The sequence below is a fragment of the Haliotis rubra genome, unplaced genomic scaffold (assembly GCF_003918875.1).
Source record: "Haliotis rubra isolate DU_JTF1 unplaced genomic scaffold, ASM391887v1 Scf243, whole genome shotgun sequence".
Taxonomy (NCBI): domain Eukaryota; kingdom Metazoa; phylum Mollusca; class Gastropoda; order Lepetellida; family Haliotidae; genus Haliotis; species Haliotis rubra.
Genome location: NW_025766481.1, coordinates 72,925 through 319,576, shown reverse-complemented (window position 1 = coordinate 319,576; position 246,652 = coordinate 72,925). Strand labels below are relative to the sequence as shown.

Here is a 246,652-nt window from a genome sequence, read left to right as displayed (position 1 = left end):
AGTTCTATGTGCAAGTTTACTGCACGTTGCTGTACCCGCATCTAGGTGTTTGCACGTTTTCATGTTTTAATACGTTACAGTATAGGAGGTACAAATGCTACAACAAAAGTTACGAGATCTTAGGCTTACGGGAGCTTTATGAAACGAGGCCCAGGATGTTAGTAAAGATGCATGTTTTGCTGTAAGATCTTAACTGCAAGAAAAGACAAAAAGGACAGTTTCCTTTAATGTTTCAATAATGGATGTGGCACAATACACAAATCATCTGTTTTGGCTCAAAATGATACCTGTCACAAGTATGGAGCTGAAGAGAAGAATCGGCAACATGGCGTGTATGTGATGAGACAAAAACGTATAATCGTAACCTGGAAATGTCGTATAATCAATATCTAGTGTACCCTCCATGTGCTTGGATAACTGCCTGTACCCTAGGTCCCATGCCCCCGTTGCAGAGAAAAGCTGCTTTCAACTTACGCAGATTTTAAACAGGTGGTACACGTGCGTGTAAGGGCTCCCGATGTGTGCTACAAGGGGTACACCGTACAGGTCTGGATTGATGGCGGCCTGTGGAAGGTCATTTCATTATTCTGAATGAAAGTTTGTCATTCATAATTCCAGGTTCAGCAGCAAGGGGATGATTATCACAATAGGGAACAAGTGTTTGCCACTGATATGGCAATGTCCTCCTCCGCTAAAGAATGGAATATCTATATTTACCACTTTTTATGTTTTGGTCACATACAAGATGCCTGAAATGACTGGTGTCTGCATAATCACCCAATGTAGGCTGTCAACATACTTGAAAACATTGGGGGCAATGTTTTATGAGATATCGCCTTTAAAAAGCGGTCAAAGTATCGTGGTGACCTTGAAGATGAGGTCAAGGTCACCAAAATCAACTGGTGTCTGTGTAATACCCCAATGTAAACTGTCACCAAACTTGAAGACATTGGGTACAACAGTCCATGAGATATGGTGTTAACAAAAATCGGGACGTACGTACGGACGGACGCCACTGAATACATAATCCCCCGTTCCGCGTTGCGGCGGGTGACAACAACAACTGGATCAAGAACTACCTTGATATACTAATCGCCCATCAATTTCCCATGTATTGTTAAAAGATTTACAGTCATGGGAGACGCATCCCCATACAATGGTGAAACCTCGACAACAGTTTGTTGAATGTTTTTTGCTGCAACTGCTGTATGTTGATGCTTCCAAACTCACAAGTGTCCATCAGTTCCATGAAGAAGGAATTAGCATTCATCACACCAGTGTATTCTTCGCCAAGTCCTAATTCGAGCCTTGCCGTGATGAACAACAAGCCCAGCGTGCTTGTTGAAGATGATCACTCTGTAGAGGACCTCTGCTAACCCTTCCAGAGTTATACCTGGCTCTCCTTCGACGATTCCGGACTGTTTTCGTGGAGACCAGGCGAAATGGTAACCAGTGGTGCTTCAAAACAATGCTTGTGGCGAACGGTTGTCGAGTGAGCCTTAATAGTGCCCTGTTTTCACGATCAGACATCATGCCCAAAACGTTGGCGATCCTTCGACTTCTTGGTTTCCCTGAATTTTCTGACCAAACGACTGCCAACTATGTAGTGGACATTCGTTTGCTTTAAAGGAAATAACCGAGTAATGCATATCAATAATTTGCCATCTCTGGGCATCTGATAATCTACCATAGTGGCAGAAAAATTATTGATCATTGATTGTAATCCATCATTTTAATTAATATCGGGCGTGTCATACACAGACGGAACTTGACCATAGTTCTGTTAGCGGTAGGGGTGCTTAACTTCGTTTCAGGTGTATATATAAACTACTTCAGAAATTATTCGGAACGCATCACCGGATAAAACGTTTGATCTCCGTGGTAAATGAAGAATAGAACATGTCCCTGTTGACATTGTAATTGTTAATCAAGATGGAAACACAAGAAAAAGCAAAAGCAGCAACTATTCATTTGGGGCAACCGTAACACTGACGGGGGTCAAGTTTCACACGTGCTCCGTAAGTTAACATAACACTGACGGGGGTCAAGTTTCACACGTGTTCAAAACTTTTACACAGTCAATGTCAGTAACGGGTTTTGCGACAATCACAGCCATGACAGGACAGGAATGCTGTGTCTAGCAGAATGGGGTCGTGCATGATCCTGTTGCAAAATGTTAAGACGTTTATATGCCATCATGTAGGGAACGAATGTTGATCTCAGTACCTCTGTATATGTGTGAGCTGCAACTCTACTATGACAAATGTGTAGGTGCCCTGCCATTACTACCAATCTCTCCCAAACCCATAATTCTTCCATCAACCCACAAACTCAACAATCAGTGACGTTCTCCACATCGACGCCAGACTCTGATCCTTCCATCCGCATGACTGAAATGAACTCTGGACTTGTCAGTAAAGAGAACACATAAAAGCTCGCAGTCTTAGCTGACGTAATCGCCGCCATACCGCCTGGGGACTGATGTTAGCCCTCCTTCCACAAATGGTAGTGTTTGTTTGAATAATTAAACTTCACCTTACATGGTATTGAGATTCTCTCAGTTTCAATTATTCAATTCTCCTTTGTTCAAGGAAATGACATTTATTTAAACAGGTAATATCAACATTAAAACCCTAGTGAGTCCCCGTGTTCTTCAAAGCATTTCCAAACTGAGCAAACAACATTCAGAGGTCACGTGATGAGACTCAAAGCACAACAAACAACAAGAGGTGATGATCTACAACTCTTTAATATCCAATATTTCACTTTCGGCTAAACAGGTTTGACATTCTCAAATAGGTCACAGGTGTTAATCTGTCTCGCTGGTCTTCGACAGAGAAAGTACTGCTTGACCAAAGGTCTGAACCTGCTCTAAAACCGAGCAAACACATCTGCAGATGCCCAGCCTGCAGCTGACATGATGCACTGAATCTGTGCCCCCTGGCTAAGTGCTGCACTTGTAGACGCAGCTCTGGTACTATGCCCTGAATACTTAGTAATGTCAATGCCAGCATCACACAGCACTAGTTTGAGCCATCTGGAAATAGTCTCTCTAGTCACCGCTTTATACGGCTCATTAAAACTAACAAAAAGTTGCTGGTCTTTCCTCAAATGTTCCGTCCTCTGTAAATATGCATCCAGGCATTGAACAACACACAGCTTCTCATTGTCAAATGTCTCAAGTTCTATAGGCTGTACATGCACCCCTGGTCTTGATTGTTTGACTAGACTAACTACAGCAAAAAATACTTTGTCATCTACTCTATTAATATGGTCTAAGCATAGTGACTGCAGGGATTGCACTCTCTGACCACTAACTAAAGCTAACAACATATTTAATTTTAAAGTTAACATTCTAAGAGATAGATCTACATTTTCCCCTAGGGATTCTAAATGGTCCAACACTATTCTTACATTCCATGTCGTCTGATACTTAGGCAGTGAAGGTCGTAAATTGAATATACCTTTCAAAAACCTTCTCACAAGTGGATGTTGACCCACAGGCAAACGGGACTGGAGGTGTAGTACTGATGACAAGGCACTTGATGACTAACCACATCCATTTTCATACAAGTGACGACAGCCTGAGCATTAGGATCTGGTCTCCACGAAAAGTATTTCACAACCTGATTATTAAGACGGGAAGCAAATAGATCTACATCAGGCATAAATACCATTTCAGTTATTTTCTTAAACAAACATTTGTTGAGGATCCATTCTATTGCATCATTAAACAATCGACTCTCTTTATCAGCTTCACAGTTTTGAACACCAGGCAAATGTACTGCTGATAACCACATATTATTTGCCTTTGCTGTCATCCATATGTCTCTAGCCACCACACTGCATACTACAGACTTGGTTTCGCCCATGTGTTTAATGTATGCAACTGCTGTTGCATTATCAATTCTCAGTCTCACATGATGACAGAAAACTCTTTATACCAAATAACACTGCCAAGAGTTCCAGATAGTTTATATTGCTTCGAAACTCAATTTCACCATCTGACCATCTGCCACCAGTCCTCTGATCTCCAGAGTCAAACACTGCTCCCCAACCTAACCCTGAAGCATCAGCGGTGAGTGTAAGGGAAGGTGGTGGTCTAGATATAGGGGCTCCATTAGACTTGATGTTGGTTGCAAGGTCAAAACCCGAAAATTACTTGAGGCTGTCCACATAAAGAAGATTTGCCCAGCAATGAACAGAGATGAAGGATATTTCATCCCCAAGGCCTATCATCACTTGCTGAATTAATTTCATGTAACCTACTCAACCATTGTACAATATCCTTTGTGTAACATCATTTCACTATTGGCTTCCCAACAGCCCCTTTATCACCTATGTAAACCTATGTACACCATTCCCTACTGGCTGCCCATCAACATCCTTAATCTCTTATGTATACAACTATGTACATCTTCTTTACTGGCTTCCTATCAGCCTACTTAATCTTGTGTTATCAACCTCTTCTATTGTATAAAGAACTCATTTTCGCATCATCCCTCATCTATTGTCCAAACATATCATGTATATATATCACCCAAAATTACTTCTCATGCACCACTTGCTTGACAACGACATTAGAATCTATGTCGAAACGTCGCCTATACAGAATAAAGAAGTTGTATATAAAAAAATAGTCCTCATTCTTCATATACTCAACTTCTAGAATGCCAATCAAAGAAATCTCTTTTATCTTTTCAAATACTGAGTTTCCTCTTTACAAAGAAAAGAAGATATAACAAATAATAAAAAGAATATAGAAAGATGACAGGACGGTTTGATAAAATTTTATAAGCAAAAAATACCCAAGAAGATGGGTTAGGACAAGGCGGCTTTACGCAAGAGGATGGTTTGTGTGAGATGTAACGGACATTTTGCCGTACGACAGTCTTTAATCTTGCTTTGATTGTATCATAATCTGCAGTCAGTTGTCTTGTGGGTGGCCAGTACTGGTTACAGGAATGCCTGCTCTCGGAGGACAAAGGACAGAGACTATAAGATTTCGGCCTGATAACGAGAAGGAATCGTAATCACTATGAAGATGGCTTGATGTTCATCACTTTCACTGATCTCCACAGATGATGCGTTCTTGGATACTACCTCGAACTCTTGTCTCTTCTGATCATCCGATCGTCTAACACCCGTCCTGCCTGTCCCTTAGAGATTGGTGGTAGTTGTGAGAGGAAAGACGACCCCTCCGGGTTTGCTGATTTCTCATTATGGTCCGTCGCCCATGAGGATAATCAATCCATTCATCTTCTTTACTGTTCACTCTTAGGGATTACGAGATCCATACAGGATTACTTGTTGATCATTCCTTGTTTGACTGTCTGTCCAATTGTTCCATTGTGCAGTTCGTGGGTCCTTCCACCATGTGATGTGGCTTGTGCATAAACTTGTGGACACCCCAAAACCTCAACATTTGATCAGTCAACTACCTTTATCTTGTGGGGTCCTGATCTGTGCTCCATCAACCTGACAGAGGATTACAGACTGCCGATCAAGCGATCGTACCCCTGACGTCCATCCTCCTGATTGTTTGTTCCCATAGCTTCAGTTGTCTGCACTTTGAACCACCTAGGTACATTGTTAGTCAATTTAATGATAAACTCCTTACTTCCCTCGCCCAAAATCCTAGGCTCCTTCTCCACAAACTTAATTGTTACAAAGAAAGATTTGGACAAGCTCTCCATGATCCTCAACATGAAGATTTTCAATGCTTGCCATAATAGTCCAGGTGGAGTAGAATTATCAATCAAGAATACTTTTAAGCAGGGTATGAAGCATGCAAGCACGTCATTTAGTGATTGTATATTCCTTGTACTGGACTCTTGATTAAGCCCCCCTCACGTTTTAGAACATCAATATGAACAGAAAGATGTCAGAACTTTCATTGTTCTAGGACAGACATACCTGACTATCTGATAGATAATTGACAACAGAAAAACAACAAAATGTAGGCAATACGTTAGTTTGTATGCTCTTTACGTGAGACATGCTAACACTGTTCATTGCATGAGTACTGTCCTGACACGACCAGGCCTCACTGTTTGTTTTGGACCCCTGAAATCTACCGAGGTGTGACATCAGTATCTTGTGTACCTGCCATGTGCCTGGATGACAGCCTCCACCCTTCTCCTCATACGCCATCATACGTTCCCACGGCAATTGCTGCCATTCATGCAATTCTGCCTCCAATATTCACCCACATTTTGAACAGGAGGGACCATTTCTGGAAAAAAACGAGCAAGAACGTCCCAGGTGTGCTCGATGGGGTTCACATCAGGGCTCCGAGTCTCAATAGCATTAACTCAATTAGTAGAAACTCTCCCACAGCACGGGAACTATGTGGGTTAGCGCTATCGTACATGAATAAAGGGCCACTAGCCAATGAGCTGTTATCAATATGATAACTTGATCAAGAATGTAGCGTTGGCCATAAAGATTTCCCCCGTAGACCTACAGTCACCAATGACAACTTAGTCATGGGAGACACATCCTCACACCATAACTGAACCTCCACCAAAAGGAACAGTAAGATATGAATGTTATCTCTCAAAAAGACTACCCATGACATAAAACAGTAATTAAGCTGCTTTTGTCTGACCAATGGATCCATCCCAGGTCCAAAGATACCACCACCGTCGAGCAAAACATTTCTGCAGACGTTGTCTTTGATGTTTATGCGTATGAGTTGGACACTCGATGACCTTTCGGGACCTGAAACCAAGAGCCTTGAGACAGTAACGCACGGTCATGGTTGACTTACGTCTGTTGGGCACCCAGCTGATTCAGTAATCAAACGAGTGCAAAGGGTTCACATCTCACATAAACTGGCCAGATTCCGCGTCACGGCATGAGTGGTCTTCCTGTGTTACAATGTTGGTGTTTCCGCATAAGCCTACTGATGATAACTGACCGGCAAAAGAAAGTATACAAGGTTTTCAAGGGGTCATTATCATTGACCCAGACTACCTAGACACACAAACATAATGCAGTGGTGTTAACAACATCTATACTCAACCTGAGATAAATATCACACTACAGAAACACGTGGCGTCAGACATGCGCAAGCTCACTTGGGGTCCTGAAAACCAGTGTTCAATCACATAGAGGATAAGCAGGTACTGAGTTACACACAATAAATGTTCACTACCATCACTTTAGCATCCTGTATATCCACCCATTGCATCAATACAGGCACGCACTCTCCTTCTAGCCGAAGACGTCAGACGTCGTAGAAGGTCAATTGGGAATGCGACACCATTCGTCCTGGAGGGCTTGTGCAAGTTGCTTTCTATTCTGTGGGTTAGGGCATTTCCGCACGCGTCTATCTAGTGCATCCCACATGTGCTCGATCGGGGACATGTCTGGAGAACATGCTGGCCACGGTTGAAGGCTCACGTTACTCCTTTCCAGAAAATCGGCCACAATCCTGGCAGTATGAGGGCGTGCACTGTCATGTTGGAAGACCACACGATTAGCCTGCTGTCTAAGAAAAGGGAGGACAGCTGGATGCAGAACTTGGTCCCTATACCTCTCTGCCATCAAAGTCCCATCAATAATCACAAGAGGCGTTCTTTCTTCTTCACAGATAGCTGCCCAAACCATGTCACCCCCATCGCCACAGGGTGTAACCTCTCACACACAAGCAGCCAAACGTTCACCTCTACGACGGTATACACGTGCACGTCCATCTCTGAACAGTACACGAACCCAGTCTTGACGCTGCCAACGACGAACAACTTGGGCCCAACACAATCTGCGACGTGTCAACACCTGTGCTTTGAAGGGTCTGTAGGCTCTGATACCTGCTGCCCGAAGACGTCTAGCCATCGTGTATCGACTTACAAGGTGATCAAGGGAATTCACCGCTGATGACGTTACCGTCAGGAAACGGTTTCTCAGGTGTAACGTCCTCAAACGCCGGTCTTCAGCTGGTATTGTTACTCGCGGTCTTTCACTTCTTGGTCTGTCCTGTGTCTGGTCCGTCTGCCTGTAACGTTGCAGCAGTCTAGTGACGGCTACACGGGTGCAGCCAAGGCTTCTTGCAACGTTGGCGTGTGTCGACCCCATCTGGAGCATACCGATGGCCCTCTCACGTTCAGCTGCTGATATAGTTGTGGCATATCTGTGGTGATCTTTTTCAAACTGCATGTGTAACCTGTCCGCACACTAACTTTTATACCCTTAGTGGATGTGAAGCTCTGACGGAGGCCCCAAATCATGGTTTATACAATTTACCACTTCCACGTTTTATTCACGACGTGCACGTGAATTTCACTGCAGGTATCAAATTGATGCGTTGTGGCAACATGTTTCAGTGTATAATTTACCAACAAAGCTATTTCTTTAAAATTTGAGAAATAGTAACGTTTGGAATACTTTCTTTTGCCGGTCAGTTTAGATCTGTTCTATCGCATGTATTATTTATCTTGTACACCAATGACTGCATCAGCCGCAAATCTAATTGTCTAACGGCCAAGTTTGCGGATGATGCAGCCCTGGTAGGGCTCATACAGAATGAGGATGAACATCATTATAGAGATGATATAAGTGACTTTGTATCATGGTGTAAACATAATTATCTTCAAGTGAATGTGAAGAAAACTAAGGAACTGATTATTGACTTCAGAACCAACAAGAACACCAAGTTGCCAGCTATAATCAACAATAGACCTGTTGAAACTGTTAATAAATAAAAGTATCACATATTGATAACAAACAGAATTTTAATGTGAACACAGATGCTATATTCAAAAAGTGTCAACAAAGGTTACACTTCTTGTGCAAATTGAGATGTTTCAATGTTAATCAATCAATTATGTGTCTTTTCTATCAGTGCTTTATACAGGGCGTTCTGGCTTTTTCTGTACAATGCTGGTATGGTACCTTGTCCCTTAAAAACAGAAACTGTCTCACCACAATAGTTTTATTAGCCAGTAAAATGACAGGTGTATCTTTTGCTAACCTAAAGGAAATATACTATTCCAAAAAAGAAACCCATAACCAGGAAATCTGTTGCGAAAATGTTGTATTTTTAAACTTGTATAACTCGTCTACAAATAGACTTTAAGAAATGAATTTTCACATCAGTTTAGAAGAAGGTAATGTCTATACAATCCACTGGATAATTTTAGATAACGGAGACGTTGAGCGCGATGGTGACCACGTAGCATGGCCCCGACGTCGGTCTCCTGGCTCTCAGTCAAATCTCTCTCAACCTGTTCCGTACAGTTTGACCGGATATCCTCCGAAGTCCAGGCACCCTGGCTGCTGTGCTCTCACACGTGGCAGTACGATCATGCAAATGTAGTACCCGGATGTACCGATCTTGGGCTGCAGTGTTGACTCGAGGGCTGCCTGTACGGGACGATCATTTATCATACCTGTTTGGTTGTAACGAGCTGCAATCAGTGATATCGTGCTAAGACTAACATTCTGACGCCTGGCAACAGAAAATTGGTAATCTCCAGCGTGCATTCTTTCAATGGCGATGTTCCGTGTCGCAGCGTCAAGACCTGGCATAGTGATTTGACCTTGAAACTCCTTCAAAACGGATGCTGATTGCCGAAAGTAATCTGGAATTTTATAGCCAGACAGTGCATGCTCTTTGCTGCACAATTTCAACTGGAAGGTGATTTCTGTTGCGTTGTGGCGATGCCTTATTAATTCTTGTAAGAAATCTCACCAAAATCAACATTTGCAGGTAAAGTCGACTTTTCACTTGTGCAATTGTGTAAAATCATGTTATCAACACTTTTGTTACATATTTTGACGATTTTTTTAACACAATAGGTAATTAATAGATTTTTTAAAAACACCAAACTCCTATGCGTTTCTTTTTGGGGATAGTATATATGAAGAAAGAGTTCTCAAGTCAGCCCGTAAGATGACATCTGATCCAGATCATCCCATCCACTATGTGAGGTGAGGTGAGGTGAAATTGGATTTAACGTCGTGCTTGAGAATATTTCGCTCATATGACGACGTGCATGCGTATGTGTGTGTATGTGCGGCTGCTTGTACTAGCCCAGACTGAAGCTGGTTTTATAGTGCTAGCCACTGAGATACCATGCCGCAGTGAATCATGAATACCTCACTCAGACACATTATACTGACTCCGAGCCGACCAGTCCTTGTTGTACCCATTAATGCCGAACGCCAGGCAGGGACCAACAAGTACCTTATTTTAACGTCTTTTGGTATGACGCGGTCGGGGATCGAACCGGGACCTTCCGCTCTCCGGGTGGAAGTTCTAACCACTACACCACAGAGGCGGTCCCATCCACTATGTAGTGTGGTAGGATGGGTACAGTATTCAAGTCCCGTGGAAGTTTTGTGATGAAAGCAAGACATTGTGTTTTTTGTATTCATCAGACATTCTAGTTAAATAAACAGTTTGGTTCCAAGTTGAAAAATGGTGCAAATAGTACTTTTGAGCACTGTACAAAAAGGTTGCTAAAAGATCAGAAGGTCATAATGGAAGAGTTGAATATTTAAAATTTGAGGTTATTAATTTTATCCAAGTGTGTTTCTCTATTTCATGAAATATTTTATTAAAAGAAAACCCCAAAATATATTTTTTAAATTAAAAATATAAAAATAATGAACACTCCCTCTCTCAGAATGGCAGCTAACAGACGAATTTAAGCAGATGTAGGTTTTGTGCATTTTGTAAGTATATGATTGCTTCAATTTATCAAATCAATGTAAATCAAGTTATTAATAAAAGTGAAAGAACACTTATGTATGGAACTAAAAAGAGATATTTATTTCTGTTTTGTGAGACTGTCATTAAGGGAGCAGTCCTTATTTCACAATGTAGTTGGTCAATATCAGATTATGATTTATCAATTTCTTATTAATACGTTTAAAGTTTTTCTACTAAAAGCAGAGTTCTTTGAAAATAGATAAGAATATAATGAAATGATGGGAAGAAAACACTATTTTCTGCTTCACACTCTCTCAATTAAATCCCTTGAAATAATTTTGAAGTCATCGGATTGCATCATTCTAAAATGGTTATAATCTTTGAAAAAAATATATACAAATAAATAAGGGGAGAAACCCTTTTTAACAGCAGCATAGGAGAAGGCATGGTGTCCGTATTTAGCTTGTTTGACTTTGGGGATAACAAGAAGGTGTTGATTCTCTGATCTCAGAGATCGAGATGGTGCATAAGCCTGAAGAAGATCTGAGAGGTAGACTGGAGCCATGTTAGTCATGCACTGGTATGTGAGACAGAGGAGTTTGAAGGAGATTCTGTGTTTCACGGGCAGCCGATGGAAGTCCTTTAGAGTTGGTGTGATGTGCTGTTTACTGGAGATCTGGGAGGTAATGCGAGCAGCTAAATTCTGTATGCGTTGGAATTGGTCAGTGACACAAGATGGGGATCTGGCAAAAGGCTGTCACAGTAGTCCATACGAGATGTGACTAGGCTGAGGCAGAGAGTTTTGGAGGAATCTTTGGTAAGAACGGTCTGGCCTTACTGATATTGCGGAGATGGAAGTAGCAAGTTTTAGTAACATACTTGACGTGTTCTGTCATACTTAGATCTTGGTGATCGATGACAACACCCAGATCCTTGACAGTGGAAGAAAGTGGAATGGTTGCTCCACAGACAGACACACTAGTAATGTCACAGTGATTGCGTTTTCCAGCCTGTCCGAGAAGAATGGACTCTGTTTTCTCTTAATTTAATTTCAAGCCATTTTAGGACATCCATGAATATCTTCTGGCAACAGTCTGGTGTCTGATGGAGAGACGCTCTAGCTGACTCTGTGTTTGGTTGAAGTAACTTCCACAGCTGCATGTCATCTGCGTAGAAGTGATCAAGATTGTGGTCTGTTATAACAGTGAGTGAGTGAGTGAGTGAGTGAGTGAGTGAGTGAGTGAGTTTGATTTTACGCCGCTTTTAGCAATATCCCAGCAATATCACGGCGGGAGACTCTGCTATAACAGAGCCAAGTGGAACAGTGTAAAGGGTGAAGAGGATCGGACCAAGCACGGATACTTGAGGGACTCCGGACTCAAGCCTAGATGCGGTTGACATAGACTCACCAATAACAACGGTTTGAGTCCTGTCCTGTAGATAAGGTGCCAGCCAGGATAAAGCTGAATCCGTTATTCCAAGTTCTGTATCAAATCTTTTGAGGAGTTTCTGATGATCAAGTAATGTGAGCAGGGCCACTTGTCCTGTGTCAATACCACATCGTAGGTCATTCATGGTCTTCAGCAGAGCCGTCTCTGTGATGTGGTGTGCTCTGCTCTGCTCTGATTGGAACACCTCATAGAGGTTATGCCAGGAAAGGTGGCCCATGAGACGACTGGATACTGCACGTTCAATGAACTTGGATATAAACGCTAAGTTTGAAACAGGCCTGTAGTTTTTTTTATCCTCACAATCAAGGCTTGATTTCTTCAGATGTGGCCTAACTAGAGCTGACTTGAGTACACTTATGACATGACCAGATGAAGTAGAAGAGTTAATAATCAGCACTAATGTTGGTAGGAGTACGTCATATAGAAGGTCAGTTGGAATCGGATCAAGTGAACAAATTGTTCTTTTTGCAGATTTCAGTAGTTTAGTAACTTTAGTGTCAGTGAAACTATCAATATGAGTAAGAGGCGTGCCATCAAACATTTTTGGAGGAAAATCAGCTTCATCCACAGCTGCAGAAGACGAAGTCTTGTCATAAATGTCTTGGATCTTTTTGTAGAAATAATCAGAAAATGTCTTTTGCTGTTGCTTCATTGTCATCAGATGTCGGAAGTGGCGATTCCCAGTGTTTACCCAAGATACTGAACACAAGTTTGAACAGCATCTTTGGACTTGACTCGTTGACTTCAATCTTAGAATTGAGATGTTGATTTGGCTGATGACCGTTGTTGAGTGATTTCTGGCTGAAATATACATTTGGCGATGAATCTCCAGGAAAGATTTTTTCCATCTGCGTTCTGCTTTCCTCTTGTCTCTTTTCGCTTGTCGAACTTCAGGTGTGAAGTCCCAAGAAGATGTTTAGTGACTGGTATGACTCTGTCCTTCGCTGGTGCATGTTTGTCTAGCAGCTCAGATAGAACTCTGTTGTATAGCAGAACGGGACTCTCAGCAGAAGATGGTGGCTCAAGTATAAGGTCGGAGTTTAGCAAATTGTCTTTAAAAGTATCCTTATCCAGGGAGCGCACGTTCCTACAGCGAGTAATCTTCACATTTGGACTGGGTATTGAGAGGTCCAAGCTCACAAAGATATGGAAATGGTCAGAGAGCTGTATATCCTATACAGATACACAACTGACACACGCGTCTGAAGCACGGGTAACTATCCATTCCGGAGTGTGTCTACCTCTGTGGCTTGCCTCTGACACAAGTTATACACGGTTGTGGACTTCAAGAAGATTAAGTATTCGTTTTGTGTCATGGTTATCCTTGTTGTCAAAATGGAAACTGAAGTTGCCTACGATGATAAGAGCTACTTCGTCAACTTATCCAGTCTGTGCTGAGACGGTGCCGAGCAGTAATTGCTGCCAATGGTGGCCATACAAAGAACTGACAGAAACACAACAGTAAAGGCTTTGTCTATAGACGTTTGAATTTTCACCTTTTTACCATTGGGATTACATGAAATAATTGCTGTTAAACTAACGCAAGAAATTCTTCTTAAAAATGGCCTATGCGTTTCTTACTTGGAAGAGTATATTTCTGGATCGCAGTTTCCTGTAAAGACCTCTTCTATGGTTGATAAACAGGGTAAGAAGTAAATTCCTTTTTCATATTGTACTAGTTCTATATAAAATATATGCTTTGTGCAGAAACGGGGGTTTTATTCATCATTATGACTTTTAGAGCTAAAAATAATTAGTTTATGTAAATTTAAGACTAAAAGCAACCTAAAAAGATCTGGTGACTTACAGCATATGAGAAATATATTCCTTAACAAAATATGCATGGTATTTGATGTTAAAACCATTGTTTAGTTTCGGGTTTTTGCAACTTTTTCAGTTCCCGGTTAAATTTTGACGGCCATCTTGGATTTTGAGCTAAAAATAGCTTTCGCATTCAGATTGGAACCAAACATTTTTTTAAACTCCTTTAACAAATAAACACACAAGAATATATGATTTGCTTTCATCAAAAAACTTTCACGGAATCCCATAAGCTACTTGACTAATGAGTATAAATTACTGCCTTCTGTTATAATTTACGCTGAGGGGGTCGTTGTCGGCACGGGTACTACACTTGTGTACCCCAGGTACATTTAGAAATGTACCCTAGCCAAAATCAGAATACAGAAACGTACCCTTGGACGATTCCATTCTGCATTGTGGAGTTTTCTTCATCGGAACGGTCATATTGTAGTATTAATGTATGACCAGAAATTATTGAGAATTTTAGGAATATGTTTAATTGGATTTCTAGTATAAACAATCTTGACCAGCTATCAAGTGATTGGTTTCATTCAAGAGAGACAACTCCGTTAATCCTTTTTCATTAGTTTGTGAAGAGTTATCCCCCTTTGTTTACTTGCTAGCAGACGACATTTTCAGTGATCCTCAGTATGGATGATTTAGAGATGAGGAAGTTGATTTTAGAGTATTATAACAAGAATATCAGATCAGCTAAAGTGATTTCAAGTAGAAGAGCCATCCCTTTGTCCACTGTTTATCGTGTTTTGAAAAATATTGCAAGTGGATATGGCATTGAGCACCAGGGAGGCGCAGGCAGGCCCAGAAAATTGACTGTCGGTGACAGGAGGCGGCTTGGTATTCTTGTTTCTAAAAACAAACGAAGGAGTTTAGAAAACTTAAGGCTGGATATGATTGATAGAGGAACTGTGGCTGTTTGTAGGGAGACAATTTGAACTGAGCTGCATGCAATGGGTTTGCAGAAACGTCGAGGAATTCCATCACCGATCATGAAACCTGAACAAAAGGAGCGAAGGTTGAACTGGTGCTTACAGCATAGAAATTTTAACTGGGACAATGTGATTTTCTCAGAAGAAAGTACTGTGTGGCTGTTTCCTAATACACTGAAATTCTGGACCAAAAAAACCTGAAAAACCTTTGTATCAGCACCCAAAGTACAGTCCGAAATTTAACGTGTGGGGTGGCATATCTGTGTTAGGGGCAACGCTCCTCTGTGTATTTGAAGGGAATATGAACAGTGAGCGGTACACAGATATTCTCGAGGGACATTTACTTCCATCTGCTCACGTGTTCTATGGAAAAAAATTGATTTTCCAGCAGGACAACGACCCAAAACATTCACAGGCCTGGTTTCGGACCCAAAATATGACATTATTAGATTGGCCAAGCTATAGCCCTGACCTAAATCCAATAGAAAATGTTTGGGGACTTATGAAGGAAAGTGTCAATAAGAAAAATTTGACAAATATTGCTGAAATTAAAAGAAGAGGTGGTCCGATATTGGGAAAGCATGGACCACGACTTTCTAACTTCTTTGATCAGTAGTATGCCCCGCCACATTGAAGCCTGCATTGAAGCCCATGGTGACTTGACAAAATACTAACTGTTCACCTGTCTTTGAATCTGGAGTTATGTTCTGTTAATATTCACATTTAATACGTGAGTAATGAGTGAAAAAAAATAAAAATACAATCTTTAAATTCTCAATAATTTCTGGTTGTACTGTAGATGCATTTGATATCGTTATATAAGAGCATACACAGTAACGAATGTGTCACGGTGCACAACGTACACCACTCGCAATCAGCTGAACGGGAACAACTACATACGGTTTCGGTTTGGGGTTGCGCATGGACTCGTCCGTCGTTTAGGGTACCGGGTACGTTTCTGTAGTTTGTCTTTGTTTAGAGTACATGTCTGTGTACAGAAACGTACCTTGGGTACATATCTGTAGTACCTTTGCCGACAACGACCCCTTCAGCATAATTTCAGGGATACTCTACAACAGGGATAGGTCACTCGCTTGCTTTCTTTACCATTTGTACTAATTAACGTGTGCCTCGTCATGCTCTCAACGCACACAGTGACTTGGTTCGGTCCCAGCGCAACTTCGGCTGCGTTTAACAGTACTTCAGCCAGTGTATTGTATAGGTCGGAATTTTACAATGAATGAATGAATGAATTAAGAGCAAGAATTTTATGTGAATGAATGAAAGAAATTAAGAAAAAGAACAAAAGAAAAAGAACATATGTGAATGAATGAAAGAATAAATGATACACCACGGCCATCCCTCCCCAAACATGTTAAAGAACGCAAAACTATCGGTAGAACACATGTTAACATCAGCTGTCCTTTTATAAAAAATCTACTTTGAGACATTTTTTTACATTAGTAACTAATTCAGATATCTTATTGCATGTGTGGAATGACATGGGCATTGACAGAATGTTAACTGACACTGTCACAGACCCCTCAAGAACAGAAAGTTTAGAACTATCACAAAGCCTTGCAAACACCTTTCCAGTTTTGTCAAATACTAAGATCAACAAGAAAGAAAGAAGTTTTAGAACTATAACACTCAAGCATCACAAGCACCAATGGCGTATCAGAACAGATCGGCGATATGTCATATTTTTCACACACCTCAAATACACACTAACAAAAAAAAAAAATAAAACTATCACTATTACTTGCAAAAAACTTTCACCTGATGGTATATTCCCCTCATAAAAATTAAAGGTGTATGTGAAAGATGTTTTAGAACAATAACTAGAAACACTCAAACAACGCCCTGTAGTATTTCAATGGCAGATCGGCGATATGTCATATTTTTCACACACCTCAAATACACCCTAACAAAAAATTTTTAGTTATAAAAATATCACTATTACTTGCAAACACCTTTTAACAAAAGGTATATTTCCCTTCTAAAAATTAAACGAATATGTGAAAGAAGTTTTTAGCGATATAAGTTAGTCTTTCTTCGCTGTGTACTGAGAATTGAAGCCAGTGAGCTACAACATGCCCACTTGAAACTTTACTACAAAGCTACTGTACTTATACTGACACTAATAACAAGTATTTGACTTAAAATGAAGTGACAGAATAGGTAACTTATCTTCTACATGTAGGTTTTCAGTTGTCACAACACTCAGCGTATGTAATCAGCTGTTGAAAATAAACCGGGCTCAATCTTAAAAACTACGCTGCCGCCATATTGGCTGCACTGGTCACGTGACGAGCCGAGGCATAGCTTAGGAGCTTCCGAGGAGTGACCACTCCCCTGCTTATAGAGTCTCTACTACTAATTCTCAATACGCCTCCTTAGTTACCGGATGTAATAAAAGCAGATATGATAAAGATTAGTTTAGTTCCATTTATAAATATGTGGCAGTCGCGTAATTCCTGATGTTGACTCAAGCTATGCGACGAAATATGTTTTCCGAAATATTTACTTCACAACACTTGATTTTCGCATGCTTTCAGACGATAAGTTTACTGATAGCATTCTTGACATAATATGTGTACATTCATCACGATTTCCTCTTTTGCTTGGTATCAAATTTATTGGGCTACGGTTGGTATTTATTTATTTTAATGCTGTTTGGCGTAACCCCCATATTTGCGTCGTTTTTATACTGAACATTTACATTACCACGTAGCAGACGACATAACATTCGTTTTGTTTGTTAATATGACACGAATTTATTTTTAAGTCATTCTGTAAAGTTTGTAACTCTTATTCATGTTTAAACCCTTTTTGTATGAGTTATATATTTAACTTTTGATGAGTTTTCGCTCTCACAGTAAGGCTGAAGGGGTCGTTGTCGGCACGGGTACTACAGATGTGTACCCCAGGTACGTTTCTGTATACAGAAATGTATCCTAGCCAAAATCAGAATACAGAAACGTACCCTTGGACAATTCCATTCTGCATTGTGGAGTTTTCTTGATCGGAACTGTCATACTGTTGTATTAGATGCATTTGATTGCGTTATATAACAGTAACGAATATTTCATGGTGCACAACGTACACCACTTGCAATGAGCTGAATGGGAACAACTACATACGGTTTCGGATTTGGGTTGCGGAATATGGACTCGTCCGTCGTTTAGGGTACCGGGTACGTTTCTGTAGTTTATCTTTGTTTAGAGTACATGTCTGTATACAGAAACCTACCTGGGGTACATATCTGTAGTACCTGTGCCGACAATGACCCCTTCAGCCACAGTAAGTCAAACCATAGACCATGTGGTCAAACCTCATTTTTAACTTTGTTCAGTTACATCTGTATCACCTAATCAGTTGAAGAAAAATGTACATATTTCGCGATTATTATTTATTGTGATGATTATGCTTGTAGAAATAGTCTGTATTTATCATGACTACAATTGATATATATCTCTATTTTTATCAATATTCTTCATAATAATGTTTGATTACAAGTTATATTTTCTTGGGTTAGACAGTAAAATTTAGATAACAATAAAGTCATTATTCAACATTTTATTCATATCAATACATTATTTATGTCATGAAACTATCATTTGTTTTGTAGATGCCCAGGAAAAAGAAAGTTTTTATTGGCAGTCGTCGGAAGGGCTACTCAAAGAGAGGTCCGAAACAACATGGTGTCAGTTCTTCCTTTATCTACGACCATTCCTATTCATCAATTCAATCAACTGTACTTGATGTTTGCAGGTAAGTCATAATGGAAGTAGGATATTCACAATTGATGCATTTCCGTGAAGATCCGGGGTAGAATAGGTCTTCAGCAACCCATGTGCTTGCCATAAAAGGCGACTATGCTTGTCATAAGACAAAGTCGTCTTCTGTTGTTTGTTCATGCAAAGTGATACAATGTTGTTTTCTTACCCCTGGAAAAAAGTTTGATGAAAGCATAACTCATGGATAAGACGACCCCCTTCTACAGACTGCTTTTTTTGGTCCCAAAATTTGGCTTATAGACGGTCATATACGGTATTTAGGACACTTAATAATATTTTTTCTTAAGTATTAATATTGTGTATATATTTTTTCAGTTCAAGAGATGTACTGTGGGACAGAGCATGGAAATCTTTCTTCATTGACCTCACTGATGAACCCATAGGTATACCTTGCCTGGAAGAAGCGATAGATTCTGATGGTTGCTCGGCTGATGAATTCTTTGTCATTTTGGACACAATTCACCAGTATCATCCGGATATCAATTTAGATGAATTTGTTGATGGCATTCTGCAATACCACAGATACCAGCAATATTTAACATTGAAAAAGGAGCTGTTACATCATGCAGATGAGCTTGGCAATTTTACAATTTTAAGAAACAAGCGAGAAGAAGTTAATATTGTGCAGTGTTATGACAGTGATGTAGCCGCAGTTCACCTTTCTGTTGTCATCAAGCCATCATTTGCTGCAACAATATATGCACATCGACATCATATTGGCCCAAATCATGAATTCTGGATTGGTTTACCTGAATTTTTCTCCAATCTTAGAGATGTGAAGAAACTTTTGTTAAAACTGTCTACATACAGTGTTTGCGTAGGGAATTATGAAGACAGATTCAAACACTTGATTCCAATTGGTTCAGGCTTAAGTGAAACAGCCACTTCGACTATATCCGCCTACAAAGAAGGAGATTTTGGAGCCAACATTAATGGAATTGCGTATACTTCCACCATCCGGTCTCAAAAGTGTCAGTTCCTTGTTTCTCAGAGAGAACGTTGTAGCCATTGCTGTAAATACAGAGCCACGCTCCGAGCAAATGCCAGACGAGTCAGCCTTTCCCAGAAAAAACAGAAACTAAATGCAATCAGGCACACGACACATAAGAACATGTCAAAGAATGAAGTTATAGAGAAGTACCAAATAATGAAAAGCAGTCGAAATTCCATTCAGCTTGAAATGGAGCGATTAAAGAAAACGATCAACAAGAATATTACCCAGAAAGGTCTTCCTAGAGTCTGATTCAAAAGCTCTATGAAGCTGCTGTTTGTGACCTGCGATGGGGCACCAAACCATGAGTTCTTCAGCCTACATAAAGTACCTCAGCTGAATAATTTCTACTGGAGATTGAATCACTACAGTCATCCACTCAGGAAGCTGTACTTGATTTCTGATGTTCCTCATCTTATCAAAACAACCAGAAACTGATTTTCCTATTCAGGATCTCATAAAAAAGACCTGAGATCTATTTGAAGAACATGTAGAAATCGCTATGTTTTGCAAGACCTGCGAGGTTACAAGAGACCATATAGACTTGTCATCATGCACAGCCATTAAAGTCAACTTGGCTGCACAAATATTTAGTAACTCCATGGCAGGTGCTCTAGAGAAACTATATGGGGACCCATACCTTCTTAATGACTTCTTGGAATTTTTTCAAATCCTGGGAGGATAGTGTTATGCAATGGCCTTGGCAATTTACTTTGCCACAAAGGAAACGTATGATGCTCAGACACCAAATACTGAAAGGACTAAGAATATCTGTACGTTCAAGGGTAGAACGTATGCGATTCATGCTTGCTGCTGGTGTAGAATTTGTTTTCACTCAACAATTTAACCAAGACCCTCCAGAAGAACAGTTTGGACAATTTAGACAGAAAGGCATAAAGGCTCAAAGACAATCCCTCAGTTAATGCTGTCAAACAGAACTTCACAGATGAAGGCTACTGGTTCATCTGTGCTTCAACCAATACGTGGCAACATATCGAACAAGAGGCCACGTCCCACCGTGGCTATTGATTCTACAGCACTCACTATACGTAAACAGATGCATGTGTAATGTGCTCTGCTTTGAAAGTTGAAGTGCCATAAATGCAAGGGTAGTTTGAGGAAATATTGTTAACGATTTGTCATCGAGAAATCCTTTGTGTACATCAACATATTCTCTTAAAATATATATAATTCTCAGAAAGCACACCCATCTTATTACTCTGGCTACATGCAAGAACAGTGAGTCAGAGCATATTTTGCTTTGAGTGTTTTACCTGTGTCAGTCTAACGAAGCACTACTCAAGGACAGACAAATTAATAATCTCAAGATTCAATCTACCATACCACTGGAGTACCACTCCGTGAAAGTATCAATTGTAATTATGGCATTGTAACTTTAATGTGTTGAAGATTGTTTACATAGGAAGATGACGAGCAGAATGGGGAGGTTGATATACTACACATCAATGATATATAAATACCCATATAATATAATGATAATATGTAGGGCTTCCACGGGTCATCGAGCACAAGTGAGGTTTAGCTGGACTCAAGTCCCATAAGGGGAGATAACTCTAATTAGGTTATGTTGTCAGACTGTCTGCCATGTGCTAAACACGAGCGACAGTTAACGTCTGACATACATCGTTTCAGACTTCACTTCTTATGATTAGGTAACTATCTTGTTGACAATTGACAGACGTGGAGAAAGATAAAAAATAAATAAAATTGGTGTATTTTGATCTGGACAGTGCAAAGAAAAAAACAACAAGAAATGCCGTCTGTGCGGTATGTCACTGCGTTATGCAAGGAGTACAACCAGTACTATGAATAAGCATTTGTCATGTAAACAGAATTTAGCTGTTTATTATCAGATGTTAATGATGATGACAACATTCACAAGTATGCCAGAGTTGAGTATCATGAATATCTATATGCCCCTGACAAGCTGTCTGGGTTGTCAATGCTCAAAGCGTTAACTTTTGGCTGGTGGCCATAAAAAGAGGTGGAGGGTAGCCCAGTGGTTAAAGTGTTCGCTCCTCACGCCGAAGACCCGGGTTCGATTCCCCACTTCGATTCAATGTGTGAAGCCCATTTCTGGTGTCCCGTGCCGTGATAATGCTGGAATATTGCTAAAAGCGGCTTAAAACTAAAACACACTCAAAAGAAACTGCTCTGGGCTTTGTAATTAAAATGTATATGTGTGCAGACTTGGTCTCGTCGCTACATGGCTGAAAAAATGCCGATGCGAAATTTCAACTCGCTCACTCCAATTTTAAATGCCAACTTATTTCCACAAAGTGCAACATTGACTCAAGGAAATCTTTGCATACCCGGTACAAGTGTACCATCCGAGACAGCTTTCTCTACCACCGGTCTTGAATTCAATTGTCCATCAATATCAATTAAAATTGTTCCTTTTAACAGTCTTGTATTCAATGAAACGCGCGCTGATTGTAAGTGTTCATTTAATTGGTTCTCCATTATTCACTAACAACCAATGGCTGATTATGTCTGCATCACGTGATACTCATAATGCACCCATGAACCCATGGCGGCAAAGTCGCCACGTCTATAATAGTCCTAATAGTCCTGTCATGCCAGTAAGTAAATTAGTAATACGTAAAATTCCCGAGAAATTAAATCAATCAATATAATTTTGAGTATGCACAATCAAGCATATCGTTTTTATTAATTGGTAGTCTTTGATTTTACATTACTCTAACAATGGAAAATGAGTCACATGACGATATCAAGTCAGAATGAAGTAAGTGTTAATTTGCATGATTGGAACGCATTTCATGCATTAAACTGTAATGGATGGTTTAACAACATATATGCGTAATTACCAATTTCAATATTGATGAAACAATCATTGTACGTGTATTGTGTTATCATACTGTTATGTCATGCCAGTTACTGGAAAGGTATGAATTTCGGGTTCTCGGGTCCAAGTCCAATCTGACTCCTCTACTGCTTGAGTCCAAGAAAATGGACTCGTTGAAGCCCTAATAATATGTAATTTATTATTTTGTTGAACATGTTCATTTTGAATGAATACCACTGGCCCATCTTCAAAGATACAGATCATTATAACATATTTTTTTCACTTGTAGCAGATGAGTTGTTTATTTTGTTGTCTCTGATATGATTGGGTAACATGCTTCACATGAGCAAACCCTTTCAAACGGAAACCTGTTTATCACTGCTTGAAATGTGCAACAAAACAATGGCACCATTGATAGCTACATCACTATGATGAAATATATTAGGGGTTGCTCAATAAAGGTCCATGTGTATACTATGGTGCTGCAAGAGATATCACAATTTGATTTGTTTTGTGTTCACTCAGAATTGTCGTCTGCCAATAGTGACATTTGTTATGTTAATGGTATTGATTACATTGAATCATGTCTTATTTCAACTAACATTTGAATGATATTAAATTCTTACAGGTTATGTGAATGCAAGAACAGGGTGTGAAGCACTGCTTCCGACGTGCATTAAGTATACCCAGAACTTCGAGGAACACTGAAATGAATGACTTGGGTAAATATCTGATAACGATGGTGTACACTTGAAATACATATTTTAAATGGTCGTTTCCATGGCAGTTTTACTTGTTTTATTATTTCTTATGTCCATCAGAACTTTTTGTTTTCTTTGAGTTTATGGTACACAGAATCAAAAAAGGCTCCTATCTCGTGGTCTTTTAAGTCTAATTATAAATCTGAACAAGTGAAAAAATGAGTATGGCAATACAGTTGGTAAGTATAGATGGGAGTCACAACATTCAAATGTTTTTATTTCAAAGCCTCTGTGATACACTTACACAGTGTCCAGTGGAAGAGTTGTCACAATCTGTACAGAAGTGTGCTCAACAAAATTAGATGGTTGTTTATTCATCAAGTAAACCCTGCTTACCTACTACGTCAGTTTTGTTTCAGTCATAACAAGTATAGAGAACTCTATGTATGTATCGGGGCTGTGGGGTAGCCTAATGGTTAAAGCGTTGGCTCGTCAGGCCGAAGACCCGGGTTCGATTCCCCACATGGGCACAATGTGTGAAGCCCATTTCTGGTGTCCCCCGCCGTGATGTTGCTGGAATATTGCTAAAAGCGGCGTAAAACCAAACTCAGTCAGTCAGTCAGTCTATGTATGTACCACATACTTGAAGAGATTCTGGCCGTATATTAAAACTATAATACAAAATCCATCTTCACCATGTATATCTGGTACTAATTCTCAATGGAGTACTTCAAATAGTTTTCAATATTCATGGACAAATCGAAGAATCATGTTACCTTTAATGTTTTGCCAGAAGCTGTTTCACATGGTTATAATATTGATAATGATAATGGCACTGATGCTATTTAAACAGTACGATAACAAGGGAAGAAATAATATTAGCTATAATTGATTTAAAATGTGGAGTTGGCACAAGTTGGAAACAACTGAACAATTTCACACAACATTTTGGGTGGCACCCCATTAGTCCTACGACCCATTAGTGATATGCCATAAATAGACACGTCATGGTTGATTGCTCTTACATATGAACCCTTAGTACCTCTGTGGAATGATCCATATGAAACGACCACAAAAAGAACTTTAAACAAGCAGATTTTAAAACTTTTTTAGCATAAAACATTTCTTCAGTACTTCTGATTTTGTATCAGGGAAAATCAACTCATATTTTACACCATACAGTCGGTTTCACTGCCTAGAGCTCTGGCGGATACAGATATCCAGCAGCGTCCAGAAAACCCCAGGGACGTTTTCTGGCTGGCTTGATGTTGGTCCCAGAGTCTGACGAGTCCATCTGTGCCATCTTTGCTGACTTGGACTTCTTGATCCTCTGGATTAGCCCGATGAACCTGAAGATGGGGTGGTTATGAGGCAGGGTCTTGTCCATTCAGTAATGGAACGCCTCCAGATTGTTGTTTGTTCGGGGTCCAAGATTACGATGGTGATTCCACAGGGCGATGGGGAACTTGACCCAGGGATCATGGATCCAGGTGGTGACGATTTTGCTTTGGGAATAATCAAGGTGTAGGTGATTTGTTTTTCAGTGACTTCAAAGAGAATTATAGCTTGCTACATCCAAACATGGCTTTCTAAGATCAGTGAACACTTGCTTGATTAAAGGTGTTAGCAACTACATCGAAACATCAAATCTTGTTGCAGTACATAAGTTGTCAATCCATAAAAACTGTTCTTCATCATACCAGCCTCTAAATGCCACTTAAAGAAGTAATAATAATGTCATTGAACATGAATTTTATTTTACAATCAAATGTCCTATTTATTATGATTTGAGAGAGAAATATTTTCCATCTATACGGTTTAAACAAAAGATGCACTTACCAGTATGTATACACTCAATTCTGAAGATTCATGTGCCTTAAGCGTTCCAAATATGTCAAAGAAGCTTTATGTACACATTCCTCATTGATGTACAGCTTTTGAACCACCACAGCGTGGTATATATTTATTCAGTGTATGAAATAAGGCCTGTCCGACTGCCCGAGACGGTCTAGATTTCTGACGGACGGTCTAAATTTACAGCTAGCCAGCCCGATGGTCTGGTAATTTTTTTCAATCACTTCACATCAACAACTTGGAATTCAGAGCAATGATTCTTGCGATCTTTCATTGGTACAGTGCTATGAGTTCGACCAACATCGTGATTCAAGTGGACAACCCCACAGTAATTCGATTCATCTATTACTTGGGATCAGTGGAAGTCCCAATCGTGCTGGGTCTGGAGAATTAATTTCTTTCATTTACTATTTACTAGACTCTCTTTATATGAAGGCCAGAGCCAGACACATTCTAAGGGTTCAGAATGTCATTGCAGCCGTCCTGACTCGCCCAGACCGTCCATCACCATAAAAAGGGAGACTCCATCCAGGGATCTTTCGTTCCGTCTGCCAGTGAGGAGAGACAACAACCAGTTACCCGGACAGCTGGATAGATTGTTCACTATTCTACTATTGCCCTCCATCCTCTAGCCTGATGACATTGAAGATCATTCACTCTGTCCAGTCAGGGCCCTACAGATATATATTTTTGCCTCGCAAGATCGTCGTAGGCTATGCAAGTGATTTTACATTCTGCTCAACACTGTCCTCTGGATGTGTACACACACAAGAAGAGATGAAATTGGGTTTAACGTCGTGTTCGAGAATATTTCGCTCATATGACGACGTGCATGCGTGTGTATGTGTAGGTGCGGCTGCTTGTACTAGCCCAGACTGAAGCTGGTTTTATAGTGCTAGCCCACTGAGACACCATGCCGCAGTGAAGCATGAATACCCACTCAGACACATTATACGGACTCCGAGCCGACCAGTCCTTGTTGTACCCATTAATGCCGTGCCAGGCAGGGACCAACAAGTACCATATATTTAACGTCTTTTGGTATGACGCTGTCGGGGATCGAACCCGCGACCTTCCACTCTCCAGTTGGATGCTTTAACCACTACACCACGGAGGTGGCCAAAAATTCTTCGGAAAAGTTCATACTAATTTTGGCCTCCAAATACTACTTTTTGCACGAGCTTTTCTCCAAAATACTAATTGGGCTAAATCAGGGTTGGGATCTCTGAGTTACCTACACGTTTGTGTATGCCATGAGTGAGTGTGTGTGAGCTTTTACGTGTATGCCATGAACTGCTGGAGTGTGATGTTTCTGCAAAGTTACCTACACATATTTGTGTATGCCATGAACTACAGCTGGAGGGTGATGTTTATGCTAAGTTACCTACACATATTTGTGTATGCCATGAACTACTGCTGGAGGGTGATGTTTATGTTAAGTTACCTACACATATTTGTGTATGCCATGAACTACAGCTGGAGGGTGATGTTTATGCTAAGTTACCTACACATATTTGTGTATGCCATGAACTACTGCTGGAGGGTGATGTTTATGCTAAGTTACCTACACATATTTGTGTATGCCATGAACTACTGCTGGAGGGTGATGTTTATGTTAAGTTACCTACACATTTGTGTATGCTATGAACTACAGCTGGAGGCTGATGTTTATGTTACGTTACCTACACATATTTGTGTATGCCATGAACTACTTCTGGAGGGTGATGTTTATGCTAAGTTACCTACACATTTGTGTATGCCATGAACTACAGCTGGAGAGGGATGTTTATGCTAAGTTACCTACACATTTGTGTATGCCATGAACTACAGCTGGAGGGTGATGTTTATGCTAAGTTACCTACACATATTTGTGTATGCCATGAACTACAGCTGGAGGGTGATGTTTATGCTAAGTTACCTACACATATTTGTGTATGACATGAACTACTGATGAAGAGTGATGCTTTATTTACAGTTTATACATAAGCAAGCCTGTGAAACTATCATGACTTTTTTTTAGATGCGTTGTGCAGGACAATGTGAGACTTGAGGGCTGGCATTGTTGAGAATGTCTTGGAGCACTTGTGACACCTGAAACACACAAAAATATATCAAACTGGGGCTGTTGAAGATGCCCAAAAATACAATGACAGGTTCAGGGTGGGTGGGTCTTCTGTTACATGTTATATGCTGGATCATTTTGACCTCCAGAATGCTGCTTCATATTGTCCTTGGAAGGGTCAATGCACAGTACTGCCAATGTCTGAATCAAGCTGGCCCACAGTTTCACTTTCAAGACAATGTGGCTTGTGCCCAAGGTGCATGATTGGCATGTATTGCAAATGACTTACAGGAATTCTATGATTATAAAACTTTGACACTTTCCTTAGAAATATATACCATGAAGCAGTAACAATGTATTGGAAAGATATTCTAAGTTTTGTTGTGTTTTCTTCGTAAAAGACAATTTTTGATGACCTCAGAATATGTTCATGTCATGACAGCTAGAGTTATCTTTCAACAACATAGAGTATGGTCTTCTTGATCCAGTGACAGGATGTCACGTCAAAACAGCTTCATACTAAAACATGTGTTTCATTTCATATCTATCCACTGTTATATGGTTGAAACTTTACTGTGACCTAAATGTTTTACTCACTCATCTAGGCCATTCTTGTAAATATCACAATACCTTGATGTCAGTAAAAGGTAATTGTAAACCCCTATCCAGGCAATTTATTATCCTGCTAACAAAACAGACACATGATTTTATTCATACTATAACTGATTTAGTTAGTATTCCTCTCTTCCACTATACTTTAGGCAACTCTCATACAAAATATGATCAGTCTTCAACTGTTAAATGGTTCGAGACTGTTCATGACAGGCAGTGAGAAGGAAGTGTAGTCATACCAAGATGTCAGTACCTCAGCTCTCTCTTGAGCATTTGCTCATTCTCAGTTGTGTTTGTCTCTACTCTCCCCAATTCTTCCAGCTGGTCTATGATATCTGAAACAAACCCATCTCACATCTACTACTTTTCAGTCATTACATAACACATTTTCCCGATTTCAGACTCATATATCTTATAGGTCATACAAACAAGCAGGGTTCATACAGATGTTTGGACTCTAAATCATAGCACTTTCAAGGACCACATTATTCATAATAGAATATTTTTACTATAAGTTTATATTTATAATACTTATCCTATCTCACATGGTGCACTTTCTCTTGTTCTTCCTTCCATGAAGTGGAAATGACCGAACCTAAGTTTTCAGCCTCTTGTAAGACCTTGCCTGAACACAGCCCAGCTCCAACTATTGTTGTAGGTTGTCACCAGATGTGCCTGCAGAGCATGCATCTTGCTTGGAGTTGCAAAGAGCTCCACCTGCAAATTTGCAATCTTCAGGCAGATTGAACGAGAGATCTATGGTTTGAGTCTCCATTCAGTTAGTGATAGACGATTTCGGTGAGACAGAGCATTTGTTTTGATGTTCTGAAATCCATTGAGTGTGTCTGGCTCTAACCATGATGTGAAGAGAATCTCTCAGATGAAAGAATTGGATCACCAGATGAAACACTGGGTTGATCCCATCCAATTAATGTACCACACTACTGCTGCATTGTCGAATTTAATGAGGTTGGGGTGACTGCTATAATCACTGTTTTGAATTCCGAATTGTTGATGTGAAACAATTCATCAAGTAGATGAAGTTCCGTAGAGTAAGACTCTGATCTGGGCATCGTAGACCGCTAGTGCTGGTATTGGCATTCAACCTATGATACGATATATCACGGTACTACAAGTTTAGTCACGACGATATATTGCCAAAGTATCGTGCACTGAAGCTGCGATACAATACGAATCCCGATGTAAGGGTGGCGATACGATACGTATCACGATACTAAAATCTTTAATTCTAACACCAACTATAAAACACCTCAAGATCAAAACAAAACCAATTTTTTAAAGTATTTCGTCAAATTCCGCCAGTGTTGTTCAATGTTCATTCGGAAACGAGATAATAAGTTTATACACAGACTTTGTGAAAGTTGATAACATGCAAGCGCTATGTCTGGCACAGTTATTGACGCAAGAATTTCCGAGAAAACGTTTACTTATGAAGGGAAAATAAGTAAACATATATTTTAATCCTTAAACAAACGAAGTCTTTGTTCTTGACAGATATCGCGATTCGGCAATATTCAAAGTTAAACATCGATGTATCGTGGCTCATTTGAAGTATCATATCGGGATATACAACCATGTAAAACTTTGTATCGATTCACTGTATCGGTGGCCCATGGATCGATGCATTGATGCGTATCGATGAATCGTCACACCACTATGGACCGCAGGTACAAAGGTGGGATTAGTGAATGAAGAGGGTTTATCGAAAGTGGAGGCAGGTTTGAGGAGGACAGGACAATGTGACAGGAGATCCCAGAACAGACATCTGAGGAATCAGCAAGTAGCGGGTGGGCTGCTGCAGGTTTGTGGAGAGACTGTCGACTGAATACACATTCCAGCTGAAGATGAATTTTCTGTTTACAAAGTAGGATGTAAGAAATATCAATGAACAGCACGACTGAACAATTGGATGATTGTCGATAGAGTAGGGATCAGAAGGATTATTGAACCTGAGTGATCCAATGAGTTTGCCAATCCTTTCACAACTACCACTCTCAAAGGGACTGATAGTATGGGTGTCTGATGATTAGATGAAGGATCGGAGGGTCAGAAGAGATGTCGATGATTGTTCAGCTGGCCTTATTGAGGATTATTGTTGAGCTGGCAAACTGATCGTCATTGCAATGATTACAGATGCTGCAAGGTTTCTCCCAGCTGCAAGGTCTGATACAGTAAATGCAAGATAAATGAGGGGCGTTCTTCTACACCTGGCACAAACTTCCTCTTGCGTGATGCTGTGTTGTCTTTACCCATCCTCTTTCCCCTGCAAAACTTCTTTGTTACATAAGAGATTAAAAACAACAAGAAAGACAATGACTTCAGCTGGGTGTCACATGGCAGGTCAGATCAAAATGTATGCATTGCAACCTGGTGACAACCTACAACAATAGCTGGAGCTGTGGTGTGTGCAGGCGAGGTGTTACAATGGGCTGAAAATTTGGTTTCAGGTCATTTCCACTCCACAGTCTGAGTGAGTGAGTTTAGTTTACACCGCTTATAGCAATATTTCAGCAATATCACAACGGGGGACACCAGAAATGGGTTTCACTCATTGTACCCATGTGGGGTATTGAACCCGGGTCTTCGGCGTGACGAGGCAACGCTTTAACCACTAGGCTACCCCCTTCCCCCCCACGGTCTGAAGAGCAAGAGAAAGTACCTAACATGAGACAGGGTAAGCTTTAATAATGTAAGCATTAAAAGACATAATTCAAGCATGTTTTCCAAATTTATGGATGTGTTTCTGATGAGTGGTCCAGAACACTTTAAAATGTAATTCACTGGTCATGTATTTTAAAATGAGAACTGACATTTCATATTGATATGACCTGAAAGTTATGAAAACAGAGCTAAAGATAACTTTTGGGTCACTGAGTTATGTACTTGCTTGTGTTCATCTCAATTGGGTATCCTAATTTTCCTTTGAGTAACCAAATATAATGTACCCACCTCACTCAAATCAGTTGGTTTGTTTTCATTAATTGTAACAATATAATAAAGTTTAAATGTTGGTTTACGTGTTTGTTATTATTATTTGATCTGTAATATGAGAAACAATAAGAAAGACTGCAAGTTGCCAAGTTCATGTGCAGAAAAAGAATATCTCAATATGTCTCTGTTATTTGATCTGTCCTCGGTAATCTCTATCACATTTTTGTGTGTACGCATGTAAGATCAAATTTAATGAGTATTTTCAAAGGTTCACAGCGTACTTGTATGCAATAGACTTATTAGGAATTGAGTTTTCACATAAATATTTGTGTAATTTACGCAGATACGCAGCTTATCTGTACCTCTGTGAAAACATTCACAAGTGGAATCTTTCATCAAGTTCAGCTAAGACTGGCACAGAATAGGGCACAGATGCTCACACATAACCTGCGTGAAACTTTCAAAAAGGAAATTATCCTTATACCTTTGGAATCAATGAAATACTCAGTAGTGAAGGAGTTCCAGTGCTTCTTTGTCTTGAGAAAGGGGCTGTTAAAGTCCTGGCTGATCACATGCATGTGAAGGTGGCTGACAACACAACAAAGAGACATGAAGGCATTGACTCTTTACACCTGGCTGAGAAAACAAGCTAAACTGCTTCATTTTACCCAAGACGCATAGGAATCAGTATATACGTGGCAAGATGGATGACAGAGCTGGCTGTTTTGCACCACAAGTTAAACAAGCATTGTCACTAAGGTGACATAATCCCCCACCGCAAATTATCAAACCTATAAAGTAATGAAAGTTTAAGTTAAATGTCAACAAAAACATGACCAGTCAACCTCTCTTGATATCTTGCTCTTTAGGTGTTCAAACACACACATATTTTCAAGACTGACTTTGACCTTGACATGAATGTCATAGTGTATGAAATATGCAAAAAAAATAGTACTAAAGAAACTGCTTATTGAAAAACATTCAAGGGAAGTCTTGAAAGTCTATGAAGAAAATCCAGTGAACCGTTCTTGAAATATCTTGCTGCCAATTCAGGTTAACATGCTGAAATCTTCAAAGTGTCTTCGTGACCCTGAAAATTATGTGAAGGTCACCAAAATTGACTGGGCCCTGGGCCTTCCCTAGATGAAGCTTGGTGTCAAATATGAAGACACTCCAGTGAATGGTTCTTGAGGTATCACGCTGACAAGCATAACATGCAGGTTAATACGATGAAATCTTCAAAGTGTCTCTGTGACCTTGAAAAATAAGTGAAGGTCACCAAATTGACTGAGGCCTGCGCCTTCCCTAGATAAAGCTTGGTGTCACATATTTAGAAAATCCAGTAAACGGTTCTTGAGATAGCTTAACATGCAGGTTTACAAGCTGAAATCTTCAAAGTGTCCCCATGACCTTGACAATTATGTGAAGACCACCACAATTGACTGGACCCTGCGCCTTCCCTGGCTAAAGTTTGGTTTCAAATATGAAGAAAATCCAGTGAATGGTTCTTGAGATAGCTTAACATGCAGGTTAACATGATGAAATCTTCAAAGTGTCCCCATGACCTTGAAAATTAGGTGAAGGTCACCAAAATCGACTGGGCCCTGCGCCTTCCCGAGATAAAGCTTGGTATTGAATATGAAGAAAATCCAGTGAACGGTTCTTGAGATAGCTTAACATGCAGGTAAAACGTTAAAGTCCCCTTGTGACCTTGAAATGATGGTCAAGGTCACCAAACCTGACTTGGACTTTTCTTATACTGTGATGAACCTAGGTACCAAATATGAAAGGAACCTAGGGAACGGTTCTTAAGATATTACAATACGTATACGGACGGAGACTAAAAACAACCTTATAAAAGGCTGTGATCAGTGTGGCTTCAGGTCTCCACCAATGATGCAAGATCCCACTTATTATGCCTCATACAGCCCACATATAACAGTGAGGATGTAAGATCCAACTGATGTCTAATACAGCCCACATATAACAGTGAGGATGTAAGATCCAACTGATGATGTCTAGTACAGCCCACATATAACAGAGAGGATGCAAGATCCAACTGATGTCTACTACAGCCCACATATAACAGAGAGGATGTAAGATCCAACTGATGTCTAATACAGCCCACATATAACAGTGAGGATGTAAGATCCAACTGATGTCTAATACAGCCCACATATAACAGTGAGGATGTAAGATCCAACTGATGTCTAATACAGCCCACATATAACAGTGAGGATGTAAGATCCAACTGATGTCTAATACAGCCCACATATAACAGTGATGATGTAAGATCCAACTGATGTCTAATACAGACCACATATAACAGAGAGGATGCAAGATCCAACTGATGTCTAATACAGCCCACATATAACAGTGAGGATGTAAGATCCAACTGATGTCTAATACAGCCCACATATAACAGTGAGGATGTAAGATCCAACTGATGTCTAATACAGCCCACATATAACAGTGAGGATGTAAGATCCAACTGATGTCTAATACAGCCCACATATAACAGTGAGGATGCAAGATCAACTGATTAATACAGCCCACATATAACAGAGAGGATGTAAGATCCCAATGATGTCTAATACAGCCCACATATAACAGTGAGGATGTAAGATCCAACTGATGTCTAATACAGCCCACATATAACAGTGAGGATGTAAGATCCAACTGATGTCTAATACAGCCCACATATAACAGTGAGGATGTAAGATCCAACTGATGTCTAATACAGCCCACATATAACAGTGAGGATGTAAGATCCAACTGATGTCTAATACAGCCCACATATAACAGTGAGGATGTAAGATCCAACTGATGTCTAATACAGCCCACATATAACAGTGAGGATGTAAGATCCAACTGATGTCTAATACAGCCCACATATAACAGTGAGGATGTAAGATCCAACTGATGTCTAATACAGCCCACATATAACAGTGAGGATGTAAGATCCAACTGATGTCTAATACAGCCCACATATAACAGTGAGGATGTAAGATCCAACTGATGTCTAATACAGCCCACATATAACAGTGAGGATGTAAGATCCAACTGATGTCTAATACAGCCCACATATAACAGTGAGGATGCAAGATCCAACTGATGTCTAATACAGCCCACATATAACAGTGAGGATGTAAGATCCAACTGATGTCTAATACAGCCCACATATAACAGTGAGGATGTAAGATCCAACTGATGTCTAATACAGCCCACATATAACAGTGAGGATGCAAGATCCAACTGATGTCTAATACAGCCCACATATAACAGAGGATGTAAGATCCAACTGATGTCTAATACAGCCCACATATAACAGTGAGGATGTAAGATCCAACTGATGTCTAATACAGCCCACATATAACAGTGAGGATGTAAGATCCAACTGATGTCTAATACAGCCCACATATAACAGTGAGGATGTAAGATCCAACTGATGTCTAATACAGCCCACATATAACAGAGAGGATGTAAGATCCAACTGATGTCTAATACAGCCCACATATAACAGAGAGGATGTAAGATCCAACTGATGTCTAATACAGCCCACATATAACAGAGAGGATGTAAGATCCAACTGATGTCTAATACAGCCCACATATAACAGTGAGGATGTAAGATCCAACTGATGTCTAATACAGCCCACATATAACAGTGAGGATGTAAGATCCAACTGATGTCTAATACAGCCCACATATAACAGTGAGGATGTAAGATCCAACTGATGTCTAATACAGCCCACATATAACAGTGAGGATGTAAGATCCAACTGATGTCTAATACAGCCCACATATAACAGTGAGGATGTAAGATCCAACTGATGTCTAATACAGCCCACATATAACAGTGAGGATGTAAGATCCAACTGATGTCTAATACAGCCCACATATAACAGTGAGGATGTAAGATCCAACTGATGTCTAATACAGCCCACATATAACAGTGAGGATGTAAGATCCAACTGATGTCTAATACAGCCCACATATAACAGAGAGGATGTAAGATCCAACTGATGTCTAATACAGCCCACATATAACAGAGAGGATGTAAGATCCAACTGATGTCTAATACAGCCCACATATAACAGTGAGGATGCAAGATCCAACTGATGTCTAATACAGCCCACATATAACAGTGAGGATGTAAGATCCAACTGATGTCTAATACAGCCCACATATAACAGAGAGGATGTAAGATCCAACTGATGTCTAATACAGCCCACATATAACAGTGAGGATGTAAGATCCCAATGATGTCTAATACAGCCCACATATAACAGAGAGGATGTAAGATCCAACTGATGTCTAATACAGCCCACATATAACAGTGAGGATGTAAGATCCAACTGATGTCTAATACAGCCCACATATAACAGTGAGGATGTAAGATCCAACTGATGTCTAATACAGCCCACATATAACAGTGAGGATGTAAGATCCAACTGATGTCTAATACAGCCCACATATAACAGAGAGGATGTAAGATCCAACTGATGTCTAATACAGCCCACATATAACAGAGAGGATGCAAGATCCAACTGATGTCTAATACAGCCCACATATAACAGTGAGGATGTAAGATCCAACTGATGTCTAATACAGCCCACATATAACAGAGAGGATGTAAGATCCAACTGATGTCTAATACAGCCCACATATAACAGTGAGGATGTAAGATCCCAATGATGTCTAATACAGCCCACATATAACAGTGAGGATGTAAGATCCAACTGATGTCTAATACAGCCCACATATAACAGTGAGGATGTAAGATCCCAATGATGTTTAATACAGCCCACATATAACAGTGAGGATGTAAGATCCAACTGATGTCTAATACAGCCCACATATAACAGTGAGGATGTAAGATCCAACTGATGTCTAATACAGCCCACATATAACAGTGAGGATGTAAGATCCAACTGATGTCTAATACAGCCCACATATAACAGTGAGGATGCAAGATCCAACTGATGTCTAATACAGCCCACATATAACAGTGAGGATGTAAGATCCAACTGATGTCTAATACAGCCCACATATAACAGAGAGAGGATGTAAGATCCAACTGATGTCTAATACAGCCCACATATAACAGTGAGGATGTAAGATCCAACTGATGTCTAATACAGCCCACATATAACAGTGAGGATGTAAGATCCAACTGATGTCTAATACAGCCCACATATAACAGTGAGGATGTAAGATCCAACTGATGTCTAATACAGCCCACATATAACAGTGAGGATGTAAGATCCAACTGATGTCTAATACAGCCCACATATAACAGTGAGGATGTAAGATCCAACTGATGTCTAATACAGCCCACATATAACAGTGAGGATGTAAGATCCAACTGATGTCTAATACAGCCCACATATAACAGTGAGGATGTAAGATCCAACTGATGTCTAATACAGCCCACATATAACAGTGAGGATGTAAGATCCAACTGATGTCTAATACAGCCCACATATAACAGTGAGGATGTAAGATCCAACTGATGTCTAATACAGCCCACATATAACAGTGAGGATGTAAGATCCAACTGATGTCTAATACAGCCCATATAACAGTGAGGATGTAAGATCCAACTGATGTCTAATACAGCCCACATAACAGTGAGGATGTAAGATCCAACTGATGTCTAATACAGCCCACATATAACAGTGAGGATGTAAGATCCAACTGATGTCTAATACAGCCCACATATAACAGTGAGGATGTAAGATCCAACTGATGTCTAATACAGCCCACATATAACAGTGAGGATGTAAGATCCAACTGATGTCTAATACAGCCCACATATAACAGTGAGGATGTAAGATCCAACTGATGTCTAATACAGCCCACATATAACAGTGAGGATGTAAGATCCAACTGATGTCTAATACAGCCCACATATAACAGAGAGGATGTAAGATCCAACTGATGTCTAATACAGCCCACATATAACAGTGAGGATGTAAGATCCAACTGATGTCTAATACAGCCCACATATAACAGTGAGGATGTAAGATCCAACTGATGTCTAATACAGCCCACATATAACAGAGAGGATGTAAGATCCAACTGATGTCTAATACAGCCCACATATAACAGAGAGGATGTAAGATCCAACTGATGTCTAATACAGCCCACATATAACAGAGAGGATGTAAGATCCAACTGATGTCTAATACAGCCCACATATAACAGTGAGGATGTAAGATCCAACTGATGTCTAATACAGCCCACATATAACAGAGGATGCAAGATCCAACTGATGTCTAATACAGCCCACATATAACAGAGAGGATGTAAGATCCAACTGATGTCTAATACAGCCCACATATAACAGAGAGGATGTAAGATCCAACTGATGATGTCTAATACAGCCCATATATAACAGAGGATGTAAGATCCAACTGATGTCTAATACAGCCCACATATAACAGTGAGGATGTAAGATCCAACTGATGTCTAATACAGCCCACATATAACAGTGAGGATGTAAGATCCAACTGATGATGTCTAATACAGCCCACATATAACAGAGAGGATGTAAGATCCAACTGATGTCTAATACAGCCCACATATAACAGTGAGGATGTAAGATCCAACTGATGTCTAATACAGCCCACATATAACAGAGAGGATGTAAGATCCAACTGATGTCTAATACAGCCCACATATAACAGTGAGGATGTAAGATCCAACTGATGTCTAATACAGCCCACATATAACAGTGAGGATGTAAGATCCAACTGATGTCTAATACAGCCCACATATAACAGTGAGGATGTAAGATCCAACTGATGTCTAATACAGCCCACATATAACAGTGAGGATGTAAGATCCAACTGATGTCTAATACAGCCCACATATAACAGTGAGGATGTAAGATCCAACTGATGTCTAATACAGCCCACATATAACAGAGAGGATGTAAGATCCAACTGATGTCTAATACAGCCCACATATAACAGAGAGGATGTAAGATCCAACTGATGTCTAATACAGCCCACATATAACAGAGAGGATGTAAGATCCCACTGATGTCTAATACAGCCCACATATAACAGTGAGGATGTAAGATCCAACTGATGTCTAATACAGCCCACATATAACAGTGAGGATGTAAGATCCAACTGATGTCTAATACAGCCCACATATAACAGTGAGGATGTAAGATCCAACTGATGTCTAATACAGCCCACATATAACAGTGAGGATGTAAGATCCAACTGATGTCTAATACAGCCCACATATAACAGTGAGGATGTAAGATCCAACTGATGTCTAATACAGCCCACATATAACAGTGAGGATGTAAGATCCAACTGATGTCTAATACAGCCCACATATAACAGTGAGGATGTAAGATCCAACTGATGTCTAATACAGCCCACATATAACAGTGAGGATGTAAGATCCAACTGATGTCTAATACAGCCCACATATAACAGTGAGGATGTAAGATCCAACTGATGTCTAATACAGCCCACATATAACAGTGAGGATGTAAGATCCAACTGATGTCTAATACAGCCCACATATAACAGTGAGGATGTAAGATCCAACTGATGTCTAATACAGCCCACATATAACAGTGAGGATGTAAGATCCAACTGATGTCTAATACAGCCCACATATAACAGTGAGGATGTAAGATCCAACTGATGTCTAATACAGCCCACATATAACAGTGAGGATGTAAGATCCAACTGATGTGTCTAATACAGCCCACATATAACAGAGTGAGGATGTAAGATCCAACTGATGTCTAATACAGCCCACATATAACAGTGAGGATGTAAGATCCAACTGATGTCTAATACAGCCCACATATAACAGTGAGGATGTAAGATCCAACTGATGTCTAATACAGACCACATATAACAGTGAGGATGTAAGATCCAACTGATGTCTAATACAGCCCACATATAACAGTGAGGATGTAAGATCCAACTGATGTCTAATACAGCCCACATATAACAGTGAGGATGTAAGATCCAACTGATGTCTAATACAGCCCACATATAACAGTGAGGATGTAAGATCCAACTGATGTCTAATACAGCCCACATATAACAGTGAGGATGTAAGATCCAACTGATGTCTAATACAGCCCACATATAACAGTGAGGATGTAAGATCCAACTGATGTCTAATACAGCCCACATATAACAGTGAGGATGTAAGATCCAACTGATGTCTAATACAGCCCACATATAACAGTGAGGATGTAAGATCCAACTGATGTCTAATACAGCCCACATATAACAGTGAGGATGTAAGATCCAACTGATGTCTAATACAGCCCACATATAACAGTGAGGATGTAAGATCCAACTGATGTCTAATACAGCCCACATATAACAGTGAGGATGTAAGATCCAACTGATGTCTAATACAGCCCACATATAACAGTGAGGATGTAAGATCCAACTGATGTCTAATACAGCCCACATATAACAGTGAGGATGTAAGATCCAACTGATGTCTAATACAGCCCACATATAACAGTGAGGATGTAAGATCCAACTGATGTCTAATACAGCCCACATATAACAGTGAGGATGTAAGATCCAACTGATGTCTAATACAGCCCACATATAACAGTGAGGATGTAAGATCCAACTGATGTCTAATACAGCCCACATATAACAGTGAGGATGTAAGATCCAACTGATGTCTAATACAGCCCACATATAACAGTGAGGATGTAAGATCCAACTGATGTCTAATACAGCCCACATATAACAGTGAGGATGTAAGATCCAACTGATGATGTCTAATACAGCCCACATATAACAGTGAGGATGTAAGATCCAACTGATGTCTAATACAGCCCACATATAACAGTGAGGATGTAAGATCCAACTGATGTCTAATACAGCCCACATATAACAGTGAGGATGTAAGATCCAACTGATGTCTAATACAGCCCACATATAACAGTGAGGATGTAAGATCCAACTGATGTCTAATACAGCCCACATATAACAGTGAGGATGTAAGATCCAACTGATGTCTAATACAGCCCACATATAACAGTGAGGATGTAAGATCCAACTGATGATGTCTAATACAGCCCACATATAACAGTGAGGATGTAAGATCCAACTGATGTCTAATACAGCCCACATATAACAGTGAGGATGTAAGATCCAACTGATGTCTAATACAGCCACATATATAACAGTGAGGATGTAAGATCCAACTGATGTCTAATACAGCCCACATATAACAGAGAGGATGTAAGATCCAACTGATGTCTAATACAGCCCACATATAACAGTGAGGATGTAAGATCCAACTGATGTCTAATACAGCCCACATATAACAGAGAGGATGTAAGATCCAACTGATGTCTAATACAGCCCACATATAACAGAGGATGTAAGATCCAACTGATGTCTAATACAGCCCACATATAACAGAGAGGATGTAAGATCCAACTGATGTCTAATACAGCCCACATATAACAGTGAGGATGTAAGATCCAACTGATGTCTAATACAGCCCACATATAACAGTGAGGATGTAAGATCCAACTGATGTCTAATACAGCCCACATATAACAGTGAGGATGTAAGATCCAATGATGTCTAATACAGCCCACATATAACAGAGAGGATGTAAGATCCAACTGATGTCTAATACAGCCCACATATAACAGTGAGGATGTAAGATCCAACTGATGTCTAATACAGCCACATATAACAGTGAGGATGTAAGATCCAACTGATGTCTAATACAGCCCACATATAACAGAGAGGATGTAAGATCCAACTGATGTCTAATACAGCCCACATATAACAGTGAGGATGTAAGATCCAACTGATGTCTAATACAGCCCACATATAACAGAGAGGATGTAAGATCCAACTGATGTCTAATACAGCCCACATATAACAGTGAGGATGTAAGATCCAACTGATGTCTAATACAGCCCACATATAACAGTGAGGATGTAAGATCCAACTGATGTCTAATACAGCCCACATATAACAGAGAGGATGTAAGATCCAACTGATGTCTAATACAGCCCACATATAACAGTGAGGATGTAAGATCCAACTGATGTCTAATACAGCCCACATATAACAGTGAGGATGTAAGATCCAACTGATGTCTAATACAGCCCACATATAACAGTGAGGATGTAAGATCCAACTGATGTCTAATACAGCCCACATATAACAGTGAGGATGTAAGATCCAACTGATGTCTAATACAGCCCACATATAACAGTGAGGATGTAAGATCCAACTGATGTCTAATACAGCCCACATATAACAGAGAGGATGTAAGATCCAACTGATGTCTAATACAGCCCACATATAACAGAGAGGATGTAAGATCCAACTGATGTCTAATACAGCCCACATATAACAGTGAGGATGTAAGATCCAACTGATGTCTAATACAGCCCACATATAACAGTGAGGATGTAAGATCCAACTGATGTCTAATACAGCCCACATATAACAGTGAGGATGTAAGATCCAACTGATGTCTAATACAGCCCACATATAACAGAGAGGATGTAAGATCCAACTGATGTCTAATACAGCCCACATATAACAGTGAGGATGTAAGATCCAACTGATGTCTAATACAGCCCACATATAACAGTGAGGATGTAAGATCCAACTGATGTCTCTAATACAGCCCACATATAACAGAGAGGATGTAAGATCCAACTGATGTCTAATACAGCCCACATATAACAGTGAGGATGTAAGATCCAACTGATGTCTAATACAGCCCACATATAACAGTGAGGATGTAAGATCCAACTGATGATGTCTAATACAGCCCACATATAACAGAGAGGATGTAAGATCCAACTGATGTCTAATACAGCCCACATATAACAGTGAGGATGTAAGATCCAACTGATGTCTAATACAGCCCACATATAACAGTGAGGATGTAAGATCCAACTGATGTCTAATACAGCCCACATATAACAGAGAGGATGCAAGATCCAACTGATGTCTAATACAGCCAACATATAACAGTGAGGATGTAAGATCCAACTGATGTCTAATACAGCCCACATATAACAGTGAGGATGTAAGATCCAACTGATGTCTAATACAGCCCACATATAACAGTGAGGATGTAAGATCCAACTGATGTCTAATACAGCCCACATATAACAGTGAGGATGTAAGATCCAACTGATGTCTAATACAGCCCACATATAACAGTGAGGATGTAAGATCCAACTGATGTCTAATACAGCCCACATATAACAGTGAGGATGTAAGATCCAACTGATGTCTAATACAGCCCACATATAACAGTGAGGATGTAAGATCCAACTGATGTCTAATACAGCCCACATATAACAGTGAGGATGTAAGATCCAACTGATGTCTAATACAGCCCACATATAACAGTGAGGATGTAAGATCCAACTGATGTCTAATACAGCCCACATATAACAGTGAGGATGTAAGATCCAACTGATGTCTAATACAGCCCACATATAACAGTGAGGATGTAAGATCCAACTGATGTCTAATACAGCCCACATATAACAGTGAGGATGTAAGATCCAACTGATGTCTAATACAGCCCACATATAACAGTGAGGATGTAAGATCCAACTGATGTCTAATACAGCCCACATATAACAGTGAGGATGTAAGATCCAACTGATGTCTAATACAGCCCACATATAACAGTGAGGATGTAAGATCCAACTGATGTCTAATACAGCCCACATATAACAGTGAGGATGTAAGATCCAACTGATGTCTAATACAGCCCACATATAACAGAGAGGATGTAAGATCCAACTGATGTCTAATACAGCCCACATATAACAGTGAGGATGTAAGATCCAACTGATGTCTAATACAGCCCACATATAACAGAGAGGATGTAAGATCCAACTGATGTCTAATACAGCCCACATATAACAGTGAGGATGTAAGATCCAACTGATGTCTAATACAGCCCACATATAACAGTGAGGATGTAAGATCCAACTGATGTCTAATACAGCCCACATATAACAGTGAGGATGTAAGATCCAACTGATGTCTAATACAGCCCACATATAACAGTGAGGATGTAAGATCCAACTGATGTCTAATACAGCCCACATATAACAGAGAGGATGTAAGATCCAACTGATGTCTAATACAGCCCACATATAACAGTGAGGATGTAAGATCCAACTGATGTCTAATACAGCCCACATATAACAGTGAGGATGTAAGATCCAACTGATGTCTAATACAGCCCACATATAACAGAGAGGATGTAAGATCCAACTGATGTCTAATACAGCCCACATATAACAGTGAGGATGTAAGATCCAACTGATGTCTAATACAGCCCACATATAACAGTGAGGATGTAAGATCCAACTGATGTCTAATACAGCCCACATATAACAGTGAGGATGTAAGATCCAACTGATGTCTAATACAGCCCACATATAACAGTGAGGATGTAAGATCCAACTGATGTCTAATACAGCCCACATATAACAGTGAGGATGTAAGATCCAACTGATGATGTCTAATACAGCCCACATATAACAGTGAGGATGTAAGATCCAACTGATGTCTAATACAGCCCACATATAACAGTGAGGATGTAAGATCCAACTGATGTCTAATACAGCCCACATATAACAGTGAGGATGTAAGATCCAACTGATGTCTAATACAGCCCACATATAACAGTGAGGATGTAAGATCCAACTGATGTCTAATACAGCCCACATATAACAGAGAGGATGTAAGATCCAACTGATGTCTAATACAGCCCACATATAACAGAGGATGCAAGATCCAACTGATGTCTAATACAGCCCACATATAACAGTGAGGATGTAAGATCCAACTGATGTCTAATACAGCCCACATATAACAGTGAGGATGTAAGATCCAACTGATGTCTAATACAGCCCACATATAACAGTGAGGATGTAAGATCCAACTGATGTCTAATACAGCCCACATATAACAGTGAGGATGTAAGATCCAACTGATGTCTAATACAGCCCACATATAACAGTGAGGATGTAAGATCCAACTGATGTCTAATACAGCCCACATATAACAGTGAGGATGTAAGATCCAACTGATGTCTAATACAGCCCACATATAACAGTGAGGATGTAAGATCCAACTGATGTCTAATACAGCCCACATATAACAGTGAGGATGTAAGATCCAACTGATGTCTAATACAGCCCACATATAACAGTGAGGATGTAAGATCCAACTGATGTCTAATACAGACCACATATAACAGTGAGGATGTAAGATCCAACTGATGTCTAATACAGCCCACATATAACAGTGAGGATGTAAGATCCAACTGATGTCTAATACAGCCCACATATAACAGTGAGGATGTAAGATCCAACTGATGTCTAATACAGCCCACATATAACAGTGAGGATGTAAGATCCAACTGATGTCTAATACAGCCCACATATAACAGTGAGGATGTAAGATCCAACTGATGTCTAATACAGCCCACATATAACAGTGAGGATGTAAGATCCAACTGATGTCTAATACAGCCCACATATAACAGAGAGGATGTAAGATCCAACTGATGTCTAATACAGCCCACATATAACAGTGAGGATGTAAGATCCAACTGATGTCTAATACAGCCCACATATAACAGTGAGGATGTAAGATCCAACTGATGTCTAATACAGCCCACATATAACAGTGAGGATGTAAGATCCAACTGATGATCTAATACAGCCCACATATAACAGTGAGGATGTAAGATCCAACTGATGTCTAATACAGCCCACATATAACAGTGAGGATGTAAGATCCAACTGATGTCTAATACAGCCCACATATAACAGTGAGGATGTAAGATCCAACTGATGTCTAATACAGCCCACATATAACAGTGAGGATGTAAGATCCAACTGATGTCTAATACAGCCACACATATAACAGTGAGGATGTAAGATCCAACTGATGTCTAATACAGCCCACATATAACAGAGAGGATGTAAGATCCAACTGATGATGTCTAATACAGCCCACATATAACAGAGAGGATGTAAGATCCAACTGATGATGTCTAATACAGCCCACATATAACAGTGAGGATGTAAGATCCAACTGATGTCTAATACAGCCCACATATAACAGTGAGGATGTAAGATCCAACTGATGTGTCTAATACAGCCCACATATAACAGAGAGGATGTAAGATCCAACTGATGTCTAATACAGCCCACATATAACAGTGAGGATGTAAGATCCAACTGATGTCTAATACAGCCCACATATAACAGTGAGGATGTAAGATCCAACTGATGTCTAATACAGCCCACATATAACAGTGAGGATGTAAGATCCAACTGATGTCTAATACAGCCCACATATAACAGTGAGGATGTAAGATCCAACTGATGTCTAATACAGCCCACATATAACAGTGAGGATGTAAGATCCAACTGATGTCTAATACAGCCCACATATAACAGAGAGGATGATCCAGATCTAATACAACATATAACAGAGATGTCTAAGATCCACATACAGCCCACATATAACAGTGAGGATGTAAGATCCAACTGATGATGTCTAATACAGCCCACATATAACAGTGAGGATGTAAGATCCAACTGATGTCTAATACAGACCACATATAACAGTGAGGATGTAAGATCCAACTGATGATGTCTAATACAGCCCACATATAACAGAGAGGATGTAAGATCCAACTGATGTCTAATACAGCCCACATATAACAGTGAGGATGTAAGATCCAACTGATGTCTAATACAGCCCACATATAACAGAGAGGATGTAAGATCCAACTGATGTCTTAATACAGCCCACATATAACAGTGAGGATGTAAGATCCAACTGATGTCTAATACAGCCCACATATAACAGAGAGGATGTAAGATCCAACTGATGTCTAATACAGCCCACATATAACAGTGAGGATGTAAGATCCAACTGATGTCTAATACAGCCCACATATAACAGTGAGGATGTAAGATCCAACTGATGTCTAATACAGCCCACATATAACAGTGAGGATGTAAGATCCAACTGATGTCTAATACAGCCCACATATAACAGAGAGGATGTAAGATCCAACTGATGTCTAATACAGCCCACATATAACAGTGAGGATGTAAGATCCAACTGATGTCTAATACAGCCCACATATAACAGTGAGGATGTAAGATCCAACTGATGTCTAATACAGCCCACATATAACAGTGAGGATGTAAGATCCAACTGATGTCTAATACAGCCCACATATAACAGAGAGGATGTAAGATCCAACTGATGTCTAATACAGCCCACATATAACAGTGAGGATGTAAGATCCAACTGATGTCTAATACAGCCCACATATAACAGTGAGGATGTAAGATCCAACTGATGTCTAATACAGCCCACATATAACAGAGAGGATGTAAGATCCAACTGATGTCTAATACAGCCCACATATAACAGTGAGGATGTAAGATCCAACTGATGTCTAATACAGCCCACATATAACAGTGAGGATGTAAGATCCAACTGATGTCTAATACAGCCACACATATAACAGTGAGGATGTAAGATCCAACTGATGTCTAATACAGACCACATATAACAGTGAGGATGTAAGATCCAACTGATGTCTAATACAGCCCACATATAACAGTGAGGATGTAAGATCCAACTGATGTCTAATACAGCCCACATATAACAGTGAGGATGCAAGATCCCAACTGATGTCTAATACAGCCCACATATAACAGTGAGGATGTAAGATCCAACTGATGTCTAATACAGCTCACATATAACAGTGAGGATGTAAGATCCAACTGATGTCTAATACAGCCCACATATAACAGTGAGGATGTAAGATCCAACTGATGTCTAATACAGCCCACATATAACAGAGAGGATGTAAGATCCAACTGATGTCTAATACAGCCCACATATAACAGTGAGGATGTAAGATCCAATTGATGTCTAATACAGCCCATATATAACAGTGAGGATGCAAGATCCCACTGATGTCTAATACAGCCAACATATAACAGTGAGGATGTAAGATCCAACTGATGTCTAATACAGCCCACATATAACAGAGAGGATGTAAGATCCAACTGATGTCTAATACAGCCCACATATAACAGTGAGGATGTAAGATCCAACTGATGTCTAATACAGACCACATATAACAGTGAGGATGTAAGATCCAACTGATGTCTAATACAGCCCACATATAACAGTGAGGATGTAAGATCCAACTGATGATGTCTAATACAGCCCACATATAACAGTGAGGATGCAAGATCCAACTGATGTCTAATACAGCCCACATATAACAGTGAGGATGTAAGATCCAACTGATGATGTCTAATACAGCCCACATATAACAGTGAGGATGTAAGATCCAACTGATGTCTAATACAGCCCACATATAACAGTGAGGATGTAAGATCCAACTGATGTCTAATACAGCCCACATATAACAGAGAGGATGTAAGATCCAACTGATGTCTAATACAGCCCACATATAACAGTGAGGATGTAAGATCCAACTGATGTCTAATACAGCCCACATATAACAGTGAGGATGTAAGATCCAACTGATGATGTTTAATACAGCCCACATATAACAGAGAGGATGCAAGATCCAACTGATGTCTAATACAGCCCACATATAACAGTGAGGATGTAAGATCCAACTGATGTCTAATACAGCCCACATATAACAGTGAGGATGTAAGATCCAACTGATGTCTAATACAGCCCACATATAACAGTGAGGATGTAAGATCCAACTGATGTCTAATACAGCCCACATATAACAGTGAGGATGTAAGATCCAACTGATGTCTAATACAGCCCACATATAACAGTGAGGATGTAAGATCCAACTGATGTCTAATACAGCCCACATATAACAGTGAGGATGTAAGATCCAACTGATGTTTAATACAGCCCACATATAACAGTGAGGATGTAAGATCCAACTGATGTCTAATACAGCCCACATATAACAGTGAGGATGTAAGATCCAACTGATGTCTAATACAGCCCACATATAACAGAGGATGCAAGATCCAACTGATGTCTAATACAGCCCACATATAACAGTGAGGATGTAAGATCCAACTGATGTCTAATACAGCCCACATATAACAGTGAGGATGTAAGATCCAACTGATGTCTAATACAGCCCACATATAACAGTGAGGATGTAAGATCCAACTGATGTCTAATACAGCCCACATATATAACAGTGAGGATGTAAGATCCAACTGATGTCTAATACAGCCCACATATAACAGTGAGGATGTAAGATCCAACTGATGTCTAATACAGCCCACATATAACACAGAGAGGATGTAAGATCCAACTGATGTCTAATACAGCCCACATATAACAGAGAGGATGTAAGATCCAACTGATGTCTAATACAGCCCACATATAACAGTGAGGATGTAAGATCCAACTGATGTCTAATACAGACCACATATAACAGTGAGGATGTAAGATCCAACTGATGTCTAATACAGCCCACATATAACAGTGAGGGATGTAAGATCCAACTGATGTCTAATACAGCCCACATATAACAGTGAGGATGTAAGATCCAACTGATGTCTAATACAGCCCACATATAACAGTGAGGATGTAAGATCCAACTGATGTCTAATACAGCCCACATATAACAGTGAGGATGTAAGATCCAACTGATGTCTAATACAGCCACATATAACAGAGAGGATGTAAGATCCAACTGATGTCTAATACAGCCCACATATAACAGTGAGGATGTAAGATCCAACTGATGTCTAATACAGCCCACATATAACAGTGAGGATGTAAGATCCAACTGATGTCTAATACAGCCCACATATAACAGTGAGGATGTAAGATCCAACTGATGTCTAATACAGCCCACATAACAGTGAGGATGTAAGATCCAACTGATGTCTAATACAGCCCACATATAACAGTGAGGATGTAAGATCCAACTGATGTCTAATACAGCCCACATATAACAGTGAGGATGTAAGATCCAACTGATGATGTCTAATACAGCCCACATATAACAGTGAGGATGTAAGATCCAACTGATGTCTAATACAGCTCACATATAACAGTGAGGATGTAAGATCCAACTGATGTCTAATACAGCCCACATATAACAGTGAGGATGTAAGATCCAACTGATGTCTAATACAGCCCACATATAACAGTGAGGATGTAAGATCCAACTGATGTCTAATACAGCCCACATATAACAGTGAGGATGTAAGATCCAACTGATGTCTAATACAGCCCACATATAACAGTGAGGATGTAAGATCCAACTGATGATGTTTAATACAGCCCACATATAACAGTGAGGATGTAAGATCCAACTGATGTCTAATACAGCCCACATATAACAGTGAGGATGTAAGATCCAACTGATGTCTAATACAGCCCACATATAACAGTGAGGATGTAAGATCCAACTGATGTCTAATACAGCCCACATATACAACAGTGAGGATGTAAGATCCAACTGATGTCTAATACAGCCCACATATAACAGTGAGGATGCAAGATCCAACTGATGTCTAATACAGCCCACATATAACAGTGAGGATGTAAGATCCAACTGATGTCTAATACAGCCCACATATAACAGTGAGGATGTAAGATCCAACTGATGTCTAATACAGCCCACATATAACAGAGAGGATGTAAGATCCAACTGATGTCTAATACAGCCACATATAACAGTGAGGATGTAAGATCCAACTGATGTCTAATACAGCCCACATATAACAGTGAGGATGTAAGATCCAACTGATGTCTAATACAGCCCATATATAACAGTGAGGATGTAAGATCCAACTGATGTCTAATACAGCCCACATATAACAGTGAGGATGTAAGATCCAACTGATGTCTAATACAGCCCACATATAACAGTGAGGATGTAAGATCCAACTGATGTCTAATACAGCCCACATATAACAGTGAGGATGTAAGATCCAACTGATGTCTAATACAGCCCACATATAACAGTGAGGATGTAAGATCCAACTGATGTCTAATACAGCCCACATATAACAGAGAGGGATGTAAGATCCAACTGATGTCTAATACAGCCCACATATAACAGTGAGGATGCAAGATCCAACTGATGTCTAATACAGCCCACATATAACAGTGAGGATGCAAGATCCAACTGATGTCTAATACAGCCCACATATAACAGTGAGGATGTAAGATCCAACTGATGTCTAATACAGCCCACATATAACAGAGAGGATGTAAGATCCAACTGATGTCTAATACAGCCCACATATAACAGTGAGGATGTAAGATCCAACTGATGATGTTTAATACAGCCCACATATAACAGTGAGGATGTAAGATCCAACTGATGTCTAATACAGCCCACATATAACAGTGAGGATGTAAGATCCAACTGATGTCTAATACAGCCCACATATAACAGTGAGGATGTAAGATCCAACTGATGTCTAATACAGCCCACATATAACAGTGAGGATGTAAGATCCAACTGATGTCTAATACAGCCCACATATAACAGTGAGGATGTAAGATCCAACTGATGTCTAATACAGCCCACATATAACAGTGAGGATGTAAGATCCAACTGATGTCTAATACAGCCCACATATAACAGTGAGGATGTAAGATCCAACTGATGTCTAATACAGCCCACATATAACAGTGAGGATGTAAGATCCAACTGATGTCTAATACAGCCCACATATAACAGTGAGGATGTAAGATCCAACTGATGTCTAATACAGCCCACATATAACAGTGAGGATGTAAGATCCAACTGATGTCTAATACAGCCCACATATAACAGTGAGGATGTAAGATCCAACTGATGTCTAATACAGCCCACATATAACAGTGAGGATGTAAGATCCAACTGATGTCTAATACAGCCCACATATAACAGTGAGGATGTAAGATCCAACTGATGTCTAATACAGCCCACATATAACAGTGAGGATGTAAGATCCAACTGATGTGTTAATACAGCCCATATATACAGTGAGGATGTAAGATCCAACTGATGTCTAATACAGCCCACATATAACAGTGAGGATGTAAGATCCAACTGATGTCTAATACAGCCCACATATAACAGTGAGGATGTAAGATCCAACTGATGTCTAATACAGCCCACATATAACAGTGAGGATGTAAGATCCAACTGATGTCTTTAATACAGCCCAATATATAACAGTGAGGATGTAAGATCCAACTGATGTCTAATACAGCCCACATATAACAGTGAGGATGTAAGATCCAACTGATGTCTAATACAGCCCACATATAACAGTGAGGATGTAAGATCCAACTGATGTCTAATACAGCCACATATAACAGTGAGGATGTAAGATCCAACTGATGTCTAATACAGCCCACATATAACAGTGAGGATGTAAGATCCAACTGATGTCTAATACAGCCCACATATAACAGTGAGGATGTAAGATCCAACTGATGTCTAATAATACAGCCCACATATAACAGTGAGGATGTAAGATCCAACTGATGTCTAATACAGCCCACATATAACAGTGAGGATGTAAGATCCAACTGATGTCTAATACAGCCCACATATAACAGTGAGGATGTAAGATCCAACTGATGTCTAATACAGCCCACATATACACAGTGAGGATGTAAGATCCAACTGATGTCTAATACAGCCCACATATAACAGTGAGGATGTAAGATCCAACTGATGTCTAATACAGCCCACATATAACAGTGAGGATGTAAGATCCAACTGATGTCTAATACAGCCCACATATAACAGAGAGGATGTAAGATCCAACTGATGTCTAATACAGCCCACATATAACAGTGAGGATGTAAGATCCAACTGATGTCTAATACAGCCCACATATAACAGTGAGGATGTAAGATCCAACTGATGTCTAATACAGCCCACATATAACAGTGAGGATGTAAGATCCAACTGATGTCTAATACAGCCCACATATAACAGTGAGGATGTAAGATCCAACTGATGTCTAATACAGCCCACATATAACAGTGAGGATGTAAGATCCAACTGATGTCTAATACAGCCACATATAACAGAGGATGTAAGATCCAACTGATGTCTAATACAGCCATACATACATAACAGTGAGGATGTAAGATCCAACTGATGTCTAATACAGCCCACATATAACAGTGAGGATGTAAGATCCAACTGATGTCTAATACAGCCCACATATAACAGTGAGGATGTAAGATCCAACTGATGTCTAATACAGCCCACATATAACAGTGAGGATGTAAGATCCAACTGATGTCTAATACAGCCCACATATAACAGTGAGGATGTAAGATCCAACTGATGTCTAATACAGCCCACATATAACAGAGAGGATGTAAGATCCAACTGATGTCTAATACAGCCCACATATAACAGTGAGGATGTAAGATCCAACTGATGTCTAATACAGCCCACATATAACAGTGAGGATGTAAGATCCAACTGATGTCTAATACAGCCCACATATAACAGTGAGGATGTAAGATCCAACTGATGTCTAATACAGCCCACATATAACAGTGAGGATGTAAGATCCAACTGATGTCTAATACAGCCCACATATAACAGTGAGGATGTAAGATCCAACTGATGTCTAATACAGCCCACATATAACAGTGAGGATGTAAGATCCAACTGATGTCTAATACAGCCCACATATAACAGTGAGGATGTAAGATCCAACTGATGTCTAATACAGCCCACATATAACAGTGAGGATGTAAGATCCAACTGATGTCTAATACAGCCCACATATAACAGTGAGGATGTAAGATCCAACTGATGTCTAATACAGCCCACATATAACAGTGAGGATGTAAGATCCAACTGATGTGTTTAATACAGCCCACATATAACAGTGAGGATGTAAGATCCAACTGATGTCTAATACAGCCCACATATAACAGTGAGGATGTAAGATCCAACTGATGTCTAATACAGCCCACATATAACAGTGAGGATGTAAGATCCAACTGATGTCTAATACAGCCCACATATAACAGTGAGGATGTAAGATCCAACTGATGTCTAATACAGCCCACATATAACAGTGAGGATGTAAAGATCCAACTGATGTCTAATACAGCCCACATATAACAGTGAGGATGTAAGATCCAACTGATGTCTAATACAGCCCACATATAACAGTGAGGATGTAAGATCCAACTGATGTCTAATACAGCCCACATATAACAGTGAGGATGTAAGATCCAACTGATGTCTAATACAGCCCACATATAACAGTGAGGATGTAAGATCCAACTGATGTCTAATACAGCCCACATATAACAGTGAGGATGTAAGATCCAACTGATGTCTAATACAGCCCACATATAACAGTGAGGATGTAAGATCCAACTGATGTCTAATACAGCCCACATATAACAGTGAGGATGTAAGATCCAACTGATGTCTAATACAGCCCACATATAACAGTGAGGATGTAAGATCCAACTGATGTCTAATACAGCCCACATATAACAGTGAGGATGTAAGATCCAACTGATGTCTAATACAGCCCACATATAACAGTGAGGATGTAAGATCCAACTGATGTCTAATACAGCCCACATATAACAGTGAGGATGTAAGATCCAACTGATGTCTAATACAGCCCACATATAACAGAGAGGATGTAAGATCCAACTGATGTCTAATACAGCCCACATATAACAGTGAGGATGTAAGATCCAACTGATGTCTAATACAGCCCACATATAACAGTGAGGATGTAAGATCCAACTGATGTCTAATACAGCTCACATATAACAGTGAGGATGTAAGATCCAACTGATGTCTAATACAGCCCACATATAACAGTGAGGATGTAAGATCCAACTGATGTCTAATACAGCCCACATATAACAGTGAGGATGTAAGATCCAACTGATGTCTAATACAGCCCACATATAACAGTGAGGATGTAAGATCCAACTGATGATGTTTAATACAGCCCACATATAACAGTGAGGATGTAAGATCCAACTGATGTCTAATACAGCCCACATATAACAGTGAGGATGTAAGATCCAACTGATGTCTAATACAGCCCACATATAACAGTGAGGATGTAAGATCCAACTGATGTCTAATACAGCCCACATATAACAGTGAGGATGTAAGATCCAACTGATGTCTAATACAGCCCACATATAACAGTGAGGATGTAAGATCCAACTGATGTCTAATACAGCCCACATATAACAGTGAGGATGTAAGATCCAACTGATGTCTAATACAGCCCACATATAACAGTGAGGATGTAAGATCCAACTGATGTCTAATACAGCCCACATATAACAGTGAGGATGTAAGATCCAACTGATGTCTAATACAGCCCACATATAACAGTGAGGATGTAAGATCCAACTGATGTCTAATACAGCCCACATATAACAGTGAGGATGTAAGATCCAACTGATGTCTAATACAGCCCACATATAACAGTGAGGATGTAAGATCCAACTGATGTCTAATACAGCCCACATATAACAGTGAGGATGTAAGATCCAACTGATGTCTAATACAGCCCACATATAACAGTGAGGATGTAAGATCCAACTGATGTCTAATACAGCCCACATATAACAGTGAGGATGTAAGATCCAACTGATGTCTAATACAGCCCACATATAACAGTGAGGATGTAAGATCCAACTGATGTCTAATACAGCCCACATATAACAGTGAGGATGTAAGATCCAACTGATGTCTAATACAGCCCACATATAACAGAGAGGATGTAAGATCCAACTGATGTCTAATACAGCCCACATATAACAGAGAGGATGTAAGATCCAACTGATGTCTAATACAGCCCACATATAACAGTGAGGATGTAAGATCCAACTGATGTCTAATACAGCCCACATATAACAGTGAGGATGTAAGATCCAACTGATGTCTAATACAGCCCACATATAACAGTGAGGATGTAAGATCCAACTGATGTCTAATACAGCCCACATATAACAGTGAGGATGTAAGATCCAACTGATGTCTAATACAGCCCACATATAACAGTGAGGATGTAAGATCCAACTGATGTCTAATACAGCCCACATATAACAGTGAGGATGTAAGATCCAACTGATGTCTAATACAGCCCACATATAACAGTGAGGATGTAAGATCCAACTGATGTCTAATACAGCCCACATATAACAGTGAGGATGTAAGATCCAACTGATGTCTAATACAGCCCACATATAACAGTGAGGATGTAAGATCCAACTGATGTCTAATACAGCCCACATATAACAGTGAGGATGTAAGATCCAACTGATGTCTAATACAGCCCACATATAACAGTGAGGATGTAAGATCCAACTGATGTCTAATACAGCCCACATATAACAGTGAGGATGTAAGATCCAACTGATGTCTAATACAGCCCACATATAACAGTGAGGATGTAAGATCCAACTGATGTCTAATACAGCCCACATATAACAGTGAGGATGTAAGATCCAACTGATGTCTAATACAGCCCACATATAACAGTGAGGATGTAAGATCCAACTGATGTCTAATACAGCCCACATATAACAGTGAGGATGTAAGATCCAACTGATGTCTAATACAGCCCACATATAACAGTGAGGATGTAAGATCCAACTGATGTCTAATACAGCCCACATATAACAGTGAGGATGTAAGATCCAACTGATGTCTAATACAGCCCACATATAACAGTGAGGATGTAAGATCCAACTGATGTCTAATACAGCCCACATATAACAGTGAGGATGTAAGATCCAACTGATGTCTAATACAGCCCACATATAACAGTGAGGATGTAAGATCCAACTGATGTCTAATACAGCCCACATATAACAGAGAGGATGTAAGATCCAACTGATGTCTAATACAGCCCACATATAACAGTGAGGATGTAAGATCCAACTGATGTCTAATACAGCCCACATATAACAGTGAGGATGTAAGATCCAACTGATGTCTAATACAGCCACATATAACAGTGAGGATGTAAGATCCAACTGATGTCTAATACAGCCCACATATAACAGTGAGGATGTAAGATCCAACTGATGTCTTTAATACAGCCCACATATAACAGTGAGGATGTAAGATCCAACTGATGTCTAATACAGCCCACATATAACAGTGAGGATGTAAGATCCAACTGATGTCTAATACAGCCCACATATAACAGTGAGGATGTAAGATCCAACTGATGTCTAATACAGCCCACATATAACAGTGAGGATGTAAGATCCAACTGATGTCTAATACAGCCCACATATAACAGTGAGGATGTAAGATCCAACTGATGTCTAATACAGCCCACATATAACAGTGAGGATGTAAGATCCAACTGATGATGTTTAATACAGCCCACATATAACAGTGAGGATGTAAGATCCAACTGATGTCTAATACAGCCCACATATAACAGTGAGGATGTAAGATCCAACTGATGTCTAATACAGCCCACATATAACAGTGAGGATGTAAGATCCAACTGATGTCTAATACAGCCCACATATAACAGTGAGGATGTAAGATCCAACTGATGTCTAATACAGCCCACATATAACAGTGAGGATGTAAGATCCAACTGATGTCTAATACAGCCCACATATAACAGTGAGGATGTAAGATCCAACTGATGTCTAATACAGCCCACATATAACAGTGAGGATGTAAGATCCAACTGATGTCTAATACAGCCCACATAACAGTGAGGATGTAAGATCCAACTGATGTCTAATACAGCCCACATATAACAGTGAGGATGTAAGATCCAACTGATGTCTAATACAGCCCACATATAACAGTGAGGATGTAAGATCCAACTGATGTCTAATACAGCCCACATATAACAGTGAGGATGTAAGATCCAACTGATGTCTAATACAGCCCATATAACAGTGAGGATGTAAGATCCAACTGATGTCTAATACAGCCCACATATAACAGTGAGGATGTAAGATCCAACTGATGTCTAATACAGCCCACATATAACAGTGAGGATGTAAGATCCAACTGATGTCTAATACAGCCCACATATAACAGTGAGGATGTAAGATCCAACTGATGTCTAATACAGCCCACATATAACAGTGAGGATGTAAGATCCAACTGATGTCTAATACAGCCCACATATAACAGAGAGGATGTAAGATCCAACTGATGTCTAATACAGCCCACATATAACAGTGAGGATGTAAGATCCAACTGATGTCTAATACAGCCCACATATAACAGTGAGGATGTAAGATCCAACTGATGTCTAATACAGCCCACATATAACAGAGAGGATGTAAGATCCAACTGATGTCTAATACAGCCCACATATAACAGAGAGGATGTAAGATCCAACTGATGTCTAATACAGCCCACATATAACAGTGAGGATGTAAGATCCAACTGATGTCTAATACAGCCCACATATAACAGTGAGGATGTAAGATCCAACTGATGTCTAATACAGCCCACATATAACAGTGAGGATGTAAGATCCAACTGATGTCTAATACAGCCCACATATAACAGTGAGGATGTAAGATCCAACTGATGTCTAATACAGCCCACATATAACAGTGAGGATGTAAGATCCAACTGATGTCTAATACAGCCCACATATAACAGTGAGGATGTAAGATCCAACTGATGTCTAATACAGCCCACATATAACAGAGAGGATGTAAGATCCAACTGATGTCTAATACAGCCCACATATAACAGTGAGGATGTAAGATCCAACTGATGTCTAATACAGCCCACATATAACAGTGAGGATGATAAGATCCAACTGATGTCTAATACAGCCCACATATAACAGTGAGGATGTAAGATCCAACTGATGTCTAATACAGCCCACATATAACAGTGAGGATGTAAGATCCAACTGATGTCTAATACAGCCCACATATAACAGTGAGGATGTAAGATCCAACTGATGTCTAATACAGCCCACATATAACAGTGAGGATGTAAGATCCAACTGATGTCTAATACAGCCCACATATAACAGTGAGGATGTAAGATCCAACTGATGTCTAATACAGCCCACATATAACAGTGAGGATGTAAGATCCAACTGATGTCTAATACAGCCCACATATAACAGTGAGGATGTAAGATCCAACTGATGTCTAATACAGCCCACATATAACAGTGAGGATGTAAGATCCAACTGATGTCTAATACAGCCCACATATAACAGTGAGGATGTAAGATCCAACTGATGTCTAATACAGCCCACATATAACAGTGAGGATGTAAGATCCAACTGATGTCTAATACAGCCCACATATAACAGTGAGGATGTAAGATCCAACTGATGTCTAATACAGCCCACATATAACAGTGAGGATGTAAGATCCAACTGATGTCTAATACAGCCCACATATAACAGAGAGGATGTAAGATCCAACTGATGTCTAATACAGCCCACATATAACAGTGAGGATGTAAGATCCAACTGATGTCTAATACAGCCCACATATAACAGTGAGGATGTAAGATCCAACTGATGTCTAATACAGCCCACATATAACAGTGAGGATGTAAGATCCAACTGATGTCTAATACAGCCCACATATAACAGTGAGGATGTAAGATCCAACTGATGTCTAATACAGCCCACATATAACAGTGAGGATGTAAGATCCAACTGATGTCTAATACAGCCCACATATAACAGTGAGGATGTAAGATCCAACTGATGTCTAATACAGCCCACATATAACAGTGAGGATGTAAGATCCAACTGATGTCTAATACAGCCCACATATACAGTGAGGATGTAAGATCCAACTGATGTCTAATACAGCCCACATATAACAGTGAGGATGTAAGATCCAACTGATGTCTAATACAGCCCACATATAACAGTGAGGATGTAAGATCCAACTGATGTCTAATACAGCCCACATATAACAGTGAGGATGTAAGATCCAACTGATGTCTAATACAGCCCACATATAACAGTGAGGATGTAAGATCCAACTGATGTCTAATACAGCCCACATATAACAGTGAGGATGTAAGATCCAACTGATGTCTAATACAGCCCACATATAACAGAGAGGATGTAAGATCCAACTGATGTCTAATACAGCCCACATATAACAGAGAGGATGTAAGATCCAACTGATGTCTAATACAGCCCACATATAACAGTGAGGATGTAAGATCCAACTGATGTCTAATACAGCCCACATATAACAGTGAGGATGTAAGATCCAACTGATGTCTAATACAGCCCACATATAACAGTGAGGATGTAAGATCCAACTGATGTCTAATACAGCCCACATATAACAGTGAGGATGTAAGATCCAACTGATGTCTAATACAGCCCACATATAACAGTGAGGATGTAAGATCCAACTGATGTCTAATACAGCCCACATATAACAGTGAGGATGTAAGATCCAACTGATGTCTAATACAGCCCACATATAACAGTGAGGATGTAAGATCCAACTGATGTCTAATACAGCCCACATATAACAGTGAGGATGTAAGATCCAACTGATGTCTAATACAGCCCACATATAACAGAGGATGCAAGATCCAACTGATGTCTAATACAGCCCACATATAACAGTGAGGATGTAAGATCCAACTGATGTCTAATACAGCCCACATATAACAGTGAGGATGTAAGATCCAACTGATGTCTAATACAGCCCACATATAACAGTGAGGATGTAAGATCCAACTGATGTCTAATACAGCCCACATATAACAGTGAGGATGTAAGATCCAACTGATGTCTAATACAGCCCACATATAACAGTGAGGATGTAAGATCCAACTGATGTCTAATACAGCCCACATATAACAGTGAGGATGTAAGATCCAACTGATGTCTAATACAGCCCACATATAACAGAGGATGCAAGATCCAACTGATGTCTAATACAGCCCACATATAACAGTGAGGATGTAAGATCCAACTGATGTCTAATACAGCCCACATATAACAGTGAGGATGTAAGATCCAACTGATGTCTAATACAGCAGCCCATATAACAGTGAGGATGTAAGATCCAACTGATGTCTAATACAGCCCACATATAACAGAGGGATGTAAGATCCAACTGATGTCTAATACAGCCCACATATAACAACAGTGAGGATGTAAGATCCAACTGATGTCTAATACAGCCCACATATAACAGTGAGGATGTAAGATCCAACTGATGTCTAATACAGCCCACATATAACAGAGAGGATGTAAGATCCAACTGATGTCTAATACAGCCCACATATAACAGTGAGGATGTAAGATCCAACTGATGTCTAATACAGCCCACATATAACAGTGAGGATGTAAGATCCAACTGATGTCTAATACAGCCCACATATAACAGAGAGGATGTAAGATCCAACTGATGTCTAATACAGCCCACATATAACAGTGAGGATGTAAGATCCAACTGATGTCTAATACAGCCCACATATAACAGAGAGGATGTAAGATCCAACTGATGTCTAATACAGCCCACATATAACAGTGAGGATGTAAGATCCAAATGATGTCTAATACAGCCCACATATAACAGTGAGGATGTAAGATCCAACTGATGTCTAATACAGCCCACATATAACAGAGGATGCAAGATCCAACTGATGTCTAATACAGCCCACATATAACAGTGAGGATGTAAGATCCAACTGATGTCTAATACAGCCCACATATAACAGTGAGGATGTAAGATCCAACTGATGTCTAATACAGCCCACATATAACAGTGAGGATGTAAGATCCAACTGATGATGTTTAATACAGCCCACATATAACAGTGAGGATGTAAGATCCAACTGATGTCTAATACAGCCCACATATAACAGTGAGGATGTAAGATCCAACTGATGTCTAATACAGCCCACATATAACAGTGAGGATGTAAGATCCAACTGATGTCTAATACAGCCCACATATAACAGAGAGGATGTAAGATCCAACTGATGTCTAATACAGCCCACATATAACAGTGAGGATGTAAGATCCAACTGATGTCTAATACAGCCACATATAAACAGTGAGGATGTAAGATCCAACTGATGTCTAATACAGCCCACATATAACAGTGAGGATGTAAGATCCAACTGATGTCTAATACAGCCCACATATAACAGTGAGGATGTAAGATCCAACTGATGTCTAATACAGCCCACATATAACAGTGAGGATGTAAGATCCAACTGATGTCTAATACAGCCCACATATAACAGTGAGGATGTAAGATCCAACTGATGTCTAATACAGCCCACATATAACAGTGAGGATGTAAGATCCAACTGATGTCTAATACAGCCCACATATAACAGTGAGGATGTAAGATCCAACTGATGTCTAATACAGCCCACATATAACAGTGAGGATGTAAGATCCAACTGATGTCTAATACAGCCACATATAACAGTGAGGATGTAAGATCCAACTGATGTCTAATACAGCCCACATATAACAGTGAGGATGTAAGATCCAACTGATGTCTAATACAGCCCACATATAACAGTGAGGATGTAAGATCCAACTGATGTCTAATACAGCCCACATATAACAGTGAGGATGTAAGATCCAACTGATGTTTAATACAGCCCACATATAACAGTGAGGATGTAAGATCCAACTGATGTCTAATACAGCCCACATATAACAGTGAGGATGTAAGATCCAACTGATGTCTAATACAGCCCACATATAACAGAGTGAGGATGTAAGATCCAACTGATGTCTAATACAGCCCACATATAACAGTGAGGATGTAAGATCCAACTGATGTCTAATACAGCCCACATATAACAGTGAGGATGTAAGATCCAACTGATGTCTAATACAGCCCACATATAACAGTGAGGATGTAAGATCCAACTGATGTCTAATACAGCCCACATATAACAGAGAGGATGTAAGATCCAACTGATGTCTAATACAGCCCACATATAACAGTGAGGATGTAAGATCCAACTGATGTCTAATACAGCCCACATATAACAGTGAGGATGTAAGATCCAACTGATGTCTAATACAGCCCACATATAACAGTGAGGATGTAAGATCCAACTGATGTCTAATACAGCCCACATATAACAGTGAGGATGTAAGATCCAACTGATGTCTAATACAGCCCACATATAACAGTGAGGATGTAAGATCCAACTGATGTCTAATACAGCCCACATATAACAGTGAGGATGTAAGATCCAACTGATGTGTTTAATACAGCCCACATATAACAGTGAGGATGTAAGATCCAACTGATGTCTAATACAGCCCACATATAACAGTGAGGATGTAAGATCCAACTGATGTCTAATACAGCCCACATATAACAACAGAGGATGTAAGATCCAACTGATGTCTAATACAGCCCACATATAACAGTGAGGATGTAAGATCCAACTGATGTCTAATACAGCCCACATATAACAGTGAGGATGTAAGATCCAACTGATGTCTAATACAGCCCACATATAACAGTGAGGATGTAAGATCCAACTGATGTGTTAATACAGCCCATATAACAGTGAGGATGTAAGATCCAACTGATGTCTAATACAGCCCACATATAACAGTGAGGATGTAAGATCCAACTGATGTCTAATACAGCCCACATATAACAGTGAGGATGTAAGATCCAACTGATGTCTAATACAGCCCACATATAACAGTGAGGATGTAAGATCCAACTGATGTCTAATACAGCCCACATATAACAGTGAGGATGCAAGGTCCAACTGATGTCCAATACAGCCCACATATAACAGTGAGGATGTAAGATCCAACTGATGATGTTTAATACAGCCCACATATAACAGAGAGGATGCAAGATCCAACTGATGTCTAATACAGCCCACATATAACAGTGAGGATGTAAGATCCAACTGATGTCTAATACAGCCCACATATAACAGTGAGGATGTAAGATCCAACTGATGTCTAATACAGCCCACATATAACAGAGAGGATGTAAGATCCAACTGATGTCTAATACAGCCCACATATAACAGAGAGGATGCAAGATCCAACTGATGTTTAATACAGCCCACATATAACAGTGAGGATGTAAGATCCAACTGATGTCTAATACAGACCACATATAACAGTGAGGATGTAAGATCCAACTGATGTCTAATACAGCCCACATATAACAGTGAGGATGTAAGATCCAACTGATGTCTAATACAGCCCACATATAACAGTGAGGATGTAAGATCCAACTGATGTCTAATACAGCCCACATATAACAGTGAGGATGTAAGATCCAACTGATGATGTCTAATACAGCCCACATATAACAGAGAGGATGTAAGATCCAACTGATGTCTAATACAGCCCACATATAACAGTGAGGATGTAAGATCCAACTGATGTCTAATACAGCCCACATATAACAGTGAGGATGTAAGATCCAACTGATGTCTAATACAGCCCACATATAACACAGTGAGGATGTAAGATCCAACTGATGTCTAATACAGCCCACATATAACAGTGAGGATGTAAGATCCAACTGATGTCTAATACAGCCCACATATAACAGTGAGGATGTAAGATCCAACTGATGTCTTTAATACAGCCCACATATAACAGTGAGGATGTAAGATCCAACTGATGTCTAATACAGCCCACATATAACAGTGAGGGATGTAAGATCCAACTGATGTCTAATACAGCCCACATATAACAGTGAGGATGTAAGATCCAACTGATGTCTAATACAGCCCACATATAACAGTGAGGATGTAAGATCCAACTGATGTCTAATACAGCCCACATATAACAGTGAGGATGTAAGATCCAACTGATGTCTAATACAGCCCACATATAACAGTGAGGATGTAAGATCCAACTGATGTCTAATACAGCCCACATATAACAGAGAGGATGTAAGATCCAACTGATGTCTAATACAGCCCACATATAACAGAGAGGATGCAAGATCCAACTGATGTCTAATACAGCCCACATATAACAGTGAGGATGTAAGATCCAACTGATGTCTAATACAGCCCACATATAACAGTGAGGATGTAAGATCCAACTGATGTCTAATACAGCCCACATATAACAGTGAGGATGTAAGATCCAACTGATGTCTAATACAGCCCACATATAACAGTGAGGATGTAAGATCCAACTGATGTCTAATACAGCCCACATATAACAGTGAGGATGTAAGATCCAACTGATGTCTAATACAGCCCACATATAACAGAGAGGATGTAAGATCCAACTGATGTGTCTAATACAGCCCACATATAACAGTGAGGATGTAAGATCCAACTGATGTCTAATACAGCCCACATATAACAGTGAGGATGTAAGATCCAACTGATGTCTAATACAGCCCACATATAACAGAGAGGATAAGATCCAACTGATGTCTAATACAGCCCACATATAACAGAGGATGTAAGATCCAACTGATGATGAATACAGCCCACATATAACAGTGAGGATGTAAGATCCAACTGATGATGTCTAATACAGCCCACATATAACAGTGAGGATGTAAGATCCAACTGATGTCTAATACAGCCCACATATAACAGAGAGGATGTAAGATCCAACTGATGTCTAATACAGCCCACATATAACAGAGAGGATGTAAGATCCAACTGATGTCTAATACAGCCCACATATAACAGAGAGGATGTAAGATCCAACTGATGTCTAATACAGCCCACATATAACAGAGAGGATGTAAGATCCAACTGATGTCTAATACAGCCCACATATAACAGTGAGGATGTAAGATCCAACTGATGTCTAATACAGCCCACATATAACAGTGAGGATGTAAGATCCAACTGATGTCTAATACAGCCCACATATAACAGTGAGGATGCAAGATCCAACTGATGTCTAATACAGCCCACATATAACAGTGAGGATGTAAGATCCAACTGATGTCTAATACAGCCCACATATAACAGAGAGGATGTAAGATCCAACTGATGATGTCTAATACAGCCCACATATAACAGAGAGGATGTAAGATCCAACTGATGTCTAATACAGCCCACATATAACAGTGAGGATGTAAGATCCAACTGATGTCTAATACAGCCCACATATAACAGAGAGGATGTAAGATCCAACTGATGATGTCTAGTACAGCCCACATATAACAGAGAGGATGTAAGATCCAACTGATGATGTCTAATACAGCCCACATATAACAGAGAGGATGTAAGATCCAACTGATGTCTAATACAGCCCACATATAACAGAGAGGATGTAAGATCCAACTGATGTCTAATACAGCCCACATATAACAGAGAGGATGTAAGATCCAACTGATGTCTAATACAGCCCACATATAACAGAGGATGCAAGATCCAACTGATGTCTAATACAGCCCACATATAACAGTGAGGATGCAAGATCCAACTGATGTCTAATACAGCCCACATATAACAGTGAGGATGTAAGATCCAACTGATGTCTAATACAGCCCACATATAACAGAGAGGATGCAAGATCCAACTGATGATGTCTAATACAGCCCACATATAACAGAGAGGATGTAAGATCCCAATGATGTCTAATACAGCCCACATATAACAGAGAGGATGTAAGATCCCAATGATGTCTAATACAGCCCACATATAACAGAGAGGATGCAAGATCCAACTGATGTCTAATACAGCCCACACATAACAGAGAGGATGTAAGATCCAACTGATGTCTAATACAGCCCACATATAACAGTGAGGATGTAAGATCCCACTGATGTCTAATAAAGCCCACATATAACAGAGAGGATTCAAGATCCAACTGATGTCTAATACAGCCCACATATAACAGAGAGGATGTAAGATCCAACTGATGTCTAATACAGCCCACATATAACAGAGAGGATGCAAGATCCAACTGATGTCTCATACAGCCCACATATAACAGTGAGGATGCACGATCCCACCGATGATGTCTAATACAGCCCACATATAACAGTGAGTGAGTGAGTTTGGTTTTACGCCGCTTTTAGCAATATTCCAGCAATATCACGGCGGGGGACACCAGAAATGGGACATATAACAGTGAGGATGTAAGATCCAACTGATGTCTAATACAGCCCACATATAACATTGCGGATGCAAGATCCCAGTGATGATGTCTAATACAGCCCACATATAACATTGCGGATGCAAGATCCCAGTGATGATGTCTAATACAGCCCACATATAACATTGCGGATGCAAGATCCAACTGATGTCTAATACAGCCCACATATAACAGAGAGGATGCAAGATCCAACTGATGTCTAATACAGCCCACATATAACAGAGAGGATGCAAGATCCAACTGATGTCTAATACAGCCCACATATAACATTGCGGATGCAAGATCACAGTGATGATGTCTAATACAGCCCACATATAACATTGCGGATGCAAGATCCCAGTGATGATTTCTAATACAGCCCACATATAAGAGTGAGGATGCAAGATCCCACTGATGATGTCTAATACAGCCCACATATAACAGTGAGGATGCAAGATCCCACTGATGATATCTAATACAGCCCACATATAACAGTGAGGATGTAAGATCCAACTGATGTCTAATACAGCTTATATATAACAGAGAGGATGCAAGATCCAACTGATGTCTAATACAGCCCACATATAACAGTGTGGATGCAAGATCCCACTGATGATATCTAATACAGCTTACATATAACATTGCGGATGCAAGATCCCACTGATGATATCTAATACAGCCCACATATAATATTGCGGATGCAAGATCCCAGTGATGATGTCTAATACAGCCAACATATAACAGAGAGGATGCAAGATCCCAGTGATGATGTCTAATACAGCCCACATATAACAGTGTGGATGGAAGATCCCACTGATGATATCTAATACAGCTTACATATAACATTGCGGATGCAAGATCCCACTGATGATATCTAATACAGCCCACATATAACATTAGGGATGCAAGATCCCAGTGGTGATGTCTAATACAGCCCACATATAACATTGCGGATGCAAGATCCCAGTGATGATGTCTAATACAGCCCAGATATAACATTGCGGATGCAAGATCCAAAGGATGCCTAATACAGCCCACATATAATTGTGAGGATGCAAGATACCACTGATGTCTAATACAGCCCACATATTACAGTGAGGATGCAAGATCCAACTAATGACGTATACAAGTACAAGAGCCACAAACAATAGTACTAATGACAGTCTGCTGATAATTCATCGTAATACAATTCACTCTCATAAAGTTTCGTCATCCACAATCATACAGCATGACAGGCCCCAAACTCCATGTAATGTAATATAATTTTCTTGAATGGCCGATACTGAGGACATTACTGCAAAATGTTCATTGAAATATTAAATGACACTGAACTGACAGATCATTTAAGGAATGCTGCCAATACCTGCAAAGGAGGAAAGGCAAGTTCACTATCAATTCCAAGAGGACAAAAGTGGACTCATACGAGTCAGCTATTCTGACATCTGACAACTATCTGACTTACCTCATACTGGGAACAGCATGATAGCCAAACCGAAACTGCAGATTCTGGTCTGCTCTAAAACACAAAGAGAGTGTTGTTCATTATGCGCTTTGGGCATGTCCCTGAGTGATGTGGATTAGGCGCTATAAAAGCAGTCTCATTATTAGTATTATTATTATAAAACACTTGAAATCAATGCATATAATATGTTTTAGCATGGGTGGGTGGGTCTGTTCCAACCCCCTGAACCACACCTTGGCTCCGCCATTGCCAAACTTCAATGTGGTCTTTAGTAATTATTTTCAAAGGTGCGTGTGTGTGTGTATGTGTGTGTGCATGCGTGCGTGCGTGCGTTTCAAACCACCCCCCTGGATCCACCACTGTTTAGTGCCCAAAGGCAAACCAAAATTGTATGGCGGGATGAGTCTGCAGTCCAGAGGTGGATTTAATTATATTTTTGTCCACAAGTTCATCTTATTACGGATATTGGAGATAAATGACATCAGAAATACTAGAATCTGCACTATCAGAAATATTAACAATACAAATGTCACCAAAAGAAGTGAAAGCACAAGTTCATCCATGGCCACACATCCCTTTTTAAACTAGAAGGTTTGTGGGGTTTGTAAACCCCGGAAATTTCTCTAAACATGGCACACTAAATGATGACAACAGTTGAGTATAGCAGCTACTGACTTCTCTGCTATCTCAGTTCCTTTCTTGTGGATGTGTTTAAGGAGGGGTATATGTTCTGACTTCAATTTCTTTAAGTTGGCAATCTTCTCCTTTGGCAAAACAAGGAAGTGATGTAGTGCCTGAAATGTAAAATTATGTGAGAAACACGAGATATGGATCTACCTTATCAGAAACAACATAGCATCATGCATGTCATTGGATGGCTCAAAAGACATCGATAGACACTTAAAGGTCAAAGTGAAACATAATATTAAACCAGTATTAAAATATGAAATCTAATACACATTTAATACATTTATCTAATATGTATTTAATACATTTAAAGCACCAGGATGTTGATCATTCTCATTCTTTGGAAACAATAGCTACCCAAACTTTCCTGGCTCTGCTTACCTTATTCAGCGACTGGAAGTAGGTTTATTTGAAGCTCAGTAAGCCCTTCTTACAGGGGAAACCCCTTGACTGTTTTTGCAACATGGCTGGCTACACATGAGTGGGGCATTTATGATGCAATTAAGGCCTTTGTAACAAGGCTTTAATGCACATGAGCATTCCCTACGATTTGTTGTTAATATGTTCTTTTCAGCATATTGCTTGAGTTATCAATTGTGCATGAACGAAAGGTGCAATGGCACCCCTCTAAAAAAAACAACAACAACAAACACCCAGAAATGTCAACTTCTTGGCCCTTTATGTGTGGTGATTTCATAACTTTAACTTACACCTCACATCTGGTAAAGCAACACTTTAACACACTTCATAATACTATTTACTTACATTGGCGTAGATGATGCTTTACTTCTACTTGGATTAATCTACAGAGGATATATAAATTTACTCACATTTCATCATAATTTGTTAAGGAGAAGGTATCATCTACAATCAAACAATCGACTTAGTAACAACGATTTCCGGAGTAGTTGACAAGTTCTTGATCTATCTTATGTAACCTGTGAATGAATAATGATTCCGATAACACATCTAATCGCGGGTAAGAGTTCCTCCCGTTCCCCCATCGCAAATAGTATTAATGAAACAGATACTAAAATTATTAACAAAACTTAACACAACACTTACTATAGAACTCACAAATTTACTAAAATCCTAAATTTAAGTTAGGGTTGGGGGAACGAAAGGAACTCTTTCCCTGTTCGCGTGTGTACTGTCACGTTTTTGCACTGGAAATAAGTTATGTTTATGGTACTGCCACTGCTAGTCTTGAACTTGAAGACGGAGGGACGGTGGGTGGCATCTGCAGAAATCACCATGCTCATTCACCTTTGGGTATTTGTCCTTAATAATTACAAGTTTATCATCAGCATCTACTCTGAGTTCTGGGTCATCCATGGACGATAAAAGACCTTGACTCCAGTGACCAGGCGTTCTTTTGGCACTCGGGGCATCTCCCACGCCTGCCTTCCTCTTCGCACCTGCCGCCATCATTGAGATACTACGCTTCATCATGTTAGGTTACATTTGATTGGTCGACGTTATCTTTGCATCCCAATCAGAGCCTTCGTCACTAAACGTCTCCGCTGATTTGTTGACAAACACCACACTTCGGCGATGACTTACCGCATGGAACTCTGGGTAAGTGAGTTCTAAACCATGAAAGTTCGTCTGGTAATGGTTTACGTATGATAAGGATGTGTCACCAACGTATTATGAGATACATGTCTATATCACCAATCACGGCATGCTCATGTCTCTATGACATATAGATATATCTACTGTTCTTACTGATATATTTCTCTCATGGTGCCTTAACAGGTATCGTTCGGTTTTCGGTTATTCCTGGCACATTGTGGCAGAGAAGACAGTCTGTGAGCCATGAACAGGATTAGTAACATTTAGACATGGCTATCAGTCCGTTTGTCCAGGACTAGTTGTTTTCTAGTGCAGTTGTCTCAAATGTTCTTTTGAACCGTGGATTAGCTGGCAATAGTCAAATCATGGTGCCGTGTGTCAAGTTCTTTACTTTTCATTTGGGAAAATCGTAATACCGGGCTACAACATCACACAAAAATTGTCTCTTATAATTGTGCCCTTCCATTTGAAGTGATTTGGTTTGGTCTGTAGTAGCCTATGCTGGCCTTTTTCTTTTCAAAACATTTGTTTCACATTTCAAAATGGTGTAGATTCAGTTTTAGTGCATTGAATCGGAGTTCTTCCTTAAAGGCAGAAGCTTCTGATTTCACCTGATCTAAACCATAGAGCCACTGTTCCATGTCTATTAGCTGTGGGGTGAAATAGAGGTGAAGAAAGTGGCTTTAGAGACTCAAGACACCTTTTTACATGACACACCTTAACACCTCATCTTTTTAAACATGCTAAATCACATGTGTACATAGATATTTTAAATACATATTTTGACCAAACATTAGCTACATAAAACAGATTTGGATCATTTGAAGAAACAGAATCTAAAATAATTTTCATCACCCATTGTTAGTATTACTTGGCAGGCTTCATTTAATCCAGTTATTTTTCAAAACATATCTTGTTCAATTATTGAAAATTAAACATTCAACTTATAAACAAAATATATTCTTTGCACAATATTTGAACAACCCCCACCCCCCACCCCCCAATAAAAATAGTCTCCTTAGTACACCTTTGGGATTGAGACTAAAACAATTGTCATCTTCTTCCCAGGCTGTGAAGGCGAATTTCCCATGAGGTGGGCAAGAGGGGAGGCATGAGACTCCAGCTCAGAAGGCAAGATGGCTGAATCTTCCTCAACCTCAAGACTTAGTCTTGTTACTCGCCATGAAGCCAGCACAATAAGTCATATGACTGACCTAAGTCGCTGGTCCATCTTCAGTATTCTGGAGCCAGACGTTCTAACTTCCATCAAGAAAGTGTGTGTGTTTGGCAGCTCTGGAAATGAGGCTATTTTCCTGACTGATGATGATGATGTGTATGCCATTGGCTCAAACTGCAGCAGCTGCCTGGGACTAGGTAGGAGTGAAAGGAGGAGTAGTTCTTTTCTCTCCTAAACTTCAATTACTTCTTATATTTCAAATTTTCACCTTTAGCACTGTGACGTAAAATGTGTGTATATTTCCATATTTATATTGGTTACCTCACACGTTCTTTGACAGTTCAATATATCAACTTTGGGAAATTTCTATAAATTGTTTTAATTTCCTAGTAATGACAATAAAATGTTTGTTTGTATAAGTAATATCAGTCTGTCAGGTTTTAACAATCCTGAACAACATTTATGAAAACTTCTGCCAACAAGGTCAATGCTCAAGACTAGGCAAGTTAAGATCATGTACAGAGTACACATAGAATGTGTCCAGCTGTTAAGAACAGTACAGGGTGTGTCCCTCCTTTGTTCCTCAGGTGACACCCACAGTAGTTTCACTCCAAGGAAGATTGAAGGACTCTGTAAGAAAAAAGTTGTTGACATTGCCTTTGGGAGTGGTCCTCATGTTCTTGCAGTCACTGAAAGTAAGTGTACAGTAGTGTGTGGGGAGGTGTGATGACTTGAGCAGCTTCACAGGAGTGTGTGCAATTGATAATGTGTTACTTGAGAAATGAGGTTGAGGTCACAGACGTTTAATTCTGTTCTTGCTACTAATTGCTATAAAGTGCCTGGTGATGTCAGGTTAAGCTAAGAATTTACTCCTAGAATAAACATGTGCCTTATAGTAACTGTACCCCAACCCTTTCACTATGTATTTGAAGAACTTAATTTAACTTGACAAAGTGCTTACGATGATAACAAAACTATTAAACAAATATCACCCTTTCTAGGGAGAATAAATTGTTCAGCATGTTGATTTCAGCATCAAATATAAGTACAAAAGAATTATGAAACGCTCAATGAAACATTCACTCCTTGTGCAGACTTGTTGCTATGGAAATACTTCCTCTGTCCACCTGACTGATACAGTGGGAAATTCAAATCTGGATTTAAAAAAGAAATATATTTTCAAAATGTATGTTTTTATAGACTGTCTGCATCAATATGTTTTACAGCGAGTCTTCTTCTTCTTCTTCTTCTTCGGTTATATGCTTTGGAGGTCGCCTTCGCCTGCTGGCATTTCGGCAGACCTATCCCGCCTTGGGATGCGTGGGGTTACAGCGAGTCTTCATAACATACTTCTTTATACTATGGCTTTATTACATCATGGACCTGTAAATCAATTTTATTTATTTTATTTTATTTTTTTTAATTTCCATTTTTTTATCAATTTAATCAATTTTATGATATGTCATTAAATGTACTTGAATACTGCTTTTCTATGCATTGAAAGACAGTTTTGACCAGGCAATGTGGCCACACTCCATAGACTGGAAACTGAATATGAATGGCTGACCAACCACTTGTCATATGTGTACCTTACCTTTCTGTGGTGTAGTGTTTAGTGTGTGTCGCCCGGAGAGCGGAAGGTCACGGGTTCGATCCCTGGATACGTCATACTAAAAGATGTTAAAATATGGTAAATATGTTAAAATATGGTACTTGTACAACAAGGATTGGTTGGCTCGGAGTCAGTATAATGTGTCTGAGTAGGGTATTCATGCTTATCTGCGGCATGGTATCTCAGTGAGCTAGCACTTCCATAAGCAGCTTAAGTCTGGGCTAGTACAAGCAACCACACATACACACGCATGCAAGTGGCGAAATAATCTTAAGTGTGACGTTAAACCTCATTTCGCCTCACCTTATCTTTCAAAAACGAACTTGTTGGTGACTACTACATATATTGGAGTAAAGGATTACAATGGCCGTTGTCTAACGTTTCCTTGCTGCTTATGTAGACAGAAACCATGATGCAGACAAACTCTTCAATGGTGGTTATTTCTTGTAGATGGAGATGTGTACAGCTGGGGACATAATGGCTATTGTCAGCTGGGTAACGGAGGCTCTAATCAAGGGTTCCAACCTGCCATTGTCAACACAAATCTTCAGGGGAAAAAAGTCTTTCATGTAGCATGTGGCAGCCATCATTCCATGGCTCTAACAAGTGAAGGGGAGGTAATCCAAAGAATTCTTATAGCTCACACCTTGTTCGTTATATCAGAAAAACTGAACCCACATGAGTAGGTATGCAGTATGCACCATAACATGTTTTGTGTATGAACATCATTGACCCAACTAATGCTTGCCATGCATGTAGTGCCTGTTGTCAGTTCTATAAATAGTCCTGAAGGGGTCATTGTCGTCACAGGTACTACAGATATGTACCCCAGGTACGTTTCTGTACACAGAAATGTACACTAAACAAAGTCAAACTACAGAAATATACTCGGTACCCAAAACGAGGGCTGAGTCCAAATTCCGCAACCCGAAACCGTATGTAGTTGTCCCCAATCAACTGATTGGGAGTGGTATTGTACATCGCAAAATATTTGGTAGTGTGTATGCTCGTTTCTTTCTTTCTATGCTATCAAATGCATCTAATACCACAGCATGACAGGTCCGATCAAGAAAACAACACAATGCAGAATGGAATCGTCCTAGGGTACGTTTCTGTATTCTGATTTTGGCTAGGGTACGTTTCTCTGTACAGACACACTGCTCATGGTGACAGTACCAGCCTATGACATATATTGTAATTTACTGCTAGCCCCAGGTCACAGATTAACAATCAGTGTAAATATGAAAAGCTGTGAATTGCTACTGTTTGAAAACATATTTAATATATTATTAGATAATTTGTTAAATGATTATTTATTTACTGGTCCTCAAGATAGTAATTTTCCTTCACCTTTCCACATGTTATCCTCATTTTCTACTCCATATGAGGGGTAAACAGAAAGTGCTTATCGATTATCCTATTTTGAGAATAGGTTTTTATAGGGTTCAAATAGGTGGGGATTTTAACCATCACAGTATGCTCAGAGCTATCAAAACCACAGCCTTTTCTTTCGCAACACTACATGGTATGTATTTCCTGTCCTAGATCTATGCATGGGGCCAGAACAACTGTGGACAGGTGGGAACAGGGACCACAACAAACCAGCCCACCCCACGCAAGATCACTGCTGTCATAGGTACTCACACCATACTGTGTCATTTGTCACCTACACACTGCAACAACTATATGTTATGTATGCCACCTATAACCACTCATCTTCACTACTGTATGTTGTGTGTCACACTTAGTCCCACACATCATTCCTACTGTATGTCACATGTCACACCTACTCCCACACATTGTCATGTGTCACACCTACTCCCACACACCTTCACAGCTGTACGTCATGTGTCACACCTACTGTCCTACACCTTCACAGTTGTATGTCATGTGTCACACTTATTCTCACACACTTTCACTACTGTATGTCATGTGTCATACCTACTCCCACACACCTTCACAGTTGTACGCCATGTGTCACACTTATTCCCACACAACTTCACTACTGTATGTCATGTGTCACACTTATTTCCCCCATCTTCACTACTGTATGTCACATGTCACACCTACTCCCACACAACTTCGCTGCTGTACGTCATGTGTCATACCTACTCCCACACACCTTCACAGTTGTACGTCATGTGTCATACTTATTCCCACACAACTTCACTACTGTATGTCACATGTCACACTTATTTCCCCCCCATCTTCACTACTGTATGTCACATGTCACACCTACTCCCACACAACTTCGCTACTGTACGTCATGTGTCATACCTACTCCCACACACCTTCACAGTTGTACGTCATGTGTCATACTTATTCTCACACACCTTCACTACTGTATGTCATGTGTCACACTTATTCCCCAATCTTCACTACTGTATGTCACATGTCACACCTACTCCCACACACCTTCACAGCTGTACGTCATGTGTCACCTACTCCCACACAACGTCACTACTGTATGTCATGTGTCACACTTATCCCCCACACCTTCACAGCTGTGTGTCATGTGTCACACTTATTCCCACACACCTTCATGACTATGTGTCATGTGTCACACCTACTCCCACACAACTTCACTACTGTATGTCATGTGTCACACTTATCCCCCACACCTTCACAGCTGTGTGTCATGTGTCACACTTATTCCCACACACCTTCATGACTATGTGTCATGTGTCACACCTACTCCCACACAACTTCACTACTGTATGTCATGTGTCACACTTATCCCCCACACCTTCACAGCTGTGTGTCATGTGTCACACCTACTCCCACACATCATCACTACTGTATGTCATGTGTCACACCTACTCCCCCACACCTTCACCGTTGTATGTCATGTGTCACACCTACTCCCCCACACCTTCACAGCTGTATGTCATGTGTCACACTTATTCCCACACACCTTCATGACTATGTGTCATGTGTCACACCTACTCCCACACACCTTCACAGCTGTATGTCATGTCACACTTATTCCCCCACAACTTCACTACTGTATGTCATGTGTCACACCTACTCCCCCACACCTTCACAGCTGTATGTCATGTGTCACACCTACTCCCCCACACCTTCACAGCTGTATGTCATGTGTCACACCTACTCCCCCACACCTTCACAGCTGTATGTCATGTGTCACACCTACTCCCCCACACCTTCACAGCTGTATGTCATGTGTCACACCTACTCCCCCACACCTTCACAGCTGTATGTCATGTGTCACACCTACTCCCCCACACCTTCACAGCTGTATGTCCTGTGTCACACCTCCTCCCCCACACCCTCACTACTGTGTCATGTGTCACACCTACTCTTCCACACCTTCACAGCTGTATGTCATGTGTCACACCTACTCTCCCACAACTTCACTACTGTATGTCATGTGTCACACCTACTCCCCCACACTTTCTCTACTGTATGTCATGTGTCACACTTATTCCCTCACAACTTCACTACTGTATGTCCTGTGTCACACCTACTCCCCCACACCTTCACAGCTGTATGTCATGTGTCACACCTACTCTCCCACACCTTCACAGCTGTATGTCATGTGTCACACCTACTCTTCCACACCTTCACAGCTGTATGTCATGTGTCACACCTACTCTTCCACACCTTCACAGCTGTATGTCATGTGTCACACCTACTCTTCCACACCTTCACAGCTGTATGTCATGTGTCACACCTACTCTCCCACACCTTCACAGCTGTATGTCATGTGTCACACCTACTCTTCCACACCTTCACAGCTGTATGTCATGTGTCAGACCTACTCTTCCACACCTTCACAGCTGTATGTCCTGTGTCACACCTACTCCCCCACACCTTCACTACTGTATGTCCTGTGTCACACCTCCACTGCTGTATGTCACACATTTGTGAATGAGAAATAAATGGAATGAGAACAAGATACATGTTGCACAACTTTGTTATTCTCTAATGATAATTTAATCCGAATCATTTGGAATATACTTTTATAACTTATTTCTTGGATTGCCATTCTCAAAAATATGTGTTGATATAAAATGAGATTTGTCTGTAAATATTGGATTCTTTCTGCTATTTTCAGGTTGCCGGACAGTTGTAGCCATCTCATGTGGCCAGACATCTTCTATGGCCCTAATGGACAATGGTGAGGTAAACATCACTTTGTGACTTTGCAGAAATAAATCTTATGGATTAGTAAATACTGTAAACCGGAAATATTCTGCGTCAGTTTATATTTTGCAAATTTTGCGTTTCTCTTTCCCACAAAAATTCTCGGCGTAGTAATATTAACCCATTCAACACCGTAGCCCGGAAAACCCGCCAAGACGTCACGCGTCCCAAGACACTGTAGGCCGGTAAACCGGCCAGGCAGTAGTCGCATCAAAATAATTTTAGGAACCCAACTAACGTTTGATTCATATTTTAAATCAATCAATTATAAACTAATTTTCGCAAAGTTATTAAAAAAACAATCCTCGGACACTTGCTTCGGCAATGGGTCCACATCAAAGTTGTCAAAGAGCAAAGTAACGATGTTTCGAGATAATAATTAAACAAATTGAATAAACTGAAGAATAAAATTAATAACAGTACTGAAAATAGTGGTCAAACGTACATTACAACTTACTATTTCCATCTTTTTTTGTGCGATCGTGTAAAGTAATTCAAGTGACCTCTCGGCTTTTGTTGCCTCGAAATTAGCGCTCGGACACGATGTTTAATGCTAAAATATATGCATGAAGCATTTTTGTCACAGGTCATAACCTAGCACAATATGTCCATTAAGTTTCATAATATACGTATAGGTGGTGATTTTTTGCGTAACAGGTTCAGAATGGCAATATTCTTACCCAAAACTTTCTAACTTTCTAACTGAATCTAAGTTTCATTTACGAGGACAGTATCCATTGCTGTTATTTGATTAGCTGCCTTAGGTCACGTGCAAACACGATCCTCATAGCAGACTGTGGCAGAAAAGCGTCATTACAAACCAATCTTTATCCAATAAAATCGCTTCTTATAACTGCGAAAATACTCCTGGCAAGGGTACAGTGATATTGTTGATGCTCAGAGCTTTCGAACGATACCCGCCATCAAACGAAATGCCTCACATGTTATTCGTACTAAGGTTCCAAAACGGAGGTATTTCCTGCTGTTGTATCATGTTACCAAGCGGAAAGCCACTGATATGGCGAAGTAGACGACCATACATATTATTATCATGTCCTATAACAAATACTCCAGCAAAAAACAGCTTACTGGTGGATTAGCCTACTTCCTGATTACTGCATCGAGAGGACCGGATACCCTCCATCCACGAATGGCTGAGTCTTTGTTCTTCTTCACAATATGTTTTTTTTGCAAAGCCTACTACTCTCGCAAAAATAATATGTCGCAGAACAGGCTGGGGGTACGCTGACGCTAATTTTTCGAGGTGCAGAATATTTCCGGTGTACAGTACTTTGTGAGAAGACACATGCTCTTCATTCAGTGACAATGCTTTTCTTGACAGTGACTCAGTCATTGTTCTGTCAACACTCTGATGAGTGAGTGAGTTTAGTTTTATGCCACACTCAGCAATATTCCAGATATATGGGGGCGGTCTGTAAATAATCAAGTCTGGACCAGAGAATCCAGTGATCAACAGCATGAGCATCGATCTACGCAATTGGGATACAATGACGTGCCAAACAAGCCAGCTGTAAGTGAAACAAAACAGCGAGCCTGACCACCAGATACTGTTAGTTGCCTTTTACGACAAGCATGGGTTACTGAAGATCAATTTTAACCCGGATCTTCACGGATCACATCTGATGCATATGTCCTCTGACAAAGTATTGTTTTAATGCTGGGTATTCGTCCACAGGGCCATACAGGGTTCGAAATACCCCATATATTAGTGTGCCATGGCATGCTGGGTATTGCACGGTAATTATTGAAATGGCACGGCTTTAATCCCCAAACAATTTTTATTTTCCAAATTAAATAATACCATACAGTTGTTGACCAACTTTAAAGTGATTATGGTTGTAAATATCGCTGACAGGACTAGAATTTTATTAGGAAGTAGTTTTTGGAGCTGAGAGCTTGTCACAAAAGGTCTTTTCATTTTGTTGTCCCAAAGAAATGCGTACAATATTTTATTCAAGATATCTATGGATTTACTAGGTGGGTTTAGTTGTGCTGAAAATCTCCAGCTTTTCCAACCATTTCCCTTCATGAATTTAGTTTGTTATTCACAATTGCTCGAATAGAATATTCATTAATAGAGTGTTTTTACCTGCATTTGGGTATTATTTATCAGAGCAAGACAGGCAAAATGGAACAGACCCAAGCCAGGCAGGATAAAGTCAACAAACGCTCTTATCCTAGCCTGTCTACGAGAAGAGGCACTCTTCAACTATATGTGATTCAACAATTTCTGCCTTTCGTGGGGCATCAGGATCCAGATGTCCTAGCCACTCTACTGTCCCATGTCAAGTCAATCTCCTGTGGTGGACAGTAGAATCGAACATCTGCGGCGGTGTGTCCTTAAACTTGAATCCCTCTCTTTGCCTCTTTGTAGACACATTTCAAGGATGGGGCTGTCATCTGGAAGTCCAGACTGACTCTAGGCTGTAGTTACACGAACAACACGGTTGGCATATCAACAGCCTAGAATTATAGGTGCTATTCTTATTCTTATGTTCTGTAATGTTTAATATTTATCTGTTCTTTCAGTTGTATGGCTGGGGCTACAACGGAAATGGTCAGCTGGGGCTGGGCAACAATGTGAATCAACCCAATCCATGCAAGGTGGCAGGTGCCCTCTCTGGTCTCATCATCAGCCAGGTGACTTACATTTACTGACACAGTCACTGAATACAGCCATGCACTCAAATGTTTTAAAACATTTTATATGATCCAAACATAGACTGTAAATCATTGATGTGTAACCAATATCATACAGAAACAGTACTGTGTGTATCATGTATTCACGAGTGAGAAGCCAGTGAAACCGACTATCAACATGTCATGAGGAGTAACACATATCTTCAAACCATACAGGTGGTGTCGGGGTATGCCCACACTATGGCTCTCTCGGATGAAGGGGTACTGTACTCGTGGGGAGCTAACTCTTATGGTCAGCTTGGCACCAGCAGCAAGGCCAACCAGGTATACCCAACCAAGGTGGAGAGAACTGAAAGGTCAGTCCATCAGAAATATGGAAGGAAATTGTTTTTACTTGATGTGAAATATACAATCTCATGTAAAAGCCTTACTGAACCTTGAACAGGGCAACTATAGCATACATCAGGAATTTATTGTCATGAAAGAGCGATATCAGAATGTCATATTTCTGAAACATGTATTTAGTTTAATCATGATAATCATGGCCAATATTTTATTTAATTGATACATTTTATTCTTGCTGTCAAAACCCAAATACTGGATAATTGCTGAAGTTCAGTCTTGTGTCACATGTTATTGGTGTTGTACTAAGTAACATACATTACATAGGACTACAGCAGTAGACTCGGTCACCTGATAGTAGTGTGTCCCCAGGTTTGTGGAGATCGCAGCCAGTCACTACACACACATCTCGGCTGCCATGAGCCAGACAGGGAAGGTGTACATGTGGGGTCAGTGCCGGGGTCAGTCAGTCACCTCACCCATGCTGACACGCTTCAACTGTGTGGATGATGTGTTTGCCACATTTTCAGCTCCTCCAATCAGCTGGCGGACATACAGTGTTGGTGAGTATACTTACATCTACAAAGAGTTCTTTCAGTGTCAGTGAGAAAACTATAAGCGTCATGAAAAGAGCAAGGCTATGGCAAGTTTGTAGTTTCAGAACTTTACTGCACGGTTCCTGATAGACACCATTTTAATTGTGGTTGCATTTCGAGATGTAACTAATGAGCTAAAACAAAACAGGTTGATCCGATTTAATCATCTTTTTTGAAGCTCCTTCAAAATAAAATCACTAATTGGTACTCACCACGAGTTGCTCCCCTTTGCTTCCCCTGGCGGGGAAAGGTGTAGCCACCCTCTGGCCATGTGCTCCACTCTCTCCTTCTTCGCCCAGTGAGCAGGATGTGAGAGCGCCTTGTGTCTCCTTACACACCATATCCTTTGATAATCTCTTAGTTTTTACCTCTCATAGGTTACTATAGAGGTATAGCTAGTATCCTTTACTATTTGTATTGATTAATTATCGTATTTCTACTGTTTATTCCGTGTATTACGTGATTGTTCAGCTAACTTTACGTTGATGAAAATCTATGCGATTTGTAGATTACGTTTTTCTGCCTCCGATCCACATGTAATATGCCCTAGTTGTTCTACGCCGTGTGCGTTTAATTCACGTTGCAGTTACTGCATTAATTTATCTCATTCTGCATTTAATAAATATCACCTTTGCGTCTTAAGACGTGCTGCAGATAGATCACGCAACAAGGGCAAAACATGGCAGAGAGTCCAGATATTCCATCCAGTCAGCTGCTAGCGATCGACCCTCTCCGTCTGGTGTTCTGCTAGAGACCCCTGCGGCAGAGGCGTGGGGCCGCAGTCCGTTACCTCGAAAAGAAACGACCGGCCTCCCCAGACATCTCGTCATTGCAGACCAAGTCTAAGAGGGCCTCATCGTCGTCTCAACGCAGATTGAGGACACCCAGGGCAGCGCCAGACTTCCAAAGGAAATCTCACGAAGACAGCAAGAACTTTCTCAGCGAGATCGTTCCAGCAGCAGAATTGGGCCTCTACGATGATCAGCCGATAATCATCCCGACTTCTACGGCAGAAGAAGCGACCCGGTGTCAGCGACTGTGACTTCTGCAGAGATCACCATGCAGCCTGATGCCTCTACACCGGCGTCAGGCGTCATTGATGTGAACCCCATCGCAGAAAAGACGCCCGGCGACTTCACAGATCACCTCAGAAGACATGATCGGCAGATTATGAACATCATGGAGGACCACTACAAACTGCGCTAAAAGTCGAACGAACCAGCAAGAAAGGCTCCAAGCGTGAACAGCACCCCAGAGGCACCCCCGTCCAACGTAGCAGCCAAGGCGATGTCACCTTCGAAGGAAGTCCGCACCACCTTGGCGAAGGACCTAGATGTACAGCCTTCGCGAAGGCCTTAGCGGCGGAGAGATCATCACCATCTTCGATTTCATCTCTAGATATGGACTCAGACCATCAGACATCACGCGGAAGCCTTCGCGAAGGTCATATCATCGATCCCCCGGACCGGACGCAAATGAAGCTTCGCGAAGGCATTCGCGAAGGACATATGATTCCAGATCTTCATCATCTAGAAGAACATCGAGGGACTGCCGAAGAGCTTCGCGAAGCTATCAACATTCACCTCACAAGTCTCCGAGAAGATCATCCCATAGACGATCTCCACTTCGTTCATCACCAGGTCGATCACCCGTCAGATCTCCACATAGAGCGGCGCACAAGTCAACTAGATCGCCACAAACCTCATCAGATATACAGACAGCAAGAAGAGCATCTACAATTTGTTAATGACGATGGTTTTGAGGATGATGGAGGAATCATATTTTCTGATGCAGAGATACGGTATTGGATGGTCAATAACCTAGATCTCACATCACCATCTAAAAGTGGCAATACAGCGCAGACGTATTTGATGAAGGAAGATGATCCAGATGCAATCACTCTACCCCCGATCGACCCGATTGCGGCAGTGCCACAGAATCTAGATGCAGCTTTCCAGAAAGCTCACGAAAGTTCAGATACCACATCTGCCCAACTTTCAAGCCAAGAAGTTCTCCGCATAACATGGACTCCTTCTACAAGGCCCAGGACATCGATGAGAACTATAAGATCATCAGCGATGTAAGAACAAGATTTACAAGATGGATGATCGCAAGGATTGGCTCATATAGAAACCATGACGAGGCGTATGTTCTTTGGGTTAAATAGATCTAGGGCGATCAATGAGACTCTTATTACTAGATTCCGGGATTCCCACGGCGGAAGATGATAGAATGATTTATTCTGCCTTACTTATGCAAAAGAAAGATCAGCAGTTTTTAGCGGATCATCTTACATCTGTTTCAGCAGCACTGACCTTAGCTCGTCGTCAAGGCCTCCTCGCCTCCTGTAATTGGGGAGAACTTTACAGCCCCACTTTATACAGCCCGTGGTGGAACAACATCCATCTTTGGCGGAGAAATCGACAAAGTCGCCAAGGAAGTCTCTAAGGATTCCAGGGAAGTCCTTATGATTAGATCGATGGACACACTAGCCAGCGTCATTAGGTCCAGACTTCACAAAGATACTCAGGCAGATCTAAGTTCACGGGCCTACAAAGAGCAAGAGACAGGAAGATAGCCAGCTCTAGAGGTAAAAGATTCTTTTAAAATTAAGCCCATCGCGGCAACTATAGAGGAGGATCAGGAAGAGGCAGGACACCCAGAGGTTACGCAATTATAGGCGGCTGAAACACAGGTTCGAACGACTGGAGTCTTCCACCCCCAGCCGTTCCAGTACAGCCAGCTCAAGTGGGTGGGCGCCTCCAACTACACTGGGAAAACTGGGGAATATTGCAAGACCTTTACGTCTCCAACATTCTTCAACACGTTTCGTATCCTCTACAGGCCAAGCCTCCGCTGACAATCAAACCCCCAAGTTCGATGTTACAAAGCAGCAACTACCAAAGATAAGAGAGGCTGTTTCATCACTCCTATCCAAACAGGCCATAGAAGTAATAGATCAAGCAAGCGTCGAACCAGGTTTCTACTCCCCAGTTTTCCTAGTTCCCAAGAAAAACTCCACGGAGAAATACAGACTCATCTACAACATGAGCTTTTCAGCAAGAACTATCTCGCCAAACCACGAAGTTTAGCATGATACATTTACCTCAGTTCGCCAGATGATTAGATCCCTATGGACTACATGGGCAGCATAGATCTACAGGATGCCTACCTGCATCCCCATTCATCCCGATTCCAGGAAATACCTCGATTTACTCTAGAAGGGCTACATTACCAGTGGAAAATACTCCCATTGAATATCATCAGCCCCTGGCTATTCACGAGGATAACGAAAACCGATTATCAAATTTCTACATCGTCAAAGGGCTACATGAGTGCGTTTTACCTCGACGACGGGATACAAGTAGATCAAGATCCACTGCGTCTCAAACTACAGTTAAATTACATCATAAAGCTACTAACACAACTAGGTTGGTTAGTAAACTTACGCAAGTCGGACCTAGTACCATCGCAAGACCTGCAGTTCCTAGGTATTCGATTCATCACAAATCGCAACCGTATTTTGGTACCAGAAGACCGTTGGCTCAAGATACAGCAGACCATTCCACCAGCTCTACTCTCTCCGTTACCACTGCGACAATGGCAGAGCCTACTAGGTCTTCTCACATCAGCCCAAGACATGACTGTCACAGGCAGATTACAGTTACGTCCCCTACAGGTCCTCATCAACGCACATCTCAACGATGTACAACCATTCAGTCTACCGAAACATCTCAGACCGCATCTACTATGGTGGACCAAGAAATCGAATACAAAACCCATCTGTATGTAGACGCGTCACTCCAAGGTTGGGGAGCTCATCTCACCAACCACACGATATCAGGGTTATGGAATCAGCAAGAATGCAAACTCCATATAAACAGTCTAGAAATGAAAGCTGTAATCAACGCCATTCTACATTGGAGCACATTTCTACAAAATGCGCGCCTAATGATCCATACAGACAATTCGACAGTGGCGTTCTACATAAACAAGCAAGGCTCAACGAGATCGATGAACCTTTTGAACCTAAGCTTTCAACTGTTTGATTTAATACAAGATCTAAATCTACATGTCAGAGCAGTGCACATTCCGGAGCCAGAAATATACTAGCAGGCGGCTCTCTCTCGGCCTCATCTACCATCACCGACAGAGTGGATGATCAACAGGGAAATTTTTGCACAGATAATCAAGCAATTAGGAGCGCCGCTAATAGACCTATTAGCCCGCGATTCAACAATCAGCTACCGACATTAGTGTCACCAGTCCCAGACCCCCAAGCTTGGGCAGCGGACGCTCTAAGTCTATCATGGGAAGGCCTCAATGCGTCGCAGCGTTTCCGCCGCCAGCAATAATACCTCAAGTATTACAGAAAATCAGACAAACACAGAGCCTACAACTCACTTTGGTGGCCCTACTGGCGGCCAGAGCGTGGTTTCCCATACTAATTCAAGAAATCGGTCAACCAACACTGGAGCTACCCAAAGTGGCGCCAAACCTGTTAATTCATCCTCACACCAAACAAGTGCGGAAACCCAGCAATGTTCCAACTACGTATGGACTGTATACAAATGTGTTTAAACAAGAGAGGATATTCTGCCAGGGGCGGCAAAAGCAGTCAACGCTTGCTTACGTTACTCAACTTCGTAACTTGTACGGCGACAAGTGGCACAGTTTCGAAAATTATGCAACAAAGAAAGGGTTTACAGCAAGAGAGGCTTCACAACCTCAAGTGGCAGACTATTTGTGTTACCTACGCCAAAACAAACATTTAAAAGGTTCAACGATATCAACATATCTTGCAGCTTAGTTCTGTAATCACCATGAGAGCGGGTGTCAAATTGACAAGATCTCCAGAGTTACTGGCCTTACTACGAGCTTTCGATTGGAGGACCAAAGCGGAAGTTCCGCCCTTAGCTTGGGATCTGAATGTAGTGTTACAACACCTCCGCGAGTGAGGTCTATGAACCTTTGGAATCGACAAACTTTGAATTTCTCTCACAGAAAACACTGTTTCTGCTATCGCTAGCCACAGCAGCAAGAATGTCTGAAATTCAGCTCTGGATTCTGAGAGGATACAGTTTGATGACAATCATAACACAGCACGCACCTCGGATTAAGATGGGATTTCATCGCAAAAAATCAACTGCCAGGTCAACCAGACAGATTATTCCACATCCGGCTATCCTCTATTCTCGGATCACAAGATACACAAGACCTATCACTGTGTCCGGTAAAAGCTCAAAGTTTATTCTGACGATCAAAACAAGGAGAAGATTTCTCAAGCGTTTATTCATCCCCTTATAAGCCTCTGAATCAAACAGAAGTGTCACGGACCACAATATCTATTTGGATAAGGACTGTCATTCTCCGTGCCTACAAGGCAGCAGGCTTGGACCCACCAACAGCATCAAATCCACATGAGATCAGGGCACTGGCCTCTACCCTCGCCCTACGGTAACTGTTCCTTGAACACGATTATGGAAGGATGCTATTGGAAATCTAACATGGTATTTGCTAATCACTACCTGAGAGACATCACTACAGAAGATGTCTCTGGCATTCCCATTTAGGACCACTGGTCCTCGCTCAGCAACTGACAGTCCCTCGTGAAGCGTTAAAATATTATCCTCACAAGATTAATATGTATTTTATACATACTCATCTAGCTTATAACTCTCACGGGTTTTAGGGCTATGTATATATGTTCAGCTTAAGTATTCAACCTTAAGCATATACTTTCAGTATAGTCAATTTCAGTGCCTCTATCAGAGTCACCTATATATATATATATAATTTTATATGTATTGTTCAATATATTCATAATGTAATTCCCCTTTAATGGCTTTATATAACCTATGGTTTCTTTATACAGGAAACATCCTAAATCTAAGCCTTCATGAAGTTCCGTGGGGGATATTACAGTATATCTATACAAAATCACTAATTATAAATCCAAAGTATTCTGTTACCCACCTCCGTTCCGTAGGATGCTACAAGCAAAAGAGCATGAGTCAGGATAAGGAAAAATATGTAATTTTTAGAGTAAAATTGATATTTTATACTTATCCTGACTCATGAGGTTAACTCCTCCATCCTCCCACATAACACTTTGGATTTCCCTGTAAATTCAAGTGTTGGGCTCGCTAAAATCAGGAGAGAGTGGAGCACATGGCCAGAGGGTGGCGACACCTTTCCCGCCAGGGGAAGCAAAGGGGAGCAACTCGTGGTGAGTACCAATTAGTGATTTTATTTTGAAGGGAGCTTCAAATAAGGAGATACAAGTGTTCCACTATGTTCGCAAGAAGAAGAAGACAAGCAAAAGAGCATGAGTCAGGATAAGTATAAAATATCAATTTTACTCTAAAAATTACATTTTTTTTAAAGACCTGCCTGCCACTATTTAGTTGTTTAATAACATACATATAAACTGTTATGACAAATAATATTGTCTTGGAATCTTTTATGTAAAGAGTGATATTTCAACCAAGTGCTCTAGCCAAGACATGTATTTGCTTAAAATACTAAACATAAATCAATATTTTTCCTTATCCTGACTCATGTATTATTGCTTGTCTCCTTCCTTCCGCGAACGTTAGTGGAACACTTGTATCTCCTTTTTGAAGTTCCCTTAAAAAAAGCAGACGTAAAATCACTACTCACCACGAGTTGTCTCCCTCTCCGTTTTGGCGGGAAAACGGCGCCACCCGTCTTCCCACTCTTCACTCTCTCCTTCTTCGCCCTAGTGGACGGTTGGGAGAGCACCTGTGTCTCCAACACGGCACTATATCCTTTGCTAACTTAGTTATTACCCTATAAGTTACCTTTATAAGGTTTCAGGGAGTATCCTTCTACAATATGGTTTGAAATATATTAGCAAATTTGACTGTTTATTCACGGTTTCAAGATTGTTCAGTTTGTTTACATTTCATGAAAACCTGTTTTCGTTGTAGGTTTAGGTTCTCTGCTGCAGACCTGCATTTATTGTGCCCCAGTTGCACAACAATATGTACCTCCAGCTCTCGCTGTAAATTATGTCAGCAATTAACAAAAATTGAATTTAATAATTATTATTTCTCTGTACTTAGGCGTGCTAAGGATAAATCCAGGCGACTGTTGCAAGTCATGGCTAAACCGGCTGAGTCCCTAAAGAGCTGTCTATCGTTGTCAGACGACATACTTCCATCCAGTGACCTGCGAGGCGCTTTTCAGAAGATGGGCGTGGGATGAGGTCCGCCATTACGTCGAAGAAAAGATCTTCTACGATGGACAACTCCTCAACCCATATGAAGAAGAAGAGGCCATCTTAGTCGCAGAAGAAGCCTTACACCCCTAAGGCTTCAACCAGATCTACTGGGAGTTCTTCACAGACTACGAGGACTTTTTCTGCTGAGATCGTCCCGATGGAAGAAAGAGGCTTATATGATGAGCCGCTGATACTCATCCCAGAGATACTGCATAAGAAGAAGACGCAGGCCTCAGCAACGGTAACGTCAGCAACCTTCTCTACGCAGTCCGAGTTACCTTCAACACTGACAGCAGAGATCCATGAGGCACAGCGATCCCTGGACCATATCGCTACCCTCTCAGATGCGACATCACTACAGTCGTCGCAGACATTCAACCCTGGGGCCTTCATGCAGCAATTCTCTCAACAGATGATGGAAATGATGGAGAAGCGCTTCGCGCAGGAAAGAACCTCGCATGATGGACAGCCAGGCGGCTCTCATGCCCAAGTCATCAACCTCAGAGAGGAACCAGTGCTGCATGAAGGACCCCACACTGATGATACATCTGAGAGGCCTACCAGAGGATCTAGCTCTAGGACTAAGAGCAGACCTACCCTGCATGACGTCAGCAAACCTGCGCGAAGGAGGGCACGTTCTTCAGACCAGAATAGATCGTCATCAGATGATGAGGCTAATGAAGAACCTTCACGCAGGCTACCCACTTCACAGAGGAAGAAACCTACACCTCCTAGAAGGTTCAGAGAGACGTCTCGGGACTCAGACCCTCAACAAAACCTCTCACCTGCGCGAAGGTCTTCTGAATTATCATCAAGGACGTCAACAACGCCTCACAGGTCGTCACAGGATTCACCACATAGAAATATATTAATCCCGGACAAGAAGATGCTCACCTCCACGCAGGTCGGCATACAGATCTCCTCTTAGAACTACACGTAGTTCAACGTACTCATCTCCACACAGATCGCCACGCAGATCGCCACGCAGATCTCCATGCACGAAGGATATTCAACGATCATATACAAGTGGACATGATACAGAGGACGATGGCGGAATCATATTTTCGGACTCAGAGATAAAATATTGGATGGCTAATGGACTGGACCTAGCGTCACCCTCTAAAGAAGAAAATGAAGCATTCACGTACCTAATGAAGGACGATGATGTGGACACTATCACTCTACCTCCAATTGACCCGGTCTCGGACGTACCAGAGGACCTGGACGCAGCCTTCAGGAAGGCAACAAAGTTCCAGTCTCCAAATATCCCACAGTTCAACGCAAAGAAGTTCTCACTACATAACATGGACCCCTTTATGAAGGCACAAGAAATAGATGAGAACTATAAAATCATCAACGTCTCCCGGACCAAATCTTACAAGATTGATGACAAAAAGCTGGCACAGATAGACACTATGACCAGAAGGATGTTCTTCGGACTTAACAGATCCAGGGCAATTAATGAAACGCTCATCTCAAAGTTCAGGAACTCAACTGCAGAGGAAGACCGGATGATTTATTCTGCCTTACTAACGCAGAAAAAGGACCACCAATTTATGTTGGAGCATTTATCATCCATATCAGCAGCATTGACGCTTCGCCAGAAGACAAGGTCTATTGTCTTCATGTAACTGGAGTGAACGCTTCACTAAGACTCTGTACAGAGCTCCATGGTCTACAACATCCATCTTCGCAGGGGAGATTGACGAGGTTGCCAAGGAAGTCACAAAGGAATCCAGGGAAGTCATGATGATAAAGTCCATTGATACACTAGCCAGTGTCATCAGGCAGACGTCCCAACTCTGGCAAATCTATATTTGCAGGAATCCAGAAAGCAAGAGAAAAGAAAATGGGGACCTCCAAAGGAGGAAAGGATTCTTTCGTAGCCCATCCGGTAACTATAGAGGACGATCCGGATGAGGCAGGGCACCCAGAGGTGCCAGAGGCTTTAGACGATGAAGGACGGGTTCGGAACGACTGGAGTCTTCCACCCCCAGCCGTTCCTGTTCAACCTTCCCAAGTGGGTGGACGTCTACAACGCTACTGGGAGAACTGGGGAATTCTTCAAGATCAATTTGTATCCAACATCCTAAGAGAAGGATATCATATACAACTACAAGCAGCCCCTCCGTTAACAGACGCACCTCAGGGGTTAAACTTTGCGACCCATCGGACAGAGAGGCTGCAAGAAGCGGTCACATCTCTACTAGAGAAGGACGCTATAGAGGTGATAGATCAGGACCAGATCTCACCAGGATTCTACTCCCCAGTTTTCCTCGTACCAAAGAAAAACTCCCAAGAAAAGTTCCGACTAATTTACATCATGAGGACATTCAACCTGCCATTTGGAATATCATCGGCCCCCTGGTTGTTTACAAGAGTGACGAAGCCCATAGTCACATACCTACATCATCGAGGTCTACGCAGTGCGTTCTACCTAGACGATGGGATTCAGGCTCATCAAGATCCCAGTCATCTCCAGCTGGACTACAGCTGGACTTTACCATCAGGCTTCTCACTCAACTAGGGTGGCTAGTGAATCTCCTCAAGTCGGAACTAGAGCCTACACAGGACCTGCAGTTCCTAGGAATTCGGCTCATCACAACAGAAAACCGCATAACAGTTCCAGAGGACCGTTGGCTAAAGATACAACAGATGGTATCGCAAGCTCTACTCTCTCCGTGGCCACGCCGACAGTGGCAGAGTCTGTTGGGCACAGGATATGACGCGCAGAGGGAGATTACAACTACACCCACTACAGGTCTTCGTAATTGCACATCTGGACGATCCGGACCCCTTCGGACTCCCGGACAGACTAAAACCATATCTACTATGGTGGACTCAGAGATCGAATGTTTGCGGAGGCACCTACTTAGCAGAGCCGGAGTGCAAAACGCATCTCTATGTGGACGCATCTCTCCAAGGATGGGGAGCACACCTCGACAACGAAGTGTCAGCTGGGAAATGGACGTTACAAGAGAAAGATCTGCATATCAACATGCTAGAAATGAAAGCAGTGATAAACGCCATACTTCGCTGGACCAGCATTCTAAAAATGCTCATCTAACGGTACACGGACAACTCCACAGTGGCGTTCTACATAAACAAACAAGGATCAACAAGGTCGGCGAACCTTCTGAACCTTTGCTTTCATCTGTTCAGCATAACAGACAATCTGAACATCCACATAAAAGCATGCCACATTCCAGGAGCCAAGAATGTGATAGCAGGCGCACTATCTCGTCCAACTCAGCCATCCCCAACAGAATGGATGCTACATCCAGAAATCTTCAAACAGATCATACAAGAGATAGGAGCCACTAATAGACTTGTTTGCCACAAGATTCAACAATCAACTGGTAACATTCGTCTCTCCAATACCAGATCCACGAGCATGGGCAACAGATGCTCTAAGCATCTCTTGGGAAGGACTAAACGCTTACCCGTTCCCGCCACCAGCTCTTATACGAAAGTGTTGCAGAAAATCATGCAGACGAGGAACCTGCAACTGATTTTGATCGCCTTTACTGGCCAGCGAGAATATGGTTCCCCATTCTCATACAAGAACTAGGACCGCCTCAACTGCAACTACCAGAGTGGGCCGAACTTGCTAGTACATCCACACACAAAGCAAGCACACGGCAACCCCAAAGTGTTCCGCCTACACGCATGGACCGTATCAAGGCGTGCTTGAATAAGAGAGGATATTCCGCCAGAGCAGCTAGCGGTCATGCTAGCTTTACGCCAAATCAACCGCGAACAGCTTATGTAACGGCGACAAGTGGCAAAGCTTTGAGACCTACGCTTTGAAAACAGGCTTCACAGCCATGAAAGCGACACACCCTCAAGTGGCTAACTATCTTTGTCACCTAAGACAAACGAAGCGGTTAAAAGGGTCAACACTCTCAACATACCTAGCGGCATTGAGCTCAGTTATCACTATGAGGACGAGTGTAAAACTGACTAAGGTACCAGAGTTACTGGCCTTACTACGCTCTTTTAAACTGGAGGACCAACAACAGAGATTTAAAGCTCCGGCTTGGGACCTCAATATAGTTCTACGGCATCTCACCAGTGATGCTTATGAACCATTAGATAGGACATCTTTTGAGTTCTTGACACAGAAAACTCTATTCCTGATTGCCTTAGCAACAGCAGCAAGGATGTCGGAAATACATGCTCTAGACTTTGAAAGGACACGATTTGATGAAAATCGAAACTTGGTACATATGGGACTGAGATGGGACTTTATAGCAAAGAATCAACTGCCAGGTCAACCGGACAGACAATTCCACATCCCAGCATTATCATCAGTCCTTGGGCCACAAGATACACAGGACCTATCCTTGTGCCCAGTAAGAGCATTAAAAGTCTACCTACAAAGGTCTAGGACCAGGAGATGAAAATTCAAGCGTCTTTTCATCCCTATATCGGCAGAGACACAGACAGAGATCTCTCGCACTACGATATCAATATGGATGAGAACTGTCATTCTACGGGCCTACAAAGCAGCAGGACTTGATCCTCCACGAGCCTCCAATCCACATGAAATTAGAGCTCTGGTGTCAACACTCGCTCTACATGGAAACTGCTCTATCACGACAATAATGGAGGGCTGCTTCTGGAAATCGGACATGGTGTTTGCCAACCACTACCTGAGAGACATCGCCACTGAAGACGTCTCTGGCATTCACCATTTCGGCCCCCCTTGTTGTAGCACAACAACTGACAGTTCGACAGAGGCGCTGAGACAGAATGTCGCCCTTTTATCACATGACTTGCAAAAGCCAACACTCAGGAGAGTTACAGCTTTAGAGTCCATATGCACGTCTAAGACAGACTAGCATGAGTGATAAGACCCAGTACTTGTAAGGACGTACTCGTACATAAGAAGGGTCGCTTCTCCACTTGATGCATGCATCAAGAGATGGAGTTGTTAAAATCCACATATAATGTTAACAGAAGCAAGGACCAAAAGTTGACAATTGTGGTCCCCCCATCAGAGAAAGCTGGAAGTAAAGGGTTACAGCAGCAGCAGATCCTAGCAGTAAATTGAAATGCTACCAGGAAGTTCCCATAGGGGGGGTATGCAAGACGTAAATCACCAAATTGGAATCCAGAAGTGGCTTGACCCACCACCAAATCCGTAGGATTCTACAAGCAATAATACATGAGTCAGGATAAGGAAAAATATGTAATTTTCTGAGTAAAATTGATATTTTATACTTATCCTGACTCATGAGGTAATACCTCCCAACCTCCCCGCTAGGCACTTTGGATTTCCCAGCAAATCTAAGTGTCGGGCTTGCAATTCGGAGAGAGTGAAGAGTGGGAAGACGGGTGGCGCCGTTTTCCCGCCAAAACGGAGAGGGGGACAACTCGTGGTGAGTAGTGATTTTACGTCTGCTTTTTTTAAGTGAGCTTCAAAAAGGAGATACAAGTGTTCCACTAACGTTCGCGGAAGGAAGGAGACAAGCAATAATACATGAGTCAGGATAAGTATAAAATATCAATTTTACTCAGAAAATTACATGTTTGCAAATTCATGCAATTATGCGTAACGTTTGGAAAACTCATTTGTAGAACACTGGTATTACTCTTTGTACTGGAAGTAGTCTTTTGAGCTTGTATACCAGTAAGACCACTACACTAGTTCTTGTTTGTCTAAAATATGTTTGAAAAGTGGATCTTCTGATAGTTCACCAGTTATTTAATAATGGAACTTAATTACTGATAATTTCTAGGACATGTTTTTTAAAAATCAGTGGGCAGTTAGTTTTGCTTTAATGGTGGAGCCTAGCATATACAGTCAAACATCATTGTTGTGAACTTTGATGTGTCAAACATAACGTTGAATCCAGCTGTAATATTGCACGTACATTTGTTAAAGGCATCGAAATGTAAACATGTCCACCAGAAAAATTGAGAAACTTCTCAAAACTGTAAACATCTCAGATACCACAGTAAACATCTCCTCAGAAACCACAGAACCATTAAACATGAAACATAATTGTTCCAACAAGTGATAATGTCCCAGTTTGTGTGGGCAGCAGAGAACTCATGGGCTGTATGGTTCTGGACACACTTAGCCCTAACAGAGAGGGCAGAGGTAACAGTCTTGGATCTATGGATTCCTCTTCAGACCAAATAACAGAAAATCTATAGGATTCCAAGCTGTTTAGATTTGACCTTAGAACAGACTCAGCAGACCACAACTTGGTGTATTATGCTTTTGCCTACAAGCTTGCAGCAGTGGCAGTTTTCTTCCCTGACTCTATGCCCCAATTACTCCAAGAAGATCTTGCACTTGAGATTCAGTGGCCTGATGCACCCTTTTGTAATATCAGGATGAAGAGGATGTTTCGGAAGGTTCTCATTTCAGTCAAAGACCATTACGGATTTCAACTCAAGATTATTCTCTATTGAGGTCCCCAATCACCAGAATTTCTTTCAAGGAAAAGACACAACTGACAACAAGGACTTATCTGTCATGTTGTCATGCCTTTTTTCAGGGATTTGTTGTTAAAGTACCAGGTGCAGAACATCTTACATTCGAAGGTCGGTATTCCAGTGGGCAAATGTCTGTCAGTGTTTGCAGACAATTTGACGATCCTCATGACTGACCAGTGGATTCTCAGAGATATCAGGGGTGGATATCACAAAGAGGCCCCCTTGATGATATGGCCTGTAGGACATTGTTAATTAACTTCAGGACCCCAGGCTTTCAAGCTGGCAGCCATAGACAAGCTCTTGGTCAACAAGTTTCACTTCTCGGATCCCAGGACCAGGGTTCTACTCTCTGGTATTCTTGGTTCCCAAGAAGGATTCATCAGAGCTCTGGGTAATCATAGACCTGAAGAATCTCTTGAGAGCACTTATCTCTATGCATAATCTAACATCCAGAGGCTGCCTGCATCTCAGGTATAGGCAAGATTGGATCAACCATCACTTGAGGGACTCAACTAGACTCTGTCATAACACCCATGGATCTAGTGTTCAGGGATGTCAGATCGTGGAGCATTCCCAGATGTCATCCATGGAATGCCAATCAAGACACACCTTCACAGATCCCTCGCTCACGGGGGTTGGAGTGCTCATCAGGACGACAAGACCACGTCAGCACTCTGGTATTGGATTGTCCAGTACACATAAACATTTTGGAGCTGAAGGTCATTATGTTAGCTATCTATCAATGGTCTCCTTAGAAATTCCTCTACACTGGTTACCGTAGCTTATTTCAACAGGCTAGGGTGAACTCACTGTCAGGACCCTATGGGCCTCACGAGAGAGCTTTACCATCTAACAGACAGTCTCAAGAGCAACATGGCGGGAAGACACATTTCAGGGATAATCCTGTCCGGACAAGAAACTATCTGCAGAATAGACACTCCACCTGGCGTTAAACAACAAAAATGCAAAGAAGCATTTGACACAGTGTGTGATATTTCTAAAAACTCATTCAGAAAGCTGACAGTGAAGAGGATGTCTTGAAAATCAATAGTTATAAGCACAGCCCAGTGATAAGAAACTAAAATATGATACGAAACTAAAAATAATCACTCCTGCTTTGTGATTTGTAATTTGTGAAAAATTTGTTGTTTTTTTCCTGTTTTAACCAATTTGCAGAAATGTTGGCTGTGACTTAATAGAAGTAGATCCTTTAAATCATACACAGTGGAAACTATTAGTTTGATTGACATGGAAACCAACCAAATGGTTATAGCAAGTCTTTGAATGTCTTACGCCTTCACCAGGAGTAAGGATATGCACCAAAACATTGTGTTCCTCATAATAAAGAAGTTGACATCCATGAAAACTCTCTTCCTTATGGTTCTAGCAATATAAGGAGAGGCCTGGATGAGTACTCATCCAAACTTCATTATTAAGTCATGGTTTTCAAAAGGACTTTGTACTATTAGAGATATATGTGATTCCAAAAGTATATTGTCTTTCGCGCAATTAAAAAACAAATATGACTTTAATGACAAAGTACTACACTACAATAAAATGTTATTAAATATTCCTCTCCAATGGAGAAAATCTATATTTAATGGAGATTTCATCGGAGAAAATATCAATATTCCAGAACCCTTAAGAAATATGTTAAAATATTCTAACGGTTGTAGATACCTTTATGATACTTTGATAAAGAAACACAATCTACCTCAGATCTGTAAAAAATAGAAAAGCCAATTTCCAGAAGATATGAACTGGAAATCTATATTCACTAAATTTAGAAAATATACTAATTATGTTAAATTGATAGCTTTTCAATACAAATTTATTCACAAGAAAATTTACACCAAACGTGAGTTGCTATATATGGAAATTGTTGATGATGATGTTTGTTCGTTCTGTACGGAAGAAAGAGAAGATATAGAACATGTGTATTATTATTGTCAGCTTTTTTGAAAGACAAAATACCAGGTTTTTGTCTTAACTAAGTCCACAATCTTTTTGGTTCCCAATACTCAGATTATCTTATAAATCATATCATTCTCCAAGCCAAGAAATACGTACATAATATGAACATAAAAAATAACATTCCTGTATTTTGGAAATTCAAGAAATCTCTCAAAGAGAAAATAAAAACAAAAAGATATATTGTAACAAAGAACAATGAAGAACATAAATTTGAGCACAAATGGAGACCACTGGTGGGTATGCTTCAATAGTTCCAGTCTCAGTATATCTTTTGGTATAAACATGTGAAAATGTATTGTACATTTAGATATTTGACATTTAAATGTATCTAGATTGAAACAATGTAGTGTAAATAAAGACTATGTAAATATATGTATACTCTTGAACTGAATAAAAATATTTGAAAATAATAAAATAAGAAGAGGCCTCTTGATATAGGAGAAAATAGTGAAATAAGTTCAAGTTCACTTGTATGTCAGTTACCTCTTAGCTGTTCAAAGCCATTGCTTTGGTTCTTGATTCACGGTCTACGTGCCTACAACACTTAAGCCTCTCTTGTGACACTGTGACCCCCACTAAGCCTCACAGTGACTATTTCAGTTGAAAGACCTTTGTTAAGTGGTGTAAATATCTCCTCGTCTATACTGGGTGACGGATGAAGCTGAAATTTATTATAGAGGTTCCTAGTCATGAAGACTTTTCATCTTATTCATTTTACATTTCAAATATATGTTTAGAAAATCAAATTTGACAAGAAGTTAAAATATCCGTCATTGTTATGATCTACAATGTACAAGGGGATACTCTTAGCACTCCTCATTGTGGTAAATGATATTGGAAGCATTAGACTTTTCTACAAATCTTTTACACCAGTTACTTATTGATTATGTTTGTATCCAAAAAACATTCAAATCGTGTTCATGTGCACATCAGGTGAGCTAAATATTTCTTAGGGCATTTTTCACTTTTTACTCTTTGTAATGTTCTTGATTTTGAACCACTTTCAGAACATGTAAGTGGATCCAGAATCGCACAAAATATATGCAAAGCTTTTGATGATCCGGTGAGTACATTTTTTAAATTGTCTTTTAAGGTTTTATCTGATTTATTGGATTATTTGAAATTCTTGGGTTAGTGATTTGTTGTTTTTTCATTTCCTTTCAAATCTGTCATTGTGACAGAAACTTTACAGTGTCAGTTGTCACTTGTGTAAGTTGTTATTACAACATAATTAATAAAAGAATTTACCTATTGTTGCTATTGTGCTATAACAGTAAGGGACTGATCAGGTATTTTTGGGGTGGGTTCGAGGCGTAAGAAAGAAATTAGGGCAGGGTCACCAAAATATATTCTCTAGGGGAGGGTGATAAAAAAAGTGATACTCATATTTGGTGACTATCATAAAAAATTGTTCATGGACATAGGAAGGGTCAATATTTTTCAGTTTGGACATTGAATACATCTGACCCCCAAGTTTGCCATTTTATGCTGACCATTATATTTTGATTTTGTACTGAAAGTGCTTTAGATTATTCAACATCTTATTTACTGACATACAGCTTGTCAGTTTATGTTGACCATTATATTTTGACTTTGTACTGAAAGTGCTTTGGATTATTCAACATCTTATTTATTGACATACAGTTTGTCAGTATTTGACATGAAGTTTATGTCTAAAGCTGAGCAATTAATGATAAATTTTTAACTAATCCTGCACTACTTACTTCCTGCACTTATTGCTTACGACTCAAAACGTGGCTGTGCCAGACGATTGATGTTGAAAAGCGTAGACTGCGATCACTTCCTGGTCTCAGGTAAACATCTGTCTGCGCACGCATCACCGGAAGGTGACGTCAGCCACCTCAGATTATTGCTTTTCGCACGCCTTGCAAGACGTGTGGTTTGCCAGCTCGACTGTTTTGTATCCTATGAATTTGTCTTTTGGGTACTTTCCTTTGTTCTTCAGAGAGTGTAGGTATTACCTTTCTGTTTCATTTTTGTAGTACTGTTGTAGTGATGGTGTTTGTGATAAACACAGTAGTTTCATCACTATTATCGGTCACTTTGCCATTCAGAACACGTGGCTTTGATGTATTCGTAGTGGCTTGTTCTTGGCTCATGCTTATATGTTATACTATCATCGTATATTATGATTAAGCCTTAATTCTGGTCCCCAGTTTATGTCAGTATTTTGTGAGACGTTGTTCTCATTTATGCTGTTCTACCCCGTTACTATTATATTGTTTCACCGTGTGTTCCCCATTACTATTGTAATGTTTCTCACCGTGTGTTTGCTGGGGTTTTCTGCTATGTTGCAGTTTCTATATGGCACACGCTGTATAGTTTGTAAGGCAGGGTATCTCATAACTGCCCTCATTCACCTCGGTGTGAATTGCACTTTTCCGTGTTTTTCCCCGTTTTTCACACAAGTAATGTGCTAGTTGCGCTTACTTAATTAATATAACACCTTTTTTTTGAAGCGGCAGGTCCAACACCGACGTCGCCTGTGACAAGCATCCAGATGCTTGCCACAACACTGATGTCCTCTAGCTCTAGGGCGTCTGGCGCTCCGTCTCCTTTCTCCAGGCTGCTGTTTCCAGCTTGTCCTTGGCAGACGTCTTACTCCTGATGCCTGAGATGCATGCGCTGCGCGCTCAGCAGTCACTGGATGTTTCGACTCACATTTGACTTGACCTAGTTAGCAGGGCAGTCTGGTACAACAGCGCCTCTGCTGTTCATCACTGCAGTGCCTTTAAGGCGCTTCTACCATATCAACTACGACCTCGGCGTTCTGCAGTCGGTGTTAGCGCCTCCGTCGCAACACCAACTTGTTCCAGTGTCGTTCCTATTTACAGGGAATGTATGATGCATCTACCTGATCCAGCGCCTGTACGGAGCTTGTAAACCCATACTTACTCCCTCTAGCGCCTGTATGGCGTTTCTACCAGATCCAGCGCTTGTATGATGCCTATAAACCATACTCCCTACAGCGCCTGTGCGGCGTTTCTACCAGATTCAGCGCTTGTATGGCACTTATAACACCATACTCACTCACTCACTCCAGCGCCTGTCCGGCGTTTCTACCAGATCCAGCGCTTGTATGGCGCCTACAACTCCATACTCACTCACTCACTCCAGCGTCTGTCCGGCATTTCTACTAGATCCAGCGCCTGTACGGCGCCTATCAAACCATCCTCACTCACTCAAATGCCTGTTTTTCTACCAGATACAGCGTTCTAACAGATCCAGCGCCTGTACGGCGGCTCTTCTGGATCTAGCGCCTATAACATCATAGTAAGTGGCCTATAAAATCATGCTCACTCACTCACTCACTCATTCCAGCGCCTATACCAGATTGAGCCTATGAAGTAACATACCGCGTCGGCGCCTCCACATCTTCAAGAGTTCGGCAGCTGTTGGTTGCGCCACTGTCTCCACTGACCTCTATGTCGGCAGACGGACACATCTTGCCCTCGAAGACTTCAACTAATATGGTACCTATACCGGGTGTGGCGTTTACGCACTCCCTTGTCTTGAATTCATCAATAGGGCAGCCCAAGTGGATGAGGAAATTAAGCGCGTGACAGTGTGACAGTGTTTCTTCTTACAAGGCACGAGACTCAAGGGATGACAGCCCTTGATTTGGAATCCACACGGATGCTCCTTCCTATCTCAACTTAGCTTCGGCTATTAACACTGTCTCTCAAGACCTGACAGAGATGAATCCGTACAGGATCGTCACCTCTCTTCTATATGCATGTTGGCTTGGTAGTGGATGGTCCTCACTGTCCTTGGCGAACACTTACAGGCAGTTCTCGCCAACGCAGGTGTTATTTGAGGTCAAGGATTTTCCGGTTAGGATGCAAAGCTTCCGAGGAATCTATTTCACCAATCCTAGTCCTCGACTGCCATCTTTAATAACGAGTTCAAGGGCGATTATTGAACAGTGTGTGACTTTACTCACAGGGAGATAGTGTTGACGGCCTTCCAGCAAGTCAAACATCCCTCATCACATGAATCCAGTACCTACTATAGCCTCAACGCCACACTGTTAGGTGGACTTGGAATCAGGCGCCTGTGCGTGGTAGGAGACGTGGTGACAAGTCTCACATCAACAAGAGAGGATATGAACGTAGCTGCGTCCCCTTCAAGGGTGACGGAAGCAGGGGCAAAAAAAAAGAAAAAAAAGTTCAAGATCCACAGGACTGGGCACTCCCTCATCCACTAGGCCCTTGTATTATCCAAACACTTGTACATTGGTGACGAGTACATTCTGACGTAATTGGTTATTTCTTGGGTGTCCATCGTCACAATATATGGACACATGGGTTCCGCTCTTCATAGTTCTGCCTCTACGATGTGCGGGTTCCAAGGTTTACCTTCTGACCGTTGCTGGAATACCTAAAAGCGGCGTAAAACCAAACTCAGTCAGTCAGTCCAAGCGACCGCAACCTGCTTAGTGCATAATTTGGTGATTTCACGTGGGCTCTCCGCCATATTGGGTAATTTGCATATGTCCACCCGGGAATGACAGGCGGATGTTCGTCAACGTGTCGGCCTCCTGCCTCATTTACCTCAGTTTTTTTTTTCCTTTTAGTGGACTTGCCCTTAGATGTCATAGGTGGAGTCACCTTGACTGAGCAAGTTCCGAACTACATACGTTTTAGTCGGCGCCTCCATGCATTGGTGCCTCCATGCAGAATTGAGGCGCCCATGCACTTACTAGATCTGATAACCTCAGGTTTTCGGCCGTGAGATCAATAAGCAGTTTGGAGCTCAAGGCAGTGTTCCTCACCATCCGTCACTGGGCGCGCAATAGCTAACGGGCAACACGATTGTTGTGGGGTTTAACGAGAGTATGACCGGGTTACTGTTTCCAGACGTTCCGTCTGTTTCCAATAATAGGTGACACCCATATCCGTTTGAGCACTCAGCATATTCCTGGGTGCGGGTACATCTTAGAGGACGCTATATTGGGATCTGACAGAGTCGCTTTCACAGAATGAATGCTACACAAAGAGATACCGGTTTATGTGTCTCCGTCTCCGAATGGGCAGTGGATGGCTTAAGTCTTTCCTGGGGGCGCTACACGCAAAATACGTTTCCTCCGGTCTTGCTTCCAAATGTTTTAGTCACAATCAAGAATTAACAACTTGACTTCGACGAAATTTAGTTGGTCCCAGATGACCAACCAGAGGTTGTTTTCAAGCGTCAAGAGCTCCTCTTCAACTAGCCAGATGTGGAAACATCCTAGTGCATCCTCATCCCACGCCAAACGATTCAATTAACACACTGCATCTTCAGGCGGCATTCTGCGCCAATTGCTTTTCAGCCAGAGCATTGTTACTGCTTTGCTAATGAACATTGGACTTCCATTAGGCACATGTATAACAAGGGGCAGTCGTTCGAGCAGTTGTGTTGCTGTGAAGCAGGACCCGCTGAATGTATCCCTCCTGTTTGAGCAGTCTCCCTGCTGTATTTTTACAGGGAAGGCGTTTCAAGAGGGGCATGGTTGCCACTTCTGTTAGTGGCAATTCCCTTCGTTTTGGCAGTCCCCAATGACAGGAGCTACCGTCCATGCTTCGCTTGTTTAGCGCTTGAGTACCCAGGCTGCAGTTTTGACCACTCGCCAGGAATCTCAACACGGTCTTGGACTGCCTACGCATTGTGTCTTGCAAGCCACTCACGAACACTTCCCTTGCAGAATTGCACAGCGATAGCGACAAGGGTCATGCGCTTGGTGTTAATTGGGTCAAGTTTGAACGACACCGTCATGGTTCTGTGCCTCTGGGTATTTGATTGGGATTTCATCACTATAACCCAGTTGCCAGCGCGAAATGATCGATAGTTCTCTCTTTCGCCTTTATCGTCTGTTGTAGGCGTTGACGACGTTCCTGTGTTACTCTTGTGTTCAGCTGATGTACACAATTTGTACATTAAACGCACCCAAGCCGTCGGAGACATGTAAGCAAAACCACAGGTGTTTTGTGGATACGGACTACCATTATTCATGCGTATAATGTGGCTGGTTTGGACTATGGCACTTCACAGTAACTGTACAGTGGCATTGATAATGCATGAGTGTTTCTAGACGTCGGACACAGTCTTCGCCAATCAGTATCCACACCACATGTGTCCAACAGTAGTAGATATAATGATAGTCCGAGATCAAGTCCAACAAAAGCCTCTGTAAAGCTTTATTTCACAAATAAAGCTTTTGTTAGGTCCTTAGATCTCGCCACCATTGTATATACTACTTTTGAACCCCCAGTTAACTTCCCGACCCCACGTGGCACAATAGTGTCTCTATGACCGTGAACTAGCACTTGACACTATGTCGCGTTGACCTCGATGAAACAGTTTAATGTGAATCGCCTATGATCTCTTTGGTGTTCGTAATAAAGGCTTGCTGGGCTTTTCGTAGCCCCTGTTCTATGTACTTTTTTTTCTCGTCTTCGCTGATAGCAGACTTACGAGACTTGGACCGGATTTCTTGTTTCATCTTACGGTAATTGTCAAGTTCAGGGAGGATTGAGCGAAATTCCTCCTCCGAGATCTTACTGTCAGTGAGTGCTGTTGAAATACGCTCACTTACTGTGTTCAGCTTTGCTTCAGCCAGAACCCTGATCTCGTCGTGTTTCAACGCTTTACGATGCAGTCTGCGGGATACAAACTTAAACACCAACCCTGCCACCCCTACCACCCAAGCTGTTATTTCAATGCCTAGCACTATAGGTGCGGCCACGATGGTGGCTAACAACCCAACACCTGCCTCCCCTAGTCCCACGCTGGTTGCCATAAGGGCAGTATCAGTCCCGTCCACGATATTGAAAGCTCTATGGTACTTTTTATATAGTGCCTTCCGTGCGTCGCGGTCTTGTTCTAGTTGGTGTTTTACATCACATAACTGTCTCAAGCGGAACCCGTCTACGGTTTCCAGGGTCTTCGCAACTTCCTCTACGACTGGGTACAGACCCATTCTGTGTGCATATAATATATCTTATCTTTTCTAATTGGGCTTCAGTGAATAGTCGATCAATGTACTTGAGGCTTATAAGGTGTAGACCCTTATGCAGGTAAATAGGTGAGAGGTTAATAGGTAACTCTGCGTCCACACGAGCCCCATAGGAGGGCCTTATTGAGGGGGCTATAGAACCCGTTGAGGGGCCGATCGTTATGATGATCACGGTAGCGTTGGCTATTAGCGGAGACTCCAGTGTACTGTCACCCCGGTAAAAGTTGTTGTTCTTTACTAACAGAATGTCTCAGGAGATAGACTTCTATGATGAGTGTGGAGCCTGGTACCACAGCCGGAACCCCCAATTGGAGCCCGTAGCGGTTAAACCTTAACTCACCCCCTATGCCTGTAACATATTGGGCGAGTGAAAAATCGGTCTTATTGTAATCATTGTATTAGGCCCCGGAATGAAACCCCCGAGCAAGGCACCGTTATTCCTAATTTCAGAGATACGATTATTTTCAATTTATGAGATATAAGGCGGGCGAGGGTCATATTGAGCCACCATTCAGGTTCCTTTAAGCTTGCCAGAGCCATCGGCCTATACACGCGGGTCCGCCAAAGTGCAGGATATGCACGGTGTCTTCCTCACCGGGCAGATCGAATCCGATCCGTGTCCCCTAGATCCCTGAGTGTAACGTTGGGGTGATGACTGGTCATTGCTATATTACTATTACGAGATAGTTTCCAATTGTTTTTCTGATAATTTCTCAGGGGTGCACTTTACCCCCATGAAGTGTATGTTGTCGGGTAGGAAGATCTTGGTGAGTGATATCGTGTCTTCCACGGTCACGGTGACCCCCTGCAGACTGGTGTGGGAGTCGACACCCACCCGCAAGTAAACAGTGCAAACCTGATACTGGTTCCGTTTCACCCACCGGAGTTTGACCCCTTCACGACTTCGACTTCATCCGGCGATGGTTCCCCTAGGTAAACTTTGATGACCAACGTGGAGTTCGCCGGTAGGCTCGCCAAGATGTTGACCACGCCTTCGAATTCAGACACCAACTGCAATGTCACGTTTTGCATCCCGGGCTTGCTAGATAGCATGTGGGCTGCCATACTGGCGACTGGGCTGATGACTATGCTACGTCTCTGCGCCGGGACGTAAGCCACGAGCAGGGTTCCGTTGTTCACGACTTTGTTTAGGTAGTTGTCTTTGTTCTCCGTGAACACGTAGGGGGAGCCGGCCTAATATTGAGAAACCAGTTGCCTTTAGTGGGTAACAACACCCACTTGTCATCGTCGGTGAAGACGAGCGTATGTGGCTTGTTTCGGACGCAACGGTCGCTCTTCAACATCTTCTATGTCGAACAGTTTGCCTCGAACGATGGGTTACCATCCATTTATCATCACCGGTGCGGACTAGGGTGTACCGAAAGTTGACGGTTGCTCCTGAGGTATCTACTATATCACCTAGTGTTCTACCGAGGACTTCAACGCGTTTGTAAATGTTGTTTTCAGTTGCAAGGCATACAATTTACCATCTACTCCGGGTCGTCAGAATCTGCGTGTGTCCCCGAGGTCGGAGATCCCCACATTGATGCATTTTTCAACCTCATTCCGGGGCCTTGTGCGCTAGTCATTTTATGTGCAGCGTTATGCTGAGGTATCCTATATTCACAGGATTATGATTTATATCTAACACCGATATTATCAGCTCAGGGATGTTGCCCTCGAAGTTAACCTCTTATACCGCAGCGGTGAAAACGACTTCGGTTCTACCGTCCGTTGTATTTCTCCGTTTTCACCGGTACACGCTCTCAGTATCGTGGAAGGGTGGCCACCTTGAATGTTGTCCGTTGTGCTCAACTGGCCGAGATGAATGCACAGCTCTCGGTACAGTACTAGGTCGGGTAACTTCGTGCCTGTGACGGTAGTTGTTGGTTTTATCTCGTCTGGCGACATCCCGAGTGTCCTCGCCAATGGTCGACCGAGCCTCAAGGGGTTTATCCCGTTGTTGATTAACACCACTGTGCCGTTTTGAGTCGCTCATCTTGAGTTCGGCTCCCAAGGGTTTGAAGACCTTGTCGCTAGCTTAGCGAGCACACGCTGTAGTAGCCGTCAGTTATCTAGTTGCGGGCGCCACTGACGAACAGCTTGTAGTTGTTGACGTTGATGTTAGTCCATCGCGGTAGGTAGGTGATAACGCAGAGTGCCACTTCGAGTTGACCCGACGTGTTATCGATCGCGTGCATCAGCTGAACGGACTCACCGCTCGTTATTCCTGGAAGTGTTACGTACATGTTAGAGTATATATACCCATTATATAATACTTTAAAAATGGACAAACAAGGAGGAGAATCCTCCCCAGGAGTGTTTTACTCCCTGGGAGTGTTTTACCCTAAACTGGACATAGATTTCCCACACATGAAGATTGTGGTCGACGCTGCTGGGTTGTATTTCGGCGCCCAGTTTATAGATGTATTTGCTAGGTATAGGTTTTCGGTGACTAACGCTAAGGTAGTCCACGCTTGGTTCAACAACCCGATGCAGTTCTGGCAGAATCAACTCAACTTCGCCGTGTGGTGCGCTACAACGGGGTGTGGCTTGACATTAACTGACACTCGGCGGGGGCCGCTGAGTCAGTCTGTGTTCACGTACCACGTGTACTACCAGGTCAGGCGTATCCTCAAAGAGATCAGCTCCGATCCCACAGGACAAAGCATGGGACGCAGTAAACAACCAGTACGATAGACAGGCCTACTCTAACAGCGTTTGCAATGAATTCGAACTAGGCCGAAAAAGGCGGATTGGCGTTTGCCGGGCTCGAACCATGGGTTGGGTATCCCCATCGCCACACAATAAGCACATCGCGGAAAGTCAGCAAACAGCTGGTGAAAGATTGGGGTTACAAGTCGTATCATATCACAACAAACGAGTGGGATGACCGTTACATGGCTTTCGACACCAGCAAGGATTACCGAGTCTGGAGGTTCGAGCAGGGGCCCGTGGACGATTGGAAAATGTTCATGCTGGACACGCCGTAGAGGGTTTACTTTCGCGTACGGCACCAACGCTTGAACGACTCGATTCGAACGTACGTGTGGGCGCTGTTCCAGTATTATCAGTAAGGGGACTGCTTACGATGCGCAGAAACAGTTCGTGTCCAACGTCGAGGATGCTATCAATGCTCCAGTTGATCTACCGAGTGCTATCCGACGCTATCCGTGTTGGAATACGCCCGGTCGAAAGTCGACTACCTCTTCGACGTGGGATTGTACATGGCTCCGAGCGATATGCAATTGAGAGTAAAAAAAGTGGTGGGTTACAACAATGAAATAGTCATAGCCACGGCCGACCAGAAGTTTGGTGTCAATGTAGGCATCAACGTGAGTCACGTCCCACCTCCCACAGGTGAAACGGGCATAGTCGTACCACCCCCGGAGCCCAGGGCTCAACCAACACCCCCACAACCCCAACACCCACACGTGCAGGCGTCCAATCAGCAGCACATCGACCGTAAAACGGCCCTGGTGGTTGGCGGGGTAGCGGTCGGGGTGGGGCTTATTTGGTTAAAAATTCCTTAGCCGCTACGTACACCAGCCCTACCACGGCGACGATGGCTGCCCACAGGTTTTGACCGAGCCACGTGACAGTTTTAGCCAGCATGCTAAGCAGCCACGAGATGATGATACCCAGGAAGCCGGGCAGGGCTTCGGCGGCCTTACCAGCGAGTTTAGCTAGAGCTTCACCGAGTGATTTCAGGTGTTTTTTTATCCAGTCTCTGACGCCACCAGTGGGTGTACCACCTGATGTTGGGGTACCCACATTCAGTGACACAACCAGGGTTGATATGATGAAGCCCAATGCAGTCAGAATGCTGGCGATGGTGATCCCTTGCTCTCGGAAGAGGATTCGGATCCTGTCAGCTAGCGTGGTGTCCTCATTTAGGACCCGATCGATGGTTTCCCGTTCACGACTGATCTGGGATCGGAGGGCTTCCCGGTTCGAGGAAGTGGATTCCAACCGAGTCCGTCTCTTGTCTTCCAAGTTTTTTATTCTCTCCTCATTACGACGTTTCATATCATCGTCCTCCGTTTCGGTGAGTTTTATTTTCTCGAGAGCGATGTGCTCATTGACTTCGTTCAGTTTCCCCATGTTGTTCACGAGTTCTCCGCGTCTAGACCTCGCATTTTTCGAACAGGAAATTCGAAACCAGGCAAGGGTTTGTCATGGTACATGGCCAATATTTTTTCGATACTGTCTGATGTTTCTTTAGCACGTTGGGGCATATCACCTTCACCGCTGAGTTCGGCCCTGGCTGCTTGCAGATCTTGGACGACCTTCGGGGGAAGCTTAGGCCGTGCGCCACCATAATCTAGGAAGCCTAGTTCATCTCGGATCAGTTGCCTCCCATAACGAGTGACAAGCTTAGACAGAGCGAGTGGGTTTCTAGTGCTCTTATTCATGAGATCGACCTCCGGGAGAGCTTTCAATGGCAGCGTGCCCTTGTTATCGATAACAAACTTGGAATAGTCTCGCCGGGTCGACGTAATATCTATCGCGTTTTAAACCATTGTAATAATCGTTGACGGTTTGTTTGCCGAGTTCGTCGCTCAAGACGTTGCTGGTAAATAAAGTGTCTTCATCGTAATCCCCAGCACCCATATCATCCATCGGGATGTCCTCATGGCCGCCTTCAGCCATTATTTAGATTAAACTTTTATATTTTATCTATATAACAATGTATGGCAGGAAACTAGATCCTTTCCGAAGATCAAGAGAGCCTCTAGGCGTCAGAGCCGTGCGCCAGTCGGTGACCATCACCAACAATCCCAGCAAGATAGACCAGAACCAAACGCTGCTGGTTAGATTCCCAAACCTGGGTGAGAATGACCTTATCGTACCAGGCACGGTTCGACTGACGTTCAACCTCACGTTGACCTCCGACAACGATTAAACGCTGAAGCTAGCGCGAACCTAGGTCGAGCCATCATCAAAAAACCACCATCAAGATCAGTGGTAACGAGGTGTTGAGCATCGACGACAGCGGCGTGTTTCACTGCTACGGGACCTCTGGAAAAGCTTAGGAGAACGGCGCCAATGACGTGTACCAAGGTATCAGCAAATCGAACCTCGGTTCGCGCTGTGGGTACGGCTTCACGCCAGACCAGCTAGACAAGATCTCGGACGGTGAAAAGGCCGCCTCGCCTGCGTCACGGGAACAGGTTCTGCGTGCCGCCGACTTCGAAGTTGCTCACGGGACACACGCCGCTTTACCAGGCCGCTGGGTGATAGGCTTGAATACGAGCTCACGTTTAACGACTACAGCAAAGTCGTACGTACGCCGAACGGTGATGAGGCTAATCACCATAGACAACATCTCTCTGGAGTTCGACATGGTCTCGGAGCTGGCAAGGCAGGTTCGAAACCAGTACTCGGGGAAGGTGGCCATCCTGTACGATAGGGTACTGAGGCATAGAGCGGTCGTGCGGGATAAGAGTGACACGCTGTGGAATATCAACCTAAACGTGCCGGCGTGATCGATGAAACGCACCCTGAACGCCCCGTGTGGAGGATTACGAGCCGTTCGAAGGACAGCGAGAATTGAAAACCCCCGAGATTGGAAAAGTGACCATCGAGGGCGTGCCCAACCAGCTGTTCAGCGCCGGTATGAGGGCACACCAGCAGTGGGACGAGATAATGAAACTACCGACCCGGCACCAACACGTCATCAAGGACCTGGACCTATCCGCCGTGCAGATCGGTGAATACCTGACCACCAAGTACGCGCTGTGGTTGGACATGCGATCCACGGATGACGATAAATTGCACGGCAGCGGTCGCCGCATCGACAACGGCAGCGATAACAATCCAGATTACCAAGAAGGCTCAACCCGCGGGCAAGTTGAAATTATATCTGTACGTTATTATGGACGCACAACTTAATATAGACAATGGGAGAAACTAAACATGCTAAGCTCGTGCTCAAGACCGTTCAACCCGTGGCCTATAGGGTGTTTTAGCTTAGCAATGCTTAGCAATGCTTAGCAACTCTTAGCAAATGCTTAGCAATTAATTGTTACAGTTCTATAGGGTGATGGTTGTTTTTGAAGTGCTAGTCGTGTGCAACTTAACCTTCATTTCACTATGTTTCGCCTGCATCAGGTATTATATTATTAAAACTAAAACTTACTTATTACATTATAAGATGGAGTGTGATGAACTGCTAGAACAACTGTTGGAGGGGGATAAGCGAGGGGACGATGACAAGACTGAGAGACTGGTAGCGTTGGCTGTTGGTGGCAAAGCCAAACAATACTTTGGGGACTACACTCCTGATAAAATTCACAAAATGTCAGCCGAAGAAATCGATAAGCTGTACGCGAGATGCGAGACTAGACTCGGGGCCGAGATAATAATAATAATAATAGTAATAATAATAGTGAATTTATATAGTGCATTAATCCATGCTCAATGCATGTAAGCGCACATATATGTGGGTATTAAGAGTCATTCTAGACTTATTAAATAAGTAAGTCTTTAGCTCAGACTGGAAGGAGGCAAGAGATGAAGACTGTCTGAGATTGATTGGGAGATCGTTCCATTCCTTTGCTGCACTGAAAGCACAGGAACATTGTCCATAGTTCACAGATTTGACAGATGGAACTTGCAACAGTAGCTTGTTTTCTGACCGCAGTGATCGAGCTGGTTTGTACTCTGTGATCAAATCACACAGATATTGTGGAGCATCTTCAGACAGGCATCGATACACATGACACAAGATCTTATAGCTGATTCTCTGTCGGATGGGCAGCCAGTGTAGGTCATGTAAGATGGGGGTGATATGGTCGTACTTCCTGCAGCTGGAGACTATCCGAGCAGCTGTATTCTGGATGTGCTGTAGTTTGTTGGTAACAGACTTGGGTGCACCGGCAAGGAGGCTGTTGCAGTAATCAATCCTAGATGTTACCAGGGTGAGAATCAGGATGATAAGTGATTCTTTGGTCAGGTACTTTCTGATGTTGCTGATATTCCTCAGCTGGAAAGAGCAAACTCGGGAGATGTGGCTGACTTGTTGCTTCATGGACAGTTCTGAGTCCAAAACAACACCCAAGTTCTTCACAGAACGAGTGACATCAATACTTGAGCTTCCGATCTGAACTACGGTGAGACCTGACTGGGTACATCTTGCAGATGGGCCTATTAGCATGCACTCCGCCTTGTCGCCATTAAGCTTGAGTTTATTGATGTTCATCCATTCTTTATCTGTGTACAGCAGTTGGTAACATCGGCAGAGGCTGCTTCTGCTATGGATGCTATTGGTCGAAATATTTTCATGAGCTGCGTATCATCAGCGTAGAGGTGTCTTGGCAGCTTGTGCTGGTCGATGACTTGACCCAATTCCTTGATATAAAGAGTGAATAATATCGGGCCCAATACTGAACCTTGAGGCACACCGCAGTTTAGATGTACTGAATCTGAGAACTGTCCATCAATGTACACACACTGTGATCTCTGAGACAGATAGGAGCTAAACCAATTCAGTGCAGATCCTTGGACACCAAAATCGTCCCTGAAGTCGCTGCAGCAGTCTTTGGTGGTCGATGGTGTCGAAAGCAGCTCAAGTCCAAGAGAACGAGCAGAGCAACATTCCCGAGTCGATGGCACATCTCAGGTCATTGACGACTTTCAGGAGAGCTGTCTCGGTGCTATGTCGAGGGCTTATACGCTGATTGAAGTGGATCATACAAGTTGTGCTGGGTCAAGTCCTGTGACAGACATTCTGCAACAGCTCTTTCAATGAGCTTGGAGAGGAATGGAAGGTTAGAAACAGGTCTGTAGTTCTTGAGATGTTCTGTGTCGAGGTCAGGTTTTTTTAGGAGTGGCTTCACGATAGCATTTTGTCAGAGAAAAGGGCATTGTACTTTCTTGCAGGCAGCAGTTGATGATTGATGTCAAAGTGGGCAGGAGGATATCCATACAACTCAGTACAATGTTAGTTGGAATCAGGTCGAGTACACAGCAAGTCGGTTTAGACTTCCTAAGAAGTTTTAGTGTTTCTGGGACTGTGAAAGGGGGGAAAACATTCAAAACAGGTTTGTCATCAAAAGTATCATCACATCCTAAAGACGGCCAGTGTTTCGCTGTCATGGAGTGTGCTTCTAATATTTTGATTTTTTTTTCCTGAAAGTACATTGCAAATGAATGAGCAATGTCTTTGGTGGTACCAATATCAGGTAAGGGATTATCCATGGGACTTCCCATCAAGTTAAACATCAGCTTGTACAAGGCGTTAGAGTTAGATTTGCTGTCACTGATTTTAGAGTTCATGAAATTCTGTTTAGCTTGTTTGATGACAATGCTGACCTTATTTCTGGCTGCACAGTAAATCTGACGGTGTACTTCCAGACATGACTTCCTCCATCTCCTCTCAGCTACCCGTCTCTCTGACTTGGCTTTCTTCTAATTCTTGACATCTGGACTGTAAAGCCAGGTAGCTTCAGGTCTGTGGGGGATTCGCCTGACCTTCTCTGGGGCATGTTTGTCCAGGAGCTCTAGAAGTACTGTGTTGTACATGTCTACATATGCTTCACAGGTTGAAGGAGGATCGGTCAACAAAGGTGACGTCAATAGAACTGAACGAAAAGTAGCAGTATCCATGTTTTTTATGTTTCTACACCTAATATATCTGACTGGATGCGATGGTCTTGTGATATCAATGTTCAGGGTTACTAAGTAGTGATCTGAGATCTGATAGTCGGTTACTCTGGAATCAGTTATGATGGGGTCAGTCTCTCTTTTATAACCCAGTCCAAAATGTGGCCTGATTTATGAGTTGGCAAGCCTATGATTTGATGACAGTTGTGAGCTTCTAGCAGGCTGAGCATCTGTAATGTATTACTTTTGGTTGCTACATCAAAGTGAATGTTAAAATCACCCATGATTATAGGTTGTTTTCTGTCGACACAAATTTGATGCAAAAGAATAGAAAACTCCTGATAGAAAACTGAGAATGACAACTGGTTTTTCTTTGACGGGGGTGGAGGATAGAGAGATACAATGTCAGTGGCAGTTTTGCCATGAGTCACCTGAAACTGCATTGACTCAAAGGAATTAAACTGATCCACATGGCGAAATTCACATGAAGATTATCTCTGTAGATAACCGCTAAACCGCCCACGCCAGCCTGTCTTGGTTGGTGTCTTGACTTGTATCTAGGGGGCGTCATACTGGCAAGTTTGGACTCATCACCCTGAGCTCTTAACCATGTTTCTGTTACGACCATGATGTCGATGTCACAATCCATAATGGTGTCCATGATGATGTCACTTTTGTTACAAGCTGATTGAACATTCCAGAGACATAGCTTCAAAGTAGGCAGAAATCTACGGGGTGTATGTAGATGAGATTGTCATAATTGATTGATGAAGCAATCTGATTGGAGTTGTGGTGTTAACTAGCGTAATAAATCCCCAACCGGAAGTTTACATGCCTCGCATGTAACAGCGCATGACCGGATGCCTCAGGGTCAGCGCCACCTGTTTTTCCGGTTCCCGATGCTCAGTCGAGTAAAAGCACATGGCGTGCATGGATGTATCTTGTGTGTGTGAAAACTCAATAAAACCATTTAACATTGGTAGCAGAGCGTAACCAAAAGTTGGACACAGAAAGCGATAGTGTGCGTGTAGACAACAGAAAATGGCTACATTCTACAAAATGCCACCGAAGTTTGAAAGTCAAACGTACGACGAATGGAAGACAGAGATAGCAATATGGCGGGAGAATTACCATGGAACTGAAACCCGAGGAAGCAGGCCTTAGCGGTAACATTATCATTGTCAGGTAGGCGCAGAGACAAAGCACTAGAAATTCCAGCCGGTGATTTAGATAATGAAAATGGAATGGATAAACTTCTTAATTCCTTGGATGGTGCATTCTTGAAAGAAAGAAAGAAAGTGCATATGAAGCCTATTCGAACTTTGAAAATTTCAAGAAATTAGACAGTGTGAATATGACTGAATATATTTTGGAATTGAACAGAGGTACAACAGGTCAAGAAAGTTTGATATGACACTATCAGGCGCTAGTATTAGCATTCAAACTATTGGACAATGCAAATTTAGAAGTAAAAGAAAGACAATTAGCACTGACAGCTTGTGGAGATTTGTCGTTTGCTTCTATGAAGAGTGCCATGAAAAGAATCTTTGGGGCAGTATGAACCAGAACATAGGAACAGAAGCAATCCAAATTAAACAAGAATCTGCATATTGGACCCAACATAAGTCAGGACAGAGGAATCGAGGTTATGACAAGAAACCCTATGACAGGAACAGTTCAAGCTCAAGTAACTCACAGAATAATGCACCAGCGAGAGGTACAAACCCTATCAATAAGTTTGGAAAAAGCGGTCCGGTGTGCTGTCTGTCAATCAGTACATATCATTGGGTAAAGACTGTCCAGAGAAGAAAGAATCAGTTAGATCTTACAGAAGAAATTCATCCTGACAGTGTGCCTGAGAATGTAGAACATTGTAACATCACATTGTTTACAAAAGAACAGTACAAGACAGATTTTGAAATTTTGTGGTAGAATCTCAGGGAATTAGGCAATTATTGATACAGCATGCACAAGAACTGTCTGTGGAAAGAAGTGGCTTGAAAGTTATGTCTGAAATTGACCGCCAAGATAGGGATTTGGTAAAGAAGAAACCGAGCAATAAGGCATTCAAGTTTGGCGATGGAAATATTGTGTATTAAGTATCAGACTGTTTCTTTGCCAGCAAGAATTGGAAAAACAACCTGCAATATTGAGACAGAAGTAGTTAAGGTAGACTTGCCCTTACTTCTCAGTAAGTCATCTCTTAAAGCTGGAACCATTCTCGATCTGATGAATGATAGTGCAGTCATGTTTGGACAGCCTGTGGTCTTAGAGCGTTAAATCAAGTGGACACTATTGTGTCAATATCCTAAACAGAAGAGAACAAAGAGAGCCCAGTGAAGAGAGTGCAACAGAAAAATGAAGTACTTAAAGGTCACCGAGCTGTATGACAACTGAAGAAAAGAAGAAGACATTAACAAAACTTCATCATCAGTTTGGACATCGTCCAGTGATAGACTAAAACAGCTGTTGAAGAGCCCCCGGAAGTCAGGATGTAGAGACATTCACTATACTAGAAGAAATGTCCGAAAGTGTGACATTTGCATGCAGCATAAAAGACCCTGTATAAACCGTTATAGGGTTTCCACTGGCGACAGAATATAATGAGACAGTGGCTGTTGACTATGAATTAGGACAGGGCATCTGGTACCTCCACATCATAGATGAATTTACACGCTTCAAGCGCGGGATGTATAACCAGATCGAAGGCATCTTCAGAATTTGTTGCTAATTTCATTCCGATACTGGATTGGAATTCATGGGCCACCGCGAAAAATTGTACAGTGACAATGGAGGAGAGTTTAATAATTAGGAAGTGAGGGACATGGCAGAAAATTTCAATATCACTGTGAAGACTACTGCCTTATAGCCCTGTGGAGTAATGGACTATTGGAGCGACACAACCAAACACTCACACAGATGTTGCTGAAAATTGAAGCGGAGAATGATTGTGACTGGGAAACTGCAATTGCTTGGGCTTTGATGGCCAAGACTCTTTACAGAATGTTCATGGATACAGCCCATGCCAGTTAGTTTTGGGCAGAACCCCAATTTGCCATCAGTCTTATCACGACAAACCCCAGCACTTGAAGGAAAGACAATGAGCAAGGTAGTTGGATCTCACATCAGCCCTGCATTCAGCAAGAAAGGCCTTTACAGAGGCAGAATGTTCCAGAGAGGATCATGAGAGCACTTGGGAAACAGATCCGCACATGTGGAGAGACCAAATATGACACAGGAGACAGAGTTTATTATAGCACCCTGACCAGATGGAATGGAAAGGGCCAGGTGTCGTCATTGGTCAAGATGGAGCAGTTGTCTTTGTTAGACATGGAGGCTCACATGTCAGAGTACATCATAGTCGAGTCCTGCAGAAAGTGCTGCTGGAAAATGTTCACAGGACAAAGCAAAATACTGACCAGGAGACTGATAAGTAAGAAGAGACTCTCCCGAACCAGAAGCGCTGAAGTCGAGGATGAAAATAAAGACTATCATGATTATGAAGAGGAAAAAAGACAAACCATGTCAGAGACCAAACATTGGACATGTGATGAAATTCGTGATGAAAGGACAGGAAATATGTGTATAGCCAAAGTGTTGAGTCGAGCTGGCAAGTCAACAGGTAGAAACAAAGACTGGTACAATATTGAGTATTTGAGCCCAGATGGCGTTTCTGGAGCAAGAATACCTGTTGACATTAGTAAGCTGGGTGATTTGGAGCTGGATATTTCTAATGATCATCACCAAGATGCTGACAATGTTGAAGAAGAAGAAAATGTTTGTGTTGTTGACAATGTATCCTTTGATGAAGCTAAAGGGCTGAACTACTGAATTGGAAGAGAACAATGTGTTTGTTGAAGTTCAGGATGATGGACAGAAATATATTACAACAAGGTGGATATGCACTCTGAAAGAAAGTTCAAGAAAATTATCCCCAAAGCTCGTCACGGTTGCCAGAGGATTGAGAAGAAATAGAGAACAGAAACCTGCCAAAAGATTCTCCAACATGTTCAACAGAATCTTTACGGGCTGTTATCCGGCCATTATGGCACAACAGAAATGGACTCCATGCTCCATGGACATCAAGACAACATTTTTACAGGGGCTCAGCTTTAACCAGAGATGTTTACCTTAAGCCCCAAGGGAAGCTCAGGTGAAAGGAGTCCCGTGGAAACTACAGAAAATGTGTTTATGGCTTGGCAGATGCATCACTGTATTGGTATACCAGGGTCTGTGAAGTTCTGCAGTCTAGTGGGGCAAGAGTATCTAAAGTTGACCCGCCAGTGTTCTATTACATATCAAATGGAAAACTGCAAGGTGTGCTTGCTAATACATGTGGGCTGACTTTGTTTGGGGATTACTTTAGAGTTTGAAGAAACTGTCGTTGCATCTATTAGAGAGTCGTTCAATGTTGGGCGTGAAGAACAGAGCACCTTCAAGTATGTCGGCATAGAAACTACTCTGTGACAATGAGACTATTCTTCTTCATCAACATGACTAACGTGGAGAAACCTGACTCAGATCTGAACATAGATAAGGGATAGAATGTTAAAGAAGGAAGCATTCCTGAGCACGTCTGAACTTGAGATGTTCAGATCAAGGGGTTGGACAAATTTTATGGATAGCCGCGACAAGAGCAGACCGGACATAGTTTTTGATGCATGCTGCCTGGCTTCGTCTATGAATAATGCTACGGTGAAAAATATGATGGAAGCCAATAAAGTCATCAGAAAACTAAAAATGAAGATGTGACCCTGAAGTTCCAACATCTTGGACCCTGTGAATCTCTAGGTTTAGTGGTGTTTAGTGATGCTTCTTTGGGCAATTTGCCTGATGGGGCGACACAAGGTGGTCACATCGTTATGCTACTGGGAGATGACAGCAAGTTTTCCCCTTTGTGTTGGCAATCAAAGAGAATCAGGCGCTGTTGAAAGCTACGTTAGCGGTGAGACACTTGCATTGGCGGATGGAATAGATATGAGGAATATTCCTCAGCACCCTCTATTCAGAGGTTACAACTGGTGAGACTGACTAGAAGCAAGACTTCCGATACAGTGCATTGTAGATAACCACTCTCTCTTCGATGCAGTCAAAGTCCACAAAGTTTGTGTGTCTGACAAAAGCGTCTGAGACTTGAGATAAGTGGAATCAAAGAACTCATTGGAAATGGTCAAATTACTGGTGTGCATTAGTCTCCTACCAATGATCAACTTGCAGACTGTTTCACAAAGCATGGAGCCTCATCGGCTTCTATTATTGAAAGCGATACATGATGAAACCCTGGACCTAACGACAATAAAACATTCCTAGATACAAGTGAAAAGAACTGAACTGTGTCTTAGTCCTGATGTTACTAGCTCACAGACTGGTTGAAGGCACTTTCAACATTTGAACTTTTAATTTTTAACCAGTCCGTTTTAATTTCTACTTAAAAAAAAAAAAATTGTAGCAAAAATTATTTAATACTTCACATGTATATATCAGTGCATAGATATGTTTTAATTTGTGAATGCTATTACGCCAACTCGACAATTTAATTTTTTAATTTTTTTAAGGGGAGATTGTTAACTAGCGTAATAAATCCCCAACCGGAAGTTTACATGCTTCGCATGTAACAGCGCATGACCGGATGCCTCAGGGTCAGCGCCACCTGTTTTTCCGGTTCCCGATGCTCAGTCGAGTAAAAGCACATGGCGTGCATGGATGTATCTTGTGTGTGTGAAAACTCAATAAAACCATTTAACAGTGGTTGAGTGGCCTGTGTCCAATGAGAACACTGATAGGTCTCTGCTTACCCCGGCCGGCCAGCCTTGGTCTTTTCCTTGAGCTTCTAGTATGATCAGTTCTTTTGTGTAACAAGGATTGCATGTAGCTGAGGGCAGCCCTTAGCTTTTGAGATGATATGTCGGCTTGGGTACATGACTGACCAACATCAGTCAGCTCTTGCCTGCAGTATTGGTATTGGTGTCAATCAAGCATGACTTGGCTTATCCAATCAAGTCTCCAACAATGGGAAGGTGCACTGGTGTAGTTAGTGAATTTGTACTCACTATCAAAACTACACAATGATAGCAGAAATATTTCCATCAAAATCCATCCATAGACTGAGCAAAAAGCAAGTATGACCATATTATTGGCATCTGTGAACCTTCAGAACACTCTATGCAGAAAATCACACATGTAGATAATATATATCCATGAAAAAATGCAGGAAAGAGTGGGAGCTAGTTGTGAGCCCTGCTGCCTGTTAGGCGCTTGCTCTCAAAAAAAAAGAGATGACAAAGACTATAGGATCAGCTATGACCCAGACATACACTGGTATAGTGTCGTACTTCCTTCCCATTCCCCAGGAACATCGACTTTACCTGTGGGAGGACCTTGAGAAAGACCCTTTTATTGAACACGCCTTGAGCTCTATCAGCTGCGTGCTGTACCACAAATACGGTATGTTTTTAGCCCCGGTGACCGCGGCGATTATCACAGCAAAGCATTGCCAATTTAAGGAGGGGAAAAATAATAATAATAGTATACAAGATGGATGCTGCACAGGAGGTGAACGAGGGAAATCCACCCCAACTGGAGGTGAATCCTACAGTCACCAGGCAGAAGAACCCTAAGAGAGTAGCTGCCGGTAAAAAAAGGTGGTCTAACCAACATAAGAGTAACTACATTGCTCCACTTCTGTGGATTGCAGGCGCAACTACCGCTGTGGCTCTCTCATTATTGTTATATAATAAACAACCTCCCCGAGAGGAGCCACAATTAGAGGTCAACCCACATATCATGTTATAAATATATATTTTTATATCATATACATAATGTCTGAGGGTAAAACGTTCGTCAACGATGCATACCACGCCACCGTGGTCGCCAGTCTAGCCGTAGGGTACGCTCGGTTGACCAAAATGGTGCTTAAACAACCGACCATCAAGCTAGATTTCAACCTGCAGGATATGGGTATGCTCATAATGAACCTGGGTATGGCGATGGCCAGCAAGGACATCCTAGTAAAACAAGGGATCCTACCGGAAAATATTTTGAAGTAAATGTAAGTATATATAGGATGGCTACGATCGCCATGATGGTCGGCGGGCGCTAGTAAACGCCTGGCATTTTCTGGGAGTAATTTCCTCTTCGAAACTACGGAGTCGAACGCCGCCGCGAGATACAAGCTGAACGAAAGCCACCGACCTGGCCTTTGAGAAATTTCAAGCAGCGCAAAGCCAAGTATCGCGAAGAAACGCGTGTACAGAGGATCGATTACATTAACGAACAACTCAGGCGTGAGAACCATGCCGTTAAAACATTCCATGATGTCGACGACGCTTGCGAGAGAATACTACCTACTAACAGGTAAACAGCTAGAACCACTCCTCCTAAGCCAACACTCGCCAGTACTACACACCATCCTCGGGCAAAAGGACCGAACTGGTCTTTATCGCAGCTGGGCCTAGCAGCGACTTCGCTGGTTGTTAAACAATTAGACTAAGTACTCATATAGGTATACCAAAGATGAGACCGCCCGCATCGATGCCAATACATACTTATGGGGAAGACCGAGGCCCGCGGTAGGAGATGCAGGACTGAGGGTACTGTTGTTTTCATATAAAGAGTATCAACTACACGTGTTCTGTGTGTGGTGTCGGGTGAAAGGCCACTACTGCCTATGAAAAGCTCACGGAGCAAACGCGTAGTCAGGCATCATCTTATCTACGAAGAAGAAAAAGACTACAGAAAAGAACGTAGGTGCCTCCTCAGGATAGAGGTGTAATTAGAGATTATTTACAAGTATAAAATAAAGAATAGCTGGCTAATTGAACATGTATCTATTACTGATGCCAAGCCTCTTATTATTAACAAACTCAAGAATTGGGACACATCAACTCTCAAATGATGATTGTTGTAAATCAGGATGTCTTCAGAGAGTATATTTTGACTGAATCAGTTGATTTACATTCATATATCAGCGACTTTCTGGAAATAATAAAACGGAATATTTGACACTGAGCCAATAATCAATACGGTTATTATTGGTGAACAAATTTTTTAGTTACCTTCCGGCGCCCACTTAGAGATTGACCTAGTTATGTGTGTACACAATGTCTACTACTCGAGAGCTCAAGCAGATTTCTGCGAAGGCAACGAGGTGTAATTGGTTACTCTCCCTGAATGAGGAAACTTCAGCTGTTGAGATTACTTAACATACAACCCTCCCACGGTAAAACAACTAAAACTCCGAGCTAAAGAGCTAGGGTTGATGGGTTATTCCCGCCTGGGGAGAGCCGTGTTAGTCGCATTATTAAACGACCCCGTAGCAAAGCCCCACACTGTGAAACAACTCAAACAGGAGGCCCGCGAGATGGGGTTAATAGGTTATTCCCGTATGAGGAAGCCACAGCTTGTAGAACTATTACGGCAGAATAGAGCTATTGACCTAGAGTTCATGCGCACTGAGCGTGCTGTAGGTAACTATTTGAGAGGCTGGCGCATGCATGTTGATAGGAACATAGACATCGCCGATATCATGCCTCTAGTCGCTGATAAAGTCAATGAGGAACTAAACGATTTGGGAAGTATAAAGTTTCAAATCACAGTGAAAATGTCACTCGATAAACAGCAGGGGGGAACCCCCAATGAGGGGTCATTGAGTACGTTCAGCCTTACGTCCGAGGTAGACAAGAAGTCGTGACTCATACCGAGACTATAGACGAGTCAATCGATATCAATTTTCAGCAGATACGAGAATACCTAGGACGAACTATACACACATGGGTTCCGGATTGCATGAGGTTAACTATCAGGTCAGCCTTGTTTCCAGCTGACACTAATTCGAACAGGCCTTCTAGTTATCCCCAAGACGATGGGCTCAACTGGGATGGTATAACCGAACCCACCCCCATATTTCAGATCACTAAAATAGAAAAACAGAATGATATAGCCATAAGCGTCTTAGGGCACGAAGGTAACACAAAAATAGTGCACAGGGTCAGTCCAATGTTGGGGGGGCCCCACCGCGTTATCAATATATTCATGATCCAGCAAGGTGATAAGTATCACTACACGTGGATAAAACACCTCAGCAGGCTGTTGCACGACCAGTCGAAACACGTTGGGGAAAAAACACTTTTGTGTACGATGCCTGCACGGTTTCAGCTGACCCGACCTGCTGGAATCACACAGGGGGGTTGCCAAGGTGTGGGGCAGACGGACATACGAGTCGACATGCCTAAGGAAGGTGACAATATCTTAAAATTCGACAACCACAAGAATCAGATGTCCGTGCCTTATGTCATCTACGCCGACTTCGAAGCCTTGGTCAAACCCGTTGAGGCTGGGGGTACCCCCAACACACAAAAACACAGGAGCACGAGGCCTGTGGGTTTGGATACGTGGTCGTCTGATGTGATGGGGAAGCGAAAGCTCCCGTAGTGTACAGGGGTCCCGACGCGGCTGAAAAGTTTCTAACGTGTTTGCAGGAGGAAGAGAAAAGTATTAGGAATGCACTATACACAGTCGCTCCCATGCGTACGACTCAAACCGACCGGCTATCTTACGGCTGCAGCACTCACTGCCATGTGTGTGATAGCCCACTGAACGGTGATTCGGTGAGAGATCACTGCCACGCCACCGGGTAAGTATAGAGGCCCTGCCACATAGCGCGTGTAACCTCAAGCTTAGAATCACCCCCAAGACAATAAACATCCCCGTGGTCTTCCACAACTTGAGAGGGTACTCTCACTTGATCATGCAGGCCATCGCGAAAGTCGACGGCAACCTGGCGTGCATCCCCAACAACATGGAGAGATACATCTCCTTCAGCTTGAATGGCCTGAGGTTCATCGACTCGGTTCAGTTCCTCCTGTCGCCACTTTCGACAGTCTGGTCAAGGCCAACGATGCCTTCCCATCACCGACCGATACACCGGCGCTGAGACTCGACCCCTGCTGATGAGGAAGGGTGTGTACCCTCACGAGTACATGGATGGCTGGGCCAAGTTCGCCGAGACCGACTACCCCCATCAACCGATTTTACAGCAACCTGACCGACTCTGCAATCACCCAAGACGATTACTCGCGACGCCGATTAACGTATGGAATAAACTGGGCTGTAAGAATCTGGGTGACTACCACGACCTGTACTTGAGGACAGATGTACTCCTGCTAGCCGACGGCGTGTTCAAGACGCTTAGGAGGACGGTTTTAAGCAGTACCAACTCGACCCGCGATGGTACTACACCAGCCCAGGTCTGTCGTGGGATGCATTGCTGAAAAGACCGGAGTTAAGTTGGAATTGCTCACCGATTTTACATGCACCTATTCATTGAGAAAGGCTTATGCGGTGGGATTTCCATGGCTACCAAACGATACGCTAAAGCCAATAATCAATAATGCGAAGGGCTACGACCCAAGCAAGCCAACCAATCATATTCTCTACCTCGACGCCAACAACCTGTACGGCTGGGCCATGAGCCAGTATCTACCCACAGGGGGATTCGAATGGGCATCGCCGAGATCGATGTTATGAGCATCGCTACCGGATTCAACAAAGGCTATATCCTCGAGGTGGACTTGGAATACCCCAAGGCATTACACATCATCACAATAACAGCTACCCCTGGCCCCGAATGTATGAGGGTTAACCCAGACTGGATGTCTGAGTACCAACATAACTTGTTAGGTGGGCGGTGTCAGACGTTGAAAAAACTAGTGCCCAACTTAATGAATAAGACCAAGTACATCGTTCACTATCGCAACCTACAGCTGTACCTGTCGTTGGGTATGAGGCTGACCAAAATACACAGGGTGCTCGTGTTCAACCAGAGCCCCTGGATGGAGCCCTACATCAGAATGAACACAGACCTGCGAAAGCTGGCCACCAGTGACTTTGAGAAAAACCTCTACAAGCTCATGAACAACTCGGTGTTCGGTAAGATGATGGAGAACCTGAGGAAACGCGTGACCGTGAAGCTGGTTTGGTCAAAAGAGGATGACAAGCTCAGGAGACTGATAGCCAGCCCGGCCTTCAACCGGAGCAAGATATTCACCGACGACCTGGTGGCCCTACACATGAAGAAAAGCCACATCAAATTCAACCGATCTGTTTACGTGGGGATGAGCATCCTCGATTTCTCCAAACACCTGATGTACGACTTTTACTACAATGAACTGAAGAAACAGGACGGCGGCGACAGGTGTGAAGTGCTGTACACTGACATGGATTCCCTGCTGATGAAGATTCGAACCGAGGACGTGTACGAGGACATGAAGAAACGCCTCGATTTGTACGACGCCAGCGACTACCCCAAGGGCCATGCCATACACAGCACGGTAAATAAAAAGGTCCTCGGTAAGATGAAGGACGAGTGTGCTGGCACGCTCATAGCCGAGTACATAGGCTTGAGACCCAAGATGTACTCCATCCTGAAGGCCGACAATGGTGAGATCCGGAAGGCGAAGGGTGTTAAGAAGTACGTGGTTAAACAACACATCAAACACGCCAGATTCAAGGAAGCCCTGTTCAAGACCCGTACCTTTAGGCATAAAATGAACACGCTTAGAAGCAACGGGCATAGGATATACGGGCTGACTATAAACAAGAAGTCCCTGTTGCCGATGGACACTAAGCGTTGGATAGCTATTGATGGGATCAACACGTACGCGTACGGGCATGAGAAAATTGAACCAAGAACATAGGTGTATATATACACATGATACCCTGTGACAACGATGTCACGGAACCAGAGAAAGTTTGAGGCTATTTACTACAGCCCGCGTGGGTACTGGAAAGAAGCTACCGCCGTTCATAAGCTGGCTAAAATGGCGCGAGTACCCCCAAACGAGGCCAAAGCGTGGCTTGAAAAACAAGCCCTGTGGCAGATCTATTTACCGGTACCACGCTTCGCGTTGCCTAGAAGGAAGTTCGGTATTAACATACCCAATAGCCGCTTCACCAGGCCGACCTCCTATTCCTACCCCACGACAAGAGGTACAAGTATGCCCTAACCGTAGTGGACGTGGCCAGTTGCTACAAGGAAGCCGAACCCTTGACCGCGAAAAGACTTGGCCCAGGCAGCCCGCGGATTCGAACGCGATGTACAAACGCAGTCCGCTGACGCGGGCCCACAGAGCTGCAAGTCGACCCGATCGGAGTTCATGGGTGCCGTGGTCACAACTGCTAGACAAACACGATACCAAGGTCAGGCGTAGGCGCTGCCGGGCTCATCGCAGCCGCCATAGTTGAGAGATTCAATTGGACTTTGGCAGAGCTTTATTCGGGCATCAGTATGCGAGAGATGGCCAACCGGGGAAACGATAAGCCTGAATGGGTAGCGCTGGCTACCTCAGGTGGTGTCGGCCATCAACCACTTTAAACCACCCGCCTCACCGGGTAAGAAACCAGCTGACGCTATCAAACTAAAATCAATAGTGGCTGAGTCGTCTGCACCATCGTGTGGGAAGGAGAAACAGATACCCGATAGGGCCCCCGTGAGGTACCTCTACCAGCCGGGGGAACACGAAGGGGACACTCGGAAACGAGCCACCGATCTGATATGGTCAGTCAAAACTTATAACATAGATAAAGTGGACATCAAAGGCGACGAGCCGAACTTGTACTACTTGAGAGATGGGCCAGGGAGAGGTTTCGTTAGAGAGGAATTTGTGATCATACCGTACGGCACAATGTTGCCACCTAAGCAAAATATTTAACACTTACCAAGTAATCCCAATAGTATCCTGTAACCAACTGTTTCCTGTCAACACGACATGTCACATGATCAGGAAAGTACTAGTTCACGGTCATAGCGACACTATTGTGCCACGTGGGGTCGGGAAGTTAACTTGGGGTTCAAAAGCAGTATATACAATGGTGGCGAGATCTAAGGGCCTAACAAAAGCTTTATTTGTGAAATAAAGCTTTACAGAGGCTTTTGTTGGACTTGATCTCGGACTATCATTATATCTACTACTCCAACGCTTCAGACCATTGGTGCCAGACCAGCACCTCACCAATTCCCGACGGATATCACCTCATTGTTGTTCGCCATGAAGCACGACGATGTCGTGTGGGCAATGAGTTGTTTTGAGAAAAACAACTGGGTATGTCAGTTAAGGAGTCACACTTGAATAGATTCAAGTCCATGCTTTTTACTGCATTCCCTAAAGCTAATAACGCTTTAAAGCTGTGTGGTCTTATTCCATTTAAGCGTACATGGCGTATGTGTGAATTGCAACTGAGATATAATCCCTCTCTGCCGACCATTCTTCCAGATTCCACGAAGGTGCCTTCCTTCATGATATATCTTCCCACGAAGCACGATGACGCCGTGTTGGAAAAGAGTTGTTCCGAGGGAAACAACTGGGTGTGTCAGTTAAGGAGTAACACTTGGAAAACTCAATCAATACTTTTTACTGCATTTCCCTAAAGCTAATCTCGCTTTCAAAATTGCGTGGTCTTTCCATTTAAGCCTGCCTGTCTTATATGCGAATTACCACTGAGAGATAGTCACTGTTTGTTGACTATTCTTCCAGGTGCAACGAAGATACCTTCAACCATGCTTTTTCTTCCCATGAAGCACGCCGACGCCGTCTGGGAAGAGAGTTGTTCTGGAACAACTGGGTCTGTCAGTTAAGGAGTAACACTTGCGCTAACTCGAGTCACTGCTTTTTACTGCATTTCCTTAAAGCTTATAACGCTTTAAAAATCGTGTGGTATATACCATTTAAGACTACGTGTCTTATATATGCGTATTACCACTGCCTGATCGTCGCTCCGCTGTCCTCTTAAGGTGCCAGGCCGGTTTTTCCACCACCGCGGCGCACTTGATGACATTGACCGAGCTGTCTTTGTTTACCTTGTGAGGCAATCCCCGCAGATGACACGCCCTCCATCCTGCCGATAAATGTGCAGGAAGTAAGTAGTGCAGGATTAGTTAAAAATTTAGTAAAATCTAAATATTTTTTATATTTGTATACTTATCCTGCGCTACTTATGATAAGGGCCAACCCTGCGCTTTCAGCTACCTCCCCTCTTTGTATTCATCTGTGGGATTTACGGCAATAATCAGAGGTGGCTGACGTCACCTTCCGGTGATGCGTGCGCAGACAGATGTTTACCAGAGACCAGGAAGTGATCGCAGTCTACGCTTTTCAACATCAATCGTCTGGCACAGCCACGTTTCGAGTCATAAGCAATAAGTGCAGGAAGTAAGTAGTGCAGGATAAGTATACAAATATAAAAAATATTTAGATTTTACTAACATTTGAAATGTATTTATCTGTACCATTAAGTCACTTCTTTGATTCTTCCCATCAGTATTTCCAAAGTACAGAAGAAATTTGCATTAGCTAGCCTATGGTGAAAGTGCTGGTATTCTAATCTTCCTTCTTCTCTACCTTACTTGTGTAACAGAGCACTTGTTTTAGAATTCATATAATAGGAAACTAGTAAACTACATATTCTAAAGATGGTAGACATCTTATAAGTGTGGTTATTTGACCAATAAAGAGACCTGTTGAAATCGTTCATGTCAAATCAATTGATGGAAATGGTCATAGTTTGCTCACTTATGTATATTGTGTGTATTTACTACTTTATGCAGTTAAACTGATGAAGGACACACGTCAACATACCAAGATTTAAGAACTGACAGATTCTTTCAGTGTTAGTCAATCGATAATCTACCACTTTGGTAATCAGCCAAATTATTCAAAGTGCTGCAGCCATAGATAATAATTTGGAGAGTATTTGTATATCCTTCCAGATGAGATTATTTTGAATTTGCCTGCATATACATTTCATAAATGAAAACCAATTTGATTCACATCAATTTTGCCATCTAAACAAGCCCTTGTAACACAACTTGCATCAATACACAAACTGTCAAGTGATTTACATTTTTACACCTCACTGGTCTCATTTGAATAGTAATAATTTTTAAACTTATCCTATCTCACGGTATGCACTTCTCTGTCTTCTTCGACCAAGGCATGGAAACATGCTGTAGGCTAAGTTGAATCAAATCTCCTGGCCTCTGTCCCATCAGACCTCTCCCCCACTCTGATTGCTGGACCTGTCAATCATCTCTGTAAAGCATGCTAAGCGATCAGATGGTCACATGACATCCCAGTACTGTCATTCTCTTTCTTGGTGTGATTGGTCACGCCGACGTTCCTACTGTTTTCATCTAGATGACACCTTTTCTGCTTATCGTCACATTCGTTCAAAACGAGTGGCAGACAGGGACCGTTGGAGGCCTTCCAAGGGTCCCTCATTGTCTAAACATTCAAAGAAAGATCGTCCCTACAAGCAAGCAGCTCGTTGTTCTAAGTTGCTATCGCCTGATGAAGATTTTTTGGAAGCAGCCTTTGACTCGTATCTTAGTGAAAATCTGCGCCGTTTGTTTCGGCCACAAACTTCAAGTTCAGTTATGAGACAGTCGGATTCTCCCACTTGGGTGGTGGTACTCCATACCTCCCCATCTCAGTCCAGGCCGTCAACCCTAGTCACCATCTCACAGGCACCTTTTACGATGATGTGTACGCCTGCTGTCAACATGACTTTGTTTGCTAGTTCGCAAACTCCGTCGGCTACAGTGACTTTTTCTGCTACGACTCTACCATCAACTATTCTTCCAACTTTCTACCGGTGTGCCGCTTGGTGTTGAGGTTACGCTTCCTGCTTCTGCAGTGTGTATGTACAGGCAGAACGTTCACTCCAATGCAGCGCTTTCATTCAGTTCGGCGCTTCAGACCACACCTTGAGTACTATAGATGATGGTGGCACAACCATGCAAAGGAAAAATAGTAGTAAAATAAGAGAAAAAAAAAAGAAGAGGTGAAGAGAAAACAAAAAACACTATGTCGATGGGGGTTTGGCCCACTCCCCTAGATCGTGTTGTTTCTACGCCTCTTCCAAACAGGGGCTTCCCCAAGGAAAACCATCGGTGAAGGTGCACTCCAATTAGAGATATACAGGTACATAGGTATAGAACAATGCCAGGAACCAAGCTATCGCGCGAAGCCTATGCCGAGATCCGATCGGGTCATTTGTCCCTTCGGGAGGTGAAGAGGAAGTACCACATATCGCAAGCCAGATATACGCGAATCCGGGGCAGCTCCAAGACAACTTCCGACATGGCAGAGTTCTTCGAGACCCTGCTAGAGAAGTGTCCCCATGTTTTGCTTTCCGACAAAGAGAAACAAATCTTAGAGCGATCGGGACACACCTTCTACGAGCGATACCAGATCCCTCGACAGTTTCTTGAACTCTATTTGCTGTGCTTTCGCCAATTCAGAGAAGACCAATTTCGACCTGCAGCAGGCCAACTGTGAATCATTCTAGCCTACTGTCCGGAAACAAAAGGTAGACACAACCGATGCACCGACTGCCTCACCGCTATATAGGAACTACCCACCCTATTCGAACCGGACAACTCTACTTGCAAGTGCGGCGCCACAGACCACTGTGTCAGCAGCAAAAAATGTGTTCTCTGGAAAAACAAAGAGATAGACTACACACCCACGGAGCGACTTCTCCCACTCGAGGTTCCAGAAGAAATCGCGATCCCCTACTGTATCTCGAACATAGAGAACCTGTACAACAGTGACTGCCTCTTCTGGTGCCTGCAATACAAACGCCTCCTCGACAAATTGGTGGACAATTGTCCATGCGAGAAAGATTCTTGTATCTTCCGGCAGCTAGCGAAAGCAGACCCATCAAGGGGCAGTATTTAACATACCTCCTTGCCCAACTATGGCGGGCCCAAAGCTATGGAAGCGGCAGCCCCTCCGTGCAACGAACACTGAAAAGCGGCAGATGTTCCGGAGTTAATCTATACATGTAAAAAGGTTTGCCGTAGCCAAATACGAAGGGAAGAACAGATTGTTGCTACTACTCGAATCGTCGACTGGAGAAACTATTCCGGTCTACGGCTACAAGAAACGAGAAACGGTTTGAGACGCCGGCGGAATCGAACGCCTACGGTTGGTGGGTGGATCGTTTCGGTGTAGTATGGCAGAATCTGCCACTCTCCCATTTCGAGTAGGAAAGACGTTTGAGGAGTCGAGTTGCTGTTCCCAGAGACCAAGCGGGTATAGCTTCTGTCTAGTCCCCCCAAAAAAGATAAAACAAAAAAATCCAACAAAAATATGCAAACATACATACGAAAAAAACCATATATTTTTCTAGTGCATGTAGAAGGGATACCCGGGATGGACCATGCACACTGGTTTGGCTGTTTCTGTCTTCTCGCTGGCCTGTCTATCGACCAGTATGTGGGCCTGTTTACTGTGTGTCCAGGTCTTCCAGAGAAACACAGCTTGGTAGGGAAATGTGTCCACTTTTGGGTCCATTCTAGCATTCCTCCTTCGGATGTCCAGACATGTCTCTTCTTGTTCCTCCTCGGCGTTTTCGCCCTCCGTCCGTTGTCCTAGCCTAGACAAGATGTCGACCAACAAATTTGTTGTTTGCTGCGCACGAGCCGACAACATCGCCGCGGTTTGCTCCACACAAGCGAACAACATCGTCGTGGTTTTCTGCGCACGGGCCTCGATCTTCCCCAAGTCGGTCGTAGAAATCCTGGACGGTGGGCGACGTCGACTGTTCTGCGGCAGGCAATACGGCTGTGCTGGAGGTCGACATCGGATTTGGAGCTATCTCGCCGGCGGGCAAGAGGGTCGAAGGTTCTGCGGCAGGCAATACGGTTGTGCTGGAGAGCGAGGCCGCATTTGGAGCGGGGAGGTGGAAATGGGCTTTGTAGCTAATTGCATATCTTCTGTATTCCATATTTTGCGTAGTTGATTGGAACCGATTCCAAATCGTTGTTTCGTTTCTTGTGCAGAGATTTTTCCACGCATCTTGCGAATCCCTTCCATTTGGTCTTGCGATAGTTGTCTTTTCGGAGGCATTTTGTGTACTATATATCTGCATTCGCACAATTGTCTATATGGAAAACTAGGCAGAACCTAGGCAAACTAGGTACAAACTAGGTACAAACTAGGCAAACTAGGCAGAAACTAGTTCGATTGTTGGTGGGAAGAGAACGAGGAAGACAAAAAGTGTCTCTATATACTCAAATGCAAGAGTGCACCTCTTCTTCTTTTTCCCCCTAATTTTACTACTATTTTTCCTTTGCACGGTCGCACCACCATCGTCTATACTACTTGGCTCGTCGCTTCACACCAATGCTGTCACGCTTCAGCCCAGTGCGCTTCTTTGTCCCAATGCACCGCTTTCATTTACTCCCATGTTGTCTGCCAGTGCGCCGCTCGTATCCAGAGCATTGCTTTCCTTTCGCTCTCTTATGGCTCCAACGCTTACATCCAGTGCGCGCTTCCAGTTACAGCATCGTTTCCTTATGGTTCAACGTTCTACCCCAGTGCGTTGCTTCAGTCTTCTTTCCAGACTATTACATCGGTTCCCGATGGCTTCCTGACAAATCGTGGGGAGGCGGGTTCTACTTGCCAAACTGCGTCCTTTTGCTTGTCAGTTTAAAAATTTGGACATTTTAACTATAATTGTATATTCAATACTTATCCTATCTCACGCGATGGATTCCCACCCGACCTTCCCCGCATCACAGATTACTTGAAGCTCCAAGACGAGAATGACAGTAGTGGGATGTCATGTGACCATCTGAGCGCTTAGCATGCTTTACAGAGATGATTGACAGGCCCAGCAATCGGAGTGGGGGAGAGGTCTGATGGGACAGAGGCCAGAAGATTTGATTCAACTTAGCCTACAGCATGTTTCCATGCCTTGGTCGAAGAAGAGAGAGAAGTTCATACCCTGAGATAGGATAAGTATATAAATATACAATTTATAGTAAAAATTTCCAATTTGCTACAAATAGGTATGAATACATGACACATTTTATGGATAGCAACTTCTTGTATTCATGTAATACAACGATGCAAAATTAGTCAAATTACATCTACACAAACAAGAGAATATGGGAATCTAAGAACTAACTTACATATCGGATAGGGCCATCCAAATCGCTATTACATGCTTTCACATGTAATACGTTGTCATTTTTCTTGTAAATTGTGAACTACCAAACTGCATCCGCTCACATTGGGGAACTTTGAATTGGAATAGTTTGGTTCACCATGAACATAAAATAACGAAAATATAGCATCCGTATCCACAACAAATTCTCTCCAAGTGATCTGAGTAACATTGACCTAGTGTTACGCATAACAGAGTTATGCCCCCTTATCATTATACGTGTAGGACCTCTCTGTCGTCGTTTGACGTCATAGAAGACAATCCATTTTTGACATTTATTGCGAGTCATTTTTAATGTTGAGCGTATAACGTTATGCACAAGCACATAAACCCAATTCATATACACTTATGTCATTCAGATATCAGGCTGTATTTTCTTTCCGTAAAGATGCCACATTAAAAAATCCGTAGCACAGTGCTTTTATCGGTGCGCGATAAAAAGCGGATAAATTTACTGTTTTTTAACGCTTAACAAACTTTGGACAACATTTAGAAAGGTCTATTTCTCAAACCGCCGAGGTAGTTGCACTTATATTTATACCAACGGATAGGAAATTTAATATTCTACATTTCTGTGTAATTTTATAGCCGTACGTAGATCCAGGACCATCCGGAAGCGCAATTCTCACACAACCTTTACTTTTCAAACCGTATGAAAATGTGCGCCTGAAAAAAAACCTCGGCATCAAGGGGGTTAAATGACATGCCAGCATTCCTCTTTGTTCAGTTGTCAGTTGCTTATTAGCAACAAAATTATAATAATAATGGTGTACCAATAAGTCATTTAGCTGTGAGAACAGTTTACTGAAACTTGATATTTCCTTACTGATGCCTGCCTTTGATCATAGCAAAATCAATGTGTGGTGTACCAAGGGTAAAAAGAATCATACAAACAAACACAGTTCTGATGGGAATGTAAATGGCTATATGGGTGTTAAAAATCATAGGTGTTGGGATACTTCATTTTTCACTTGAATTACGTGATGATTGTATATTGAATAGTGAATGTTAAATGATTTCAGGTGACTGCCGATTTGAAGTTTGTCGTTGAAGACAGAGAAATCCATGTACATAAGTCCATTCTCAAGATAAGGTTAGTATTCCCAGCACTTCTGTGTAAAATCAATGGAGTTTTTGTCATTGCATGCTTGTTTTGTTGTCTGGCCTTTGCATCATCATTTAATTTCTTCTCATTAGAAATCTACTTACGATGAAGCTGCAATTTGTTTGTTCTCACCATGTTTGTTTCAAGAGGATAAAAATTCATCCAAATATTCGATTCATTTCAGTGAAAGTGGAAACATCATGTGAATAATTACTGCTTGATATGTTATTACAATAGACATTGATCAACCCATCATGGTGAGCATTCATTTTGGGCATTTTGCTCAGAACAATTAGTTCCATTATGCTCTCACCATAACAGGATTGATGTGTGCAAAAGTCATCAACATTATTATTAAGAAATCTATTACAGAAACTCTTCTTGACTCTAAAATCAGTCATTTTGTTAGCCATACATATACCGGTAATTCTTTAACTGACATGCTTTGCTCCTTATTGCATTTACTGCTTTATCAAAGTGAAAGAATGAAGTAGTTAGAGGTCCAGCTACAAAACAAGTTGTTTCAACTAGCAGGGCACTTCAAACCTCATGTGACCAGAAGTGATGACATCACACATATTCACATTACTGCTAGTCACCATATTGAGCAGACTAAATAAAGTGCCGATCCAGCAATTTTAATAAGTCCCTCCTGTTTTGTGTTTCCTCTGTTCATTTCATATTTATTCTTCAAAGAACTGGTTTGAGTTTCCATGTTTTATCCTGTATATTTGTTCCTGCAGCTGTCTGGGATTTTGTATGTGTTTCCTGTACATGAAGATTCACGAAAATCTTCCTTTGTATGGTTTGTTGTTTGTGTTTAGTTCATTTCTTAAACCTTTTTACAGCTTTTCAAGTGTTTGATCACCTTTGATCTCAAGTAAATATTTGACAACACTCTATTTATTTCTTATGTTTTTTTAAATGTTCTGCAATATCTGCTTAAATTAGAGACTCCTTTTGCATAAGGATCAGTTCAAAGAAATCTCTACATGATACTCATCCACATTGCCTTGACTGCATCGGAATTCATTTACTTAACTCCAAGTGCCACATTTTTGCCCATCTTTCAAGTACAAGTTTTCCAGAAAGAGGTTTGCACACATTACAAGTGACAAGACAAGAACCTGGAGTCATCCACACCTAGCTCCTACAGAATCCACAGTTAGGGTTGTATGTACATGAGTTGTATGTATCACACTAGCCTCCCATGCTGTCGGTGGCTCAGACTGTCTCAACTCTGCAACCATCCTCCATCTTCTTGCAGCAACATGTTGATTCATTTGTACACAGCTTTGGTGGAAATAACTGACCAAGTGACATTTGGACTATCCATATTAATCCAACTGTGCCTATTCTTCTTCATCGAACATGGTCATTTTCATCTTTGTTCAATGGAAAGATTTTGGAAACTCAAATATCAGCTTATGCTTGCATTGAGATATCCTGAAGGATTTGGAACACGTCTTTCAGTCACTTTCCTTATGATCCTCCAAGATGGGCAACTATAGACCCCATTGTCAGTCTTTGAAGGGTCAAGCCTTTTGGAGAAGAGGCTGAGTTAGAGGTGGGACTTCTATGTCAATTCCAGTTGTTGACACTCCAGTAGTTGATGAAGAATAATGACAGTTATTATGGATATACAACTTGCTTGCCTGACAACGACATTAGAACCTATGTCGAAACGTCGCCTCCACAGAATAAAAGAATTCAATTGTATATCCATAATAATTGTCATTATACTCCAGTAGTTGGGAGACAAGGCATATTTGGTGGAACTGGACCAATATGGCAGACACATACTTCACCACAGGTACTGACCACAATATCAGCAGACCCTTCTCGGACAACGACCCACTGGCTTGGGTCTATCCAAACAAACAACATCAAATTCTTGGAGACAATATCCCCACCCAACTAAACATAAATGCTATTGAGATTGTACATGCCCCAGGGTTAACACCAGGCTTCTACTCTCCAATCTTCCTTGTCCCAAAAAGAACTCAACCAAGATAAGGATGATCCACAATCTACCCATTTTAACAATTGTGCTAACTTCCACCTTATGACTTTGAAGCTTCTCAGGTGTCGAATTCAGGAACACAGTGCCCTGATAAAGCCTCGACCTTATCTGCAAATACTAATTTTTTTCTAAATCCACGGTATCCACTGTCAATGGGCAGTCCTGCTGTTTGGAATTTCTCTGGCCCTATGTCCTTTCACTTAAACTACCAACCAAAAAGCAACCTTTCTCCACCTGAAGGGCTTCAGCTTTGATTCTTATATCAATGATTGCCTCATGAATCATTTAGAACCGGAGACAATAACAACTCCCAGGGAATTCACATGTGCCTTTTCAACCATTTGGGTTAGCTAGTCAACAATCAGAACTCTGTCCTTGGCTTAAAATCAAGCACCATCTACTTCTGGCTCTCAATGACAAAGCTCAGCCAATGGCAGGTTCTCATGGGTTAATCAACTTCTGCACTGGTTCTGACAAGCAGGGGCAGCCTCCAGCTATGTCAGATCCGACAATTTTGACTCAGTTTATACAGCATCAGGACCCAGATGTCTCCCTCAGTCTACTGAACCATCTCAGATCACATCTCTTGTGATGGAGGGTACAATCGAACGTCTGTTCTGGAGTCTCCTTAACAGAGAATCAAACTCTCCTCCTATTCATAGACTCATCATGCAAGGGATGGGGTGCTTATTTGGAAGTCCAGACGAGGTCGGACGAGCAACAAGATTTGCACATCTACAATCGAGAATCAGAATCTTTAATTCTAGCAGTCACTCAGTGGCAAGAAAACCTGAAAGGTGCGGAACTAGCCATTTTCGCTGACCTTATTATCCCCCTCAACGCGTTTTGCGGGGGATATTAAAATGCACTCTGTCTGTGCGTCCGTGCACATTTGTGTTTTCCGGAGCATAACTCTAAAACCGTTCAATATTTCATCACCAAACTTGGTACATAGATAGATCTGGTGGTCTACTGGTGCCTTTTGGTAGTTTTGCATTTCTGAATAAAATATTTTTGGCGTTTTACTTTGACTGAAATTGGTGGTAGTGCTCTTTTCCAGAGTAGGTCTAGTGGTGAACTGGTGCCTTTAGGTAGTTTTGGATTTCTGAATAAAATTATTCTTTTACGCCACGCTTCCATGGCAACAATTTTGGCTTACATACATACATCGCCGCGGATACATACATACATCATACATACATACATACAAACATTTGTATACACTCCGATGACAACACTTTGTATAGGACGATATCCAGTACAACTGCTCAAAGGCTTTGTTTTCCTCGATCATTGAATGTCCATCACAATGGCACATCGTCACAGGTGCGCGTGGTCGCCCATTTTCAATCTCAACTCCCTTGGGGTATATATCAACTCTTGCTGCCTACTAGGCGCACCGAAGTTAATGTGGCTTTCCATCCTTACGATGTACCCATTCACAGCTGGGTGGACTGGGACACACAGTCACAGTACTTTGTCCAAGTGACGTTCTTAACTGTCTCCATGGCCGCTAACTCCGGCATTTGGTGAGTCTCCTCACTTCCTGTAGTTGGGGTGAACGGTTTACATCTCCACTCTACACAGCCCGTGGTCTTAGCCATCTATCTTCGATGGAGGAATGAATAAAGTCTCTAAAGAAGTCACCAAGGATTTCCCCTTATGATAAAAGTCGATGGACAGCTGGCGTCATCAGGCGAACATCACAGAGATATTCAGGAAGATCTGGATTTACTGAGCACAGAAGCATGGGACGGGAATTTTTTCCAAGGAGGAAAGTTTGCTTCCATATGGCAACTACAGAGGAGGATCTGGAAGAGGCAGGGCACACCCAGAGGTTCCCTTAATTACTCGCGATGAAAGGCCGGTTAAGACGACTGGAGCCTTCCACTAGCCGTTCAGTACCAACCATCACAAGATGGTGGGCGCCTTCAACTGCACTGGGAGGACTGGGGAATTCTACAAGACCCATATGTCTCCAACATCTACATCCACGGATGTCAGATCGGCTACAGGCCGCTCAAGGCACAGTTGCAGGTTTGGGCTTTCCAGAGCAACAACTACCAAAGTTCTGGCGAGAAGCTGTTGCACCGGCTACTAACCAAGCCTGACCATAGAAATTACTGGATCAAGTCAGAACTTCAAAACTGTTCCCTGTTTCATCACCAAATTTCATACATAGGTAGGTCTAGTGGTGAACTGGTGCCTTTAGGTAGTTTTGGATTTCTGAATAAAATTATTCTTTTTCGCGTTTACATTTACTGCACGTTGCTGTACCCGCAACTAGGTGTTTGCACGTATTCATGTGGCCACCATCTGGTCATCTACCAGCGGATTCGTGGGTTCTTTTAAGTGCACAGGGTTGTGTACTGTACGCTAGGGGTTGTGACAACACTGAAAGAGTCTGCACACAAAGTTGACTCCAAGGTTTTTTTACAGCCGGTCACAGGTGGGATCGATCCCGGCACCTCCAAGCTCGCTGGATTACTAGCCTGGCTCCTTAGACAGCTCGCCCACCCTCACCCCCAACTGAATTTGGTGGTAGTGCTCCTTTCTGGTGCAGAACTTTGAAACCTTTCAGTACTCTCCTTCCACTTAGTTATATACACGCCAAAACATTTGACATAGTAACTCGTAGACGTATTCATGAAGAGTATTTTGCCATTACTGGGGATATTGATGACTGTCTTCTTGTTACAGTAGTTTGGCATCTTCAAAATCAGGGAGCCACTGACTCCACATCTCTACTTCAGAAGACATTTCGGTTCTTTATCCAAGTGGACAGTCTGAACCTACAAATTCAGGTTCAACAGATCCCAGGTTTCAGAAACATTCTAAAAACACACTTTCCCATCCAGACAAACTAGCCCCACAGAGTATAAACTTCATCCAGAAGCTTTCAATCTGATTTGTTGTCATACCAATCGTCCAAACATAGATCTGTTCGCCACCAGCCACACACAGCATTGAAAGACATAGAAGGTGTACATTGTTTTGGCTCCTTGGACATTGCACAATCAGGTCCCCAATAATTAACCCCTTCGTAGTTGTCTCATGTTGGTGATCATCTCAAGATGGTGCTGCCAGTTTTTGACACATGTTAGACTGACTGACTGAGTTTGGTTTTACGCCACTTTTAGCAATATTCCAGCAACATCACGGCGGGGAACACCAGAAATGGGTTTCACACATTGTACCCTTGTGGGGATTCGAACCCGGGTCTTCGGCGTGACGAGCCAACGCTTTAACCACTAGGCTACTCCACCACCCCGACACATGTTAGAGGGAATTGTGGAAAAATCTATTCAGAATGTGTGACTGCCACTGTGCTGTCGATTTAGATGCATTGAGGAGTAATGCAAGATAATATTTCTTATATCTGTATACTTATCCTGCATTACTACATCTAAGGGCCCTCCTGTTGCCTTCCCACAATGTCTTCAGATGTTCTTCAAAGAGTAACGTGAAGATGTGTGATATCATCAATTCCATTCACATAAGCTGTGAAGCGTCACAACTGGTTTGAACAACTTCTTTTTCAGTTGGACCTTTCACAGCTTCGTTCATTCTGTCAATAAAAAGGCAATTAAGAGTAATGCAGGATAAATCTACAAATATAAAAAAAATATTTAGAGTTTACTAAGTTTCATTGAGATGAACAGTCTAGCTCACATTCATCAGAACATATATTTTAACTTTCACAACAATTTCTTAAAGCTTTCCTTGTTTTTTGAATGAAGCAGATTGTAGGAGCAAAAAAAGACCTTTCCCTTACCTTGTCCTTGGTTTGAAATTACAAATTGGAAGCAAAATTAGTCATGCATTCATTTTTTTGTGTGCATAGTGTCAGATTTCTTCACAAAGTTAAAGTCTTCAGCCTTTTTGATGTGTTTACCAGTGTTCATAGATGGTGCTTTTGTTACCTCTCACAAGCTAGTTGTGCATTTGCAGATGTGAATACTTCCGCTCCATGTTCCAGTCGTGCTGGGAGGAAGATGGTAAAGAGTGAGTTCTTTCCTTCAAATACATGTCTGTCTGGGATGAAGTATATGAAATCAGTGAATGTTTGTTCTCACAATCTCATTGTTACTGGATATATTATGTCAATTCAACCGAACTATCAACTACCAACAATCTGAAATTGTTCACTGGAATAGATTTCTGATGGTTAAAAAACCCAATCTAACCTACTACTTGTTCAAGAAAGCTTACAGAGTGGCAATGTATAAATTTTACATTTTCAACATTTCTATAACTGCAAGGTCTGATATTAAGATTACACTTGGCAAACCTGATCCAAGCTGTAGGACCACCACATATTGAAAATGTCCAGTTTCATGATCTGTTGGTTATCGTGTCAGCAGTGTAGAGATCTAGGCTCCAGAAACCACTGGCCAGGCAAAAGCTGAAACTTCACACCAATAGGCCTAGATAGGTGTTTCAAAGTGGCTGCTATGGTACTTTATCACACATTAATTGCAGGACATATTGTGCTGTAAACATTAGCCAATTTACTATGCTGTTGTACATTATTCATCAGTCATATATTTTGTTTGATAAGTCCCAAATTGAAATGCAAAGGTACATAACTAGATTGTGAAATTAGTTTATTGATCTTTTGTGGTTATGAACTATCTACAAAATATGTTGTAATACACAGGATTAGATTTGTAATCATAAAGGTTAGTGCAATGAGTCATGATAGCAGCAGCAGCAGCAGCAGTCACAATCAGCCCTATTACAAGAGTCAGTGCACTCATGAATGAGCTTCATTCATGAATTTTTAACAATAAATGGTTTCTGATAGGTAACCTGCCTGTGAAGGGCAAAAGTCAGTTGTCAGATCATAGAAAGAAGGCCTCAAAACCCTCATCTTGCTCATGTTTAGGTACAGCCATCCTTATTGAAACTGCTACCTTAAAGCGTGTGATGTAGCTTTTAGTCTTGAGACAGACTCCCCCACCCTACTGACGTAACATGCTCTATATTAAGATATATTATTTTTATATCTTTATAAGAAGATGCAGTTACCCTACTAGTTCATAATACATTGTGCTACTGGACACAACCTCACTCATTGCTTGTCACACTGAGATCCAGGTTCAATTGCCCTCATATGTTCAGTGTGTGAGGCCTATTTCTTGCCATTATATTGTAGTAATATTGCTTTAAAAAGGCATAACAACCTACCGGTACTCACTCAATTTATTCTTTTTTCAGTGTATGATTAATTAACATTTGTTGTTCATTTTAAATGATTTTTCAGAAAAAAGCAGCAACCTGTCCTTGTTTATTTACTTGTTTAGTTATATCGCTAAAGTCATGTATTTCATACTTTCAGCACCATAGAGATCACCCAGTATCCATACAGTGTGTACCGTGCCTTCCTTCAGTACCTATACACAGACCAAGTGGATCTTGTACCAGAGGAGGCAATAGGTATGTATTATTACTTCATTCTTGTCTGGATAGAATTAGGAGATAACGCTGTCGGTTCCAAATAAATTCCCGTGCTTCAAATACTCAATAACACGTGAAAATGATGTTTATCGACATTTTAAACGCAAAAGTAAACCAACAGGTCCACACACGTTTTTTGTGTCAGCACTCATTGACATCGTGTACGGGTACAGCAGTGAAATGTCATCAGCCGCCCGTTTCGGCTGTCTCCCATGGTAGCATCTAGAACTGCTCATTTGTGATGTCATTCGGACTTTTCGTCACAATATGATTTGAATGACGTCATCACAGTTGACCATGTAACAATACAGTGGTGGGAAAAGCAAGATTTTATGGATGTCAACTTCTTTATTGTGAATAACACAACGTTTCGGAGCGTATGCTTGCTCCTTCATCAGGTGAATGCTGAGATCCAGGTTCAATTGCCCTCATATGTTCACCTGATGAAGGAGCAAGCATACACTCCGAAACGTTGTGTTATTCACAATAAAGAAGTTGACATCCATAAAATCTTGCTTTTCCTATGTATTCCACTTCTAAATGCCCTTCAAAGATTTAATACAGTGGTGTGTGCGATGTTTGTAGGTATAAATACGCAGCGAATTTCCGGGAATCGAATACCATTCGATCACGTTTTTGAACCAATCAGATTAAAGAATACAGTGACGTTTGGTTTACAATTAGTATCAGTACCAAACTTTCAGAACATCATGGACACAAACACTGAATGTCTATACTGTTACATGAAACATGGACATAACTTGCATGGAAAGGGTGTAGTTCCATTCAGACTGAAAACATTAGGACAAGATATGAAATGAAACAAATGAGATGAAAGACATGTACAGTACCTTAATCTGTCTGTCAACTGATATGCCTTGGTAACAAAGTAATATAGCAGGAATCTAGCTTGATATATGTTGATGACCATGTCCCCTGATGTGTTTTACAAACTCATTGGGTATATCTTGGGGGGAAATATTTTGTATTTCCAGATTTGCAGGTGTTACTGAATATTTGATGATGTGGAATTTTGTTTGAAACCTATATCTGGTTATTGACATTGTAAAGTACCAATTCATCAATAATTTTGTATATTCTGTGAATGTGAACTGACACAGATGTGAGACAGACCTGATATCACCCTGAAATAATGCAACATCAGTACACATGCCATGGATGACATCACATTACCACAACTTTAATTAGCATTTTGTCAAGCAGAAGGGCAGGATTTCTTTAAAGTTTGTATTTAACAGAAGAAGATATTAAACAAGAAAAGTATTCACATACACTGAAAAGATTTCTGAATTCAGTCCCATTCAACAATGCTTTTCATCCAATTAGACTGGTGAACACACACCTGTATAAAGCCTATGGTATTTTGTTATTGTTATTATATATGCTTGCTGTCACAGAAGTGTAGAAGGTTCTTTGGAAAAAGTTATGTTGTCACTGACAGGATATACTTGTGCTGCGTATGAGACTTGCTGTTGGTCAAATCTGCTTTTGTAACCTGTATGACATCATTGCCATAAATCGTGTATTTCAGCTGTCATCATGCTATATTATATTTCAAAGTCCTCTTCACTGTCGACTGTCCATAACCAGTTGAGATCCTAATGGTACCTTCTTCCTAAAAGTGTGATTTTTACTTGTCCTGACTCATGATCTTTTGCTTATCTCCTTTTTCTTGCGAATGGTAGTGGAACACTTGAATCCCTTGAAGTTCCCGAAGCGGACGTAAAAATACACTCACCCACGAGTTACCTCCCTTTTCCCGCGTAAACAGTCATGTGACCAGCTTTACTTGCCACTCTCTCCCTTTTCGCCCAAGTGGATGGTTGGGCAAGCACTGGAGTCCCGTATACGGCATTATATCCTTTTTATTTAGGTACTATTCTTCAAAATTACGCTGTGTATAGATTTGGCAATAACTACTATGTATTATATGTAAAGAAATTATTTGTTTGTGTCATAATTTAATCGTTATGTAACTTTGTTTACATTTCATGAAATCTTGCAGTGTTTGCAGGCACAGGTTATCCGTGGCTGATCCTCACCCCCAATGCCTTTCGTGCATAAAACCATATTCTTCCACCTTGCGCTGTACTTATTGTGTTGATTTATCAAATCTACAATTTAATTAATATTTGTCTTATATCTCGAGACGTGCCATGGTTCGGGTGAGGAATTCATCTCAAGTTACGGCTGATGTAACAGGAGATCAGCCTGCAAACCGTATGTTGTTTGCTACTGCTTAAATTCATAATACTGTTGCTATGTTGTGTACGTTGCAGGGGCAGTCTGCTGGTACGGGGGCCAAGAAGAGATTGGCTACAATGCAGTTGTCTCCGACTCAAGCTAAGAAAAAGACGTCGTCTTCTTCAACGTCGCAGAAGAAAGCATCTGTTACCAGTTCGGAGGGAAAATCTACGCGGCCTAGTAAGTCAACGCATCAGAAATCCTTCAGCGAAGAGATATTACCTCCGCATGAAGTAGACGTTTTTTGATGATCCCCCGTTACTTCTACCCGAAGTACCTATGAGATCGGCGACTCAATCGACTTCCACGACTACTAGATCATCTCCTGCAACGGTCACAGCAGGCCAGCTGTTTGACGAACTACCACCAACCTCTCTATACCGCAGCAGCTTCAATCAACGCAGAACTTGATCTGGGTGAAATTATGAGACAATTCACCAACCAGATGATGGCCATGATGGAACGTAGGTTCGAGGAAGAAGCGAAGGCTCGTCGAAGCCTCTCATCTACTGACATCGTACGCAAACCTACGGACCTGCGAGAACCTACTCTTCAGACAACTACGTCTCAAGACTACGTTGGCGAACGTCGGACGCCTCTGTCATCTTGGAGGAGGATAGAAGACATGAGATGCCTACTCATCATTCTACATCTGCGAACCCTCAACGTTTGAGAACATCGTAGGATCCATCTCCTACACCTAGCCGCTCTAGATCGAGATCTCATATCTCTCATGGTTCGCGAAGAGAAGGCTCACTTCACAGACGTTAGCGAAGGGATACATCTAGCGACAGACGTTCGCGAAGAGAAAGCTCACATCACAGAGGTTCATGAAAGGATACATCTAGCAACAGACGTTCGCGAAGAGAAAGCTCACATCACAGTGGTTCGCGAAGAGATGAATCCACAGATAGAGGTTCGCGAAGAAAGGACTCTCAAGATAGACGTTCGCGAAGGGAGTAATCTTCAGTTCGCGAAAGGATGATGGAGGTTCGAGAAGGGATACACCGATCAGGAGATAACTGATGAATAACCAGACTTCGTCTTCCCGGACTCAGAGGTTACAGATTGGATAGCCAATGGTTGAACTTGGAGTCTCCTTCTAAGGATATAGATGAAGTCTACACTTATAAGATGCGTAATGACGACTTTAACTCGGTGACTATTCCTCCGATTGAACCTATATCCAACATATACCTTCTAACCTACGCACAGCTTTGAGAAAGCTACAGACACTACAAGGTTCAAGAGCTCTCAGATCTACAGGCAGATAACAGCAACGCAGACATCTACAGGGTTCGCGAACCCTAGGGTTAACAAACCCTTACATCAACAGGCAGGATGTTGACGTTGACTCTATTACCATACGGCTGAATAAAACGAAGCAATGATGAAAACGGATGGTTTTGTCAGAGTTTAAAACTCAATAAAAAGATCTATAACATGTGCGATCTCTACAGTTTACAGCCTGCACAACTCTACAACCTGCACAAACCTTATACCTGTATAGGTTCAGTTTTGGACGACAACCTACTTGATGAAAGGAATCACTTCATCTATACGGATGCTGAAGTCTTATACCGGGTAGCAGATGGCCTGCGGATATTGTCGTTCACTCACTCACTCCAACCCAACAGAGACTGGAGAGGGCTTAAGGTTAACAACGCCTTCAAGTATCCTTGAATGGACGTACAGATGATATTATTAACACTCGTCACTCAGCGTGGGGATTAGGATTTTATATCCTATCAACTGGATTCAACCTCGGTATTTCTTCAAGATCCATACAGACATACGTCTCGACAGCCTCCTTCGTCTTGCTTGCTTATATTATCCACAATGGGAATACGTGATTTATATCACCGAACAAGATTTTACACTTGGAGCAACCCTTATTCAAGAGGTTTATATGAAGGGCGTAGAATAATGCGCGGTTTTACTCAACCAACTAATTGCATCAGATTTTATGGAGGCCAACTTGCTACAACACCGGTGACAGCGCCTCCCACTGACAGAGCAGGCTCCAGCATGTTTTCTGATTTGTAAGCAAACCCGTGATACGGGGGAATACTTCATCGGCAGCCTTGGAAACAGTATACAACTACGGCCTGTTATCATCATGGGTATCTAATAGATGTCTAGCCTTGACAGCAGGATAAACAATGTTTATTTTGGGAGTTGTCGATGATAAAAGTCGGTACGAGTACCTGTCCCCTGGGATGCTACACTGGAGCCAGCCTTGCTATAAATAGACAACGCTTTGATGTATGCTGATCAACACAGATCGCCTGCGTATATAAGGGGAAGTATGATGTATCATCACTGCAATCAGAGGTTTGCACTTCCAATGGAACGTCCTACCTTTTGGAATATCGTCATACGAATAACCAAACCTATCGGCACCTATCTGCAGCATCAAGGTCTACGCAGTGCCGGTTATCTGGACGACGACATACAGGTTCTTCAAAGTGCCAATCAAGTCAGACAGCAGCTGAACTTCACAAATAAGTTGCTCACTCAACTAGGATGGCTAGTGAACCTGATGAAGTTGGAGTTAGAATCAAACAAGATCTTCAATTGCTGGGAATAAGAATGATCACAACACAGAATCGAATTGTGGTCCCAGAAGATCATTGGGTCAAGATACAAGCCATGATTCCACAAGCAGTCATCTCTCCGTTAACACTACGAACATGGCAATGTCAACTCGGTCTACTAACCTCGGCGCAGGACTTGACTCGCACAGGAAGATTACAACTAAGGCCGCTGCAACGGTTCCTGACAAAACATCTGGACAGCGTCGACCCTATCTTGCTGCCAGACAATCTTAAGAGGTACCTACTTTGGTGGACCCACAGGTCGAACGTCTGCGGAGGGACCTATTTATAAGAGCCGGCCTTTGACACACATCTCTACGTAGACGCATTGGTACAAGGTTGGAGTGCACATCTCAACAATCAAGTTGCATCAAGGAAGTGGTCCAAACAGAGCAGCATTTTCACATCAATCTGCTGGAGATGAAAGCTGTGATCAACGCCTTACAATTATGGTCGAGCTTGCTGATCAACAGAATGCTGATGGTCCACACGAACAACTCTACAGTGGCATTCTCCATAAATCGGCAAGAATCTACAAGATCACCAAGCCTACTACAGCTCACATTCCAGTTGTTCCACATCATGGAGGAGTCACAGTCACAGTGCTTTGTCCAAGTTTACTGCACGTTGCTGTACCCGCAACTAGGTGTTTGCACGTATTCATGTGGCCACCATCTGGTCATATACCAACGGATTCGTGGGTTCTGTTAAGTGCACAGGGTTGTGTACTGTACACTAGGGGTTGTGACAACACTGAAGGTGTCTGCACACAAAGTTGACTCCAAGGTTTTTTACAGCCGGTCACAGGTGGGCTCGATCCCGTCACCTCAAGCTCGCTGGATCACTAGCCTGGCGCTTTAGCCAGTTCGCCCACCGCGCCCCCATCCGCACACCAAGCAAGTCAATGGGAACCCAACAGCGTTCCAGCTACACATGTGGACCGTAACAAGAAGAAAAGAAGGTACTCCGCCAGGGCAGCCAAGGCAGTAACGCTAGCGTTAAGCAGATCTACTCGTAACCTGTATGATGACAAGTGGCTGAAGTTTGAGACTTATGCAAGGCGGAAAGGCTTCACTGCGATGAAAGCTACTCATCCTCAAGTGGCGGAATACCTGTGTCATCTTAGACAGACCAGACATCTGAAAGGTTCGACATTATCAGTAGCTGCCATCAGTACAGTGATTACCATGAAAACAGGCATCAAGTTGACGAAAGTACCAGAATAACTTGCTCTGCTGAGATCTTTTAAACTGGAGGACCAGCAGAAGAAGTTCAGAGCTCCCGGCCTGGGATCTGAATGTAATTCTACGTCATCTTACGAGTGATGCCTACGAACCTCTAGACCAGACTACCTTTGAGCTGCTGACACAGAAGACTCTGTTCCTGCTTGCGCTAGCCACGGCAGCTCGAATATCAGAGATACATGTGCTGGTCGAACCAGATTCGACACGGGGCAACATGCTGCAGTTCATCTAGGACTTAGATGGGACTTCATTGCTAAGAACCAACTACCTGGTTAGCCAGATAGACAGTTCTACGTACCAGCGCTTTCTACAATCCTCGGACCAGAGGATATAGAGGACCTATCCTTGTGTCCGGTCAGAGCCCTGAAGATATATCTTCAAAGACTAAGACAAGGAGATGAAAATTCAAGCGCGCCTATTCATCCCATTATCCACAGAGACATCAGCAGAAGTCCCAAGAGAGACGATATCGTTCTGGATGAGAGCCGTCATATTGAGAGCCTATAAAGCAGCAGGACTAGAACCTCCAAGAGCTTCCAACCCACACGAAGTCAGAGCATTGGCGTCAACACTAGCTCTGCATGGAAATTGCTCTATTGGAGCTGCTTTTAGAAGTCGGACACAGTGTTTGCCAACCACTACCTCCGAGACATAGCCATTGAAGACGTCTCAGGCATTCATCATTTTGGGCCTCTCATTGTAGCACAGCTACTAACGGGCTCCACAAAGGCGCCGAGTTGGAAAATCTCACCCTTTATCATGTTGACTTGTTGATAACTTTTACTAAAGAAAAGTATTAGTTTAAAAGTCCATGCGCACAGTCTAGGACAGGCTAGCATGAGTGATTAAAGATCCTGTACGGGTAAAGATCTTACCTGTACATGAAGGGGTCGCAACTCATTTATGATAAAGATCTTATCATAATCTATGGGTTGTTATAAGATATCTAGTAATAAGTTTATCAAGATGATTCAACTTGTCTGAGATGGAAGTAAGACAAGAAAGTGGTCCCCCAGAGTTATAACGGAACTAAGAATAGGATCACGGAAATGCCGTTTCGCAGTTCCCATTGGGGGGGGGGGATACAGGACATATCTAAAGGACAGCTGATGAATCCACGAAAGTGGCTTGACCCACCACCAATCCGTCGGATTCTATAAGCAAAAGATCATGAGTCAGGATAAGTAAAAATATGTAATTTTTAAAGTAAAATTGATATTTTTATACTTATACTGACTCATGACGAGAAGCCCTCCCAACCTCCCTGCTGAAGATACTTTGGATTTCACAGCAGATCCAAGTGCATGGGCAGAAATTCAGGAGAGAGTGGTCACATGACTGTTTACGCGGGAAAAGGGAGGTAACTTGTGGGTGAGTGTATTTTTACGTCCGCTTCGGGAACTTTAAGGGATTCAAGTGTTCCACTACCATTCGCAAGGAAAAGGGAGATAAGCAAAAGATCATGAGTCAGGATAAGTATAAAAATATCAATTTTACTTAATAAATTACATTTTGTGAAATGAGAGGTTCTCACTTTGTCTGCTAGTGTCACCATCAAAATACTTTTCTGTATTGCCATAACACTTTACCTGGTGGTTTTCACATTGTAAAAAGTTCTGTTACTTCAGCACGAGAAGTCAGTGATCTAACCCACGCACCCACCCAGATCAACCCAAATGTACCAGAAAGTACTAGAATTTGTACGTTACTGAGAAAGTGTAATCCCAAATATAAAATACATCACGTGTTACATTTGACGACTTTCTAAATAGAAGTGTTTACATAACATCCAGGCTGTCTCATTCTGCCCTTGCATGACATCCTGCACACATTCCCAAGTGGAACCTTCTTTTTGCTGTATTGGAAACTGTTTTTAAAGCCTTGCCATTTGTCATGTTGTTACAATATAACAAAACACTGTTTTCCAATGAGCCATGGCCGCAGCAAGCAGGACCTTGGAAACTTAATGCTCTCGACTTTTCCAGACTCTCACATGCAGAGCCCTGATGTTTACCATCATGGTTTTACCAGAGTTTGTAGCTAAGAACCTGTTTCTGAGATGGCTAGAACAAAGACAATAGGTGATTGCTACCCCTTGGTACAGCTTTGGTATTGTGGGATCAGCATGTCTGTCCTGTTCAGGCTCTCATTTTACTTTGCAGTAACACTCCCATTCTATAAATACAGGAAATGTGTCTCCATTTGTAAACAAGCACAGTGATGGTTGTGGAAAAGGCTGAAAATCACTATCTCTGATAGTTACTGAAATAAGGAATTACTTTAATGTCAATAACTTGGACTATGTGTCCCAGTCCACCCAGCTGTGAATGGGTACCTCGTTAGGATGAGAAAGCCACAATAACTTGGTGCGCCTAGTGGCAGCAAAAGTTGTATATTCCCCAGGGAGTTGAGATTGATAATACAATGTGCTGTTGAGATTGACATCCAATGATTGAGGAAAAAATACCAGCGCCTTGAGCATGCACTAGTTGCATGGATATATGCGCTATATAAATATCCTATAATAAAAAACAAAAACACCTTCCATGTTAACTCTGATGTTAATTTCTGAGAGACAGACAATAGGATTGTAGTGGATATATAGTCTCAGCCCAGTCAAACAGTCTTGCATGGGAATAAGATGGACGCTGGGTATGGGTAGGGGATGGGTACTTCACTGCAGTGACAGCCTACTAGGCATAGGACTTGTCTCAGGTTAACTGCAAATGACCATGCTCAGAACTCATGGGAAAGATCGCTACCAGAAGTTTGGAAAGTCACATGGAGCCAAGACTGCAAAGGGGTGCTTGATGATGTCACAGTTGCGGAATGGGATATGTGTGTAATGCAGGAAGGGATGCACAAAAACTTTCCTCTTTGGATTGTAAACCCTTGAAGCGCCCTCGGAGCAAGATCTTTGTGTAGCAGGGTAGGGGCAGTTCTCTTCAATGAAAACCAATGCCTGCTGGGATGTGAGCTGTGACTTGCGCCACGATATATATTTTGTTTTTGCCCTGTAATAAAATGATGAACAAATAATCAATGAAACAGTCATATCACATCTACATGTACTCTCATGTGCCAAAATTGTTTCAATTTTCAAGATGGCAGACATTTCGGTCATGTCCGGTTGTGGATAATAAAAAACGTGTTGCCTACCTTGTTGGTGTCCTGTTCCTTTAATATTTTGTTACGTGTCCCTTTGAGATCAGTACTTGCTGTAAACGCTTTGGCATGGTGGGCGAGCTGTCTAATTCACCACGCTAGTAAGCGAAAGGTGCCTGGATCGATCCCCACTAACTTGTGCCCGGGTGTAAAAACCAAGGAGCTAACATTAGTTGCAGGCTCTTTCAGTGTTGTCACAACCCCTAGTGTGCAGTACACAACCCTGTGCACTTAAAAGAACCCACTCATCCGATGGTAGGTGACCAGATGGTGGACACACGACCACGTGCAGACACCTAGTTGCGGGTATAGTACCATGCAGTATCATTGGACAAAGTACTGTGACTGTGTCCCAGATCACCCAGCTGCAAATGGGTACCTTGTGAGGATGAGGCTGTGTGTGAACTAGCTGCACCTAACAGGCTGCATGAGTTGAATACTCTCCAGGGAATTGAGATGGTTAAAAGAATGCCAGAAAAAAAAAGACATCTGTTGATCAAGGGAACACTCAAGCGCCTTGAGCATGTACTAATTGCGTGGATATGAGCGCAATATAAATATCCTATTATCATATCATTAGGTAGCGACCCATACAGTCTCTGAATGTAAATAAAATCATCCCAAGTAATAATAACAATAATAATAATAGTGCATTTATATAGCGCTGTTTCCAAACATAAGGATGCTCAAAGCGCACAAACATGGTTTGATATTAAGAGTCAGGGAAAGCTTGGCAGAAGAGGAAAGTTTTAGTAAGGATTTAAAGGATGACAATGTTTGAGAGTCTTTGAGTTCTTGGGGCAGAATATTCCACTCAGTTGCTGCGGCATATGCAAATGATCTGTGACCGTAGCGGACAGTGTTTGTATTTGGGACAACAAGGAGAGACTTGCTCTGGGATCTGAGAGTTCGAGCAGGCTGGTATGTCTGAAGAAGGTTGCAGAGATAGACTGGAGCTGATCTGGAGATACATTGGAAGGTCAGGGACAGGAGCTTGAACTTGATACGGAAGTGAACAGGAAGCCAATGAAGAGATTTGAGTAATGGAGTGATGTGTGCCTGTCTGGGGGCAAGGGATGCAATTCTTGCGGCTGTGTTTTGAACATGCTGAAATCTGTTGATCAGAGATTTGGGAGCATTAATCAAGAGGCAGTTACAGTAATCAAGACGTGAGATGACGAGAGAGATAATGAGGGTTATAGTAGCACTGGTGGTAAGGTGTTTTCTGATACAACTGATGTTCCTTAGGATGAAAAAGCAAGTTCTGGAGATATTGCTGACGTGGGCCTCCATAGTTAGTTGGGAGTCAAATGTGACTCCAAGGTTCCTGGCTGAGCTGGCAAGAGTAGACTGGAGACACTCCCTCAAGTCTCCCAGTCCCCTAAGAAATGTTTTTTTTCACATTGTTTTTCAACACAAGCCAAATATTTTCGATTGGGTTCAAATCTGGACTCTGTGCTGGCCATGGTAAGTAGTATAGGGAACCAGGACTTCTACGATCGTCTGGGCAAACCATGACGATGTTGTCGGCTCTTGTGGAACAAACAACGAATATGTTGGTCGACATCTTGTCTAGGCTGGACAACGACGACAACGATTCCACTCTTGACAAACTCCGCGAGGAAATAAAAAGCGTAGAGGAGGAACAAGAAGAGACCTGTCTGGATATCCAGAAGGTGAGACATATGCTAGAATCGGCCCAAAGTGGACCAACATTTCCCTAGCCACCGTGTTTCTCTGGAAGGTCGTGTGGACGACCTGGAAGCACTTCACATTTGCCAACACACCGGCCAAAACACAGGCAGACGAGAAGACAGAAACGGCCAAACCAGTTTGCACGGCTCACCCCGGGCACCCCTTCTACATGGAATAGAAAAAAAAATATGTGTGCTTACGTATGAATGTTTGCATGTATGTTTGTATGTTGTTGTTTTTGTTGTTTTGACTGGATAGAAGCTATACCCGCTTGGTCTCTGAACTCGACTTCTCGATCGTCTTTCTTTACTGAAATGGGTGAGTAGCAGTTTTTGCCAAGCCTACACAGAAAGGACCCACCCACCAACCTTAGATTTTGTATTCCGCCGACATCTTGTATCGTTTCTTGTATCTTGTAGCCATAGACTGGAATCGTTTTTCCAGTCTACAAATTGAGTAGCAGCAATCTGTTCTTCCCTCTGTATTTCACTACTGCAAACTCTTTGCATGTATAGATTCCCTCCGGAACGTCTGCAGCTTTTTGGTGTTTGTTGGATGCCAGTGCTGCTGCTTCCATATCCTTTGGTACGCCGTAGTTGGACAAGGGGGTATGCCAAATATTGTCCTGTCCCGGTGATGGCTCTGCTTTCCCTGCTAGCTGCTGGAAGATACAAGAATCTTTCTTGCATGGACAATTGTCCACCAATTCGTCGAGGAGGCGTTTGTATCACAGGCACCAGAGGAGGCAGTCGCTGTCGTACAGGTTCTCTATGTTTGAGATACAGTAGGGGATCGCGATTTCTCCTGGAACCTCGAGTGGGCGTCGCTCTGTGGGTGTATAGGGTACTGTATATCTTAGTTTTTCCAGAGAACACATTTCTTGCTGTCAACGCAGTGGTATATGGCGCCGCACTTGCAAGTAGAGTTGTCTTGGTTCAAATAGGGTGGGTAGTTCCGATACAGCAGCGAGGCAGTCGGTGCATTGGTTGTGCCTGTCCCTTGTTTCCGAGTTTGCCCGCTGCAGTTGGTTTGGTGGGTAGAGGTAGACAAATCGACTATTTTACCGCCTTCCAAGAATGGGCGAAAGCAGAGTAAATAGAGTTCGAGAAACTGTCGAGGGATCTGGTATCACTCGTAGAAGGTGTGTCCCAATTTCTCCAGGATTTAATCTCTTTGAGGGAAGGCAAGAGATGGGGGGCACTTCTCTAGCAAGACCTCTGTCCAGCTTGGCCTCGTTTGTGTTTGTATCTTGGAGTCTATACTGCCTTGGATTCGCATATATCTGGCTTGCGATATGTGGTACTTCTTCCTTGCTTCTCGAAGGTACAAACGACCCGATTGGATCTCGGTATAGGCTTCGCGCGATAGCTTGGTTCCTGGCTCCTTCTATATCCATACACCCACATATCTCTAATTGGAGTGCACTTCCACTGATGGCCTGTGTTGGACTACTTTTTGTCTTCCGGACTCGTTTTGTGCAAAATCTACTTTTTTTAGTGGGCTGTGAGAGCTGAATTGGGCTGTTTGGAGCTCCTAGGCAGGGTGCACCTACACCGTTTTTTCCTACCATTCCCTATACTACTTGGTAGCTGAGGAATGTCATTTTTGTGTTTCCATGTTTCAGTCTCACGGGACCAATGCATGGGTGCATTATCATCTTGAAACAGCCATGGTTTGTCAAGGAAATGCTTTACAACAACAGGTCACAAAAAGTTGTCAAATGTATCAATATACTTAGCACTGTTCATACTTCCATCGACAAACACCCCACACCGTAATACGTAATGCGCCCCCACATCATCAACTTCATAGACCGCCCTATTCCCTGAGTGAAATACCCGAGACACTCGCCCCTCTTTCTTATCACTTTCGCCACACTTTAACTCTTCCATCAGGTTTAACAACAAAAGTCATTTTGTCAGTAAAGATGACCTTTTTCCCGTCACACCATGCCACACTTTTTTTCCTCACATATTCAAAGCTTTTTGCAAATCCCAGTGAATGTGAATTTCTTTGAACAGTTATTTTGGAACAGGTTGTGGCACAGACTGATTAAGAGATTTCCAGCGATTAACTTTAACGATCCTCGAAAGTTGATTCCTGCCCCGTGCTGTGATTTTTGCAGGTCTACCAGAATGGCGTCTGTTTTCAATATTTTCCTGCTCTCGATACCCCTTAAAAATTTTGCAAATAGTAGAAGCATGGATGCCCAATACTCTTGAAACATCGGCTGATCCATATCCATCATTTATCATATTAATAATGACCTGTTGTGTGTCAATACTCATTTCATTTCCGTGTCCGGACATGGTTGTTATCATTTATGTCTCACAGCGAAGCAGACGACAAATCAACTTCCGGAATTGCGTACACGAAAGTGGATGACGGGAAGTGATATCAACTATAAAAGACGGAAAAAAACTGACGCTACCAAGAGACGCGACGCGAAATAAAGACGTCTTCAACTTCATCGCATTCCACTGATCGGTAAAAATTGGAACAATTTTGGCACATGAGTGTATAATAGTCTAGAGCCTAGCACATAACAGTTACTGATAATGATAATATATCTGTCACAATATATTCAATGTGATGAATATTACTCAAACTGCATCAATTCCAGTAAGACATATAGATAATACATGAATTCACAAAAGGATTATGTAGATTATACAGATGCAAAATATCACAATTATAATCATGATAGAAAGTACATAACACTCCACATGTTTGTGGCAATAGTATACATGAAATATACTAGCCACATAAAGAAACTGTGCATTGTCAAAATATTATCCCAGTTGATAAGTACGATAACAATGTCAAAGGTACATATAAACTTTAATGGAGGGATCATGAGACCATAACAAGTCGAGAGAATTTCAATTGAAAAGCCCAACAAGAAAAGAAACCAGTCAATTTTAACTCTGATAATGGGTAGGATTACAACGAAACGTTTTCCCTCCATGAATTACGTACTGCCCTAGGACAGGCTCACGACACTGCGGCAGGAGCTGATGAAATCCATTATCAGTTTCTGAAACACCTCCCTGACATAGGCTTGGAAACACTCCTAAATATATTTGATGACATCTGGACATCCGGACACTTCCCCCCTTCGTGGCACAATGCCATCATCATCCCTATACCAAAACCCGGTCGCGACCATACTGATCCCTCAAACTACCGTCCTATATCACTAACTAGCTGCGCTTTGCAAAACCATGGAGCGCATGGTCAACAATCGATTAATCTGGTACTTGGAGACCAATAACCTCCTCAGTGACCTCCAATGTGGTTTCGAAAAACCGGCACCATTGACCATCTGGTGCATCTGGAATCGCTTCATCAAAACTCCATTGTCAACAAACAACATGCAGTATCTATCTTTTTCGACTTAGAAAAGCATATGATACAACATGGAAACATGGTATCCTAAAAGATTTACACGAGTTTGATTGAGGGTAGACTACCTCAATTCATATCTCGGTTTCTAAATAACAGACAATTCCAAGTTCGGTGGGTTCCACACTGTCTGACTACTTCCACCAAGATCAGGGCGTCCCTCAAGGCAGCATCCTGTCTGTCACACTTTTAGCATCAAAATTAACAGCCTCACTAACGCTCTGAACAGTTCGCTTGATGGGTCGCCACGATGACTTCAATATTTCATGTCAGTGGTAAGAACATGCACGCAATAGAAAAGGCAGCTACAACTCTGCCTTAACAAAATCCAAAAATGGGCCAATGAAAATGGTTTTAGGTTTTCAAAATCCAAAACAAATTGTATTCACTTTTGTCGTAAATACAAAACCACACAAGGATCCAGACCTAACTTTAGATGGTACTCCCATCAAAGTAGTAGAAGAGGCCAAATTCCTTGGACTCATATTCGACCGCCACCTGACATTCTTACCACACATAAAATATTTGAAAACAAAGTGCTTGAAGGCTTTAGACTTGCTAAAAGTAGTTTCAAATACAGAGGGGAGGGATCAGACCACCCTCCTTCACTTGTACAGATCATTAGTTCAAGCAGTAAACTAGATTATGGCTCCATTGTTCACGGTGGAGCCTGCAAAAGCAATTTAGAAAAATTAGACTCTATCCACCACCAAGGACTGAGGCTCTGCCTGGGAGCTTTTAGGACCTCTCCGGTAGACAGTCTATATGGGAGGCCAATGAACCTTCCCTTGAACAACACCGCATTAAACTCTCACTGCAGCATATCACCACTAAATTCACGCTCAAATGAGTCCAATCCAGCATACAATTGTGTTTTCAACCGGCTCTATGAAAACTTATTTCCTAAACTGCCAAGCCTGGTTCCACCACTTGGAATCAGGATCAAACCACACATATCTGCAGCTAAAATTGATCTCAACATCATTGCACCATACCGACTTCTGTCCTCACCACCATGGCAAATGGTGAAACCACAGGTCGATCTTACCCTCACCAAACTGAAAAAGTCTGAAACAAATCCCTTGATGTTCCAACAGGAATACAACCAGTAACGCTCAAGTATAACACTCACAGATCCATATTCACAGAGCGGATCCAAGGACTGATGGCCAAGTTGCCAGCGCCACAGTCATTGGAGCCAAGACTGTCTCTGCGCCTAGGATCCCCGACAACAGTTCAATTTTCACCGCTGAAGCCAAAGCTATCTTCTCAGCTCTGACCTACATTCAACAGCAAAATCAGTCCAAAAACTTCATCGTTCATTTACAGATTCATTATCCTGCCTTCAAGCACTTCTAAACGTGACATCAAGTCACCCAATCATCCTGGACATATTAGAACTGTACAACGACCTTTCTACTAGCCAATATGACATCATCCTCTGCTGGTTGCCGGGTCACGCCGGCATAGCAGGTAACACTAAGGCGATGCTGCAGCAAAAGCAGCTCTTGAAAGCCCCTATCTCCACTGCTAATCCCGTTACAGTGATTTCAAACCCACTATCAAAGCTATACTCTGGACTTGATGCAAAAGAGGTGGGACACTCAAGTAGGAAGAAACAAACTCCATGAATTGAAGCCAACAATCGGTTATACCTACTTGGGTTGTCAGTCAAGACGTTGATGAGGTAGTTTTACGGCGATGTCGTATTGGCCACAGCCGGTTTACACATGACTATCTGCTAAAAGCGGATGAGGATGGACCCCCATATGTCTCTCTCTGCGATGAGTTTCACCGTCAAGCATATTCTGCTTGACTGTGTGGATTTTGCATCTGCAAGGACTCGCATTATCACGCCAACCAATCTGAAAGATCTGTTCTCCAGCGTGGCGCCATCTGATACTAAACTACCTGAGGGAAGTCGATCTATATCATAAAATGTAACTGTGTAATGTCAACTAAAATGAAAAGTCAATCACAATGGCGTCCACGAGTCCACAAGCGGGATGGGTCAAAATGCGACCATGTCACAAGCTCAATAAAAGTCAATCGGGTATGTCCACCATCGGCATTCAGAACAGCAGTGCATCGGAACAGCAGTTCATCGCGCAGAGAGCCTATCAAGCGTGCAAGGAAGGCTTGTGGGATGTCACGCCAGATGCTCTCAAGTTCTGTTGCAAGGTCAAGGACGTTATCTGGCGGATGAGGAAGATGGCATAGACGTCGATCCATCTCGTCCCAAACATGCTCTATCGGGGAGAGATCCGGTGAATTTGCAGGCCAAGGCAGTAAGTCAACGTTGTGGTGTTGCAAGAAGTCCATAGCAACCCTTGCCGTATGAGGGCGGGCATTGTCCTGTTGGAATGTTAACCCAGGGCCATGATGTTGCAGAAAAGGAATTGCGCCCTGATCCCTGTAGCCCACACCAGTTAAGTTGCCCTGAACAATCACCAAAGGAGTTCTTTGGCGTGCTGTTATTCCACCCCAAATCATCAAAGAACCACCACCAAAGCGATTCCTCTCCAAGACACAGGCCTGTGCATAACGTTCTCCCACGCATCTATAGGCATGTTGACGTCCATCACTATGGGAAATGTTAAACCTGGACTCATCTGTAAAAACAACATTTCTCCACCAAAACAAATGTCTGCGGACATGATTTCGGCACCACATTCGGCGAGCTTGTCGATGACGTTGTGTCAGGATAGGCCGTATGGCGGGACGTCGTGGTCTGATCCCGTGATGACGTAAACGTTGTCGAACTGTGTTGGGATGGATACGGTGAAGTCCTGGGATGGTTCTGGCAGTCATCACTGCAGTCTGAAACCTGTGGCGAAGATGGGTCACCCTTATCCATCTGTCCTGTCTTGGCGTTGTTACACGTGGACGTCCAGAGCGTGGCGATCGATGGCGTCATTTGTGTTCTGGTAGCTTCTCACCAGTGCAGAAATGGTGTTCCGGTGGCAGTGGAAATGTGCAGCCACTTGTCGTTAAGACATTCCCCCATGGACCATCCCAATGGCCTCATGACGTGCAGATGTGAGCCTTGGCATGCTATGCGTTTCAATAGCCGTTTACTTTTTTGAACGATCGCAAGGGCAGGGGTTGAGCTTTCCAAAGTGACAGTATTGTGTGGCATTCATTTGCTCTGTTTCTCTTTCCCGGAATGCACGTGCAACAATGTATTGCACGTCTCAAGGACGAACCCACTGACGTCACGGAAGGTGGCACGTGCATGCATGTTGGATACATGTCACTAATCTCTGAGTTTAAATCCTTATGTGTCTACACAGGTTTGATAAATTTAGATTTTAAATTTTTGTATGCACTGTTTCTTTAGGTGCCTAGTATTTAAACACAGTTAAAGAATAAAATACCTACCAAGTATATGGTACTCAGGTGATAGTGGGCATCGTCTACCTTAGTCAAACAGCATGTCCATCTATAAGTGATATAACATACCAATAAGTACTTTATGGGAACTTACCATAATAAAACATCTATAAAACGAACCTGAATAATTAATATATATATATATATACCTTACCAGCACAACATTATCTCTGCTGTGATACCCTTACAAATATATACAATAAACAGTTATTAAAATGATATGGGATTTCAAATGGCACAAACATGTAATTTTTTGATTAAAATTGATATTTTATACTTATCCTGACTCGTGCTTAATTGCTTGTCTCTTTCTTCTTGCGATTGATAGTGGAACACTTGAATCCCCTTTTGAAGCTCCCTTAAAAAAAGCGGACGTAAAATCGCTCACCCAGTGTTATCTCCCTTTAGACTCTTTTGGCGGGAAAATGTGTCACATGATCCGACATACCCCTCACTCTCTCCTGAATATGCGCCCGACACCTGGATTACAGGGAATCCAGAGTGCCATTAGGGGAGGTTGGGAGGGCTTACCTCATGAGTCAGGATAAGTATAAAATATCAATTTTAATAAAAAAATTACATATTTTTCCTTATCCTGACCCATGCTTAATTGCTTGTAGAGTCCAATGGAAACGGTGGTGGGTCGAGCCAATCTGGATTCCATGCTCATTTACGTCCTGCATACCCCCCTGAGGGAACTTCTTATAGTACTATGCTGATCCTTCCTTCCAGCTTCCTCTGATGAGTTTGGGGGGACCACAACTTGTCAGACTTTCCGGAACCGCTTCTCCTGACATTAAGTGTGGATTTATACGACTCCATGTCTTGATGCTCGCATCAAGTGGAGAAGCGACCCTTCATCATATACGAGTAAGTCCTTACAAATATAGGATCTGTCACTCTTGTTGGCCTATCCTAGACGTGCGCATGGACTCAAAGCTCTAACTCTTCCGAGCACTGGCTTTTACAAGTCACGTGATAAAAGGGTGAGATTCATCTCAGTGCCTTTGAGGAACCGTCAATTGTTGTGCTACAACAAGAGGCCCAAACTGGTGGATGCCGGAGATGTCCTCTGTAGCAATGTCCCTGAGGTAGTGTTTGGCAAACACCGTCTCTGATTTCCAATAGCAGCCCTCCATTATTGTCAAGATGGAACAGTTTCCATGTAGAGCGAGTGTCAATGCTAGTGCTCTGACTTCTTGAGGATTGGAGGCTCGTGGAGGCTCAAGTCCTGCTGCTTTGTAGGCTCTTAAGATGACGGCTCTCATCCATATTGATATTGTTGTAAGTGAGATTTCTGTAGGTGTCTCCGTAGATAGAGGGATGTGGTAAAGGTGCTTGAATTTTCGTCTCCTCGTCTTAGACCTTTGTAGGTAGACTTTTAATGCTCTGACTGGACATAAGGATAGATCCTGAGTATCCTGTGGCCCAAGGATTGACGAGAGTGCTGGGATGTGGAGTTGTCTGTCTGGCTGACCGGGCAGTTGGTTCTTTGCTATGAAATCCCATCTCAATCCCAGATGTATGATATTGCAATGTGCATCAAATCGTATTCGTTCAAAGTCCAGAGCATGTATTTCTGACATCCGAGCTGCTGTTGCCAAGGCGACCAGGAACAGAGTTTTATGTGTTAAAAACTCATAGGATGTCCTTTCTAGTGGTTCGTAGGTCTTCCAACTTAAAGGAGCGTAGTAGAGCCAGTATCTCTGGTACTTTGGTCAGCTTAATACCCGTCTTCATGGTGATAACCGTGCTGAGGGCCGCTAGGTATGTAGAAAGTGTTGAACCTTTTAACCGCCTCGTTTGTCTTAGATGACAAAGGTATTCCGCCACTTGAGGATGTGTTGCTTTCATCGCCGTGAAGCCTTTCCTCAATGCATATTTCTCAAAACTCTGCCACTTGTCGTCCTACAAGTTGCGGGTTGATCTACGTAGAGTTAGTGTGACTGCTTTCGCTGCTCTGGCGGAATATCCTCTTTTCTTCAAGCAAGTCTTGATACGTTCCATGCGTGTAGCTGGAATGCTGTTGGATTCCCGTGTGCTTGTTTGGTGTGTGGATGAATTAGTAGGTTCAGCCACTCTGGGAGTTGTATGGTTGGACTTCCTAGTACTTGTATGAGGATGGGAAACCATACCCTCGCTGGCCAGTAGGGCGCGACCAAAATCAGTTGCAGCTTCTTTGACTGCTTGATTTTCTGCAACACCTGTGGAAACGCGGATATCCTATTCTCTGTATGATGCATCTGAAGACTTCTGGATGTAACATCCATTCTGTTGGGGATGGTTGTGTTGGACGAGATAGGGCGTCTGCTATCACATTCTTGGCTTAGGGAATGTGGCATGCTTTATGTCGATGTTCAGGTTGTCTATTATGCTGAACAGATGAAAGCTGAGGTCTAGAAGATTCCTTGACCTTGTTGATCCTTGTTTGTTGATGTAGAACGCCACTGTGGAGTTGTCCGTATGGATCATCAGTTGTGCGTTCCTTAGTATGCTGGACCAGTGTAGTAAGGCGTTTATTACTGCTTTCATCTTGAGCATGGTGATGTGCAGACTCTGCTCCTGACTCGACAATTTCCCTGCTGCCACTTCGTTGTTGAGGTGGGCTTCCCATCCTTAAAGCGATGCATCTACGTTAGAGATGAGTGTTGCACTCCAGCTCTGATAAGTAGTTTCCTCCACAACATTCAACTTCTGAGTCCATAGAAGATATGGTTTCAGCCCGTCCGGTAGTCCGAAGGAGTCCAGACTGTCTAGATGAGCGTTCACGAACACTTGTAGTGGGCGCAGTTGTAGTCTTCCTCTGTGTGTCTTGTGCTGACGTGAGAAGACCAAGTAGGCTCTGCCAACTTCGTAGTGGTAACGGAGAGAGTAGTGCTTGAGATATCATTTGTTGTATCTTGACCCAACGATCCTCTGAGATGACCATGCGATTCTGTGGTGAGATGAACATCTTCCCAGAAATCTTCTCATATCCTACGTTGTAGGTAAGAGGATAGTGGAACCCTTGCTATGTCCATAATGGAAATGGAGTAATGTCCGGTTCTAGCATCATGACTTGAAGTTTATTTCTTCAATCTTCCGTCAAGAAGACTTGTCCCCAGAGTCCCAACAAAGTGCAGTGATGATGCATAATTCGTCATCTCTAGATGTACTGGAACTGCCATCGCTATGAAGTCTATGTATAGTAGACTGCCTGTCTCGAGCAAAAATCGTCAAACGTATGTTGCTGCAAATCGCCGGATAAACAATCTTCAATCTGCTGACAGGTAAGGTCCTTATGACCCGTGAAGACAGTCGAAACACGCTGTACCCTGCGAACTTGATGTAAATGGAGCCTTTCTCCCACGTTGAAAAGTTCTGCGCAGGGTGTTGTCTCTCATGGACCAATCAAATTGCAGCATTTGATTCATCTCAGATTCCCGCGATGTGACGTCACCGGTGTTGCAGGAAAAAGATCCTTGTAAAATCTTGTGCAGTCGTTGATTTCTTCAACAACACTCGGCCATGTCCGTAATCTCCCAGAGTTACACGAGTGAACACGTGTATAGCAGACTGAGTGGAAAACGCGCGAAGAATTTCGTCGCGTAATACCGATGTAAGTAGACTGGTTCCCTGGCTGTTGTGATTGTTTCCTTCTTCACTGAAGATAATGTAGGCGTCATCTTATACAGATGATCAGCTGAAGTTCATACTTGCTTAACGCTGTTACTTGTAGACTGTAGTCATCGGTCTCAATGAAGCGCCGTAAAATGACCAATTGTGTTGAATACATAAAGGTTCTTGTAGAGTTGATTTTTCGCTACGATTACCATGAAAACGATGTCACACTGAGGACTGCGACAATGCCAATGCTAGGCCAGTGATAACTGTCAAGCTGTCCCCTTCCTCACAAGAGTCAAGCACGCTGATGTATAATTTCTGCAATGGGAGTCGTAGATGAACTTGTAGTTCTCATCAATCTCTGGAGCCTTCCTGAAGGTTTCCATATGAAGTAGTGGGAATTTCCTGGCGTTGAACATCAGGACATGTTGACTCTTGAACTTCGTAGCCTTACCAAGGCTGCGCTGAGATTCTCTGGTACTTGAGCTATCAGGTCGATAGGTGAAAGGTGAACGTATCAGATCATCGTTAGATAACTTGTACGTGAGTGCTTCTGATCCACGACGACATGAGTTCCTGCCTGTCTGAAGACCTGCCTGAAGACCTGCGCGCAGGTAAACGGTTGGAATATGAATCTTCCCTTGAGTCTTGAGACGTATCCCTCTGCCTTCGTGAAGGTGTGGATTCTCTTCTCCCGTGATGAGGAGTGCCTGCACGCAGGCTCACAACGAAGATCCGCATCTGAAGGTGAAGATGATCCATGTGACCGACTTCTGCGATACTCTGAAGAACGTTTAGTCCTGTTCCTGCGCGAAGGTTTCTTGGAGATCTGCGTGGAGACTTGCGTGTGCGTGGAGCCTTGCGTGGAGACTGGATACCTTTGCGGAGACCTTCGCGAAGGCGATAATTTCAGAAAAGGATCATCCCTGGATACCTTTGTGGAGACCTGCGTGGAGACTTTCGTGGAGACCTTCGCAAAGGCGACGAATTCGGAAAAAGATCGTCCTTGGAGTCTTCAGATGTCTCTCTGTGCCTTCGCAAAGGTGTAGATTCTCTTCTATGGTGCCTTCGCGAAGGCTCCTGATGGCTGTCCATATCGGAGGAGGATAATCTGCGATGCTTCGGTGAACGTCTGGTTCTGCTCCTTCGCGAAGGCTCCTTCGGTGAAGGTGTCGTGGTACGTCGTAGAGTGTGTGATCCTTCGCACAGGCTTCCTCCTTCGCGCAGGCTTCCTCCTTTGTGCAGGCTGCTAGCTTCGGTGGGATGTGATCTGCAGGCTGCTCGTCCTTCTCGCAGGCTCTATGTAGATGGGGCCTCCGTCGCTGCTTTCTCCTGCGCGAACCTCCATTCCATCAGGTCCAACATCTGCTGTGTAAACTGCTGCATGAAGACCCTGGGGTTGAAGCTCTGCGACGACGACTGCTGCTGCTGCACTGCGGACGACGCATCTGAGAGTACCGAGGCTTCTCCCAAGGACAGCTGCACTTGTGATGATCTGCCATCTCTATCTATGTCTGCGTTGATAAAACGTCTGACTGCGTTGAGATGACTGCTGATGTTATTGTAGATGAAGACCTCGTCTTCTTCCTCACTGGCACTTCAGGGATGAGCATGGGTGGCTCATCATATACATCTACTTCATCTGCGGGATGATCTCTGTAGCGAAAGACCTCGTCTTAAAGCGCTGCCCCATGTGAAGACTTCGCGGAGTCTTGTTAGTAGAAGACTTCTTCTGAGAAGATGATGCCCTAGTCTTCTTCAACTGCGATGAGGTTATAGTTGATGTAGACGACCTCTTCTTGGAGCCGGAGCTGCCATCAGTCACAGCGACCTGCTCCGCAGATGCAGCCGGTAACCCACTGGAATGGTGAATGTCAGCAGACAACAACAAACGGTTATCAACGCAATCATTTGGTTTAGACATGACTTGTGAAAGTCGTCTAGACCTGTCCTTGGCACGCCTAATAATGGAATATAAATAATTATTAAATTCAAATTCAGATAAATGCTGACAAAGTTGACAGCGAAAGCTGGAAGAACATGGAGAAGTACAATTAGGACATATTAAATGGGGATCAGCAAACGACAACCAGTATCTGCAACGACTGCAAGTTTTCATCAAATGTAAACACGATGAAAAAACATGTCAACAACGTGAATAAATACAGATAATTTGGACAAAATTTCAAACCATATTGTTGGTATATCAATCCTAAAGCCGTATACAGCTAATTTAGTAGCAAAGGCCTAAAAATTAAAGGATATAACGCCGTATAGGGGACCCAGGCGCTCTCACAACCGTCCTCAAGGGCGAAGAACGAGAGAGTGAGCGGTATGTCGGATCATGTGACACATTTTCCCGCCAAAAGAGTCCAAAGGGAGATAACACTGGGTGAGTGATTTTACGTCCGCTTTTGTGAAGGGAGCTTCAAAAGGGGATTCAAGTGTTCCACTATCATTCGCAAGAAGAAAGAGACAAGCAATTAAGCATGAGTCAGGATAAGGAAAAATATTACATGTACCAACAAGTATACATGGCCGACAAAGATGGCTGCTGAGCAGGCACAAATGCTTATGTGTCGTTTGATCTTGTAAATATTAGTATGTTACTAATAAACTTAAAGGAGAATCCGAACGAAAAACAAAACTTTTGATATATTGTAAAGGATATTCTAAAAGTCACCTTCCGTGATTAAAATTGAACAAAAAGCTTGTAAAATAGCAATAAAAACACAAAAAACGTACTCGTATTTCCGCCCTTTACGGAAACACCCGACAGTTAATGAGCAGAGGGGGGTATCACATGACATGACGTCATATGTGCCTGTTGCTGATGGCTGCCTCTTTGATTTTACCTCACAACTTAACAGTGTCCATGGATTCTGAAGCAGTAAAAGGTGTTCCTGATCATTTCTGAAATGGATGTTAGACCATATCAATACGATCCGATTTTACATCTTGCAAGACAATCTTCCAGTGAAGATGAAGAAGAAGAATCAAGTGAAACGGAGGCACCGCTTGAGTTCAAAATAAATTTTAAAATATACCGTATCATTTAACAAGAATACTATTTGACAGCAAAATGTGATACAGTTCCAACCAGCAAACCCACCCCTATAAGTATATGACCAGTACCTAAGAATTATATTTTTTGCAATGTGATTGCAGTTCCTTTTGTGTCAAATGGGTGACTGTAGGGTGTCTGGGATTTAAAAACACAATAATTATGCTTCAGACGAGGGAAAATAGAAATTATCTGCTACAAAACTTACACTGGAGTTATTTTGTTGAAAAAAAAATTAGGATCCTAGTTCTCATTAATAACGTAGCAAGTCTCCACACAAAATCCCAGCCTGGTCGAGCAGAGATAATATTCGCGACACAGATAAGTTATTCCCCGAAAACTGGTAAATTATAAAATACTTGTCATGTTTCCCCAGTGTTTGTTTATGGAAATAGTTTTGGTACTCGGCCATAGCCTTAGAATGGCATCTTGTCAGCCAATGTGGACACAGAACAACTTTCACGGCACACACTACTGATAAATAGCGAGTCTGATGCCGACTTGCGTAATTGGACAAAATGGAAAACAATGAAAGCAACAAGTACTTCATGATTTGCCGTTGTATTCGGCAATATTTCGGGTAGTCTGCAGCATTTAGGGCTCCAAACCGAAAAGAACGTCATAATGAAACATTTTCAAGCTCATGTGAAATCTCTTACTGATTTTGATATCTATCTCATGGGTACCAGTGGAACTGCCCCAGCTACAAAATGCCCCAGCAAATTTGGTCATTCATTCTAATTTGGTCAAATTTATTTAAAATGATTAAATATAGGCCGTAAATGCATAGTTTTTGTCAACTTTGATATTATGTTCTTCATATAAAAGTTATTAGGAAGTAATATTTCTGATAAATGTTCCATCAGTAAATTCATAACTATGTATATACTTTTATATGAAGAACATAATATCAAAGTTGACAAAACTATGCATTTACGGCCTATATTTAATCATTTTAAATAAATTGGGGCATTTTAACTACCCCCTGGGGCAATTTGACCAAAACTCTGGGGCAATTTGACCCGAATTTGCTGGGGCAATTTGCAGCAGGGGCAATTCGACTGGCAATTGTACTTGATTTAATTTATGTTAAAAATACCACTGACAGTAAGCTGTAACAGGGAATGATGGAGTATAAATGAATCTCGTGGGTAATTCTTCCTTCTTCAGCCTAGCTTTGGGATTTGTATGCCCCATGTGTGCTTGTCTCTTTCATATGCATCCGACTCGGAATGATCGGACCATTTCTCCTGCCTAAGTCTGTCTCTTTACTTGGAAAACGGAAGAAATGGTGGCTTTCCATTGTTCGATGATTCCGTGCATGCCCAAGCAACAGAATACACCATCGTACCATTTACAAAAACGACATAAACAACACGATTTGTACTACTGTAGTGCTTGGTCTTTGGCAATATGGCGGACTCCAGGCACATTTGACATCATGAACGGAAAGGTCACGCGGGTTCCAGCGAAATATGCATAATGGCCGAAGCTGAGATTTACAGAAACTGTTTTCGCTATACTTAACAAATATTATCGCGATTAAAACATAATTATACATAAGTTTTAATTGAAAATTTGGGAATATGTTTCTGATGACTTTATCTTTCACCCAGCAAATTATTGCAATTCACTTGTGTTCTCCTTTAACATAATAATCTTTATGCCTTAAAAATGAAAATCACACCTATAAACATTATTTGACTTACACTATTCTTAAAACACATTCATACCTTCACATCACAATATTTTAACCTAAACAAGAATAATGTTTAATGTAGCTATACTTAACAAATATTAGATCCTACATAGGTAAGAGTTCCCCCATCCCATCAGAAGTGGGCAATCATATGGGGGAACAGAAGGAACTCTTTCCCCTACATAATGTGTTTATAATTTAGTTAACTAACCTTAAACAGGAGAGTAGTTGTAGACCAAAAGGAGAAATCAGACATCCGTCAAAATGTCATGTCATATAATGTGCCTTTCTCATGCGGCTGTATGTGGTAGACTAATTTAAAATGTCCTGATGTTAGAGAAGACAAATAGACAACATTAAACTGACCAATAAGAGATCAAGGAATAGCTTGCCCTCTGAATGAAGAACAAAAGAACACCCTGCTCTCCCACAATAGAGCCCAGGTCCAGCTCAGGTCCAGCTTAAAACCCTATGAATAATCCAATAAAACAACCACAAGTTGGATAGACAAAATAAATGTGTAAAAATATGATACTGCCACTTTGTTGCGTTTTGACTGTTTGGTTCCCATTCCTAAATTGGCATGTTTACAGCTGTAACAGGAGGTCTTGTGGAAACTACATGTTAAATGTGTGGTTCTACTTTCGTGCAGGTATTTCCCACCTGTCAGTCCATGAGCAGAATTCTCCTCCTGTCGCCATGAGCAGAATCCCAGTTTCCCAGTTACGAGATGCAGCCTTGCGATTCAGGACATACAAGAAAATTCATATCACTATTTTATTTACAAAAGAAAACAAACTCCAAACAGAACAAACGATACAAAATATATTTCTGGGAAGTTTTAAATTACTACTTCCTAACTTAAGTGCTTCGCTGTGAGAGGGGGTCAACTGTTTCATCTCGAAACAAGGCCTGGTCCGTCACGGAACAAATAGCTACTTTATTTTAAAGCAAGCGGAAACTGTTTCAACTCGAAGGAAGGGCTCACCAATCCTTGGCTGTCTCCAACTCAGACAATAAAACACCTGTTGCTCGCTCCTTATATAGCGGGCCTGTCCCACTAAGCGAGGAGCGCACCCCACTGTTGGAATGGAACCTTCCAGTGCGTGCAGCCAATCGCTGCGCCAAAACGGCAAGCTAAGCCAAACAAACCAGCGACAGCCGTAACCGCATGCCTCTGAAAACGCCAGTAAGAAAAAAACCATTTAATATTAGCAGAATTAATCATTTATACCCCCAACTAAGTTACTAACGTTAGCCCACCCCTTTCTAATATCTGTAGCACCTATTATAAATAAGTTTGTTACACAGACAAACAGTTGACACTTTTTGTAGTCTATGTGGTCTTCAGCATGTTCAGTTGAAATTGGACTTTTGTTGTGTTTTGTCAGTTTATGTACCACCAAATAAGTCCAAACGTGCATCGATGTGAAACTCTCCAGAACATGTGAACAGATCATGCATTTATACATGACACATATTTATAGATAACAACATTTTCATTTTATTCTTTATATCACATTTCAGAGCTAATTCTTGCTCCTTCATCAGTTCCATTTATCATGCAAATTTTGGTGGTATCTGACACAGTTAGTTAATTAAAAGTTAGTCAACATCAAAGTGACATTGTTTGCAAGATGAAGCCAAGAAAAGTAGTGCTGTTCATGTTGTTGAACTTTGAAGAGTTTGTGAAGCAGCTGTAAAATGTCTGTTTCACAAGCTGCTGGTGGTGTATGTTGATGTGTGGCAGGGTTCGAGAAGGTCTGATTATGTTGCTTAGGTGTCTACACAGAATACATCATATTATCAGTTATAATATTATTGTCTGCATCATCTTAAAATATTGGATCTTTATGTTGGATATGCATTACATCTGTGTTGCAGCTTTTTGAAGAAACATTTTCTATGGAGTGTACTAGGGTTGATGTAAACAACTAAAATTGCAGCTTAGCATGTTGGTTGTAGTTGTTGTTATTGTATCTGTCAGTAGTGGAGTAGTCACATTTCAGTTATGTTTATCCCCAGTTACAGATCCTGTTATGTTTTACAGATGTCAAACACTTCCATAAATTGCTTCAGTTACATTTTTATTTGCTTGAGTGCATTTTGTGTGTCATAAACAGTGTGGGCTCAATGTAAGTGCTTCTTGCAAGAGTGTATTAGAAAGTGTCTGGGTGAGGCATCTTAAGAGAGTGTCACAGACAGTGTCACATAACGGTAATTACATCTTTTAAGAAGGTCTTGTGCAAGTGTTCATGAAGAAGTAAATCTTTCCAGTTCATGCTGTGTCATAGCATTTGGCTTTTGTGTTGTTTGGAAGTTGCCATTTGTGACCAGACGTGACCTTTTGTGATACCATCCATACTGACAATATTCTTGTAAAATCGCTTTCAGTTTCATTTTATCCTTAAACTCATGTGAAAGAGCAAGATGATTAGCAAGTAGTTGCAGCACATTTGGCTATGTTAATGTAGTCCTTATCTCCACTGCCCTATAATTTCTTCAATTCTAACCGGTTTGAATTGTGTTGTGTGTGTTGTATTGTGTAATTTGAAATTACAAACAGTTGTCTGTTGATATGAAATCTGTGTTTTCATTTGATGAAAATTACCCATTGGCAGTTGCTGTTTACCTTGTTCATAGTGAATCCGAGCTGCAATTTTGTCATTCAGACAACATCTGGTGGTCCTAGATTCCAGAATGAATTTGGAAATTATTCAACTTTGATTGGTCAGTCAGAGGTATTAGATAACAGTAACCACCTCTGATTGGTCAGTCAGAGGTATTAGATCACAGTAACCACTTCTGATTGAAGTGTATAATTTGATAGCCGCAGGCACTTTTAGTAAATGTTGCAGTTTTGATTATCAACTCAATTTAGTGCTGTTACATGTACAGGTAAGACAAGTCTACATTACAGACACATTAGGGGTATATCCTAATTAGACAAATTACATATGACTTTATATACTATTGGCTTATGAATTCTTTTGTAAACACTGTGCCTTTCTTGAACTTTGTATCGCAAACAATCAGATAAATTATATCTGACTTCATGCATTATTAGCATACAGCCATAAAGTTTACTTTCTTTGGCAAACATTGGGCCATTCTTGAACTTGCTTGTACAACTACAATAAGACAAATTGCATCTGATTTTATAGAGTATTGGCACACTGCCACAGCTGCTTACCTTTATAAACATTGTGCCTGGAACTTTATTTTTTAAACAAACTCGGTACAAACCATAGAGTTACTTCCCTTTGCTTTCATTGTCCATCTCATGAACTTTGTTCAACTGTTCATACCCCTGTGATAGTACCCCTATGAGAGAATAAAAAACCTCAGCAGGAGTATGTACTCCTTATTTTTTCAATATAGGAGTACTGGAAAACCTTAAGAGTACACTTAGAGGACTGAATGGAATTTAATGGAGTGTGACTATGACAAGAGGAACGAGTGATATGGGAAAGCAGTTCATTCATTATTCATTCAGCAATTTGATTACTTGACCATTTACAAGTCGAGGCACAGTCTTGTGTGTGAAAGAAACTTGTAATTTGTTTCTGTGCTGCCATGTTTACATACATGTGCGCAATTTTGACCAATCAAATTTAACGGAGCGGTTTCACTGCAGTACACAGTTTCCTTAGCAACCAGGATTCCCAAAACATGACAAGGAAAACCTCTTTCATGTAAATTCCAGTATGGGACATTGCTTGAAATCGGATATGTTTTATATAAATACGTCTGCTACGTTTTCTAAATTATTTCCTACCGTATCTTGCATATTTTTTATCCGGACATACGGTCCTTATCTAGAGCCCTTGATATGATACAGCATTTTGGAGTATTGTTGTGTGAGGCCGTCTGTATTTTTTTCTGTGTTTCTCATCTCCCGTCTTGGAGCGTTATCCGGACGGTCCAACCTTAAACTGACAGTGCATGTCTTATGTGCAATGGGAGCTGTTCTTGTTACTAAACACTTAGAGACAGTTAACCTGTACAGCCTTCACCATCACCGTTTACGTTCACGCTGGTGCATATGGACGGTATATCTTTTCCCTTGACCGATGATATATCAAGTGTGATATCCTGAAATATTTGTTATGTGATTCCATGATACACCGGGGATAGCCATGACTGCTTATATTGCATTAATGAATCGCAAAAAAGGCCATTTGAAGCGAGGCGGTGGAATCAGCTAATCGTTTTCAGGTCATATTTTGTCATTTTGTTGACGTTTTGCAATCGGTAATTCAAATCTGGCACTAGATGTCTGAATATCACACTTTTAAGCCTGCAGTGTATTTTTGCATTTTTACTCAAAGCTATATCGTATTATGCCGACAGGCTACATTCAGTACGGACGGGAGCTGATGTTGTGCGCGAAATGTGAAAACATTGTTATGCAACGTGTGAATTTCGTCGTGAATCTGATATTTTTGTATGATGGTGCGTGTATACTTTAATATTACATTACACATGCATGGCTTTATTCAGTCATTGTACATAAGTATTATCTGTTAATTTGTAAAAAAAATAAATAATGCATACACATATCTACATGGAATTTATGTCATCAAAAACATATTTGATTTTCAATGCATTTTCTATGTTAATTAGGAGATAAACCATAGGCGCTTGACTCTGATATGTTTATAAGTATGACCTATATATATATAAGATATAAGAAAGGTGTGTCAGTAAATCGAAACAAAATGGCGGCCCGGCTCGCTCTCGGCTGGGTTTCGGTCTGACAAACGCTTCCATCGCTTTGACCGTTGAATAAACTGCACAATTTATACTCAGTTGACCTCTGTAAAGTACCTTGCGTATCACAAACCTGATGATTTTATTCCCATTTAAAGCTTTCAATAATTTTGCCGTACATACCCGCACGAAGTCAGGACATATGCCCGGAAGTAAACAAATCTCAGGCTACAGACCCGCACCGAATGGTAGAGCGAGTCTCGGATTGGATAGCGTCTTCTATTATTCCCACCTCTTTTAACGTCCAACTATATTATCCAATCTGTAAGAAATGGATCAATGAATTAACATATATAATGACTCACAGCACTGACTGATGGGCACATTTTATAAGGGCTAAATCTTTTATTTCAAACTATGATGACTGGTATTAATGCTGCAACCGACTAATTGGATATTAGGTGTATGGTACATAAGTGTCAGAAACATAGTGTCAGAATTTAAAAACAAAATGAAATGTGTGAAGAACTGCTGATCAAAACGTACTATTCATATTTATAATTAAAGGTTATACATTCTACACAGAATTTCTTCAATTATCAGAGATGTGTAATAATCACAAATTTGCAATAAAGGTCTTCCAGGGGATACAGGTCTGTTGGTTGGAGGTGTATCTCCGATTCTTTTTACATTGAGGTCGGTGGTAGTATGAGAACTATTTGTTAAATTTTAATACGGCAATAGTTGAAGAATTGCCGTCGGAAATAACATAAGGGCTGATATGTAAAGTGAGTTTACATTATTTCATAGATGCCATGACACCTGAGACTTACACTGTCCTGTGTTCTGTCGTAGAAAATGCCGTGACAATATTCCGATTTTCCGATATGGCGTTTTCCCGTTATATTCTATCGTGTCAATTCGTATTGTGCTTGGAAATTAAACAAACTGTGGACCTGCAACCAGTGAGCTACCAGTGGACGACAGCCTTTGACCGGCATAATTATTCCATATAGTTTCCTTATGTTTAATGATATATGAACTGTCTAAAATTGAGAAAAAAGGATTCTCACAATAAGAAAAGCCTCTTTTTATGGTCTGGGTACTGTAGGAGGGTCATTTTCTGTCACCAGCTTGAAAAGAAGATGGCAAACTGCTTCTTTTCTTCTTTTTTTTCTTTTTCGCCCGCCTGCCCCTCATCAGCACCAGTTTGGAGATGAGAAACATAAAAAACAATGTGGATGGCCTAATGCAGCATTGAACATCATAATGGTGATTAAAAGAAGAGGTTTGACAGTCTATTTTGTTTTGTAGCATGTTTTGACCCACTGGAATGTTTTTAAGCCATCTGTCTCTCTTGGGTTTAGTTATGGGGGTAAAGTAGTTAATGGAACCGTTCTTCCCATTGAACTATTGTGAAATACCAGTTTTGTCATTCCCTATTCCCATCATGGAGTATGGCAAAATTTTATAATTCATTTATGTTTTATTTTAATACATGGAGTATTATCAAATAAATATCTCGTCTTTCAGCAATATATGAGTTCAGAGATAGTTGTTTTCTCTTAAATACTCTCAAAGTACCGTATATTACCGTCTATAAGCCAACCCCATAGATAAGCTGACCCCCAAACTTGACCCTTAAAATCAGTGTCAAAATGGTATGTTTCCTGCATAAGCCGACCCCCGCGATGGGGTCCTAATCGCGGCAAACGCAGACCACAGACAACTGGTGGTTACCAATAATTATAACTTTGGTCCACATTATTAAAAAAATTCACAATCATATTGCGTCTACTCACGCATCGAAATGAAGTGTAGTTGACAGAAAATGGATAATATATTTTGTTTCGGTACATTTTTTATTTGTCAGCATAATCTCTTGTGAGTAGGCTGGTTATGACGGTTTTATTCAATTATTTTCCTGGAAAATCCTTTTTATCCCCAGAATCATTTTATGGGTATTAAAATGGACTCCGTCGTCAGCGCGTCGTCGCTCGCGTCCGTCCGTCCGTCCGTCGTCCGTGCACATTTGTCTTTTCAGCAGAACTCTAAAACCGCTCAATATTTCTTCACCAAACTTGGCACATACATGGATCTGGTAGTGTACTGGTGCCTTTTGGTAGTTTTGGAATTCTGAATTAAATATTTTTGGCGTTTCCATGGCAACAAGTTCGACTTTGACTGAAATTGGTGGTAGTGCTCTTTTCCGGAGCAGAACTCTAAAACCGTTCAATATTTCTCCACCAAACTTGGCACATAGATAGATCTGGTGGTGTACTGGTGCCTTTTGGTAGTTTTGGAATTCTGAATAAAATATTTTTGTCGTTTCCATAGCAACAAGTTTGACTTAGACTGAAATTAGTGGTAGTGCTCTTTTCCAGAGCAGAATTCTAAAACCGTTCAATATTTCTTCACCAAACTTGGCACATAGATAGATCTGATGGTGTACTGGTGCCTTTTGGTAGTTTTGGAATTCTGAATAAAATATTTTTGGCGTTTCCATGGCAACAAGTTTGACTTAGACGGAAATTGGTGGTAGTGCTCTTTTCCAGAGCAGAACTCTAAAACCGTTCAATATTTCTTCTCCAAACTTGGCACATAGATAGATCTGGTGGTGTACTGGTGCCTTTTGGTAGTTTTGGAATTCTGAATAAAATATTTTTGGCATTTCCATGGCAACAAGTTTGACTTAGCCTGAAATTGTGATAGTGCTCTTTTCCGGAGCTGAACTCTAAAACCATTCACTATTTCTTCACCAAACTCGGCACATAGATAGATCTGGTGGTGTACTGGTGCCTTTTGGTAGTTTTGGAATTCTGAATAAAATATTTTTAGCGTTTCCATAGCAACAAGTTTGACTTAGCCTGAAATTGTGGTAGTGCTCTTTTCCGGAGCTGAACTCTAAAACCATTCACTATTTCTTCACCAAACTTGGCACATAGATAGATCTGGTGGTGTACTGGTGCCTTTTGGTAGTTTTGGAATTCTGAATAAAATATTTTTGGCGTTTCCATGGCAACAAGTTTGACTTAGACTGAAATTGGTGATAGTGCTCTTTTCCGGAGCAGAACTCTAAAACCGTTCAATATTTCTTCACCAAACTTGGCACATAGATAGATCTGGTGGTGTACTGGTGCCTTTTGGTAGTTTTGGAATTCTGAATAAAATATTTTTGGCGTTTCCATGGCAACAAGTTTGACTTTGACTGAAATTGGTGGTAGTGCTCTTTTCCGGAGCAGAACTCTAAAACCGTTCAATATTTCTTTAGCCAAACTTGGCACATAGATAGATCTGATGGTGTACTGGTGCCTTTTGGTAGTTTTGGAATTCTGAATAAAATATTTTTGGCGTTTCCATGGCAACAAGTTTGACTTAGACTGAAATTGGTGGTAGTGCTCTTTTCCAGAGCAGAACTCTAAAACCGTTCAATATTTCTTCTCCAAACTTGGCACATAGATAGATCTGGTGGTGTACTGGTGCCTTTTGGTAGTTTTGGAATTCTGAATAAAATATTTTTGGCGTTTCAATAGCAACAAGTTTGACTTAGCCTGAAATTGTGGTAGTGCTCTTTTCCGGAGCTGAACTCTAAAACCATTCACTATTTCTTCACCAAACTCGGCACATAGATAGATCTGGTGGTGTACTGGTGCCTTTTGGTAGTTTTGGAATTCTGAATAAAATATTTTTGGCGTTTCCATAGCAACAAGTTTGACTTAGCCTGAAATTGTGGTAGTGCTCTTTTCCGGAGCTGAACTCTAAAACCATTCACTATTTCTTCACCAAACTTGGCACATAGATAGATCTGGTGGTGTACTGGTGCCTTTTGGTAGTTTTGGAATTCTGAATAAAATATTTTTGGCGTTTCCATGGCAACAAGTTTGATTTAGACTGAAATTGGTGATAGTGCTCCTTTCTGGAGCAGAACTTTAAAACCTTTCAATACTCTCCTTCCACTTTTCTATATACACCTACCATAAATATTTGACATAATTATAACTGACGTCTTCTTGTTTTTCTTAGACATAATCATGAAGAGTATTTTGCCATTTCTTTGTCCAGGGGATATCGATGACTTTGTTCTTCTTCATTTTACTTTCTTGTTGACATATGACACTTGTGACACTCTTGCTTAAACATTGATGTTTTGACAGTTCTTGTTGATATGACAGTTCTTATTGATGTGACAGGTACAAGCTGCATAAAAAAAAAAGCTTGATGTAAATCCTCTTCAAAATTACACATTTAAAAAATGTACAACTTTGTTTACCAATACACTTACACTAAACCCTTTCAGAACATTTATACTTATGCTTATACTATAATAATTGCAAGATATTACACAGAAATACCCAACAAGTTTGAATTACCAAATAAATAGATAGGACTATTCCGGAATTTAACAAGTTTTCCGTAGTGACATGTGCTTCACAAAAAACCCCAATAATTGTCATATAAGATTATTTAATCTTACGCAAATTAATTTGGAACTGTTCTTAAAGGTCACATGCAACCAAAAAATCAAACATAATTAAAACACAATTATCACTTCTTCATGACATATACTATGCATTGCTGATTATGAAAAAACAAATAAACAAAATTATAAGCGTATAATCGCAAATCAAAAGTGCAATATTTTGTACTTGGGTTTACCTCCCTCGAAACGAAGCAGCCAGGATACCGAACCCAGTCAGAGCGGCTGGGTGTGCACTCAAGTGTAACGGCTGGTTCATTAGCAGATGCCGCCTTCACGGCTCATTGTGTGTGTATATATAGAGATGTTGGGTTTTGTAAATACATGCTCATTTTTTGTGTATAACATTTTGCAATCAACAGACATCATAACATGTCATGTGTTCAAGTATCACACCTGCCTGTCTGTGTAATTACATAATGTGACAGAGACCGAACTCGGGCCATAAATCAATGCGATTTGTTTATGGTGTATAGCCTGATTGGTGTTAAGTTCAAATTGCATGTGGTCAGTGATCGCAGTTGTGTATTGAATATTGTCATTAGCAGACAGGCAGGCAGACACACAGGTGTCAATAAAACAAGACATTGAGTTTTGTCTGTGACAGCGACATACCTATATCACAGTTAGAAATTGTGTCAACGCTAAATAATGACATTGCTTTTAAGTATCGAACTGAGAAAGTGACTCGGTAAGAAGAACGTGTGGTGAAATAGACAAATGAAATTATATAAACAGTTTATTTACTGTCATAACATATAAAAGCTCGCCTGTGAGATATCAACAAAACATTATGAAAATAGCTCACACCAGAGCCTTCACCGAGTATTCACCAGACAGCCCGCTTCCAAGTTCTTGCGAACCTATTTCACTCGCGATCGTGCTATGAGCGCAGCCCAGCTGTTGAAACCCGTATTCCCCAGAAAAGTCTGGGGAAAATTAGTGAAACGTTTGAACTCAGATTTCGCGTGGTTTTTTTCATCGCGTTATTTTTCAACTTTATAAGTTGAATTTGCATTTTTGACGCTTTGTTTCGGTAAGTCCATACCGAAAGGCATCAGAATCTGCAAAGTTGTGTTTTACGTTGCATGTGACCTTTAAGCTATTTTGAAGGGAAAATATTACTTACAAAATTGTGGGGGGCTTTTCTCACTACATAATTCGCCAACGCCAACGCCGGAGCTGAAGTTGACCATGCTTTCCGACTTGTCAGTTACTTCTTCTAGTTCCCCCGCTTAGTTACGCTGTGCTACACTACACTTACGCGGCAGAGCCCAGTCTACACACTTCTGAAACCCGGATCAATCAGGACAGACCACAAAAAATTAAACCTGAGCTGAGAAGCTTTCATAAAATTGAAACTTATCTTACAGTTATTGTTATGGCAGTTATATCTGCACCAAAAATCATTCCATAGTGGAACATATTACTTCTGACAAAACATCTGATCTTTCCCTCAAAGTTCTATGAAGTTATTTTTTGTTGGATGTATTTTTAAACTAATCATCAGTAGATTGGCAGAAAATAACCTAACAGCTGATTGTTACTTCCAGCTTATTTTAAGAAAGCATATATATGACAATCTATATTTCTGCATATAAACAATGCCAAGAAGAACAGGATATTTAATTTCAAAGGTAAATTGTCTAATTAGCAATCATTTATCTCAAATTTTACATTTTCTTTAACAAGTTTTCTATCACAAGTTCATTTAATTCTTTGGAGTGTTGCAATATAGTTTTGTTCTGCATAGTGAGATGTTGACTATAGCTTCATCCTATCAAATGATAATCATGTGTCATAAACACAAGCACATCAGTTTGGCCACAGGTCTCTATTGTTTACTGTTTGTGTGGTCATTCTTTGATCCTTCGATCCTCATACTGTGCAGTGAGCATTGCAGAAACACAAGTCTAACCAGTCACAATTATAGTCCATAATAAGCAAACTTATGTCTGTGAAGGAAAAGATGTTCTATATTTCTCTACTTTGTGTTGTCTCCCTTAAAGGAAATTTCAGATTAATTTATAAAAACTAGGTATTTTCCAATCATTTTCAATAGACTTTCAATAATTAACTCAATATCTGTCATTTGTTATGGTTGTATCAAAAGTCAAGGTTTCAATATATGTCATTAACTTGTGAAAGAATTGTTAGTATACATATTCATGTGAATGTGACTGCTTTTGTTTTTGCATGTGATACAAACATCTTTCTACTTTTCATTTATGTGAACACATCTGATAAATTTCATAGTTATGTCCAAAAGTTTGGCCTGTGCCATAATCATGCGTAAATCCACTGGCCCATTTTGGCCCATAACATGTCATGTCCTTTCATAGAATCTTATCATCTGAAGATGATACAGAGATCACAATATATGCTACAGTATGGTTTCAATAAACTTGCCCACTGAACATAATTCATGTACCAGTATTGCAAATTTAGCCCCTTAAGATGAAATTCCATTAATGGCGGATAACAATAATTACTATAAACCCTGTTTTCCTGTCTTTCCTATCAAAGGAAGAATTTGTGAAAGTGAAAGCTGTTTCAAACATGAAGTTATTCAAATGTCATTGATTGGTTGCAGTTAATTGGTAATTTAGTTTCGTAAGCAGCAAATAACAAGAATTAATACATCCCCCTTCATTTTTATTGTTTTATTATAGAAACTGAAAGGTACATTTAAATGCATGTAAATGTCTTCCTTATAGGATATTAGCTCAAATGCAATGGAATGTAGGTGCACTTGAATGCTATGAATAATGTAAAGTATTGTGTAAGCCTTAATTAATCTCTCCTGTAAGTTTTTTTAGACATGATTTAATCAGCAGTTTCCTGGATGAAAACCTGAAATACAAGTTAATTGATCATTCGATATAGCCGTAAAAAATATGCATGGTGAAAGAACATATGGCTTTTATTTCTTAATTTAATCTGATTCAGGAGGTGGAAAAAATTGATTGATCTGTATTCATTGACCTGTTTGACCCCAGCGACTGGTAGATTGAAACTGGGCAATGAAGCCAGTCAGTTTCTGGAAATGAAAGTCCTGGAAACTGCAATGAATTTTAAAGATGAAATACTCAACCCTAAGCTGATCAGTTTATACCCTGGTGCGTTAGATCTTTCCAATTAATGATCTGAGACCTGAATAATTTGCAGAATTCTCCATAGGTTCAAAATCTTTTGACTTCTGAATTAGGTTTGTAAGGCGCCTCCAGTTTGGCTGTGGCCATGTATGGTCACTATAGAAGTAAAGCGGCCTTGGAACTGTTTATATTAGTGCAACTCCCATCCTTATGCTGTTTAATATGACGACGATTTCTGCGTACATCTGAGCCTATTTGTCAGAAGCACTCCCTTGAGATTTGTGGTTGAATATCAAAGCATTTTGTTTGTAGCTGGAACAGTAATGCAGCTTAATTAAGTGAGAACATGCCACTCTATCAGGGCTTGGGAATGCTTGCACAATTTCACAATGTGTAGTTACTGTGGCAATGTATGGTGTAATCGGGAAAATTCAAGAGCGTCACAGCATGAGTTAACTTTTTAAGTTGAATTTCTCCTTGTTACAGATGAAAAATAGATTGATATAATGATGAACAGATGCCCCCAAGCTATATGCTGAATAGCCCAATGAATGACCATTAAATTAAACAAATGTATATATATACTACCCATCAAAAGTTTAGATACACTTAAAGCATTCACTATATGTTATGTATATATGTATGGTTACATGTGCAATGCATGTGCAAATATTGTGCACTTTGTCTGAAGCATATCTCCTAAACTATTCGTGATAGCTTAACCAAACTTGGTACACATATCAGGCTTGATCCCTAAATGTGCCTTTAGGGGTTTAGACTCAGATATGAATTTTATTTTTTGTGGTTTCCATTGAAACATGACTTAGGCTGTGGCTAAATTCATATCTGGGTCTAATCCCCAAAAGGCACATCTAGGGATCATGCTTGATATGTGTACCAAGTTTGATTAAGCTAGCATGTATAGTTTGGGAGGTCTGCTCCAGACAAGATGACATTCTCATAGTCACAGCAAAAGTCACGTTTCCATGAAAACAGCAAAAAAATAAAATTCATATCTGGGTCTAAACCCCACAAGGCACATCTAGGGATCATGCTTGACATCTTGTTGCATTTCCATGGCAACAAGTTAGGCATCAACTGAATTTTGTGGTAGTGCTCCTTTTGGGAGCAGATCTTAAAAACCTTTCATTGCTCTCCTTCCACTCTGCTGTATACACTCCAAAGCATTTGACATAATTATAACTAGTAGACATATTGATAAAGAGTATTTTGCCGTTGCAGGGGATGTTGATGACTTTGCCTTCTTGTTGAACTCATGATAATAATCTTTTCAATGTTACAAATTTGTTTCACAATACATCAGTTCATATGTAAACAGTACCTTAAAACAATATGGAATATTTTGCAAAATCTAATTTAGAACAGTTGACTGAAGTAAGTGGCTACATTTACACTAGTGAGTTTAAACTTTTGATGGGTAGTATATAAAAATAGTAAGATTTTATGAATATAAAGATGTTATGATCAATTTAAAACATACCAGTATTGCAAGTGGTGTGGTGAAGGGAATAGTGGTATCACACAAGTTGTCAGATATGACTGAGTGTCTTTATCTTAATGACTGAAAAGTCTTTATCCTTCCTTATCATCATTGTATGTCAGTTAGTAATAAGTAGAGCCCTGGATTTTACAAACCATGTTCTATTTCTCTTAATGAAATAGTGGAATGTGTGGTGTTTTTAATTTCTTGTTTGTGCAGTCATGTTCCTATGTATCTCTGATACTGTTACCTGATCTGTCTGGTTGTCCCTGCCTCATTATTTTGAATTACCAGATAATTTAAGTTAAATCACTAGGTTCCAGAGAATGGGATTCAGCTGTAGATGTAGACTGTTAAGGGTGTACTCTATATCTTTTGTAGTTACAATCTGTTTGTCTCCAAATGAGAGTGATGACTAGCAAAAACATTTAAAACTCCTGAATAGTCTAGTAATTGTCAGTACGCAAGATAGAAACCAATACCCTGTACCCAACAATATCTGCTGTTAGTTATTTTTAAAACCATCACTGGAAAAAGTTATTTTAGAAACGATCCAAGTATTATGTGTACAAGTGGACATCTTAACAGAGGCCTGCACAACGGTAGGAGGAAAAACGCGCACACGCACTGCACATGGTACATACTATATATAGATGCGCAACTGATCATATGTGTAACAGTTGGTTTTTAAGGCATATGATTTCTTTCAGTGAGAAGCAAAAAGAGTTACACTCTTGAATAAATACTTGAAATGAGCTTCTAAAGCTCATGATTTATCTTCTAACATGCTGAAAACATCAGAAAGATCAGTTTGATTGGTATTTTAGAAGTTGATGAATAATAAGAAAGGTATGCTTGACAACTGTATTAAAAAACGTTGCATCATAATATACTAAAGAAGTTGTTTTCCATAAAGTCTCATACCTTTCTTGTTGTCAGACAGGACTAGCAGTCAGGCTAGGTAGGTGGGGTACATATCAAAACAATGTAGTGCTGAAGAAGTACACAGTTTGTTGAAAAAGCAAGTCAGACGTGCAATTTTAAAACTGCTTTTAGAAAAAAGGACATGTTTCAAAAACTTTTTAAGCAATACTAGATGAAGTTCTCTGATAAAAGCACCTATATTCTCAGAAATAGACCTTATTAAAAACAGTCAATTGTGGAACCCAGTCCTATGCCAAATCATATCCTCTGGATATGGAACAATCTACTTGACAAAACTAATGCTCGCTCGTTAATAGAATCTCAATAATTAATTAATCTTTCTGATATAATTATCAATAACCTAGACTAATAATATGGTTCGTGATTCTGGCAAATTGTGCACTACACCCTCAGGCTCAGCTGCAGCGACTTATAGGCTCATAAGTTCAGGTGAATGAAACATCCCAGACTGTACTTGCATGTGTCTCTCTGAGGATGCACTAGTTGTTCCCATGTAAAAAATAAGACAATATCAGAAAGACAATGTATATTTGAATTCATAGGTATGACTGGAATGTTTACATAGCATAGCATCATGATTTCATTGCCAAATGTGAAAGACTTGTGCAGTTTCCTTCATACACATGACTGACTTTATTGGCTCCATGTATCTCACTTTGTACATCATGTTCAGCCCTATCATGTATTAACCAGGTGTTGTTACCTAATGACCTGGAGAGTTATGTATTTACATGAGCACATTTTACTTGTTTTATCGGCCCTTCAAAGTTCTTCAGGTATAAGAAAATGTATTAACCATAAGCTTACAATTCCATTTGAAATATGGTAACATAGGAAAAATATTAGGCAGTACTTTGCACACTTACGGTGTCCACAAACTCTGTCAAATAAGATTTTTTTTGGTCCAGAAATTTTATTGGTGCACATTTAAAAGTGACAAAACTTGCTGTTATTTCAAGCATAGCAAAATTTCTGGGGAAGGAAATTTCTTTTCAGAAAATGTTCCTGCAGAAGTTAACACTGAGTAATCCTTTCATTCAGGACAGATATCAAAGCTGCCTATGTCAAATGCACCTCAGCAAACCCACTAAGATAAAGATTAAATGGATAAAAGTGAAATATATTTATCCTGCAGTGCTGCAAAATAATTACAAGGGAACTTGAAATTTATTGAAATCTTGCCAGCCAGAATACATACATCATGATCGATTTTCTCAGTCAGTGAGAAAGTCACATTTTGCATGAAAATGCTGCAGACAAGTGAGTGATTGATCAGGCTGAGTAATTCTCTTGTTAATGACTTGGTTAATGCACTCCAACCAGCAATTAGACAACTAAGATGGTTGCTATGTTGTCTTTCTACCTCCCAAATTTAGGAGTTTGGCAAATTCTCTACCTCCACAATAAAGAACTCTATGATTTGACACTGCTGTAGTTAATGAGCCTTATGGGAAATCAGCTGCCTGTCCGGGCTAATAACTGGAAAAGTGAATGCATGGAAACTTTTTCCTGATCACAGGGGAAGTAACCTTCTCATGATTAGTGTATCATTAATGTCAGCATTCCAATGATAGGAAAAAAGAGTCTGTTGAGTATTGCTTGTAATAACGTGAAGTTAATGTCTTGTAATATCATTTCATGAATATTGATAAGAAGATTTGATGTTTTTATTATTAAATAACAAACTGATAATAACAAATGTGATTAAAATGTGATTATGTATATTAGTTATAATATGCAAAAGGCAGTGTTTTGCTGCTCCATGATAGGATCACTCCAGCAGTCACTATTCCTTGCACGATATATGTTACCTTGATGTTTCTGTGTTTTTCAGCAATAATATCCATGACACAGTCATAGATTATGATGTATAGTGTTGTCCCGGTGACACCAGCCCAACAATACATTGCTCCACTAGAGTGGCAGTCATGTGCATGATTTTAAGTGTATTAATCTTTTTGTTGCAGGATTGCTTGACTTAGCCAATGCATACTGTGAACCCATTTTGAAGAATTACTGTGAGCAAATAATCAAACAAGGCATCACAGTGAAAGATGTTGCTATGTTGTATGCAGCTGCCATCAAATTTGAAGCCAAGGTTTGTGGACGTTGAAGAATGATTGATATTTAACCTGCCTTGACATGGTCAATGTGAGTGATGTCATAACTTTTTTTGTTTTCATTCATGTTTTTATATAAAGACATGTCTTCCACAATTCTCCTGGTTGGGCACATATACACAATTTGTACTACTTTTTGTCTGAGGCTGTGAAGAGACAATGTCCTCTAATTAAAAACCCAACAACCTGTAATGTCTTCTTAAATTATAAGACAATGGAATTTGGAGGATGTTTAATCTTTTAACTAGGTGTTTCTTTCTTAAAAAGACAAAATGATTTCCAAGGCAAGAAAGGTCATTTGATGTCAGATGCTTCATACTTGAGGATGTTTTAAAAAAAAATGAAGCTTATTCTTCAGTCATTTAATTTTGTATGCATAACGTGCTTGGTCAGTTTGTACCCATTTTATCATGTAATTTGAAATCTGATATGTGAGATGATAATTAATGTGTTTCCCATGCATTGAACGTCATGTGATTACTATGTGACTGGTGTCAACATCAGGTGAGTTGCTGGTCTCCTGGAGTCCCCTTATTGTTTATAGTTGACAGTAACACAGTGTTCTGCATTCCCATGTCAACACTCACCACTTTCAGTAAATGTAACAGTATCATACTGTAAATATTGACAACATATTGCATAATGATTTGTTACAAGATTATTCCAGTTTTATCCAATACTGATGTAGATATTGCTTTAGTTTACTGGCATTGAGCTTTTACCATATAACACAATATTCTGTGTGTAAATATATCTTTTTAAAACAGCAAGTAACAGACACCTCCCCTAGACATTCATTTAGTCTTCTCTAATAGTAACACTGAGCTTCTTGCATACAGACTCAGGGAATTTCAGTTACAAATATTTGAATATATCTATACTACCCATCAAAAGTTTAGACTCACTTAAAGCGCTCACTATATGTTATGTATATATATATGTTGAAGATGAATTTCTCCACTAACTTAGGGGAACCAACTGCAAATTATGCATCAAATTGCTGAAAAGCATGTGCAAATATCATGCATGTGAACAGCTGCGTTTTGGAGTTTAATCATTTATTGAACTCATGACAATACTCTTTTCAACGTTACGAATTTGTTTTGAAATACATCAGTTCATGTGTAAACAGTACCTTAAAACAGTATGGAATAGTTTGAAAAATCTAGTTTAGAACAGTTGACTGAAGTAAGTGGCTAAATTTACACTAGTGAGTCTAAACTTTTGATGGGTAGTATATATGCAAGGGGTTAGTGTACTGTTCTGTAGGAAGTGACAAGATCAAGTTGATAGCTTGTGGTGTGAACAAAAGTTTGCTCTATTTAGATAGATACAAGCAAGAAGTACTTCATACCATGTAATGGTAGTGGTTGTTTTGCTGTTGCATCTTGAGAAGGAGGGGGCGTAAAGGTTTAAATGTTGAAGAATTTTATGATTGTATCTGGACAAAGACTAATGTCGTCAAGACACAAAATGTTTGTACAATTGTGAACAACAGTAATACAAATTTGAGAAGTGACCTGGCTGCACAGCACACTAGGGGTGGCTGACAGTTAATGTATAATACAGTGGTGATGAACATTGACCATAGAGATTAGTGTCTTCAGTGGCAATTAAGTGATCGAGACAAATACTTTTCATAGCTACAAAGTAATTAGCCTTTAGAATTACAGTTTTTCAGATGATAGTTGTCCTGAATCAGGCCCAACAACAATAGGCCTAATTTGAAAGCCTGAAGTTGTGTTGATAATCCCCATGCATTGTCCCTTGACTGTCAGCCATCCTGAAGCAGCTGTGCAGCTATGTCATTCATGACTTACTGTTGTGTATATTTAAGTCATACTCTATGTAATTCTGAGTGGCTATATATAGACGTGGTGGAGATGAACAGGAAGGATGTCATACCTTTGGTAAGGCAAAGTGTGACAGGCCACCATCCAACCACTACTGCCTTTAACTGTTGACCCTGCACATAGAGCTTCCTGTATATAATCTACATGTATAAAGCTAACTTGAACGTACCACAGACTACCTGACTTCATGTTCCCACTTCATACCAAGAACCATACAGCGACCCTTTTCAGATAGGAATATGCAGATAATCAGTGTCAGCATTTCCCTTTTCCAGTGCAGATGCTACCGGACATCTTTAGTATAATGAGGATAACTGTCAGCTGTACAGGGAGTTTACTACAGGCCCTCTTCCCTCTAGCTATGCTGACAATGACGTAATAGAGGTAGAGGATTGATAAGAATTATCAAACAATAGTTATTGTTGTTGATAATTCTAAGAATACTATTTGTTTTACATTGAGAGTACCCTGCCCATCTTCAGAATCATCTGTCTGTATATATTATATGTAGGAAAGAAGTGAGAATTTCAACCCCGGGTTATGGAACAGTGAGTTAGTATGGATTTACTTTGCTTATAGGAATATTCCAGAAGTACAAAAATATCAGAAATCGGCTTCACACGTTATAACCATATTAACGGAATTGAACCTGGATCTTCGGCATGATGACCAAACGCTAGGTTACCCCTTCTCCCTAAGCATGAAAAAGCTGTAAGATAATAGTACTGCTGCAGATACAACTATTTATGTATTGTGACAGAAGAAGATGTCTGTTGAATCTGAAAAGATTTGGCTATACTGGGACTGCAGGCAAAGTACAGGATTTATGCTAATGATATAATAGATGCATTTTCTTAGAAGGTTTAAGAATGATGAATATAGTTTGATTTTCCTTTTGAGTTTATGACTGGTTAACACTAGCTATTGCTGCCTCTGTAATGGACTATCTTGTGTGTACACATGCAACTTGCCACGAGAAAATTGGCAGTCTTGCATCTTGTACTTAAATGCTGATTGATGTGATCTGAGATCTTAACAAAAATCAAACAAATTGTTTTAATTAGACTTAGTCCTGTGGTGAACCCGTCACCATATCATACCAATACACTTGGTTTGTGAAGGTTTTCTGAACAAATTGTTATATTCGGAGTACAGAATATTATTGGATTTTAGACATGCCCTAAACATTGTTGTTTATGATCTTTCTTGAAGGTTGCATCAGTCTTAAACAGATTGTAGCCATGGAAGTTGCCTTGCTTATGTGTTAACTATTAGGACAGAGATAATGGTTTATTGGACCAATCTAATGATCACCGAACATTTAGAGGTAATTAACATGTCAGTATTTGAATACACATAGAGATTTACAATATGACCTTACAGTCAAAACAAGGCAAATTAGCAATTAGAAAATATCCTAACTCAAGCAACCCTATCAATGAGGAATGACAGTAATACTGTATGTTGTACTGCAAATACGGTATATTTTGACTGTGTGGGGCAGGAGATTTGCGATAGTGCCCAGAAAGTGGTACAGTAGTGGAGTTGTAGTGGTGTGATAGTGTTAACAAGAAAAGCTGAAAGGTGCCATGCATCTGTTAAATGTTGTTGTGAAAATATCCCCACAATAATACATTTATACTATGTCAGTTCTGCATTTGTGGCAGGACATTTTCTCTCAACTAGAAGTCAATTATGAAATGTAATGTATGTGATGAATAACTAAGTCTACAGGTGTTTGAGAAACAGGATGCATTGTGAATGCCACTCACTGTCATTTGGTTGGATGATGTTCTCAACAACCATTGACTTGACTCAAGATGCACCGACTTGAGTGGGTTGACTCAATACTTTTTCACTTGTGGTACAGGTACATTCAGACACAAACTGGTGAATGAAATCTGACACCTTCTAGAGAAAGGTGGACTAATTTTACATGAAGTTAGTGTAACATCTGAACATTTCTAAGCCAAGGCCAGGCTTTTTTACCAAATTCATCAAACTTCACTTGTTCACTTAATCTGTCATTATATTCTTTTATCTTATTCAAACGACAAATCTGTTTAGGTCTTTGTGGAACAGAGTTTGAACAAAACCACATTGCCAGGTTTGAAATTTCTGTGATGGGACCTTTTTTATTACTATTGGCTTTCATGCTGTCCTGCTATAACTTTAACATTTTTATCCCCCCGTTGCCTCGTCCGTCCATCCGTCCGTCCGTATTCATTTTGTTTCCAGAGCATAACTCAAAAAAACAGTCAATATTTTTCAAACAAAATTGGTAGATATATCAAACAGAACCTAAGGTGGTGCCTTTTGCTATTTGCAGATTTTTGGCATTTGTATTTTCCCCGGTTTTCCATGGAAACGATTCAGACTTAGTCCCAAAAGGGAGGGGTGGGCTTCGTGTCCGGAGCATAACTCAAGAACCGTTCGATATTTTTCAACAAAACTTGGTAGATATTTCAAACAGAACTTTAATTGGTGCCTTTTGCTATTTGCAGATTTTTGGCGTTTGTATTTTCCCTGGTTTCCATGGAAACGATTTAGACTTAATCCCAAAAGGGAGGGGTGGGCTTCGTTTCCGGAGCATAACTCAAAAACCTTTCAATATTTTTCAAAAAAAATTTGGTAGATATATCAAACAGATCCCAAAGTGGTGCCTTTTGCTATTTGCAGATTTTTGTCATTTTTATTTTTCTCGGTTTCCATGGAAACAATTCAGACTTAGTCGCAAAAGGGCGGGGTAGGTTTCGTTTCCGGAGCACAACTCAAAAACTTTCAGTAAAACTTGGCAGATATGTGAGGCAGATCTTGAAGTGGTCCCTTTTGCTTTTTCCAGATTTTTGTCATTTATTTCTTTCATGATTTCCATGGAAACGATTTGCACTTAGTCTAAAATCAAGCTTGACTTTAAGTAACTGTCAGATGATTTGTTCTTTCAAAGATGTGGGGGCCGGGGGGATATGTCATCTTCTGATGACTCTTGTCTTGCAACATCAGTGCCCGTACATGACAAATTAAAAAAGTAGACACATAGTCTAGTAAATTCAAATCTGATTGGTTTTTAAGCCATTGTTCTTTTAAATGATTCATTAATCCTCTAACTGTGACCAGAGACTAATTAACAGGGACTGAATCCTAATGATCCTTAAAGTGACTTGAGGCTGCTGGCAGTCTGATGAAATCTCTCCAATACTCTTTGTGACTCAGGGTCATAGGAGCCAGATTTCACTTGTGTAATTCCCAACTTGTACATGCCTTGATGAAACAACCCAGGAATTCTACCCTTGATGATCCTGAACTTCTTTTGGTAAGCCATCCATTGTGAAAAACTTGATCCGAGCTCTAATGATAACCGGCCCTGTAATATTCCTTAATAGAATGACTTCTGGGAATCTGGTTTCAGCGCACAGGACTGTCAACAAATACTGATTACCAGACTAGGTTTTAGGTAATGGACACAATCAATAATGTCCCGACTGAATGGCTCTCCAAATGCTGGTACAGGCTTCAAAGGGGCAGGAGGAATTTACTGATAGATTTTTCCACCACCGGACATGCATGACAAGTCTTACAAACTATGACACATTCTTACACAAGCTAGACCAGAAGAAGTATGTTTAAACGTTATCAAAGGTTTTGTTTACACTCAACTGATCAGTCATTTTAACTCATCTTCAACAGAAACTTCTCTTGTCCAATATTACGCCAAAACATCATCTTGGTAGTAAACACAAACAGATTCCTAGGCAAACTCATTGGGGAAAATAGTCCGACACTAGGGGGTAACTGAATTTCAGGATTGTCACCTTGTATCTTGAAAAGAATGATTCAAGCACTAGCAAGATGAAATGGCACATTCTTGTTTGAAGTCTCTTTGGAGATATTGTTAGCCATAGAACAAGTAACAGCACTGAAATGCGACAGTTCCCCTAATATGACTACCAAATTAACAGAAGACTCTTCCAAAAATATCAGGAAGTCTTCAACAGCAAAGACTGAAATGCCCATGTCACCAAAACACAGAATCTTCTGAAATGAAAGGCAAGAACTCCTTCCTAACAGCAGAAGCTGGAAGCTGCACACCACAAACATACTCCAAAACCATGGAGAGGAAAGCCTGGTGACTGATGTTTTGGCCTTGTGTCTGACCTGAAGTACTTGACCTGGAGTACCTGAATGACATGTTGTGAAAATACCCTTAAATTCCTGTGAGAACAGCCATATTGTTTAAAATCAACTACATGAGTTGCCGAGTAATTCCCTGCCAAATTTGCAGCCCGGTTTAACTGATGCAAATCCAGATAAACCCTAATCTCAGAATACACAAATTGCTTGAAATTGTTCAATGAACTCAGCTGCATCAACAAATCAAAATCCTTAACCTACACCCTATGACAAACTCTTTTTATCTAACAAAGACTGCATTTCCTTGTGATTTCTTAAACAAAACATGCTTTGGTTTTGTGTCCACTATTTTTAGTGAAAACCCTGATTTTTTAAGACATGGGCCTAGATATCCCTTATCATAAGATTCCAAGATCTTACCACATCTCCTTTTTATCCCCCCGACATGTAATGTAGGGGTATATTGTCGACACCTCGTCCGTCCGTCCGTAATCATTTTGTTTCCAGAGCATAACTTGAAAACCATTCAATATTTTTCAACAAAAATTGGTAGATATATCAAACAGAACCTAAAGTGGTGCCTTGTGCTATTTACAGATTTTTGTCATGTTTATTTTTCTTGGTTTCCATGGAAACGTTTCGGACTTGGTATCAAAAGGAAGGGGTGGACTTAGTTTCCGGAGCACAACTCGAAAATTCTTAATATCTTTCAGCAAAACTTGGCAGATATGTGAGTCAGATCCCAAAGTGGTGTCTTTTGCTGTTTGCAGATTTTTGGCATTTGTATTTTTCCCGGTTTCCATGGAAACGATTCAGACTTAGTCTCAAAAGGGAGGGGTGGGCTTTGTTTCCGGAGCACAACTCAAAAACTTCTTAATATCTTTCAGCAAAACTTAGCAGATATGTGAGGCAGATCCCAAAGTGGTGCCTTTTGCTTTTTTACAGATTTTTGGCATTTTTATTTTCTTGGTTTCCATGGAAACGTTTCGGACATAGTCTCAAAAGAGATGGGTGAGCTTTGTTTCTGGAGCACAACTCGGAAACCATTCAATATCTTTCTGCAAGACTTGGTAGATATGTCAAACAGAGTGGTGCCTTTTGCTATTTGCAGATTTTTGACATTTTTATTTTTCCTGATTTCCATGGAAACAATTGGACCTAGTCCAAAAAAATCACGTTGGACTAAGTAAATGTCAGGTGATTTGTTCTTCAAATTTATGGGGATTTGTCATGTTCTGATGACTCGTTTTGAACTGCCTATCTTGACTGTATTGCCTTGGAGATCAATTGATATTCCTTCAAAGTAAGCTTTTTCACCTCATATTAATTTGAATGAACCTCTGTTGATCTTAATACAGTTTGCAATAATTGTTCTCCATGCTTATTTGGCAATTTGAAATTTGTTGCCATTATTTTAGAAAGTGAAAGAAAATATAATCAACCTCTTCATCTGACATTTTTACTCATATAAAATTATTTCTGGTCATTTTGATAGGAATTATTTCTGTTTTGCAATTTTTATTGCTCAGTTTGTATTTTCTCTCATTTCTTTTTGAAGTCTAATACTTTCTATTCTAATGTTCGCCTTTTTTCTTTATTATCCCCTGCAACGCGTTTTGAATAAAATATTTTTGGCGTTTCCATGGCAACAATTTCGACTTAGACTGAAATTAGTGGTAGTGCTCTTTTCTGGAGCAGAACTCTAAAACCATTCACTATTTCTTCACCAAACTTGGCACATAGATAGATCTGGTGGTGTACTGGTTCCTTTTGGTAGTTTTGGAATTCTGAATAAAATATTTTTGGCATTTCCATGGCAACAATTTCGACTTAGACTGAAATTAGTGGTAGTGCTCTTTTCCGGAGCAGAACTTTAAAACCGTTCACTATTTCTTCACCATACTTGGCACAGAGATAGATCTGGTGGTATACTGGTGCCTTTTGGTAGTTTTGGAATTCTGAATAAAATATTTTTGGTTTTTCTGTGGCAACAAGTTTGACTTAGCCTGAAATTGATGGTAGTACACTTTTCCGGACCATAACTCTAAAACCATTCACTATTTCTTTACCAAACTTGGCACATAGATTGGTCTGGTGGTGTACTGGTGCCTTTTGGTAGTTTTGGATTTCTGAATAAAATATTTTTGGCATTTCCATGGCAACAAGTTTGACATAGACTGAAATTGATGATAGTGCTCCTTTCTGGAGCAGAACTTTAAAAACCTTTCAATACTCTCCTTCCAGTTTTCTATATACACACCTAAATATTTGACATAATAATCATAACTTGTAGACATAATCATGAAGAGTATTTTGCCATTGCGGGGAATATTGATGACTTTGTCTTCTTGTTTTAATTCTAAATGTCTCTCTTCATTTTCTTCTTCTATTTCTTTTTACAAGTTTTACTTCTTTTAGTTTTGGCAATATTTGTTATTCCATTGCAAACTTATTTGGTTCATACTTTCTGATTTTCCTTGATCCAGCAAAACCAAAACCGAATCACTGAACAAAATATTCAGTGAAAAAAATGTTTTTGTTTCAATCTTTCTCATTAAGGCTGAGGTGAAGAGAAATGGATTTTAACATTGCTTTTAAGCACTTTTTTCCTTTATAAAGTGAGTGCATGTGTGTTTGTTGCTGCTTGTTCTAGTCTAGACTAAGGCCAGTTTTATAGTGTTATCATATTGAGATTCCATACTGCAGTTTAACATGGATAGCTGACTAACACTCATGTTTACCCCTCAGAAACGGTATACTGACCACTGCTTGTTTTTCCCCCTTTAGACCAAGTACCAGCCAGGGTAACAGCAAGTACCACCCTTTAACATCTTCGGGTCTGATGTGGCCCCTTATCAAACCACCACCCTTTTGCTTTCTGGGCAGAGTGAATGACTAATGTTTAACGCTGCATCTGCAAGTATTCATGGCGACTCCAGGCAGATGCTCTATCTACTACACCACTTACATGATCATATCAATTGATGGTTTATCGTCAAGGATAACAATTCTGATTTCTTCAGAATACTGATTTTCTGCTCACTAGGAGACTCTTCATGTGTTGTAACCTTGAACATCATATTGCAGATACTGATTTCACAGTATTCCTGTGAAAAGCATCGAGAATAGACTGAACATTGGCAAAGTCAGCACTTTTCATTTTATTGTTTACAAATGTGCAATATTCAAATTAATTCAGATCTTAAATGACCCACCAGTTTCTGTCACGATATTATTTCCAATTGGAAATGCTCTGCTAATTCTCTTGATCAATTACAGATTGCAGATTGCTCACTTTAGGTTGTAACAGTATGAGTGTAGTGTAACACTCAAACAAAACGTGTGGCTTAGAAAAATGAGCTAGCTGAAGTTGCCTGATCCATCCTACCAGCCACCAAATGGCCATTCTTTTATTACCCACAAATATGAGGGAAGCCATTTGGGAGTTGGGCCAGTTTATACCTGGTAGAGTTGCAGCTCATTAGTGATTTCCTTACCTATAGACAGATTGATGCAAACCCAGGCGTGCATATCAGAAGGGGTGCTGTATCCTCTGCTGCTAAACTGTGCAAATACTGCCATGCAGTTGTCAATCAAACCATGTTGACGTCTTTTATTTCTTTGAGAAAGGTGTGGAAGAGAAGATGTATTAGTTATCAGTGTTTAATAGTATCCCAGTGCTTAGTGGCAAGAGGCCAATCTTAGCACTGTTGAGGCTGGACACACTGAGGCAGATATTGAGATGCAGTCCCGGACTGTGATATGTTTGTTTGTATTCCTACATCACCTATTCCTTTACAGTAAGACTCCGAGTTGGAAGGACTGCAGGCTAAGGCTAGTGTGTGAAGGTTTGACTAATATCTGTATGTATCTATATTTACTCTTATACATGCATCATATAGAAAAAAATTCTTAATTTATCCATTGCTGTGCATGGATTAAGACAGAACATGCAATTTCAGTCTATAGGTTCGTTACAGTTATATGTCCCAAGTGAAAGTTTTTATCAAGTTTTTTGTTCTATTCACCTTTAACTGGCGATAATTTATCTCAACACCATGTAACAAAGTCATTAGTGTCAAGTCTGTCATGCCAAAGCTGTATCATCCATGGATTTAATAGTTCAGGTGATCTGATCAATGGTTTATGCAATCATATGTGTATAGAATGGAAAGCAGGGCTGTACTACAGGAATGTGGAACTTTGGTGATAGTCTTACAGAGTAGATAAATTACATAATTATGGTATGTGGATTGAGAAATTTACTCTCCATGCTAAAAGATTTCTGTGTGATTTCAGGGCTAATAGTTTTAATTCTTTTTCAGTAAAATGTGAGGCTGATGAGTGTTAAAGGAAGATGAAAGTTTATAAAATGAATTTGGGTGTAAGACTTAATTATTTAAATACCAACTCTAGTATTTTCAACTCCAAAAATCTTTTATTCATGTTTTCAGTAGACCATATGTACACTATTGGGTATCTAGAAGATGTCTACCATCATTAAGATGGAGTTTAGTGCAATATTTCAAAACACTTAATTGCAATAGATGTAAACATTGCACTGAAAATGATATTGTAGAATTCTTCAGAAGTATTATTTTTTGAGGCGGGACAAATATACTTTCTTGATAAGTTTTATTACATGAATTTTACTTGATAGCTCATATTGTCTCCTAATAATATGACATGAGTGCGAAACCTGTAGTATGTCGGGACCTTCAGTGTACTTGATTACTCCTCTTGTGTGCGGAAGCTGATGAAGATAGTTTACCTTAGGGTTGTAGTATTTAAGGTGGCAGGAGACAAGATGGCATCTCGTCCATCAACATGAAGTACCGATCTGTTCAATGTGCACAGGAGACCAGATGCACCCAGTGTGCTTCTGTCCCTGGGGGTGATTTTCTTGAGATTGTTAAATCCTCAAAAAAAGAAGGAAGTGGTCAAGAAGAGGGTGTGACAGTTTTAACTGTCCAGTAAGTGGAAAGTCCTTTGTATTTCCATACCATGACCTTGAATATTGCCGCTGCATCAACTTTAATGCCATTGTAGTGCCATATCGAGAGGAGGCAGACTGGCTCATTTACTCAGTTCCACTACTACTGACTTTACTGAATGAGTTTAACGTCACATCAGCAATATTTAAACCAATGGTGACGAAACAAATTCTGAATGTGCTGAGCTATATCAACTCACTATCTACCAGGGCCCGGGTGAAGCTAAGAAATTTTCAAAAAGTAATATGTGTTATAATATGTGTTTCATGACGAACATATTTTGTAATTGAACCATATGTAATAATTACACATTGTAATTCAATGTATGTAACATATTTTGTAATTGAACCATATGTAATAATTACACATTGTAATTCAATGTTACATTTACACTAAAAAAATGACATTTGAGAAATGTCATGGGTACTTCTAACTTTGGCTATTTGTATGGTACTGGAGACGTTTAGAGAGATGTTGAAATATGTGTTTAAAAGCAACACGAGGCATGAAAACAGAGGCCATATCGGTATATAGTCTCTGATGAAAAGAAATACATAAGGTATCTGAGTTTAAGGATTTGGTGACATATTCAGGTATTAATATCAACCAATCAAATTCCTTGTAATTTTGATATTGACCTGTATCTGCCCATATTTGGAATTATATGTAATGACAACTGGGAAATTCCGATGTGAGAGTATCTTCTTGTTTCATCACCTTTAGCTCTCTAAACATTCATTCTTCACATGAAGAAATACTTTTGAAATAAACTGTATAAAATTTACAATTTATAACTTCACATATCAGAAATAAATTCAGTGCAGGAGTTTGGACAATTATATTTCTGACAAGAGCTGATGGCTATTCACTATGAAATATTTTTAAAACGCCAGGTTGATTTTTTATATAAATATGTATCTTTATACGTTGTTATTTAGTTTGAAAGAAACAATTCTATCATCCATTACAATCTACGAATACATATGAAGTTCTCAATCTTCACCACTCCATCACCCAGCCCATGCAATAATGTAACTGGCCTTGTGAAAACGAAAGAAGGCAATTATAACGTAAACATTCCCTCTGGATTATGGTAGCCTTAGTCCTGTGGATACACAGAATACATACAGAAAATCAAAAGAAATTTTAGCACTAAGTCATAGCTATTCCTAGTGGTATACCTAGTCTACCCCTGAGTTATCTTCCTTGACCCTGACGTCACTGTATTGTTCTCCTAGAACGTTTCATAATTTTTCTGTATGGTCCACACGCATGATGTGCAGAGAATCGAGTGAAATTTCATTTCAAATCAAGACTTCAATTCTTCATGTATAGATCAGTTACAAATCGCATTCCATTTAATATTCAATCGCATTACAAATTTGCATTTATATTAGATATATTTCCAACGTATTTAGGGTCTGAAGTTTTCCCGCCTTTTGACAAGTATGGCGCAGAGCAAATGTCTGCAATGTCAGAAATTCATGGCGGATGTTGATCCCCACTCTCTGTGTGCTTCCTGTTATAAAGGCTTACTACCTTGCTCAATTTCGGATCGATGCTTATTGTGTCAGGAAATGTCTGAAGAAGATTGGTTGTTGATGGACAAATCTCGTTCCTTAGTTAGGAAGCGTAAACATTCATCGTCATCAGAATGTTCTAAGTCGAAGAAAGTTCAGGGATCTCCGCCTTTATCTATTAATTCTGAACCGAAGTCTCGTTCTAGATCTAAATCAAAATCCTCACCCCAGTTGGATATATCTGCGTTCTCAGAACTTTTGGCGGGATTTAAGTCCGATATCCAAGCGGCCATGGATAAATCTGTACGGGATATGGAGATGAGGAATGACGAAAAATTTAATCGCCTGTCAAAACATTTGGAGGATCCTGTTTTATCCTGCAAGATGGCAGATAGCCACAGTGGCTTGGTGGTCGATGGCAAGAGCCGGGAGCCAAAGTCACTTCCTACGGAAACCAGGGGTGCAATGACTGGGAAAGCTGGTTACCATGCCCTGGCGTGATGTAGGAGGCCGGTCCCCTCAGGGGGAGAAGCCTAGGGCTTCAAGCGACGGCTCCGGATCAGGGGTGACCGTGGCTCAGGCTACACACTCCGCGTCCTTTGTCCCCGGGAGCCAGTCATCCGTGGCTGCTCCCTGTCGCATACAGCCTGCTACCTTCTCCCATGGGGAGACCCGGCTGCAAGCGTTTCACAGGTCTGACTCGGTCCAGACGGCACATGATTCCCGCCCCGGCTTTAGCCTGGCCACTGGGTCGGCTGCTATGGATAACGTTGTATCAACCCAGCAGTCTGATTTGCACGGGCCTAGCGGTTCAGAGGACATGGCTACGGACCCGCAAGGTTATTGTCACAGACAATCTGCCCTTAATTCTGTTAGTGTCTGATGTGACAGACCAGGAGGTTTTCAATGAAAGAAGGGTTGTTGACGGTTCAACCTATGGACATGTCAGCACAGGATTTTAAGCCGGGCTGGTCATTTAAGGAAAAGCTGGAACTTTTGCACGGACTTTATCCTAATACTCTACCACCGCCGTCCGATGAGCAAGAGATAGATATTCCCGTGGACCTCGGATTATCAGGTTGTCTTCCCCCGAAACGGATGCCCAGGCTGTCATTACCACATTCATCATCACTTAAGAAAGTGTTGGAGAATTACAACTTAGGCCTCTCCAAGGCTACCAACTTGAATTCTTTGCCTAGGGTTTCTCATAAACCCATTCATTCCATTCATGATCATGTTATCCCAGCCAATCAACCAAGTTTAGACAAGGACTTTAAACAGTCACAGGATGCTAGAGGCTCTCATGACTATGCACTGTTCTGTACTTTCGAGGATTGTAGGGAATTGGATACGGCAGCCCGTTCGGCGATTGATACTCTATCTTATTCAAACTGGTTTTCTGCGGGAGTTCGTGCCTTGCTCCCACCGGTGTTTCAAGACTATACGGGAGTTAAGAAAGACACTTGGTTTCCATGACTGCTCAAGAGGTGGCGTTAGCGCATTCGTTTCTGGATGTAGTGTATCAGTCCTTAGCTGATGCGATGGTGACTCAAGTGAATATATTTGGCCGACTTACAGCTATTGAGCGGATACAGCTGCTAGATTCAGTGAGGAATTTACCGGATGTTTCAAGGGATTTTCTGTTTCATCAGCCCTTGGAATCGGATAACACCTTTAATGGACAATGTCAAAAGGCTATTGAGGCTAGAGATGCTTTGACGTGGAGGAACTTGAATCAACGTTTGGCGTCGGCTCTTTTATTCCAAAATAGAGGAAGAGCTGACACTAGATCTAGAAGGGGTTCCAGTGTTACGTCTCGTTCTGCTCCATCTTCAACAAGTCGTAGTCAGAATTTTCAGAGGTCTGCATTTGAATGTGCCTCGGATTCAAGAGCGGGTTCAACAAATGTGGCTTTTACTAGAGGCTCATCCTCATCTAGGGGTAGAGGTAGGGGAGGTAGATCTTTTCGTGGATCAAGATCAACTTCCAAGACACAATCTCCAGTAGGGGGCAGGTTGGCCCAATACTTAGACAATTGGAAACTAATAACATCAGACGAGTGGGTCCTGTCTGTCGTGAGCAGGGGGGTTTATTCTTCCTTGGCACAAGCAGCCTCCAGTGACTTGCTTTCCAGAGGGTCGTCGGTTTGTTCTTCAAGGCCAATGTTTAGCGGGGAGCAAACATAGCAATAAATCAGTTACTGGAGAAATGGGCAGTTACAGAACTTCCTCCAGGGGATCAGACATGCGGGTTTTATTCACCGGTATTCCTAGCCCGCAAGAAAGATTCGGACGAAATGCGCATGATAATAGACTTGAAAGTGTTGAACAAGCTATTTTTGAGGAAACCGCCAAAGTTCAGGATGGAATCAATTGCAAACCTACGCACCTTGATTCGTCAGGATTCCAAGTTTATAAGCATAGATCTAAAGGATGCGTATCTTCATATCCCTATTCATCCAAGATCTCGCAAATACCTCAGATTTACGGTGAACGGTCACAGGTTTCAGTTTAGGGTGCTGCCGTTCGGAATATCACTAGCGCCGTAGTTGTTCATGAAAATAATCTCCACGATTCTAGCTTTTCTTCATCAACGAAGGATTGCGATACACGGTTATCTGGACGATTTCTTGGCAAGGAATGTGGTGACAGCGGTTCTCATGAAGCAAACCAACTTTATAATCCACGTGTTTATGCATCTGGGTCTAATAGTTCATCCTACCAAGTCAGAACTGGTCCCTTCCACGAGGATCAAGTTTCTGGGAGCAATCTTGGACTCAAGAGCAGGCCGTATTTATACTCCTCAGGATCGTTGGTTGGAAATATCAACCAAGATAACCAACATGTTACAGAGGCCAGTTGCGTCAGTGCGTTCATGGATGTCCCTTCTAGGATCTCTCACTTCAATCCAGGATTATACTGTAAGAGGAAGACTAAGGTTGAGAATCCCGCAGATCTGGCTCAACCAGTCTTGGATGGTGGACTTCGAACTGCTCATAGCCTGTCCAGACAGCGTCCGAAGGGAGATATTATGGTGGACTGTGGATGTGAATGTGTTGCCAGGAGTTTCATTACGTCCTCATTTACCTCATGCACACATGGACATCTGGCAGATTCAAGGTGTGTGGAATCCGTCAGAGGTGAATCTGCATATAAACTGTCGGGAGATGTTAGCACTGTTAAAAGCGATCCGTTGCTGGGGGAATCGCTTGTACGGGAAGAGTCTCATGTTAGTGTCGTACAATTCTCAGTAGTGGCTTACATCAACAAACAGGGAGGTACCAATTCTCAACAGCTTCTCGGGATCACTCAGGATCTGTATCAAACAGTGGACGCTATAAATTGTTTAATCAGGGCGCGCCACATTCCAAAATTCCAAACATAGATCTGTTTGCGACTTCCAGGAATTTCGAATCCCAACGTTTGTGAGCTCAGTACCGGATCCATTAGCATGGGCAGTCGACACCCTATCCATATCGTGGGAGGGGATGATAGCCTATGCATTTCCTCCGTTCAAACTAATCCCAGAGGTTCTGTTAAAAATTCAACAACACGACTGTCTAGTTTATCTAGTGGCACCAGCGTTGCCTGCCAGACCTTGGTTTCCCACTCTACTGCAGCAAGTGCAAATAGTTGGTGGTTTGAAAATTAGACACTGTTAAATGTTGTTATGCGTTCAAACAGTAAATTTCTTGTCCGCCAAAAAAGCATTGTGTGATGATTCTTTCCATTTGACATCTTTAGGGAAACTCTGGAGGAACAAAATACATCCTGACGGCATAGCAACATTTCAAATGGATTTGTATGCTTATGTATGACATTATTTATTTAATATATAAAATGGCTTGCCATAAATGGAGAAAATTGATTTTCCTCTTTGATGGAAAACAATGCCTTGTGCGGTCATAACTCCACTATGCTTAACACTAGGTCATTGCACCCGTGAAGATCCCGGTTAGAATTGATCTTCAGTAACCCATGCTTGTCGTAAGAGGCAACTAACAAGATTAGGTGGTCAGGCTCGCTGACTCGGTTGACACATGTCATTGTATCCCAATTGTGTAGATCGAGGCTCATGCTGTTGACCACTGGATTGTCTGGTTGATTATTTACAGACCGCCACCATATAGGTGGAATATTGCCGAGTGCGGCATAAAACTAAACTGACTCAACAGGTCATTGTAACTCAGGTCAGGTTGAGTGAATTTGTTCTGGATAAGAACGATATATTTTTGTTGTGTTTTGTATACACTGAATCTAACTATTCAATACATAGTCCGTAACCAGATATGTTCTTGTAGTATCACCTAGTACAAGAAATTATGAAATTGTACAACATGGAAAATGGATGACCCCATCTAATTAGTAAATTAGTTCTTTGATTCTCAAGTCTTATCTTCAGAAGAAATAAAAGTTACTGAAAAATTGACACGCCATTTTAGCTGATGTAATTGGTTTTTTTTGTAGTTGGCAACATCGGAGAAAGACTACATTGGTATGTTGATTGTATGTATCTCATCTAGTCGTGCTCCAAACCAATCGTGCTCCACAACTGCAACATCAACGTAACGCTCTCCCTGACGTCTGTACACAGGGATTCTGCCATCATTGAAATGCAGGTTGAACCTTGATTCATCAGAAAGGATTACCCGAGCCCATCTGTGCGGACCCCAGCGCAAATGTTCATTTGCCCAAATCAGTCTGGCCTGGCGGTGGTGTGATGTAAGATGGGGTCTTACAGCCGGACGACGTGCACGCAATCCGTAGTGACGTAATCGGCAACGTATCATTGATACAGATACACGCCTTCCTGTAGTTTGTTGGAATTCAGTGTTGACTGCTGTAGCTGTGATGTGTCTGCTCCTGAGAACAATCAAACGGATGTGATGTCACCCTGGGCCTACCCGATCTGGGGCGATCTTGGACAGAGTTAGTCTGTTGGAAGCGTAACCAGAGGTTGGATATTGCCTTTTGGGATACCCCAAGACGTCTAGCAACATACCACTGTCATCGTCAATCTTGTAGCAGTGCCATGGCTTGATGCCGTTGATCATTACTGAGACTTTTGCCTCTACCCATGCTTACAAAGAAGATGAATTTCTCCATTGACATCGGGGAAGCAACTACAAACCTTTTTGAAGATGATTTGCACGAGGATCATGCATCACATTGCTGTAAAGCATGCCCAATCTCGTGCATGTGAAGAGCTGCGTTTTGATGTAAAGTTTTGTTAAGAATTCGAAAATTATTACTTTTTTTCGTGCTTTATTCAACTCATAACAAAATTCTTTTCAACGTTGCGAAGATGGTTTACAGTGCAGCAGTTCATGTGTAAACAGTGTTAAATATCTTGCACAATCGAGTTTGGAACTGTTGACTGAAGTTAGTGGCTATGTTTACACTAGTGAGTCTAAACTTTTGATGGGTAGTATATAAAATTCCATGACCAAAACAATTACAAATAAATATGTGTGAGTATGCAAAACATATAAATCACTTTTGTAAAAGTTTTACTGATGAGACTGAATTAAATGTCTGATCACTAAGCTGTGTATATGAAATTGCAACATTGAGTGTTACACGTCATAGGAACTCTGCACACATTGCAGTTATGCCAACGTTTCATCTTCTAACACTTGTGTAAAGGTTAACTGTATGGTGTACTATGCTAAATGAATCTGTGTCTGATGTGAATATTGTTCAAACAAACCCTTCAATGGATAAAAACAACTTATAGTCATCATCTATATAAGAGATGATATGATATTGAACAAAGCACAATGTAGATGATGAAATTAGTTTCATCAGCAAATTTCTAAATGATACGCAAAATATACATTATAATATTGAAACTGTAGGCAGCAGGATATGATTATTGTGGTAATTCCCATTCAACCGACCTTCACTTCAAAGAAATTACCAAATGTGTAGAACAATGTTGATGTAGGACAACAGAACTGTGACCGTTTTTACGAAACAGTGTGTGCTCTCTGGCATTGACACACAGGATTTTGTGAAGGACATTTCCTTGGTTTAGGGATCATTTTTATATAAATTTGTGATGTTAGTAAACAGAAACATACTGATTATCTGTGCTTGTTATTTGTTTTCATTTTTATCCCCCCCGTTGGGCGATATAGTCGACGCCTCGTCTATCCATCCGTCCGTAATCATTTTGTTTCCTGAGCATAACTCAAAAACCGTTTTCTATAAAACTTGGTGGATATATCAAACAGAACCTAAAGTGGTGCCTTTTGCTATTTACAGATTTTGGGCACATAGATAGGTCTGGTGATGTACTGGTGCCTTTTGGTATATTTGGAATTCTGAATAAAATATTTTTTGTGTTCCCATGCCAACAAGTTTGGCTTCGACTGAATTTGGTGTTAGTGCTCCTTTCTGGAGCAGAACTTAAAAACCTTTCAATACTCTCTTTCCATTTTGCCATATGCACACCAAAACATTTGACATAATCATAACTAGTAGACATATAGAACACAGACTAGAATGGCAAAATACACTATTTTGCCATTCGGGGGATATTGATGACTTAATCTTCTTGTTAATTGCTTAATTCATTCTGCAAAACTCTTTCCATACATATTCTAAAAGTAGTGAGCCAAAGTATGCAACAAATAGACAAATGAATTGTTATGAACTTGAGAAAATACTGCACTTTGTAGAATTTCAATTTTTCTTTGTTTACATGTCAAATAGCGCAGACTTCTTCATTTTCACATCTAATATATATACTAGGCACATAAAGAAACTGTGCATACAAAAATTTAAAATATAAATTGATCAACCCTGTGTAGACACATAAGGATAAGTGACACTCAGAGATAAGTGACATGTATCCAACATGCATGCACGTGCCACGTTCAGTGGGTTCGTCCTTGAGACATGCAATACGTTGTTGCACGTGCATTCCGGGAAAGAGAAACAGAGCAAATGAATGCCACACAATACTGTCACTTTGGAAAGCTCAACCCCTGCCCTTGTGATCGTTCAAAAAAGTAAACAGCTATTGAAACGCACAGCATGCCAAGGCTCACGTCTGCACAACGTCATGAGGCCATTGGGATGGTCCGTGGGGGAATGTCTCAACGACAAGTGGCTGCACATTTCCACTGCCACTGGAACACCATTTCTGCACTGGTGAGACGCTACCAGAACACAAATGGCGTCATCGATGCGGCCACGTTCTGGACGTCCACGTGTAACAACGCCAAGACAGGACAGATGGATAAGGGTGATCCATCTTTGCCACAGGTTTCAGACTGCAGTGATGACTGCCCGAACCATCCCAGGACTTCACCGTATCCATCCCAACACAGTTCGACAACGTTTACGTCATCACGGGATCAGACCACGACGTCCCGCCATAATGAGCCTATCCTGACACAACGTCATCGACAAGCTCGCCAAATGTGGTGCCGAAATCATGTCCGCAGACCCTTGTTTTGGTGGAGAAATGTTGTTTTTACAGATGAGTCCAGGTTTAACATTTCCCATAGTGATGGACGTCAACGTGCCTATAGACGCGGTGGAGAACGTTATGCACAGGCCTGTGTCTTGGAGAGGAATCGCTTTGGTGGTGGTTCTTTGACGATTTGGGGTGGAATAACAGCACGCCAAAGAACTCCTTTGGTGATTGTTCAGGGCAACTTAACTGGTGTGGGCTACAGGGATCAGATTCTTCGACCTGTGTCAATTCCTTTTCTGCAACGTCATGGCCCTGGGTTAACATTCCAACAGGACAATGCCCGCCCTCATACGGCAAGGGTTGCTATGGATTTCTTGCAACACCACAGCGTTGACTTACTGCCTTGGCCTGCAAATTCACCGGATCTCTCCCCGATAGAGCATGTTTGGGACGAGATGGATCGACGTCTATGCCGTCTTCCTCATCCGCCAGATAACGTCCTTGACCTTGCAACAGAACTTGAGAGAATCTGGGTGACATCCCACAAGCCTTCCTTGCACGTTTGATAGGCTCTATGTGTCGTTGATGCACTGCTGTTCTCAATGCTGATGGTGGACATACCCGTTATTGAGCTTGTGACATGGTCGTTTGACCCCTGTCCCGCTTGTGGACTCATGACGTCATTGTGATTGACTTTTCAATTGAAATTCTCCCGACTTGTTATGGTCTCATGATCCCTCCATTAAAGTTTATATATACCTTTGACATTGTTATCGTACTTATCAACTGGGATAATATTTTGACAATGCACAGTTTCTTTATGTGGCTAGTATATTTAGTTTGATTTCGTGTAGACACATAGTATTGGTCCAAAGACCATTTGTTATTGAATTCTAAAATATACTAGGAATTCAGTAGTGTCTTATGACCATCCTGGGGAAAACATATGGATTTTGTAAATGCTATCTAATATGGTAGAAAACTCAATTTGGTGTTTGTGTTCGTGTATTTGCCAAATCATCCCAACTGATTCTATGTTTATTGGTGACGATTCTGAAGTATCATTGGTGATTTCAAGAAAACCAGATATCAGTGATCACTAATGTGCTATTTTTTAAATTCAACTCTCTGCATAATTATCCAGTTTTCTCATTTCAAAACATATATGAAATTTGTGATTTTGTATCGATGCATTATCATGAGAGGCAATGACAATCTTGATACTGTTTTGGGACTAATTCAGGACAGCCAAAAAGTCCAAATCTATGTTGTCAAGACATGTGAGACTTTATTGTAATATATATATATGACGCTAACCTGTATTCTTAATCACTACTGTAAATCCTTATTACTTCCGCATTGTACATTGACTTGTCAGGCAATTCATTATTGTATAAGACATTTATAACCTTCATTGGTAATCCCCCTTGGCTGTGTCTGCCATCACATCAACTGGTCAAGGAAGTGCTATTGTTTTTCTGTCTGTCCATTGATGAGTCGTCGCCTGTCCATTGTTGTCAAAAACTGTATATATACTTAGTATGCTCACATCTAGTCCGGTATTCCGACTGTCTGTAGGGACAACCACGAGCAGGAGAATGCCGCTCGTTGGAAATGCCCTGTGGTTGAGCAGGTAATCCGCTTAGTTTGAATTCAACGTATTCCTTCGTCTTGTCAACGTATTGTACGTACACTTCGTCTTTATTATGAGCTAATTCCCCAGCCGACGCGTATACCACGCGTTGACAATACTATCAATGAATCATAATGCCCCTATCCAGCTGTCGTCTTGATGTTCCACCCCACACAGATTTCAGGCCTCAACATTCCAAAAATGTTTTTAGTTAGTGAACCACAAGCAGGAGAGCATGGAGGCCATACTGGACGGGTGCCTGGACATGATCTTGGTGGATCATATATATATTTATACAGTTGCCATACTGCTTGCACTTGTTCTGAAATAACACCAGATGGGCCCAATGCAAACCTAACTTTCGGCTTTATGCATTGATATGTATGCCATACATGAGCAACAGTGAGGTGTATGACAGAATTGCTTTACACATCAATGTGATCATATCTCTAGGTCTCCATGGGGTTTGATGACAGCACGTTTTACTATGTATGCCAGTAGAAATTGTTTTTCATGTTTTTCTCAGTGAAAGTTAAACATTTCAAGACATAATATTTTTTAAAAAAATCAGAATTTTCATGTTTCTTTACAAACACGAGAATAGTTAGTCCACATGATAAGCGTCCATCTGCAGGCCCCCAATCCATTTTATTCAAAAGAATGGAAATTAATGTTGGGTATATCGTGTGTATAGCTACCATGTGCAAAGGAATAATTTTATATGTGATATGAATGCAGCGACTATCATCGTAACAGTGGTCTTCATTGGAATCACCAAACATCTGCTATCAGAGCTGAAAACATTGGCAACCAAAAACATTTGGTCATCTTCATTAAATTCTGCATTTATCTGAACAACTCCAACACTTCCTGTCGACACAGGCTGACAGCAGAGGAGAAGAGAAATGGATAAGTGTTTCAGTCAGCACTTGTCTCCAGAAAATTAATTATGATACATTGAGCTTAACTTTTCATTTCCTTCAAAAGAGATACCTCATCTTCGTCAAAATGGGTTTTGTATCCATATCTATGTTTTTTTATAGAAGTTGAATGGAAATCATCACTAAATGAGTCTTGATGGAATAAGGCTGCCAAACTCCTTCTTTTTCGTTTTGCCTTTGTTGAGTGAATTCGGACGTGCTTTTGAAATTAATGTTAATTCTCCATGTATGAATTAATAAAATGATCAATTAAAGTGTTTTTAAAGGAAATGTTTTTATTTATGCATAAAAGCATAATGGGCATGGTGGGCGAGCTGTCTAAGGCGCCAGGCTAGTGATCCAGCAAGGTTGAGGTGCCGGGATCGATCCAACCTGTGACCTGGTGTAAAAACCTTGGAGTCAACTTTGTGTGCAGACTCATCAGTGTTGTCACAACCCCTAGTGTACAGTACACAACCCTGTGCACTTACGAATCCGTCAGTAAATGACCATATGGTGGCCACATGACTACGTGCAAACACCTAGTTGCGGGTACAGCAACGTTACAGTAAAGCTGTGACTATGCATCCCAGTCCACCCTGGGAAAGCCGCAATAACTTGGTGTAAGAGTTGTACACCCCAGGGAGTTGAGATTGATAATACGATGTGCTGTTGAGATTGACATCCAGTGATCGACGGAAAAAACCCAGCGCCTTGAGCATGTACTAGTTGGGTGGATATGTGCGCTATATAAATATCCTATGATCATAATAATACAGTATCTTGATTAAACTTCACCTTGCAACTGTTTGTTCAAACACAGGACTATGTAACTAAATATTTGACTATAATAACAACATTGAGGCTGAACTTGCAGTTGAGGCGGAAGGCTACCCATTTATTTGTGATAACTGATTTAAGGAATGTCCCATATTAAATACGGAATCCGTGTGCATATGAATGTCAGTTGATCAATGCCATGGGCTTTGTGCATTTAAGTCAAAACTTTGAGACAGATTGAACCAAAGAAATTACTCACCTTGTTGCATGTTTGATAGTGGCCACCACATGTCAAAAACTGTTTTTCCGGAAATGGTGTATTGTCTCAACTACAATTTGCTTTTGACAGATGATACATCCAAAGTTATTTCACTTCTTTTGGCTGGGTGGGGGGGAAGTTTTAGCCTAGTGGTTAAAGCGTTGGCTCGTCATGCCGAAGACCCGGGTTCGAATCCCCACATGGGTACAATGTGTGAAGCCCATTTCTGGTGTCCCCCCGCCGTGATGTTGCTGGAATATTGCTAAAAGCGGCGTAAAACCAAACTCAGTCAGTCAGTCTTTTGGCTGGGTTTCCTACAGTGGCAGTGCTTGTAATCATATTCCGACCATTATCAATTCCCATACTACCTCTTTTTAAGAGAAAACTCACTGGGTTACAATATGGAAGTTATGCTACCAATATGCCTTCATTTTAATATCATTCAAAACGTTTTATCAAAATAGACTGAAGGCCAGTGAAGCACAAACTCCTCTCACTGAATGCGGCAAGCAAATCCAAGTGAGCTTGGGGTTCATAGACAATTGTTTGCAAACAATGCTTCTGAAAACATACAAACATACTGTCCCTTTAAACCCAACTCACCCTTAGTGGCATAGTGGGCATGCTCCAAGCAAACACAGCTGTTGCTACATCATTGTCACAATGATTTGTTTTGTTTTGGCAACATTAAATCATAACTTTGCCACAGAATTGAATTGTATGTATTTTTGAATGTTGCTACAAGGTAACGTCACCAAACCTCATTCCTGCAACATCTCTACAACATTGCATAATTTGAATTATTATCCTCCGCAACGCGTTTTGCAGGGGGTATTAAAATGGACTCTGTCCGTGAGTCCGTGCACATTTGTCTTTTCCGGAGGGGAACTTTAAAACCGTTCAATATTTCTTCACCAAACTTGGCACATAGATTGGTCTGGTGGTGTGCTGGTGCCTTTTGGTAGTTTTTGAATTCTGAATAAAATATTTTTGGCGTTTCCATGGCAACAAGTTTGACTTAGACTGAAGTTGGTGGTAGTGCTCTTTTCCAGAGCAGAACTCTAAAAGCGTTCACTATTTCTTCGTTGAACTTGGTGCATAGATTGGTCTAGTGGTGTACTGGTGCCTTTTGGTAGTTTTGGTATTCTCAATTAAATATTTTTTGGTGTTTCAATGGCAACAAGTTTAACTTGGACTGAAATTGGTGGTAGTTCTCTTTTCCAGAGCAGAACTCTAAAACCGTTCACAATTTCTTCACCAAACTTGGCACATAGATTGGTCTGGTGGTGTGCTGATGCCTTTTGGTAGTTTTGGTATTCAGAATAAAATATTTTTGGCGTTTCCATGGCAACAAGTTTGACTTAGACTGAAACTGGTGATAGTGCTCCTTTCTGGAGCAGAACTTGTAAAACCTTTCAATACTCTCCTTCCACTTTTCTATATACACACCAAAACATTTGACATAATCATAACTGTTAGACATATTCATGAAGAGTATTTTGCCATTGTGGGGGATATTGATGACTTTGTCTTCTTGTTGCAGATTTTAACATTCCTGCCATATTTTCTCAACACCACTTGACATGGCTGATACCCATTTGAAGTTTGTGCTAATTTCCATTTAGATAATTTCGATTTAGTGATATCTTCTGAGTGCTGTCTCTGTGTACTATTGTTGTCATCTGTTTTGAATATTTGAATTGATTTCCTTTTTCCATTAAGGCTGTGTTGGTTTTTTATTCAGCAGTTTACAGATGTTTTTCATGGAAACGTCAGGTTGATGGATACAAAATGATAACACGTGGTTGCCCATATTTAAAAAATAGGATATCTTGTGTTGGACATATCACTTTAAACAATAGTTGCCTGTTCTTTTGTCATTCAAAATCACATCAAACACTAGTAACATCTCAACATGCTAAAGGTGTTTTTTCCTCTTCTGGGTGACTTTCAGTGTGTTGAGACAGTTGTCATATATTTGTTGAGTAATGCTTTTGCAGCTGTCGAACAACATCACCTGTTGATGTGTCACCCCCATAATGTAGAAGGAAGTTTTGGAGACTCACACTATTGTCCAGCTTTCTTTGCAATGTTAGGCTTCCTGGTACATTCAGACAAGTTCGAACCTCAGTGAAAGTACATTCAGAAGTACATTGGGGCAATTTTTAACACAATTGCTGGTATTGTTTATCCTATGGAGGATTGTTACCTGGATGTTTGAACTCTGATCATGGACTATTAGCAAACTGCTCACAACCTCAGGAACTGGATTTCACTGGATTCCTATCTGATTGTCACCTGTTTACAGACACAACACTCACAGGAAGGGGAATATTTCTGGACATGATCACATCAGGACTCTGGAACCTGGCTGTGCCTGCACATATCAACCTACTGGCGTTAAAAGCTATCATTCTTGCTATCCAGTCACTATGGTTCAGGAATTCCTCAGTTCTCGTTGCCATGGACAACCATACACCAGTTGATGGAACTTACATAAGAATTGTATGACTTTGTTGACAGTATTCCTGAGAAATTCAACATACTACATGTTCTATTGTGACCAGACAAGATTCTAACGATGGAAAGGACTCTTCATCTGGAAGCCTTCAGCTATAATATAGCTCTTACTTGGGAACAGCTTCACATGGACCCATTTGCAAAATCCCTGAACAATCAGCTGCCAACATATATCAGTCCAGTCGAAGATGGATGCCATGTCAGTGGAACATTATAGCATACACCTTTCCATAAACAACAATGATCCCCCAATTCTGGTGATAATGAGAAATCACAGAATGATACTTTACCTAGTGGTACCCACATGGATGGTTCCTAGATTTTTCTCTCAGTCCCAGCAGAACAACTTCTTTGGCTGCTCCTCTGGACAACACTACTCAGGCAGCTGGAAACTGACAGATTCCTCCACAATCTATAGTAGCTCCACCCACACACGTCTGGAGACTATCCACCAACACCTCGTTAGAGTTGGATTTTACGCAGTCGGTTAGACCTTCAACATCTGATTTGTATGACTTTAAATGGAACCGATTCCGACTCAGAAACAGATTTGCCAACACTACTGTAACTGAAATTCTTCAAAGGTATGTACTGCCGTAACTGTTCAAGTGGTTGCAAACTTCTTTTTGCGCCTATCGAAGGAACACCACTGGTCCATTCTTTTGAGATTGAGGATATCCCAAAACACCATATCTCTACCATGTGGGATTTATCTGTAGTACCTTCAGAACTCCTTCACCATCCATTTGATCCAATGAAAGGGTCATTGTATCATCATGCTTGGAAAACTATATTTCTCCAGGATATCATCTGATTTGTTCACATTCTTTTGTCTGCGCAGTGTCACTGAAGATCTACATGGTCTTCATGATCATTGCTGCCCAGTCTGTTTTTTTGGCCTATGCAAGGGTTTGTCGCTTCCCTTAGGGTTTGATACCTTGGATGGTACAACTACCTGGACAAGCAGCCACACTTCAGTGAGTTACCTCTTACCTCACACCTGAGATCGTTCTTGTGAATGCATTGGGTCCTTCATGTTGCATACCCTGACTATAACACCTAAAAATGTAGACAAGGATTATCTTCGGTGATCAGAGAGGGGAGGTTCTGAATTGTGCATAATGATACAGGTAAGCAAAGGGAATACCCTTCAGTGTAACTGGGATTCCCAGATAGTCCATATGTAGTGCAGACATTAGTCAGCTTTGGTGAGCATGGCTGAAATCATTGGGACATGAATGCTATAACATGTCACAAGTTCAGTAAGTCAGAATGCAGGAGTTACAGTGGCCACAATAAAATTGACTTTTTATCAATACAAGCAAAATGATTTTAATTCTCTTACTTCCTGTCACCTGCTATGCTGATGTTCAGACACAACTGTAGCTTTATCATGTTCATCCATTCATTCTTATATGATTATAGTTATCTCCTGCAACGCCTTTTGCGGGGGCTATTAAAATAGACTCCGTCCATCCATCCGTGCACATTCGTCTTTTCTGAACCAGAACATAAAAACTGTTCAAAATTTCTTCACCAAACTTGACACATAGATAGGTCTGGTGGTGTACTGGTGCCTTTTGGATTTCTGAATAAATTATTTTTTGCATTTCCATGGCAACAAGTTTTACTTTCGACTGAAATTGGTGTTGGTCCTCTTTTTTGGTGCAGAACTTTAAAACCATTCAATGTTTCTTCACCAAACTTGGGATATAGATAGGTCTGGTGGTGAACTGGTTTCTTTTGTTGACAGTTTTAGATTTCTGAAAATATTTTTTTTTTTAGGTTTCCATGGCAATAAGTTTGACTTGACTGAATTTGGTGGTAGTGCTCCTTTCTGGAGCAGAACTTGAAAACCCTTCAGTACTCTCCTTCCACTTTGCTATATAGTCGCTGACTTGGTTGACACATTTCATCATGCCCCTTTCTGGTGTCCCCAACTGTGATATTGCTGGAACATTGCTAAAAGTGGCGGAAAACCATACTCACTCACTCATTTGGTTCTTTGATTAGCCATGACTTCGGTAAACTTAAATTTCTTTCCTTGGAATGATGGTATCAGCACAGAAAGTACTTAACTGGTAATGAATGTGAGGAAAAGCAAAAGAATTATCAAAGGAAACACCATTGTCAGTATAGCCATTAGGGGTGGGTATTGCAGAGAATTTTCATATTGCGATATATTGCGATGCGGAAGCATATATTGCGATATGTCTTGCAATATATTGCAAGGATTATGTTTTTAACAAAAACTACTTATAATCGAGTTAATGCTTGATTATAAAGCAAAAACACAACAAAATCACTATGACTGATTAACCTTTTATAAAAACTCTTAAGCATGACAAAATACAAATTTAAGTAACATTTGGCACTAATGAAACAGGGACAAGAACAATTAAAAAAAACGGAAATATCCGAAGATTTCCGAGCGTTACAAAGTTTTCCGAATGCATGTCAAAATACCGGTTTTCGATCAGCGTATCGCAATACGTATCGTTTTCATGTCTGAACCGGTAAATACCGGTTATATTGCGCAGCCCTAATAGCCATATAGCGGGGTAAGGGGTGGTATTGTTCAAAGAAGACCTGAACGCCTGCTGGGGTGTGAGCTGTGACTTGCGCCACAAGTCTTTGCTCCAATATATATTTGGTTTTGTTTTGTTTTCACCCTGTAACATATTAATAACAATAATCAATAAAACAGTCTTATCACATCTGTAGTAATACAGTAGATTACACATAAAAGTTACAATTACTGATAATGGTCATATATACCTATCACAATATATTCATTGTAATACAAATTACTTGAATGCATCAATTCCAAGAAAAACATAAGTAATAAACACATAATATATGCAAAATTAATATCTCAACACTCAGGCAGAAATGGCTCATAATATGCACATCTCTAAGACTGTCTATCCAGTTAATACAGCCACAAAGTACTCTTAAAATAATCACCTTATTGTTTCATCATTGACACTGAAGCTGTCAAAGTGCTTGTGATTTGTGATTGATATTCATCAAATATTTAAGAGAGAAGTGTTTGTCAAAAGAGGTATTCCACACTATGTAAAGAGTGGTACAGCATGGAAGATTTCACAGAGGTCAGCTTCATACCCTATTGATTAGACTTCCTCTTGACTGAGGATTCCGGACTTGACACTTGCCATGTTTAGAGAGTATGGCCACACATCAAGTTGGAGGATTTTCTCCTCTTGATGGAGCCTGTTTTTGACACATTCGTGTTGGTAATTGTAATAAGATTGGTTCAGTGGGCTTAGCATGGAGGAGTGTTCCAATCTGTTCAAACAACAAGAGTTTAGGCATAACATGAGTTGCCAGAGTTGCAAACTTTGAACATGCTGTAGAATTTGGCTGGTTCAGGAGCAAAAACAATATCAGTTGAATTATGCCACTGGCTTTCATGAATATTTTGTTGTATTCAGAATGATACTTTTGAATGATTTGGTCTGTAATAGTTACATGCATAGTTAAGGGTTGACATGTATAATTAAACATTATGTTTGCCCATAAACAGTACATGACAAAGAAACATATATGAATAATGTACTGTAATAGTGTAGTTGTGAACATTGTAGCACATACTGTACTTATACTGTGAAACTATTAAATCTATGGTTATTACTGTAGATATAAACACTGGAAAATAATGTAGGTATGTACACTACACAGTAATTTTGGGAACTGTGGGGAATATTGTACATATGAACACTGTGTTATACACTGTAGATATAACACTGTGGTATATACTGTAGATATGAACACTGTGGTATATACTGTAGATATGAACACTGTGATGTACACTAGATATGAACACTGTGGTAAACACTCTAGATATGAACACTGTGGTATATATTGTTGATATGAACACTGTGGTATACACTCTAGATATGAACACTGTGGTATATACTCTACATATGAACACTGTGGTATACACTCTACATATGAACACTGGTATATACTGTACATATGAACACTGTGGTATACACTCTACATATGAACACTGTGGTATACTCTCTACATATGAACACTGTGGTATATACTGTACATATGAACACTGTGCTATACGCTCTAGATATGAACACTATGATATACACTCTAGATATGAACACTGTCTTGTATACTCTAGATATGAACACTGTGGTGTACACTCAATATATGAAAACTGTGGCATTCGCTCTAGATATGAACACTGTGGTATATACTGTACATATGAACACTGTGGTATAATGATATAACACTGTGGTATTCACCGTAGATATGAACACTGGTATATACTGTGGATATAACACTGTGGTGTACACTGTAGATATGAACACTGTGGTATATGCTGTAGATATGAACACTGTGGTATATACTGTAGATATGAACACTGTGGTATATACTGTAGGTATGAACACTGTGGTATATACTGTAGATATGAACACTGTGGTATATACTGTAGATATGAACACTGTGGTATATACTGTAGGTATGAACACTGTGGTATATGCTGTAGATATGAACACTGTGGTATATACTGTAGATATGAACACTGTGGTATATACTGTAGGTGAGTGAGTGAGTGAGTGAGTTTAGTTTTACGCCGCACTCAGCAATATTCCAGCTATATGGCGGCGGTCTGTAAATAATCGAGTCTGGACCAGACAATCCAGTGATCAACAGCATGAGCATCGATCTGCGCAATTGGGAACCGATGACATTTGTCAACCAAGTCAGCGAAACTGACCACCCGATCCCGTTAGTCGCCTCTTACGACAAGATAGTCGCCTTTTTATGGCAAGCACATGGGTTGCTGAAGACCTATTCTACCCCGGATCTTCACGGGTCATATACTGTAGGTATGAACACTGTGGTATATACTGTAGATATAACACTGTGGTTCATATTATTGATGTGAACCCTTGATATATACTGTACATATGAACACTGTGCTATACGCTCTAGATATGAACACTATGATATACACTCTAGATATGAACACTGTCTTGTATACTCTAGATATGAACACTGTGGTGTACACTCAATGTATGAAAACTGTGGCATTCGTTCTAGATATGAACACTGTGGTATATACTGTACATACGAACACTGTGGTGTACACTGTAGATATGAACACTGTGGTATATGCTGTAGATATGAACACTGTGGTATATACTGTAGGTATGAACACTGTGGTATATACTGTAGATATGAACACTGTGGTATATACTGTAGATATGAACACTGTGGTATATACTGTAGGTATGAACACTGTGGTATATGCTGTAGATATGAACACTGTGGTATATACTGTAGATATGAACACTGTGGTATATACTGTAGGTATGAACACTGTGGTATATACTGTAGATATAACACTGTGGTTCATATTATTGATATGAACCCTTAGGTAATTACTCAAAATATTATCTCAGATTCTGAAGTACATATTGTAGTTGTGAAAGCTGTAGTACACATTATAAGTATGAACTTGGAAGAACATACTGTAGATATGAACACTTTGATACATACTTTTGATATGAATATTTTGGAACATGCTGTAGATAAAAATGATGTAATGTACTTTGAGTAACTCATTATCCTTGTATAATTTCAGGTATTGGAGGAGTTTTGCTTCCGCTTTGCTCTGAACCACATGACAGCTGTCACCCAGACTGAAGCTTTCACCAAGTTGGATGAGTGTGTTGTCAAAGAGTTCATTCGAAAGGCAGCTCTGGCGGGGGCTTTCAAGTACTGAGTTAAAGCCGCACTGCACATATGATGCTGGAGACTGGAATGAGTCAAGTGACTACAGAAGAGTTTAGGCTGTTGTTGAATTCTGAGCTGATCATTGTCTCATGTCTGAAGGCCAAAACTCAATGATGTGATCAAGATTTGGGAGTAGCAACCCATTGCATATGTTGTACAATTTTATTGTAACAGATCTCAGATGAAGCCCCAAATTAAACCCTGGCTGCTTGTTGAAGTGATACCTGACAGTGTTAATTAGTTAACCCCATGAGCAACAACTTGGTGATTGGATTTAGGGTGCTATACAAATGGACTTATTATTATTTATTATTACTGGTTGCTACACATCTTGTTGGGTGAGCTTTGCTGAATGAACCCTAGAAGGTAATTGCCACAACTCAAGTCTGCAAGACTGCTGAAAAAAGGTGCTTACATAATCACTTGCATTGCCAGTCTGTTGTTTTTAAATACTGCATATGAACTGTTGTAGTTTAGATTCACACTCTATTAGTTTTGTCAATGCTGTCAGTGTATGTGATAATGGAATCTATTAGTTTTGTGGCATGCAAAGCATCAATGGAAGATGTAAGTATAATTGTCAGATTCACTTTTGATTTAGTATGTCTTATAAATGAAAAGAACAGTGTTGGGACCATATCATGCAGAATGTATGTCTGGTGCATGCGACTTCAGGATTTGTCATTTGTATATATCTGTAGCTGTAGTTCGAATGGAATTTGGTGATGCATTTGAATTATGGACCATGGGTTCATGTATTTGTAACTAGCTACAGACAGGAACACAAAGAATATGAGAATAAGATCCTATATCCAGGTTAGACTCGGTAGTGATTTACTTCTGTATAAAATTCAGACTGATGCTGGTTAGGGAAAGTGAAGCAGCAGGACTGTTTTCTAAATATGAACTGCGAGGTTTGCAATGACAAATAATAACAAAATCATTTACTGATATGTTTTCATGCATTTGATCAAACAGTTCATAAAAGTTTATTGATATGTGCAGAACCTCATGAAGATATTCTTAACTGAAGATATTAAAATATCCAGTTATGAAGGATCTATAAAGGATTTGTTAATATGATGACATGCTACTTCATGAGATGGAAATAATACATTTTTATGCATAAAACATTTTAAAATATATTTTACACAATATTCAAACAATACATTTTAGACATGTTATGCTATATGTATGTATTTGTCATGATACTCAATGAACTAAAAAGGGGAGATCATGGTTACATGCATCTTGTAAAGGTACTAAAGTCCATGCTGCAAAATGTTTCTTGAAATGATTGAAGTTAGACTTATTGGAGTAGTCAGAGGAGCTGCTGGGCTACACGTCAGGCTTGATGGAGTAGTCAGAGGAGCTGCTGGGCTTCATGTCAGGCTTGTTGGAGTAGTCAGAGGAGCTGCTGGACCTCCATGTCAGGCTTGTTGGAGTAGTCTGAGGAGCTGCTGGGCTTCCATGTCAGGCCTGTAGTCAGAGGAGCTGCTGGGCTTCATGTCAGGCTTGATGGAGTAGTCAGAGGAGCTGCTGGACTTCATATCAGGCTTGATGGAGTAGTCAGAGGAGCTGCTGGGCTTCATGCCTGGCTTGTTGGAGTAGTCAGAGGATTGCTTGGCACCATGTCAGGCTTGTTGGAGTAGTCAGAGGATCTGCTCGGCTCCATGTCAGGCTTGATCGAGTAGTCAGAGGAGCTGCTGGGCTCCACATCAGGCTTGATGGAGTAGTCAGAGGAGCTGCCTGGCTTCATGTCAGGCTTGTTGGAGTAGTCTGAGGAGCTGCTGGGCTTCCATGTCAGGCCTGTAGTCAGAAGAGCTGCTGGGCTCCATGTCAGGCTTGATGGAGTAGTCAGAGGAGCTGCTGAGGTTCATGTCAGGCTTGTTGGAGTAGTCAGAAGAGCTGCTGGGCTTCCATGTCAGGCTTGTTGGAGTAGTCAGAGGAGCTGCTGAGGTTCATGTCAGGCTTGTTGGAGTAGTCAGAGGAGCTGCTGAACTTCCATGTCAGGCTTGTTGGAGTAGTCAGAGGAGCTGCTGGGCTTCATTTCAGGCTTGTTGGAGTAGTCAGAGGAGCTGCTGGGCTTCCATGTCAGGCCTGTAGTCAGAGGAGCTGCCTGGCTTCATGTCAGGCTTGCTGGAGTAGTCTGAGGAGCTGCTGGGCTTCCATGTCAGGCCTGTAGTCAGAGGAGCTGCTGGGCTTCATGTCAGGCTTGTTGGAGTAGTCAGAAGAGCTGCTGGGCTCCATGTCAGGCTTGATGGAGTAGTCAGAGGAGCTGCTGAGGTTCATGTCAGGCTTGTTGGAGTAGTCAGAAGAGCTGCTGGGCTTCCATGTCAGGCTTGTTGGAGTAGTCAGAGGAGCTGCTGAGGTTCATGTCAGGCTTGTTGGAGTAGTCAGAGGAGCTGCTGAACTTCCATGTCAGGCTTGTTGGAGTAGTCAGAGGAGCTGCTGGGCTTCATTTCAGGCTTGTTGGAGTAGTCAGAGGAGCTGCTGGGCTTCCATGTCAGGCCTGTAGTCAGAGGAGCTGCCTGGCTTCATGTCAGGCTTGTTGGAGTAGTCTGAGGAGCTGCTGGGCTTCCATGTCAGGCCTGTAGTCAGAGGAGCTGCTGGGCTTCATGTCAGGCTTGTTGGAGTAGTCAGAAGAGCTGCTGGGCTCCATGTCAGGCTTGATGGAGTAGTCAGAGGAGCTGCTGAGGTTCATGTCAGGCTTGTTGGAGTAGTCAGAAGAGCTGCTGGGCTTCCATGTCAGGCTTGTTGGAGTAGTCAGAGGAGCTGCTGAGGTTCATGTCAGGCTTGTTGGAGTAGTCAGAGGATTGCTTGGCTCCATGTCAGGCTTGTTGGAGTAGTCAGAGGAGCTGCTGAACTTCCATGTCAGGCGGACCGCTTCCGTGGTGTAGTGGTTAGAGCGTCCGCCCGGAGAGCGGAAGGTCGCGGGTTTGATCCCCGACCGCGTCATACCAAAAGACGTTAAAATATGGTACTTGTTGGTCCCTGCCTGGCGCTCGGCATTAATGGGTACAACAAGGACTGGTCGGCTCGGAGTCAGTATAATGTGTCTGAGTGGGGTATTCATGCTTCACTGCGGCATGGTATCTCAGTGGGCTAGCACTATAAAACCAGCTTAAGTCTGGGCTAGTACAAGCGGCCGCACATACACATACACTCGCACGCATGTCGTCATATGAGCGAAATATTCTCAAGCACGACGTTAAACCCAATTTCACCTCACCTCACCTCCATGTCAGGCTTGTTGGAGTAGTCAGAGGAGCTGCTGGGCTTCATTTCAGGCTTGTTGGAGTAGTCAGAGGAGCTGCTGGGCTCCACGTCAGGCTTGCTGGAGTAGTCAGAGGGGCTCCTGGACTTCATGTCAGGCTTGATGGAGTAGTCAGAGGAGCTGCTTGGCTTCATGTCTGGCTTGTTGGAGTAGTCAGAGGATTGCTTGGCTCCATGTCAGGCTTGTTGGAGTAGTCAGAAGAGCTGCTGGGCTCCATGTCAGGCTTGATAGAGTAGTGTTGGAGTAGTCAGAGGAGCTGCTGGACTTCATGTCAGGCTTGTTGGAGTAGTCAGAGGAGCTGCTGGGCTTCATGCCTGGCTTGTTGGAGTAGTCAGAGGATTGCTGGGCACCATGTCAGGCTTGTTGGAATAGTCAGAAGAGCTGCTGGGCTCCATGTCAGGCTTGATGGAGTAGTCAGAGGAGCTGCTGGGCTCCACATCAGGCTTGATGGAGTAGTCAGAGGAGCTGCTGGGCTTCATGTCAGGCTTGTTGGAGTAGTCAGAGGAGCTGCTGGACTTCCATGTCAGGCTTGTTGGAGTAGTCTGAGGAGCTGCTGGGCTTCCATGTCAGGCTTGTAGTCAGAGGAGCTGCTGGACTTCATGTCAGGCTTGTTGGAGTAGTCAGAAGAGCTGCTGGGCTCCATGTCAGGCTTGATGGAGTAGTCAGAGGAGCTGCTGAGCTTCATGTCAGGCTTGTTTGAGTAGTCAGAGGAGCTGCTGGACTTCATGTCAGGCTTGATGGAGTAGTCAGAGGAGCTGCTGGGCTTCATGCCTGGCTTGTTGGAGTAGTCAGAGGATTGCTGGGCACCATGTCAGGCTTGTTGGAGTAGTCTGAGGAGCTGCTGGGCTTCCATGTCAGGCTTGTAGTCAGAGGTGCTGCTGGACTTCATGTCAGGCTTGTTGTAGTAGTCAGAAGAGCTGCTGGGCTCCATGCCAGGCTTGATGGAGTAGTCAGAGGAGCTGCTGAGCTTCATGTCTGGCTTGTTTGAGTAGTCAGAGGAGCTGCTGAACTTCCATGTCAGGCTTGTTGGAATAGTCAGAGGCGCTGCTGGGCTCCACATCAGGCTTGATGGAGTAGTCAGAGGAGCTGCTGGGCTTCATGTCAGGCTTGTTGGAGTAGTCAGAGGATTGCTGGGCACCATGTCAGGCTTGTTGGAGTAGTCTGAGGAGCTGCTGGGCTTCCATGTCAGGCTTGTAGTCAGAGGTGCTGCTGGACTTCATGTCAGGCTTGTTGTAGTAGTCAGAAGAGCTGCTGGGCTCCATGCCAGGCTTGATGGAGTAGTCAGAGGAGCTGCTGAGCTTCATGTCTGGCTTGTTTGAGTAGTCAGAGGAGCTGCTGAACTTCCATGTCAGGCTTGTTGGAGTAGTCAGAGGAGCTGCTGGGCTCCACGTCAGGCTTGCTGGAGTAGTCAGAGGGGCTGCTGGACTTCATGTCAGGCTTGATGGAGTAGTCTGAGGAGCTGCTTGGCTTCAAGTCAGGCTTGTTGGAGTAGTCAGAGGATTGCTTGGTTCCATGTCAGGCTTGTTGGAGTAGTCAGAAGAGCTGCTGGGCTCCATGTCAGGCTTGATGGAGTAGTGTTGGAGTAGTCAGAGGGGCTGCTGGGATCTGAGTCAGGCTTGTTGGAGTAGTCAGAGGAGCTGCATGTCAGGCTTGTTGGAGTAGTCAGAGGAGCTGCCGGGCTTCATGTCAGGCTTGTTGGAGTAGTCAGAGGAGCTGCTAAGCTTTATGTCAGACTTGTTGGAGTAGTCAGAGGAGCTGCTGGGCTTCATGTCAGGCTCGATGGAGTAGTAATTTTGGAATACTTTTTCTACACATCAATCACTGTTTAATACCCCACATTTATTTAATATGTAAAATTGAAATTACCTATGCTTGTGTGAAGACACCATTAAATGTAACATAGACTGTACTCAACATTGTCTGATATGTTTTTGTTTTTAGGAAAGTATAACAAATGTTAATGAGATACATGTATATTTAATGCTGTTTACTTATCAGGTTTGAACTTATATGTATGGTTCATACACACCAGGTGATGGTCAGAAAACAAGAAGATAGATTAGGTGGTTCTTGGTGTCTGCCTGGCTTAAATGTCATATCATTTCAATCCATGGAGGCTACGAGGTATAGATAATATTGCACACATATATGTTAATATGTATTTTTAATGTATTTTTTCACAGTTTTACATTTTATGAGCAGCGCATAATCGTATAATATCGATTTCCTCCTGGTAGAGTGAATGAAGGAAGTGGTCCTGAGGTTTGAGCCACCAACAACTTGATTGAGTATTGAATGTTGTTATAGAATAGGTATAATATTTCAAACAACAATGTTTTATGTACTGATTTAATTATAATATTTTTACATTTATCCATACATATTAGGGAAGAACAATTCAGTTAAAGAAAATTGACAGATATAACTTCCATATCAGTTCTCCAGGGATTGTGATTATAATGTGGAGCAAACTTCATCATCTAAACAGGTTGGGCATGTCTGAGGACAGACAGTCTAACCACGAAGGCTGAGTATGGTTTTACGCCGCTTTTAGCAATATTTTCAGCAATATCACGACTGAGGAACACCAGAAATGGGCTTCACACATTGTACCCATGTGGGGAATCGAACCTGGGTCTTCAGCGTGACGAGTGGACGCTGTAACCTTTACACTACCCCACTGCCCCCTAACCACAAAGATGTGATGGAATCAATTTGTCTGAGCATCAGTCATGATTTTGCATGTGAAACTGTTCGAGTCTAGTCATTGTTATCTATACTTCTTACAAAACATTGAAGAATTTTCAAAATACATAACTGAATTTAAAGTAAAACTGTGATTAACATTCATTAGTGACATGTTGGTCAGTCATAATGGTTTTACAAATCAGTTGTGGTCAGTGTCACCTTGCCGTTTTTTTAAGAATTTGGATAGACACAATCAGCCAGTTTAGCAGAGTATTGTTGTAACAACACTATCAAAGAAGTACCTCATTTGGCCAGGAGTGAAAATGGAAATAAGTCTTTGTGTGAAGACACAGGCATTTCCCCCAAACAGAAGGTCATGGTATCAAACTTGAAATGTAATAGATGTAAAGATTCCTGAAGCTTTCTGTAAAGGACTTCTGGTCTTGTTCTTGTGCTCTTCTTTTTAGGTTTGTCTATATACTGATGCAGTATTTCTATGAATCATTCACTGGTGTGTTAAGATGAATGGTTATTACTGTAGATATTCTTATAATGCAAGCAAACAATACTACTCGAGGGTAAAGCATCAGAAAAATTTGAGTCTGTTTTACTGAAGGATCATTGTGGTGATACAGGTAGTTGAGTATGTGTTAATGGTTATATATGATTTATAAGAATTAACTTTTAAAGTGTGGTTGATGTGGACAAAGCCAGACGGTTGATAGAGAAGCATGTGTCATCTACGTTTGGTACATGTATGAGCAATTTTGTAATGTTTGAATGTGTGATTTCTGTATGTTACTTAAGTCATCATTAGGTGTTTGTGGATTGCGTCACACAGAAACATGTTCTTGTCTTTGTCAATATCCACAACTTGCATGGTTTTTCCACTTTCACCAGCTTGTCTTTGTAAGCCATGTTTTGTGTGTAAGTTCCATTCTGCCTGGAAGTTATTGTTAGATGCAAACTGACATGAGACACATTCAGCACATCACGGAAGATGACCAAAGGGTTTCTGAAAGGGAAAGGAAATTTCAGTCATGTCACTTGTATCATTATTATTTCATCAATATTTACTGTTGGTTCACCTTTCTTCCCTCTCAAACATTTGTTAAATATTTGGGCCCACATAACCTAAAATATAAGAATTCAAATGGTTTTAGTTCTGCACGTCATGGCAAATTTGAGCCATGATTTAGTCATAAATGTAATCAATGTGTCAAATTATGAATCATTGTTAATGGCTGCATATATAGATTTAGATGGCTACATTTTTTAAATTTTTGTTGGAGTGTTTTCAGTGGAGTGTTGTTTGAACTAATCTTGTAAAGGCATTTAGTGTAGATGTAATTATGTCATCAAATGGCCGCCATGTTTAGGGGCAAAACTTATAGAGGGTCACAGAAAAGTAGAAATTAAGGCTTACTTACCCCTAAATTAAACTTTGGATGACTAATTCTTTGTTATGTGACCTTTATTTATCCTCACAGCTCTTATTCTTCTTGGAATAGATGAGTATAACGCCTGAATATGATGCAGAAGTATTGACTGTCAAATCCTAATAATCTGCTGAAAAAGTTCCTCCTTTGATTTGATGGTGTGTGAAACTCTCTGTAGCCTGATTTTGATCAGCAACCAGAGGTTTTCAATGATGTTCAAAGTCTGGTGATTGTGATGGCCATGATAAACATTTGATTTCATTCATAGTTTTCCAATCTTTTGTAAAACGAGACTCATGGCATGGGGCATTGTCATCTTGGAAAAGATAATCACCATTTGTGAAGTGTTTGGCAATGACAGAAAACAGATTTTTGTCCAAAATAGATACATACTTCTCACTGTTGATGTGACCAGCAACTTGGACCAGTGTACCAGCTCCATGGTAGGAAATGCACCCCCAAATCATCACAGATATTCCTCCCCTTTGCTGAAAATCAGGGCACCTGCTGCCAACACAATATGCTCTGTACTGCTCACCTCCTTCTCCAAACAGACATTTTGTTATTTTTCCCAAGAACAATTTGACTCTCATCACTAAATATAACTTTGGACCAATTAGTTTGAGTTTTCCAATGAAAATGTGTCCTACACCATAACATTCTCTTGTATCTGTTCACAGCACTTACTGTCAGTTTCTTCCTCACTAATCTTTTCCTGTAATTCAGCTTGTGGAGATGTCTTTGAACAGTCCTCTTACTTACTTTAGTTGGTAATGCCTCATTTACAATACATGTAATATCCCCAAGTGATCTTCTGTTGTTTTTGACAGTTCTCAAAAGTGTCCTGTCTCCCCTCTCTGTCAAAACTGCTGGGCCTACCACGTCTGGGCATGTTCTCTTCATTATTTTCCACTTGAACCCTCTTTAAAATCTTGGAAATGGTGCTTTGATCCCTCTGGACAGCATCTGCAATGTCTGCCTGTTTAAATCCAGCTAAATTCATCTCAAGAATGATTTTCCTGACCTCCTCTGACAAGCTTTTCCTTCTCTTCCCCATTTTGAGAAGTTGACCTTGAACTTGTTTACATGAAGCAGACGATGAGAGTTACTCCCCCTACATTACCTGTGACCCCTTTGGTTTTTTTTACATGAAATTTCAGTTTATAGCAAGCCATTATCAGGGTTGTTGAAATATAAATTGAAAATACCTCCACATTTGAAAAGAAATAAAAAGTTTAATGAAAGTTATCGATAAATTAAGGGTTTGCCTCTAATTCACAGATGGCAGAAAACATTTTGGGCAATGTTGCAGCAAACGGGTTGCCAGGGCAGCAAAACTTGACCATGAAATTCAAACAGATTTGCCCATTGAGATTGGTTGTTGACAGGTCACAAAATGTCGTCAACTTATTGCTGGCCAATCATCATCAATAACCAAATCAAACTGACTGGGCAGCGACTGGTTTACGAAATTTGGAGTCCTCTCATAGCACCATTTGCTTGAGTAGTCGGCAGAAAATATGAATTGCAAGATGCCAGTCCCAGACCACAGGAAGCCCAGGTAGTTATTATATCTGATGAGAAAGAAATACAGACATTAAACTGACCTGAAAACTAGCCCAGTATTTAGTACCTGAGAGATGATCTGGAGCAGAGTCAAAGCACCTGCTGAAGTTCCCCAGCTCATGGTAACAGCAGAATGGCACACAAATGCTAGGGGAGTTTATACCCCCCAAATCAACAGTATGACATCTAGGTCTTGTCCATGTACCACACAACATCGTGGACATACCAGATATTGATCTACATGCCCCAAATCAATTTTACAGGCATGTATTATCATTCCACCTTCACGGTCATTTCTTTATTCCTCTCGTTGTGTTGATAAAATACCCCAAAGTATGCTACAAATTCTTCTACAGTAACAACGAAGGACATTTAGAAATGACAACTTCTTTTTGGGACAAGATCCAGTTTGTATGTACTAATACCCCAAGTATCCAAATCATACCTGACCAATGCACAGATTTACCTGAGTATAATTGCTGTTTTGTGTACTGTGCTCAGTCAGAAACTAAATTGTGCTTCAGGTGAGCAAAGAAAAAATAACAACTTGGTCAATGAAAATCTTAGGTTTTTAAAGATATCCCTTGACATGATAATTTACCATTTCAGTTGTATTTCTTGTTATGGTATGTGTAGTTTTATTGCAGAGATTTTGATTACCATGTGTATTTGTCTCTTAAATTCAGCTGGAAATTGCACACGTTTGTATGCACGGTTTCTACCTCTTTGAAATAAAATCAATAATATAACCTAACAGAATTTAATGTATGTACATACACTTACTATCAATTAGTATTTTTTTCATTCCAGTTCAAATCTTAATGCACTGATAGAGGCTAAGTTCATACGACTCTAATACCTCAAGGCATAGGTAATTACCCCAGTTATTTCTGGAGCACAGTTTTTCTCTATTTTTAATGACCACGCCTGGATTTGAGATATTGTGTCCTCATTTGTGTTATTAGTGGATTATTGACCAAGGGTAATTATTATTCTCTATTTCTGTAATGATTTGTGTATGATGTTTCTTCAATAGAGGAGTGGAAAGCAACTAATCATGTTAGGTTCAACCATTTATGGGACGGTGTAACATAAACACCAGGTAGCTTGACTTTTGAATGTACTAGCAGATCAAACCTTGGCTTTGATTCAGTTGATAAAATCATAGTATGGGAGCACTATTGATGTTTTTGTTCGTTAAAAGTGTAAAGGCCTTTCAGAACACATGTCATGTTTGTAAATGTACATCAAAGGCAGCTGCCGAGTTGTCAGCACCAAGGTCAGATTTGAAGTGGGATATTTCTAATATGGGTGACAGTGCTTGTTTACTGATCATATTAATATGAATGAAGAGGGCATGCTGAAAATATGGCACCAGTCACTGAAAACTGAAAACTTCATAACAACAAAATAACTAACATTTAGTTGTATCAAAGTCACATGAAATATTAGTGGAAAACAATACAAAAAGGATTATTAAGTCTTAAGGATGTTTAGGATAAAAAACAACATTTATACAATGTTGGAGACATGTTATTGAACATATGTTGCAAGATCACATTGAGTGCAAGTTGGTAATTACTAAATTCATCCAAACTTCATTGTAAATTAACACCTGTATTATTGCTTGAGTGCCAAACATTGCAGGTAAGTATCTGTGTGTGAAGTGGATGGCCTGTGTATACAATATTATTATTATGGTGCTCCAGTTTTTGGTGGTAATGCAAACAATGTTCTAGTTACTCATGTGTATCATGGTTTTGGGAGAACAATGACGTTCCATAGTCATGTTTTGTACTGTTCTAAACTCTAGTGGTGTTTTCCCTTTTTATACTTTTGGGAGTCTGGGTACACTGATGTCTTTGCCTTCCTGTGACCATTGCTATATATGCAGATTATGCAGTGCTGTTATACCTTGAAAAACAAGCATTGTTTAGTTGTTATTATGCCTCTTAGCTGTACATGCATTGCTGTTAGGTATTTTTATAGTGCCCTGTGCTCATTACAAAAGTCTTTTCAAGATGTCAGTCACAGGCTGACAACACTGCTTCCTTTCTGTCCTCAACTCAGGTTGCATGGACTATGGAAGCCACATAGGAGATTAGCTGACATTAGCTTTCCATTAGCATACATGAGACAGTGGTGGTGTAACATGTTCATATCTGCAAAAATAAAACAAATCCAACATTTGAAAACAGACAGCAATTTTGATTTTCAATTAATCTTTGAACATTTTTCCATGAGGCTAGACCAATTTTATTTCTAGTTTTACGGATTTTTGTCCTCAGATAATCTAAAGGCAGGAGGGAAAAAAATTAAAATAGAATCACCAGTCAAAGTAATATTCCTTCTAAATACTCAAAGTATGTTACTTTTGGCATTTTATAAATTTTATAAGGGGCAAAAAACAATCTAAAACAAAATTTCTTGTATGTTTACATTTTTGGCCAATAAAAACATTAGGATTTTATTTTTTGAGCAGGGAAAATTAATTTTATTTTATTTTTCTTATTTTTGAAAAAATATGACAGGTGGATCCGTAAAACAAGAAATAAAATTGGTCTGGCCTGACCTTACATTCTCTCAAATTATCAGCAGTCAAAATCGGTAACTAGACGTCACGGAAGTATACTTTTCTCCTTTTTAACTTTACTACTCAAAATCAATATGAGCTTATGTCTGGGCCTCTTTGTCCGTAGTCTGTTGTGCATTATTTGTTGGTGATGATCTGAATTGTGCAGTTATGGACTGCAGGAGTGACTTGAGCAATGGAGCTGGAGCTGAAACCTCACCTTGTTCCCTGATCTTGTCTGTTTCACCCATAATGACTAACCTGGAATTTCTTTTGCTCATATCTAAGCCCTTTCTGTTCAAAATCTAAAGAAATATGGTTTAATGCAAATGTTCATATTTAAAATGTTGACCTTAAGTTGACCTATGCACGTTGGTCATGCTCTTCTATTCTTTCAAATGCATTTTGTCACTTTAAAAAAATCATACAATGAAATTGGATGTTCACAAGTTTGATCTGAGTAGTAATGACGTGTGCCTCAGAAGTGTAACATGACATGAGTCACCACAGAAGTGTGTCACATAAGTTTAACATGACATGAGTCACCAGACATGTATCAAAGAACTGTAACATGACATGAGTCACCACAGAAGTTTGTCACAGAAGTGTAACATGACATGAGTCACCACAGAAGTGTGTCACAGAACTGTAACATGACATGAGTCACCACAGAAGTTTGTCACAGAAGTGTAACATGACCTGAGTCACCACACATATGTGTCATAGAAGTCTAACATGACCTGAGTCACCACAGAAGTGTGTCACAGAACTCTTACATGACATGAGTCTCCACAGAAGTGTGTCACAGAACTCTAACATGACATGAGTCTCCACAGAAGTGGGTCACAGGACTATAACATGGCATGAGTCACCACACACGTGTCACAGAAGTGTAACATGGCATGAGTCACCAGAGGGCTGTAGCAAGACATGAGTCACCACAGGGCTGTGGCATGACATGAGTCACCACAGAAATTTGTCACAGAAGTGTAACATGACATGCGTCACCACAGAAGTGTGTCACAGAAGTGTAACATGACATGAATCACCACACATGTGTCACAGAAGTGTAACATGACATGAGTCACCAAAGAAGTGTGTCACAGAACTGTAACATGACATGAGTCACCACAGAGCTGTAGCATGACATGAGTCACCACAGAACTGTAACATGACACGAGTCACCAAAGAAGTGTGTCACAGAAGTGTAACATGACATGCGTCACCACAGAAGTGTGTAACATGACATGCATCACCACAGAAGTGTTTCACAGAAGTATAACATGACATGAATCACCACACATATGTGTCACAGAACTGTAACATGACATGATTCACCAAAGAAGTGTGTCACAGAACTGTAACATGACATGAGTCACCACAGAAGTGTAACATGACATGAGTCACCACAGAAGTGGGTCAATGAACTGTAACATGATATGAGTCACCACAGATGTGTCACAGAAGTGTAACATGACATGAGTCACCAAAGAAGTGTGTCACAGAACTGTAACATGACATGAGTCACCACAGAAGTGTCACATGACATGAGTCACCACAGAAGTGGGTCACAGAACTGTAACATGACATGAGTCACCACAGAGCTGAAGCATGACATGAGTCACCACAGAACTGTAACATGACACGAGTCACCAAAGAAGTGTGTCACAGAAGTGTAACATGACATGCGTCACCACAGAAGTGTAACATGACATGCATCACCACAGAAGTGTTTCACAGAAGTGTAACATGACATGAATCACCACACATATGTGTCACAGAACTGTAACATGACATGATTCACCAAAGAAGTGTGTCACAGAACTGTAACATGACATGAGTCACCACAGAAGTGGGTCACAGAACTGTTACATGACATGAGGCACCACACATGTGTCACAGAAGTGTAACATCACATGAGTCACCACAGAAGTTTGTCACAGAAGTGTAACGTGATGAGTCACCACAGAAGTGTGTCACAGAACTTTAACATGACATCAGTCACCACAGAGCTGTAGCATGACATGAGTCACCACAGGGCTGTAGCATGGCATGAGTCACCATGGAAGTGTGTCACAGAAGTGTAACATGACATGCGTCACCACAGAAGTGTGTCACAGAAGTGTAACATGATGTGAATCACCACACACATGTGTCACAGAAGTGTAACATCACATGAGTCACCACAGAAGTGTGTCACAGAACTGTAACATGACCTGAGTCACCATGGAAGTGTGTCACAGAACTGTAACATGACCTGAGTCACCACAGAAGTGTGTCACAGAAGTGTAACATGGCATGAGTCACCACAGAAGTGTGTCACAGAAGTGTAACATGACCTGAGGCACCACACATATGTGTCACAGAACTGTAACATGACATGAGTCACCACAGAAGTGTGTCACAGAAGTGTAACATGACATGAGTCACCACAGAAGTGTGTCACAGAAGTGTAACATGACATGAGTCACCACAGAAGTGTGTCACAGAAGTGTAACATGACATGAGTCACCACAGAAGTGTGTCACAGAAGTGTAACATGACATGAGTCACCACAGAAGTGTGTCACAGAAGTGTAACATGACATGAGTCACCACACATAAGTGTCACAGACGTGTAACATGACATGAGTCACCACAGAAGTGTGTCACAGAAGTGTAACATGACATGAGTCACCACAGATAGTGTGTCACAGAAGTGTAACATGACATGCGTCACCACAGAAGTGTGTCACAGAACTGTAACATGACCTGAGTCACCATATAAGTGGATGACAGAAGTGTAACATGACATGAGTCACAACACATATATGTCACAGAAGTGTAACATGATATAAGTCACCACACATGTGTGTCACAGAAGTGTAACATGACATGAGTCTCCACAGAAGTGTGTCACTTAAGTGAAACATGACATGAGTCACCACACATAAGTGTCACAGACGTGTAACATGACCTGAGTCACCACAGAAGTGTGTGACAGAAGTGTAACATGACCTGAGTCACCACAGAAGTGTGTCACAGAAGTGTAACATGACATGCGTCACCACAGAAGTGTGTCACAGAACTGTAACATGACCTGAGTCACCATATAAGTGGATGACAGAAGTGTAACATGACATGAGTCACAACACATATATGTCACAGAAGTGTAACATGATATAAGTCACCACACATGTGTGTCACAGAAGTGTAACATGATATAAGTCACCGCACATGTGTGTCACAGAAGTGTAACATGATATAAGTCACCACACATGTGTGTCACAGAAGAGTAACATGACATGAGTCACCACAGAAGTGTGTCATAGAACTGTAACATGACCTGAGTCACCATAGAAGTGTGTCACAGAACTGTAACATGGCATGAGTCACCACAGAAGTGTGTCACAGAACTGTAACATGACCTGAGTCACCACAGAAGTGTGTCACAGAACTGTAACATGACCTGAGTCACCATAGAAGTGTGTCACAGAACTGTAACATGGCATGAGTCACCACAGAAGTGTGTCACAGAACTGTAACATGACCTGAGTCACCACACATATGTGTCACAGAAGTGTAACATGACCTGAGTCACCACAGAAGTGTGTCACAGAAGTGTAACATGACCTGAGTCACCACAGAAGTGTGTCATAGAAGTGTAACATGACCTGAGTCACCACAGAAGTGTGTCACAGAACTGTAACATGACCTGAGTCACCATGGAAGTGTGTCACAGAACTGTAACATGACCTGAGTCACCACAGAAGTGTGTCACAGAAGTGTAACATGGCATGAGTCACCACAGAAGTGTGTCACAGAAGTGTAACATGACCTGAGGCACCACACATATGTGTCACAGAACTGTAACATGACCTGAGTCACCACAGAAGTGTGTCACAGAAGTGTAACATGACCTGAGTCACCACAGAAGTGTGTCACAGAAGTGTAACATGACCTGAGTCACCACAGAAGTGTGTCACAGAAGTGTAACATGACCTGAGTCACCACAGAAGTGTGTCACAGAAGTGTAACATGACATGAGTCTGCACAGAAGTGTGTCACATAAGTGAAACATGACATGAGTCACCACACATAAGTGTCACAGACGTGTAACATGACCTGAGTCACCACAGAAGTGTGTCACAGAAGTGTAACATGACCTGAGTCACCACAGAAGTGTGTCACAGAAGTGTAACATGACATGCGTCACCACAGAAGTGTGTCACAGAACTGTAACATGACCTGAGTCACCATATAAGTGGATGACAGAAGTGTAACATGACATGAGTCACAACACATATATGTCACAGAAGTGTAACATGATATAAGTCACCACACATGTGTGTCACAGAAGTGTAACATGACATGAGTCTCCACAGAAGTGTGTCACATAAGTGAAACATGACATGAGTCACCACACATAAGTGTCACAGACGTGTAACATGACCTGAGTCACCACAGAAGTGTGTGACAGAAGTGTAACATGACCTGAGTCACCACAGAAGTGTGTCACAGAAGTGTAACATGACATGCGTCACCACAGAAGTGTGTCACAGAACTGTAACATGACCTGAGTCACCATATAAGTGGATGACAGAAGTGTAACATGACATGAGTCACAACACATATATGTCACAGAAGTGTAACATGATATAAGTCACCACACATGTGTGTCACAGAAGTGTAACATGATATAAGTCACCGCACATGTGTGTCACAGAAGTGTAACATGATATAAGTCACCACACATGTGTGTCACAGAAGAGTAACATGACATGAGTCACTACAGAAGTGTGTCCCAGAAGTGTAACACGACATCAGTCACCACAGAAGTGTGTCACAGAAGAGTAACATGACATGAGTCACCACACAAGGGTGTCACAGAACTGTAACATGACATGAGTCACCACACAAGGGTGTCACAGAAGTGTAACATGACATGAGTCACCACAGAAGTGTGTCACAGAACTGTTGCATGACATGAACCACCACAGAAGTGTCTCACAGAACTGTAGCTTGACATTATCCATCATACAGGAATTTGTTCACAAAACTGAAACATTACGTGATCCACCACACATTAAGTTTGCCCACAAAACTGAAACACGACATGATCCACCACACAGAAAGTCTGGCCACAAAACTGAAACATCACGTGCTCCACCACACATTAAGTTTGCCCACAAAACTGAAACATGAAATTATCCACCACACAGGAACTTTGCCCACAAAACTGAAACATGAAATGATCCACCACACAGGAAATTTCCCCACAAAACATTCTTTGATAACAACGCATAACTGTTTACAGTATGGTGACTTACTGCTGTGATGCTTTGTATGATGATACTGGGATTCGGCCGTACTCTTGTGATAGATAGGTTATTGACTTCAAATATTCAATTTGACTAAGAGAGTAGATAATTATGATTGTTAAAACAGCCACTACAAGTCACATGGCTTCATGTTGTTTACTTCCATAGAACATGCATTGAAGTGAGTTTCAGGACCACAATAAGACGTTTAATAGGCTTATTTTCCACTGGAATAGATCGTATTCAACAGCACACATTGTGTCCCTGTGCTCGTTTGAACAATGCAGTTAGTACGAGATCAGTATCAGCCGACAAACACTGACGTCTAATATCTTTGAGTAAGGGATCTCAAACCGCCCCTCGGGTACAGTCGGGTTACAGTTTTGTATTACACGGGCGAAATGTAACATATTATTACCGTTCAAGGTACTCAGGAAAGAGTTATATTGTTCATGGGTAGTGATATTCACATCGGCTGTTAAGAGGAATTCTTACACATTGCAGAACTTCATAAGACGTTTAAGTGAGCAATTATGTAAATAGCAACCACTAGAGATTCACACATGACCAGAGATGACATTTCGACACCAGCTTATACGTTTACACTGAATGCTTGATCATCGACATCGCCACTAAATAACAAGCGGTATGGAATGTTACCTTTGAATTTCGATCGATGCTCATGCATTTGATCACTGGATTGTCTGGTCCAGACTCGATTATTTACAGACTGCCGCCATATAGCTGGACTATTGCTGAGTGCGGCGTAAAACTAAACTCAATCACTCACTCCTTTGGATTTCACCTCTCATTCAGTATCATGTATAGGAAAAAAATGAAGAGTGCCATTGTTGCACTATTAATGTTTATGTTTTTAACAGTATAGGTGCGATGCAAATAGGAATTAACTGTTGGTATCAGCATTCTACAGTTACTAGCAATTGAGTATATGAATTTCCTCCACCGTGCCTTCGCGCATTCGTTACAGACACTTCTATATCACGGCGTAGGAATACGGATGTCATGTCATTCAGACATGTGTTATAGCTCGCTATTCGCTTTCCGGTGAAGCCTGGGGCCCAGGAGTACCAACTGATATTGTAAACAATACGCCAAAAGAAACAGCAGTGGAATTAACTATACCGATGACAATGTTAATGGTATATAAATGTAACAAAATGAGTAACTATAGCACAGAAAGACATTTAGAACCAGGAGTCTTAACGCGGGATACAAACAGTCTGCTTAGAACTTATGGCCTCCTTAATTACAAATATTGCTCTTCCAAAGATCTGACTGAACTTGCCTATAGCTGATAGTTTGTGGGCGCTATGGTATAATTTTATATAATCATTAATGCTGACATAATCTGGGTACGCGTGCGTGTGCGAGTGTGTGGTTACGCGTCGATTTAAGTTCGGACAACCACATAGATCCAAGCCACAACAAATGTTATATAACAATTGCTTTAAGACATAAACTAGGTTTACAAAAAATAGAAACTGCTGCATGGCAGAACACAACAGAGTGGCAGTACAAATTTCAATGGCAGTACAATAGCACTGGCTATATGGTATAAGGGTTTTGGTAATGAAAATAACCTTCACGTTTTGTAGGTCTTGATTTTATGCTCTCTCTATATATATTCCAGCTTCGAGATTAGTATTGACTCTCAGTCCAAATATACTAACTACGTCATGTTGGTTAAGAATAAAGATTCAGTTGAGGGCTGCAGTGTGCAACGCCATCAAAACATGACCATGGCCCGCAAGGAGCCCCAATACGAACCCCGTCGAACATCTTTGGGACCGTCTTGGCCGCCAAGTTCGAGCCAGATATAATTGTTGTTCAACGCCGCGGAGAACAATATGGCGAGTTCTATGACGTAGGGCTCTAAAGGTTTCAGTATGGGCCAAACAAATGTACATATGAGCAAGTGACCGAGTTATAGGGTTTTAATTCTACCCAAGAATATATATACCAGCAGTTCTTTAAACGTACTTCATAGAAGACATATATTCTTGGGTAGAATATATACTTTTGCAAACGTTACGGATTATTCAGTAAAATATGTCAAGACCACTGATATTTTATATCTTTAATGAATAGTTTAACAGTGTAACGGTGGCATCTGAGTGAGATTTACATTAGTCAATTAACGTCACATGACCACAGATGTTATCAGATGATTGGCCGAAGTGCCCTACTGTCCCATCACGTGCTTAACCGGTTCATTTCGTCCGACTCTTCCAGCAGGGCAGTGCCAAGTTCGTAGAGGGTGATCCGTGGTTGATGGAGACGTCCAGAGATATCCCGGACATATTGGATAGGTGATACGCCTTCGTGCTGGCCATGGTAGGATGGTTATGTTCTCCTGCATTGTCATGCTGAAATACGAAACGATGTCCACGTTGGTGAATGGCGTGTAAAAGTCAAAACAAAACGATCGTTCTGTCTAACGTTACAAAAAGGCTCATTCCGTGTACACCATAATCTCTAGCGACTGACAATAGTGTCAAAAAACGTGGATTCCTAACGATATCCCAACGGCGATTGGTCCAGCGCTGCCGCTCTTGACACCAACGGTGTGTTGCAGTAATGTCTGTCGTGGGATAACACGTGGACATCGGTCGTGTAGGTTCCAACTGTGTAGCGTTTCTTCACTCACCCTAACACCTGGTGCTCTTTGAAGCTTATCTCCACTTTGCACAGGCACTTTGACCACGGTTTCGTTGATCCAATGACACGGTCTTGTGCACCTGTTATCGCTCTTGGTCAACCAGATCGACGTCTGTCACTAACGTTTTCTGTTTGTCGATATCGTGATTGTAATTTGCTAATTGCTGACTGTGAAACATTAAGAGCTTGTGCCACAATGCTACGACTTCGAAGATGCCACTTACAAATAGGTTTTCCTAACGTCACAGCCGGTAATCAGTGTGGAACTGTGGACCTGTAAGGGATAAGGTCCTTGTGGAACTGTGGGCCAATGGTCCCTGATGTAAGGTAATCAGTGTGGAACTGTAGGTAAGGATGGTCCTTGATGTAAGCCAACCAGTGTGGAACTGTGGGTAAGGATGGTCCCTGATGTAAGCCAACCAGTGTAGAACTGTGGGTAAGGATGGTCCTTGATGTAAGCCAACCAGTGTAGAACTGTGGGTAAGGATGGTCCCTGATGTAAGCCAACCAGTGTAGAACTGTGGGTAAGGATGGTCCCTGATGTAAGCCAACCAGTGTAGAACTGTGGGTAAGGATGGTCCCTGATGTAAGCCAACCAGTGTAGAACTGTGGGTAAGGATGGTCCCTGGCGTGAGCCAACCAGTGTAGAACTGTGGGTAAGGATGGCCCATGATGTAAGGCAACCAGTGTGGAACTGTGGGTAAGGATGGCCCTGATGTAAGGTAACCAGTGTGGAACTGTGGGTAAGGATGGTCCCTGATGTAAGCCAACCAGTGTGGAACTGTGGGTAGGATGGTCCCCTGACATAAGATAACCAGTTTAGAACTGTGGGTAAGGATGGTCCCTGACGTAAGCCAGCCAGTGTAGAACTGTGGGTAATGGTGGTCCTTGATGTAAGCCAACCAGTGTAGAACTGTGGGTAAGGATGGTCCCTGATGTAAGCCAACCAGTGTAGAACTGTGGGTAAGGATGGTCCCTGATGTAAGCAAACAAGTTTAGAACTGTTGGTAAGGATGGGCCCTGACGTAAGTCAACCAGAGTAGAACTGTGGGTAAGGATGGTCCTTGATGTAAGCCATCCTGTGTGGAACTGTGGGTAAGGATGGTCCCGGCGTAAGACAACCAGTGTAGAACTGTGGGTGAGGATGGTCCTTGATGTAAGCCATCCTGTGTGGAACTGTGGGTAAGGATGGGCCCTGACGTAAGCCAACCAGTGTAGAACTGTGGGTAAGGATGGTCTGATGTGATGTACCAGTGTAGCCAACTGTGTGGAACTGTGGGTAAGGATGGTCCCTGGCGTGGGTAAAATGGTCCCTGATGTAGTGTTAAACTGTGGATGAGGATGGTCGTTGACGTAAGCCAACCAGTGTGGAACTGTGAGTGAGGATGGTCTTTGATGTAAGCCAAATAGTGTGGAACTGTGGGTAAGGATGGTCCCTGATGTAAGCAAACAAGTTTAGAACTGTTGGTAAGGATGGGCCCTGACGTAAGTCAACCAGAGTGGAACTGTGGGTAAGGATGGTCCTTGATGTAAGCCATCCTGTGTGGAATTGTGGGTAAGGATGGTCCCCGACGTAAGGCAACCAGTGTAGAACTGTGGGTGAGGATGGTCCTTGATGTAAGCCATCCTGTGTGGAACTGTGGGTAAGAATGGGCCCTGACGTAAGCCAACCAGTGTGGAGCTGTGGGTAAGGATGGTCTTTGATGTAAGCCAACCAGTGTAGAACTGTGTGTAAGGATTGTCCCCGATGTAATGTAAACAGTGTAGAACTGTGGGTAAGGATGGTCCCTGATGTATGTCAGCCAGTGTGGAACTGTGGGTAAGGATGGTCCCTGACGTAAGCCAACCAGTGTAAAACTGTGGGTAAGGATGGTCCCTGATGTAAGGTAACCAGTGTGGAACTTTGAGTAAGGATGGTTCTCAATATAAGGTAACTAGTGTGGAACTGTGGGTAAGGATGGTCCCTGATGTAAGGTAACCAGTGTAGAACTGTGGGTAAGGATGGTCCCTGATGTAAGGTAACAGTTCGGTACTGTGGGTAAGGATGGTCATTGACGTAAGCCAACCAGTGTGGAACTGTGGGTAAGGATGGTCCCTGATGTAAGCAAACAAGTTTAGAACTGTGGGTAAGGATGGGCCTTGACGTAAGTCAACCAGTGTGGAACTGTGGGTAAAAATTGTCCCCGATGTAATGTAACCAGTGTAGAACTGTGGGTAAGGATTGTCCCCGATGTTATGTAACCAGTGTAGAACTGTGAGTAAGGATGGTCCCTGATGTAAGTCAGCCAGTGTAGAACTGTGGGTAAGGATGGTCCCTGACGTAAGCCAACCAGTGTAGAACTGTGGGTAAGGATGGTCCCTGACGTAAGGTAGCCAGTGTGGAACTGTGGGTAAGGATGGTCCCTGATGTAAGCCAACCAGTGTAGAACTGTGGGTAAGGATGGTCCCTGACGTAAGCCAACCAGTGTAGAACTGTGGGTAAGGATGGTCCCTGATGTAAGGTAACAAGTGTGGAACTGTGGGTAAGGATGGTTCTCAATATAAGGTAACTAGTGTAGAACTGTGGGTAAGGATGGTCCCTGATGTTAGGTAACCAGTGTGGAACTGAGGGTAAGGATGGTCCCTTGATGTAAGGTAACAGTTAGGTACTAAGTAGGTAGGAACTGTGGGTAAGATGATGGTCCTTGACGTAAGTCCAACCAGTGTGGAACTGTGGGTAGAATTGTCCCCGATGTAATGTAACCAGTGTATAACTGTGGGTAAGGATGGTCCCCGATGTTATGTAACCAGTGTAGGAACTGTGGGTAAGGATGGTCCCTGATGTAAGTCAGCCAGTGTAGAACTGTGGGTAAGGATGGTCCCTGACGTAAGGCCAACCAGTGTAGAACCTGTGGGTAAGGATGGTCCCTGACGTAAGGTAACCAGTGTGGAACTGTGGGTAAGGATGGTCCCTGATGTAAGTCAGCCAGTGTGGAACTGTGGGTAAGGATGGTCCCTGACGTAAGCCAACCAGTGTAGAACTGTGGGTAAGGATGGTCCCTGATGTAAGCCAACCAGTGTAGAACTGTTGGTAAGAATGGTCCCTGATGTAAGCAAACAAGTGTAGAACTGTGGGTAAAGATGGTCCCTGACGTAAAAGCCAACCAGTGTGGAACTGTGGGTAAGGATGGTCCCCGATGTAAGGTAACCAGTGTAGAACTGTGAGTAAGGATGGTCCCTGACGTAAGTCAACCAGTGTAGAACTGTGGGTAAGGATGGTCCCTGATGTAAGCCAACCAGTGTGGACCTGTGGGTAAGGATGGTCCCCGATGTAAGCTATGTAACCAGTGTAGAACTGTGAGTAAGGATGGTCCCTGATGTAAGTCAGCCAGTGTGGAACTGTGGGTAGGATGGTCCCTGACGTAAGCCAACCAGTGTAGAGAACTGTGGTAAGGATGGTCCCTGATGTCCAGTTGGTGTAGAACTGTGGTAGCCATGGTCCCTGATGTAAGAACTGTGGGTAAGGATGGTCCCTGATGTAAGTCAGCCAGTGTGGAACTGTGGGTAAGGATGGTCCCTGACGTAAGCCAACCAGTGTAAAACTGTGGGTAAGGATGGTCCCTGATGTAAGGTAACCAGTGTGGAACTTTGGGTAAGGATGGCTCTCAATATAAGGTAACTAGTGTGGAACTGTGGAACTGTAAGGATGGTCCCTGATGTAAGGTAACCAGTGTGGAACTGTGGTAAGGATGGTCCCTGATGTAAGGTAACAGTTCGGTACTGTGGGTAAGGATGGTCATTGACGTAAGTCAACCAGTGTGGAACTGTGGGTAGAGAATTGTCCCCTGATGTAATGCCACAGTAGTGTAGAACTGTGGGTAAGGATGGTCCCTGACGTAAGGTAACCAGTGTGGAACTGTGGGTAAGGATGGTCCCTGATGTAAGTCAGTGTAGAACAGTGTGGAACTGTGGGTAGGATGGTCCCTGACTGTATAGCCAACAAGTGTAGAACTGTGGGTAAGGAAGGTCCCTGATGTAAGCCAACCAGTGTAGAACTGTGGGTAAGAATGGTCCCGGATGATGTAAGCAAACCAGTGTAGAACTGTGGGTAAGGATGGTCCCTGATGTAAGCCAACCAGTGTGGAACTGTGGGTAAGGATGGTCCCCGATGTAAGGTAACCAGTGTGGTGAACTGTGGGTAGGATGGGTCCCTGACGTAAGCCAACCAGTGTAGAACTGTGGGTAAGGATGGTCCCTGATGTAAGCCAACCAGTGTGGAACTGTGGGTAAGGATGGTCCCTGATGTAAGCCAACCAGTGTGGAACTGTGGGTAAGGATGGTCCCTGACGTAAGCCAACCAGTGTACAACTGTGGGTAAGGATGGTCCCTGACGTAAGCCAACAAGTGTAGAACTGTGGGTAAGGATGGTCCCTGATGTAAGGTAACAAGTGTGGAGCTGTGGGTAGGATAGTTCTCAATAGAAGGTAACCAGTGTGGAACTGGGGGTTGGCATTGTCCTTGATGTAAGCCAACCAGTGCAGAACTGTGGGTAATGGTGGTCCTTGATGTAAGGTAACCAGTGTGGAACTGGGGGTTGGCATTGTCCTTGATGTAACGCCAACCAGTGCAGAACTGTGGGTAATGGTGGTCCTTGATGTAAGCCAACCAGTGTGGAACTGTGGGTAAGGATCGTCCATAACGTAAACCAACCAGTGTAGAACTGTGGGTAATGGTGGTCCTTGATGTAAGATAACCAGTGTGGAACTGTGGGTAAGGATGATCCCTGACGTAAGATAACTAGTGTGGAACTGTGGGTGAGGATGGTCCATGATTTAAGCCAACCAGTGTAAACAAGTGGGTAAGGATTGTCCCCGATGTAAGGTAACCAGTGTGGAACTGTGGGTAAGGATGGTTCTCAATATAAGGTAACAGTGTGGAACTGTGGGTAAGCATGGTTCTCAATATAAGGTAACAGTGTGGTACTGTGGGTAAGGATGGTTCCCTGACGTTAGCCAACCAGAGTAGAACTGTGGGTGAGGATGGTCGTTGATGTAAGCCAACCAGTGTTGAACTGTGGGTAAAGATGGTCGTAAGGATGACGTAAGCCAACCAGTGTTGAACTGTGGGTGAGGATGGTTGTTAATGCAAGCCAACCAGTGTGGAACTGTGGGTAAGGATGGTCTTTGATGTAAGCCAACCAGTGTAGAACTGTGGGTAAGAATGGTCCCTGATGTAAGGAAACAAGTTTAGAACTGTTGGTAAGGATGAGCCCTGACGTAAGTCAACCAGAGTAGAACTGTGGGTAAGGATGGTCCTTGATGTAAGCAATCCTGTGTGGAATTGTTGGTAAGGATGGTCCCCAACGTAAGCCAACCAGTGTGGAACTGTGGGTAAGGATGGTCCTTGATGTAAGCCAACCAGTGTGGAGCTGTGGGTATGGATGGTCTTTGATGTAAGCCAACCAGTGTAGAACTGTAGGTAAGGATGGTCCCTGATGTAAGTCAGTCAGTATGGAACTGTGGGTAAGAATGGTCCCTGACGTAGGCCAACCAGTGTAGAACTGTGGGTAAGGATGGTCCCTGATGTAAGCCATCCTGTGTGGAATTGTGGGTAAGGATGGTTCTCAATATAAGGTAACCAGTGTGGAACTGTGGGGAAGGATGGTCCCTGGTGTAAGGTAACCAGTGTAGAACTTTGGGTAAGGATGGTCCCTGACGTAAGCCAACCAGTGTAGAACTGTGGGTAAGGATGGCCCATGATGTAAGGTAACCAGTGTGGAACTGTGGGTAAGGATGGTCCCTGGCGTAAGATAACCAGTGTTGAACTGTGGGTAAGGATGGCCCTTGATGTAAGCCATCCTGTGTGGAATTGTGGGTAAAGATGGTCCCTGACGTAAGCCAACCAGTGTGGAACTGTGGGTAAGGATGGGCCCTGATGTAAGGAACCAGCGTAGAACTGTGGGTAAGGATGGTCCCTGATGTAAGTCCGTCAGTGTGGAATTGTGGGTAAGAATGGTCCCTGATGTAAGGTAACAGTGTGGAACTGTGGGTAAGGATGGTCATTGACGTAAGCCAACCAGTGTGGAACTGTGAGTGAGGATGGTCGTTGATGTAAGCCAAATAGTGTGGAACTGTGGGTAAGGATGGTCCCTGATGTAAGCCAACCAGTGTAGAACTGTGGGTAAGAATGGTCCCTGATGTAAGCAAACAAGTTTAGAACTGTGGGTAAGGATGGCCCTTGATGTAAGCCATCCTGTGTGGAATTGTGGGTAAAGATGGTCTCTGACGTAAGCCAACCAGTGTGGAACTGTGGGTACGGATGGTCCCTGATGTAAGGGAACCAGTGTAGAACTGTGGATAAGGATGGTCCCTGATGTAAGGTAACCAGTGTAGAACTGTGGGTAAGGATGGTCCCTGATGTAAGTCAGCCAGTGTGGAACTGTGGGTAAGGATGGTCCCTGACGTAAGCCAACCAGTGTAGAACTGTGGGTAAGGATGGTCCCTGACGTAAGGTAGCCAGTGTGGAACTGTGGGTAAGGATGGTCCCTGATGTAAGCCAACCAGTGTAGAACTGTGGGTAAGGATGGTCCCTGACGTAAGCCAACCAGTGTACAACTGTGGGTAAGGATGGTCCCTGACGTAAGCCAACAAGTGTAGAACTGTGGGTAAGGATGGTCCCTGATGTAAGGTAACAAGTGTGGAGCTGTGGGTAGGATAGTTCTCAATAGAAGGTAACCAGTGTGGAACTGGGGGTTGGCATTGTCCTTGATGTAAGCCAACCAGTGCAGAACTGTGGGTAATGGTGGTCCTTGATGTAAGCCAACCAGTGTGGTGTGGGTAAGGTTGGTCCTTGATGTAAGCCAACCAGTGTGGAACTGTGGGTAATGATGGTCCTTGATGTAAGCCAACAGTGTGGAACTGTAAATGGTCCAACCAACCAACTATAGTGTAGAACTGTGGGTAATGGTGGTCCTTGATGTAAGATAACCAGTGTGGAACTGTGGGTAAGGATGATCCCTGACGTAAGATAACTAGTGTGGAACTGTGGGTGAGGATGGTCCATGATGTAAAGCCAACCAGTGTAAAACAAGTGGGTAAGGATTGTCCCCGATGTAAGGTAACCAGTGTGGAACTGTGGGTAAGGATGGTTCTCAATATAAGGTAACAGTGTGGAACTGTGGGTAAGGATGGTTCTCAATATAAGGTAACAGTGTGGTACTGTGGGTAAGGATGGTTCCCTGACGTTAGCCAACCAGAGTAGAACTGTGGGTGAGGATGGTCGTTGATGTAAGCCAACCAGTGTTGAACTGTGGGTAAAGATGGTCGTGGGTAAGATGACGTAAGCCAACCAGTGTTGAACTGTGGGTGAGGATGGTTGTTAATGCAAGCCAACCAGTGTGGAACTGTGGGTAAGGATGGTCTTTGATGTAAGCCAACCAGTGTAGAACTGTGGGTAAGAATGGTCCCTGATGTAAGCAAACAAGTTTAGAACTGTTGGTAAGGATGAGCCCTGACGTAAGTCAACCAGAGTAGAACTGTGGGTAAGGATGGTCCTTGATGTAAGCCAACCAGTGTTGAACTGTGGGTAAAGATGGTCGTAAGGATGACGTAAGCCAACCAGTGTTGAACTGTGGGTGAGGATGGTTGTTAATGCAAGCCAACCAGTGTGGAACTGTGGGTAAGGATGGTCTTTGATGTAAGCCAACCAGTGTAGAACTGTGGGTAAGAATGGTCCCTGATGTAAGCAAACAAGTTTAGAACTGTTGGTAAGGATGAGCCCTGACGTAAGTCAACCAGAGTAGAACTGTGGGTAAGGATGGTCCTTGATGTAAGCCAACCAGTGTGGAACTGTGGGTAAGGATGGTCCCCAACGTAAGCCAACCAGTGTGGAACTGTGGGTAAGGATGGTCCTTGATGTAAGCCAACCAGTGTGGAGCTGTGGGTATGGATGGTCTTTGATGTAAGCCAACCAGTGTAGAACTGTAGGTAAGGATGGTCCCTGATGTAAGTCAGTCAGTATGGAACTGTGGGTAAGAATGGTCCCTGACGTAGGCCAACCAGTGTAGAACTGTGGGTAAGGATGGTCCCTGATGTAAGCCATCCTGTGTGGAATTGTGGGTAAGGATGGTTCTCAATATAAGGTAACCAGTGTGGAACTGTGGGGAAGGATGGTCCCTGGTGTAAGGTAACCAGTGTAGAACTTTGGGTAAGGATGGTCCCTGACGTAAGCCAACCAGTGTAGAAGTGTGGGTAAGGATGGCCCATGATGTAAGGTAACCAGTGTGGAACTGTGGGTAAGGATGGTCCCTGGCGTAAGATAACCAGTGTTGAACTGTGGGTAAGGATGGCCCTTGATGTAAGCCATCCTGTGTGGAATTGTGGGTAAAGATGGTCCCTGACGTAAGCCAACCAGTGTGGAACTGTGGGTAAGGATGGGCCCTGATGTAAGGGAACCAGCGTAGAACTGTGGGTAAGGATGGTCCCTGATGTAAGTCCGTCAGTGTGGAATTGTGGGTAAGAATGGTCCCTGATGTAAGGTAACAGTGTGGAACTGTGGGTAAGGATGGTCATTGACGTAAGCCAACCAGTGTGGAACTGTGAGTGAGGATGGTCGTTGATGTAAGCCAAATAGTGTGGAACTGTGGGTAAGGATGGTCTTTGATGTAAGCCAACCAGTGTAGAACTGTGGGTAAGAATGGTCCCTGATGTAAGCAAACAAGTTTAGAACTGTGGGTAAGGATGGCCCTTGATGTAAGCCATCCTGTGTGGAATTGTGGGTAAAGATGGTCTCTGACGTAAGCCAACCAGTGTGGAACTGTGGGTACGGATGGGCCCTGATGTAAGGGAACCAGTGTAGAACTGTGGATAAGGATGGTCCCTGATGTAAGGTAACCAGTGTAGAACTGTGGGTAAGGATGGTCCCTGATGTAAGTCAGCCAGTGTGGAACTGTGGGTAAGGAAGGTCCCTGACTTAAGCCAACCAGTGTAGAAGTGTGGCTTGGCAATTTTCCCTGATGTAAGCCAGCCAGTGTAAAACTGTGGGTAAGGATGGTCCCGGATGTAAGCCAGCCAGTGTAGAACTGTGGGTAAGGATGATCCCTGATGTAAGCCAGCCAGTGTAAAACTGTGGGTAAGGATGGTCCCGGATGTAAGCCAGCCAGTGTAGAACTGTGGGTAAGGATGGTCCCTGATGTTAGCCAGCCAGTGTGGAACTGTGGGTAAGGATGGTCCCTGATGTAAGGTAACAGTGTGGTACTGTGGGTAAGGATGGTTCCCTGACGTAAGCCAACCAGTGTTGAACTGTGGGTAAAGATGGTCGTAAGGATGACGTAAGGCAACCAGTGTTGAACTGTAATGGTTGTTAAAGCCCAGTGTTGAACTGTAAGGTAACCAGATGGAACTGTGGGTAAGGATGGTCCCCTGACGTAAGCCAACCAGTGTTGAACTGTGGGTGAGGATGGTTGTTGATGCAAGCCAACCAGTGTGGAACTGTGGGTAAGGATGGTCTTTGATGTAAGCCAACCAGTGTAGAACTGTGGGTAAGGATGGTCCCTGATGTAAGTCAGTCAGTATGGAACTGTGGGTAAGAATGGTCCCTGACGTAGGCCAACCAGTGTAGAACTGTGGGTAAGGATGGTCCCTGATGTAAGCCATCCTGTGTGTGGAATTGTGGGTAGAACCAGTGGATGGTTCTCAATATAAGGTAACCAGTGTGGAACTGTGGGGAAGGATGGTCCCTGGTGTAAGGTAACCAGTGTAGAACTTTGGGTAAGGATGGTCCCTGACGTAAGCCAACCAGTGTAGAAGTGTGGGTAAGGATGGCCCATGATGTAAGGTAACCAGTGTGGAACTGTGGGTAAGGATGGTCCCTGGCGTAAGATAACCAGTGTTGAACTGTGGGTAAGGATGGCCCTTGATGTAAAAGCCATCCTGTGTGGAATTGTGGGTAAAGATGGTCCCTGACGTAAGCCAACCAGTGTGGAACTGTGGGTAAGGATGGGCCCTGATGTAAGGGAACCAGTGTAGAACTGTGGAGTAAGGATGGTCCCTGATGTAAGTCCGTCAGTGTGGAATTGTGGGTAAGAAATGGTCCCTGATGTAAGGTAACAGTGTGGAACTGTGGGTAAGGATGGTCGTTGATGTAAGCCAAATAGTGTTGAACTGTGGGTAAGGATGGTCTTTGATGTAAAGCCAACCAGTGTAGAACTGTGGGTAAGAATGGTCCCTGGGTGTAAGCAAACAAGTTTAGAACTGTGGGTAAGGATGGCCCTTGATGTAAGCCATGCTGTGTGGAATTGTGGGTAAAGATGGTCTCTGACGTAAGCCAACCAGTGTGGAACTGTGGGTACGGATGGGCCCTGATGTAAGGGAACCAGTGTAGAACTGTGGATAAGGATGGTCCCTGATGTAAGGTAACCAGTGTAGAACTGTGGGTAAGGATGGTCCCTGATGTAAGTCAGCCAGTGTGGAACTGTGGGTAAGGAAGGTCCCTGACTTAAGCCAACCAGTGTAGAAGTGTGGCTTGGCAATTTTCCCTGATGTAAGCCAGCCAGTGTAAAACTGTGGGTAAGGATGGTCCCGGATGTAAGCCAGCCAGTGTAGAACTGTGGGTAAGGATGATCCCTGATGTAAGCCAGCCAGTGTAAAACTGTGGGTAAGGATGGTCCCGGATGTAAGCCAGCCAGTGTAGAACTGTGGGTAAGGATGGTCCCTGATGTTAGCCAGCCAGTGTGGAACTGTGGGTAAGGATGGTCCCTGATGTAAGGTAACAGTGTGGTACTGTGGGTAAGGATGGTTCCCTGACGTAAGCCAACCAGAGTAGAACTGTTGGTGAGGATGGTCGTTGATGTAAGCCAACCAGTGTTGAACTGTGGGTAAAGATGGTCGTAAGGATGACGTAAGCCAACCAGTGTTGAACTGTGGGTGAGGATGGTTGTTAATGCAAGCCAACCAGTGTGGAACTGTGGGTAAGGATGGTCTTTGATGTAAGCCAACCAGTGTAGAACTGTGGGTAAGAATGGTCCCTGATGTAAGCAAACAAGTTTAGAACTGTTGGTAAGGATGAGCCCTGACGTAAGTCAACCAGAGTAGAACTGTGGGTAAGGATGGTCCCCAGCGTAAGCCAACCAGTGTGGAACTGTGGGTAAGGATGGTCCTTGATGTAAGCCAACCAGTGTGGAACTGTGGGTAAGGATGGTCCCTGGCGTAGGATGGTCCAGTGTTGATGTAAGCCAACTTGAATGTGTGGAGCTGTGGGTATGGATGGTCTTTGATGTAAGCCAACCAGTGTAGAACTGTAGGTAAGGATGGTCCCTGATGTAAGTCAGTCAGTATGGAACTGTGGGTAAGAATGGTCCCTGACGTAGGCCAACCAGTGTAGAACTGTGGGTAAGGATGGTCCCTGATGTAAGCCATCCTGTGTGGAAATTGTGTGGGTAAGGATGGTTCTCAATATAAGGTAACCAGTGTGGAACTGTGGGGAAGGATGGTCCCTGGTGTAAGGTAACCAGTGTAGAACTTTGGGTAAGCATGGTCCCTGACGTAAGCCAACCAGTGTAGAAGTGTGGGTAAGGATGGCCCATGATGTAAGGTAACCAGTGTGGAACTGTGGGTAAGGATGGTCCCTGGCGTAAGATAACCAGTGTTGAACTGTGGGTAAGGATGGCCCTTGATGTAAGCCATCCTGTGTGGAATTGTGGGTAAAGATGGTCCCTGACGTAAGCCAACCAGTGTGGAACTGTGGGTAAGGATGGGCCCTGATGTAAGGGAACCAGTGTAGAACTGTGGGTAAGGATGGTCCCTGATGTAAGTCCGTCAGTGTGGAATTGTGGGTAAGAATGGTCCCTGATGTAAGGTAACAGTGTGGAACTGTGGGTAAGGATGGTCATTGACGTAAGCCAACCAGTGTGGAATTGTGGGTAAGAATGGTCCCTGATGTAAGCAAACAAGTTTAGAACTGTGGGTAAGGATGGCCCTTGATGTAAGCCATCCTGTGTGTGGAATGGTCCCTGATGTAAGCAAACAAGCCTGTGATGACCCTGATGTAAGCCATCCTGTGTGAATTGTGGGTGAAGATGGTCTCTGACGTAAGCCAACCAGTGTGGAACTGTGGGTAAGGATGGGCCCTGATGTAAGGGAACCAGTGTAGAACTGTGGATAAGGATGGTCCCTGATGTAAGGTAACCAGTGTAGAACTGTGGGTAAGGATGGTCCCTGATGTAAGTCAGCCAGTGTGGAACTGTGGATAAGGAAGGTCCCTGACTTAAGCCAACCAGTGTAGAAGTGTGGCTTGGCAATTTTCCCTGATGTAAGCCAGCCAGTGTAAAACTGTGGGTAAGGATGGTCCCGGATGTTAGCCAGCCAGTGTAGAACTGTGGGTAAGGCTGGTCCCTGATGTAAGCCAGCCAGTGTGGAACTGTGGGTAAGGATGGTCCCTGATGTAAGGTAACAAGTGTGGAACTGTGGGTAAGGATGGTTCTCAATATAAGGTAACCAGTGTGGAACTGTTGGTAAGGATGGTCCCTGATGTAAGGTAACCAGTGTAGAACTGTGGGTAAGGATTGCCCCTGACGTAAGATAACCAGTTTGGAACTGTGGGTAAGGATGGTCCCTGATGTAAGGTAACCAGTTTGGAACTGTGGGTGAGGATGGTCCCTGACGTAAGCCAACCAGTGTAGAAGTGTGGGTAAGGATGGTCCCTGATGTAAGGTAAGTAGTGTAGAAGTGTGGGTAAAGATGGTCCCTGATGTAAGGTAAGTAGTGTGGAACTGTGGTTAATCATGGCCTTTTATTTATTTTAATCGGGACTGTGGGAAAGCATGTTTTTTAAGAAGTGAGGGTGGGATCAGTGTGAAAAAAGTTAATTAAGATTTGGTGATGTGGCCAGTGTAGTGGAAGTTATTTCAATAGTGAGGGTAGGCAAACCACAATGTATTGTAGTGAAGAAAGGGGACTTTATCACACCTTCAGCCTACCAGCTTGTCTTGCGCGACACAAGATGAATCCATCAAAACACCGTCCAACTGTTTTTATTCAAGTGAAACATCAGGACGCCACCAGAACAGCCAGGGTATTAGAAGTGTATCACTATGAGTCGGTTACAACTTCAAGCAACCAGTCCATTGTGTGACGCCCATTTCTGGTGTCCCCAGCCGTGATATTGCTGGAATATTGCTAAAAGCGGCGTAAAACCAAACTCACTCTCTCACTCAAGCAACCAGTGGAACACGATTACTCCAATCCTATCCCAACCAATTACTTTGTATCAAGGTCAAACACGAGTCAAGTGTATTCTTCAGCAGACACGTACATTATGATGTGTAGTGTCGAAGACATCTACATTGTAAATGGCCATACGGTAGATATGTACAACGCAATTATTGGCACTCAGTCGTGACAGTACGTAAACACGA

General features: G+C 41.7%; 4 protein-coding genes and 1 long non-coding RNA gene across 10 annotated transcripts; 3 read left to right on the top strand and 2 right to left on the bottom strand.

The window, feature by feature from the left end:
• Positions 1-18,143: 18,143 nt before the first annotated feature.
• LOC124278912 lies at positions 18,144-20,123 on the top strand. Its single transcript, XM_046714743.1, has 3 exons — positions 18,144-18,161; positions 18,490-18,632; positions 18,974-20,123. Exons 1-3 carry the CDS (start codon positions 18,144-18,146, stop codon positions 19,899-19,901), a joined length of 1,089 nt encoding a protein of 362 aa, XP_046570699.1. The 3' UTR covers positions 19,902-20,123.
• Positions 20,124-26,982: 6,859 nt separating this feature from the next.
• LOC124278883 (aprataxin-like) lies at positions 26,983-69,389 on the bottom strand. Of its 2 annotated transcripts, none has more exons than XM_046714671.1 (6): positions 69,194-69,389; positions 67,916-68,034; positions 67,241-67,294; positions 31,142-31,245; positions 27,945-28,040; positions 26,983-27,122 (listed from the first exon to the last, which is right to left on the bottom strand). In XM_046714671.1, exons 1-5 carry the CDS (start codon positions 69,377-69,379, stop codon positions 27,952-27,954), a joined length of 552 nt encoding a protein of 183 aa, XP_046570627.1. In that variant the 5' UTR covers positions 69,380-69,389; the 3' UTR covers positions 26,983-27,122; positions 27,945-27,951. The 2 variants fall into 2 exon arrangements, with proteins under 2 accessions (XP_046570627.1, XP_046570626.1); XM_046714670.1 differs by having other exon boundaries at positions 27,959-28,040; positions 69,194-69,386.
• Positions 69,390-69,405: 16 nt separating this feature from the next.
• Positions 69,406-215,165, top strand: LOC124278882 (RCC1 and BTB domain-containing protein 1-like). 5 transcript variants are annotated; one of them, XM_046714664.1, is made up of 15 exons: positions 69,406-69,505; positions 70,571-70,876; positions 71,267-71,374; positions 72,742-72,908; positions 73,837-73,927; positions 76,370-76,437; positions 79,009-79,119; positions 79,336-79,475; positions 79,834-80,024; positions 96,735-96,790; positions 131,380-131,450; positions 137,437-137,490; positions 138,827-138,924; positions 181,774-181,904; positions 213,591-215,165. In XM_046714664.1, the coding sequence occupies exons 2-15, from the start codon at positions 70,639-70,641 to the stop codon at positions 213,729-213,731; spliced, it is 1,665 nt and encodes a 554-aa protein (XP_046570620.1). In that variant the 5' UTR covers positions 69,406-69,505; positions 70,571-70,638; the 3' UTR covers positions 213,732-215,165. The 5 variants fall into 5 exon arrangements, with proteins under 5 accessions (XP_046570620.1, XP_046570619.1, XP_046570625.1 ...); XM_046714663.1 differs by lacking the exon at positions 69,406-69,505 and adding an exon at positions 69,516-69,685; XM_046714667.1 differs by lacking the exon at positions 69,406-69,505 and adding an exon at positions 69,532-69,574.
• Positions 101,767-124,516, top strand: LOC124278884. Its single transcript, XR_006899208.1, has 3 exons — positions 101,767-101,869; positions 111,190-111,195; positions 124,344-124,516. It is a non-coding gene; the product is annotated as an uncharacterized LOC124278884 (long non-coding RNA).
• A 165-nt stretch (positions 215,166-215,330) lies between the features above and the next one.
• Positions 215,331-216,446, bottom strand: LOC124278910 (serine-rich 25 kDa antigen protein-like). Its single transcript, XM_046714742.1, has 3 exons — positions 216,334-216,446; positions 215,883-216,083; positions 215,331-215,586 (listed from the first exon to the last, which is right to left on the bottom strand). The coding sequence occupies exons 1-3, from the start codon at positions 216,444-216,446 to the stop codon at positions 215,331-215,333; spliced, it is 570 nt and encodes a 189-aa protein (XP_046570698.1).
• Positions 216,447-246,652: the final 30,206 nt, after the last annotated feature.

Coding starts and splice junctions, on each gene's coding strand:
- LOC124278912 (XM_046714743.1), top strand. Junction 18,633..18,973: donor ACTGTACTTGATGTTTGCAG/GTAAGTCATAAT, acceptor ATATTTTTTCAG/TTCAAGAGATGTACTGTGGG.
- LOC124278910 (XM_046714742.1), bottom strand. CDS start 216,446: ATGAACCTCAGCAGCTCCTCTGACTACTCCATCAAGCCTGACATGGAG. Junction 216,084..216,333: donor AGCAGCTCCTCTGACTACAG/GCCTGACATGGA, acceptor TACTCCAACAAG/CCTGACATGGAAGCCCAGCA. Junction 215,587..215,882: donor CAGCTCCTCAGACTACTCCA/GCAAGCCTGACA, acceptor TACTCCATCAAG/CCTGACATGGAGCCCAGCAG.
- LOC124278882 (XM_046714664.1), top strand. CDS start 70,639: ATGGCTGAATCTTCCTCAACCTCAAGACTTAGTCTTGTTACTCGCCAT. Junction 72,909..73,836: donor CTCTAACAAGTGAAGGGGAG/GTAATCCAAAGA, acceptor TTCCTGTCCTAG/ATCTATGCATGGGGCCAGAA. Junction 181,905..213,590: donor CCATCAAATTTGAAGCCAAG/GTTTGTGGACGT, acceptor GTATAATTTCAG/GTATTGGAGGAGTTTTGCTT.
- LOC124278883 (XM_046714670.1), bottom strand. CDS start 69,379: ATGATGAAGCGTAGTATCTCAATGATGGCGGCAGGTGCGAAGAGGAAG. Junction 67,295..67,915: donor GGAACTGAGATAGCAGAGAA/GTCAGTAGCTGC, acceptor TTTGTGTTTTAG/AGCAGACCAGAATCTGCAGT. Junction 31,246..67,240: donor CATGCTGTTCCCAGTATGAG/GTAAGTCAGATA, acceptor TTGTGTTGTCAG/CCACCTTCACATGCATGTGA.